This window comes from Balaenoptera musculus, chromosome 13, assembly GCF_009873245.2.
Source record: "Balaenoptera musculus isolate JJ_BM4_2016_0621 chromosome 13, mBalMus1.pri.v3, whole genome shotgun sequence".
In the NCBI taxonomy this organism is placed as follows: Eukaryota; Metazoa; Chordata; class Mammalia; order Artiodactyla; family Balaenopteridae; genus Balaenoptera; species Balaenoptera musculus.
In genome coordinates this window covers 6,130,900-6,419,257 of record NC_045797.1, presented here as the reverse complement: position 1 = coordinate 6,419,257, position 288,358 = coordinate 6,130,900, and the positions used below count along the sequence as shown (strand labels likewise).

The window sequence follows — 288,358 nt, the reverse complement described above, 5'->3', positions numbered from 1 at the left end:
GAGATGGGTAAAGACAATGAACCATCATTTAGGCCAGTAGTTCTCATTGCTTTTTGGTCTTAGGATTCTTTGATACTGTTAAAAGTTATTAGCAGAAACTAACACACCATTGTAAAGCAATTATACTCCGATAAAGATGTTAAAAAAAAAAAAGTTATTGAGGACTTCAAAGATCTTTCGCTTATAAGGGTTACATATATCGCTAATTCAGAAAATAAAACTAAGAAGATTCTAAACTATTCTTAATTTATTTAAAAACGATAATGATAAACTCATTGCTTATTAACAGAACATTTTTCCTTAGGAGAAATAAAACCAAAAATAGTGAGAAAAGTGGCATTGTTTTACATTTATCAAAAAAAAAAAAGAATGAAACTCATGCCTTGCTGTTGCGTCCTGTCTTCTAACTTCCTTTTTCCTTTCCTCTTTCCAACCGTAGTTGACTCTGAAAACCTGATCTCAGGGAGGTCAGCTTTTTCAACATGGCCACAGGCATTGCCCAGCAGAAGGCCATCAACAACCTTAGGGAGGGCTCTTGGGGTGCTTGGGTGACACCCCAGCTCTTCACTCTGTAGAAGAAAGGGCCCTGTCAGGTTGACTCAAGGGATACTGGCAGATACTAGAAACAGTCTGAGCAATGCAGACTCAGGAAGATAAATCACTTTTGGAGTGAACTCCTCACCGAGGGCAAGCTGTCTAGAAGTACGGTGGCAGGAAGTTGTCTGCCCCTGACCCCTGGATGAGTCACAGGGAGCGGACCACCCCGTGCGTTTTTCTTTCACACACTTGCCTGTGTCATGACCCCTGCATTCTTATTCATTGCTTGTCTAAGTAGACAGACCACTTGAACTTCCCTGTAGGGTCTGGACTGACTGGGCCCAGGGAAGGGAGGTGTCCTGCAGCATCACACACGGAGGTGAGGAACAAACCAAGCGCCCCAGGGCCACTGGTGCAGAGCACAACTTCTTTGTCCCTGAGCAGTGCCATGGAATTGGATTTTCCCCCTGAAACCGCAACACAGTCAGGCCCCAAGGATAAGACTATCTGCTTGACACATGGACCCCCAGTTCCATATTGTGTGCCTTCTGCCCTTCAGGGGCCCCACTCTGTCCCCAACCCCCTCCCTCCGCCTGGCAGCTTCGCCCTTTAGCATCTGGCATTTTTGCCAGTAGAAACGCCCACCAGGTGTCACAGGCACTGGCTATCTTCTCCTCCTGGTCCCCCTTCTCAGAAGCACAGTTTGGCTCATTTATACTTTCCCTCTGTGTGCCCGGTGATGACTCCTTCCTCCCCTGACACCATTCTCATCCCTTCCTTGCTACTCGTGCGGGAGTGGCCCATGGGATGGATCTCAACTAAAACCTTTGGTCAACAGTGTGAAAGTCTGCAGGCACAGGGAGGTGCTTCCCGACTAGTTGTGGGAAAGCCAGAGGCCCTTTTTCAACTGCCCAGGCCTCTCCAAACATCAGTGAGCTCCCTGGGAAGCAACATTAACTCTTGTTCCTGGAGTACCGCGTGGGAGCTGGGTGGGATGCTGGGAGATGATAGAAAAATATATATTTGTCTCTGCCCCCGGTTCCTGGCACAGAGCTCCTAAAACTCTTGTAATTTCCTAAGTGATAAAAACACTGGGAGCATCTTTTGTTCTAATGAGGCAACTCTGAGTGGGCTCCTAGAAGGGGGCTGGTCCTGGAAAGACCAAGGCATGATTGGAAGCTTGGAGTTTTCAGCCCCACCCCATCCACCGGAGAGGGGGTGGAAATGGAGTTAATGATGGATCATGCCCACGTGAGGAAGCCTCCGTACAATCCCAACAGTAGGGGGTTCAGGGAGCTTCCAGGTTGGCAGATACATCCCCACTGGGAGGGCGACACACCCCCATTTCCCCCAAACCTCGCCCTGTGTATCTCTTCTTCATCTAGCTGCTCATCTGTATCCTTTATCATATCCTTTAATAGACTGCTAAACATAAATAGGCATTTCCCTGAGTTCTGTGAGCCACTCTAGCAAATTAATTGAACCTGAGGAGGAGGTCATGCGAATCTCCGATTTGTAGCCAAATTGAACAGAAACTGTGAGGAACCTGGGGCCTATGACTTGCAACTGGCATCTGAAGTGGGTGGGAGCAGTCTCGGGGGCGCTGAGCCCATACCTGTGGGATCTGACACTATCTCCAGGTGTTGTGTCAGAACTAAGTTAAATTGTAGGACACCCAGCTGCTGTCGCAGAGGATTGTTCAGTGTGGGGAAACCCTGCCACCCGCTGCTCTCAGAAGTGTCGTGAGTGTCCTGTGTGAGCAGTAAAGGAGACTCACAGAAAGAGAAACACAGAAGGACGTGGAAAACTGGGATATGCCCTACAAAGGAGACTGAGTTTTTCCTTTCTCGATGCATTTGTGATTTGTGTGATGTGTCCATTTCAGAGAGATCTGCCAGGAACGTTCAGGAGACTTGATTAATTTTGACCAAGTTTGGTATTTGCTTTAAGTTCCATTAAATCTACCACCTCGAAATATAATTTTCTTAATTAGGAATCTGCAGAAGGGTTTTTTAATGGGTTTTAGTGCATTTCCAGGATGTTAATAAGGCAAGAGCTCTGAGTCACAGCAACTGCAGGCTATTTCTGACACAGTTATTATTTCCATTGTTAAAACCCCATTCATTGTCCTCATAGGGAGACCATTCAAACCTTGCTGTGAAGGGGACACAGTGTACCATACAGTCCTCCAAGACAGAGCTTCTAAACTTTTATAACGCGGGCCCCTTCCTGTGAATGTACGAATCTCACCCTGTTCCCACCCCACCCTCAAATCCTGAAAGGTCCCCAGCTGAAAATCACTATACATTTGCTATTTCCTTCACCCAAAAAACTTCTGTTGAGCTTTACTTTGGGTCGTTTACACTGCAAGGACTAATAGCTTTTAGAATCTACTTTATAATACCAAATGTTTCTGTAATGTTGACTAGGCTTTTTCCACACCAGCATACATGGCTCCTTCCATGTCCCTGACTGGGATGAAATCTGCGGCTAGACACCCACCTCCTAGACAATCTCTGCTCTAAGAAACAACTTCCTGAGAGCAAAGAGTGAGGGCTTTTAGTGTTGGTTTTGCAGATGTTTAAGCCTGGACCACCACCGCTTTCTGCAGGGAGAGAGGAGGGTGAGGGAACAGTGGGGCTTGACACGGGGAAGTAGCCGTTGACAACACCATCCAGAATTTCCTGGAACAGTTGAGTTGGGAAAATCATCAGCAAATTAGATACATTAGAATGGGGGCGAGTTACCCAGGGCCGCTGGACCACTCCAGCCCACCCCGCTTCTCCCTGCTGCCCGGGTTTTAGTTTCAGGATGAAAGGTTAGAAACATGCTCAGATACTGTGCCATCAGCAGCCTTTTCATTGTCAATGTTCTCATCCATATTTGCAGGGATCAGTTGTTGCCGCATCACCAACGACCGCAACACTCAATGGCTTAAAGAAATATTGATTTACTGTTACTCACAGCTGAGTAGTCCGTGCCTTTTATTCACTGATGCTTTGAGGTCTGGGGCCTCCTCGCTGACCCTGCAGGGACCGCCCCTCCCAGGTTGGCTAATTCCTAGAGACAGTAGGTGACTCACCTGCGTGTGTACCTTTCAGATGCAAACCAACCAATCCAGAGCCCACATCCTAACCACCATCTTTATGGGGCTCCCACACTCTGGGCCACTGTCCTCTGCCCTAACCACCACAGGGCCAGGTACCAGACAACTAGGGACAGCCCTCATGCCCCAGAGCCCACTGAAATTATTCGCACTAGCAAACCCTAAGCTGGATTACCCTGCCTCAATCATTCCTTCCATGGAAACCACAGTAGCGCCTCTTGCTCACTTCCCCCCAACCCCTGACTGACCCTGGTGCTTTCCCATGTGACCCCACCATAGTGTGGTGGGCCCCCTTCTCTTGGGATCTGTAAGTATAACAAACTCTCTTTTCAATGGCAGTCATCTCCCGCTCTGTTTGCCTCACCATACCTGAATCATAGTACAACCTATATTTTAAATCTACAGTTTACAGATCAGTGAGGCAGCTCTTCTGGACTCAGTAGAGCATCTGCAGTCAGCCATGGGTCCAGCAGGCAGCTCTGCCGGTCTTGACTGCACTGCCATGTTTGCTTGGGGATTAGCTGCTTTCTGGCTGTAAACTTCTAGAATGTCCATGGCTGGGCCAGCTGGGCTCTCCCTCCTATGGTGTCTCTCCCTCCAGCAGGCCAGCCTGGGTCTGGTCACAGGGCAGTGGCAGGGAGCCAAGGGGGTAGACTGGGCAGGACCTCTTCCAGCCTCAGCTTGGAATGGGCACACAGCACTTTCCCTGCATCCTGTTGGCCAAGGCAATCACAAAGCAGCCTAGATTCCAGGGGGAAAGAAATAGACTCTACCGTTTGATGAAGGGGCAGCAGTGTCCCATTGAAAATGGCCTGGACACGGTGGAGACATTTCCCAATCACTCCACCACCACGTTCCTCTGCTCAAAAGAGCAAATTCTCTGAATACAATTTTCCCTTGTGGACTCAAATAAAGCTATTGACATTTTAAATTAAAAAAGAAAAAAGGAGGAGGCGGCCTGTGTGTGAACAATTCTTCACTGTTCCATTAGAACTAGAAACTAGATGGTATTTCATCGTCTCAGTGGGTGGAATCACATAAACATGAATGATTGGGACAAAATGTGGGAATCACTTGGAACACTTGTTAAAAATGCAGGTTCCTGGCCCCAGAACATCTAATTCAGTAAAACTCAGGATGAGGTCAAGGAGTCTGTATGCTAACACCCACTTCAGGAGACTCAAGGCAGGTGATCCTAAATACATTTGAAAAATGCTGGTGCCAAAAAATGTGTGTGTGTAATAACATCTCCATTTTACAAAAAGGAGACTAAGGCTCTAAGGCCTAGACCTATTTAGTGACCTGTCCAAGTTCACTTAGAAGGTTAACTGCAGAGCTGGGATTAGTACCCAAGTCTCTTGGCCCTTGACCTATGACGTGTGGTTTGAGGGGTGCAGAGAGCCCCCATTCCCCTTAAAAACGTTTCCTCTTGGGTCTCGCCACAGTGCCTGAGAGTCTCCCATCAGCCATCCTTGGGCTCCTTTTCAGTGTGAGCAGGATTATTCCCACCCACTTCCAGACCTTGCAGGGGGTCTAGAATTACTCGGGCACTGGCAAGGTGGGGGAAGAGGGAAGGCGAACATGTTAAAACCTGCTGCCCTACAAGTCTCACACCTTAGCTTAAATTGATGTGTTGTATTAGTTGCTAGCTACCAGCTTAGTCCTGGGGGAGCCTTTTTCATCCCTTGAAAGCAAGCAGTGGAAAGAGAGCAGGAGGGAGAAAGGAGGAGGAGGAAGGAGGACATTTCTATGATTGGTCCTCTCTCTACACAATCCTTGTACTCCCATGATGACGGAGCCAGCGCTGTGCCCATTTTACAGATGGAGAAACAAGGATGCACAGAAGCCTACCCATACTTCCCGATGGAGACTGGACCCTGCCTCTCCTGCCCTCCTCCTGGAAAAGGACGATTTGACAAATATAAATCCCCAAGAGGCTTCGATTTGGTGTTGTTCCTCAGGACCCTGGAAGAGGTATTGATGGGTTTCTCTGGAAGGAAGGTGAGGAATCAGCTCAGTTTTAAGATGAACTAGGTCTTCAAGCTTGATGTGGAAAATGACACCCAGGACATACCCCCAGCTGGGAATTTGTGATGACACAGTTCTACCCCGACTGCCCTTAGACATAGCACAATGTTGTCAGGAAGACAAAAATGCAGCCCCGCGCCCAGTCTGCTCAGAATTGTAAGCAACAGTGTCTGATCACTCCTCAGACTGATGAAGGAAAACAGTCCTCATCAGTCTGGCACCGGCCTCATCTCTGGGTTGTTCCCCTGGGGCTCTGTGACCACTTCAGACGGTGTATTAGTCAGGTTCTCAAAGAGGATGTCTGTGGATGTTACATTATTACCTCTCCATAGATAGATACATAGGTAGGTAGATAGATAGATAGGTGGATACATAGATAGATAGATGGATACATGGGTAGACGGATGGATACATAGATGATAGATAGATGGATACATAGGTAGATAGATGGATACATGGATAGACAGATGGATACATGGGTAGATAGATGGATACATAGATGATAGATAGATGGATACATAGATGATAGATAGATAGATACATAGATAGATAGATAGATAGATAGATAGATAGATATAGAGAGATTTATCTTAAGAAATTGGCTCATGCCAGTGTGGGGCTGACAAGTCCAAAATCTGCAGGGCAGGCTGGCTGGAGACCAAGGGAAGAGCTGATGTCGCAGTTCAAGTCTGAAGACCATCAGCTGGCAGAATTCCTTCTTCCCCCAGGCACCTCAGTATTTTTTCTATTAAGACCTTCAGCTGATTGGATGAGGTCCACGCCCATTATGGAGGGTAATCTGGTTTACTCACAGTCTCCTGATATGAGTGTGAACCTCATCTAGAAATACCTTCACAGCCACGTCTAGGCTGGTGTTTGTCCAAGACCGGGGTCCCATAGCCTAGCCAGGTTGACACATGAAATTAGCTCACAGCTGGACGGGGAGTATCCAGATGAGGGTGGGGATCTGTGCTCAGAAACAGGCTTAATGCTGAGCTGGATGCGATGGGAGGAAAACAGCACAGCGGTGCAGCCCCTGCACCTCCTGCTTCTGCAACTCGGCGGACAGGGTCAAGAGCTGGTGTGGCCTCCCAGGCAGCGAGCTGATTGCTTCCGACTGTGTTGTGAGCAAACTGGACTCTTGCTGCCGCGTTGAGATGGCCTGGCTCCCTACCCCACCGCCTCCTTGTGCGTGCTGCACACCCCGTCCTCCCAAAGGTACCCCCAGCACACAGGCGGGAGCACACACCCCAGCTCCCAGAGGGACCCACAGAGGGCCTCGGAGTGACGAGAGCCCTGCATTGCTCTGCATGGCGGCTCCCTGATGGTTGTGCATTCGGCCAACCTGGTCCTAGGAGTGCGACAGAAGAGCCGGGGCAAGTCCAAAGGGGATGCTTTCAAGCAGCGTGAAACCCAGGGACATGTTAGAGCATCCGATACAGTAGGAAAGCGCCTCTTTGTTCTCTCTAATGAGCTTCTGCCTCAAAGACGGGACGGGGTGGGGACACGGTGGGGGGAGGTATAGGGGTTGGGCGGGGCTGCCGACGGCTCAGGGGAGATGGAGGGAGGGGCCAGGGGGAGGGGGGAGGAGCTGGAGAGGAGAAGCGGAGGAGGGCGGTGACCCTCCGCAGCAGAGAGTTCCGGCGCTGGTCTCTAGACAAACACCAGAGAGTGAGCTGGAGACGCGTCACCCAGAGCCCCGGGGGATCAGGGCTTAACTGGGGCCGCGCTGGACGTCATTACCCGGATATTTCTGGTGACAGTCGGATATGTTTAGCCTCAATTATCTGAATAACTTACTTGAATATCTCCAACCGGAGGTAAAATTTGATTGGAAAAGGAGAGAAATGTAAAGACCTGGGGAGGGAATTCCGGAAGCACGGCTGGCCTGAGGCAAAATCGGAGCTTGGCGCTTTGTGTCTTTCCCTGGACCCCTGTCTGCAGGTGACCTTCCCACTCTGTGCCCCGTCCCCACTCCTCAAGGACTTCTGTGGGCAGGGGTCGCTCACCTGTGACTCCACTTGACCTGCACCAGGGTCACGTGCAAGGTGATAATTATGCTGACGGTCACTGTGTTCTGACCGTGTGCCCCTAACGTACAGCATCTCATTGAGGAATTAAAAGTCCCATTTTACAGGCCTGTGACACACATGCTAGTGATTCAGACCTCCCTGCACCTCAGAAGTCCATGTCAGGGCCCCTCTGCAGTTCCCCTCGTGCTGTTTCTGATAAAATACTGAGCTGTCAAAGCCCAGAAGACCTCAGTGCCCACCTGGTTGACCCCCTTCATTGTACACGAGAGGAAGCTGAGGCCCAGGGAAGTCGAGGGACCTCTGTAAGGCTGCACAGCTGGTTGGCGGCAGGGTCAGCACTAGAACTCAGGCGACCGGACTCCTAGGGTCGCCAAGATTCCTGTTTGTGGAGAAGAGCTGATAGACTCATTCACACCGTGACGTTCCTGACTGAGAACAGCTTAATCCTGCCACCCTGCATTTTAGTCCCATTCTCTGCATTTTTACTGAGAAAGGAAACTGTCAAACATTGGCCAAGTAGGGCCTAAGAGGCTGGGTTAAAGGAGGTTAAAGTTAGGAGTTGAGGAAACACATTTTGGCTCTCCTCGGATCATAAAACATGGGCAGTCGGCTCTGATGCTTACTTAGTGGGCTAGAGCTGCATAATAATTTACCCACCATACTACCTTAGGGTCTGGCTGGAATGATTGATAAACTCTTAGAAGCTTTGACATGGGAGGGAACTCGGAGACTGTCCGATTGTGGAATGGCAAACACAGCACTGTGCCATGCATCTCCTCCCCGACCCGTGGACGGCATACCAATCAATCCCAGATCCCCGGCTCCCATCACCACTGAGAAGGGGCTGGTTCTGAATCCCTTTCACCCAAGAGCTCTACCAGTTAATGACAGTAGATTCAGGCATTGCAATCAAACTGTGACCTGTGGACCACCAGCCGTGGCATCACCCCAGAGCTGGTTAGCAATACAGAATCTCGACCTTGCTTCAGAGCTACCAAATCAGAATCTATCTTTCTACAAGCTTCTGGGGGATCCACATGCACAGCGAGTTTTGAGAAACACTGGGTTGGGTTTCCTCCTCTGCTGAAACACAGAGAATATTCTTAGAGTGACGGCACAAATACACTTTAGAACTGGTAGCGCAGGGAGTGGGAGGGTCAGGAGACTGAAGCCAACCCCTCTGGGGTAACGCATGTCACTAAGTAGCTGTGTGACCTGGAGGAGGGGGAGGAGGAGAGGGAAGGGAAGGAGGAGGAGGAAAAAAATAGATCTAGAAAAGAGACAAAGGCACCCTTAGCTATTTGGGGATCTTGCCTTTAACCTGATCCCGTACCTGACGTCTCCCCACACCGCCCGCCTCTTCGAGAGATCGTCACTGGGTCTCCCCAGGGCTGGAACCCAGCACCACTACCATCCCACCAGGATGAATTCCCCCTAATGTTTTGGTAAAATAAAACTGGCCTCTTGGAATCCCCATGCAAACCAGCCATGGATCAATTTGACAGAAGGATATTTTACCTGACACACGAGTTAGGTTCTTAAACCAATATTTGAAAAGTGTCCTTGTACTCTTGTTGAATTCATAGCATACTTTATTGGGAAAATCACAGGAAAAATGAGACCTATAAGAGTGGGCACCCCAAATGCATGCTTGGAAAGCTATCTCCCAAGGAGCCTGTTAAACTCAAAACATTTAACAAATAAACCAACCACTCAGAATGGATTCCTGGCCATAAATTCTTGGGACTGGGAAGGCAGCCCTGCAGGCTGGGTTTCTGTCAGCCTTGCTTAGGGCCCTGAGGTGTGACTGACATGCTAGTTTCTTGACCACTGGTTCTCCCTTCCTCTGCAAGTCTGTTGATTAAAAGTGGCAAAACCAGGATTTTCAGGACCCCTGAAAGTAAGATGACCAAGAATTCTGAGCTGACATGTGTGGTTACAGGGTGAGACAAGCACCTATCTCCGGGACCATATCCTCTCCCTGGCAGTCTAGGGAGTGGGCTGTTCCCATGGTAACTGGATGGTTTATGAGATATTAATTCAATCTTGTTCTTCCTATCAGTGCCAGTAGAGTTCTTTTTTCCTTTGCCAGGCCTCTGAGTCCTGGAGATATGTGATGCCCTGGCCAAAGGAGAGAAGGATCCAGCCTTTGATTTCTAAGTCTTACGGGGCTCTTTATCTGAAAAGGGAAAGTTTCTGATGAATGAGTGACACAGGGCAGAAGGTAAGGCTCAATCTTGGGGGGTGGGATTAATAAGCAGTTTGGTGAGGGGGGCGGTCCACATGTGCTGGCGACCTGAGCCCCAAATATTCAGAGTGCCCATAGGGAAGGATGGCTTCTTGGAGGGCCGAGGGAGCCTGGACCCTAGGGCCTTTTTACCAAAGTGTGGTCCATGAACAGCAATGACCATCACCTGGGAAGTCATCAGAAATGCAGAATCTGGGGCCCCTACCAGACCCATTGGATCAAATCTTATTTAACTAGATGGCCATGTGTCTCACGTACACATTAGAGTGTGAGAACTTCTGTAGGTTCCACTGCTTGGGGCCTTGGCAGTGATGCCAAGACAATCTCAGAGCAAAGGAAGAAAATGGGGCTGCATTATCAGAATGCTCCCCACTGGCCTTGGACAAGGTACCTTAGAGCAGCAGTCAGAAGCCATCCTCCAGTTTCCTGGGCTGTGAAAGCACTAGTGTCTCCTTACCACCCAAGTGGAGGGGTCCTCCAAGACATGCCTGAGATGGAATTTCCCATCAACCCTAAAGGTGATTTAGTGAATTTACACAATGTAAAGACACCTGATGTGTCATCCACCTGAGTGCTGTGGAGTCAATTTATAGCCTTTACGTGGTTAAATGGATTTCCTGACAAGTTGTGTGTGTGAAATACCTACTCCCTACTATCAACGCATTCAATAGGTTTTAATTCTTTTTGTTGAAAATTCACCAAGGTACATGTAAGTAGTTTTGCTGCATAACAATCTCAAGATCTTGGTGGCTTAAAACAAATGTTCCTTTCCTTGCTCAGCGGCCTCAGGCTCCCTGGCTCTGCTGGGATCAGCTGGGCTTGACTCCGAGCCACAGGTGGAGTTCAAGTCTACTCTGCGTGTCTCCACATGGCCACAGCCACCCAAGGCGTATTCTTCTTATTGCAGATGGCAGAAGCCAAGCATCCAAGCAAAACCATAATGCATCTGCCAGCATCACACTTGCTCACATTTCATTGGCTGAATCAAGTCACATGGCCACGCCCAGGTAAGTGAGAAAGTCTGCTCTACCCAGTCTATTGAGAAGCAATGCAATCGCATGGCAAAAGAGAGGAGAGAAATGGGAACAGAAATCCCATCTTGCACAATATCTTAGCCCGTTTCCTGCCTTGGTGAACCTAATGCACTCAAGCAAGTCTGTCTGGAATGCTGAAGGCTCTGAGCAGCCAGGGTCAACCCAGGACCAAGAACGTGGGCAGGAAGAGAAGGCTGCTTTCTCCATAGAATGCTGAGGGTGACATTTTAAATATGCCCTGCTCATTTCTTATTAACCTGATTTGAAGGTAGCAAAAAACAAAAAAAGCAAAAAAACAAACAAACAAACAAAACGGTTAACTTTGGGATTAATTGGTGTAGTTCTGGTTAGTCAAGATTTTCCTGATTGAAAGCAAATGGCTTTATTTGTTAAAAATATTCAATAATCTTGAATTTTAAGGAAAATTTAGTACAAGTTCAGAACATGCTTTTTTTTTAAAATTAATTTATTTATTTTTATTTTTTTTTGGCTGTGTTGGGTCTTCGTTTCTGTGTGAGGGCTTTCTCTAGTTGCGGCAAGCGGGGGCCACTCTTCATCGCGGTGCGCGGGCCTCTCACTGTCGCGGCCTCTCTTGCTGCGGAGCACAGGCTCCAGATGCGCAGGCTCAGCAGTTGTGGCTCACGGGCCTAGTTGCTCCGCAGCATGTGGGATCTTCCCAGACCACGGCTCGAACCTGTGTCCCCTGCATTGGCAGGTAGATTCTCAACCACTGCACCACCAGGGAAGCCCAGAACATGCTTTCTTATAGAAAAGTTTCAAATAAATAATATATGGTATAATTATAGCAATAAGGATGATGGCAAAATTTATTGAATGCTTACTATGTGCTAGACGTATTTAATCCTTAACCAACCCTATAAGTTAAGTTATATTATTATCCTCATTTTACAAATGAGGAAACTGAGACTTAATTACTAATTAAGTCATTTTCTCAGGGTCAGCCAGCCAGCCAGAAGCATGAAAAGGCCTTGAACTGAACATCTCTTAGCCTCATTGTTCTGGTCCATGAAATGAAAATAAGAATCCCCACCCTGATATTATTAGCTATAAAGATAAAATCTATAACAGCCAGGTATATTGTAGGCTTTCTATAAATGATGCCTGCTTTAAAGGAACACAGCTTCTTGATCTGTAACAGGAAGGCAATCCCTGCACCCCTTCCTCACTGTAGGAAACAGGCTTAACTATTCTGATAATCAACTCCCTAGAAGGAATAACAACAGATAACAAAATTACTATTTTCTTCCAAGCTTCTCTCCAAAATGCTAAATAAGGACTTGAAAACAATATTAAGGTAAGATGGAGGAGTTTCTAAGAGAGAAGTACTGTGCTTTCATCTCTTTCCTCTGGTAGGAGGAGGAGGTTCAAGTCAAGGGCGGAAGAACTGAAAAGAAGTGGTTAAACTTGTATCAGTCTTTTTCTAGGAGCTAGCTGGTGGGATCTCTCCCAGGCTGGGGAATGGGGGCCTGACAGCAGCAAAAAGCCCACATACCAGAGAAATCAGCCATCACCCTATGTTTGGTATCTAGACTAAAGATGCCATTCCTGTTGCAAATCCATTTATAATCCCTAAAGACGTATAAAATCCAAAGACCATAAGAGAATGTCACCAGCAAGTTGAGAAGTCATAAGAAGGAACTTAACATGCCTCTTTGCGGAGTGTGTTTAAAAGAGAATCAACCACAGACCCCATAGGCATTGAAAGGATAATAAAGAAACACTATGAACAAGTCCACATGCATAAGTTCAACAACTTGGATGAAATGGACCACTTCCTTGAAAACCACAAATTATCCAAACTCAACCAAGATGAAATAGACAACCTGAATCGTTCTATAACTATAAAATCAATTAAATATATAGTTAAAAACCTCCCACAAAAGAAATCTCCAGGCCAAGATAGTTTCACTGGCAAATCCTACCAAACATATAAGAAATAACATTAAACATACACAATCTATTCCAGGGCATAGAAGAGGAAGGAAATGTCCCAACTAATTTTATGAGGCCAGTTTTATCAAAACCAGACAAAGACGATACAAAAAATTAAAACTGTAGACCAATATCTCTCATGAATTTAGGTGCAGAACTACTCAACGGAAGATTAGCAAATTGAATTCAGGATTATAGAAAAGGGGCTGAGTCAGGAAGAGGGTGTGACTTGGGCAAGGCAGAACAAGAGAGTCTTTGGGGTGATGGGATTGTAGTGGAGGTTTGCAGATCAAAGGTGTGTTTAAATTCATGGAACTGTACGTACAGAAAAAGTCAGTTTTGATGTATCTTAATTTTTAAACACACTTGAAGTCCTATTTCTTGGGGGGATAGATTTCTTAATCAGAAAAAAATACACACTATGGTAGGCATGGTTACCGTCCCCTAATATCCATTCTCCCTGTCTTCTTTGTAATAACGAGTTCTCTCTGTGTGAGTGTTGGAAGGGCACACAGCTGCCCAGCTACAGCCTGGTTCCCACCTCCCATGCAGCTACATGCGGCCCTGTAACTAACTAGGTTTTGGCTAGTGAGATACGAGTACCTCCTTGAAAAAGAAGGTAAGTACACCCTCCTTAACCTTCCCCGTCTTCTCCTGGAGGTGGTGCTGCTGAGCTACTCTCAGCCACAGGATGAGGCCAAGAGTTGCAGGTGCCTTGGGTCAAAGGACAGCCATCTGTTGACAAAGGCAGTCGTGCAGGGCTAGCTGGGAGACTGGATGACTTCACGGAGTGGAGCCCAACCTCCTGCGCTGGACTGGTAACGTGCGATAAAAAGAAACTTCGAACTTGTATAGATTAATGCGTCTTGCCGTCTCTTTGTTAGAGCTGCTTAATCCTTCCCATAATTAATACACATATTCATTGTTGAAAATTTTCAAGGGTAAAATAAAAGTCATCCAGAGTCCTGGGCATGGGAGACGGGATATGGGGATAGATTTCCTTTTCAGCCCTTCGATTGAAGTAATGTGCGCAGGAAACTCCACTGTCTGGAGATGCCGCTGCTATCACACTAATATTTAGCACCAGAGTCAAACCAGATTTGCAGCCAAGTCCTGCTGAGGCTATGTTCCTGTACCGTCCCTAGTGAAAGGAATTAGTACAATCGAATAGCTAAGAGCTTGGTCTTTGGAGCTGGAAAGCAGTGGGTTCAAGTCCTAGCTCCACTTCTTACTACCTCTGTGACCTTGGGCAGGTGTCTTAACGTCTCAGAATTTCAGTTTCCTCTGCCCTAAAATAGGACTAAATAATAGCACCTTCCTCGTGGAGTTGTTATGAGAATTAAATGTGATGATAGACAGAAAGGTCCTGGCACATCGTAAGTTCTCAATAAATGGGAACTATTGAATCATTTTTTCATACGCTACATGTCAACTAAGTGCCTACTGTGTGCAAGGCACGTTTCTATGCACTGGGCTGCAGAGTGACACAAAAAAGATCCTTGCACCCCTGGAGCTTACCTTCCAGTGGAGGCGACAGACGCTAAACAACATTTTAAAACAATAGATCTGATGAAATTAAGATGGATGGAGAGTGACGCTGTTAGTTGTAATAATAGCTCTGACTTGCGCGGGGATGTTTGGATCCAGTGTCCTCCCTCGGTTCTGTAGGTCGTGCAGAAAGCTGTGCAGGTGGGTGTGGGCAGTGAGGACATTCAGGGACTCGTGCAGGAGAGCCCATGCAGTGCTCAACCCCGTGGCCTGTGCCAGGCGCCCTGCTCTGGGTGGTGTGTGCACCCTCACTGAGTGTGGCCAAAGCCTTCACCTGCCAGAGCCCTGGGCTTACAGGGCAGGAGGATGAGCCTGGAATTCTAAGGACGATGGCAGGAGACAGAAGCCTCTGGTACCGCAACAAGGTTTCAGATCTTCCAGCCCCTCTCCCGGCAGCACAGGTGATCCCCTTTAGGGCCCACTAGCAAACAAAGTTAACTTTTCCCACCTAATGGATGGCAGGCTGTTTTCTTTGAGATGAATTTCTCTATCCGTGGATCAAGAACTGAACAGCAGTTCTCAACTCTGTTGTTCATCAGAATCACATCTAGATCTTTAAAAAAGCAGCAACACTCAAGCCCGCACATTCCCAGACAGTCTGCTTCGGTGCAGCTCCGGGATGAAGACTGGGCCCGCTTGGCGATGTTCCGAAGTGACTTAGATGTGCCCCCAGCGTTGGGAGCCACCCGCTCGAGATGCGACTTTCATCCGTAAACCGAGTCACAGACCACCTCTTGCCCCCAGGCAAGAATGATCCAGATGCTGTGACCTTGTAGGGCCGTCTTGTCACTCTCCCCGCCGAAGTTTAGAGAAAGGTGGCCATGATAGAGAAGGAACTAGGAACATTCCCAAGGGAGAAGGAGGCTGCTTCCCAGTGGTGAGGGGTCCTTCAGTCACGCTGTCCCTATAGCCTGGAACGCTCCCTCCTCCGTCTCTCCACGGCCTCTCCAAGGCCCAACCAAACTGCAGGCTCTCCGCTTCCAAACCTCCTCTCTGGCAACAGCAGCCCACAAGAGCCTCTGCTTTCTTTGAAGTCTGGCCCCTCTCCGTAGTAACTGGGTTTTACAGTTTATAAAGAATCATTGCATACGTTAACGTTATTTAATACTCTCAACACCCTATGAGACAAATGTTATAACCATTTTACGGAGGGAGAAGCCACAAATTTAGATGGTTTTAAATGAGTTGCAAAGACCCCTTAACCTGCAACTGGCAGGTCTGGAGCCCAGGTCTTCTGCCTTCAAAGTGCTCTTAATTTCTACCCTACCTGGCAGATTCCTTTAGGCAGCGTCCTACCACTTGACCTCTTAATTTCTGTGGGTGTCAAGGTTGTTAGTTTAACCTTCCCAAGTACTTGATTAGAAAGTTTACATTTTGTTTTCCTCCTGTGTTGTCTATTGTGATAGAAGGGTTTACTCATGGTAGCACCAATTCAAATAAATTTATTAAATTTATTTATTAAATATATTGTTCACCTAGTGCCTAATTGAAAATATTTACCAAAAAAAATTTTTTTTTCATTTTCTTGGAAATATTGGCTACACAAAGTAAGGCACACTTTTCTAGCTTTAGTTCTAAGTTCCAGATTTTGAGAACTAACACAGACATGGGCCAGGCTAAGCCAGTCTTCCTGATTGGTTTACTGTGAGCATAGGAGGCTCAGGGTAATGAGGGTTTGGGTGCTGTTGTATCTTTAACAAGGCTCTTCATGGAGTCACGTTTTTCCCCACATCGGCTTCTATGTGGGCATTCATTTAGGATAGGTGCCAAAAGGTCTCAAGATAGCAACAAGTCACTTTTTCTGGAAGGTCAGTGGCATCATCACTTTCACATTTTCTTGCAGGAAAATTGCAAATGATTAACTGAAGGTACAGAGTCACCTGGAAGAGACATTCAAACGATTTGCACGTTGAATAGAAAACATTACCTTCGCCTCATCCTCAGGATGAATTTTTTTAGGACCCATCACTTTAACATGCATTGACAGAAATGATCAGATTGCAAATCTTTAAGCAATTGTTAATTTCATTTGAATCCCAAGGAGACCAGCACAGAAGGTTTGGCAAAGGGCATTTCCTATTGTCCTCTCACATAGCTCAGATTTCTTCATCTTTCACAGCAGTCAAGTGAAGCGGCTCTGTTGGATGTGGAGGGAACTGGTGGGCTGCCAGCTGTGGCATTGTGTGGACCTGGAGATATTTCCAATTAGACGAGAGTAGGAGGCTGCCTCTGAGAGAGATGACTACTCCGTTTGTGCTGTGAAAGGGAAGAGAATTTGACCCTCTGGGGAGAAAGTTCACAGGCGAGAAATAGCTACATTCCCATTAAGTTTCCCACAGGGGATCCATGCAGCAGACTAGACTGTAGCCCTTCCCTCTCCGCGGCTGAGCTGAAGCTGAGCTTGGTGAGACCACACTGGAGCACTGTAGTTAACAGAGTTCGCACAGGTGCTTCCCATCTCTGTACTTTTGCACAGGATCTCCTCCTACCCCAGATGGGAATAATAGTGGACTAGACACCGGAGAAGAAAATATATGAACCTGAAGATGCATGCATAGCAAAATAAACTATCCCAAAATGTATATCAGAGAGGGAAAAAACTTTTAAAAGTTAACTTCTAAAGTCATCAGTGACTTCTGGGACAAATCAGGAAGTCGAACATACATGCAGTTGGAATCCCCAAAAAGAGGGAAAGAGGAAAAAGAAAAAAAAAAATGAAGAAATAATATTTTCAAATTTTATAAAAACTATAAACCCAGAAATCCATGAATAGCTACAAAACTGAAGGAGGATGAACACAAAGAAAACCATACGAAATCACACCACAATCAAATTCCTGAATCCCAGTCATGAAGAGATCATCTTAAAAGAATCCAGGCAAAAAAAGACATTTTAAATACAAAAAAAACAAAGATGAGAGTGACTAGATTTTTAGGAAGAAATGGAAAAAACAGAAGAGAGTGGAACAAAATATTTAACATACTAAAACAAAGAAAAGGATCAACCTAGAATTATGTGCCCAGTAAATATCTTTTAAATAAAGAAAAATGGAGACTTTTCAGACAAACAAAAGCTAAGATACTCTTTATCAGCAGACTTGTACCATGAAAAGTGGTAAATACAGTTCTTCAAGGTGAAGGAAAATGAAACCTAATGGAAACTTGTATTTATACAACGAAATAAAAAGCAACAGAAATTTTAAACATGTGTGTAAGTATGAAAATTTTTTTAGTTAAAAAATACTCCTTAAAAGATAATTTGCTGTTTAAAGCAAAAATAATAAGAATATATGGTGGGGTTTATAGTATAGAAATAAAATGCATGACAATAGCACAAAAGATGGGAGGGGAAATGGAAGTATATTTGTAAGGTTCTTATATGTAAGAAATATCATTTAAAGGTAGGCTTTTATTATTATTATTATTTTTTTTTTGCCACACCACGTGGCATGTGGGATCTTAGTATTCCAACCAGGGATTGAACCCATGCCCCCTGCAGTGGAAGCACGGAGTCTTAACCACTGGACTGCCAGGGAATTCCCAAGTAGGCTTTTATTATTAAAGATGAATATGATAAACTCTAAAACACACAAACACACACACCCTAAAACAAAAGATATCGCTAATAAGCCAATGGTGGATATAAAAAAAAAGAAGAATAAAATATATTCAATACAAAATAACGAGGAAAAGAGGAAAGGAGAAAAAAAGAAACAAAGAAGAGGTGGAAAATATTGTTTAAAAATAGAAAACAAGTAAGATGATAAACTTAAACCCAACTATATCAATAATTACATTAAATGTGAATGACCTAAACCTGTGCTGTCAATACACTAACCACTAGCCACATGGGACTCTTTAAATTAATTAAAATTTTAATAAAATGAACAATTTAGTTCTTCATTCACACTATCAATATTTCAAGTGCTTAATAGCCACCTAGTTAGTGGCTAGCCTATTGGACAGATCATTTATAACATTTCCATCATCACAGAAAGCTCTGTCGGAAAAGCCTGGTCTAAATACACCAGTTAAAAGCAAAGATTATGAGACTGAATTTTTTTTAAAAAGCCATCTTCCAGAAGAAAATATACACACAGAAACACATATATATGAGGGTGGGGTAGGGTCAAAAGTTGAAAGATAGAAGAAGATTTACCATGTAAATACTCACCGTAAGAAAGCTGGAATGGTTCTATGAATGTCAGACAAAGCAGATTTGTGAACAAGGCACATAACCAGAGATAAAGAGGACCCTTTCAAAATGATAAATGGATCATTTTACTTAATCTTTACGGTATTAGAGAAGACTTAAACATACTAAAGATGTTTGTACCTCATAACAGAGATTCAAAGCCCATGAAACACTGCACTGGACATACCCTCCTGCATGAAACAACATATGAACAAAATACGTGAAACAATGGTTTTCAAGCATTGGACATCAGGCAACAGAGGATAGGGAGCCCTGAAGGACAGGAAATGAATGAGGTGAGCCCTGTAATTGCCTCATCTACAGGCCCTGCTGCAGGGATGGGGAACTCAGGTGGAGCCTGGTGGGCTCCCCGAGTGGAGGAGACAGAGCTAGTGGTCCAAGGAGATGAAAAGTGGCTGCGGATTACAGGGCAGATGCCAGAGGAAAGAGAGAGACTCCGGAGAAGGACAGCGCTCCCCATCAGTTAGTAAGCAGTGCACTGATCAGCGAAAATGTGTAAGCCTGGGGAAAGAGCCACCCAAAAAGATTAGGGGAAGCATTATCTGGAGCTGATACAAAACCAGGAATAGCGTCTGCTCACCAGACAGGAAAACCTCATAGTTGAGAGGGCTTTGGATAGAATACTCAAAGGGTCTTGCCTACATAGTGTGCAAAAGCTAACCCTAAATTGATTTCACAGGGCTATACATATGTCAAAACTGATCAGATTGTACACTGATATGTGCACAGTTTACTTCATGTTAATTATAGCTCAAAAAGCCACTTAAAAAAAAGATATATATGAGTGATTTTATGCCAGTAAATCCAACAGTAAGGATAAAATGAACAAATTCCTTGAAAAACATCAAATACTAAAACTGTCTCAAAAAGAAATAAACAACTGAAGAATTGGATGTGTATTTAAGAAATTGAATTCATAATTATAACATTCTCACAAAGAAAACTATAGACATAGATGACTTCCCTGACAAATGTTCTGAAACATTTAAGGAAGGAATACACCAATCCTATTCAAATTCTTTCAGAAATTAGAGAAGGGAACACTTCCCAGCTTATTTCATGGGGCCAGCATTATCCTGATACCAAAACCAATAGGCAAATACATTACAAGAAAAGAAAATTACAGACAAACATCACTCATGAACATAAATTCAAAAATCCTTAAAGAATTTTAGGAAATCAATTCCAACTATATGTAAAAATAATAACACATCATGACCAACTGGGTTTTATCCCAGGAATGCAAGTTTCACTTAACACTGGAAAATTCATCAATGTAACTCACCATACTAGCAAACTAAATAATAATGAAAAACCAATAGGTTCAGGAAAATCATTTGGCAAAACTTAAAACCAACTTGTGAAAAAAAACTCTCAGCAAACTAGGGATAGAAGAGAATGTCCTAAACCTAATAAAAGGCATCTATGAGAAACCTACAACTAACATCATCGTAAGAGAGGTGATGAATAAAGAGTACGCTGCCCCCTAAGTTTAGGAATAAGGCAACGTGTCCATGTTTACGGCTTTTATTCAACATCACACCGGAGATCAAAGCCGGTGTAATAAGGCAAAGAGAAAAAGATGTAAAAGGCACACAGATTGGAAAGGAAGAAGTTCAACCGTCGTTATTTGGAGACCGTATACTTGTATACAAAGAAAATCTTTAGAATCTGCAAAAAAGCTATTAGAACTGAATGAGTTTAGCAAGGTCACAGGATAAAATTCACAAATCAGTAAACAAAATTAATTGTACTTCCATATACTAGCAACAATTGGAAATTGACATTTAAAAATAATACTTGGGGCTTCCCTGGTGGCACAGTGGTTGAGAATCTGCCTGCCGGTGCAGGGGACATGGGTTCGAGCCCTGGTCTGGGGAGATCCCACATGCCGCGGAGCAACTGGGCCTGTGAGCCACAACTACTGAGCCTGTGCGCATCTGGAGCTTGTGCTCCGCAACAAGAGAGGCCGCGATAGTGAGAGGCCCGCGCACCGCAATGAAGAGTGGCCCCCGCTTGCCACAACTAGAGAAAGCCCTCGCACAGAAACGAAGACCCAACACAGCCAAAAATAAATAAATAAATAAATAAATAATAAAAATAAAAGGAATTCCTTTAAAAATAAATAATAATAATACTATTTACAGTACCACCAAAACTCAGACATAGTTAGGGATAAATTTACACAAAATATTTTAAAGAAATATACAATGTATACCATAAAGCACTGCTGACAGAAATTAAAGAACACCTAAATAAATGGATAGTTATATCACGTTCACGGAAAGAAAGACTCAATATTATTAAGATGACAGTTCTCCTCAAACTGATCTATAGGCTTAATACAATCCCTAATTATCAACAGACTTCTTTTGTAAAGTTAGGTAACTCTGAAATTTATATAGAAATGCAAAGAATCTAGATTATCCCAAGAATTTTGAAAAACAATAAGAAAGTTAGAGTACTATAAAATTTACAGTTATCAAGACAATGTGGTATCAATGTAAGAACAGATACATTGACCAATAGAGCCAGAAAAGTGTCTAAATATTATATACCCACATATCAATTAATTGTTAACTAAGGGGCCAAGGTTATTTAATAGGAGAAAGAGAGTCTTTTCAACATATGGTCTATAACAACTGGATATTCATAATGAGAAAAAAAAATGAAGTTCAACCCCTTCCTCCCAGCATAAACAAATAAACTCATAATAAAACTCAAAATGGATCACAGACCTAAATGTAAAAGCTAAAATCATAAGGCTTTTAGAAGAAAATATTGGGGAATATCTTACTGGTTTGGGAGTAGAGAATGGTTTCTTAGAAAAGACACAGAAAGCAATAACCATAAAAAGGAAAATCGAGACGTTACATAAAAAATTGAGACATTTAGGGGCTTCCCTGGTGGCACAGTGGTTAAGACTCCATGCTCCCAATGCAGGGGCCCCAGGTTCAATCCCTAGTCAGGGAATTAGACCCACATGCATGCTGCAACTAAGAGTTTGCATGCCACAACTAGGGAGCCCACGTGCTGCAACTAAGAAGCCAGCGAGGCGCAACTAAGGAGCCCACGTGCCGCAACTAAGACCTGGTACAACCAAATAAATAAATAAATAAAATAAAATAAAATAAAATAAAAAAGATTGATGATACCAAGTGCTGGCAAGGACGTGGAGTGTGGCAGACAGACTTAAAGATGGTACCCAATGATCCCCTCTTCCTGGTGTTTCAGCCCCTGTGTACTCCCCTACCTTTGAGTGTGGCTGGGACCTATGACTTGCTTACATCCAATAGAATATGGCAAAGGTGATGGGGTGTGACTCTTGTGTTTACATTACATAAAACTGTGATTTCCATCTTGATAGCCAGCTCTCCCTAATGACCATCTCCTTTGCTGGGTTTGATGAAGGAAGCCTCCATGGGAAGATGCTCATGGGGCAAATGACTGAGTGTGGCCACTAGCCATCATCCAGCAGGGGGCGGGAGCCTCACAGCCCGCAGGGAGATGAATCCTGCCCACAACCACATGTGCTTGAAAGTGGATCCTTCCCCAGTCGAGCCTCAGATGAGCCCCAGCCTGCCAACACCTTAATTGCAGCCTCACGAGAGATCCCAAAACAAGGGACACAGTAAACACTGCCAAAATTCCTGACTTGCACAAACCGTGTGATAACAAATGCGTTGTTTTAAGCCTCTAAGTTTGTAGCAACTTGTTAGGCAGCAGTGGATGGAACAAATGGACCCATCATACATTTTGGCGGGAGTGTAAAACGTCACAACCAAGTTTGGAAAAGAGTTTGGCAATTTCTTATAAATATGCATTTACTTGAAGACCCAGCAATTGCACTCTAGGTATCTATCCAAGAAAAATTTTTTATGAACAGCCCACTCAGGCAGGCTTATAAAAAGGGTGCATAAAGTAAACCCTTCACATTTTTCTCCCAGCCCATGCTTTCCTGGGAAATCCAAGTGTGGCAAAATAAAGGCAATCTAACTGCTTTTCCATCCCCACAGCTCCTTACCACTCATCTTGGCCAAGCAAGTGAGCAGTGCTTTGTCAAGGCTTCCCCCAGGTATTCCTGCAGGTATGTAAGCAGGTGTGGGAGGCTGAATGTTCATTCGCCCACAGACCCTAATGTTATAAGTGTGTGGAGAAGCAAGAATTAACAAGCTAATGCTTTGTTTCCAATACAACATGAATGTTCAAAATTAGCTTTAAATATCGATCCCTCCTGTGTTTAAAACAGTTCAGTAAGATTTCCATCTACCCTGTTTTCTTCTGATCGTTGAGCAGCTGCCCCACGTGGCTAGTCTGGCCCCTTCCCCATTCTGGGGTGGAAAGCTACTCATCTTTCTATCAGAGACATTGCTAAGTTTTCTTCTTCGGTGTTTCTAGAGCACAGGAAGGAAAAGAGAGCTGCTTTGGGGGTGCTGTAGGTCTGTGTGACTCAACCTGGGAGCAAAAAGACAGCTCAGTGGGGATGTGAAGGCTGGGGGTAGGGTCGGGGGCCGGGAACAAACACTGCTGTCCTGCTAAATCCTCCTCCTCCCTCCTTGGGTCATCAGTGGGGACAGACATGGTACAGCCAAGGGCCACACCGGATTCAGTCATGCCTCACACATTTTTTTTCTTTTTTTTTTTGCTAGCTGCAAGAAACTTACTTTATCTTTATTTATTTATTTTTTATTGAATTACAGTTGATTTACAATATTGTATTAGTTTCAGGTGTACAGCAAAGTGATTTGGATATATATATATATATATATATTTTTTTTTTTTTCAGATTCTTTTCCATTAGAGGTTATCCCAAGATATTGAATATAGTTCCCTGTGCTATACAGTAAATCCTTGTTGTTTATCTAACACATTTTTAATAATGCTGCGAATCTCTCCCAAAGCTCAATTCAAGTCAAAATGTGTGTATTCCCATCTACCATAAGGGGTCCTGGACACATCGAAGGGCAGAGTGGGCTTTCTCCTGGCCCAAAATGTCTGCATCATAAAATTTGTTTTTCTATCGACTTGCTACTTCACTCCCTTGATCTCCAGCAAGACACATCACACCTTTCTATAACTCAGGACCAAGGAGGGTGTCCCTTGAAGTGTGCAGCAGCCCCTGAAAACGGAAAAGCCCTTACAGGGGCTCACGGAGACCCAACAAGCAGATGGTGAAGCAGCTGTCAAAATCAAAGTCAACTGGCACTCAGCGACCTCTTTCTCGTCTGGCCCTCACATTTGCTGGGCAGCTCTCCTGGCCCTGACACAGTGCCATCACTGCTGAGACGGCACAGGACAGACAGACGCAGGCCTGCCCCCGGAAGCTTAACACTGGGATTTCAGTTTCAGAATCGGCCCGCCCCATTCAGTCCAATCTGACTGCCCTGAGACCAGCCCCTTTCTTCTTGGTTACGACTGCACCGACCCAGCCCCATGGGCCTCTGGAGCTGGCTGCTCTGTTCCCTGGCCCCCAAAGTGGCTGCCCCACAAAAACAGCCCAGAACGGAGAGGTTTCCCACGACGCAGGACTTTTAGTGCTAAAAGCAGAGCATCCCAGGCAAACCAGGCTGAGTCGGTCACCCTACTTCAGAATGAAACATTACCTTACAAGGAAGGAAAGGAGAGGCGGAGAAGCTCGGGGCAGCTGCTCACCTGGACCACACATTGGGTCCATGCACCCCGCACAGCTGCACTTCCCTGCAGCGCCTGTGTTCACACACAGATGTGGTGGAGTGGAATTTCACAAGCTGTAGCCCAGAAAAAACAGGCCTCGGTGATGTCTGTAGCCCGACTACACAGCGGTCCAGTGGACCCAGACCACGGTGGGTCCCGGTGGCCTGGCCCACACCCGCCCCCCACTCCCTGACTCTGCCCTCAGAGTTACCCCCATTCCTCCCTCCACCCACATGTCAGTCCCAGAGCCTGCCAGATCATTCTGGACCTCGGGTATTTGTTCAGATGGCTCCCTCTGCCTGCCCTGCCAGTTCCTCATGGATACCCACTCCTTCATTTCTGCCCCTGCCTTGGCCTTCACCCCTTTTTCCATCACTGTGCCCCCTGCCCTGGGAGGCACTAGGGGCAGTGGTTAAGAGCCCCTAGTGGGACTCAGACCCATTTGGGAAACTCAGGCGTTTCCCATATTGCTTCTTTCCAGGGGCAATTGGCCAAATTAGGCTCTTCAAGCCTCAGTTTGCTCATCTGGAAAATGGGAATAACAACGTCTACCTAAGCCCTCAACTGCCGTACACACTCATTTGTTTACAGGCCTTTATCCCTTGGTTCTTATATCCTGAGTGCCTGGCACTGAGATGTCTGTTGAACGAATAAAGTGGGCTGAAAAGATGAGGGTGTGACTTCTAGAATTGGTTCCTGAGAGCACACACTCGGTAAACTTTGGAAGCTGTCGAAGTGACAGGTTTTGCCTTCTCAGCTCAGAGGGTGAGTGACCAGGACATTCTCGCATTCCCCGCTTTCAAGGATGGAATCCACTTTGGCACACACACAGAACAAAAGCTTTCCAAAGAGTCCATTCGACCATTGCACTTCTAGGAATTTTTGCTAAGGGAATCATCGGAGATTTATACAAACGTCTACACAGGTTGCTAAACTCAGTGCCGTTAATCAGAACGAGGACTATAATAGCCTAACTAGCCACAGTGGTTGGTAGTTAAATCAGTTAAACATGGCGGTGAAGAGGTGCTGCAGCCGAGTGACCGGGAACCCAGGTCCTGAAACCAGACTTCCGAGGCTCCGTCCTGCTCCTGCCACGGACCAGCTTTGCAACCCTGGGCAAGTACTTCACATTTCTGTGCCTCTATATCCTCACGGTAAAGTGGAATGCATTAGGCTTTTGCTACGGATTAGCTACTTTAATTGTTTTCCTACCATTGAAAGTCATATTGTGGGAGGTTAATGACATGAGAAAATTTTCACAAATATATTATTAATTTTTCTAAAACAGGATACAAAAGTGAATATTTAGCACAAGCCTAATTTAAATGCTAAAATGTAGCTTTTAGAACTAGAGCAATAGGTGTGATAACCATCGATGGTTATCTCTGGGCAGTAGAGTTACAAGGGACTTTTCTTTTGGTGCTTTTCTGTGTTTTTAGTTTTCTGCAATAAACAGTGTCTGGCCACATTCATGCTAAAATGATAAGGTGGGTAGCACGGTGACCGCGGGGAACGTTGAGCGGGGAAGGGTGCCCCGGTGCGAGTCCCTGCTCCCCCCAGCATCTGTGGGTCCACGTGAGCCCTTCCCCTCCCTTGTGGAGTGAAAGGGGGGCAGAGGCAGGCCTCCCAAAGCCCCTCCAGCCCCGAGCTCCTCTGAAGGGCACAGTTCCTATGCAGAGATGTGCCAGCTGCTTATAGAGAGACAGCATAGAGAGCAAGCTGGGGGGAAAAAGTTATCTTTAATTAAATGACGTGAAAGTCATTCTCCACACAAAGGCTGATTCTGACCTCTCCGTTAGTACAACATGAAGGCCTGGGACGAGCCTCCCACCCTCACCTAAAGGGAGTTTGTAATTGATTGTTGAAGCATTTCATGAAGGCTGCTTTAAAATTCTTGTCAGATGATGCCGACATCTGATTCATCTCGAGGTTGGCGTTAGTTCACAGTCTTTTCTCGCTCAAGTGGAGGTTCTTCTGCTTCTTGGGTGATGTCACAATGAGTGGTATTCGATTGTACTCTGGGCATGCTGTCTGCTTGGTTTGGAGATTCTGCTTCCGTGTTAAATCTTATATTTCAGTAGGCAGTCACCTGTTTGCATTTAGCAAGAGGTCCTGGCCTACTTGTAAGGGCTGTACTTCCAATGACAGATTTTTCTGAGCATTTGGGGTGTTATGTTGGTGCTTGATTTAGTAGGTGCTGCTGGGGCCACCTGGGCTGGGGCGGGGGGTGGTGGGCGGAGTGCCTCTGGGTGAAGGATGGAATCTTAGGCCTGCGGGGACAGAGAGGCTTCCTGAGCCAGGCTGCTTGTTGTGGTGGGATCCCCCTTGCTGGTGTCCCCCAGAGGTCCCCCCCATCGCGCGGTGGGCAACTGGAGTCCCAGGGCTGATGGGGGCGAATGCCAAGGAGAGGAACTGGAGGTGAAGAAGGAGCGATTCTCAGGAGGACGCTGCGGGCAGACACGTGGGCAGCCTGCAGGTGTGAGGTTCACAGCAGCTTCCCTCTGAGGACCACTCGCCTAAACGTGTAGGCGGCGGACCTAGTAGGCGGCAGCTTCTGAAAATGCTGTCGGCTGAGACGGTTGGCACGAGCTCCCAGGGTTTCTTGGGACTCCCACCAGGTTCCAGGTGAGCTCCTAGAAGCTCTGGCTGCAGAGCTGCAGGCTGACATCCCCTGCTCTCTGCTCCTCCGGCTCTCCCAGTGACTGCAAAAGTCCCAATTCTGTGCTAAAATTCTGTGCTTCTTCATCTTGAAGCTGTGGCTTCTGCTTTCCTGAACTGTGTTTCCATTCACCGTATGTTGCTGGTTTGTTTTTTTCTTCTGGGCTCAAGGAAGGAATATATGGCCATGCAGTTGGGGTTGACCACTCAAATGTGAGGGAAATTGACACATGACCCTTAGAGGAAGAAGCTGGAAGAGGCACTGCACCATTCACTACGTTCTCTTCCCTCTACATGCTCTGATGGTGGCTCTGTCATCCAGACCGTCACTGGGCACGTAGCTTGAGTGAGAAGTAAACGTGCCATGTGCTTGAGTTTGTTACAGCAACATAACCTCACCTATCCTGACTGATACGGAAACAATAAATATGGAGATAGGCCAAGACCCTAGTGCAGACACTTCACATCACTGCATGGGTTATACAGTTTGAAGGTGACATATAATTTCAAATTACAGCCTGAATGAGAGATCTGAAGGGGAATCTGCCCATCTGCTAAGAACAACAGCAACGTATAACTGAATCACTTTGCTGTACACCAGAAACTAACACAACATTGTAAATTAACTCTACTTCAATAGAAAATAAAATAAAAATAAAAACAACAGCAACAAAAACAAAAACACAGTTCCTCAACTGTCTACATTTGGAAGATTGGAAGTTTGGGATTCGTGAACCTTTTTTCCTCCATTCATTCAAAAAGTATTTCTTGTGCAACACCTATGAATCAGGTACAGGGGTGGATGTGAAGTGTAGAAAGATGAATAAATACAGCTCCTGTTCTCCAAGAGCTTGTCATCTAGCTCTGCAGATCGTCTGTAGCGAAGTGGAAGACATGTGATATATGGGGAAGGAATCATATTCATCCATTTCTCCAGCATCTGCCGTGCACCAGCTCTGTGTGCGTTGAAGCCTCACCACAGCCCCATTCATTGGGGGTTATGGTCCCAGTATTAGACTTGAAGGAATCAAGGCTCAGAGCGGGTAGGTAACTCATCTAAGATGACCCAGCTGGTGAGCGGCAGAGCCAGAATTCAAGCACAGATTGGTATACCTCCCGAGCCTAAGCTCTTCTAACACTCATGGCACGCTAAGTGTTAGAGACATGGCCCTGGTGCCAAGGGAGCCGAGACTGGGCCCACTGCTCTTCTCCTATGGTTTGGGGAGTGTCAGATCAAAACACTCTGCCCTCAGACCAGCTACAGAAAGCCTTGGTGCAAGAGGAAAGCTTTGCTCCTTAGGATTCCCAGAGGTCCCCAACCCTTCAAAGGTGGAGACCTGGGACACCAGCCCTTCCCGTGGGTCTGCGTGTGTCTCGCAGGGAGGGAGGCTACAGAGAGTGGACATTCCCTGAGAGCTACTCTTCCGCCAGGCTCTCTCCAGCAGCACGGATCTGCCTTCAGTTCACGGAAATTCCAAATGAAAGGGTCCTTCTAGCACCCAAGGAAGGAAGCATGAAGGCCCTTCGGTGGCCTCACAGTAAGACACTAGGAAGCTTCCAGAAGCAAAAAAGAGAGCTGGAGGTCAAGACTCTGATGGGCCCTGAGCCAGTGGGGCTTGTTGAGTGTATGTAAGCTGACCGCTTGCCAGTGGGAGGAGCAGCCCTGAGGCCGAGAGCAGAGGCAGGCCCCCCCCCCCACCGCCACGAGGGTTAGGGAGCCAGTGACACTAGGCACGTCATGAGACCCCCACTCCTGAGGAAGTGCAAGGGGCACCTTGTCTGCATTGTGCCTCCTAGTGTCCAAGGTGGTCAGGGCGGGCTGGTCATCCTCATTTTGCAGCCCAGGAAAGCTTGCCCAGACCAGTTAAGTGGCCTGCCCTGGTCCAAGCCAGTGTGCTTGCCTCTGCACCCAGAGATGGCCTCTCAGGCCTGAACCAGGGACCTGAACTTCAAAGTGAAGTTTCCATGATGGTTCAGACAAAGATGGGGGGTCCTGCGCCGGGCTTCCCCACTCTCCCGGGTCCTTCAGGCATTATCCACTAACGCTTAGCTAAAGAATCAGCAACGAGTATTAGTCTCCCCAGTGAGAGGGCTACGAGACCCACCGCATCCCATTTTTCAAGTCCTTGGGATCAATTAGTGAGTTGCAATGCCCAGTTTTGCATGGCCCAGACTCTAAGACTCATTAAAGGCCAAAGGGGGAATTTTCATCGTGGAAAAACCTACTTGTACCTAGCTTGCAAGCGACTTTCAGGGTCCTTGGCACAGAAAAGCCAGCCTTTCAGATACTTGTATGATTCTTGCAGCTTGATTCCAATGTGGGTAGATTTGCTTAGCGATGCAGTTGTATTTGCTTTATTTTTTGTTTATCCAGAAGCTGAAGAGGAGAACTTTTCTCTACTGACGCTAGGGGTTTCTCCAGAGGTAGTTTGGCAGCCTCTTTTATTCAAACGTTATCCATTGATTTTAAAATAAAACAAAATAAACAAACCAAAAACAAAACCGAGTTTGTTAACATTCAGTAGTCACCAATCACCAATCCAAGAGTAACCTCCCTTTATTTTTCTTGTTCCGGTCTTATAATTTTTCTATTTTTGCTGTGTCCTGTGAAAATAAAACATGCTGGAGTTTTAACAAGACACAGTTTTCAGTACATAATATTGGTGTGAAGTTAAACTTCATGTTTATTTGTATTTTCTCTTTATTTTTCAAATATTTCTTATAGCACCATATGGGCTGCATTTATCACCTACTCTATCCTTTGTCTCTGACTGATTTTCTAATTCATAATCAGCAAGCTCTCCAAAAAAAAAAAGGAAATTGTCAAGTTATAAAGGTTTTTCTTTTCAAGTCTATTTTAATTTAGTTAAGTATCATCCTTTCCAGTTTTCTCAGATATTCTCATCTAGGAATTATAAGAAAGGACTAAATGGAGTACAATTTTATATTTGTAGAGTATGTACGTGTGCTACACACTCTCACAGTAAAGATGCTTTCAACTGCAATAATAAACTCAACTGTAGATGGCATAAACAATAAAGAAGATTTACACTCTCATATCATAGAAGTCCCAAGGTAGGATAGCTCCACGTTGGCTAATTCAGCAACTCAGTGACATCAAAGCCATCCTCCCTCTTTGCCATCCTCAGGTTCCCCATTGCCTTCATAATACGACTGACTCGTTCTCAAGATGACAACACCCAATAGAAGAAGAGATTGACTCTTCCTCTGCATCTCTTCCTATGAATGAGGAGACCTCTCCAAAAATATCCCAAGCAGATATTCTCTGATATCACATCAGCCAAAATTCATCTCCAAGCCTAGATCCACCCCCAGCAAGAGGAAAGGGACAAGCCAATGAGCTTGGCAATGATCCTGGTCTCCTAAAGTTGAAAGATTATCTGGGCTAAACCAGGAGGAAAAAGAATGGATGTGAGTGCACACTCAGAGGGAACTGCTACACGTAACTTATTTCATTCAGTCCCCATAACAATCTTACGGGCTACCTATTGTTATCCCTATTTTAGAGATAGGAAACGAAAGCCTAGGAATTTCAAATCATTTACCTGATTACCCACACATAGAGAATATAATGGATCAGGAATTCAAGAATCGTTTTCCCAATGAATTCAAACTCAATTGGAACCATTTCACAACTTAGAGGTTACAATGTTTCTCTGTTCTGGATCATTAAGACAAAGTTAGGCACTCAACATATAAAAAGCTCACAGCACAAACCCCACAGAATTTTAGAGTTGAGAAGGATCTTTCATATCCCGCCTACTACAGCATTCATCCAAGTGGTTTTGAACATCCACCTTGTTTGAAGCACCACATCGGGAGCAGCTAGATGTGCCAAGATGAATAAGATATGACCTCTGCCCCCAGGGCTCACAGACTAATAGGAAGAATGAGAAAGGTATACAAATAACAATACCATATGGCAGAATATGGTAAGTGCCGGGAGAGTTACCCAAAGGCATTAGGGTACTATTTGGAAAAAAAAAAAAATGTTGACTATAAAAGTTATCATGGGAAAGACATGAAGTGGCAAGTTTCCTTGGAGATAACATTTCAACAAGCAAAGATAGATGGAAGAGAAGTGGATCCCAGGATGGGAGCCCCATGCAGGAGCAGTAAACTGCAGGTCATGTGAACAAAACATCAAGAAGTTAAATTTGACTGGAGGACAGGAAACAAATTACCTTGGAAAGCAAAGCTTGATCTTGAAGAGTTTATTTTTAGTGTGTGGAACTGGGGGGGGGGGAAATGAAGGTTTTTGATCAGGTGTGGCATGATCAAAATTGCCTTCTATAAAGATTAACCTGGAAATATTATATATAGGAAGACGTTCTGTGTATCTGTTGGGATGCTTGGTCTGCAAGCAACAGAAAACCCTACTCAGCAGAGCTTGATCAACAGGGACATTTATTATCTCGTTTAAAGGATGCCTGGAAAGTGGTTGGTTATTTCAGCAGCACTTTCCATCTGTCCTGCTCGCCCACTCTCAGGATGTGCGCATTGTTCACAGCGTAGCTCCCCCTGAGAAAGACGTTGCTGCAGTTTCCAAGTCTCTCCGTTGTAATCAGTAGCATCCAGGGGAAGAAGAGACAATCCCTTACTGTTGTCCCTCTCGGGAAGGAGGGAATCGCTCCCAGAAGACTTCCCCTCTCATCTCATTGGCCAGAGTTGAGTCAGATGTCCTGGCCTAAACCAATCACTGATAAGGAGAAGGGGGCCGTCATGACAGGCTTCATGAATTCATGAACACCCTGAGGAACAGGGAAAAAGAGTAGACTCCCCAACCAAATTAGGAATCTGCAAATATGGAAGAAGAGAGGAATGGATGCTGGGGAGACAATGACTGGGGCCTACTGTGTGTTCCGTAAGAGGAATCCGAAGCAAAAAGGCCAGCTAGAGGGCTAGGGCACCATTCAAACTAAGAAATAATGACTACTTAGACTGAGGTCGCGTCTACAGAAGTGGGAAGCTGCTCTTGTTCGTGTATGACATAGAATCCCTTGATTCATCATATGCACTGCTTGATTATCTTCAGTGATGGAGAACGCTCAACCTCCTGGGGCTACCATGTTCCATTATTTACCAGCCATTGGTGTTGAGCCAAAACCCTCACTCTTTTTTTCATAGGAACAGTTCCCAAACCAAGAATTCCCCATATTTATGCAATTGAGGGTTTTTTAAAAAATCTTAAATGGTCTTTACTTTTATTACCATCAAATGTAGTTTTGCTGGTTCTAGTACAACATTCCAGCCTGACTTTTCAACAACCATTGGTTAACTCTCCATAGTGTGCAGGTATTGTCGTAGGCACTAGGGGTAGACAGAGAATAAGGAGCTCACAGCCTGGTGGGGAAGTGGACACACGGACAAGGAATTATAAATCTAGTGTGACAGTGCTATAACATGAAGTGGGTTGTGCAAAGTGTGATTGTGACAATGACCGATAATGAGTTATAAGATTATGACGAATGTTAGAGTAGTCTTGAGAGTGATGAAACAGCATCGTGGCCCTCTGACCCCCACCTCCCAGCCCTTAAATCCCCTTTGGAATTGTATCCCATCAGTGACTGTGACCACAATGTCCTAAGTTTAAGCAGACACACCTGTCAGTGGTTAATTTGATCAGGGTTGAGACAGGCTGAGTCAGGCCCAAATTGATGAAATGACACTGAGCAACTTAATGTTCACTTTGCTCTGTGTGGAGCAGACAGCACTCAGCTCAAGTGGTTCTTTCAACCTGGAGAAGAAAGAGGTGGGTTGTGGTGGGGCTGTGGATGGGTTGAGAAGGGGGTGAGGTGAAGGGTAGCTGAACAAGGCTTACCAAAGGGCCAGAGGACCCTGGAGGGAATAGTGGTTTTCAAAAGCTTGTTTTTCAAAGAAATGGTATTTCAAGTGGCTGACCTCAAAATTTGTCCCAAGTCTCTGGTTTCTGGCCTTCTAAGTGCTTGTGCTTTATTGAACATTTATATGGGTGTGAACCTGTAAGTTTTCCAAGCAATGAGGAGACTCGTATAATATCTCATTCAGTATGTTATTGTTGATGCAGGTTTAATCGTCTGACCTCTCAGTTCATCTATTCACGGGAGGATTGAGTGGCTGGGTCAGCATCTTGTCAAACAAGTGACTGAAAAATGAAAACACAGACCCGTGAGCCGGGTTTTGTTGTCGGTGGTGTTTGTTTATATGCATGACTGAAATAATTGGCTGCTTTCTGAGTAAATGACTCATTGTCTTGGCGATGGACTCAACCTAGGAAGGCCCCAAAGAGCTGTTGGAGCTTGGTTCCTCTCTCAGTTTTAGGACAGAACGACGGCAATGGACGGCCAACAGGTTAAAAAGAAAGTTAAGGAATCAGGAGAGGGGTGAAAATACATGATGCTCAGAGTAAGGGGTGCAAAGGAGTCCTCTTGATAGAGCTGAAAGATTTATTTAATTTTTTAAATTGAAATATGGTTGATTTACAGTATTGTGTTAGTTTCGGGTGTACAGCAAAGTGATTTGGTTATACATATATACGTGCGTATATACTTTTTTTGGATTCTTTTCCATTATGGTTTATTACAAGATATTGAATATGGTAGTAGAAAGACGAGTGATGCTGGGAATATGAGAGGACACGACAGACCTTGTTTCCCGAAGCCTCAGTTCAGGTCACTCAACTTCCCTTGACTCTAGGCTTCCTCAACTGTAACCCAGGAGTGAAATCACCACATTCATATCATAGCACGGTTATAAGAATATGTGTGGGAGCTTTGTAAACTGGAATGTTCTCTCCATGTGGGAAGTGATCTACTTCCTAGGAGGCCTTCTGTGGGGTTGATACATTTCTGAGACTGCCAGTAACTACAGGGAAAGTACAGATGGTCCCCCTGAGTCTGCAATGGAAGCACAAACATGGAGGCTTTCCCTGGACCAACATTCAATGAAGTGTCCCTATGCTGGCTTGTGGCCTGGGTGGCTAAAGCTAGTTTTACCATCATGTAAGGGGGGCAAATACAACATATTGCTCATTCATTCAATGCATTTCTTGTGTATCTATCATTGCCACACACGGTGCTTGACCCTGGCCCTCATGTACTTGATCATCTAGTCGGGAAGAGAGACATTATACTCATGATTACCTGTAAGTAGGGTGGCCCTGTATCTCAGTCTGCTTGGGACAGTCCTGGTTTACTCCTGGGATTTGGTATATATAAAGAGATCTTCCTTTTAGTCTTGAGTATCTAGGTTTGAACAGGAAAGTATATGGTCCTCCTACCTATACATCATCAGCGTGTCATCTGGTTAACAAACTCTAAGAGTCTAACATGTCTCTAAAACACATCATTCATTCATTCAGCATACATTTTGAGTGTCTGCTGTGTGCCAGGCATTTGGCACAAGGAGAATCTGGGAAGGCCACCTGGGGAGGTGAGAGCTGAGCTGAGGCTTGGGTGGGAAGGAGGAGGAGGAGGAGACAGGCCCCGCAAAGAGCTGGGGGAGGGACCTCCTGGGGAGGGGGGCGAGCGGTGAGTACAAAGGCCCTGAGATTAAAGTACAGAGAGGTCAGTGTGGCCAGAGCACAGTGACTGATGGGACGGTGGCCAGAAACGAGGTCAGAGAGTGACCAGGGGCCAGATAAACCCTGAAGGCCATCTCAAAAGGTTTGGCTTTATTTCCTTTTTTTTATAGTTGATTTACAGGGTCATGTTAATTTCTGGTGTACAGCAAAGTGATTCAGTTATACATATATATATTCTTTTCTAAAATATTCTTTTTAAAAATTTTATTTAATTAAATAATTTATTTTTAGCTGCATTGGGTCTTCGTTGCTGCGTGCGGGCTTTCTGTAGTTGCAGCGAGCGGGGGCTACTCTTTGTTGTGGTGCGTGGGCTTCTCATTGCGGTGGCTTCTCTTGCTGCAGAGCACGAGCTCTAGGCACATGGGCTTCTGTAGTTGTGGCTCGCGGGCTCTAGAGCGCAGGCTCAGTAGTTGTGGAGCACGGGCTTAGTTGCTCCGCGACATGTGGGATCTTCCCAGACCAGGGCTCGAACCCGTGTCCCCTGTATTGGCAGGCGATTCTTAACCACTGCGCCACCAGGGAAGTCCTAAATATTCTTTCCCATTATGATTTATCACAGGATATTGAATCTAGTTCCCTGTGCTATTATAAGAGTTTCCAGATGCTAACCCCAACCTCCCACTCCATCCCTCTCCCACCCTCCTCCCCCTTGGCAACCACAAGGCTGTCCTCTATATCCATGATTCTGTTTCTGTTTCATAGGTAGGTTCATTTGTGTCGTATTTTAGATTCCACATATAAGTGATATCACGTGGTACCTGTGTTTCTCTTTCTGACTTACTTCATTTAGTATGATCATCTCTAGTTGCAGGTTTGGCTTTAATCATGCTTGCAGTGGAGAGCTATTGGAGTGCTGTGCACAGGCTCTCTGACTGCCAAGTGGAGAGTTGACTGCAGGGATGAGAGTGGCCACGGAGAGGCTGATATGGTTTTCCAGGTGCCTGATGACACATGGACCAGGACAGTAGCGCTGTTGCTTCTCTTTTGTTCAAATGGTAGATATTTTATGAGCTCAAATACTTGCTTTTCATCTCTCCAGCCCTACCTCCAATGTAAAGGCCACAGAAGTTAGATTTCTGGTTACCATTCTGAGTCTCTATGTAACTCAGAAGTGTCAAGGGGCAGGGCGGGGCGGGGGGTGGGGTCAAGGAAAATCCAACAGAAGGTTCTTTACCGTGGAGTCAAAAGCAGAGTGTCTGAGGCTCAAAGAGCCGTGGAACGTCCTGGGTGTCATCAATCTTGGCTTCGGACATCTGACACTGTTTCCCATGGGTCCTTTTGCAATAAAAGGGTGAAATGTAGTCTGAATAACAGTACAGTGAGGTGGATTCATTACTGGTTGGACTTCTGTACTGGAGGGTATTGATTTACGGTTCTGGGAAGTCTTGGGGGCGGGCACTGCTGGCAGTTCATCCTGGTCAACATTCTCCTTAAGAACTTGAGAGGCGTGGATGTTTGTTTATCCTTTTTGCAGATGCCTTAGGCCAGGAAAGATGAGTCATGGTTGGAAGACAGACTCACCGTTCAAAGAGTCCCAGAAGTTCACATCCTCCTTTGTACCAACCTGTTCCCTCCATCTCTTAGTAGGTATCCAACATAATGTGCATGAGAATCAACCAGAATGTGGTTTTAAATGCGGGTGTCTAGATTCCACTCCTAGTATGTCTGGGGAGGACAGGAACATGTGATTTTCACAAGTGCCAACAGGATGCTGAGGAAGGTGGTCTGGAGCCCACAGTCTCCTCATTACCTTTGAGCTCCCTGAAGGCAGAGATGGTCTTTTCCTTTAGCATGTGGTACACACAGTGGGTGAGCACTCTGCTTGGCAGTGACTATCCTAACATCCCCTTCATCCTGAGAAGATTGAGGCCCTCTGCCAGGGTTCTCCCAGCTCCCTTTCCTTCCACCTCCGAAGGGATCATAACTTCACAGAAGACACCCATGTCATTCCCTCTTATTTCAGAAGAAGAGTGTGGATTTTGGAAGCATACAGGTCTGGGATCAAATCCGAACTCTGTTATTGATTATCCAGGCCAACGTTTCTCAAACCGTGGCCCACACCAATCAGCGGGGGAGCTTGTTCAAACAGATTCCGATGCAGTAGGACCGGGCTCTGTGGGTCTGCAAGCTCCCAGGTGATGCTGAAGCTGTCCAAGGCCACACTCTGAGGAGCACATCTCAGAGTCTCAGGCTGTGAATGACCTTGCTCAAGTACCTTCAACTCTCTGAGCCCATTCCTTCCATTGGGGAAAAAGAGAAGGTCATGTTGGTCAAGGTTGCGTTGACTCCATGTAATAGGAAACAAACAGTGGAAACAATTCATGGGTCTATTTTTCTCACTTAAAAAGCAGTCGAGGGATAGAGAGGCCAGGGCCAGTGCCGCTGCCCGCGGAACCAGGCTCCTTCAAGCTCCCTGCTTCAGCAGCACACAAAGTTGGAGCCTCCAGGCCATGAGATGGCAGGCAAAGGGCAAAAGCCATGTGCCAGCTGACCCTACTTTTAAAAAACCAGAATATTTAATAACTTACCCAGAACCCCACCTGGACAACACGCTGGTGAGATCTGGGTCAAAGGACACTCCTGGCAGCTCAGGAGTGTGACAAGGTGAGTATTCTAGCTGGGCACGTGGCGGCTCTGAGCAAAGTTGGGGGTTATCAGTAAGAAAGCGGGGAGGAGTGGACATTGGGTGGCCTCTAGCAGAGTCCGATGCAAGTATCTATTTTGTGCCATTGTAATGGGGTTTGGTGGGGCGTAATGGGGCCCGGCCTAGCACCTGCCCCAGAGTAAAACTCAACAGACCTGGGTTTCCTTCCTTTCTCTCCTACGGGCCTGAGTGCATCTCCTCCAGGCATTGCTGCAACCAGGATTGCTTCTCTCTGGTGTCCTGAAAAATCTAATGTGTTGGCTTTTTCCCTTCAGCCTTCTTGACTTACCCATCTCTCCTAGACTGAAAAACCCTCTCTTCCTGGCTTTCTCTTCCCACTCCCCACCATCTTGCACACCTTCCCATCTGTCACCCTGACAACCACCTGCATTTAATGGGCTTAATTGCCCATCTTCCCCTAAAACTGCATTCTCAAAAATCAGAAATATCATCCTACCAATGAATTCCAACAGTCTCTGTTCACTGTTTGTCCCAGTGAACTTCCTGGCAGTATTCTAACATCACTGCACACACCTCCTGCTTGAAGCACCAGCCTCTTGTCTCTGAGGCACTCTGCTCTCTGGTTCCCCTCCTTCCTCTGGAAATGCTTCTCTTTCCTTCTCCAGCTCTTTCTCTGCCTTTTCCTTGGAAATAGACATTTCCCAAGGTCTCTTTTGCATACCAGTCACCCTACATGCTCATTTCATTCATTGCCCATAGTCTAGAGCAGAGGTCAGCAAACTGCAGCCCACTGGACAAATTTCACCCTCCGCTCCCCTCCCCCCAACTCCCACTCCCAACTCCAGTTGTTTAAATAAAGTTTTGTTGGGGCATAACCACACCCAACTCATTTGCATATTGTCTGTGACTGCCTTTGCACAACAATGACAGAGCTGCCACAGTGACCCTATGGTCCATAAGCCCAAAATATTTATGATTGCCCTTTACAGAAGAACCTTGCCAACGTGTGCTCCTGACTCTTAACAATGGCCAAACACACTTCGCTCCCTAGTGTTCACTCATGCGCTCCAGACTCTGGACAATCCAGCAGGATCTCCTCCAGCATAGCTAATCCAAGTCCCAAACTGTCTTCCTCCTCAAACCTGTTTCTGCTCTTCTTGGCCATCAATTTTTATCAGTTACCCCATCCATGACCTACCTGTGGTGAAACTAAACCTTTGCAGCCAATTTGTGGCATCAGGACCATGGAGGGATGAAGGGCCCCCAAGTTCAGTCTTTCAACAGTATCCATCATGGGCACTGAACTGGTTTTGTGTGTAAAAATCAGTATGAGATTAGCAAAAAAAAAAAACCAAAAAAAATGACCCTTGAATTCAGCTCCTTTTTCCTTGAAATCTGTCTCTAAGTCACAGTGCTGGCATACTCACTTTAATGAGGTCCCTTCATGACAATAGGGGAGGCAAAATTCCATAAACATGATAGTCCTTTCTCTCCATTGACCTAAAGAGCAATCATTCAACGTTTAAGTGCTTCCTTCCTAACTTCTAATTGTTTGATTTGCTGCAAGACTGAATTGTATATCACTGAAGAAAATGTAAGGACCAACACGTAAACAATACCACAGTCAAGTTTGCTGAATAATTTACTTTTTCTACTTCCCCCGAGGAATGCCCTTCTCAATGTATTCCTTCTCAAGTTATTGGAACGAAATAGAAATTATTTGGCCTATTAAATTCTGCAAAAGTATCGAGTGAACATACCAAGATCGTGGGCAATGGTGGGGGTCCCCTGTATAAGCTCTATGAACTTTGCTGGCTTTTTAGCAAAACGGATTCAGAAGGCTTTAAAAGCATCAGCAAAGACAAAGAGCAACAGTTGCTGGCCCTTTGATTTGTCCCTTCATCTGTCAGATTCCTGTGCCTCTGCTATTTGTTAGACACGCGTGATGGCTGCTGGAGATGCCAAATGAATGACACGGCAGAGCCTCCCGAGAAGACTTACAAGGGCTCAGTGAGCCCTGCTCACTTTGTAAAATCAAATCCACGGGGCCACAGAGCAAGTGATTCATGATATTCATAGAATAAATGAATGTAGGAATGACACTCCCTGGTTATGACTTGCCATCAGTTACAGAAGGAAGGACGTGACCATGTTAGTGCCTGTTACATGACAAGTGCTGTATTATTTCCTCAGTCTGCAGTATAGGCTGGATAAAATCCTGAGCCTTGTCAGACACTGATGGCAAGTCAAGAAATGGGTTGTAATAATCAGATTTCTGCACACAGGGACTATCTCATCCTTTGTTATATGGTGGAAACAGTCTTCGGCGCCAATGAGCTCTTGTTTGTATTTGAATGATTGTTTGCGGTTTCAAAGCACTTTAAAATATGCCATATCTGTATTCCACCCCATAAAGCTGTGGCCTATGTATTTTCATCCCCATTTGGTAGCTAAAGAAACTAAGCGTCGGAAAGTTGCAATGGGTTGCCTGGGCACAGCTAGTGAGTAGTGGGTCAGGCGCTGAAGCTAAGCCCCCTGCCTCTGTGTCTGTAAACCTTGTCACCTGAATTCTCCAAAGAGCCACAGAGCTCGTGAGCGAGCAGGGGAATCACCACCCTCATCTCGGGCCCAAGCTACTGGCCACATTGGAGTTGGCACTTTCTCTCTTACTTTTATTTATTTATTTTTGGCTGCATTGGGTCTTTGTTGCTGCGCGCGGGCTTCCTCTAGTTGCGGTGAGCAGGGGCTACTCTTCGTTGCGGTGTGCAGGCTTCTCATTGCAATGGCTTCTCTTGTTGTGGAGCACAGGCTCTAGGCGTGTGGGCTTCAGTAGTTGCAGCACGCGGGCTCAGTAGTTGCGGCACGGGCTCTAGGGAGCGCAGTCTTCAGTAGTCGTGGCGTGTGGGCTAGTAGTTGTGGCACATAGGCTTAGTTGCTCCACGGCATGTGGGATCATCCAGGACCAGGGATCGAACCCGTGTCCCCTGCATTGGCAGGTGGATTCTTCACCACTGCTCCACTAGGGAAGCCCCCTCTCTTACTTTTAAAGTTTAAAAGTAAAGTTTGAAAATGAGATCTGTGATCCCATAGCAAATCCCTTCTTCACGGCTAGTGAGTAATAATGAAAAGGAAATAATGAAACAGTTAAGTAACAACCAAAGCTCCAACACAGGGTCCCTTTAGGAGAGAGCTTCCCAAGGGGCTGTCGTTTGGGCCCCGGCACATCCCAGCCACAGAGCAAAGAGCAGGGGTCTTTCAGCTTGTACCTCAGGTACCACAGGCCCTAGGGACAATGCAGGCAGCTCCCCCAGCAAAGCAGCCACAGGCCAGGCAGGAGGCCAACGATCTCACACCTGGCTTCCTTTCCCTCTCTCCTCGGAAGCAGTCCATTCTTGGCCAGATTTAATATGCTGTCCCAGAATCCAATCTCTGACTTCCTTGCACGAATCACCAGAGCTCCCTTCCCCACAAAGCGCAGCGAGGACCCTGGGGCCCTGCCCACCTGACGCAGCCATAACCCCCCAAGGTCGGAGATGCTCACGTCAGCTGCCCGGCCGGCCTTCCTGGCTAAAGGTGACCGATCCTCACATAAACTGAGACGCTTTCCTGAAAATGGAAAACAACTTCATCAAAGATAAATAACAAGGAACCTGGTCTTGGTGTCACATCCCCCACCGGAGGGAAGCGAGCAAGCAGTGATGCCCGTCTCCCGTGGGCAGGCTCTTGGATTTTCCACGCGTACAAGTAAGAAGTCTGCTCAATGAACTGGTCACTTAAATAGGCTTTTTCATCTGCTGAGTTTCCATTTAAAACACCGACAAAGCCATCCTTGCAAAATATTCTCTGGTATTTATCTCTTCCAATTCACTTAAAGTAATTAATGTGCAATTGTTCTCAAAGCTGTGTGATGGGGAGAGTTTCTAAGAATTGAGTTTCTTCTAAGAACATGAGCTCTCTGGCTTATTTGCTTTGCCAAACGCAGCAAGGGAGCATTTTCTCGACACTTTCCCAAGATTTATTATGGGGCCACTAATTTATTCTCTGTTAAATTGGGCATCTCTAACCTGAGAAAGTTGTTAGAAAATGAAGAGGAGAGAGGGACATGTGATCATCCTCTGTGAACAGAGTTCACTTGAATTGATGGAAACTTTTCACAAAGTTTCCCCAGAATTTTAGGAATAACAATGAACGAGCAATGGAGATGGAGCTTGAGATGATACTGCTCCCAAAAGAGTGGTTTTCTCATCTTTACGGACATGCAATCGGCAAGCTCATTCCACCTTATTGCACCCCACCAGGCAGACAGAGAGTCAAGTTCACCAACTCACGTGTAAGGAGAGAAGAGAAGGCAAGGTTCCGGCTGCGTCAACTCCAGCCACACTGTCAGTGGTTTATAAGAAGGGCAGAGCTGTTGGCTCAAGCCCCCTCCATGGTGGGAAGTGGTCAAGAACAGGAGCTTGGGAGCCAGACTGACAGGGTTCAAATCCCAGCTCCAGTTTCTCCAAAAACTAAAAATAGACCTACCATGTGGCCCAGCAATCCCACTCCTGAGTGTATATCCATAAAAACCAAAAACACTCATTTGGAAAGATACGTGCACCCCAATGTTCACAGCAGCATTATTTACAATTGCCAAGATATGGAAGCAACCTAAGTGTCCATCAACAGATGAATGGATAGAGAAGATGTGATCCATATATATCCAATGTGTATGCACACACACACACACATATTACACTGAAATACTACTCAGCCATTAAAAAAGAAACAAAAATTTGCCATTTGCAGCAACATGGATGGACTTGGAGGACATTATGCTAAGTGAGATAAGTCAAACAGAGAAAGACAAATACTGTATGATATCACTTATATGTGGAATCTAAAAAATACAACAAACTCATGAAGAAAACCCAAAGAAGCAGACAAAAATATAGAGAACAAACTAGTGGTTTCAAGTGAGGGCAGGGAGGGGCAATATAGGGGTGGGCGAGTGGGAGGTACAAACTACTGGGTGTAACACAGGCTCCAGGATGTATAGTACAACACGGGGAATAGAGCCAATATTTTGTAATAACCGTAAATGGAAAGTAACCTTTAAAAATTTTTTTAAATTAACACCTGAAATACAAAGACTTCATCACTTAAAAAAATAATCCAAGCTGCTACTTACTGGGCGGCCCTGGACAAGGTACTCACCTCTTTATGCTTCAGCTTCCTCCATGGAAAAATGAGAATAATAACAGTTCCTGACAGGATAATTGTGAGGACTCCTTGATTAATATGTGTGAAGCTGTTAGAACAGTGGCATAAACCACCATGAGTTTGCTAGTATTCTATGCACGTAGTACCAGAACAAAGATATACAAGTATTGCTAAGAAGGGGTGCTCTGAGACCCCCTTTGATGAATACATCAGGGAGAGGTCATTTTTCACATGCAGACATGACACTGCTATGATGGAGTTCTGGTGTTTTTTTCTTTAAACATTTAGAAACTCTTTGGGTTTTTTTGGAATGTATAAAAGAAATGTATTTATCACATATTTCTTTTTTTCTTAGCTTTGATGTTTTGCTTTCTGTTTTAATTTTTACTTTATATTGGAGAGTAGTTGATTTACAATGTTGTGTTAGTTTCAGGTGTACAGCAAAGTGATTCAGTTATACATATACAATATATCTATTCTTTTTCAGATTCTTTTCCCATATAGGTTATTACAGAGTATTGAATACGGTTCCCTGTGCTATACAGTAGGTCCTTGTTGTTTATCTATTTTATATATAGTAGTGTGTATATGTTAATCCCAACCTCCTAATTTATCCCTCCCCCCTACCTTTCCCCTTTAGTAACCATAAGTTTGTTTTCTAAGTCTGTGAGTCTGTTCTGTTTTGTAAGTAAGTTCATTTGTATCATTTTTTAGATTCCACATATTAATGATATCATATATTTGTCTTTCTCTGTCTGACTTACTTCACTTGCCTAGTATGATCATCTCTAGGTCCATCCATGTTGCCGCAAATGGCATTATTTCATTCTCTTTTATGGCTGAGTAATATTCCTTTGTATATATACACACATCTTCTTTATCCATTCATCTGTTGATGGATATTTAGGTTGCTTCCATGTCTTGGCTATTGTAAATAGAGCTGCCATAAACACTGGGGTGCATGTATCTTTTCGAATTATGGTTTTCTCCAGATATATGCCGAGGAGTGGGATTGCTGGATCTATTTTTAGTTTTTTAAGGAAACTTCATACTGTTTTCCATAGTGGCTGCACCAATTTACATTCCCACCACCAGTGCAAGAGGATTCCCTTTTCTCCATACCCTCTCCAGCATTTATTGTTTGTAGACTTTTTGATGGTGGCCATTCTGACCGGTATGAGGTGAAACCTCACTGTAGAAACTATTTGATATTTAAAGTAGACTAGTATGGAACTGGTTTGGGCGTAAATTTACTTTGTTAACCCTGTCTCTTCATAGAAAGTGTGAAGAATTCATCACAAGGTTCAAATCACTCAGTTTTGAATAATGGAAATTTTTTTAGGTTCCTATTTTACCTGGTTTACATGTAAGAAAAGATTTTGAAGCAGGGAAGGGACAGCCTCACCCCAGTAATTACCATCTATCCCAGGATATTTTAAAGACACATTAATTTTATTTTCATTAGAACAATAAATATGCCCACTATAGAAAATGTGGGGAACTCAGAAAAGTAGACAGAAAAGAAGAAAATATTTCTAGTACCAGCTTCCAGAACAATTACCACAAATATTGTGATGTACTTCCTTCGAGTCTTTTTTCCGTACATGGAATGTACACTGGAACTATGTTAAATAGAAGACTTGTCCTCTTCCCTTTTACCATAAGCATTTTTCCATGTTAGGACCATGCTTCAGGTCCTGTCTCATAGCTCAGAATCCCATCTCTGTTTCTACACCAAGACCTCATTGTTCCATTAGAAATAAACAGGCAGCCCAGCTCCATCCTTCCGATGTGTGTGTGGGGAAATATATAGGCTTAGGTATAATAAAACTAGATCAATAAGACGTTATCTTTAGGGTTCCTAGCACTATAAATACATTTATTAGTATTTCAACATAAGAGTTAAATTACCCACAGTAATGCTCTTTTTTAACCAACTGTGGCAGTCCTAGTGTCCCGAGTGGTCAATTCCAGGGGAGACTGTGTTGATTAGCTTGGGCTCCTATAACAAATTACCACAGGTTGGGGAGCTTAAACAATAGAAATGTACTTCCTCACAGTTCTGGAGGCTAGAAGTGAGATCTGAGTAGCCAAGAGTGACCTCAGACCCAGTCTCAGCTCTCAGGTGTCTAGAGCTGGAGCAGTTCTGGAGGCTAGAAGTCCAAGACCAAGGTGTGGGCAGGGTTGGTTTCTGGTGAGGCCTCTCTCGTTGCCTTGTCAATGGCATCTTCTCCCTGTCTCTGCATGGCCTTCCCTCTGCACGTGTCTGTGCCCTAATCTCCTTGTCTTCTAAGAGCTCCAGGCTTGTTGGATTTGGGTCCACCCTAATGACTTCATTTTAACTTAATTACCTCTTTAAAGACCCTGTCTCCAAATACAGTCACATTCTGAGGTACTGGGGGTTAGAACTGTACCATATGAATTTGGGGGAGTGGGGGGCAATGCACAATTCAGCTTATAACAAGATCTGTTAGGCCATGCTACTACCCCTATGAGTTTGCACGTTTGATTGTTTCTTTTAACACAGGGATAAAATTCCTTTTTAGTGATGTCAACTTCATATCTAGACATCTGAGAGCTGAGACTGGGTCTGAGGTCACTCTTGGCTACTCAGATCTCACCATAGTGCTTGGCACTTAACAGGCAACGAAAGAGAGAAGTAAAGGGGGCAGGGAATTAAGTGCATGGACCCAACGCACGTCATCAGTCTGCTCAGGCCTTCAAAACTAAAAGAGGAGGGAGGCTAAAATACCACTGATTTGTTTTCTAATTCAGCTCCTCGCTTTATCCTCAGTCGTGAAGATACGCAATGACTCATTTGTCCAGAGTTAGGGTGAACTAAAACATACTAGTTCTTATTTAGTCTGCGGGAATATTTTCCTCACTTCATGTGTGCCTTCAAAGACTTTTTCTTATATGTGTTTAGTTTTTACATTAAAAAAAAAAAAGAGTAAAAAAAAAGAGAAAAAAGGAAAGGAAGGATGGAAAGGAAGGAGGGAGGAAGGAAGGAAGGGAGAGAGAGGGAAAGGAAGGGAGGGAAGGAAAAATTTTGAAAAACAGAAGAGTCATTGTCTTGTATAAGTTTTTTTTTCCCCACTCTTGCAGCTGTTAAGAACATAAGTATGGAGTTCATACACATTATTTCACCTTATCATCCAAAGTACCCAGTTGGATAGATGTTTTCATCAACATTTTGCACTAGAGGACCTGAGGCTCAAAAAAGTGAAGGTAATTGAACAAATCACACAATTATTAGTGGCAGAATCAGACCTTAACTTTTGTCTTCCAAACCTAAGCCCAGTGCTTTTTCACCTCTGTCCTTGGCTCTCCCTCCAAAAATAGAGATTCACATGCTAGGCTCCCATGCCTTTTCTACCTTGAAGAACAGTAGGAAATTAGGGAAGAACCATAAACTAAAGGACATGAAAGTCAGACTCTGCATTAAACTGTGTTACTCTGAGCACATTACTTCCTGTTACCCTGGGTTCTCGTCTGAGAGAGGATGCATTGCACACGATCATCTTTTTTTTTTTTTTTAATGAAAGCTTCTTTATTTATTTATTTATGGCTGTGTTGGGTCTTCATTTCTGTGCAAGGGCTTTCTCTAGTTGCAGCGAGCGGGGGCCACTCTTCATCGTGGTGTGCGGGCCTCTCACTGTCGCGGCCTCTCTTGTTGCGGAGCACAAGCTCCAGATGCGCAGGCTCAGTAGTTGTGGCTCACGGGCTTAGTTGCTCCACGGCATGTGGGATCTTCCCAGACCAGGGCTCAAACCCGTGTCCCCTGCATTAGCAGGCAGATTCTCAACCACTGCGCCACCAGGGAAGCCCGCACACGATCATCTTTAAGGTCCCATTAGTTGTGTAAAGATTTATGGTGAACAGAAAGGAAGTCCACATACTGTTGGGAGGGCAGCATTCGATAATTCTTGCAGTTAATTTCTAACAGGTGTGTGGGCCTTTTGCTATGACCACATCTATCTTATCCCTACTACAGCCCCAGTGAGAGACACATCAAAGATAAGCTTTACCTGTTTCACACTTTTGTCTCCATTCTCCTGGATGTTTGTGAAGAAACTCTGTGTAGGATATAGATGAACCTGTACTTCCTTGGAATTTTCTCCACTATTAATTTAATAAACGTTTATTGGGCACCTGCTACATGCCCATACTTGTCCAGGTAGAGAAGATAAAACCATGAGTTAGAAATGATTCTCACCTTCAAAATTATCACCGTTTAGTGGGGAAACATCCATGTATTGGAGAAGTTAGATGTCTTGAATGGCTAATTGAGGAATTGTAAATTTGCCCATCCAACAAAGCAACGAAAGCACTATCAAAAATGGTCAAAATCAACTATTTTAGAACTACGGATATTAACCAAAGACTTACAACAATCTGAGAAACATTTGTTGAGGAAAAAACTGAACCTCTATAAGAACCGCTCCGTGTGTTGTTGACCTACTTCCATTCTTCCCTTGATCTCCTCCCATCCTTCCTTCCCTAACTCCATGAAACCTTTGAAAACCAGCAGCCTCACAACCACAGTGGCTGTGAAAACCAGCAGCCTTGAAGCTACCAGATGGAGCGGATCCTGTTTGGGTGCAAGAAGTTTCATTCAGAGCATTGTCTCTATTTGATCTGTTTCAACATTTCCTGGAAGAGGCCCATTCACAGCGTTTTCTCATTGTTTGGCCCGACTTGCACCTTGTTCTGTGGTAAAGAGCCCTACCCTTAAAGCATTTTTTGAAAATAATCAGCAGCAGCTACCTAACATTGCAGCTGCCTGAGGCTTCTAAGCCACTTGGGGCAAACAAGATCCTGGCTAAAAACTTAAAAGGAAGAGCAGGAGCAGGATGTCTATAGGGGGTATTGAAAAGTTCTGAGGGATGTGAGATATTCTTTCCTGGTGATCTAGAAGGTTGTACCTATACTTGGGTCTGTGTACATGCCTAGGAAAGACCTGTGAGGGCTCCAGTCTCTCACCATGGGGTGACCCAGAGACCTTGCACAAGCAGGAAGTAAAGGGCAAGGCAGAGAACAATCTAAGTATTGAAGGTATGCCTCAACACACAAAGAGCCCCTTGGCAAGGGGTGGAAGACATAACGGTTCAAAGCACTTAAGGAAATCTCTGATCAGTCATTAGCTGAGCGTGAAGCTAAGCAAGCAGAGACTTCAGTGACCAGGCACTAGAGGGAATACAGACTTTAAATAATTAGTCCAGGAAAGTCACTAAAAATACAAACAGGGACAACAAAACCCGGGGACAGAGGAGATATGATTCCCAGAGTTGCCACATTATATTATCAAAAATGTCCAGTTTCTGGGGAATTCCCTGGTGGGTCCAGTAGTTAGGGCTATGTGCTTCCACTGCAGGGGGCACGAGTTCGATCCCTGATTGGGGGACTAAGAGCCTGCATGCCACATGGTGTGGCCAAAAAAAAAAAAAAAAGAAAAAGTCCAGTTTCCAATGAAAGATTATGAAACACAAAATGAAATAGGAGAATATGGACCATGCAGAGGAAAAACAAACAAACAAAAATGCAATCAGTAGAAACTGACCCTGAGGGAGCTCAGATGCTGTACTTCGTAGTCAAAGACTTTAAATCAGCTATTAGAAATATGTCCAAAGAACAAAATGAAACCATGTCTAAAAGAATGAAAGGAAAGTAAGACAATGATGTCCCACCAAATAAAAAATATCAATAAATAGATAGAAATTATCTAATTCTGAAGTTGAAAAGTACAGTAACTGGAAATCATAAATTCACTAGTCGTGCTCAATAGCATATTTGAGCTGACACAAGGAAGAATCAGTGAATAGAATAAAGATCGATTGAAATTATCCAATCTGAAAAATAGAAAAAATGAATGAATAAAAGTGAGCAGAGCCTCAGAAAGGTATGGGACTTTATCAAGTATCCCAACATATGCATAATGGGAGACGAGAGAGAGAGAAAAGGGGGCAGAAGGAATATTTGAAGAAATAATGGCCTAAAACTTCCCAAATATTATGAAAGACATAAATCCACACATCCAAGACATTCAATGAAGTCCAAATAGAACAAACTTAAGGAAGTCCACACCTAGACACATAGTCACACTGTTGAAAGATGAAGGCAAAGAGAGATAATCTTGAAAACAGCATGAGAAAAATGACTAACTGTGGGAACGAGCGATCCTCAATGAGATGAATAGCTGACTTCTCACTAGAAACCATGCAAGCCTGAAGCAGCGAGATGATGTATTCAGAATGTTGGGGGAGAGAGGAAGGAAGAGAAACTGTGACTCAGAAATTCCATATCCAGAAAAATTATCCTTCAAAAATGAAAAAAAATTAAGACATTCTCAGATGAACAAAAACAAAGAAATGTGTTGCTAGCAGACCTATGCTACAAGAAATAGTAAAGGGAGTCCTTCAGGGTGAAATAAAGGATAGTAACCAGTCATTTGAATCTACACAAAGAAATCAAGAGCACTGGTAAGGGTAACTACAAGGTAAACATTAAAGAGAGTATAAAGTTTTTTGTACCTCTTTTCTCCTCTTACCTGATATAAAAGACAACTCCATAAAGCAATAATTACAGAAATGTGTTGATGAGCTTATAATGTATAATGATGTAATATATATGACAATAGGGCTTCCCTGGTGGCCCAGTGGTTAAGAATCCGCCTGCCAATGCAGGGGACACGGGTTCAAGCCCTGGTCCGGGACGATTCCACATGCCGTGGAGCAACTAAGCCCATGAGCCACAACTACTGAAGCCTGCGCGCCTGTGGCCTGTGCACCGCAACAAGAGAAGCCACTGCAATGCGAAGCCCGCGCACCACAACGAAGAGCAGCCCCCGCTCGCCGCAACTAGAGAAAGCCCACACACAGCAACAAAGACCCAACGCAGCCAAAAATAAATAAATAAATATATATATTAAAAAAAAAATATATATATATATATATGACAATAATACCACAACAGTGGAGGAATAGAATGGAGCTATATCAGAGCAAAGCTTCTGTATACTATTGAGATTAAGTTAGTATTAATGTGAATGAGATTTTTTTAAGATGCTAATTATAATCTCCTGGGCAACCACTAAGAAAATAATAATAGTAATAGTAATAATAATAAATGAAAAATAAGTGAATTAAAATGGCACACTAGAAAATATCTAAAAATCTATTTAACACAAAAGAAGGCTATGTTGTTATGTGTATATATGTTTATAAATGTTTATAATCTTTCTGATGAATTGGCCTTTTTATCATTACATAATGTCCCTCTTTGTCTTGAGTAACATTTTCTCTGTTAAGGTCTTTTTTATCTGGTATGAGTATCGCCTCTCCAGCTCTCTTAGTTCTCTTTGGTTGCTATTTGCCTCTCCAACTCTCTTAGTTCTCTTTGGTTGCTATTTGCATGTTTTCCATTCTTTTACTTCAATCTAACTGTGTCTTTGAATCTAAAGTGAGTTTCTTGTAGATAGTGTATAGTTGGATCCTGTTGTTTATCCATTCTGCCAATCTGCCTTTTTTAAAAAGTACTTAAATTTAGTGTAATCACCAATAAGCAGAATTTACATCTGCCATTTGCTACTTGTTTTCTTTATTTTTTATGTCTTTGTTTCTCTTTTCTTCTTTTTATCTTATATTTCTTATATGTCTACATTTATCCTATTAGTCCTGTTTCTCTGGAGAACCCTAATACGCACTACAACGGAATTAAATTATAAATAAATAAGAGAAGGAAATTTGAGAAGCTCACAAATAAAGTGGGAAATAAGCAACACACTCCTGCATATATACCAAAGAGAAAAGTTAAAAAAAAAAGTGCCCACACAAAAATTATACATGAATGTTCATAGTCATATTATTTATAATAGCCCAAGGGTGGAAACAACCCAAATGTTCATCGACTGATAAAACTGATGAATAGATAAATAAAATGTGATATATCCGTACAATGGAATGTTATTCAGCAATAAAAAGGAATGAAGTACTGACACACACTACGGCACATACGACCCCTGAACACATGATGCTAAGTGAAAGAAGGCAGACACAAAAGGCCACATATTGAATGATTCCGTTCGTGTGAAGTGTCTAGAATAAGCAAACCTATAGAGACACAAAGTAGATTCGTGGCTGTCTAAGCCTGGGGTTGGGGAATGACTGCTGACAGGTATGAGGTTTGGTTTGGTTTGGTTTTGATATAATGAAAATGTTCTAAAATTAAATTGTGGTAACGGTTGCACAACTTTGTGGATATACAAAATCCCTGAAGCTGTACCCTTTAAATGGGTGAATTTATGATACGTAGATTATATAAAAAGAAAGAACAGCAAACTCTGTGATAGGAAAGGAAAGGTGAGAAGAAGGAAGAGATGATATTTGGCTGTCTTCACAATTTTGCTGGGCCAACTGTGTCTCTGTCCCGTGTCTACAGCCCCAGCCTGATGAGTGCTGCGGAGACAGGAGTGGGCGACACACCCCAGAGGAAAGGGGAAGGAGGAGCTGGTGTTGGAGTTGGGATGTGAGGGATGCCTTGACCTAGGAGGTGGAGAACAGCAGGAAGGGTGTTCCAGGTCAAGAAAAGAGCTGCACTGAGGAACGGATGAGGCTGGGAGAGGAAGAGTCTCGAGTGGGGCAGGAGGGACGTGTGGCCAGGAGCAGGGAGAGGAGAGCTGAAGGTTCACTGAGGAGGCCAGATTTTATCCTGGTTTGGAAGAAGCCGGCGACAGTTCTTAACAAGCATCAGAGCTGCTCCTTTTTTTTCTTTTTAACATGTTTATTGGAGTATAATTGCTTCACAATGGTGTGTTAGTTTCTGCTTCAGAAGATATACAGATGGCCAAAAAACACATGAAAGAATGCTCAACATCACTAATCATTAGAGAAATGCAAATCAAAACTACAATGAGGTCTCACCTCACACCAGTCAGAATGGCCATCCTCAAAAAATCTACAAACAGTAAATGCTGGAGAGAGTGTGGAGAAAAGGGAACCCTCTGGCACTGTTGGTGGGAATGCAAATTGATACAGAGCTGCTTCTTGAAAGCTCATCTTGGCTTCAGAGTAGATGATTCATTGGAACGGGGGAGGGGTGGAGAGACGGAAATGAGTGAAACTTACTAGAAGCCCAACGTAACAGCCTGGGAGAGAGAGTGTGGCTGTTGTCCTGATCAGAATGCAGCATTAGAAAAATCCATTCTTCTTATTCAGGCATCCATCTGTCATCTGGAAGATTCTAGTTTGGGCTGTCAGAGGGTGGTATTCAATGCTATTGCTCAAAGAGAACATCACTCCTCTGATAAAAAGATTTGAGGGTGGAAGCTGTGATGAGAACATAACAAGCTGAAAGAGAATGCACTTCTACACATCCCCTGCGTCTTATTTCACTGGATACATTGAAAAATTCTATCATTGAAATAAGTTTCAGTTCTATGATGGAAAGAAATGTCATTTTCATCACCGCTTTTATGGGCTCATGTTAGAGGCAGGGAGGTACTTAGAAAAATGGATGAAGGAGTCTTGTTGTCTCTAATTTGGGGAGGTGGGTATGAATTTTTGCAGGCCCAGTGACTCTGGAAGACTGTGGTCTGTGCTGTTCCTATTGAACTGCTTCATTTCTAAGGCCTCTGTTTTTCTAAATGCTAAATAGATCGTGGCCTCTTATCACAAATATTAAGTAGCATTGTGAGAATTAATAAACTTCCATTGGTCCAAAAGAGAGTGTTGGGGCCAATAAATAAAAGACCTTAGCAGACATGACCATCCTTTAGGAAAACTGGCTCCCAGAGAAACTGTCAGTTCACTGAAGGGCCCCTATGGAAATTAATGGAAGCATTCTAACTGCTGTTCAACACAGAAATAGAATTCCAAATGCATTGGAAGAGAGGAAATCAACTGTCAGAAAAATACTGCTAAGTAACTAGACTCATTTTGTTCAGGAGAAGTAGTAGACACTGGGAGCCGAAACATTAGGAATTACGATTTTCCCATAAGAATCCGTCCACGGGGAAAGGATCGTCCATCATACCCCATGTTTTGATTTGTTACAGCCAGAAACCATCTGAATGACCTCAAGAAATAGAGGAGTTAATAAAAAATATAATACTATCTAACATTTTAAAGCCCTTACCATGTTCCAGAAACTGTGCTAAGCCCCTCCTGTATCATTGAGGCCTCACAATAACCCTATGAAGTTGACAATAGTTTTCTCTCTACAATACAGCTGGAGAGATTGAAGTTCAGAGAGGTTAAGGGGCTTGCCTGAGGTCACACAGCTCCCATGAGGCAGAGTCTCCATTCAAGTCAAAGTCTTGGAGACTCTGAGCCCCAGACTCTCAATGACTTGGTAATTGCCTCAGATTTTAAGATGCGAATGCCCTGGAGCTGCAGCAAGAAAGCCACCCAGGCCCCAGGCAGGGCTAAGGGATGTCTCTCTCTTGGCCTTCGCACTTCTGTCCACACCTCCTCACCCTGTACACCCGCACTGCTGCTCCCTCACAATGTCGACTCACAAGGGGCCTGGCTCGTCCTGGCCCAGAATCAGCCCCGCAGCACCCTGGCCGTTGGAGCCCTGCTGCCAACCAGCGCTGTCTCTCAGGACCCAATGCCAAATTCCTGTGAAAAGAACCTTCCAGGTCCAGCTCATCCTCTCATCCAGTCTCACAGGTCAGAAACCCCTGGCCGATCTACCCAGTGCTACTCTACCCTCATGTCACCTGGTCCAGTCTGTAGGGCAAGGCAGGGTCCTGCCCAAGCAGCAGGAGGTGGGCAGGGCAGATGCTCCCCCCGCCCCCCGGGGGAGAGGGTGAAGGGTGGGCAGGGCAGGCAGAGCTCAGAGCTCAAGAGCACACCCGGAGGATGGAGCATGCCTCACCAGGACCTACTCACCGCATCCACACTCCTCCTCAAGGAGACGTGAGTCTGAGAAACTACAGGGTCTATTTTTTTTTAAATTTAGATCGGAGTAGAGTTGATTTATGATGTTGTGTTAGTTTCAGGTGTACAGCAAAGTGAATCAGTTATACACATACATATATCTGCTCTTTTTTAGATTCTTTTTGCATATAGGTCATTACAGAGTATGGAGTAGAGTTCCCTGTGCCGTACAGTAGGTCCTTATTAGTTATCTATTTTATACATAGGAGTGTGTCTATTGATGACGGATGACCGAGCATTAGGAAGAAGGACCACTGAGGACTGGTCAGATTCGTCCACACCCGACCTCACCCCAAACTCAACAACTCCATCCTGTGGACACCTTTTCCTCTCATCACTCAGACCTATACCTACAACTCTCTCTTTCCCCTCCTTCCTGGGCCTCCAAGACTAATCAAGATTATTTGTCAATTCTTTCTAGTAAATATTTCTAGAATCCACACTTGGTTTCGGAACCCAGACCCGTCTCAGGTTGCATCCATTGAACATATAAGAGTAACATAGCATCACAATTCTGTAAGGAAGGACTGTTATTACTACCCATTATTACAGATAAGAAAACTGAGGCCCTGTGACTTCCCTGGCGGTCTGGTGGTTAGCACTCGGTGCTTTCACTGCTGAGGGCCCGGGTTCAATCCCTGGTCGGGGAACTAAGATCCTGCAAGCCACATGGTGCAGCCAAAGAAACAAACAAATAAAACTAAGGCCCAGAGAGGCGAAGGAGCCTGTCCAAAATCACGCAGCTTGGACCCCAGCAGACACCCTTCCGTATGCCAAGAGCCTACATGTGCCGGACGCTGGGCATAGCGGGGAGCATGGCAGATGGGGTCCTGCCTTCCTGCCGTGTACAGCCTAGTGCACAAAGCACCAGGGGTGCAGAGTTGGTCTGTGTAACCTACTGGTCTTGCGGTGATGTTCTCAGGCTTTGGCAAATGTGCAGTCAAGGTGGCCAGCTGTCCTTCTCAAAAGTATTGTCCTTTATTTTGACCTTTCATTCTTCCTAATTTTTTTTTTCCCAAAGGGTGTTAAAATGTCTTTTCAAAGAATGAAATTAGAACACTCCCTAACACCATACACAAAAATAAACTCCAAATGGATTAAAGACTTAAATGTAAGGCCAGACACTATAAAACTCTTAGAGGAAAACATAGGCAGAACACTCTATGACATAAATCACAGAAGATCCTCTTTAACCCACCTCCTAGAGAAATGGAAATAAAAACAAAAGTAAACAAATGGGACCTAATGAAACTTAAAAGCTTTTGCACAGCAACGGAAATGATAAACAAGATGAAAAGACAACCCTCAGAATGGTAAAAAAATATTTGCAAATGAAGCAACTGACAAAGGATTAACCTGCAAAATTTACAAGCAGCTCATGCAACTCAATATCAAAAAAACAAACAACCCAATCCAAAAATGGGCAGAAGACCTAAATAGACATTTCTCCAAAGAAGATGTACAGATTGTGAACAAACACATGAAAAGATGCTCAACATCACTAATCATTAGAGAAATGCAAATCAAAACTACAATAGGGGGGGCTTCCCTGGTGGCGCAGTGGTTGAGAATCTGCCTGCCAATGCAGGGGACACGGGTTCGAGCCCTGGTCTGGGAAGATCCCACATACTGTGGAGCACCTTGGCCCGTGAGCCACAACTACTGAGCCTGCGCGTCTGGAGCCTGTGCTCCGCAACAAGAGAGGCCGCGACAGTGAGAGGCCCGCGCACCGCGATGAAGCGTGGCCCCCGCTCACTGCAACTAGAGAAAGCCCTCGCACAGAAACTAAGACCCAACACAGCCAAAAATAAAAATTAATTAATTAATTAATTAATTTAAAAAAAAAACTACAATAGGTATCACCTCACACCAGTCAGAATGGCCATCATCAAAAAATCTGCAAACAATAAATGCTGGAGAGAGTGTGGAGAAAAGGGAACCCTCCTGCACTGTTGGTGGGAATGTAAATTGATACAGCCCCAATGGAGAACAGTATGGAGGTTCCTTAAAAAACTAAAAATAGAGCTACCATACGACCCAGCAATCCCACTACTGGGCCTATACCTTGAGAAAACCATAATTCAAAAAGAGTCATGTACCACAATGTTCATTGCAGCTCTATTTACAATAGCCAGGACATGGAAACAACCTAAGTGTCTATTGACAGATGAATGGATAAAGAAGATGTGGCACATATATACAATGGAATATTACTGAGCCATAAAAAGAAACGAAATTGAGTTATTTGTAGTGAGGTGGATGGACCTAGAGTCTGTCATACAGAGTGAAGTAAGTCAGAAAGAGAAAAACAAATACCATATGCTAACACCTATATATGGAATCTAAAAAACAAACAAAAAAAACGGTTCTGAAGAACCTAGGGGCAGGACAGGAATAAAGACGCAGACATAGAGAATGGACTTGAGGGCACAGGGAGAGGGAAGGGTAAGCTGGGACGAAGTGAGAGAGTGGCATGGACATATATACACTACCAAATGTAAAATAGATAGCTAGTGGGAAGCAGCCGCATAGCACAGGGAGATCAGCTCGGGGCTTTGTGACCCCCTAGAGGGGTGGGATAGGGAGGGTGGGAGGGAGACGCAAGAGGGAGGGGATATGGGGATATATGTATATGTATAGCTGATTCACTTTGTTATACAGCAGAAACTAACACACCATTGTAAAGCAATTATACTCCAATAAAGATGTTAAAAAAATAAAATCCCTAAAATAAATAAATAAATCAATTAATTAATTAATTCATGGGATGTTAAAAAAAAAAAGTCTTTTCATTAACAAAAGCACTGGAATAGGTGATGGGATTCGTCATGCGTGCATGTGCCCGCACATGGCAGAATAAAGTTGGTAGCCCACTTTCATTCCTTCCCACCCCAGCCCTACTTTAAAAAATAAAATCAATTGTCTGTGGAATCTAGAGGTCTGGTGACCACTTAGTCGGGGCCAACTCCTTAGCCTGTGTGGGGCTGTCGACCACCTTGCCTGCACCTTCTGTTACCTTCCCGCATCCTCGCCTCCTGCTCCCCTACCCTTGACACCTTTTCTTTCTTTCCCTTGCTTTTTAACCATTTTATTGTTAAGTAAAAAGTATGCAGAAAACCGCCTGAATCAAAGGTGCAGCTGCATGGATTAACAGAAGATGGGCTCCTGCAACCACGCCTCACCCTGCTCCCGTCCAGCGACCCCCCTCAGGCAACAGCAGCTCTCCAGAAGCATCTCCCTTTGTCCTGCTGTCCCCTGCAGACCCCGCGGCCACACTCCACACTCGGTGCTGACGATTCCAGCCCCGCCCCCCCGCACCGAGACCGTCCTCTGTCTGAGCCTGAATTCGGCCCCCAGGGCCCCCCTCCCGCACTTCCCCGAGCCATCCATCGGAGGCCAGTGGGCTGGGGGCAGGGAGCCTTGGGCACAGTCAGGGGACAGCGCCTGTGGTCCAGTGGTCATGGCTTCCCGCCTCCCCGCCCTCGGCCCGCCTTCTCAGCTCCTCTCTCATCAGCGTACCCAGTCTCGGCGTTCAATCCCCTCTGCTGTAGCCGGACGCAGTCCACCCCTGCCCCACCTCCAGAGCCAACCCCTCCCCGCTGCCATGGCCTCCAGAGCTTCTTCACTCTCACCTCCCCACATAGGTGACGTGTGTCTGGATTGACTGGGACAGCAATACTTTGCACGTTGTCCCTGCGTACGTAATCACAGATGCCTCTTCAAACTCAAAATTATCCTGGTCAGGATGCTGAGTTATGTCCACTTCATTCACACGGCACTCGGAGGAATCCTTTAAAAACACAGAGCGGGGGACTTCCCTGGTGGTCCAGTGGCTAAGACTCCGCGCTCCCAATGCAGGGAGCCCAGGTTCGATCCCTGGTGGGGGAACTAGATCCTGCACGCCTCAACTAAGAGTTCACATGCCGCAACTAAGAGTTCACATGCTGCAACTAAGAAGCCCACATGCCACAGCTAAAGATCCTGCGTGCCGCAACTAAGACCCAGTGCGGCCAAGTAAATAAATACATATTAAAAAAAAAAAACCCACACAAAGCAGGCCCCTCCTCAGACACACCCATTGGGTTGGCTATTATAAGAAACAAAAACAAAACACAGAAAGTAACAAGTGTTGGCAAGGATGTGGAGAAGTTGGAACACTTGTGCACTGTTGGTAGGAATGTAAAATGGTGCAGCAGCCGTTGTGGAGAGCAGTATGGAGGTTCCTCAAAACGTTAAACACAGAATTACCTTATGATCCAGCAATCCCGCTTCTGGGTATAGACCCAAAAGAATTAAAAGCAGGATCTTGAAGACATATTTGTACACCCATGTTCACGGCAGCCTTATTCACAGTAGCCAAGAGGTAGAAGCAACTCAAGCGTCCTTCAACAGATGGGTAGATAAGCAAAGTGTGGTCTGTACGTATACTAGAATATGATTCAGCCTTCAAAAGGAAGGAAATTCTGACATAGGTTACTGCATGGATGAACCTTGAGGACATTATGCTGAGTGAAATAACAGACGCAAAAAGGCAAATACTATATGATTCCACTTACATGAGATCCCTACAGAAGTAAAATTCAGAGACGGAAAGTAGAGCAGCGGTTGCCAGGGGTTGTGGGAGGGGACATGGAGAGCAAGCGTTTCACGGGGACAGAGTTTCAGTTTTACAAGGTGAAGAAAGTTCTTCTGCTCAAGGTTATGTGGCAGCCTGGATAGGAGGGGAGTTTGGGGGAGAATGGATACATATGTATGTATGGCTGAGTCGCTTTGCTGTGCTCCTGAAACTATCACAACATTGTTAGTCGGCTCTACTCCAACATAAAATAAAAAGTTAAAAAAGAAAAAAAAGAAGGCTAATACTTTGGAAAAAAAAAAAAAGATGATAAAATTTCCGGAGGTGGATGGTGGTAACGGTTGCACAATAATGTGAGCGTACTTACTGCCAGTGAATTCTCTTCTTAAAAGTGATTATAGGGACTTCCCTGGTGGCGTAGTGGTTAGGAATCTGCCTGCCAATGCTGACACAAGTATGAGCCCTGGTCCGGGAAGATCCCACATGCCACGGAGCAACTAAGCCCATATGCCACAACTACTGAGCCTGCGTGCCACAACTACTGAAGCCCTTGCACCTAGAGCCCACGCTCCACAGCAAGAGAAGCCACCGCAATGAGAAGCCTGCGCACCACAACGAAGAGTAGCCCCCGCTCGCCGCAACTAGAGAAAGCCCGCGTGCAGCAACAAAGACCCAACGCAGCCAAAAATAAATAAAATTATTTTTTTTTTTAAAAGTGATTATAAAGGTACATTGTATGCTGTTTCTATTTTACCACCATTAAAAAAAAACTCTCGAAAGGCTTTTCATGGAAACTGGAGTAAAATCCACGAATGCAGGCCTGAAGGGCCTGCACTAGCGGCCAGCCTGTCTCTCCGGGAGCGTACCCACCCCACCTCCCACACCGCAGGCCCCTCGGCCTCTGCTGTGACACGGAGGCCATCCCCGGTCACCCCCTCCCTTATTTCTAGCTTCATTTTTTTCTAACTGAATTGTGTGTAAATTGCCTGTGTTACAGGAGTTTCGGGGTACATGGTCCAAGGCCCTCTTGGGGGTGGGGAGATGGGATTGATCCCACGCCGGGGGGAGGGGGTGATGGAGAGGAGAATGAACTGGGAGGCGGGGATGGGGGATGGGAGTGGGGAAACTGGGAGGTCCGTGGGGCGTGTGGTCACTAACCTGCCTTGGTTATGACTATAAAAATTACTCAGAGCACAGCAGACGCCCTTGCTTGGTTTTGTTCACGTGACTTCAAGATCTCGGTTTTCTGCGTAGCCTATCCAAAATAACTAAATAAACAGTTTTCAGTCCTAGAGCCAAAAATAACCTTCCAGGTGAGCATGGGTCTCCTTGTAGGCTCCCTTCTTGGAAGGAGGGAGGGAGGGAGGGTGACACCTGGTGAGAAAGGGTCTGGGATGCAGGTCCAGGAAAGGATGGAAGGGTCTGGGTCCTCCAGGGCTGACATTCACCCACTGTCACTGTCTCCCATGTTGGCAAGCTGCTCTGACTTTACCCTCGTTCTGAAGGTCAGCCTGGCCCATAGCCTCTGAGCTGCTCACCCCTAGGAATGGTTTGTGATTTTTTTCCCCTTTGTTTATTTTTTTATTGAAGTACAGTTGATTTACAATGTTGTGTGTGTTTCAGGTATACAGCAAAGAGTTATATATATATATAAATCTATTCTTTTTTCAGATTCTTTTCTTTATAGGTTATTACTGATATTCACTATAGTTCCCTGTGTCCAGGAATAGGTTTTTTGGGGTTTTTAAAATATCTTTATTGGAGTATAATTGCTTTACAGTGTTGTGTTAGTTTCTGCTGTATAACAAAGTGAGTCAGCTATATGCATACATATATCCCCATATCCCCTCCCTCTTGCGTCTCCCTCCCACCCTCCCTATCCCACCCCTCTAGGTGGTCGCAAAGCACCGAGCTGAACTCCCTGTGCCATGCAGCTGGTTTTGATCAACTCCCAGCTGCCCTCTCTTCCTGTGGTTCTTTGGGGTCAGCATCTTGTCGGATCTAATGACTAATCTGGAACATAAAGAAAATGAGGGGGAAACCTTGCCCAACTTGGTATTGAGCACTGCAACGTTTGCTTCGCAGTCAGAGCTGGAAACCATTTGACCTCCAGAAACCAAAAAGCAGGTTGAGAAAGAACAGTAATAACAGGCGTTGTCAACCCTCCATCAGGAGCCAGTCACGTGACCTCCGTTTTCTCTAAATTGCATGAAAACCTTGCTACTTGAGGGTTATTGATGCTGTTTATAGATCAGGGGACTGAGGCATGGAGGGTTCACAGACTTGCCCGAGTTCTTACTCCAGTGTTTCCTTCTGGCTCTGGCCCAGATCCTGGCCTCACGATGGAGGCCGTCTATTAAAATCACACAATCAGCTCCTTCTGGTCCTTGAGATAGAGATAACCAAAATAATGAACTATGGGGGTTGATTTCTAACTTTTTGAGTGTGACTCAGCTGAGAGGCCTAGGCCAGGCCTTAGGAGCAGGTGCAACAGCGGGGAAGGTGTTCGCTGGGCGTCTGCTCTGGGTGGGGCCCTTGCCCTGCACACCCAACGGCTACCCTGTCCTCTGGCTGGGGATGCCCGGGACTGTCAATCACGCTGTCCCAGGTACCAGGCCAGGCTGGCTCTGCCCTTGGCCCAGATGTGCCATGAACTTCATCTGAACCTCAGCTGCTTTCCCCACAGACTAGGCTGATGATCTTTGCCCCGCCTGTCTCATGGGGCCACCGAGAGATAAAATGAGGCACCAGAGGTGACAGCACTGCAAAGTAGAAAGCATGTGACAGTCCTGAAATGCTATTGTAATTCATGACTGCAAGACTCTGCCTTCTGCTTAATTGCCAGTCTTGCTTGGTTCTGGTTTGAGCCGAGTGCTGTGGTTATTACAGACCAGACTCCCGCGTGTTGAACCCCTCGTTTGTGCCAGCCACCTCGACGATCTCATTTAATCGGCACAACAGCTCTATGGCCTGGGGACTCCTGTGATGGTCCCTGTTTATCCAATGAGGAGACTCAGATGCAGAGAGTTTATGTCACTTGCTTCTGGTCCCAGAGCTGCGATGGGGCAGTGGGTCAGTCACTCCAGAGCCCACATTGAGCCACCAGAATCCAAGGTCTTGGAAGAAGCAGCTGCCTTAGGACTGGGAGCTGAGGGGCGTTTTTAACCCACTGGACACGTCAGCCCTCAGGCAGGCCTGAGCCCCCTTGCCCTGGGTGCTTGCTTGAGAGGAAACCTCCCTGGCAGGAGTGGTTCTCCAAACACAACACGACAGATGAGCAAGGACACCTGGATTTAGAAAAGCAAAACTCACCTTGTTTATATCTCCTCCCAAACCCCAGGGTTGGGTGTGAACAGTGACCCCCACTTAGCAACAGAGACACCAAGCCTGCTTGGCTGGCGCGATCTTGTCAGGTTACTCAAAAACTATTGTGTGTGTGACACCTTAGATGTTTGGTTTTGCTTTCAAGCTGAGTACAGTTTGGGGGACAGATTATTTTATAGCCCTCACAGGTAAATGCCATTTTCCCATCAGTGAAAGGTAATCTGCTGTCATAGCCGTCCTGCAAAGCTCCTCCCTGTGTGCTGGGTCCCTTCTTCCTGCCTGAATCTGCTCAGCTATAGAAAGATTCCCCCTTGGCTTCGAAAAAAATCAAGTTGATATTTTGACGAATTTGAATAGCAACCAGAAAAGAAGGTCAAGTTTTAAAAGAAGCAACAGGGGAGGGGATTGTAATTAAATCCGCTCTGGGCTGGGTACGGATGATTCATCTCACATAACATTCTGGAAACCACGTGACCAAAGGTATTTTTCTAAATAACCTCAAGTGCTAGTCAAGTTATTCTTTAAATTGCATGCCAGCAACATCTCCGAACTGGTATTTTGCTTGGCAGGCGCTGAGCCTCTGCCACAGCCCGGATTTTCCTGCAGGCAGAGGCCGGCCTTGTTTTGACAGTTGTTTCTGCTGCCTTCCCCTTCTGCCTGGAAGGATGACACAGCCGCACAGGCCCAGGGAGGGAGGCGCATGCTGGGCTCCAGAAAGACAAAGGCACCTCTGCTTGGGTCGGAGGAGCTGGTCAGGGCCCTCAGTGTGGGCAGGATGAAGCCTTAGGTCTTTTCCAAATGATGGCACTGCTGAAATTCCTCTTCTAGGAAGCTTCGATTGGAACAGTGAGGAGCCCCCAGGCGACTGTCTGCTCAGAACCTACTCTACCAGCAAGCGACCCCGCCCACCACACCACTCCTGCCATCCAAAGGGTTCCAGAGGTTTCTCTGGTTAGTATATGGTGATGCAGCTCTAGGTGGGTCCTGGGCCAGCAGCCTGAGCCAAGTTGAGCCCATCAGAATCCTTTCTTTCTTTTTTTTTTTTAATTGAAGTATAGTTAATTTACAATGTTGTGTTAGTTTCTGGTGTACAGCAAAATGATTCAGTTATACATCTATATATCTATTCTTTTTCATATTCCTTTCCATTATGATTTATTACAGGATTGAATATAGTTCCCTGGGCTATACAGTAGGACCTTGTTGTTTATCTATTTTATATATATAGTAGTTTGTATCTGCTAATTCCAACTTCCTAATTTATCCCCCCCCTTCTTTCCCCTTTGGTAACCATCAGTTCTCTATGTCTGGGAGTATTTTTCTATCTTGTAAGTAAGTTCATTTGTGCCATATTTTAGATTCCACATGTAAATGATATCATATGGTATTTGTCTTTCTTTGTCTGACTTGCTTCACTTAGTATGATCATCTCTAGTTCCATCCATGTTGCTGCAAATGGCATTATTTCATTCTTTTTTATGGCTGAATAATATTCCATTCTGTATATACACCACATCTTCTTTATCCATTCTTCTGTCAATGGACAGTTAGATTGCTTCCATGTCTTGGCTATTGTGAATAGTGCTGCTGTGAACAGAGAGGTACATGTATCTTTTTGAATAATAGTTTTGTCCGGATATATGCCCTGGAGTGGGATTGCTGGCTCATATGGGAATTCTATTTTTAGATTTTTAAGGAACCTCCATACTGTTCTCTGTAGTGGCTATACCAATTTATATTCCCACCAACAGTGTAGGAGGGTTCAATTTTCTCCACACCCTCTCCAGCATTTGTTATTTATAGACTTTTTAATGTTGGCCATCATGACAGTCCTTTCAAAACCAGGCTGTATCTTGGCCACAAAAGTGGGGAAAGCTGATCTCAAGAAGGGGGGGTGTGGGACTTCCTTGGTGGCGCAGTGGTTAAGAATCCACCTGCCAATGCAGGGGACACAGGTTGGATCCCTGGTCTGGAAAGATCACACATGCTGTGGAGCAACTAAGCCCGTGTGCCACAACTACTGAAGCCCGTGTGCCTAGAGCCCGTGCTCTGCAACAAGAGAAGCCACCGCAATGAGAAGCCCACGCACCTCAACGAAGAGTAGCCCCTGCTCGCCGCAACTAGAGAAAGCCCATGCACAGCAATGAAGACCCAATGCAGCCAAAAAAAAAAAGAAGAAGGGGGGGTAGGGGTGGATTGATCAAATATGCAGAGAGGAGCGGGACTAAAGCAGAGGGAGAGTGTTTGGATGGCGTCTAGGTACCAGGTCCCAATTTTCCCTGAAGCTCAGCTATCCTGAAATCCTGGCAGCTGAATAACCTTAAAATTAATTTCCTTTTCCTTTAGGCTATTCCAAGTGGAGCTTCTGTCACTTGCAACTGAAAGATTCCTCTTGCACTTATGACCTCACTCTGAGGGCCATGAGGGAAGGATGTCGTCTAGTCCTCTTGTAAATGTTCATCTTCTCCCTGGGCCTCTTCGTAGTCTCTTCCTTCTATGTGTGTCTCTGTTCAAATTTCCCCTTTTTATAAGGACACCAGTCATTTTGGATTAAGGCCCAACCCTCGTGACCTCACTTTGACTTGATTGTCTCTGTGAAGACCCTGTCTTCAAATGAGGTCACGTTCTAAGTTACTAGGAGTTAAGACTCCAACATATCTTTTGGGGGGAAGATACAATGCAACCCATAACCCCGTACAATGGAATACTATGCAGTCAGGACAAAGAAGGAGGTGTATCTGCATGTGCTGAGACCACACATATTATGTGAAAAAGCCAGTCTATATGTCTGTATCTTTTTTTGTTGTTGAAGTATAGTTGATTTACAATGTTGTGTCAATTTCTGCTGTACAGCAAAGTGGTTCAGTTAAACATATATACATTCTTATTCATATTCTTTTCCATTGTGGTTTATCACAGGATATGAATATAGTTCCCTGTGCTATACAGTAGGATCCGCTAATCCCAAACTCCCACTCAATCCCTTCCCCACCAACCCCCTTGACAACCACAAATCTGTTCTCTATATCTGTGAGTCTGTTTCTGTTTCATAGATAGGTTCATTTGTTTCATATTTTAGATTCTACATATAAGTGATATCATATAGTATTTGTCTTTGTCTGACTTACTTTAATTAGTATGATAATCTCTAGGTCCATCCATGTTGCTGCAAATGGCATTATTTCATTCTTTTTTATGGCTGAGTAGTATTCCATTGTATATATGTACCACATCTTCTTTATCCATTCCTCTGTCGATGGACATTTAGGTTGTTTCCTTGTCTTGGCTATTGTGAATAGTGCTGCTATGAACATTGGGGTGCATGTATCTTTTTGAATTAGAGTTTTGTCTGGATATATGCCCAGGAGTGGGATTGATGGATCATATGGTAGCTCTATTTTTAGCTTTTTGAAGAATCTCCACACTGTTTTCCATAGTGGCTGCACCAACTTACATTCCCACCAACAGTGTAGGAGGGTTCCCTTTTCTCCACACCCTCTCCAGCATTTGTTATTTATAGTATGACTGTATATTTTGACCCCTCTATAAATTGTGTACTTGTGAGTGTGTGAGCACTGACATTAACACTGATACATATAAGTGTATTTCTTTAATTTCTGGAAGGAATCAAGGCAAGTTGACAATAGTTACCTTGTTGAAGAGAGACCTGAAAAAGAAAGGAAAGAGACTTTGACTTTTCCTTTGTATTTTTGACTTTCTGTTTCTATATTGTCTGAATCTCATGTAGAGATACACATACATGTGTGTTTGTGAGTGTGTATATATACATATATATATATATATATATAGACTTTTTCTTATGCTTTTCTGTATTCTATTAACAATGTAAGCTATGTATTGTCTTAAAGATGTGAGTTGATTTACACATACGTTCTCAGGAATAGGTTTTTTTTTTTTTTTTTTTTTTTAGGAATAGGTTTTATATGCCAAGCGTAACCTACATTCTGTGTATCTGTCTGTACTTGTAAGCTCTTAAAAGCTTGTGTTTGCTCTTGCCCTCATATGTGGTACTTAGCATGGTCAGCCAGGAAATCAGGTCCTTTCTAGTGTTCTGGAGACGGTGATGGGGAGGGAGTGACGGGGAGGATGATGGTAAAAAAAAGGTTGGTCATGGCTTAGCGGTTGGCTAGAACTGCTTCCTTGGATGATGAAAGGCTTTTTTTTTAAATACTAGAGATTCATCAGGCAAGGCCTTGGACACACCACAGGCTCTTACTCTATTCTGATACCTGTGGTATTTCTGTAGGTCTGGGAGAAATGTCTTTGGAAGGAATGAGAAGGCTGGGATTCAGTGCATCCTTTTTTCTTTTTAGAGAAGTCTCTTTAGGTCAGTCTTTCTCAACCGCAGTTCCAGGACCCTAAGGTCCTGAGACACCCACTGGGCGTAATCAATTCACTTTTCCCGCAGGTACCTAGAGCGGTTCTAGACAGGCACTGCTCTTGGGAACATTAAGGGAACAAGCACTCCCACTGTATTCTTTGGGGTCTAATTCTCTTGCAGAATCCAGTTTAAAAAGGATGCCTTAGAATCTGCCGCCTCCTTGCCGTGATCCCATCCCACAGAATCAAACATCAACTTCTGAGAAGGAGCCACGACTCACTGTGGCCCATGTAACAGATAATAGCCAGGCCAGGCCCTCTGGAGGGTTCCAGCCCCATCCAGAAGGCAGGAACTATCTGGCACCCCCAACTCTGGGACCTAGAATCTAGCCTGTGCTGTTCAAAATGGTAGCCACGTGGCTATTTGGACTTAAATTTAAAATTCAGTTCCTAAGTCGTACTAGCCCCGTTTCAAGTGTTCAGTGGCCACCCTATTGAACAGCGCACATTGGAGAACATTTCCATGACCACAGGAAGTTTTACTGGAGAGCCCTGACAGACTATGATAGTAAGAGGGGCCCAGAACTATACCTCAAGGGAGTCCTTGCTCCAGACTCCACGAAGTCCACACAGGGAATCCCTGAGAACGTCCAAGCCCACAGCATGGAATGAGAGCTCTACCCAGCTGATCCAATAGTTCTAATAATAAATAATGATAACATAATAATAAGTAGTTAACTTCAGCATAGATGTGAATGCCAGGAATTATAAATAGTCCGTGGAGAGAAATCAATCAGTATTAACTCCCCATCTCTGAACCGTGAGTGGGTATATGGCCCCTGATGGTTCTAGCACATTGGTCTCCCCTCATCCCTCTGTCCCCAGCCCAGCAGCTCTTTCCCTGCCTCTCCATCTTCATGGGAAGGACTCTTTTTCATGCATGCTTTAGAGAGTCTGTTGGTCTCTTTTTTCCCAATTGCTCAAAGTTATTTTTCTCTCTCCTTCGTTTGTCAAAGAAATCTGGTAAATGTTTTGTAGAAATGTGCACACTCTAGCTCTTCCTGAAGACATACATATTTTTTTCCAATTTTCTTTATTGTGGTAAAATACATCTAACATCAAATTTGGACCATTTTTAAGTGGTATTAAGTACATTCACATTGTTGTGCTACCATCACCATCACCCATCTCCAGAACGCTTTTCATCTTGCAAAACTGAAACTCTGCACCCATTAAACACTACCTCCCCGTCCCCTCCTCCCCGCAGTCCCTGGCAACCATCCTTCTACTATCTGATTACTCCAGGGACCTCCTATGAGTGGAATTGTACAGTATTTGTCCTTTTACATCTGGCTTATTTCATAGCATAGTGTCCTCAAGCTTCATCCATATTATAGCGTATGCCAGAATTTCCTTCCTTTTTAAGGCTGAATAATATTTCATTGTATGTATGTGAAAAAGTTATATTCTTAAAGCAAAAACATATTTATGAATTAATAGATAGACCATAGGAACATACCAACTCATCAGAGACCTCTCTCTACTTGCTGTTACCCGTTTCCCCAAAAGACCCAGCTCCTTCAGGGTCCATCCAAGGAGTCAGGCTCTAGCAGGGACTGCTCCCAGCCAGGGGACAAGTCAGCCGAAGCCTGTAGCAAGTTCCGGGGCCATCGGGGAAGCCGTGACTACGTTTAAGATGAGCAAAGGGCATTCTCTGCACTGCCGTCCAGGATACTCGTGGGACTTGACATTTTGTCCATCCTTGGATAGCTCTCAGTTCCTCAGAGCTTATGGATTCCTGGTTTGCTGGAGCTTAGGAGCATTGTTTTCACCCATTAAGACCCGGCATGTCGTCTGTCACTGTCTGTGGGCCAGGAATGGCACCTCTGCTGGTGCATTTCCTAACCCTTGACACCAGCTGCCTGCCTCTGAGTCTCACAGTGGAAGACGCATCGTGGTTCTGGCATTTTTGCAGGAAGACATCCACTTCTGAGCGGAGCTGTCGCCACCTACTCCCCCAATCAAAAACAATTGGCATATATCCAGAAAAGACGAAAACTCTAATTCGAAAAGAGACGTATACCCCAGTGTTCACTGCAGCACAATTTGCAATAGCCAAGACATGGAAGCAACCTATATGTCCATCAACAGATGAATGGATAAAGAAGATGTGGTACATATATATGATGGAATATTACTCAGTCATAAAAAAGAAATAATGCCATTTGCAGTAACATGCATGGACCTAGAGATTATCATACTAAGTGAAGTAAGTCAGACAGAGAAAGACAAATATCATATGCTATCACTTATATGTAGAATCTTAAAAAAAAAAAAGATACAAATGAATGTATTTACGAAACAGAAACAGACTCACAGACAGAGAAAACAAACTTATGATTACCAAAGGGTAGAGGTGTGGGGAGGGATAAATTAGGAGTTTGGGATTAATAGGTACACATTACTATATATAAAATAGATAAACAATGAGGTCCTACTGTATAGCACAGGGAGCTCTATTCAGTATCTTATAATAACCTATCATGGAAAATAACATATATATACACACACATATATATACACACATATACACAACTGAATCACTTTGCTGTACACCTGAAACTAACACAACATTGTAAATCACCTCTACTTCAATAAGATAAATAACAGCCCCCCACTGTGCGGAAATTAAGGGCTCTCTGAATGCCTGGTTGACCGGCCCCAACTCAGTCGCTCACTGCAACCCTGAACTCCCTCTCTCCGTGACCCCACGCTCCGCCCAGCTGCAAGCCAGCATCACAGGGGTGTCCTTCACCCTCTTTTCCACCTCCAGGACTGTTACGTCCAACTCAGACGATGGCCCCAGTCCCCGCCCTGCCCCGTGGCTGCCCCATTCATCAACCGATAATAACTGAGCGCCCGCTGTGTAGCTGACACTGGGCTATGTCCTGAGGAGTGTGAGCAAAACGCCTTTTCTCTGAAAACTGACTCAGAAACGGGCCATTTCGATGTGGCTAATGCTCTGGCAGGCTAGGAGGGGGAGGAGGGCTTCCTGGAGGAGGTGACAGCCAAGCTGAGTTCAGAGGAGTCATTAGGGGTTCTCCAGACAGAGCAAGATTTGGGGAGGGGGCAAGTTGGGGGCGGAATGGAGAGGGATGCTCGGGCTGAAGAAACAGTCAAGGCAAAGGCCCAGCAACAAGTGGAGCTGCAGATGGTGACTGGGGCTGGCGCCGGAGAGCCAGTGCAGAGGAGGCCCAGGGAAAAGGGCAGGACAGGAGGGGCCGCGTCCTGCACACCGTGGAGGATTCTGAGCGCCAGGCCTCAGAGAGGAGCAGCACGTGAAGATGGTTATCTTGGAGAGACCGGGCCTGCGGTAACAATGATCTCAAACTGGGTGACTTGAAAACAACAGAAATTTATCTGTATATATACCGGACTCATGCTTCGAGGGGCCAGAGTCTCTCCAAGGGCTCCAGGGGAGGATCCTTCCTGCCTCTTCCAGTTTCTGGTGGCTCCAGGCACTCATGGCTTGGGGACTGCAGGCCTCCAATCTCTGCCCCATCCTCACACGCGCCACTGCTGCCCCCCAGATTCTGCCTTCTCCCCCCTCTTCTCTTAGGACACTGTGAGCGGATTTAGGCCTCACCCCAATCCAGGATGATCTCACCTTGAGATCCTTAATTTCATTCCATTTGCCAAGGCCGTTTTCCCAAATAATGTCACGGTCACATGGATACGTCGCTCTCGGGAGCCACCACTGAGCCCACTCAGTCACTCAGGCAGCAACAGGGAGAAATGAACTGCTGATGGGACCAGGTCCCTCCCCAGCTTAAGCCTGTCCAGCGGCCCCCCAGCTGTTGGGACAGAGCCCGAGGGTCTTTCTGGCCTTCTGAGGTCCTTCAGGACCCTGCCCCACGCCCGCTCTGCTCTAATCTGTCAAGCACTGAATGCCACCCACCCCCACTGCCTGCTGGCACAGGCTCTGTGCATCCCCGCTCCCCGTCCTGCGTCCCTGGAAATGTCGCTTCCTTGGGAAGCCCTCAGACTCCTCCTCAGGCCCTCCCCGGCCCGTCCGGGTGAGATGCGCCTCTCGGAGCACCTGGGACCCCGGCGGTCAGCCTTCTTGTTACTGTTCTGTCTCCACTGTGTTTTATTTACACCTGTCACAGAGCAAATGCACACAGTTCCTGTGTGTTGAATTGATTAATTGAAGTGTAACTATCCCAGTGATTAAGTAGGTTAGTACATTTGCCCCCTTCATGTTCCCCCTTGGGGCTGATGTCTGTAAACACCGTCTCCACTGGAGGCGCTTGCTGGTCAGTCCTCCCATTCACAGGGCCGCCTCTTTCGTCTTGGCCGCCCCAATCCCATCCTTCAGGTAAGTCCCAGAACAAGTCTGAGACAGACCTGGGCCCTGGGCCCCTTTACTGCAGTGCTTGCACCTGGACAAACTCTCCTCTAGCAACAAAATACAAAGAAACTATAAGGGACTAAAAATAACTGCAGGCATGCACAGTTGGGGCAAATTCTGGGCCAAAGGATACAGAAAGATAAAAACAACAACAACAAAAAAAACCCAACCAACTGCCACTTCTGAAGAGCCAGGAGCACAAACTGGGTGTTGGGAGCAAAAGCAGGGCACTGAGCATGCGCCCTGCACACAGCACACAACCAAAGCTTGATGAGACTGGTGGCCAAAGTAGCAGCAAAAACAAAGCAAACAGGCTTGCTCACCGAGTCTTTGAAGCGCTAACAAGATCTTTTTGGTGAAACATGAAATACTTTGGGAAGATAGGGGTGGAAGGCGAAGATTCCATCCATCCATCCATCCATCCATCCATCCATCCATCCATCCATCCATCCATCCATCCATCACTCCTTTTGGGGCTCAGGTGCACAGGGCTGAGTTAATTACACTTCTCGGCTCAGGGGGTACTGCCATCACAGCCTGGGGGAGGGGCCGCTCTTGTTCAATCCATTAATTCCCTTTATCCCTTTTCCACACTCCCATCCCCTTCTCCCTCCTAACCTGACATGACCATTCTATTTAAAATGTGTGCACTTGTTTGCACGGGCCCTTGAAGGTAGAAGATATGAACTGGTATTGACCCAAGACAGGCCAGGAATCTAAGGCTGACAAAGAATGGAACTTCCCTGAGGAGGCGAGGATGATTTCAAGAACAGAAGCAGGTGCCCGAGCTGCACAGCTTCCGCGGTTCTCCTCCACCTGGGACCTGCCCTCCTGGGCACACAAAACAAATGCCAACCTGTCAGGGAACGTGCCTGGGCTGTTGAGCCAGTGGGAGTTTAGGTCAGGTTATTGCGTAATTTCTGTCCACTCTTCCTTCTCCATCCCGGTCATCCTCCTTCCTGCAGAGAATTGTTCAAGCCTCACCATGCCTGTCTCATCCTATTCTTGTCCCATCCTGGACGTGGCCCTTTCCAGGTTTGGGGATAATCCTCCTGGCCCTGCTCTGATTCTGTGTCCCAGGCTTAAAAATCGAGTTACTGATTTACCCAGGTGGCCAAGCTCCCCTAGTTCCACTGACTAGCTCCCTCTGCAGTCAGCTGAATTACTGTTTACCAACATTCGGTGCCCCTACCTAAGAGAGGATCTTCCCTGCTGTGTTGAATTCAGGCAGTGCCATGCGACAGTGGCCAGTGAAAGGTGAGCCAAAGTGACATGTGCTACTTCAGGGCAGAAGCTGTAAAAGCCACCATGCTCTTTGCCAAGCACTCTTTTCCCTCTGCCACCATGACCACCAGAGGCTTGGGGTCCAGAATGAAGATGATGTAGGTAGAGCCACAACCAACACATGATGCACCTGCCACTGGAGTGAAAAATAGACCTTTGTTATAGTAAGTCACTGAGGTTTGGGGTTGTTTGTTACTGCAGCATATCCTAGTCCAGCCTGACTGATACAACCTCCACACCCAAGTCTTACCTTCATGGCCATGTGAGTGCGACTGAGACTGCTGTTGCTAACAGCTAACATTCACTGAGCACCCACTGTGTCCTCACCTAGGCCCTTTACATACTTCCTCATGGTCAATGCCAGTTCATACCGTGTTGCCATTTTGCAGATGAGGAAACTAAATACCAGCTAACTTAACTATCAATAAATTGTCCAAGGTCACAAACATAGTGGGCTGGTTTTGGAACACAGATCTGACTCTAGAGAGTCAAATCTGCTGCTCGAATTTCTTCTGAGACTGACCACGTGCCTTCCTCTCACTGGTTTCCATCCAGCATGATGCCTTCAACCATCACCCCAAGCATCTGATTCATGCCTCCCAGTGGCAGCCACACCTGGGGTACCAACACCTGCTTTAACTCAGTTCTTGCAGAACTGCAGGATACTGAGAATGCCCTGCTCTCCCATCCCTGTCCTCCCTCCCTTTCTGCAGCTGGGGACATCCCCAAGCCCTGTCCTCATGGGGGCCGGGAGAGCTATGTCTGATCTCCAGGACTTGGGACACCTTGGCTGGGTTGCTTGCCACTGGCAGGGCTGTAGTCCAGACACCACTCTTCACCCCATTTCATCCTTCCCCTCCGACCCCCCTTTCCCCACCATCCCCTAAATTTGGACAGTTTCCATTGTTCTGTGCTCAGCCCACTTTTCTCTCCGTGTACAAACTCCCTCGACAATTTCAGCAGATCTGTCATTTCAACTATTACTTCCATGTGAATGCCTCCCAAACTAGAATTCCATGCTGACCTCACTCCTGAGCCCTGGTCTTGCTTTTCCCCCTCCTGGAGCCATCTTTCAGGAGACTTAAGATCGGGATCTCCAAAATGAAGCTCACTTCTTCTACCCCTTTCCGGTGCGGTCCATTTCTCCTGCCTTCTTCATTTCTAGTAAGAGCACCTGCAACTGCGTGCACTGCGTTACCACTCATTCATTCACCCCACCTCTCCTGAGCACCCACGTTCTATGAGGCCACGTTCTATGACCCCCTTTGTCCCCTCTCCCGCTCCCGACAGCCAGACTGCTGCCACATCCAGTGGCACCTCATCACTGTTTTCAGAATACATCCCCTAGTCATCCATCATTCTGCTCCTTTAAAAGCAACTCTCTTCACAACTGCACACAAAAGAATCTCAGCTCCCTCTTTCAGAAAGGAGAATCTGAAATCAGAAATAGGAGTCTCTATTGAAGAAGGCAATTTGCTTTCAATTAAATGGAAATGATAAAATAAGTCACTTAAATGGAAAAGCACTTCACTTATTTGGATGCTGCTAAAGTTTCTGTATCTTACTTTTAAGGAAGCTGAATATATAATATAGTGAATGAAAGTGCTGTGTTTAGCCAAGTAAGCAGTTTGAAACACAGGACTTTCAATCAGATTAAATGCCCTTTTCACCATCACAAGTGATGGATTTTCCTCCGTTGTTTCTTCCATTCAGTGTCAAGCGATAAGGACTGTCTTCCTAGCAAATTATTTTTTACGAGACTATGTTTACCTGCCTGCGTTAATAATCATATTGCTATAGATGTCAAGATTCTTGAGACACACTTTAGGCAACTGTGGCAAGTCCTAAAACATAATGTATTCATGTTTTGGTTCATCATCACCCATCCCTGAACTTAAAATGAACTCACAGCGTATGTTTTCTTTTTCTTGTCTGCGGCTAATACCTCTCATCCTTTTATTCACTAAAATCTCCAGTCCGATTTCCCACGTTTGAAACTGCCCCTTTGCGTTCATCACTGTGCTTGGACACTCACAAAACTTTCTGTTGAACTGTGTCCCCCTAAAAAGATATGTTGACATCCTAACCCCCAGGACCTGTGAATGTGACCTTATTTGGAAAGGCGGTCTTTGCAGATGGAATCAAGTTAAAACGAGGTCATACTGGATTAGGATGGGCCTAATCCAGTGGCTGGTGTCTTTATAAGAGAAAAGAGAGAGAGATTTGGACACAGAGACACATGGGGAAAATGCCACGTGACCAGAGAGGCAGAGATTGCAGTGATGCCTCTGCAAACAAAGAACATTCCAGCAGAAGTTAGGAAGAGGCAAGGAAGGGTCCTCCACCAGAGCCATCAGAGGGAGCGTGGCCCTGCTGACAGCTTGACTTTGGACTTCTGGCCTCCAGAACCGGAGGACAATAGATTTCTGGTTTTTTAAGCCACCCAGTTTGTGGTTATTTATTACTTCATCTCTAGGAAATGAATACAGATGTTGCTATTTTCTGAGCGTCTCTAAATGTAAAATACAACGTCAAGGGTTTTTTGAATACTTCAACACTCCCCACCCTACTCTCCAACGCCCCCCTGACTTTGCAGGCTGCACCCGGAACCTGCCGTTTTCCTGACTGTTGTCGAATTTTGCCTCCCGTCTTGCAGCATCAGGGGAATTGTCAACCTCAGTCATTCTCTGGATATCTAACACAGAGGTGAGAGTCTCTTGTGCCCCCTTTTCTTGGTGGGGGGGGGGAAGATTCACCCTCACATTCCACCTGCGATCAGCAGGGTGTCAGGTCCATGCCACAGGCCCAGGAAACTGTATTTTGCACAAGCGTGTGGCCGGAACGTGACCTTCCTCTGACCTACCCTCCCAGGTGCCTCAGAGCCTGGTGTTACCGGCCACGGTTCTTGGCCTCCTTAACAGAAACTGACCAGAGGCCAGACAAGAAATTCAGGCAAGGCTTGATTGGGGTCTCTGCTACAGAAGAGGGAGTGGAAACAAGTAACAGTTGCCCTTGCTCGCTCTCTGATGGGGGGCGAGCTGATTCCTTAAGTGGGGTGAGGGTAGGGGTGTGTCCAGGGGTCAGGCCGGAGTGGGGGCTTATGTGGTCTGCCCACCCCTTGGTGGTGCCGTGTGCAGGGATCATGCGCGGGGCCCTGCTTTTGCTTCCAGCTCTTCAGAAGTGGCATTTGGGTTTTTGGTCTTTTTGTATCTTGTCCATAATGTGCCCCAGTTACTTTAGTCCCTTAGAGTGTCTTTGTATTCTGTTGCTGGAGGAGACGTTTGTCCAGGGACAAGCACTGCAGCAAAGGGTCCCAGGTCCCAGCCCGTCTCACTGGGATGTGTCATCCCTCCCCCGTGGCTCAGTGCCGTGGCTTCCTCCCGAGGCCACACACAGAGGACCAGCGGCGAGCGGAAAGCCAGCAGAGAGTTTTTGCAGGAGGGTCGGGGGAGGAACACGATACAGGGAAGCCACAGCTGCTGGGCACGGAGACTTAGGAGAGCCGCAGGCCTCACCTGAAGTGGGCCAGGAAGGGGTGCTGGGTGCCGTGTCAGGGGGAGGGAACTGCCGGTCACTGCCGGGGAAATAAAACCTTATATCTCACCTACACTGCTTTCACTGTTTTCCTCTCCCTCCCATTAATACAGTCTACTTCTGGCTCGAAACCATCATTATGAAAATAAAGAGTGTTGGTATGCAGGGCAGGAAGAATATGTTTGGGTCTAACTCCTCTGAGCCTTAGAGAGTCTCCCTAGGAAATGATCACCGGCCCACTCCTCCTGCCTTGGGAAACTGTGCCTAAGAAACCAAGTACTGCAGGTGAAAATGCTTTGTAGGTAGAGAACGTTACACACGTGGACTTGTTATTTATTAGCATTGTTGTTATCCGTCTGTTAATTAGTAGAAGCTCCTCCAAAGCAGGACTAGTTGGCTATGGGTGTGATGCAGGAGGCAGCAGGGTGTCCTGTGTGTCACTGGCACGTGGTGCAGAAGGACGCTGCACGAGCGAGTGAACTTTGCCAAGGGTCACCCTCCCCACGGTCCACTCCGCAGCCTCCCAACGTGCCTGCTGAGCCTTCCCTTCCGACTCTGCCCCCTTTTTCCAGGGACCAGCCCTTCTCTGGAACCCAGGCTGAAGTCCGCCCCTCTGGGTCCAGGCAGGACCAGGGAGATCCACCGGGGCTACCCACTCACCGAAGGGCCTTGGGCCAACCTCGCCATCCCCTTCTTCATTTCATTCACCCATTCCATGAGCTGACAAACAGAAATGCCAGCCCAGGGTTGGTGTAGGCAAAGTCAGGGAATATTCATTCCTGTAGACAGATGCTTCCTAGTGTCTGACCTCGTGGGGGGCTGATCAGCGTTTTCTAGTTCCCTGGACCATCAACTCTCTACAGGCATCTTGCCAATCAGCCCCATGTGGCAGATAAAAAGCATGTGTCCCATCCTGGCCTGATTCCCCCCACTACCCTGGCTTTGTTAAGGTAGAACAGTGGATAACTATGGTATAAACTACCAAGTTGTAAGATCTCAACTGAAAAATGCAACATCCTACCTGCCATGCGCTGTAGGTGACATACATACATTTACGTAAAAAATTCATAAAATCTGCGTGAGCACTTCACACACACACACAACACTCACCCCAATACCAAACCTCCCACCTCCATCTACTCTTGTTCGTATCTTTATGCCAAAAGAGTAAGATATGTGGACAAAGAACCTCTTCCTTGAGAGTCACCAGACCAGAGTTGCTGTGTTACTTTAAGCAAGTCACTTAACCTCTCTGAACTTCAGTTTTCCCATCTATAAATTGAGGATAATTCAACCTAGCCCACAGGATGGTTATATATATGTATTACAGAAGCACAAGCATAGTAAAAATCTAATGATGTCATTGCTATTACTTGCCTCTTTCAAATAGATCCATAATTCTCTTAAAACCTTGGGATTTTTATGAAAGCCAAATAAGAAGAAATAAGCAAAGAAAACGTAAAAGGAGTAGCTGTACCATCACAACGTGGCTTTCTCAAGCTGCACGCGGAAACAAGCAAGTCTGACCTTGTACATTGTGCTTGAGACCCTGAGGTAGCACCCACAGGGGTGCAGCTTGGAGTAGAAGCAGCTGCCACCTTCCCAGAGCCCGGGCCACCCAGGGGGAGGCCTGGGCACAGAGGAGGCAGAGAAGGTGGGGGGGCGCATTCCAGAAGCCCCCAGATTCCTTTGGGGGTGGGAAGAGTGCTCTCCAGACAGAAGCCCCAGGCGCCGAAGCCATCCTCTGGCCTTCCTGCAGCTTTGCTTTGGAAGTGGGCCCAGAGGGGTGCCAGGTGGCCAGTAGGCACCACTAGTTAGACTCCTTCAGGGTGCCAGGACCAGGGACCAATGCCAGCTTCTCCACCAACTAGTTTATACCAAACTCCCTAAGCCAGGGGCTGTGAGCTGGCCAACTGAGCTGCAAGTTGTTTCTTTTGGTTCCTCCCCCTCCTCACCACATGGTGGTCTGTTTCACACGTGGTAGCTACTGTGAGCTGACTTCAAACTCCATTCCTGTCTCGTTCGAATGTGCCTTCCAGCACGGAAGGAGCTGGAAAGTTTACATTGCCCAGAGTTCTTGGCAACCAGGGTTCAGGCTAAGACTTGGGACTTAAGGATCAGATGGAGACCCAGGCAACTGGATTCTGAACAGAGTTACACGGAGAGAGGGCACAGGTGCCTGTAAGTACCAAATGCGGCAAAAGTGACAAGGTGCTGGGCCCAGCAGCCGAGGCAGCATCTTCTTGGTCAGGAAAGAAGCATCAGCTTCCTTGGCAGCCTGTTCCGTGTACGATTTTAAATATTATTCCTGTTAGTTTATTGCACAGCATTTTTTCATCCTTCCCAGTGATTCTGAAGGCTACCTTTACCCCTGCATAACTCTCCTTCCACTCAGAGCGGATTCTGTTATCTGCAACTAAGAGTGTGGACCAATACAGTCAATTACATTTTGCAGACCCCTGAGATAAAACACACACTTCAGTGTGCCAGGGAAGCTCTTGCTTATGATTTTCTTTCAAAAAAAAAACATAACCTGGCATCAGCAGATTGATATATTATGACATGTCTAGTGCCCAGTGTTAATACAGTAAGTCCCCTACGTACGAATGAGTTCCGTTCCGAGAGTGTGTTGGTAAGTCCAATTTGTTTGTAAGTCCAACAAAGTTAGCTAGGTACACAACTAACACAATCAGCTATATAGTACTGTACTATAATAGGTTTATAATACTTTTCACACGAATAATACATAAAAACAAACACAAAAAATTTTAAAAACTTTTTAATCTCACAGTACAGTACCTTGAAAAGTACAGTAGTACAGTATAACAGCTGGCATACAGGGGGTAGCATCGAGTGAACAGGCAAGAAATAAAGATACTGTACTACTGTACTCTGTACAGTACTGTACAGTACACAAAAGCACAACCCAGCCTCTTGTAGAGGATGCACGCACGTGACAACGTATGCCAGACACGTGAACTAACTTACATGATTGGACATGTGAACGCACGTTCGCATCTTTGAAAATTCACAACTTGAAGGTTCGTATGTAGGGGACTTACTGTAAATCAAACCAAGACTTCAGAAAAGCATCATTTGCCTCAGCCGGCAAGTTGAAAATAGTTTAATTCACAGAAGCAAGTGGGAAAGAAAGAAGTCACAAAAGTGAAGGGTTGCACAAAATAGCATCTGATAAAACTGGTTTTCATTTACCTTTTATATTAGGGGGTCATTCAGGCTAGACCTGTAACTTGCCTTTTATAAAAGAGAATTCACAATTCTAATTGGAGAGAGTTGCAAATCATTTAGGCTCTCATGTCAGACATCCAAATTTGCATCATTTCCAGAGCTAATATCATCTTTACGATCATCTGCCTTATTTCTGTTAAGAACATGAACATAATTTCTTCTGCTGTCAATACCAACCACAGGAGGGAAAACAAGTGATACTAAGTAAGTTTTGAAAGAGTCTTCTTTGGTATTTTTGGGAAAAAGGCATTTTGAATATTTTAAGTCGTGTGAGACAGCCTGCTGTCGGGTGGGGAAGGGAGCCTTGCTTGCGTTAGATCCATCTCTGCATGGAAAAAAGGGTTCTATCCTTGGCGTGGCTGCATCTACTCTGGCAACGCTGACGCACAGAGTGTGATTGGAAAAGGTAACCTGAGTAAACTTAGTGTCTGCGTCTCTGAACCGTGAGAATGACATGCGCATTAGGGAGCCTCTGCATCTGTAACCCTCGGTCTTTGATGAACCTGACGCCACGTATGAAAAGATGAGACGACTCAGACAGAGATGTCTATTCACTATGAATAAACAGAGAAGAAATAACGACTTCCTCTCTGAAAACTTAACGGGTCTTACCGATTGAAAACTGGACGAAATTCTGCTGACCGTTCGGAATTTAATATTAAAAATGGCCTCGCCACTAACCAGCATAACAGAAAATTACCATATGGAAAAGTTATCAACGTGTCCTTTTTGGAAGCAGGAAATCACTGCAATATGTTCAAGCATCAAAAAAAATCCATTAAACATGTTTCTGGGCATTTTTCCTCCCATCAGGGTGAGAATAGCATTCCCATTAACGACGGAGTGAACTCTTCTTGTTCTCAGGATGGGCTGATTGCAGATGAAGGGTATAAATTCCGCTCAAGAGCCCAGGCCCAGCTCCCATGCCCACGCAGGCCCGTTCCTGTGGATTCAGGCGCTCAGATGGAGGCATCACTTCTTTATTCCAGAAGCCTTAGTGGGTAGTCCAGGGCCCGCACATCAAGGGGCTGGATAGCGATAATTTCCCGGCAGTTCCGGTAACCTTCTCCCAGATCCGACTGTTAGGGAGTGGGGGGTGCAGGCAGTTGTGTGGGCGCGTGTCAAGGTTTAAGTCAAGCCTCATTTCTTTAAATTGGCCTCATTTTCTTTCTATGGCACCCATGCACTGCAGGTTACTTGGATCTATCTTTTTAACAGTCGTAGGTTAAGGGGCAAGGTGTGATGCTTAACAATTGCCTAATGGGGCATCCATCAGAAGAGAGAGGCTCACTGGGGGCAGAGGCTGGGGAATGAAGGCACACACGCCGGTCCCCCGAGAGCCCCAGAGCCCAGGGTTGGGGGCGTGTTCCGGGGTTCTCGGTGGGGGGGTTGGTGGGGGGGAACGTGGCCGCGACAGCGCATGGCTGCTGCGGGGACGGGCATTCTGCCCCCCCCCCCCCGGTTCCTGCATTGTTCGCCATTTCAGTTCCATTCCAGTGAAAATGTGCGAAATTTCCCTGTTCTTTCCCCCATGGGGCTACAAACGCAGCAGGGAGAGAAGATTGTTGGGGAAATCTGGGGAACAAAGACAGGAGAGGGCCCAGAGCGGGGTTCTGAGTGGAAAAGTTCTCCAGCTGGTAGGTCAGAACAGACGGCAGATAATTGACATCTGATGACAAAGTCGTGTCCCAAGAGCCAGTGTCCCAACTCCAGGTACCAGCTGGGGATGCTTGGCTTGGAGCCAAGAACAGAGCCTGGGCCGCAATTCACCCCCAAATGCCTCTTCTTGGGGCCTGGCATCCCGGGCTTGCACACCGCCCAAACCTCTGATGTCCTAAGTCTGTGATTCCTTAACCACGGTGCACAAGGATTCTCTGAGCTGGATACGGCTGCTCTTCGTCCCTTTCTTTCTTTCTGGCGAGAATTCAGAAAGCATTTGATGAAAAAAAATTAAAGAAGAGGAGGGTAGGGGAAGGAAGGAGGAAGAAACAATCTTATTCTAGGAAGTAGGGTATTAAAATATGCCCAGACCAAAAAAAAAAAAAAAATTTGAAAACACCTGTTGCTGTTACGGGGATAGTAAATACACATGCACAGGATGAAGCCGTTGTCCTCTGGGGTAGGAGCTGGAGGCCATTCCCTGCTCGGAGCTCCTCTTGATGCCTCAGTCAGGAGAAACATCCAACCCTATTTTGTGTTTCCTCTCGCCACCGGCACCTGTGCCCTGCCTTCAGGACAGGCTGTCACCTGTGTGACTCCTCTGGTCCCATCATTTCTGAGGAGATGGGGGAATTTCCATCTCTCTGCCCACAGCAATCTCAGGAGGCTACCACAAAGAAATAAAGGCAACTCTGAGGTGTTTGGCATTAATTTTAAAAATATATGTGCAACACCCACTGGGATGGCTATTATTTAACAACAGTAATAAGCACTGATGAGAATGTGGAGAAATTGGAAGCCTTGTGCAATGCTGGTGGGAATGTAAAGTGGCACAGTGGCTGTGGGAACAGTATGGCAGTTCCTCAAAAAATTAATCCTAGAATTACCTAATGATCTGGCAATTCCACTTCTGGGTCTATATGCAAAAGAAGTGAAAAAAGTCTCTAAGAGATATTTGTACCCCCATGTTGATAGCAACGTTATTCACAAAGCCAAAAGGTGGAAGCAACCCAAGTGTCCGTCAGTGATGAACAGATAAATAAAATGTGGTCTATCCATACAATGGACTATTATTCAGCCTTAAAAAGGAAGGAAATTCTGACACAGGCTACAACTTGGATGAACCGTGAAGATGTTATGCTAAGTGAAATAAGCCTGTTACGAAAGGACAAATACTGTATGTTTTCACTTATGTGAGATCCTTAGAACCACCAGATCCACAGAGCAGAATGCAGAATGGTGGTTTCCAGGGGTTTGGGGGGAACCCCAATAGCTCTTGTTTAATGGGGACAGAGTTTCAGTTTGAGAAGATGAAACAGGTTCTGGAGATGGATAGTGGTGATGGTTGTACAATGTGAATGTATTTAATGCCACTGAAACTGTACATTTAAAAATGGTTAAAATGGTATATTTTATGTTATGCATATTTTACCATGGTAATATATATGTGTGTGTATATATATATAATATATATATATATATATTATATATACATATATATAACATTTGTACCTGCCTGAAGCCCTTTGCATTTGGATTTGGGTGGTAAGGGATCTGTTAGCTGGGTCACTGACCCCCAATTTGTCCCCCTTCCCGGCTAAGGAGGAGGAGAAGGATGCAGGAAGCCACAGGCCTGACAACTAGCCGATAGGCCCCCTGGGCACAGAGGGTCAAGGAAGAACCCCCCATCATCCCTTTTACAGACTCAGAGAAGTTAAGTAACCTGCCTGGTGAGCCAGCTACTAAGTGGTGGTATGGTGACAATGGGACCTGGTCTGGGTCTGCTTCTAAAGCCCTTGATCTTGCCACGGGCTCTATTTGTCCCCTCCTGCAACATATATCACCCCCCTCCCAAATCCTCTTGCAGAGTTACCCACTTGCCATCATTTGCATCATCTCCCTAAGGGCTTCCTGAGTTCAAGTGCATTTTTCATGTATCAGTAGTCTGTGTGACTACAGGCCCCGAGTTGTGCAGTGCACGACCTGCACAGCTGAATGCTGGACCGTTGATAACATTTTAAGTTACCTGAGAAAGGTAATATAATAGTTAACCAATATTACCAGCATTCCTTTACTGCAGAAGCTTCTCCTCTGGTAGAAAACAGGGCCTGCCTTAAACGGGACGCCCCATGGCCTCAGTGCCCGCTTTTAGATCTGACATGACACGCCTCAAGCGGCCTCTTGTGCCCCTTTGCTCTACCTCACCCCCACTTGCTTCTCTTTTGCTCAATAATGAAAGCAGGATTTAGGTGCTGCTTCAGGGATTTCTCAGTTCCTTCATTTGATTTCAACACCATTTCCAAAAGTTCTCAATCTGCATCTGCCGAAATCCCAGCGTTAGCAGCCCTGAACCAGGACAGCCCCTATCTCACCAAATGATTCTGGGGGCGACCTGGGTGGAACCAGACATGGAGGGACCGTGGCTGGACCCCAGCTCCTCTTTTTTTGTTTTTGTTTTTAAAATTATTTATTTATTTAATTTATTTATGGCTGTGTTGGGTCTTCGTTTCTGTGCGAGGGCTTTCTCTAGTTGCGGCAAGTGGGGGCCACTCTTCATCACAGCGCGTGGGCCTCTCACTATGGCAGCCTCTCTTGTTGCGGAGCACAGGCTTCAGACGTGCAGGCTCAGCAATTGTGGCTCACGGGCCCAGTTGCTACGCGGCATGTGGGATCTTCCCGGACCGGGGCTCGAACCCGTGTGCCCTGCATTGGCAGGCAGATTCTCAACCACTGCGCCACAAGGGAAGCCCCCGCTGATCTTACAAGGAAAACGAAACTCCCTGGAGACAAATAAGCAGGTCGATGCTCTGTGGAGGTTCTCAGGCTGAGAGGGTCAATGGAGCTGATGCCACCAAGGCCCCAGTCCCAGGGGCTCCAGGAGGAGAGAGGAAGGCAGTGGATGAGCAGCCTGGGGGTGGGATGCTGTCCCCCAGGGAATCAGGGGCCAGAACTCAGGGAGGCTGAGCGCGTAAGTCACGTACAGCTCCTGATGCCTCCTGGTCCCCTGCGTACGCGGGGGTTAGACTGGGAAATGCCTTCACCTCTCTGAGCCTCAGTTTCTCGTCAACAAAAGGAGAAATGCCTGCCGCAAGAGGTAGGAGGAGTATTCAGGGAGAATATCCTAACACCTGGCACGTAGGAAGAACTCAGGAGTTCTTAAAACAGTCTCTAGGTCTCCTCCAAAAACCAATAACCATGCGTATAGCGCTCCAGGCCATGGACTAACCAGGGGGCTCCATCGGAGGGGAAGTCATCCATGACTCCTCTGACCCTGAGATGCTGGAACAGGTCATTGAACCTAAACAGACTCTAAAATCCTCAGCTCCGTGTCTGGGATATAAAATGTGAGCTCTGGTCCACTGGGAACCCCACGAGAGAGTGTTGGGATTTTTTTCCCTCTTGTTCCAACAGAGCATTAATTTTTACAAGAAACATCCAGAATCTGCTAGCCAGTTCAGGAGAGCTAGAACAGTCCCTACTTAAAAAAAAAAAAAAAAAAAAAAAAAAATAGAAGCTGTTGAAATAAAATGTTTCGCTCTCAGACAGGGTACAGCTTACAGCCCAAAGCGCATGAGGTTTAATTTAAGATGAGACATGTAAGTATGAGGTGCAGCAGGAAAGGCTGTGAATTCTGCATCTGTTGGATGCCATCCTCCCGCTGCCTAAGTTAGGATTCAGGAAGTTTCCTTTGCCAAGTAGGCAAAGGGGGTAGATAAGCCTGGAGTCACCCACCTGGGAGCCATCGGCCTACAGAGTAGACAGGGCTCACAGCCATGAGGCCGTGTGGTGGATACAGGGGAGATGCAAGTTTGGGGAAGCAGAGCTGTTTCTGTTCCTACATCCAAAATAACCCTAATTGATACAACAACTTGAAGGTACTGGGCTATAAAAATTGAATGTAATAATACATTCAATTATATATATATAAAAAAAATACACATAAAATAAAAATATATTAAATACATATATAATAACATGCATGAAATATACATGTATGCTTATAAATATTTTTTTTTTATGTACCTGAAAATAATCAATGAGGAAGGAAAAATTCACACCTGGCCAAAGGACTCTCGGATGACTTCTTGATAGCATATGAGCAAGACCTTGGGAAAGAGAAAGAATTTCAGCAGAGTAGGGAGGGAAAGGCAAAAGCAGAATTTGATGTGAGGATAGTACAAGTCACATATGTGGAATACAGTGTAGGGAGTAATGGAAAATAGACTGGAGAGCTGGGCTGTGGTTGGATTAAGGTGGGTCCTGAGGATGCCAAGGAGTGTGGACTTGGTTTGGGGGCCACTGGAAAAGCACCAAAGTTGAGACCAGGTGGTTATAGAGTCAGAGCCATGTGATAGCACGGCCACCAGCAGGGTTTCTCATCATCACTGTGTGGTGGGGAGTTTCAGGCAGTCCTGGGGGAGCAGCAGGGAGGTGGGGGGGCAGTCATGGGGCTCAGGACAGTGGCTGTTTACCAACGAGCACAGACATATTTTAGTACATCCACCACTGGCCTGGCTGTAGCGGTGTCCACTGTCGCGGGCTCTCTAAACCCATACCCCGGGGGCATATGTGTCAATTTCCCCTGAGATGACCTGCTTCCTTAGTTCATGGGTTTCTTTCCAGGCCCTTGGGTTTCATCTTCTTTCATACAACTCTCTTACAAAATCTCCTGCATGGAGTTCAGGGCACGGAGTTTTGAAGCCCTTCTTTAGGTCACGACTGTGTTCCTTTTCTTCCACAGTTCATATTCTGTAGTTACTTCTGGCCAGTTAGAATGCTAGTGAGCCCCCCTACTTAGGGCCGAACCACAGAAGAGAGAGACAACGGGCATGGGAAGGAGGGAGGGGAGTGAATGAAACACCAGGAGACAAGCATCTATCAGCCTCAGCTATAGAGTGACGAGAGCAGATGAGAGAGGAAGCGTTTAAAAGCAGAATTCAGCTTTCAAGCGCAGGTAAGTGGAAGAAAAGTCACATCATTCATAGGACTAGGGCAGTTGGGAGAATGAGCTGGGGTGGGGAGAAAAGGGAAAAGGAGAAAACAAACTGGTTGTAGACAAGTGAAGTGGGAGACATCCAAATGGAAATATCGGCAGGCAGTTGGCAGCATGAGAGGAGAGCTGTCCCAGAACCAGAGATAAAGATTTGAAAGGCTTTGGAATAAGAACCACAGGACTGGATTCTCCCAAGAAAGAAGGAAAAGAGCCAGAGGCTGAAGAGAGAGCCGTGGGAGCCTGTTCACTTCTGGGGCAGCAGGAAGACGGGAAGGAAGAAGGAAGGGGGAGGGGCACGGTGGGGAGGAGGAGGTAGGTCAGGACCTTGGTGTGAAAGAGGCAGGGTGCTGCACGAATGGAGGAGGCTTCAAATGGGAAGAGAAGGGCAGATATGGTACCCTTGGTGGACTTCTTTCATTTTCCTGTTAACATTCTTCTGCCGACGGAACTCACATCCAGTACAATTAACCCACTTATCGGGTACAACTCAGTGGTTTTTAGTATATTCACAGAGTTATACAGTCATCACCACAATCAATTTTAGAACATTTCATCACCCAAAAACCCCTATACTCTTCATCCATCACATCCCAAACCTAAATGCCCCCAGCAGTAGGCAACTATAATCTACTTTCCATCTCTATAGACTTGCCAGTTTTGGAGTTTCCTATAAATGAAATCCTCAGTTATTAGTCTTTTTTTAAAAAATAAATTTATTTATTTTTGGCTGTGTTGGGTCTTTGTTGCTGTGTGTGGGCTTTCTCTAGTTGCAGCGAGCGGGGGCTACTCTTTGTTGCGGTGCGTGGGCTTCTCACTGCGGTGGCTTCTCTTGTTGTGGAGCACGGGCTCTAGGCATGTGGGCTTCAGTAGTTGTGGCTCGCGGGCTCTAGAGTGCAGGCTCAGTAGATGTGGCACACGGGCTTAGTTGCTCCCCGGCCTGTGGGATCTTCCCGGATCAGGGCTCGAACCCGTGTCCCCTGCATTGGCAGACGGATTCTTAACCACTGCAGCACCAGGGAAAGCCCAAGTTTTAACTTTTTTTTTTTTTAATTTATTTATTCATTTATTTATTTTTGGCTGCGTTGGGTCTTTGTTGCTGAGCGTGGGCTTTCTCTAGTTGTGGTGAGCAGGGGCTACTCTTCGTTGCAGTGCGTGGGCTTCTCATTGTGGTGGCTTCTCTTGTTGCAGGACACAGGCTCTAGGCGCATGGGCTTCAGTAGTTGTGGCACGTGGGCTCAGTAGTTGTGGCTCGCGGGCTCTAGAGTGCTGGCTCAGTAGTTGTGGTGCACGAGCTTAGTTGTTCCACGGCAGGTGGGATCTTCCCAGAACAGGGCTCAAACCCGTGTCCCCTGCACTGGCAGGCGGATTCTTAACCACTGCGCCACCAGGGAAGTCCCAAGTTTTTACTTTTAATGAAGTCCAACTTGTCTATTTCCCTGCCTTCAGTTGTTTGTACTTTTGGTATCGTATGTAAGAATCCTTGGACAAATCCAAGGTCATGAAGATTTACCCCTATGTTTTCTTCTAAGAGTTTCATAGTTTTAACTCTTACATGTATGCATTCGATCCATTTCAGGTTAATGTTTTATATAGTGTGAGGTTGGGGTCCAACTTCATTCTTTTGCATATTGATATCTATTGTCCCAGCACAATTTGTTACGAGACTATTCTTTCCCCATTGAATTATCTCGGCATCCTTGTCGAAATCAATTGACCATAATTGTGAGGGTTTATTTCTAAGCTCTCAGTTCTATTTCTTTAATGTTTTATACTTGCCATCCATGCACTATCCTCACATTTTAACTTTTATGTTAATTTAGAGTACAAACGTCTATTTCTTGACTTGTTGGCTTAGGTCAGTATCTTAGACCTTAGACCTTCAGCTCCCTGTGAGTTCAAACAATGCCTACGGAACCCACCTTGTACAGCATAGGTACAGCTTGCTGTGTTTAATAAAGCCCCCTGGGTCATATGCCTTTTAACTTAATATCCCTCCCTGCCAGCTTCACTTTCTCTGAAGACCACAATCAAGCCAACTGGCTCTCAGCACAGCCTGAAGTCACCAGATACTGGCTCAGCTCTGTGTTTTAGACTTGGCCAGACTGGGATCTGATGAAGAGCTGGATGAGAACAACATGAAAGATGGGATGTAATATTTTCAAGCAGTTCATTTCCGTGGAGCAGGATCGGGGGTGGGGGGAGGGAGAGAGTGAGGGCAAGAGCAAAGACACGACTAGAAGATACTGAGAGAAAGAGAAGGAATAAAGAGATAGGAAAATAGGGAGAAGAATTGAGGAAAGGGGCTTATTGAATTCTTATCAGTCACCTGGCCAGGTGTGCCCATGGCCAGCAAAAGTGCAGGGTGGTCAAAGCATCAGCTTGGGCAGCAGAAAGACCCCCGTCTCCATCCTGCCTCTGCTCCCTGCTGGCACCGTTCCCTGCGCCAGTAACGTAACCCCTCCAGATCCCATTCTGTCATCTGTCAAAGGGGATAATAACAAAACCATCCTCAGAGGGTGACTGTGAAGATTGAATAAATGAATGCCTGCTTGTTCTTAACCCAGGGGCTAGCACAGGAACGGCAATAAACTTAGCTCAAGCCATATCACTGCGGAACAGTCCCCTACCTGCGACATCACCAACTGTCTTCACCAGTAGTTCTCAAATGTTATGTACATTAGAATCTCCTGAAAGTCTTCTTGACCCACTTTGCTGGGGCCCATCGCCAGGGTTTCTGATTCAGCAGATCTGGGTGGGACTTGAGAATTTGTATTTCTAACAAGTTCCCAGGTGAAGCTGATGCCATTGGCCTGAGGAACACACTTTGAGAACCACTGGTCTGAATCATTCAGGGCCAAGAAAACAAAATGCCACCCACTGGCATCTCAAATTCGCAAGTGAAAACTCTTTAAAGAAAAGCCCTAGTACTCAGTCAGTCCCAGACATAGACACTTTGCCCCATCTGAACCTCGCTAGTATCATAGAAAGGAAAAGTGGCTTTAATTAGAAACTTCTGGAACGCAAAAATACAGTCAAGCCCCGTTGCCATGATGAAAGCATCATTTCATTTCAGGGCAATCCCTCCTTTGCCTTGAAAGGAAGAAATCTAGAGAGACATGCAATAGCACATGTTAAAAACATTGAATGAGGTTGTCTTTATTAGAGAATCATGTTCACTGTCAGTGCAAGTGTTAGAACCAAGCCACTGAGAAAAGCTCTTTCTCACCAAAACCTTGTAACAAAGCTTACTGAGAAAATAATGCTTGTCCATACAGGAAATGCATCTCTTCTGCCTACTTAGGAGGGGTTATAAATAGCTCCTTGGAGAACATTTTTCTATCATTAGCTGTTCACTTCAAGTGAACTGTGTGTAATGAATCTTGGATCACTAAATGTTGTTCCTGGGCAAAGTACATGGTAGATTATGCGTCTGTTAGTATAGAAACTTAACTATTCGAACAGCATTGCTCCCAAGTCAGAGAATTTTAAAATGAGACAGAAATGGAAACCACTCTGAGAAACGAGCTGAAAATGCCCATTTTAAACAAACAGACACACATAAATACATTAACTGACCTCTTCTTAGTTGAGTTCAATGGGACACGAGCTGAGAACAGCAAAAGACAACAGTCACTTGTGTGTCAACACAGCTGTCTTTCTGCCCTGCGTTTCAAGGGTGCTTCTTGTGCAGGTTGGAAAAGCGCATGTCTCTGCAGCTGGCCGGTCCCTTCATGAATGCAGGCTAGGAGCAAATGCCTTACAGAGTGGCAGTGATTTCTTCTACACTGTATGTGCTTTAGCTCTGACTCTACAATTGCTTCTGAAATCTGCTCAGCTAATCGCAGGAGCTGAGAGACACCCCATCCTCCTGGTACCTTTACAGCCCACCCACGTTTGCACCCCAAGGACCTTCCTTCCTCCATCTCTTGGCACCCTGTACGCAAAAGACTTTTCCTCCATTCAATTTTCTGCATGCTTTGAAGCCACTGTTCCTTCCGTATTTCACAGTCTCACCACTTCCTACAGGCTGTGAAAGGTGGGGTTGCTTAAATATTTCCTGGGAGCAAATCTGAGCTGAGCACCTCCCCAAGCAAACAATCTAGTTCCAGTGAGAAAGGCTATATCCCCGGCCACTGCCTTAACCAGAAGGATGACCAGAGGTAACAGCTGAGCAAGGCGTCCTCCTTGGGCTGGCCCACCCTGGTCCCACTCTCTTGGGCCAAGAGAGGAAAGCTTGACTGTCACCCAAACTTTCCCTTTCACGGGAGGAATTTGCTTCCTTTCCCAACCTGTGACGCAGAGCCGGTTTGAAGATCACAGATGTTGACAAAAGGACACTCCCATCCAGGCCATCACCAAAGTCCAAACAGTGCCCTTGGCAAGATGCTGATATGCCAATAACACACGTATCGACCCAGTGATTTTATTTCCTTCTGTGGTTTATCAGGACTAAGTGTTGCTCTTTTGCCAACCCCAAGCCTTCATCCTGGAATTCTATTTCAAGTGCTTGGAAGAGAGCTGATTCAAGAATGGAGTAAAGATATTAATAGCTGATGTATTGAGAGGAGAACAAGAGAAAACAGAGGCAAGAAATGTGCATCCACAGAGCAGCACATGCCTGCTTTGGCACTAGTTCATTATCCAGCAAGATCTCATGGCGAGTGAATGATGCCATGAATATCTTTGTGTTGGCATCTGACACAGCTGAGTGCTGGATCAGGTGGGAGGGAAGGAGCACAGGAGCAGTGGTCTTCAAGCAAAGATCAAACCTTCGTCTGCCACGCATCTGCCAAGAGACTGAAGGTACCTTGAGCCTAAGTCAGATTCCTTATCTGTCACCTGGAAATCCTAAATCACTTTTCTTCGGGGACTTCTGAAGATGAAATGAGGTCACGTAAATACCTGGCATGGAAGTATTAGACAAATATTACCTGTTATTACTGAAAGCATTACTTACTAAATATCACTTTAAAAACCCTCTTATCCAGACAACGGAATATTATTCTGTGCTAAAAAGAAATGAGCTCTATGAAAAGACATGGTGAAAACGTAAATGCATTTTAATAAGTGAAAGAAGCCAATCTGAAAAGCTAGATACTGTGTGATTCCAATTATATGACATTCTGGAAAAGGCAAAATTATGGAGACAGTAAAAAGATCAGGGATTGCCAGGGTTTAGTGGAGAGGGCAGGATGATAGGTGGAGCACAGAGGATTTTTAGGGCAGTGAAAATACTCTTGTACGATACGATAACGGCAGATGCAAGTCATTATACTTTTATCCAAACCTATTGAAGTATAACCCCAAGAGTCAACCCTAATGGAAACTAGAAATCTGGGTGATACTGATGTGTCAGTGGAGGTTCATGGACGGTAACAGACGTACCACTCTGGTGGGGCAGGGGTCAGGGAGTATATGGGAACTCAGTACTTTCTGATCAATTTGGTGCTCACTGCTCTAAAATTAAAGACTTTTTTTTTTTTTTAAAGATTCTCTTAGAAGAGAAATAAATGGGACCTAAAATCAAACTTTATTAGAGAAAAGGTACATGAAGGGACTTCCTCAGGCGGCTTAACTATAAGGAAAGATGATTCTCAAGTGCCTATATTGTCAATAGTCTTGCCACCTCGTTTTCCGGTGTGTGTGTGTGTGTGTGTCCTCAGAAGCACTGCAATTAACTAGTGGGGATTAGCTGAGGCTTTAAGGCTTTGTCACCTCCAGACTCCACCAGCCCAGATTTCTCCCTGGGCCCTCCATGCCAGCTTTGTAAGGGAATCTTACTTCATTCTTTGGTTTGCCAGCCACATGATCTGACGGGCACCAATGCCAAGTCCAGTCCTCACTCTCCCAGGCGAGCTGCACAAGGCCTTGATTCTCTCCTGGTAGCATCCTCAGGCCCAGCCTGCTGCAGTGACCAAATCCCTATCCCGTACTTTTCTCTCGCTATGAAGCTCCTGCAGAACCAAGGCATTCAAATTCTAACCTCGGTATTTCAAATGCACGTGGACATTCTTGAATCTTTCTTCTCTTGGTGCTCATCAGCCCTGGCCTCTGAGTATTCAGTCTCCAGTTATGGGCTCTGAGGTCTCTTCTTCATCCTTATTCTAACCCAACTTTCCCTTCTGCCTCAATTGCAACAATTTTCTTCCCTAGCATGATGTTATTCTACTTAATGATGCATAGAATTGTGGTTTTTTTTTTTTTTTTTTCTTTTAAAGCGAAAACCGCTACTCAGAGGTAAGACTCCATAAAAGGACTTCTGGGCATTCGTACAAAAAAAAAAAAAAAAAAAAAAAAAAAGAAGGCTCTTCTATCTTAAAATTAGTTAAAAAAATGAGATGATGTCATCCAGCATAGAACACTGTCCTTGCTGTTTCTCCTGAAGTGTGTGTTTAATTTACCAACTATACATGCCTAATATGGGTCCCCTGAGCTAGTGCTGTAGTTCTTGTAACCATCCACACATTCTCACCTGTGTGTAGCACTATATATGGACACTTCTACTGTACATATTTTGAGAATTTAATTTGCTAAATATTTTTAATTAGGATATGCCACAACTTCTATGAGGGAAAAGAATATCCGATTAGACTGAAAAAACTTTCAATTGTTTCTCTGCTCTCTTCATAGATTGACATAACCAACTAGAGTAAAACAATTTGATCCTCCCCTCCATAAATATTCACTTTTTGAAAAATAGCTGGGGTTCCTGGACATATCACTGCACCATACAATCAATAAAGACATGTTCTTTTAAAGGACGAACCACGTGAAACTTCAGAATTTCCCCAAATTGGCAATGCAGTTTTGAGATTGTTCCTTTGTTCCATGCTGTACATTTTGAGTAATGCACAGATTGTGATCCGATGAGACTTTGTTATCTGGTCGATGAAAAATTCTAGCAGCAATGTCACCTCCTCCAGGAAGCCCATCCTGATTCTTCTGGCTTCATCTTTATCCCTGCCTTTACATTGTAAACCCTTCTTGTACAGACATAAACTGTTACCAAATTTCCCTCCATCCCTCACAGGCCAAGCCCAGCCTGATTCATGACAAGTCTTCAACAAATGCCAATAAAAGGAACTGAACCGCCAAATGCAAAGAATGAACAGGAGGTAAACTTCCCTCTTTGACTCTTGTCTACATTTGGGGAAAGGGCATGATGTGCTCTGGTCCTGACTGGGTTCTCTGCTGCAGACTCCACTCCCCTTTATGGTCAGACAGGTGTCCTACCCCAGTGGAATTAACATTAGGAGATGGGATGGCGTCTGGAATAAGTACAACTACGTATACAACATCTCCATGATCAAAAGGCAGGAACCACACATTTAATAGGATATCCTACCAGGCAACAGGTAAAAACAGACCATAGCAAAAATATTTGTTGCACTGTGGAATTACTTGCTGTGTTATTTCTGTAGGCCATTTGTTTCCTAAAAGATCATTTAATGATTGTTCAACTAGTTCCCAAAAGGGAGAAGGAGGAGGGAGCTGGAATCGTTTTCAAAGCAAGAAAGGAAGGGAGGTGGCTTTAAATTCTGCATTAAATCCGGTTAAAGGCACACAACTTTATCCTTTAGTAGATATTAGTCATGGCACGCTTTAAGGGCAGGGCAAAACGTACTTGCCCGAAGTAAAGGGAGGGGGTAAAAGAACAAAGCAAAATAAAGTTTAAAAATGTTCTCCTTTTGGAAAGGGAGGTATTTCAAGACCACAACGTGCCAAATGCGTCCTCCTCCTTCTTGAAAAGCCCTCCAAGTCAGAAGCAAGCCTGAGAATAACAGCTTCTCAGGATGCGCAAAGCTCCTGCAGCTGATTATTTTTCAGGAGGAGAATTAGACAAAAATAATACAAGAGGGAAATAAAGAGAATGACCTACTTTACAGGGGGGAAAAAGGAGCTCTGTGTGAGCGTTTTGATCTAATTGACAGTGCGGCGCTGCATGCCCAAATAAGGCGTTGTGGGTCGGGTCTGCGCGGTAGAGGGTTTGTCTTGAACTCGAGCGGGGAGAGAATAAAGCCAGGGCCCTGGAACCGAATTGGGGGCCCCGTCTGATGTTCAGAGGAAAGGCCCTAGGAGATTCCTTCTGGCCGCAAAACAGGAGTCTGATGGAAAAGGACCGGTGGGGGCGCTTTCCTCTCCAGGGCTACTTGTAGGAATGTGCGAAGGACCCAGGGACATCCGAAAAAAGGCTGCTGGGCGCAGAGCGCTGCGCCAGGCACTGTACCTCTGTGATGTCTGGGAAGGGGGACCTCCCGGGGGTAGGAGACCTCGCCCCTCCTTTGGGCTTCTCGCCAGGCGCCTCCACGTGGGGAACGCCGCCGCCGAGGATGGAGTGGGGTCTGCTAGGCTAGGGGAAGCTGGTCACCGTTCCGGGCCTTGGCGGGGCGCGGGGTCTCCCCTTCCCACCCGACTCTGTCTCGGAGCCCAGCAGACTATGGAACAGCAGCTCTTGGCTCCTGGGACTGTTTATGTGCACGTGTCTGTGTTCGGTGAAAGCCTCCCTGTTTCCTCGCGCGCGCCGCTCCAGCTTCTCCTTTTCTTGGATTCTCGCCTGTCTCCTCCCACAGAGGGAAAAAAAAAAAAAAAGGTCACGTATGTTTGGAAAAATATGTAGGTCAGTGGAACATTTCCTGCACTGGTGCAAAAGGAGAGGAGGGCAGCGGGGGAGGGGAGGGAGCGGCCGCGTGGAACTCCGGGCGCGCGCTCCTGGCCACGGTCCCCACCCCTCGGGCCTCTGCTTAGGAGGGGGGCAATGAGCCGGCTCCTTTCCAGCCTTGACCCATTTTCCGGACCAGCTACGTTCGCCTTGGAAGAAACAGCGATCATTCCTCCCCAGCAGGCGCCGCGGTCCTCCGCGAACCGCGCTCGCCGGCGTCTCCCCGACCCTCGCCGCCTCTCATTGAGAAAGCGCAGTGGTCGGCGCGCAGAGACGCGCCCGGTGCCCTGGCTGGGGCTCCGCGAGCAGGCCCGCCCCGCGAGGACGGCGTGCAGGGGACCGCGGTGGCGCGCTCGCCCCCCCAGCGCACGGGACAGCGGGGTGGCCGCGGGCAGGGCGAGGGTCGGCACGGGGCAGGGGAGGAAGATTCCCCGCCACCCCCACTGACAACTTTGACGGGACCTCAGCCGGCAGCCCCGCATCTGCTGGCCTTCCCTCTGGCCAGTTTCCCTCTAAGCACATCCCCGCCCCCGCCCCGCGCCCAGTCCCGACCCCTCGCCCACCGCCGGACCCGGCCGCGCGTCCCCAGCAGCCCAGCAGAGGCGGTGGCGGCCTCGGGGCGCGGGTGTCTGCGCCGCCCAGGGAAGCTGGGGGGTCCGGGGGTCCATCTGCCCGTACGGCGCGCAGGGTGCGTGGCCCAGGCTGGGTCGCGGCCAAGGCCCGGCGTGCGGCCAGGAGAGACCCGGCCGGCGGCGGCGGCAGCGGGAGCGGAGGGAAGGAGGAGGAGGAGGTGGAGGAGGAGGAGGAGGACCGAGAGGAGGCGGGAGGAGGGGGAGGAGGAAGAGGCGGCTGCGGCTCTCCCCGCCGGCTCTGCGTGCGGAAGAGTTTGCCGCGCGAGCAGCGGGCCTCCCGCAGGAGCCAAGAGAACCCGCGGTGGCGGCGGCCCGGGAGCCGCGGCCGCGTAGCTCCGAGACCCGCAGCCGCGGCGGCGGCGGCGGCGGCGGCGGCGGCTGCTAGAGCAGCGCCTCCCGCCGCCGCCCGGGAGGAGCTCGCCGCGCCCGCTCGCCGCCTCGGCTCCCAGCGGCGGCGGCGGGAGGCGCGTCTCCCCGGCCCAGTCCGCGCCCGGCCCCGCGGGGCCGCCCCGGCCCGCTCCGAGGTAAGGGCCGCACCCCGGGACGCGGGTGGCCCGGGTGGGAGGACGTGCGCGCGGGGTCGCGGGACTCCGTCACCTGCTCACCGGCGCGGTGGACGCGCGGGGTGCGGAGGGACGCTCGGGCCCGGGGCTGCGCGGCGCGGGGGTCGGGGGTGCGGGGCGGTTGGGTCCCCACCCCCAGTCCCGGGTCCCGCGGCGGGGACATCGCGTCCTGCGGGACCGCAGCGGCGGCCGGGCGGGTGGGCTCCGGGTGCGTCTCGCCAAAGAGGCAGAGGACGAGACACCCCGAACCTCAGGATCTGGGGTGCTCTGAGAGTACCTTGGGGGTGGGCGGAGGCCGTGCCCGGGTAGCAGCCTCGAGGGTCGCCCATTGGCCTCCCCGAGCCCCACCGCGCGCCCCGCCCCGGAGCGTGGGGCGCCGGGGACCCCCGGAGAGAGTGCCGTGCGCGCCCCGGGCACCACCTAGGTCGGAATTGGTTCCGGGCCGGAATGGGTGCCGAGCCTGCCCCCCGGACGCCCGGAGAGCGCGTGTCCCGGCCCCTCGCGCCGCCGTGCTACCCGGAGCTGCTCAGGTTGGATGCCAGGGTGTTTTTTTGTTGGGAGGTGCGCCCGCTCCCAGAGCCGAGGAGGGAGGCTTACCTTTGACCTTTCCGTAGAGCGCCGCGGGGTCGGAAACGGGGGCGGAGGGGCGGGGTAGGGACGGGTACCAAGGGGCCAAATTAAAAACCAAGCCCTCTCCTCTGCCTGCCCCTCCTTAACTGCTCAAGGTAAGAAAGTTTGTTTTCAGCCCTGTGGTTCATAAATAATTAGTAACCAGTTTTGTTGATGAAGCAAGATGGAAACCTTAAAAATACGTACGCACTTCCAGAAAGTCTAAAAGCTCCCAAGGTTTTATCCGGGAGGCTTTAGTTCGGAAAGTTAAAAGCCCCTGAGTTCAACAGGTGTTCAGAAGGGGTCCGGAAGGGGAGAGCTTGGCGAGTTTCGTCTTTTTAGTACCTGCGCCTTTGATTCATTAAATTGATTGGCCTGTTTCTTTAAGGTAAAATATTGAGTAGTTATTAACTTAATTAGCAGAGACGAACTGGTCACTCTTGATTATTTAGAACCCAAACCTTCTTTTCCTTCATAGAAGGTTTTTCCCCATTTGGACTTTCCAGATAATTAGCTCTAAGGCAGTTCCTGGCAGGGTTCAGCCCTGTCCATCCCTCTGTCTACCGGACAGTAGCTAACTCAGTCCCTGATCAGTGAATTGACCAACTCATTATGACTTGCATTAAAACACAGCAAGTTTTAATTGCTTTTCCTTGGGAGGTGCTAGTTCAAAATTCAAGGGCAAGTAGTAGCTGCGTCTTTCTGCCCAGAAGATTTCTTGAAGGAGAAGTTTGCCAAAAATAACCCCCAAATGTATTTTAAAATAACTCCCCAATACATATGATGTTTAAATGAGCTATTCAGGCTTGGGCCACTATTTTGCAAAAGCAAAAAAATCTGTTTGCACAGGTAAACCGAGACCGATAGAAGTATTGGCATTTCTCAGCAGTCTACCTAAAGATTTAGTTAAAAATAAAGTGTGCACCGTAAAGGTTTTCAATAATTGTCTTACATCTCACAGAGAGATGTGGAGTGTGGATTAGAAGAATTGTAAATATGCTGTTTTTAGCCATTTTCTTCTTGGAAATCGATGCCTCTATTTATTTGCTGATCTGTCCCACTGTAGCAGACGTAGAATCAGTTTTATTCTCACTGGTCCCCATAGTGACTCCCATGGAGGCCAGAGAAGGGAATATATTCCAGAGGAAATATGTTATTAATAAAACGTTACCCCTCAAAGAGTTAAACATGCCAAGAAAAGAACCAAGTGAGGCTTCACTAATTAGTGTGATGAAAAAAATTCCCTGATTGGAGAAGCGAGTGTTCAGATGGTGACTCAAGAATTCATCTTTCTGTAGAAAATGACAATTGTTTTTAAGCTCGTTTGATTCTTGTAAGTGTTTGGGCCCCTTTTTTACTATTTCTGGCTATTTAATTATGACAATGATTAAAAAAATAGTAAAAATAGTTTAAAATGATGACATCATCTGATGTGTGTCGTTATGAAGTTGAATTCATCTTATTTTTGGAACAGTCTTTCTTAACTCTTGGTAATCTTTATAGCTGGCTCTTAGCACTGCTACTAGTTTTTAGGTTAAACATTCAAAATTAGTGATTCCTTTCAGATTAAAATAATAATGCATGCATATGCTCTTTATTATCACCACCTTTATAGTAATTTTTCATGTTTGGCTTTTGAACCTTAAGCCTCCAGGGGGCTAAGTCCTGTTTCTTAATTTTTAAAACAAGTATGTATTTTATTCTTTCCGTGAAAAGTCAGTTTTTCCATGGTGATCCGGGCACCGACTGTCCCATGCTGATGCCATGCACAGGGTATCATCTCTTTCCCAAGAGAGGTCAGATTATGGGGTGTTGAAAATAGCCCAGTGACACCGTATTCTTGGCTTTCTTACAGCAACAGTGTAATTGGCTGCATCAAAGAAGCCTTTAATTGAGTTTTGCATTTAAATAGTGGAAATGATATGCATTATTTGCTTACAGAAATATTTGACTAGCATGTTCCTGATCTTCATTCTATGTGTAGCAAAGATAGGAGGTCAGGGACTGCCACATTCATACTCCCCCCAGCATCTCATCCCTCGGAGGCCTTGTTCATCATCAGTGCTCAGTAATAAGTAGGTGTAGGAAATGAGCTGACTTGTCGATGACAGTTATCCAAAGGGTAGAAATTGCTGAATGCTAATGGGGTACTCAACTCTGAGTAATTCTAGTTTAAATCTGAAGATGATTAATAGCACCTTAGAGCACTAAATAAACACTTACTAAATGTGAACATATTTAAAGGGGGAATTTTTTTTAAATGCAGTCTTTACCTAAGGCGCGACTGTTTCTCGCTGAATTCTTTGAGGTTGGGGACCACTTGGCATTTTAAGCAAAGTAATCTCTTGGGTAAAGTTCCCCCAGAGATCACTTGAATTTTTGTGGGTCATAAGACAATGTGTGGTTTCCGTATGATGACTTGGAATAGAAACGAAAGTTTATCTTCTACGTTGGTGTGAAAAAACAAACAAACAAAGGTATATTAAAAAAAAAGTGGAGGGTGCAGAACATCCCGTGTCAAACTTTATAGCGTGTGGCATTGATTGTCTGGGGACCTTGGGTCTGGGTTGGGACCTGAGATTCTGCATTTCTTACAAGATCCCAGGTGCTCTGGAGGCTGTGACACACTAGAAGTTTCTGGAATATTCTTAATTCAGTTCAGCCTGTGTTGACCAAGCATCTATTGTGTAGTAGGCCCAGGTGACAGGGAAAGAAAGCACATGGGTCTTCCCTGCCCTCAAGGAGCTAAGATGAGGAAGGGAGATTCTTTCTAGACTGAAATGAGGCCCTGGAACACCACTCTTCAGTGGTGTGGCCAGAGAGGGCCCGAGGAAAGGGGGTTTTTCTGGTAGGGCTCTCACATTGGTCATCCTTGATCTCTAGTCTTCTTTAAATGGAAAGCTCTGTGACTCGCCAGGAAATAAAATGCAGATATTGAAATCAGACAGACCTGGGGTAGCCTCCGTGCTCAGCTACTGTGTGACTTGGGGCAACTTTTTTTAACCTCCCTGAGCCTCAGTGTCCTGGTCAGAAAAATAATGGGAATAATGCTTACCTCGTCAAGTTGGTAGGATGACCAGTGAAGGACACATGTAAGGCATAACAAAAGGGATTGCTTTTATTACTGCTGATGGCTGCGAGGCAAGGAGGAAGAAGAGGTTCCTAAAAATATTTTTGTCTGTAGTTCACCAATTAGAGATTCCATTTGGTTAATCAACAAACCCAAGGTCGGCAGTAGAGAACCCCGCCTGGGGATGGAGGGCAGGCAGCTGTGCAAGTTAATGGGATGCAAAATGGAATGATGGGAAGCACCCACATCTCCACTCTTCTGCAGGGCCCTGGCTTCTGGTGAGCCTTGGTGATACTCTTCTAGCAATATATTTACCTGAGGCTGTTCCTGGTACTCACCCTGTAGGTTCTGTTGATCAAGACCGACTGGTGTTTGTGGCAATCAGGCACGCCTTAAAAATATGTTTTGGAGGGAAGGGCATTGGTGTGTCCCTGACCAGGCCCTTTTAAGGGTCAGAGCCATCCATCAGCCCTCTTCAGTTTAATCTGAGTTCCCTGAAGGCAGTGCGGGGTGGGTGGGAATTCACCACCCAGCGCTTTATACTTCATGGTCTGAGGTGATAGCTTCCTCCTGACGTCTGGGGAAGATGGATGTTCCAAGGTAGCGGTCTCCTTCACCCTGATTTTAGGAGGGGTAATCTGGGTAGCCCTCTAAATACTTCAGCCCACGTTGCTCTTACAGGTATGTTTGAGAGGTCCACTTATTATTTGCAAAGGAGATTTCTCTGCTCCCACTCCTAACTCCATGCCCTGCCCAAATAAACCTTGAAAACCAAGTGCAAGAGAATGGCAACGGCCTGTGTGACCCTGTGATATGTGTGAGGGAAGGACAAGTAGAGCAGTGATTGGAGCCAAAGCAGACCTGGGGGGAGGGGATATGGTAACAAGGGAGGGAAGGCGGGGCAAGGAGCATCTGAACACTTAAAATGAAGATCACAGCAGAGGTAGGGCCAGAGGGTAGGAGGTGGGACCCAGGGCCCTGACTTTATGCATTTCGTTACTTTGCTGAAGGCCGTGGAGGGTTATGTCCCAGGTCCCTGAAAATCGTCTGGGCTTCCGGTGGACACAAGCCCTCCTAAAGGAAGGCAGGTGACAGAGCCGAGCTACACGATACTTCCAGCCTCTTCTGAACCCAAAGTGGCGCTGTGCAATGTCTTGAGGGATATCTGGGCCCCTTTGAAAGTCAAAATACTGAGAACTGGAGAACATTGTAAAAGTTATTTTTCTGTTATAAAAGTATACTTAATTTTTGGCAAATGTAGAAAAGACTGAAGAAAATGAAGATTACCCACAATCTCGAGGTGTGTTTCCCTTCAGTCTTTTTTCTATGCATTAAAATTATTTTTTTTAATGTTAGATTTTTAAAAATAATATAATCTTTTAAAATTTTCAAGTAATCCACAACCACTTCTTAGTAAAAAGAAAAAGATCCGCTTTGCTGTCTGGCCCTACCTAATCATCACCCCCTTTTTTCCGCCGGGTAGAAACCTGATTTTGCTCAGGAGTCAATCCTAGTCCACATGTCTCAGGGGTAAATCCTGATTGGCTGAGCAACCATGGGGCGGGGCCTGTTGTCCTCGCCAGTGATAGGCTCGAGGTGAGCAGATGGCCTTCATCCTGGCCAATCAAACATGAGGGTGGGTTACTGGGGGGACTTCCCTGACTCTTAAAAAGAGGCGCGGGAGGAAGCGGCAGCTTTTCTTCTTATGGACACAATGCCTGTAAGTGGGGCAGCCGTCAGCCACCAGAGCAGGCTGGGCCAGGTCCCAACTGACCTGCAGAAGAATGCAAAGGTGAAGAATGGGGCCTCCACAGTGCCCTTGACCTTCCGAATTACCCAAGAGGAGTCTGATTTAGGACGTTTGGGACCTGAAGCCTTCCTGACCCCTTAAAGCAGGTCGAGTTGGGTGTTTTGTTAGTTGTAGCCAAAAGCATCCTAACTGACGCATCCCACAGCTCTCCACCCCTCTCAGGAGGTGATTGCTGTTAGCCACGTGGGTATAACCTACTAGTCATTTTCGCTGCATTTACGTATATACCCATACATGTACATTTTCTTTCTAAACCAACAGAGCTAATTCTATGCGTTTTATTTAGTGACTTTTTTGTGTGTGGCATGAGGTGTTTTTTTTGGTCATTTCTTATATCTATTCTTTTTAAAGGTTACATAGTAATATTCAAAAGTATGGCTGACACATAATTCATTTAACCCATTCCCTACTGTTAAACATTTATTGTGCTTTCTTTCCACTTCTTGACTATTGCAAATATTGCTTGTATTAACTTCCTGATCTGTATAGCTTCAGGTACATTTCAGATTTTTCTCAGGGATTACCAGTGGAGGATTCCTGGGTAAAGGGGCACGCCTCTTTGAAAGATTGATAGATGCTGCTAGGTATATGAGTAACACAGTATGGAAGGGTGTTGTGTCTCCATGTCTTAACCAAACTCCAATTCATTGAATATTCCGGGTAAACATGATTTTAATGGCTGTGTAATAGGCCACGATAATTGTTTTTGGAGTGTTTCAGTGGTTTGTGAGGACACACAAGAGAATATTTGAAATGGAGGCTCTCCATGAAAACTAACTAGACATGATCAACCTTGCAGTAATCTCCAAAGAGTCCTGAAGTGGTGTTAGGAGACACACCCCTCCAGTGATCTGTTTCCAAGGAAACTTGGAGGAGACAGCCTTCCAGACCCTCCTCAATCCAGTCAGACAGTGGGCTGCCCAAGCGTTTCTAAGAAGCTTTGTTGTTTCTGGGATCCACAGTTTTTACTCTGACAGACGTCTATCTCTGAATATACAGGAGTCATTTAAACAAAGACTTCGTGCATTTTGTGAAGCAGAGCGGAAATATGAGTTTGCTGTATGAAATTTTCCAATTCTGCAAGAGAAGACAGGAAAGCAAATGGGATGGATGAAACACATAAAACATGTTAATCACATTTTTTCGCCTTAATTCAGAGAAGAAAATCTAATGTTTCGGGGAAGTTCCCAGGGACAGGGTAATTCCATTTCGAGTCTGGTGCCTAATCATTGATCCTCACTAATAGCCCATTTCAGTGAAATTCAGATTTATCTTTAGTGCTATCTACAGAATACCAGTATTATTTCAATTTCAGAACTAGAAGGCTTCAATTTTTCCTCTGTTTCGTTTTGCAAGGTTAAGGCCTATTTAGAAATAGGCAGCATGGGACTTCCCTGGTGGCACAGTGGTTGGGAGTCCGCCTGCCAATGCAGGGATGCGGGTTCAATCCCTGGTCCTGGAGGATCCACGTGCCATGGAGCAACCAAGCCCATGCGCCACAACTACTGAACAGGCGCTCTAGAGCCTGTGAGCCACAACTTCTGAGCCCACGTGCCACAGTTACGGAAGCCCATGCGCCTAGAGCCCGTGCTCCGCAACAAGAGAAGCCACCGCAGTGAGAAGCCCACGCACCGCAACGAAGAGTAGCCCCCGCTCGCCGCAACTAGAGAAAGCCCACGCGCAGCAATGAAGACCCAACGCAGCCAAAAAATTAATTAATTAATTTTAAAAAAACTGTATGCCCTTTAAAAAAAAAAGAAAGAAATAGGCAGCATGATAGGTGTACACATCGCAGTGTGAATAGTCAGGCTGCATGTTGTCAGAGTGGGGGAAGGGTTAGACATTGCCTCGCAGCCTGAGAAGTTTTTGGGAGGAGGTGGGTTGGAGTGAGACAGGGAAGAGCCCATCCGGCTGCTGAGTTGATCCAACAAATCATGGATTTTCCACATCAACACTCCCATTTGTACCATCTACAAAAGACATGGCCTGAGGGGAAGGGTCCAGGGGAGGGATAGATTGGGAGTTTGGGATTGACATGTACACATTACTATATATAAAATACATAACCAACAAGGAACTCTGTTCAATATTCTATAATAACCTAAATGAGAAAAGAACTTGAAAAAGAGTAGATACATGGGGACTTCCCTGGCAGTCCAGTGGTTAAGACTCTGTGCTACCACTGCAGGGGCATGGGTTCAATCCCTGGTCAGGGAACTAGGATCCTGCATGCCAAGCTCCGAAAAAAAAGGAAAAAACAAAGAATAGCTACATGTATATGTATAACTGAATCACTTTGCTGTACGCTCGAAACTAACACAACATTGTTAATGAACTCTACTCCAATATGAAATTTGGAGTATAGTTGGCTTCGGGCTTCTCACTGCGGTGGCTTCTCTTGTTGCAGGAAAAAAAAAGAAAACTAAAAAAAAAAAAAAGAGAATTCCTCAAAAAAAAAAAAAAGGAATTAACAAATCAAAAAAAAAGACCTGGCCCCTGGTGTCATCATCATTTACTACATAAGATGCCTGTTTCCCTGGAGATCATGTTCTACTAAAACTATGAAAACAATTTAAAACCCCCAGTGTTGGTGTGTGTTTGTGGTGGGGTGGAATGTTGCTAAGAATGAATTGTTGTGTCGCTCTGGACTATCAGTTCCTCCAAAGACCCAAAGCAGAGATTACTCTTGACCTCACCAAGGCTTTCTTCCCCTTTACGTTGATTGTCAGAGAGAGAAACTCATTCACAGCAAATTTGCACGGGGGTTTTGTCGAGGTTTTACTATCTCTCCAGCTAGAGAACTTTCTTCTATTTCCGATCCTGTGTAGCCCTTGGCTGATAATAATCACTTGGATTCATGGCTCAAGACGAACTGATTTCATTTGAGGTAAGAGAGCTTCTGATTTTCAAGCCACTTCTGGGACTTCCCCGCAGTGTGTCCACTCCAGCCTCTGCCTCTCAGCTCTCGACACTGAGGGCGCGAGGCGGCCTCGTTCTGCCTGGTCCTGGGATCCTGGAAGCACTTGTCACGCGCCACAGTCCCTCTTTGGGAGTCTGTCACTCACCTCCACACACCAGGTTTACCAGCATGGGGTGGCAGCTCAGAAAAAACCTCCGCCCTGTGACTGTCACCTTTACTTTCATTGGATCTGGAAAGGCTCCACTTTAGGAGGCTGTGTCCAGGGGAAGCACAAGACCCCTCGATTTTAGAGTTAAATGAAGGTGGCCTTGATGAGCACAGACCCCCTCCCCTGCATCTCACATCCCAGCCCTGACTTCTCCACTAGCTCAGGTTTGCGCTTTCACCTTCTTGGCCGTCACTCACCCCTCAGCAGGCTGACGCTTAGTTCTCAGGGCTCTGAGTCCTTCCCTTGCTCTCAGGTGAGTAACAGGACGCTTCCGGGCAGGGCTGCAGCCATGACTCTCTAACAGTTCGGTTTGGACCCGGCGTCCCAGATCGTTGCCCTGGTCCACGTGTGTGCGCGTCATTCTTGTGCCCGAGCCTGGGCTCAGGCTGGTCTGCGAGCCCCCTGCACCCCACACCTCGTGCAGGGCCGGCAGGTAGGCGATCGCAGGGCTCAGTGGAAGAAACGAGAGGAGACCGTGGACGTTGGCTTCCCAGCTGCCAAACAGCAGGTGTCATCCGCTCAGCAGTGTCCAAGGAAGCTCAGCAGCGCCCGGCTTCCTGCACGGGGGCCGCTGGCAGCTCCGGTCCCCTCCCCACCTGGGGGCAGCTCATCACTCATCTTCATCCTGGGTGTCCAAGCACTTCCTTGGGAGGTTCCCCCGGCTGGATCTGCCCTGGCAGGTCCTCAACCAGTGCCTCTACCTTGGCTGCCCAGCGCCAGGCCGCCATCCCCTGTGCTCTGAGAAGACACCCACGTCTGGGCAGTGAGACAGCCGCCCAGCTTGTGCCCATTTATCTGGACCGGTGCCGTCGGGTCCATATGGAGTTACTGGGTGGGAGTGGCCTGTTTCCCCCCTCTCTTATCTCCCCCGGCCTCGACTGGTGGCGTTCTCCAAGCACGCAGGAGAAGCTGCAGCTGACCAGCTCCAGAGGCTGGGATGGCCCCTTTCTGCAAAGACCTGGGAACTTGTGGGGCGTGCCTGTATTTTACAAAGAAGAATAGTTCCCTCTGTGTTCCCAGTTTCTCCAAAACTGTGCTGTGTTTGCAGCGGTCAGCTGTTCAGAGTGGCCAGCTGTCTAACCTCTGCTTTATGGAGCAAACCCTGGTTTCCGTCGTGCCACGTGTCTTAAGTTCTTGTCTCTGTTAAGCAGCAGGGTCTCATCCCTCAGGCTGTGGGGTGGCGTCGTTAGGAGGAACTCACTTGAGGCTGTGTTTGTATTTTCTAACATCTCAGGTTGGCAGCTCCTGTATGTATATTGCAACCTGTTTATATGAGATACTTGTAAAAGCCTGCAGCCGTTTTCTCCCATGTGGCGGCATTGACCTATGACCTGATTTTACATCACAGTATGGGGTGGCCATCGCTGTACAGGTTAGCAGCATTTTTTTCTTTTTTTATTGAAATATAGTTGATTTACAATGTCGTATTAGTTTCTGGTGTACAGTGGAGTGATTCAGTTATACATATATATACATTCTTGTTCATATCCTTTTCCATTATGGTTTATCAGAGGATATTGAATAGAGTTCTCTGTGCTCTACAGTAGGACCTTGTTGTTTATCCATGCTCTGTATACTAGTTCGCATCTACTAATCCCAAACTCCCAATCCATCCTTCCACCATCTCCCTCCCCGCCTTGACAACCACAGGTCTGTTCTCTATGTCTCTGAGTCTCTTTCTGTTTCACAGATAAGTTCATTTGTGTCCTATTTTAGATTCCACGTATAAGTGATATCATATGATATTTGTCTTTCTCTGTCTGACTTACTTCGCTTAGTATGATCATCTCTAGGTCCGTCCATGTAGCTGCAAATGGCATTGTTTCAGTGTTTTTTATGGTGAGTCAGCAGCATTTGACAATGACTTAGTGACAAAAGCTTGTGGCCCGCGGCAGAAAGCCCTGACACCCTGACACGGTCGCTGTGGCCAAGTGACCTCGGCAAGTCACATACACACTCAGTCTCTTCATCTTAACAGGGAGGTATTGATACTGAAGGGGGAAAACCAAGAAGAGAGAATGTTTGTGAAAGAGTTCCATAAAACTGAAAAGTTGTAGTACTCTTCTTATTACTTGCTGTTGTGACCAGCTCGTCATTCAAGCTCCTCCACACCCAGCTGGGTAAATGCCAGCCCCAAGGTGACTTCTTTTTGAATGAAGCACTTGGTTTTCTTTCACACAAGGTACATGCTAGCAATTAAAAACACAATATAGGCCAGTGTTCTCTTGAAAGCTAACGTCATGGGAAAAAGTGAAATCCTTCAACTATAGAAGCCAAACACTTGGAACATCTTGGCAGTGGCTTGGGCTTGCAGTTTGCTTTCGAAAGCTTTTGCCATTTATAAGAACAAAGTAGCCTGAAAACATTTGGTGCCTGAAAATTCAAACTAAATCAAATAGACTCAGCATGTTCCCATGAATTCTAAGATTTTATGGGATGTGTGGGGCATTTCCCCATGATAAATGTGATGTGCTATTTCTTGTGACCTTTTGTTTCTTTCTAAAGAGGGTTGGCCTGTGGAATTGGGACTCAGCTCTGACCACCCTGGAAGAATGCTGTGACTTTCCTCCTGTGTCAGAATTCCTTACAGAGCAAGGATCTCCTGATTTTCAGTGGAACCAGGAGTTTAGTCTTTGGACTGGACACACACAAATACACCGATTCTGGTTAATAAGTTGGTTTTCATTGTGGAGAACTGTGTGGAGGTTCCTTAAAAAACTAAAAATAGAGCTACCATATGATCCAGCAATCCCACTCCTGGGCATATATCCAGAGAAAACCATAATTCAAAAAGACACATGCACCCCAATGTTCATAGCAACACTATTTACAATAGCCAGGACATGGAAGCAACCTAAATGTCCATTAAGAGATGAATGGATAAAGAAGATGTGGTATGTGTATATATATATATATATATATATATATATATATATATATATACACACACACACACACACACACACACACACACAATTGAATATTACTCTGCCATTAAAAATAATGAAATAATGCCATTTGCAGCAACATGGATAGACCTAGAGATTATCCTATTGAGTGAAGTAAGTCAGACAGAGAAAGACAAATATATGATATCCCTTATATGTGGAATCTTTTCTTCTTGTAAAAGATTTAATTTTATTTATTTTTGGCTGTGTTGGGTCTTCGTTGCTGTGCGCAGGCTTTCTCTAGTTGTGGCGAGCTGGGGTTACTCTTTGTTGTGGTGCGCTGGCTTCTCATTGCGGTGGCTTCTCTTGTTGCGGAGCATGGGCTCTAGGCACGCAGGCTTCAGTAGTTGTGTGCAGGCTCAGTATTTGTGGCATGCAGGCTCTAGAGCTCAGGCTCAGTAGTTGTGGTGCACAGGCCTAGTTGCTCTGCGGCATGTGGACTCTTCCCCGACCAGGGATTGAACCCATGTCCCCTGCATTGGCAGGTGGATTCTTATCCACTGTGCCACCAGGGAAGTCCCATGGAATCTTAAAAATGGTACAAATGAACTTATATTTACAAAACAGAAATAGAGTCATAGATGTAGAAAACAAACTTATGGTTACCAAGAGGGAAAGGGCAGGGGAGGGATAAATTGGGAGATTGGGATTGACATATACACACTACTATATATAAAATAGATAACTAATAAGGACCCACTGTATAGCACAGGGAACTCTACTCAGTACTCTGTAATGACCTATATGGGCAAAGAATCTAAAAGAAAAATGGATATATGTATATATGTAACTGATTCATTTTGCTGTACACCTGAAACTAACATAACATTGTAAATCACCTATACTCCAATAAAAATTAATTTAAAAAATCAGTTGGCTTTAAGATGAAAGGAAAGGACCTACAATGGACTGAATATTTGTGCCTCCTCCAGAATTCATATGTTGAAACCCTGATCCCAATGTGATGGTGTTTGGATGTGGGACTTTGGGAGGTGATTAGGTCATGTGGGTGGGGCTCTCGTGGATGGGATTAGTACCCCTATAAGAAGAGGCCAGAGAGCTCAGTAGCCCTCCTTCCACCATGTGAGGACACAACAAGAAGGCCCCCACCTGCAGGTGGCAAGTGAATCCTAACCAGAACTGACCACGCTGGCATCTTGATCTTGGATGTCCGGCCTCCCGAGCTATGCGAAATAAATTCTGTCGTCTAAGCCACTCAGTCTCTGGTCATTTGTTATAGCTGCCAGAATGGACTAAGATAGGACCTCAGAGATCATCCAGCGCAAGGTAGCTCACCTTTTCCAGATGATAATTAGAGGTTCAGAAAGCAAAGGGGCCTCTCCCTGCTCCTGGAGCCCCAGGTCCTGCAGCCAGGCAGACCTGCTGACCCTTCCAGGAGGTTCTGTGCTTCCCTTTTTCCCTGAGACCTGAGGATGTTGCTTCTCAGCTGAAATCCAGCCAATGCAAGGATGAGGCTTTCCCCGGCCTCGGCCAGTACACTCACGCCCGGAAGTACTGGGAGGGGGAATGCCTGCAGCTTGAACGGTCAGCCTCCCCCCAGATCCGTCCTATCTCTCGGAGCACCATGCAATCTGCTCTCCAACGTGACAGTCAGATAAGGGAGTCAGAGTCCCGGGGCTGCTGGGAATGGAGGAACAAGCACACGCAGGACACAGACTGTCCCGTTTCACTTCTGGAACCCACTCGCTCTTGTAGCTGCTGACATCGACTTCCTTCCAGATAAACAGAATAAAAGCACAGAACTCGCTCACTTCCAGGATGAAGGATGAAATGCCTCTTTATTTGAACAACTTCCCAAAGTGCTTCTCACATCTGGGGGGCCGGGGTCCACGGTAGGACTTTCCCACCTGCGCGTCTTTTATGCCTTAACTTTGTCACCTGCGCCGCTTGGGCCTCTCTTTATCACGTTTCCTTAACACATGAGGCAAGGTAAAATGTCATCGGGTCTGGGGTCAGGGCTGTGTCCACTGTCACTGTCGCACACATTAGTGCCTTGGATTCGACAGCAGTCTCTGGAGGGAAGCGCTGTTTGATCCCCGTTTTGTGTACGAGACGCCAAGGCTCAGAGAGGTTAAGAGACTATCACAGGGACATTCAGAGCAGGAATTTGAATGTAGCTCTTTAAAGAAGGACCAAAAATAGAACAGCCGGTTTTATTTACTTTTTCTGAAATGCCACTTCTGAGAAGCTAGGATATGTATAAAACGAATTAAGCATCTTACATGTGACTTTTTTTTTTAAGTGGGTTTTCTTGAGTATGAGGTTATCATGCGGCTGCTGGAGTAGAAAACAACTCCAATCTGGGGTCCGTTTTCAATGCGGCTCTTTGGAGGAGGAGGCCGTGTGCGAGAGGGCACGAAGAGGAAGGCTGGCAGGAAAATCTTTTTTAGGGCAAAATCATTATTCTGTTCCTTGCCATCTTTTAGTAGCTAACCTGCTTTTCAGAATGGTTTCTTTTGCTGTAATAAGGACTCTTAAATCAGGACACTCCTTCCGCCTCTCCTCGTTTTGTCTGGACTCAGGGACATCTTTCTTTGGCCGAACTCAACATAGAGTCAGCACGAAAAGGTAGGGGCCGCCTGGTACCACATTTGCGAAAACACTTTCACCTGACCCTCATCATCCCGGACCTAGAAAACCAGCAGCTACCTTATTGACGCACGAGCCTCCTGGAAGTCACCTGGGTTAACCTGAAGTGTGCCCCTCCACCCCTGACACACACACACACACACACACACAGAGGCAGGAACCTCAGCACTCAGCAGATGCCAAAGAAAATAGATACAGGAAAGGTATTAAAGGCTTTTAAAGGCTCCTCTAAGTCGTTTCTTTTTGATTTGACTCCAGGGGAACTATCTACAAAGCCGGTCCACTTAACTTATGAAGGGCGGTCCAGAAAACCCCAATCCCATCTCCCTCCACCTTTGGGCAGCTGTAGGCAGAGGGGCTGGGCTCGCCATGTGGGCTGGGTTGGATCAGTTCTATCCTTGCCTGTCCTTCTGTCCCCACCATTTATGGAGACAGAAGCAAAACCCCAACACAAACATCTGTACGATAATTCGGTCTGTCCTAGGATTGGCACACATAGGCACAGGCAAAAGCAAATGTGTTCCAGCCACTTTGCTCAGATTTGTACCACACTCTCTCCAAAGAGGAAGGATTATCCATCCAGCACCTTCTCAGAATGAGTGTGTTACCCTACCCGAGAAATTTCTGTTTTTCTCCACCATCCTTTAATAACATCCATCTGAATTATTCTGGGCTGTGTATCAGTTCAGAGAGTTCTAAAAACAAGCTGATTTAGCATTCTTTTTTTTTTTTTTTTTTTTTTTTTTTTTTGGTGGGATCTTAGTTTCCCGACCAGGGATCGAACCTGTGCCCCCTGCAGTGGAAGCACAGAGTCTTAACCACTGGACCGCCAGGGAGGTCCCTAAAAACAAACTGATTTAGGAAGGTATTTTGGTGATGGCAAGTTAAACATGTGCCTTCGACGATGAGGATGGAGATGGTGGGCTTGGGATTACTTGCTGTCAGGACCAACCATGAACTGATAGGGCGAGGAGTTAACTCTGATTCAAGGGGTACTGCGTTGTACCAGTTATGCAAAGGGTGGGCTATGCCAAGTAAATTCCCTTTTTCATCAGTTCCCTACACACAGAACTTTTGGCATCTTGGTTTCAACGCTTTCCTGCTTCTTTGGTCTTGCCTTTTGCTCCTAACATGAAGGTGGGTCTCCTACCCCAAGCATGGTGTCAGTGGAAAGAGGTATACAGAGTTTGGGAGGAATGGTTCACCCCAGCTTTCCCAGAGGGTGAAAAGTTTGATCCAAAATACGAAAAAAAACTTTACAAAGAACATGAGATGAGGTCTGTGAAATGTGAGGCTTCTCTTAGTTCTGGGGCAGATTTTTCAGGATCCAGAATTAAAACCAAGAATAACTTTGAGCCCTTTAGTGTAAGCTTGCCTGGTGGCAGCCCTTGTGTTGCTACTTCTAGGAAATTATGATGTTCCCAAACACCTGAGTCATTCAGCAGTGGGTCCCCGTCCTTCCAGAATTAATTAATGTTCTAGGGCAAACCTAGTATCCCAAAGAGTTTTTTTTTTTTTTTTTTTTCCCCAGCCAAAGAAGAAACTGGAATTCATTTGAATTCAGGCAGAATGAAGAATTCTTTCAGATAACTTGAGGCTCATAGTGGATCTATTTTATCTTCTGTCTAAAAGTTAGATTGTAAACTGCCACATTTATCCTACTATCCTAATCTCTTTGTTATACCTAACCATGGGTTGCCGTTTTTTAAGACAGTTTACATTTTACTTCAGCAGTTTCCGCTTTCAGTAACTATCAGAAAACTTCTGGGAAATATCTGGGGTGAGCTTCTAATCTGAGTGAAGATAAACTGAATTTCCTTCAAACTGGTCCTTTTCTCCTCTTCAAGCTGAAGTGAAGAAAAATTGGGCGCGTGTAGAGAAGATGGTGTGGAAGAGACTTGGATTCTTGTGGCAGAGTCTCCCTGGGAATTTGTCCTCCAAAGAGGAGAGTCGGGGACAATAGACCTGGAGGAAACCTCAGAGTCTCAGGCCACTAACACCATCATGTCACAGATGGGGAAACTGAGGCAGGACCTGGGCAATGGCAGAGCCAGCGTGGAAGCAGGTCTCAGCCCCATGTCCTGAGGTCATTGTCTGCTTCTCTTCACCTCCCTCCCCTTTCTTGCCCACCTGCCTTTCAGTGTACATGTTGATCATTTTTACAAACAGGAACAGGATTACAGCTGTGAAAGAAAAGACAAATACTGCCTAGTTTAAGTCCCCAGATCACCACCGTTGGTTTAGCTCATTTGTATGATTCCCGTTAAGTTGGATGGATAATAATAAACATTTTCAATTTGCTTTCTCATGATTGCATGCACTGATTTAACTTCTTTTCCTTGACAATTAATTTGCATACTCAGTGAGTTGAGACAGAGGGCGTAGTGGCCCCAGGGCCAGCAGACCCCTGGTCTAGCCCCTTTTACCCGTGGGGAAGTTCGTTATTTCTCTGCATCCTCTGAGAAGTTGAGAATACAAGGCCCACTTTCTGACAGGAAGATAGTCTTTGAACAGTAGTTAAAACAGCTGTTGAATGTTTAAATAACACTTTTTTCTTCTTGATGGAATTTAGGATTTATTGAAAACTGTGCCTTGTTAGTACATGCAAAGGATGTTAAGGCAAACTGTTCTCGTCTATATCTGGGGTGTCTATATTTTGATAGTTTACATGAAAAACAAAAGTTAATGGCATTATTTTGTTCACCTCTCCAGACCCCCGGGCCTTTGCCCATGCTGTTCCCCCCACCTGGAACACCCTTCCTGCCTTTATCACCTGCTGACTCCTGTTCACCCTTTTGGACTCAGCTCTGGCCTCCAGGATCCTTCCCTGAGGGGGTCTAATGGGTGTGCTCTGGAGTCCTCCAGAACCTCTTGCATGTCTTTTTCGTGGCAGTATCTAGCTTTTACAGTTTGGAAGTTACCAGCTTCTGTGGCTGTCTCCCCACTAGACTGTAGGTCCCTGGGAGTGGAGATCAGAATTTCCCCTTTGTCTTGCAGGAGCTGCTGTGTAGCAGACATGCTCCATCAGTGTTTGTTGAACTGAACCGAAGGACAGAAAACCTCTGTTCATTTGAACTGGGTCATGGGACCCACTTTAATAAAGTTACATCATTTAGTCTGAGGGAGAATGGATACACGTATATGTATGGCTGAGTCGCTTTGCCGTGCACCTGAAACTATCACAACATTGTTAATCACTATACTCCAATATAAAATAAAAAGTTAAAACAAGTAAATAAAGTTACATCATTTAGTCATTTTGGGTCCTTGAGATCCTGTGTTGTATTAAGTGCTCTCCTCAGCCAAGGGCTAATCCACTTGTGTTCACAGGCCCTGGTTCCTCAAAACGCAACCATCTACCTCCTGGTGGCCACTGGACAATCTTTCCGCTACAGCCTTTCTTCTTGTCTTAATCCTTTTCAGCCCAATGTTCCTGAGGCTTTAGGGTTCAGAATCTGGAATTCCAGATCTGATATCTCAGAGAACATCAGGTGCCTGTGAAGTCACATGTCCCATCGCGGCGGGGCAAGGAACACTGCGAACTACATCCATCGGAGAAGGTCACATAGGCTGAGTGGAAAGAGCACGTGACAACGGATGGTCTGATTCCATTTCAGTTAGAACATGGCAAAATGAAAGGAGTGATCTCTCTGCCAAACAGAAGTGTGGGGAGGTGGTAGAACACAGTGCTTACAAGTCATGGGGATGGTGTGTAGGCTGCCTGGGTTCAAATCCAGCTCTGCTCCCGGCCAGCTGTGCAACTTAGGAAAGTGGCTAACACCCAGAACCTCCGCGTCTTCCTCTGTCCAGTGGGGATATGGCGGTTCCTACTCCTTGCTGTCGTTCTGAGGATTAGCTGAGATGCTATATGCAGAGCCCCTAGGGTTGTGCTGGCAGTACAGGAGGCAAGCAGTTAGTTGTCACTATTCTGTTCTCTACAGTGAACATGTTTGCTCAGGCCAATTATACCTATGAAAATTTTGGAAAAAGTATGAAATGTTTAGATAAAGCCAGCGATCATAATCCCTACCTGTGTAGCTGGCACTGCTACAGGGCTGTGTAGGAGACAGGCCGGACCAGTGACCGATGGCTGTGCCCAGGGACTAAGTCAATAGCCAGACTGACCCTGCAGAATTACACACACACACACACACACACTCGCGGAGTTAAGCCCCCAGGTGCCAGGAAAACTGGAGTGTAGTCTCCCTGGGTATCTACATGCCCAAAGGGATGAAGCCCAGACTTTGGAAACATCTCAAGGTCATAAAAACCCAGACACAGGAGACTCTCTGACTTCCAGAGATATTTTATTTACATTCCAAAAGGTCAAGGTAAGAACCCAGGGTCCTTTCCCTCCCATCTCAAAGGAGCAAAGGTTTCTCTCCTTCCTTTCCAGGCAGGGAGGGAGGCACCTGCTTCTCTCCTGCACAAAAGCAGGCAGAATCCTTTGTTTTCCATCCCGCGTCGCTGGGGTGTCATCGGCACGTGTAGAAAGTTCCCATCGGCTCTCATCACCACGCCCAGGGATCTGGGTCTGGGGGCCCACACTGCAGGGCCACTCCGGCTGCCTCGTGTTTCTGCAGTGTTCATTTATATAAAGCATATAACTGTGAGTGGGCAACATCTCAGACCCTGCACAATTTGACAAACAGGTCCGTATAACTGGGTGTTTCGCTGGCCCAGAGAACCCTGGGTCCCTGTCTGTAGGACGTGTCTGAACACCGAGGGAGCTGGGTCAGCACAGCGCCCAGGGTACATCGGCAGGACCAGGTGAATCCAGGTGACCTCACTGGCATTCCTTCTTTTACCAGAGAGACCCTGTACATCAGTAAACAGCCAATTTCTACAAATTGTAGCTGGATTCTTTAATAGTAAAGTACGGTTCTAATGAAATGACTCTGCCCCAAGCTGTTCCTGAAAGGAGTGAAAAAATGCTGCAGTCTCCTGGTGTTCCCACTTTTGATCAGCCTCATCTGGGAATTTAATACATTTTCTGATCAAAGTCCAAAGTCTCTGCTTTGCTGCAGCTTTAATCTTTGGCTATAAAGCGTCCTTCTATTACACACACACACACACACACACACACACATAAAAATCAGGTTACAGCCAAACAGGGGGTTGGAGGGGGTGGGTAGGGAATATATATCTAGATAAAGAAGTAATCAGTGCCTTCATTATGGGAAGGTGCTTGGACAGTTCAGGTAAATGTTAACAATTTTTTCAATGTAACTTTTCAGTATGTTTGAGATATTTTATTCTATATACTGAATTTTGTTCATTGTTGAAATGGTCCTAAGCCATGTTCTGCTGTTTTTTGATGTTTATGTCAAGAAAAAGAAGAAAAATAATTTAAATTCAAATGCTTTTTGAACTCCAGTATTTAACTTATTTTTTTTTAATTTTTATTCAAATATAGTTGATTTACAATGTTGTATTAGTTTCAGGTGTACAGCAAAGTGCTTCAGTTATACATATATATAAATATATCTTCTTTTTTCCATTCTCTTCCATTATAGGTTATTACAAGATATTGATTATAGTTCCCTGTGCTATACAGTAGGCCCTTGTTGGTTATCTGTTTTATATATAGTAGTTTGTATATGGTAACCTCAAACTCCTAATTCATCCCTCCCCTACCCCCCTTTCCCCTCTGGTAACCATAAGTTTGTTTTCATTTTTTTTTTAATTAATTAATTTTATTTTTTTTGGCTGTGTTGGGTCTTTGTTTCTGTGTGAGGGCTTCCTCCAGTTGCGGCGAGCGGGGGCCACTCTTCATCGCGGTGCGCGGGCCTCTCACTGTCGCGGCCTCTCTTGTCCCGGAGCACAGGCTCCAGACGCGCAGGCTCAGTAGTTGTGGCTCACGGGCCTAGCTGCTCCGCAGCATGTGGGATCTTCCTGGACCGGGACACGAACCCGTGTCCCCTGCATTGGCAGGCGGGTTCCCAACCACTGCGCCACCAGGGAAGCCCCATAAGTTTGTTTTCTATGTCTGTGAGTCTGTTTCTGTTTTGTAACTAAGTTCATTTGTATCTCTTTTTTTTAGATTCCACATATAAGTGATATCATATGATGTTTGTCTTTCTCTGTTGGCTTACTGCACTTAATATGACAATCTCTAGGTCCATCCATGTTGCTGCAAATGGCATTATTTCATTCTTTTTTAGAGCTGAGTATATATGTACCACATCTTCTTTATCCATTCATCTGTCAATAGACGTTTAGGTTGCTTTCATGTCTTGGCTATTGTAAATAGTGCTGCAATGAACATTGCGGTACATGTGTCTTTTCAAAGTATGGTTTTCTCTGGATATATATGCAGGAGTGGGATGGCTGGATCATATGGTAGCTCTATTTTTAGTTTTTTAAGGAACCTCCATACTGTTCTCCATAGTGGCTGCACCAATTTACATTCCCACCAACGGTGTAGGAGGGTTCCCTTTTCTCCACATTCTCTTCAGAATATATTATTTGTAGACATTTCGATGATGGCCATTCTGACTGGTGTGAGGTGATAGCTCATGGTAGTTTTGATTTGCATTTCTCTGATAATTAGTGATGCGTCGCTAATTCTTAGAGACAGGCTCAACGTGAAAACATGCTTAACTTCTTTTTAATTACAAAAAAAAAGTTTCTGTGTCTGTTAAGGAAATAGATGACATTTATAAAGGAGTCTAAAGGATCCCTTTATCAAGGAAAATGGATGGGCTTCTGAAGGGCTCCTGTGTGAATGAAATTGCTCTCAGACCATCCTTTGTCTCACCCATCAATGAATTGTTCAGACAGGTGGCAAGATGGGGTCCTGTGAAGCCACACCAGAACTAAGCAGCTCCAGCCCCAATGTCCTACATTCCCCAGAGGGAGACACAGGTAGACGATTCAGGAGGTCAGATACCCCAGAATAGAAAAGAGAAAGAGGCCCGCCTGGTCTGGTTCGGCCTGATCCGACCCTGACATTCACACAGAAGGTCACGTCAGCTTCCCCGTCTTGCCAGAGCCTTGCCTTAAAGATAGTTTTTTTTCTTTAGTTCTGACCTAGTTAACCTATGGTTTGTGTCGTTAGGTCCATAGTCAGTAAAGTAGTTTACCCAACCCACCCAGCATTTCCCAGGCTCCCACAGTGCCAGGCGCTGAGCTGGTGCTGGGACGCCGCTGGGGATAGGCACCCGGGGGGCTGGGATGGGAAGGCTCGGTGCTTGGAGGAGCCCGAGGGCCCTTTCACCCAGGATGCTTGGAGACTCGGGGGCTCAGATCAGCAAGTATTTTGATAATTCTCCTTAAGCTCATACTTCATAATCGGGACACCAGTTTTCGGAGAATTAGAAGCATGAGGTGTGCACAGACTCTACTGAAAAGCTCACCTGTCTTCGCTCACTCGATCTCCAGCGGGGCTGAGGACCTGATGATTATGGACCGCGTTCTGCGTGATACCCCGTTGGCTCTACAGGTAGAAGTTGTGGGGTACAGTATGGATACACTCAGGCCCAAAGGTGCATTTTGAAACAACTCCTTAATATCTTTCCTTTTCATTTAGCCCTCTTACTTGATGAGTATAGAGGAGCTTCCAGTGGCTCCAATTCAAATGAGTGAGAATTCACCATTGATGCTGTGTGGGAAAGTCACATACACGACTTGGAAGTAAGGAGAGACTGTCTTGTGATGCTCTGTGTTGGTTCTGTAGATGCAGCATTTTCCAGAGCAGTGGTTGACCCCTTGTGGAAATGTATTCATTCTCCTGATGCCGCTTTGATTGGAGAAGGAGATAGGGAGGCAAGGATGGGGAAGGCACGGGAGACCCTGGACTGTGGAAATAAATGAAGACCCACCCGATAAGGACCAGCCGAGGCTATTTACTCAGAGCTGGCAAAGCGAGGCAGTCAGCCACCATCACTCGTGTTTCGGCAGAGCCTCAAGGGCAGGCGGAGGAGTGGGAAGGATTTAGGGTGGAAAGAAGGCAAGCCTCCAGGGGTGCCCTGGTTGGAGGCTGTTAGGGCAGCTGGAGATGGGCTCAGGAGAAGCTGGGCACCCTATGTGAACGGCTAGCGGTATGTATTTTATTTTTTAATTAATTTTATTTTATTTTTATTGAAGTGTAGTTGATTTACAACGTTGGGCCAATCTCTGCTGTACAAGAAAGTGACTCAGTTATAAAAAGTGACACATATAGACATTCTGTTTCTTATATTCTTTTCCATTATGGTTTATCACAGGATATTGAATATAGTCCCCTGTGCTCTACAGTAGGACCTTGTTGTTTTTCCATCCTATATATACTAGTTTGCATCTGCTAATCCCAAACTCCCACTCCATCCCTCTCCCACCCCCTCTCCCTTGGCAACCACAAGCCTGTTCTCTGTGTCTGTGAATCTGTTTCTGTTTTGTAGATAGGTTCATCTGTGCCATGTTTTAGATTCTACATGTAAATGATATCGTATGGTATTTGTCTTTCTCTGTCTGACTTACTTCACTTAGTATGATAATCTCTAGGTCCATCCATGTTGCTGCAAATGGCATTATTTCGTTCTTTTTTATGGCTGAGTAATATTCCATTGTATATATGTACCACATCTTCTTTATCCATTCTTCTGTCGATGACCATTTAGGTTGTTTCCATGACTTGTCTATTGTGAATAGTGCTGCTATGAACGTAGGGGTACATGTATCTTTTTGAATTATAGTTTTGTCTGCGTATATGCCCAGGAGTGGAATTGCTGGATCATATGGTAATTCTATTTTTAGCTTTCTGAGGAATCTCCATACTGTTTTCCATAGTGGCTGCACCAACTTACATTCCCACCAACAGCGTAGGAGGGTTCCCTTTTCTCCAGGGGTGTGTATTTTAGCTTTCTCTAGTAGTTCCTAAATTGGAAGTGGGGGGTTGGAAATTAGGGGTACTGTCAGTTATTAATCAAATCCTAGCCATTTGGGGCTGATTGTTATAGGGGTTGTTTGACTTTTTGGATTTTTGCTAAAGATCATGGTCTGACCTCCTACAAGGCATAGCAGGCTGGCTTCCTGGGCTGGTTACTGTAGATGATGGGTCAGTTTCCTGGGCAGATTGCTGCTGGTTGTGGGTCAGAGTTCTGTTTTTACATATTGTCTGGCCATTGTTGGTTTGGATATTTAGTAGCTCCGTACCAAACTAACGCTGGCTAAAAATAAGTAAGAAACCCAGCGCACCTGTTGGTCCGGGGCTCTCGGGCTGACTAGCTTCCACCAGGTAGCAGCATTCAGACCCCACCAGTGGTCGCTGGGCAGGGCCACACTGTGACCACTGACATCAGCCTGGTGAATGTCAGCTGAGTCCCTGGTCATGGGCCGTAGACACTGCAGCATTTGCATGCCGTGTCTTAAACTTGGGATTGACATTAGCGAGCTGTTTCTCTGAGGGGCTCACGGTGCATCAGGCAGGGCCAGCCCCATCCCAGCTTTCAGTCCGCTTTGGTAGTGACTGGCTGACTCCCCTGACAATGAAAGATTCTCTTATGTGTCATTTCACCCCTGCTCTCAGCCATGACATGGCAGAGGGTTCTCTGGCCAGGAATGGAGTATTCCAGATGGCTCTGGAATCTCTTTAGTAATCTCCTCCTTCTTTAGTCAATTTCTTGCCACTCCTGGAAATTTGATGCCGTGGCCTCCCTACTCTGCGCGCTGCATCTGGCCTGAGGAGGACGGATGCTGCCCCAAGCGGCTTGGCAGGGTCCATGCCAGCCCTCGGTGCCACCACTCCATCCTGGCAGACCACGTGGGGTCTTCTAAGGTGGTTCCCCACCCACCCCCTTGTTTTGTTTTTTCCCAGTTTCCATTTTCCTCTTTTTTTTTTTTTAACATCTTTATTGGAGTATAATTGCTTTGCAATGGTGTGTTAGTTTCTGCTGTAGAGCAAAGTGAATCAGCTCTACATATTTTTTTGTTTATATGTTTGGTGTGTGTTTTGCTTGGGCATTTACAGAAAATTCCTAGGTGGTGACATCATGGATAGCCAGTGACGATCCTGGAATCTTTGACTTTTCTAGAATTTAAAGAAAAATGTGTTCAGAGTTTATAACATTAAGTTTTATATCAAATGTGCTTAAAGTATTTAAGTTTCTAAAGAGACTCTAAAAATATTCTGTAGGGTTTTGAAAGACATCTGCAAGTTTTGAAGAAGAGATGGTTTTAAAAAGGCATCTCTTCTCTTGCCTTTGTGTGTGTTTGCGCTTTTACAATTAAATGACATCCTCTGAATGTAGGAGGTTAGTCAAAGCTGTCAAGTTTTTCTTCTCTCCTAATAACAACTCTTGTGCCATTGACTACCAAGAATAACAATAAACCTTTTCTTAAGTTCAAAAAGAGTATTTATTTTTGTCACTGAAAGAACAACAATTATTCATGTCCTTAAGTTATTTAAAGTATTTTTGTGAATTCTGAGAATAAGTCATTTGGAAGTTCAGCCACACAAAATAAAAATGCTTTAAATATATAAGTCCTCCACCTGAAATATTTTGGTTGGTGGGTCTTGGCCTTTCTATAATAGTTAGCTATTTAGGGAGGACTAGTGTGTGACATTCACTGTTGGAAATGCTTTAAATATATTAACTCCTCTGCCTCTCATATTACCCTCACTTTATAGCTTGCACACTGAGGCCCAGAGAGGTTCAGCTACTTGCCCGAGGTCACACAGCCACGATTTGGACCTGGGCCACCAGACATCCACGGCAAGCCTGCGTTGACCCTAGAAGTTTCCACCTGCATGCTGTCAAGGCATTTAGTTTCTCTGTGGTTTTCCCCCAGAACATAACCTTAGAAAGGTAAAGAAATATTTACTATGAGTGTATTTAGCTCAGAACCCTTCAAGCTTTTGGAGTCTAAGAAATAATGATCATTGGACCCTCTCCTGGAATTTGGCCAAACTATTGCATATATGGTTGCTGCTGCTGCTTTGCTATTCCTAGAGCTAAATCTGAGGACAGACAAGTGAAAAAACAGGGAGGATGATGGTGGTAAAAATAATTTATGATCACCTTCTTATCTTGGAGTTCTTTTTTTTAATAAATTTTTAGCAGACTTGCTTTTTTTTTACTGTAACAAAATACTTAATGCCACTTAACTGTGCACTTAAAATGGTTAAAGTGGTCAATTTATGTTATATATTTTTACCACAGTAAATAAATAAGTAGGTTTAAAAAATTGTTTAATCCAGTGAGCTCATGGGTGACTCCTCAGTAAAGCGTGATGTCTGTAAGTCTCGCAGCTTAGGTTGGCCGGTGTGAGATTTTCCCCTGTATGTTAACTGTTGTGCCTTGATCTCACAAGGAATGAGAAAGCCTTAGTAGGATATGAAGACCTTTAGAAAAAAGCCAAGAATAGTGTAGAAGTGCCTTCTTTTGGAGCAAGAAGTGGCTGATTTAGTAGCTTCAAGAACCACTTTATTCCCTGCTGTGTTTGGAGAGCTGTAAGTGCAAAGACACTGGGAAGACATGTCCTCCTCGTGCTTACAAGAAGGAAAACAAAGGCTTGCTGAGGAAGGGGACCCCTGAGCCAGATTTTTAATCTTGATGGATCTAGTCTCTTTAAAAAGTGAACGTCTTTAAGGACTTTCCTCCCCAAGGAGGAGGCACAAGCTCCAGGAGGAAGCCTGTACAGGTGGGGGGCCGCAATGCCTCCGATGGGCCCGCAGACTCAGCTGGGCTCATGTTCTTACGAGGATTTTTGTCGATTTTGCGAGATTCTAGTTACAAAGTCACATGGGTCCTTAATGGTCTGCTCCAACCCTATTTTTTTCATAAGTCGTGGTTTTTCTTCGGGTGCAGTTTTTCAGCATCACATAGATCATGTTCTAGAAGAAACACCTGCATCACACTTAGGAAGGTAATGCCCTGAAAAGTTCTTATAGTAACAGGGAATGGTCAAGATCCAAATCAGAGCTTGAGTCGTTGCCATTCTGGGCTCCAAGCGAACTCAACAGACAGTGAAAAGAGAATTTGCAGAGCCTTGAATTCCCCCTCCCACCCCCCAATTTGGCAAAGAGTTAATAAGTCAGGTCACCTTAACATGGTTACTTCCATATCTAGAGCATATGCTATTTCTCAAAAGCATCCTGGCAAATGATAGACATACACACATGCCATCATGGGTTGAAACAGTGATCTTTTTCTTAAATATGTGGGTGTTTGAGAGAGTTCCTTGCATCATCAGAGACCGTAGAGCTGGAGACACCTCAAGAGACAGTTCCCTCTACTCAGTGAACATGTAGAGCTAGAGCTGGGAATTATTTTAGTTTAACATTCACGTGGTCAAGAAATGTGCCCATAGGTCCAATAAGACTCTCTCTACTTAACTTTAGACTGGATACTGGTAAAAATAATTCTGTTTGGGGAAAAGCTTGTTGTTGTTTGTTCCGAACTGCCTTGACACTCATACTTCTGCCTTGAGCCACTTGGCCACAAGTCCGTGGGCCGGGCAGACGGTCAGCACACAGGGCCATCCGTGGCAGGTCATCTGACAGCCTTTCCCGTGTGTTTGTCTCAGGAATATGAGTTTCCTCCCACATTTTAATCTAGGCGCAACCTGAGTTTAGAGACTTACCGGGGAGAGGAACATAGTGAGTTTCCTTACCCAACAGCTGTTACATGATGCATTTCTTCTAGGTGGATTCTGCTAGAAGCATTGCTTCTAGATGCATTTCTTCTAGGTGGATTCTTTTAGAAGAGTTTCTTCTAGATGCATGTCTTCTAGGTGGATTCTTCTAGAAGCATTTCTTCTAGACCAATGGGGTGCATCAGCTGAAAATCAGCTCTCCTGTCTCTGGTTTGGAGGGTAGTTGGGTGTTTTTGTTTTGTGTAGCTGAGAGCCTGAACAAAAGTAATTAAGACTCCATAAATAGTGTCTTTAAATAAACTGTCACCTCCTGCTTAATTGTGACCACCAGTAAGTCCTGGAAAGGAGAGGATGGTGACAGCACGTCAGTGGGAGGAACACAGTCGTAAGCAGAGACAGCTGTGAATTCCAGCCCTGTCTCCCATTGGCTGCAGGAATTTGAGCAGCGGATTTTATGTCTCTGGGCATCAACTTCCTCGTGGGGACTGAACTACAGGTAGATGATCCCAAGGGTCTCTTCAGCTTTAAAAATCTCTGCCTCAACTATAATTCAAATCACAAGATTCTTAGAAAGTGATAAATATGACTTTATAATACCTAATATAACAGAGTATCTTTAAAAAGCATGATTACATATTATAATGCATTTCCTAATCATCTGTAGGAAGAAATTAAAATTGTTAAATTCTTAACTTTACTTTAAAGCAAGGTTGCAGAAGTCTTCGGGTACTAGGAGTTTTCTCAAGGCTAAAGTGCGGGACAAAGAGGTTTTGAAAACCTGGAGAGCGGTAGGGGAGAAGGAGAGCACGCAGGGCACGGTTCTGCCCCCATCCGAGGCCCCACTGTCAGTTTAGGGTAAAGGGAGGATGTAAACTTTAAATTTTGTTTTTCAAAATGTCTAGCCACTTTCTCTGACCCACACAGAATAATCTCTTCCTCCCTCAATGTCTCTTGATGCCTCTTTTTGCCTCCATCAAATTTTTGCTGACAGTAGTTAGACATTTTGAAAAACAAAATTTAAAGTTTACATCCTCCCTTTACCCTAAATAGCCAATTGAAATTCCAAATAAACAGTGAAGCTTTTTTGAAAAGCAGGAGAAAAATAGAAAAAAGAATCTTTGCAAAGCTCTGAGAGTAAAGAATTTCTAAGCTGAGAAGAACAAAAAGAAACCGCAAAAGAAAATATTGACAGATTAGACTTAAACTCCTGTACTTCATTAAAAAGTGATCCAAATGTAAAGATGGCTACATCTAGAGAGGATGTTTGCCGAAAAGAATGAAATCACCGGTATAAGAAAAACCCTAGGAACAGATTTTAAAACTAACCCTCTAATCCAGAATTTTTCCAATTCTGGCCCAAGAAACACTTGCATCAGCACTAATTAAAAACATAGATTCCCGTCATCTGCCAAACGCTTCCACCAATTTCAAGTGCACTAAAGGAGTCCATTGCCCTGCACAAAAAGGAATGGCATATGGTTAATGGGAAAACAGTCTCTTGAGAATCGAGGAAGTGCAAATAAAAATGATAAGATCATTTTCCTCAATTAAGTTATCAAAAAAGTACTAAAAGGTGATCCCTAGGGATGTGAAAAGGGCTTCCATGGCGTTGCTTGTGGAGGTGAATGCAAGGAAAGCCACCTGCAGGAGGTGTCAAGAGCCACTGCCATCCTCACAGTTTGAGCCCCATAACCCTTCCGGAACCTCTCGTAAGGGAATAAGCCCAACTGAAGAAAAAGCCATGCCCACCACAGTGTGGTTGTGTTAGCAAGAAGTTGGAAACCGAGACGTCTGGAAAGCTGGGTGTGGTTCGGTCAACCCCGAGAAAACACTGGGTGGAATAAAACTCAGCTATTACAAGGATTATTTCTGGCGATGATAGAGTAACATGGGAAAACACGTATCATGTTAAGTGAGAAAAGGACTCTACCAAGTTATATCCACAGCATGATCTCAACTCCGTAAAATGTACCCACACTTAGGAAAAGAAACACAAATTGTTAATAGTGGTTATCGTGGGTCGTGAGTCAGCGGAAGAGTTGAAATTTTTATTTCTCTACTTTTCTGGGTCCTCCAGGTTTTTGAATGAGTATTCTTATTTATGTGAGAGGAGGTGGGAACACCCTCAAAAATGACATTCAGTGAAGGTAAAGAAGCGATGACCTGCTGCCTACAGGCCAGTGGAGCAGGCAGTTCAGGGGGTCCTGCGTTATCTCGGGTGGTCCTTGTGGCAGCTGAACCAGGGAGATATGACTGTGCTCCCACTTTGAAGATGAGAAACTGAGGTTCAGGCAGGGTAGATAACTTGCCTTGGGCTCCTCAGCAAGAAAGCGTTTTGGGATTACCCCCCAAGAAAGGATGCCCTTGCCATTTGGAGGAAAGAATTTTTCCCAATGGTCTCTACTCACCAGTGTAAGAACAGAACCCAACTGGACAGATGTTCGCAACTTCAGAGATCTCAGAGCAGCACAGGGTAGCCCATCAGACCCGCAAACCTGTCCTCTCGCTAATGTAGGGAAGCAGGGAGCCTGTGATGGGACAAGGCAGGAGGACATTCAAACCCCCAGTTTGCAGATGCAGTGGGGAGATGAGAGGGCTGCTCCCGGCCTGTGTCTGCCCCACCGTTCATGTCCGAAGGAGGATGATGGGCAAGACAGAAGGAGAGACTGTTTGTGGTCTTCACTCTCCAGAAGCCTCAGACCTGGTTAGCGCTGGTTCCTGGCAGGGGAGTTCAGTGGTGAAAAAAGCACTAATGGCTCGATACGAATTTCACTCATGATTTTTGCATATCACTTAAAACATTAAGGACACTGAAGCATTCATTAGCTTGTGGAACTTCCTGCAAGGAACAGGAATAATCTGAACCATGGATTTTAATCACCTATCTGTAAACTCCTTCTGCCATGCAGGGTGGAGAGAAGAGGCCCCATCTACCTCCCTGTAGACTTCATGGGGCTGGTTCAGATTTCCTAAGACTATGGTGGTAACTGCAGTGAGTGGACTGTTGTCGTGGGAATCAAGTGGTCCAGCGCCTGAAGGGAAGGCCCTCAGCTTTCTCTGAAACTTTCTTGGGAAAAAATAAAACCTAATCTGGAGGGACAGTTAATAAATACTTAGCTTAGCCATGAAGTCTAGTAGAATTCATCACACTAAAACTCGCATAGTATGTCAACTTAAATTTACATTTCTTAGAATTCTCTCAGTAATTCACTCTCTACAATGGGGTCAAGGCCAGGCTGGGCTTCATTCCCACAGTCCCCCAAGGGGCTGCTCACCGGGGCCCTAAGTGGCTACTTCCTGATGAACGTGTTTGCTGTCATGCTGGGAATATCCGTGCAAGTCCCATGCATACGCAGAGGACAGGATTGTCATCTTTGTGTTTATAACCTCGGGCCTGGAACAGTCTCCTGTTGTGCTTGGTTGATTCTAAAAGGTCAGCGCTTCAGAATAGGCCTTCATACAGTTCATGAGGAGGCCAGTGAGATCCTGGCGTGGAAAGGCAAACTCAGGGTACCATTCTGCTTCTCGAGGCGGGATGCACGAAGAGGGACAGGAAGTGAGACACAGACTCATGGGGGAGCACAAAGGGGAGCACAGGCTTCTGCAGCAAAGCGGGGCAGCTCAGCTGCCTAGCACACATCTGTGCCCCAGATGGAGGTGTCAGGGCGAAACCCAGGTGGTGACCCAGGGAGGGAACAAGAGCTCCAAAGCACTGATGAGGTTTAAAATATGAAAGTCCACCTCTCAAGTCTGGGCCGTGGGCCCTCTGTGGCCTGGGATACTGTCTCTGAGACAGCCCTAGATGCATGGCGGGAGAATATGGCAGTGGGCCGGGGTTGTGGCTTGGCCTGAATCATGACTCTGTCTAATGAGAGTGGCTGAAACACAACTCAAATTAGCAGAAGCAAATGAGAGCAGGTACTGAGAGGATGTGGGGTAGATGCAGAATCCATGAAAGAGAGACCCCAAACCAGGGTCTCAGGGCTGTCTTTCATGGCCCCATCCTGAGACAGGCTCTCCCTGTGATGGGGAGAACCCCCAAATCACACCCCAGCAGCACCAGGGGAAGGAGAAAGCCCTTTTCCCCGGCTTCTGGATACTAGTCTCAGAGAAGATTCTGATTGGCCTGGCTTGGTCATGTGCCCTCCTCTTGGACTATGGCAGTGGTGTGAATTATGATTGGAAAACCAGGGTCATGGGCTCAGCCTGGGAGTCAGGGGTCAGGGATTACTATGAGTTAAGTCTCCTCAAAACCATATGGCAGGAACCCCAAGGAAGTAAGAGTAGACCAGAATGACTGAAGCCCCACAATGGTGTGCTCCAGAACTGCTTCTTCGGTTAATGCCCACTGTTTATCCATCTGTCCTGCTGGACCTGTGCTGACAGTGCATGGCCATTAGCCGCATATGGCTATTGAGCCCCTAGAATGTGGTGAGTCCAGACTGAGATGTGCTGTGACTGTAAAATACATCCTAGATGTCAAAGATTTAATAGGACAAAAAGAATATACATTATCCTATGAATAACTTTTTAAAATTTATTACATGTTGTAATGATAATATTTTGTGTATATTGGGTTAAACAATGTATATTATCAAAATTACCTCTCTCGTTTACTTTTCTTTAAATTGAAGTACAGTTGTTGTACAATATTATATAAGTTACAGGTGTATAATATAGTGATTCACAATTTTTAAAGGTTATATTCCATTTATAGTTATTATAAAATATTGGCTATATTCCCCATGTACAATATATCCTTGTAGCTTGTTTTATACCTAATAGTTTGTACCTCTTACTCCTCTCCCGCTATATTGCCTCTCCCCGCTTCCCTCTTCTCACGGGTAACCACTCGTTTGTTCTCTATATCTGTGAGTCTGCTTCTTTTTTGTTATATTTACTAGTTTGTTGTATTCATTTTACCTTTTTAATGTGGCTACTAGACATTTTAAATTACGTAGGTGGCTCATGTTATATTTCTCTGGACGGCACTGTTGCAGACTATGTTCCTGTTTCTATCTTGGGGGGGAATTCATGTAGCAAAATAGCAGTTAATCCTTACATTTACTACCCACTGGGTCATGTACTTTTATTTTCCTTGAAATCATCTCCTGAAACTTCAGCGTGTGCTCCCTGTTGAAATGTTTGGGGATTTTAGTAAGTAAGTCATTGTTTGCCCTGCATGATTTGTAGACAGAAGTCTCCCAAATTGTTTAGGCTGTCTCCCCAAGGCCCAGAATGTGGAAGAAGCTGGGACCGCATTGGATTCAGGGGGAGAGCAGTGAGTGACAGATGTCACAACTTATGTGCGGAATCTCATTCTTGGATCCCATCAGCGAAGGCTTGCATCTCCATTAAAACCACTAGCGTTCGGAGTTGCTTTGTTTTCACTCTTACAGATTTTTTTTTTTAACCTCCTTTGTTGAGTCATCATGCATTTAGTCTGTAATCCAGATGTGAGAAAATGTTTCAGAGCTTAATCACAGTGGGAGCTCTCTGCCCACTTGTAGATCTCATTTTTGCCCCCCTCCCTCCCTCCATCCATCCTTCCATCCTTCCACCCATCCATTTCTTCATTCACAAGTGGTCACACCCCTGGTGTGCTCCTAGGCGCTGGGCAGGCTGCTGGCAATAGAGCAGTGAGCCAACCAGACCATTCCCTGCCTCTGTGTTCCTTCACATCTGGTGAATCAGTGGCTTGAAGCCAATTTTCCCCAAAACTCTTGCAGAAAAAGTATAATGTCTCTTATGGAAGGTCTCAGAATAGCTCAGCTTGAATAGGGAAGGTGAGGAAAGGGCAGGGGTCCGGGCCGCTCCCCTCCTAAAGGGCGTCTCTGAAAACCCCTGCTCTAAATCACCCTTCTCTCTCCAAGCATGTTTTAGTTATTATGTCTTCCCATAATATATTTTGATTAGATGGATTAGAGCTAAGATCCCTACCTAATCAAGTAAAATTAAGGAGCTTTCCTGAAATTGACATATTGAGAGAACTACATCCCAAAACAAAGAAAAATGGATCCAGGTCTGTCTGGGTTCTTAGGCATCTTTTCTCTAAGACAGGCAGTAGATTTCAGGTAATTCTCCCTCTGATTTGTAAATACCCAATAAAAATCAGGAAAGGCTCTAAGTTAGGATTTCTTTTAAGTGAGGCACAGTTTGTTTTTTGCTTGCTAATTACTCATCTTTCTTCTCCTGAATTAAACACATAGTTAATTTGCTCAAGTGGTGATAACTGATTCATTAAGCCCTTGCCTACTTGCTGAGCAAAAGCTCCCAATGCTGTGTGCTCTGCCTGCCTTTCCCACGAGCCCTGGTCAGCTGTGCAGATCCAATCACAGGGCAACCTTTCACCTGCTGCTGGAAGGGGCATCCTTTGATGAGCATTTAAATACATCCCATTTAGACCTTAATGAAACTAAATTCATGAAGACTTGGGGTGATGAAAACAAGGAAAGAAAACGTTTTCCCTAAGACTATCTGAAACTGATTTTTTTAAATCTAACGTTTTCAAAGAAAAAAATGGAAATAATAATGCTCAGCAGAATGAAGCCCGTTCAGCATGCTCTGCTGCAACTCAGTGTATTGGGTCTGCTTAACTACCAGGAAATCAGAAGCAACATAGAAAGAACCTGTGGATGTGCCTGGGGAAGGGGTGTCAGAATCATAATCAAAAGGAAGCCTCCAAGGGAGATGGGTCCATACTACATGGCAGCTGGACTACCGCACCGTGATCTTTGTGCTTTAGTTATGAGTCATTTAAACATTTCCGAGCCGGGAGTAAGAAGACACCTGGGTAAATAGGCAGGGCAGGTGCTGGCAGGTGCTGGGCTGCCTTGTTGCTGGAATTAGGACGGCATGGGGTAGAAAGAGTGGGACATCCAAGCACAAGCTTAAGATATTGTCATTTCCTGAGATGCCCCTGAGTTTTCATTCATTGGCGTCATTTGCTAAGCCGTACTGTAGACCAAGTGGCCAGGACATAGACATGAGAAACACAGCCTCTGTTCTCAAGGAACGGGCTAGTGGGAGGCACAACTGTGTAGACTGTCACTCATGAGATGGCTGCCCTCTGATGTGGCCGCTGGGCTTCCTGGGTCCACGCCTATCAAGGTACGACAGGCCCAAGCCGGCCACCACAGTGACTTGGTAAACTGCGGACAGGGGCAGTGGAAACCGGGCCACGTAGGAGTATGTGCTACCACACACCTGTGTGTGTTCCTGAGCACAGGTGTCTGTTCCAGCCTCCACCCTGCAGGTCGGCTCTCCTTGGTCCCCCTGAAACAACCACTTGTGCGTGAGTATCTTGTTCTATTACATCTTTTTTTGGAGAATTCAAGCTGTCTCCCTCCCTGCATTGGAGAACCAGCATGTTGCCCTAATATTGTGTATTTGGCCATTACCTGTTCCAGGTGGGTTGGAAAGTTGGTTCTTTTCTTTAGGAATCTCCAGGAAAAAGTTGGTACTCAAGAAGAGGAAACAATGTAGTTTTTAAAGAAGTCATGATTTGCCCGGTGTTAACCCATGTTTGCATTATGGGCAAGAGTGGGGGGGTTAAGGCATGGGGACAGGGGGACGGGGCTTGTTTGCTGCCTGTCAAAGCTTTTGCTGCAACTGACAGTACTTCTCACCATAAAAGCCACAGGTCATCGGCCTCGGCCTCTGCCTTCCAGGGCTCAGGGCGCTGTCCACATTTAAAAACCATGACCTAGAGAAAATGAGATCTGGAGAAACAACGTGATTTTCCGAGCTACCAAAGTGGTGGCAGTCATGAGTCTTGAACTTGGATCTCTTGCCCTTCTGTTTATTGAACACTGTCTTTCTCCCTTGTGTCCTCCCCTTTAGACTTTTTAAAAATGCAGAGAAAAACCCACGATTTCCAAAATATGCTCTTGCGTGTATTAATTACCTAGTTTCCTCTCTGAGCAAAGAAAGCATTGTCACACTAAAGTTCTGCTGCATGGGTAGCTGTTTCCAGTTCTCTGTTTCCCCTTTGTTTACAGGGAAGGCTGGCCTGATGGATGTAGACGGGATGGAAGTGTTAGGCTCAGGGATCAAGGAGTAATTCCAGAGAAGGTGACGGGAGCCCCAAGGATGCACATAAAAATTAATTACAGGAAAATACATCATTAACGGCAGCTCTCACAGTAGGTCCCAGGGCGACTATTATGTGAAATTAATTAGTCCTTAAGTTTTTTTTAAGTCACCTTCTCTGTACTATGAAAAGAGTCCTAATTACTGACATCGGTTGTTTTACGTCATTAAGGGTCATCATTCTACATATCCCTGTACTCGTTCAGTCCTGTTTATTTGGATTTAAAGAGCCCCTTCAGCTCTGTGGGCTGGTTTCCCTGTGCAGTAACTTGTTTGGTAAAATGAAGTAAGGCTGGCAAGATCAAGGTCTCAAGAAAACAAGGTGTAGGAGTCAAATAACAAAAATCCCCTCATTTGTTGTTGAGTGGCTCCTTTTCTCCAGACACTGTGCATGGACCCTGGGCAAGGAAGGAGAGGAAAACCAGTAGAACCCAGAGCTTATTGACTGGTGGAGAGTTGGGGGGGCATTAAACGGACGATCCCTAAAACCAACGTAGGGTATCGCATAGTGATGGAGAACTTGATCCAGTCTAAGGACAGGGATGGCCTTTCTGAGGAAGTGACGTTTAAACCGAGACCTGAATGGGGCAGTGACGTTTAAACCGAGACCTGAATGGGGCAGTGACGCAGAGAGGGGGCGTTTCCAAGCAGAAAGAACAACATATATAGAGGCCTGGGGTGGGGGGGAGACCGAAATGTGATTTATGGGACGGTTAGAGTTACGCAGGGACCAGATTACCAACGGCCTGGTGGTGCTTCTTTACCATTTTGTCCTGAGTTTAATGGGGAAGTCATGAAAGTTTGTGTGTTTGACATTTTTATTCTGAATTAATTTCAAACTTAGAGAAAAGTTGCAAAAACCGTCCAGCTAGCTTCCTCAGAGCCTGCACTAAGAATTCCTGCCAATGTTTGATCACACCTGCCTTATTGTGCTCTCTATGTACATAGGACTATTTTTTACTAAAGCATTTGGAGGTGAGTTGCTGATATGGTGCCGAAGGACACGTTCCTTTATGTCCATTGTACAATCATCCAAATAAGGCAATTAACATTGATACCGTAGTGTCCTCAGAGCCTCAGAACCCCGCTGAAATTTTGCAGACTCTCCCACTCATGTCCCTGATGGTCTAGAGTCCAATCCAGGGTCCCATCCTGCATGTACTTGTCTATTCCATCTGGGACGGTTCCTAAGTCTTCACTTGTTTTTTTTTTTTTAAATTTTTTATTTATTTATTTATGGCTGCGTTGGGTCTTTGTTTCTGTGCGAGGGCTTTCTCTAGTTGCGGCAAGTGGGGGCCACTCTTCATCGCGGTGCGCGGGCCTCTCACTATCGCGGCCTCTCTTGTTGCGGAGCACAGGCTCCAGACGCGCAGGCTCAGTAGTTGTGGCTCACGGGCCCAGTTGCTCCGCAGCATGTGGGATCTTCCCAGACCAGAGCTCGAACCGGTGTCCCCTGCATTGGCAGGCGGATTCTCAACGCCTGAGCCACCAGGGAAGCCCCTCTTCACTTGTTTTTTTATGGCCTAGACATTGTGGAAGATGACAGGTCATTTACTTTCTAGAATGACCTTCCATTTGGGTTTGGCTGATGTGTCCTAGTGGTCTGATTAAGATGATGTATTTTTGGCAGGAATACACAGTGATGCAACACAGCAAAAGGCCGGGCCATCCATCAGCCCCATTACTAGTGACATTAACTTTGATCACTCAATGAAGGCTGTGTTGCCAGGTTTCTCCACGGAACTCTTTTGTCCTTTTAACTAATAAGTATTAAAAGATATTTTGAGGCTAGCTAAACATACTGTTTCTTATGAAGTGTTCACTCACTAGGTTTAGTATCCGTTGATGCTTCTTGCTTGAAACAGTCATTGCTAGGGCGGTTGCCAGGTGGTAAGTTTCAAATTCCTTCATCCCTTCTGCATGTAGCAGTTGGCGATCTACTTGGAGGAGGAACTCTCCTTCTCCCTTATTCATTCATTCATTTGTTCATTTGTTTGTTCGTTCGTCCATTCCTTTGTATCAGTAAGATTTCATGGATTCCTGCTTTATTCAATAAATTACAATTCGGATGTTCAGATTGCCCCTGGTTTGGTCAGTGAGAGCCCTCTCGAGCTGGTTTTGGACGTGTCCCCATCAATCTTTGAGTACGTCTTACTTTCTGAGACAATAAGCTGTTCCAGGCCCACCCTGTCCTTTCCCTGCTCTGGCCCTGCAATCAGCCTGCTGCCCTTTGGCGAGGAGCATCCTACTGAAGGGCTCTGAGCTGGAGAGCGACCTGATCTGATGGGCATTTTTAAAATATTACTGTGGCTGCCTTTGAGGGGTGCCATGAAGGCACAGGCAAGAGAATCGGGGAGACCACGGGGAGGCTGTTCGCTGTCGCTCAGTCCGGTGGCTCGGGCGAGATCGTGACATTGCAGATGGAAAGTGGGGACGGATTGAAGGAAGACTTTAAAGCTAGAACTGACAGGTGATGGTGGGATGTGGGGAGTGACCGAGGGGGAGAATGGAGGCGTCCTTTCCTGGAATAAGAAAAATGGGGCAGGGTAGGTCACGAGTTCCTGTTTGGGTCTGCGACCCTCGAGAGCTCTGGGCAGCCAGGGAAGGGGGCAGGTGGACACAGGAGCCTGGAACTCAGAAGAGAGACCTGGGCTGGAGCTGTGGACCCGAGACTCGTGAGGTTTGGCCACATATATGAGGGCCTCATGGGCAGGCTTTGAATCAGGCCTTCCTGGCTGTAACAGCTTCTCCCTCATGCTTGCAATCTGCATTGTCTTGTTTCTGCAGCTCTTGGCAAGCGCTTGGCATTTTCACAACAGAGTTCAAAGCCGGGGGGCCCGTTTTCTGAACTCACCTTTGATCCATTTAATCAAGAAGGAGGAGTGTAAACAGATCGCCTCCCTGCATTACTCGTGACAACCCGACCCCAGCAGACTGGGAAGACCTCGACAGTAATTGTCACACTTTGTGTGTTAGGGATTCTGTACTGAACTGTACATGTGTTAAAAAAAAAAGTGTGTGCACATACATGTACATACATGTGTAATATGCAGTACCTAAAATGATTGCTGTCAAAAAACACATTTTCTCAAAATTAAGGTTGACAAGGAATTACTGAAAACAGAACGTAGATAAAGAATCCCTAATAAGAAGACTTATAATCATGGCTTTCCCACAGCCCATCAGAGGGTGAAAGGAATATATTGGAAGCAGGGTGCCTGCCAACCCCAGGAGCCCGGCGTCAGATCTGCTGCTATGTAGATGCTTAGAGCGCAAACACACAGTGGTTTTGTCACCCAAGACTTGCTCCTCAGACAAGCCATGAGCCAGGGCTCTGGCTCTCATGCACTGAGTTCAGTCATCGCAGTAGAGATGGATGTTGTTTGCTTTGGCAATTTTGCTAACGTTTACGGAGTGATTTTTGCCTCTAAATCAGAAACGGCCAGTTTTACTGATGTTTGTGGGGCTGCTTTTAACTTTGGCTTTTGTCTGAAAAGCAAAGTTGAGAACTTGCAGCGCCTCTTATGTTAAATTTTATTGAAAAATCAAGGATTGGCATTAAGTGTAGCCGGGAAGCTGGGAGGCCAACTGGAAAGCTAGTGCCATGCCAGGGCTGGTGCCATGGCCAGACGGTGGTCCATGTAGAATGCATGGTCGTAGAGGGGGTCCTGGGGGCACTGCAGCCCACGGCCCAACAATCACTATCCCAATGCTTCCTTATTGTGACCCTCCTGAATCCTTGGGAGACCAGGAAGGAGGGTTTCAGATTTTGCTCAGAGATTCTACATTGTCCACAGGCATCCTTTTTTCAGCGAGCCGCAGTCACTCTTCCTGTTCATCACGCCTGAACCGTGTGTAGGGTCTGGTTTCTACGTATCGCCAGTTTGGCTGAAGGTCTGTGGGGAAGGATGCAGACAGTTCTCCGCTTACCCTTAACGAGAGCCTTCCTTTACAGGGGTCACCATGTACAGATCCCATTTTGTGCCCTCACGACCCGAGGAAAGGTAGCTGTCTGAGACCTGTGTGACTGTCTCCTTATACCGCCTTTTAGCAGCATTAGTAACAGCTGCTTGTCAAGCTGTTAGTGAAACGGTGTTGTTGGGTCACAAGGGAGAGAGCCCAGCCCCGGGATGGGAGTAGCGCCCGCTCGCCGCAACTGGAGAAAGCCCGCGCGCAGCAGCGAAGACCCAACGCAGCCAAAACTAAATAAATAAAATAAATTTAAAAAAACAAAAATGAATGGCATGTGAAGGACTTTAAATAGCTTTTCTGTCTTTCCTCCTGCAAGTCTAAACGCAGGAATAGGAAATTATGGACGCTAGGGGGTTGCATATTTAAATACAGTTGGACCATTTTCATCCAACAGTGAAGAAACGCTTTTGGTGCACATATTTTATATCTTTGCCATTTTGCCCATCCTTATATGAGTCTCTTCCATCTGTGAGCTCTAATAGCTCCTACTAAGTATCTAATTCATACAGAACTCCCTAGGTTCTGCTTTGTAGTGTGATCATTGCTGTACAGCTCTCTCTCATAGACTCTACCCTCCCTGAAGGCACACTTTGGCCCTAAAGCACATCTTAATTTGTCACACTGCCTAACCTGAGCTGAACACAAGCCAGCACTGAGGAATTGCAAGAAATGAATGAATGAAAACATTTCTACTGCCTTAAGACTGGTCTTGTGAAAATGCTTTGCTGAGATGTTGTCAAGAAGGGATGCGTATTGCACTTGAAATATCAGAAGCTAGATGCTTAGTTGGGAATTTGGTTGACTTACATTATTATGACTTAGCATCATATTTCTTTGGAAGTTATAAATAATTCAGAGCACATGTGGGATTCCTTTTATCTTTTCTGGCTTGTTGATTTGTGGGTAGTTTTTTTAAAAATTAATTTTATTTATTTATTTATTTTTGGCTGCATTGGGTCTTCATTGCTATGCACGGACTTTCTCTAGTTGTGGCGAACAGGGGCTACCCTTCGTTGTGGTGCGCAGGCTTCTTGTTGCGGTGGCTTCTCTTGTTGCGGAGCACGGGTTCTAGGCACGTGGGCTTCAGTGGCTGTGGCACGCGGGCTCAGTAGTTGTGGCTCACGGGCTTAGTTGCTCTGTGGCATGTGGGATCTTCCTGGACCAGGGATCGAACCTGTGTCCCCTGGATTGGCAGGCGGATTCTTAACCACTGCGCCACCAGGAAGGTCCCTTGTGGGTAGTTATTGGGCCGAATAAAATATGAAAAGAGGAACGAGGTCTTATCTGAATGTCAACTCAACATCTTGTGGTTATTGTTTAGTAATTACCAAGTTACCTTAAATCCTAGAGTCAGTGGTCCATTGAGATAAAACATTAGGAGTATATTTGCATTGCTCATAAACTTCCTTGATATTTTCCAAAATATTGTGATATAATAAGATTCTCTGCTTCCGAAGAAGATATAAATAAAGCCTCTACAGCATCTGATGGTGATTAGTTGAGAATTAATATCCCATATGACCAGCTAGCAGTTCCCTGGAATAAATAATTCCCCGGGAACCCTGCTTTAGAACACAGGCCAAGCCATTTCTGAGGCTGAAGGAAAATCACATTGAAAAATGGTTGGCGAGTCATTTATATTGTTCGTTTGTCTACATAACCAAAAAAATGTAGCATAGCACTACTTTATGCTGCAAAGAGACTGCTAAGTGTTTCAAGTAACTGTCAAGGCTTGTAAATGGGATTTACAGTGAAGATAAAGAGCAGAAGTTCTCAAATTTATTGATCTTGGGACCCCTTTACACTCTTAAAAACTGTTGAGCATCCCCCAGTTTTTGTTTATGTGGCTTATATCCATGGATATTTACCATCTTGGAAATTAAAGCTGAGAAACATTTAAAATAATTTTTAATTCATTAAAAAATAGTGAACCTGAGAAAACCATAATTCAAAAAGAGTCATGTACCACAATGGTCATTGCAGCTCTATTTACAATAGCCAGGACATGGAAGCAACCCAAGTGTCCATCGACAGATGAATGGATAAAGAAGATGTGGCACATATATACAATGGACTATTACTCAGCCATAAAAGGAAACGAAATTGAGTTATTTGTAGTGAGGTGGATGGACCTAGAGACTGTCCTACAGAATGAAGTCAGTCAGAAAGAGAAAAATAAATACTGTATGCTAACACATATATATGGAATCTAAAAAAAAAAATGGTTCTGAAGAACCTAGGGGCAGGACATGAGTAAAGATGCAGATGTAGAGAATGGACTTGAGGACACGGGGAGGGGGAAGAGTAAGCTGGGACGAAGTGAGAGAGTGGCATGGACATATACACACTACCAAATGTAAAATAGATAGCTAGTGGGAAGCAGCCGCATAACACAGGGAGATCAGCTCGGTGCTTTATGACCACCTAGAGGGGTGGGGTAGGGAGGGTGGGAGGGAGATGTAAGAGGGAGGAGATACGGGGATATATGTATATGTATAGCTGATTCACTTTGTTATAAAGCAGAAACTAACACAACACTGTAAAGCAATTATACTCCAATAAAGATGTTAAAAAAAAATAGTGAAAAGTGCATTGCATTCTAACATAAAAATACTGTGTTTCCTCAAACAGTATAATTTAGTGAGAAGGGTGGCATTGTTTGAATTTTTGCAAATCTTTTTTATTGTCCGGCTTACCAGAAGGGAGGTATCACCTGTTAATATCCTCTGAAAGACTCCACTGCACACTCTTGAGAAAATGAGATTGAAAAAGACAAATAATGTCTTTGTATTATTATAAAATAGTTTTGACTCTGGCTCTTCTGAAAAGGTCATGAGCACCCCAGGGGTCACTGGTCCACTCTTTGAAAACTGCTAATGTAGAGCGGTTAGTTGAACCAGGATATTCTTGAACGTGAGAACCCTGAACTCAACTAAAAATCTGTTCTCGGTGCCAAGGTGTTGACAGTCCCTGTGAGGAAGTGTGCTGTGCTGCCTGCCCAAGCTGGTGTGATCCTTTGGCCACCTTCAACCTTCCCTCTGTCCTGGGGACACAGTCTGGCCTCCTGTCTGCTTAGGTGGTGTGAAAGCTCTACTGACCTGCTCTTGCCCTCTGGGCAGCTCACATGCTTCCCTGACCAGGGGTCACTGACATGTTCTACTTTGTACGACACCTCTGCTCAACTTGGGCAACCTGGTCGCACAGACCACCACCACGACACCAATTAAAATAAGAAGGTGAGCTCTTGAACAAACAGAACCCTAGTCAAAAACCCAACCCTTTGGCCTTGTCTCAGAGAAGAATTTAGAAAAGGGGCAGTTCCAGGAGCTTGGTGCTGTTGACTGAATCTTCAACCACATGCACAAGGTCATGCTTCCGCTTGACTTGGCAACCAAAGGCGCTCTGTATAGGAAGGACAACTGGCATTTGGGGAACAAGGATCTCCTGTTTAGACCAAGACATTGTGAGTTTTAGAAGGCCGGAACCTGGAGCAGTGCTGCAGAGGGAGACCTTCAGCTGACTCCAGATAGAACTGTTGACCTTCCCAAGTGCTTGCCTAGACTCTGGCCCTGATAACTGCTTATTCCTGCCTCTTCACCGACTTTGACTCCAGCCAGTGACCCAACCCCCAGCCTGACTCCCCAATGTCCCCTCCACCCCCTCATCTGTGTTCACACTCAGCTCTTCCCCTTATGAATGGACTGTTTCTCTCCTCATTGCCTGGCATTGATCCCTGCGGTCTAAACACACACTCAGCTGGAACCCAGCTGTGCCATCAGTCAGGGCTGGAAGACTGGACCTGGAGTGAGCAGCGTGACAAAGGAGTTGAGGCCAGAAAGGATAGAAGAGAACAATCGATCAGTGCAAAGGATTCCTGTCTACCTTCTGCTTTTCTCTTTGAATGCTCCTCACACAGTTTGTCAAGATCAGGCCACTCATGAGTCACTTGTTTACTGTGTGATTTCATTCCCCTCCCTGGAAAAAGAAATCCTAGGGAAGTAGAGCTGAGTTCATTTTCCTCTTATCCAGCCCCCTTTCTGCTTTTTCCAGCAAAGCTTACCCCTGTCCTCAGGCCCAGATATTTCCATCAAGGAACCTCTACGTTCCAGCAGTCTCAGAGTTAACCTGGCACGTTGAGATGAACACAGATGCTGGTGCTTTCTTTTTGAAAATCGTGTCTGAACCTGAATGCAGGATGATTAGGCTACTCACTTGCCAAATAGGACATACACTGCAAAATGTTTAGAATTGTTACAGTGCCCCAAGGAAAGGCAAGAGGACACCTAGTAGTAGGGGTATCATTTTTGTTCATGTATGCCTCCCATCATTCAAGCATATTTACTGAGTGCCGTAATGTGCCAGACATTGATATATCTGTAAACAAAACAAAGATTCTTGCTCTCATTGTACTTACATTCTAGACAGTAACAAGTCATCATCCATCCAAAATTCTGGATGAAATAAATCTTTTCTCTAGATTCTCAGTGGTCACTTTGGTTGTTGTAGCTTCTATACTGTTTCTTGTTTGTCTTGGGGGAGATGTCCAGGGAGCTGAGTATGAGTGAGGAAAACAGAGCTTGTTCTCTTTGATGATATCAGGCACACTGTTCTAAAGGCAATAGTTTACAGATGAAGTTATTTTGTAACCAGCATAATATCTGGTCACCTTACAACTAGTTGAATTTGAAATAGTTGCTCCAAATCCTCTGTTAGGAACACTGAAAAATAGTGTACTCTGACCTAAAAAAGCAACTTTCTAGATGGTCAGTATTTGTTCTCTGTGTGCTTAAAGAGTGTTTAGTCTCCCATTACTGGGTGCAATATTTCATGTATGTCCATTAGATCTCTGCCGTTCGATTTTATGTATACTAATTGTCGTATTGCCTGATATATCATTTATGAAGTGAGATATGTCAAACATGTGAGTGTGATAGAAGAGTTGTCAGTTTCTCCTTATAGTTCATTACTTTTTGCTTTGTATATTTTGATGCTCTGTTGTTAGGTGCATACAAGTTTAGGGTTATTTCCTCTTCCAGGTGAATTGAAACTGATAATATTCTGTGACCCTCTCTTATTTCTAGTTGTGCTATTGCCTTAAAGTCTATCTATCTGATATTAATAGAGGTACACCATATTTCTTTTGTTAGTATTTATCTGGGATTTGTTTTTTCTCCTTTTACTTTTTAGTTCTCTGTCCTTACATTTCAGAAATGTTTCTTGTAAACAACATTTGCTGGTTTCTTAATAAGCATGTCTGGCGATCACTTTTTTAAACTGGAGAGAATAGTCCATGTCTTTATTATGATTACTGAGATATTTTAATTAATTTATTTTTTAAGAACTCTTTTTTTAAAAATATTTATTTATTTTATTTATTTATTTGGCTGCACCGGGTCTCAGTTGAGGCATGCGGGATCTTCGTTGCCACGTGTGGGATCTTTAGTTGCAGCATGTGGGATCTAGTTCCCTGACCAGGGATCGAACCGGGGCCCCCTGCTTTGGGAGTGCGGAGTCTTAACCACTGGACCACCAGAGAAGTCCCTTTAATTTATTTTTAATCATTTTATAGTATACTTGATATTTGTCCCACTTTTTCTGCTTCCTTTTTTCTCTTTTTCTTCCTCCTTTTGGATTTTTCTTTTTCGCTTCATTACATTTTTCCCTCTGATTTGAATTTATAATGTCTATGCCTCTGAGTTTAATGATTACCCTAGTATTTTAACATGAATACTTACCAGAGTTCAACATTAATAATATTTTTCTTCTTCCCACCAAACACAAGGACCTTAGAATGATTTATTACGTACATGCTGTTGTTATCCACCATTTTTTTCCATCTTTTTGCACCCTAAATTGGTCATTATTATTATTGTTATTATTATTGTAAAGCACAATATCTTTTCCCACCATTTCTTCTTGCCTCTTAGAACTCCCATCTGGGATAATTTCCCTTTTTCTGAAGGATATCATTTAGAATTTAGTTTGGTGACAGCTTGTTAGTGGAAACTCCGTTTTTTCCTGCATCTGAAATCTCAATTTTATCTCAATTCTTGAAAGACATTTTTGTTGGGTAAACAACTCTAGAATGATGGTTATGTTCTCTCATCACGTTGAAGTTAATATTTTCCTATTATCTGGCTTCCACTGTTGTGCTTGCAAAGTCTGGCACCAATCCAGTTGTTGTTCCTTTTTAGGTGATAAATGTTTTCTCTGTCTGGCTTAATGTAAGATCATCTCTTGTCTTTGGTAGTCTGCAATTTCATGGTGATTTTCTCTAGGAGTAGATACATTTTTATTTATTCCGCTTAGGATTGTTGGGCTTCCTGAATCTAAAGATTCATGTTTTTCATAAATTTTGGAAATTTTTCTTTTGAATATTTCCTGTTCACCATTCTCTCCAATATCTCTTACTAGAACCAGTTTGACATGTATTAGATCTCTGTCTGTTAGACCTCATTGCCCTCTGTATCTCTTAAGTTACCTTTTCTGTTTTCCATCTTTTTTTCTCTCTATTCTGCAATCTAGATAATTTCTTCAAATCTGTCTTAAACTTTACTGATTCTTGCTCCACCTGTGTCTCAACTTAATTTTAACCAGTCCATTGGGTAATTTAAATTATTATATTGTTATTCTTTCTTCCTTTGTCAAAATTTCAAAATGTTTTGTCTTTCTGTTTTAGTAATTCCTTGTTCCTCGCTTTTATCTTCAGGCTTCTTGTTTATATCTTTATACATATTAAACATACTCACTTTATAGTTTAGGTGTGATCCTTCCAATCTTTGGAATCATTGCCAATCTGATTGTTTCTGCAAGTGTCCTTTTTTCTTGCACATTTTGTAAATTTTGACTGGACTCATATTCCTTGGAACTTGATCTGTGAACATTTTTTGAAGCTTGGGTTAAGGTTACTTTCCTCTAAAGAGGATTTGGGTTTGTTCTGCTCTGCACCTGAGTCCTGTCAACCTGAAACCACTTAAATTCTCTTATAGATTTTTCAAATCACACAAGTGGAATTTGGGCCTGAAACCTATGTGAAGACCATCTTGTGATTATGACTGTTTGGGAGAGATGATTTTTCTCCTTGGGATTGAAAACTGCAAATTCCTTCCTGTCCCTTCTGTGTAATCCTTCTCATTCTCACGCACACTGATCATAGCCCTCCTTTGAGATCGAGCTTTATGCAGGGGTCTCCTATTGGATTCCCAACATGGACAAGCTTTGTCTCTTTCCTTCTGCCTCATCCTACACAGCGTCATATCAAAGGTCAAGGTCACCAGGGTTCACCTCCTAGGAGAACCTAGCTTCAACCTCATTTACTCCCAGGACCCCTACCTCCACTCTGTGTTTGGCCTGTACAGACTCCTGTTTTCTTATCAGCTCAGCAGTGATTCGGATATTTTTTTATTCTTTTTTTTTTTTTTTTTTTTTATTCACACACACACACACTGTATTTTATTTTTACAAGACATAAATAGACTGACACCAAGCATTGTACATGGATGACCACAACAAAAGCAACAATGATTGCAATTACCAAACATGAAACACACTCATACTATGTCATAATATTGACATTCAGTCCAGTAATCCTCCACTGTAACAGCTCCTTTACTTTGCAGTGAAAATTGATTTGTATATTCTTTGCCTCTGAGTCCTTGTGGGATTTTTTTTTTTTTTTTTTAATTCAGACAGAAAGTCACAAAAATTATACTCATCCTCATCAGTTCACTCAGTCCCATGTAATTAATTTTTTTTTCATCTTGATCTTTTGTTAGCACTTTTATGAGTTCATCAGTTTTTCATTAGAGTTCTGAAAATGCTTATTCATTCAGTTCAGCAGTACAGTCAGTTACCAGAAACCTGTACTTGTCAGAGTCTTTTCCATGAATTTCTTGAAGATGAAACCCTTTTATAGGAACATATTTGCAAAATCATCAGAGTACACCCAGGACTGTCTGTAAATGACAAAAGACTTAAAAATGACCACGGTTAAAGATTTGATGAAAGTTCATAATAATGCAGTTGACAAGAAAATTAGTTATTTCTGAGATATACATTTTAAAGTAATAACTAGGATTATTACTTATAACGTTATACCAGAACATATAAGATTTTTAGAAATTTCATGTAATGTCTGAAACATTTATATTAACATATTTCCATACATATTTCCATACAAATACAAATATAAGATTTTTAGAAATTTCATGTAATGTCTGAAACATTTATATTAACATATTTCCATACATATTTCCATACAAATACAAATATAAGATTTTTAGAAATTTCATGTAATGTCTGAAACATTTATATTAACATATTTCCATACAAATAACCCAATGAAAGTTTAGTATTAGTTGTTTTGTTTGTTTTTTATACTGCAGGTTCTTATTAGGCATCAGTTTCATACACATCAGTGTATACATGTCAACCCCAATTGCCCAATCCAGCACACCACCATCCCCACCTCACCGCAGGTTTCCCCCCTTGGTGTCCATATGACCATTCTCTACATTTGTGTCTCAACTTCTGCCCTGCAAACTGGCTCATCTGTACCATTTTTTATTCTTTTATCCTTCATTTTTAGTTGACTTCAGCAGAGGGTTGTCCAAAGTATCTGGAATTAGAACCATGTACAGTTAATCCGTGTTCTCTATTGTGAAGGCCAAGGGTCGCCATCTTGTCTCTCGCAGATGCCACCTCTTCCATCCAGTTGCTCAACCGAAGGGTGGCGTGGACGGGCCCCGTCTTCTTCCACATCCTTTGTCCTGCAACACCCCCAGCCCAACCAGCACTCTAGTGTGAGGGGCTGTACGGATACCAGCAGACATGGATGTGGCAAAGGCTGATGCTGCAGACGCCTCCAGGTGATGATTCCTGTAGGGGCTCGGTGCTTCCTTTTGTGCCTCTGAATTGAGCTGTGTGACCCTTAGTGGCACCTTGGACTTTGGAAGGGTCAGGTCCTGTATCACTCAGGCCCGAGATCAATGACTCTTGGCTCTTTGTCACTGCTGTTCTGGCAGCCTCCTCCCAGGAGAGGCTAGTGTCCTGCCACACTGCCCCAGGCATCCTGTCACCCCTTTTCAGAACCCCCCGGCTCTAAGGCAGGGGCCGGCATACAGCCTGCCGCTGCATCTCACTCACAGCCTGTTTTTGTAAATAAAGTTTTATTGGGACACAGCCATGCCCATTTGTTTTGCACTGTAATGTCCCACCCACAAAATTGAAAATATTTACTATCTATCCCTTTACGGAAAGCATTTGCTGGCCCTGCTCTGAGGCCTCACTAGGCTACTCTCCCCTCCTTCAGCTCCTCCCTGGAGCATCCTGTATCCAGATGCCCCTTCTGCATTACCTGCACTCACAGCCCCACCAGCTCAAGCCTTGCTTCCCCGATGGCTCCCTCCTTTCCTAAGCCTGGTCCTCATTTGCCCTTTGAAACACTAGAAATGCATCTCTGCTTGTTAAAAGACAGTGAGTGATGTGCCCTGAGAAACCCTCCCTTAATGAAGTTAGACTCTGATAGTCTTCGTGCTCCATCGGGAACCTTCCTCCACCCTGGAGTGGGTCTTCAATTTCAGACCTTTTGGGGAAGACAGATATCTTGCCTCCATCTATTTACATATTCACGGCAAATACACGTTTCAAGCAGCAGACATAGTCTTGGAAATAAGACAACAACAAACTTGTAAAACACTATTCTAGTGAAGTTAAATAGCACTTAATGGCATTAGAGGAGCTTTTCTTTTAAAGCAAAATCTTGAACAGTAGAGAATTAATTTATACCGAAAACAATGCTTGTTTTGCAGAAGAGGCTCATCTATAGCTGAAAGAACACAGGCCGTTGATGGCCTCATGGCCAGGAGCATGGACTGTGGAGCCAGACCGCTTGGTGGCAGTGCCACTAGACCGTGGACAAGTCACTTAGTCTTTCCGTGCCTCAGTTTCCTCATCTGGGTAAAGGGGTCAGAGGGCCACTAACATGATAAAATGAGATCAAATGTTTTAAAGTACCTAGAACAGTGCCTGGAACCTAGAAGCCCTTCACGTGTTAGCCATTATCATGTTATTTAATTTTTCTGACCTTGTGTTTCCTCATCTGTAAAATGGACATCACAATAACAAACTTCTGTTTTGTTTGAGGAGTAACCATGATGGGTTCAAAGCACCAAAACAGGGCAAGTAAATGGTAGACAGATACTATTTTTTCAGGTTTCATTAATATTGATAATTGTCCCATATCTCTTTTTCCCTGCTGAGGCTATCTGTAAGTTCCTTTTTTAAAAAAATGGTTTCTAGAAACATCCTCAATATGGTGGGCCTTCAGTGACTGCTTTTGGCTTGTTCTATGGCTGAACACTGCATGAGAAGCCCAGAAAGGTGACTGTTATCTTTTCTACCAACTCTGTTTACCCAACACTCAGCCACCACCTCCAGGGAGCCATCCCGGATTTCTAAGCCCCACCACCTTGGCGCTTCTGTTACATCACACAATGACTTTATCTGTCTGCAGAGACAGAGACAGAGTTATTTGTCTGCATATCTGTTGTGACTGGCAGACTATGTTCCAGTAGGTACCAAAGACCTACTGGTTCTGTGCACACAAAAACAAATTAACAAATAAACAGATGCCAATTAAAAGTTCTTTGAGAGTACACAATGAATATACCTATCTTAAGAATTGTTCAGTATGGCTCATTTTCTCAACACAATTTCAATCTTACAAGAGTACTCTATAAATAGATGCCTTTTTTTCTACCTGGCTCCAAATTGCAGAGTTAATGGAAATACGCACACAAGATCACCAACGATATATGCCAATTCAGCCATGTTGTCCTTTAAGCCTCTGTGTTTTCTCCTATTCTTTACATTTTGTTCAAATGCCATTTCACTTATTAATGTCACCTCTAAATATTTTAGAATTATATTATTAAATGTTTAATTTTATAATAATTCAACGGGGATTTGTTTGGTTTACACAAGAAGCAGGGTTGCTGGACCCATGTCATGGAAGGTCTAAGTAAGCTCATAATCCCAATCACCACCCCTTATATAGGTGTTGTGTCTTCTCTGTTGCTCCTCGTTGGAACTTTCTACAGCTTTATAGAGCTTCAGAAGTGCTTAAGGACAGAAAGTAGCTTTACAGTTCAGTGAACCTGAAAAATGGGAGGGGCTTCTGGATGCTTTTTCTCAGAGGACGGTTTTAAATATGTAATCCAGTCTTGATTGTCCAGCAAGTAGAGAAGAGTAGTGGAATAAAACCCACACAATGGAGTGTGACAAAGATTGATTACACTTGAACTTGCCATGTGCTGAGCACCCCACATTGCCTCGCCCAGGCTGGAGGCATGGTTTCTGCTTCAACAGAGAAACTGGGAATTCTTAGACAGCACTTACAATTGTAAGAGATAAATATAAAGTAAGACATCAGTTTTCTGCAAGCTTTCTTACAGCCCTGCAGTGTGGTAAAGGCAGGGAACGCCCAGAACCCTGGGGCTCTTCACCACAGGCTGGCTGCTAACCTAGAATTTCGGGTGCTCTAATACCAGGTTCCAGGCCGCAGCCCCAAGCGGGGTGGATAGACTCTTGTGACCATGTGGTGGGCCTCCTGCTGGATAATTTGTCTGTCAAGTTTTTAGTTATTGAAACTGAGTTTGGAATCCTGGACATGCTGGCAGGTTGAAAAGAGTTGTTTTCATCATTTGTAGAATCAAAAGCTTAAGCACGCATGGCATACACACACACACACACACACACACACACACACACACACACACACACACACGGGAATATTATGCAGCCATGAAAAGGAAGGAAATTCTGACACATGCTGCAACATGGATGAACCATGAAGACATTGTGCATTTTGAATTATGGTTTTCTCAGGGTATATGCCCAGTAGTGGGATTGCTGGGTCATACGGTAGGTCTATTTTTAGTTTTTTAAGGAACCTCCATACTGTTCTCCATAGTGGCTGTATCAATTTACATTCCCATCAACAGTGCAAGAGCATTGCCTTTTCTCCACACCCTCTCCAGCATTTGTTGTTTCTAGATTTTTTGATGATGGCCATTCTGACTGGTGTGAGGTGATACCTCATTGTAGTTTTGATTTGCATTTCTCTAATAATTAGTGATGTTGAGCATCTTTTCATGTGCTTCTTGGCCATCTGTATGTCTTCTTTGGTGAAATATCTATTTAGGTCTTCCACCCATTTTTTGATTGGGTTGTTTGTTTTTTTGATATTGAGCTGCATGAGCTGTTTGTATATTTTGGAGATTGATCCTTTGTCCATTGCTTCATTTGCAAATGTTTTCTCCCATTCTGAGGGTTGTCTTTTCATCTTGCTTATGGTTTCCTTTGCTGTGCAAAAGCTTTTAAGTTTCATTAGGTCCCATTTGCTTACTTTTGTTTTTATTGTCATTACTCTAGGAGATGGGTCATAATTCAAAAAGTCACATGTACCCTAATGTTCATTGCAGCACTATTTACAATAGCCAGGACATGGGAACAACCTAAATGTCCATCAACAGATGAATGGATAAAGAAGATGTGGTACATATATATAATGGAATATTACTTAGCCATAAAAAGAAATGAAGTTGGGTCATTTGTAGAGACGTGGATGGACCTAGAGTCTGTCATACAGAGTGAAGTAAGTCAGAAAGAGAAAAACAAATATCGTATATTAATGCATATATGTGGAATCTAGAAAAAATGGTACAGATGAGCCTATTTGCAGGACAGGAATAGAAACACAGAGGTAGAGAACGGACGTGTGGACACGGGGGTGGGAGGGGAGGGTGGGATGCATTGGGAGATTAGTTTTGACATAAATACAGTACCATGTGTAAAATAGCTAGCTAGTGGGAACCTGCTGTATAGCACAGGGAGCTCAGCTTGGTGCTCTGTGATGACCTAGATGGGTGGGATGGGGGGAGGGAGGTCCAAGAGGGAGGGGATATATGTATACATATAGTTGATTCACTTTATCGTACAGGAGAAACTAACACAACATTGTAAAGCAATTATACTCCAAAAAAAAAAAGACATAGTGCTGAGTGAGAGAAGCCAGACACAAAAGGACAATATTGCACAATCCCACCTATACAGGGTTCCTAAGGTTTGTCAGATTCATAAAAACACGAAGTTCGATGGTGGTTGCCAGTGGCTGGTGGGGAGTTAGTGCTTAATGGCTACAGAGTTTCAGTTTGGGGTACTGGAAAAATTCTGGAGATGGATGGTGGTGATGGTTACACAACACTGTGAATGTGTTTAATGCCACTGAAGTGTACACTTAAAAAAGGCTGAGATGGTAAATTGTATGTTATGTATATTTTACCACAATTGAAAAAAAAAAAGCTTCAGAAAACACATACCCGACACTGGGGGATCATGCATATGTGGTTTTGAAGCCTCATTACTTGGACTCTCAGAAGGGTGGGAAGGGGCAGCTCCTTTCCTGAGGCTGGACAGAATCAGACCTGTGTGGTCCCTGGAAGCGTACACTTGTTGAGACCTGAAAGTGTGGGCAGGGCTGTGTTCCGCTGGCTTTGTAGACCGGAGGTGATTTACTTTGGCATTTTTAACAAAGATTTAAAGCTTATGGAATTTGCCAGTCTGCCTGGTCTTAAGGCCCCGGTTAAGCAGCATGTACTCTTTTACTTAAATACAGAACAATAGCAGACGGCATAAAAGCTTTCCCAGGGCTATTTTTCCCTTGAAGTAACACAAAGGAAGACGGATGAGGCAAAAAACACCCACATGGAATCAAATACAGCAGAAAGCAAATTTCAAACCACATGATGTTAGCACAGAAGGGAAACGGAGACGGGTGAAAACTGTGTGAAGTGCAGAGGGTTCGCAAGTGAGGGCTCTTAAGCTATTTTTAGCATCAACAATGCTATAAATCCTGTTTTTCCGTGACACTCCGGTGAATTGAATTATTTGCGTTTCTCTGCTTTTACCGCACTAATTGTTGGGTTTGATGGAATCAGAGCAGGCCTGCCTGAGCGGCAGCTGACCTCAGGCAGAGAAGCCTACTTTGGGGTCAACTGGGCATCGCTGGTTTGTTGATCCGGTCCTTGTAGTGACACACTGGGGCCACAGATGCATTTTTCAGCATTTCTCCAGGGCAGACAGGACAATTGAAATTTTTGAACCAGAGCTCGTGGCTGGTACCATTTTGGGGGGCCAGAATGCGCTGCGTGGAGAAATGTGTGGTCCCAGGCCGGCCTCTCGGGACACCTCCACTGGTCTGGACACGCGGTCAGCGGGGGTCGCTACTGCGCTCCCTTCTGCTAGGCCCTCAGGGCACGTGAACTCAGGTGTTGGCCTCTTCCTTTGGACCTGGCTTCCTGGCGAGGCTGTGTGTCTGAATCTCTCAGGGGCCCAGGACTCTGTATTTTAGTGGCTCTCCGGCTTAGTTCTGCTGCCCTGGCAGATCTGGGAACCACAGCTTTCATCAGTTCTCTTCCATCAGTGGTAGCAAATAAAGAGCTTAAACGGGAAGCTGGTGCATGATGGGTGGAGAGGCTGGGAGGGGATGGCAGTTACCGGGGGGCGATGGGCCTGCATGCTGGTGGCACAGCTCAGCTCTCTTAGGAAAGCCACATGGCGCTGACATCCGTCTCCTTGGCCATCTCACCTGTCTGGAACACACAGCCAGACAGGTCACAGGGCCACCCCTGCTGAGCTCCTCAGGCCTTGGAGGAGGAGGAGGTCACCTGCTCTCCGGTGCTCAGGGAAGAAGTGCTGTGAAGGTGGGCAGGTGGCCCCAGGGACCAGAGAAGCTGATGGAAGAATAAAGAGGCTTGGCATTCCAGGCGCACTTGACTTTGTACCCAGTCCCCCGTCAGGAGCCCCTCACCCCGAACATCACTCATCACAATCATCTTGAGGACCCTGAGCCACCCGGCAGAGGGGACGGTTATGTTCACTTCACTCCGCGGAGGCAGACAGGGAGGTGCGAGATCGCTGTGGGAATTGCTACCTCCAAAATGGATAAAATAATAAGAGAACCTTCTGGACCAGTTTGGCTCTGAGAAAGATTTGCTCTCCTACACAGCTGAGCCGCGTAAGGGCTGACACATCTGAAATTCATCAGCCTCCCCGCCCCTGGGTGGGCTCTGAAGCCCCACGCCTTCCCCGGGACTCTCATTTGAGAACAACTGCAGGGGCCGTCTCACTACTTCCCAGGGCCCTGCATCCGCGTTTTCTGACGCGTTTGCACTCTGTGGTCATCGCTCCAACCTTCAGCGGTGAAAATATGCCACGAGTCTTGGTTCAGCACCCTTCCTAACGCGTCTTAGGGAGTGCCATCGTTTTACTGAGATGCAGCTTTACCTTCAGTTGGTGAACCCTCCTGCTTTTACTCCAGCTTGTAAGACCCGTACAGTACCAGAGACCAAGGAAAACAGATTTATCAAACAGGGCTGAAACACAGTGGAACGTTTGAAAACTCTTACAGCCTGGGGACTTCAGAATTTGTAAACTACCGGTGATAGAGCTGAGCCCAGAACGCTGTGTGTTTGTGGACCCTCTGGACTCCTACGCTGATTGCAGAAAGTGGTGATGACTCGGAGTTACCCAGCGTCCATGGAAGGTTCTTTGGCAGCGGCTGAGATGGGCGGCCGGCAACAGAGGACAGTCTCCAAGAACCGGGTCAGTGCAAGTGGCCGTGCAGGGGTCAGTGGCCCCCGGGCTCCAGACGCCAAGGAAAGCTGAGCAGGAGGAAGAAAGAATCTAGAGGGCTGTCCCAGGAGCTCAGCAAGGAGACAGGAGCAAGAGGGAGGAAGTTTTCCCTGATATTTATGCCTCATCAAGACTTCTACGGGCCGAGAGGAGATGGCGTCCCCATAACAAAATAGGCATGCTTTGGAAACAGCTGAGAACCCAGAAAACTAGTGGCTCATCTTTCCAGCCTTGGGTGAAAACATGAGAAAGATCCACAGCCATAAGCTAGGGAAGAAACACCTACCTGAACAAAGAAATAAGAGAGAGATTTCATTTCTGCTTCTGCTGCTTCATTTCTCCTTTAAAAGGATCACCTGGCTTTAGCCATCATCTGATGTACATTAGGCTCAATAGGAATACACACCTTCAGTGATCTGCCAACAGTATCCAGGTAACAGCCTTGCTTTGTTGCAAGAAATGTTTGCTAATGTTGTTGGTGTTGAGTTTGTCGATTCTTATTGATACCCAGCTCTAAGGGCGTGATGTTTACTTGTCTGAAATTTATCCGAGTTCAAATAATATAACCTGGGTTTTAAATGCTCACCACTGATTTTTTAAAAAGGTATTGTGAATTTTTTAGAGGAAAATGCCCTCTAACCCTTTTCATAGAAGTCAGTAGAAAGTCTGGGGCACATATGGGTAGATAGGAATAATTTGCTTCTTTGATAATATTGAAATGCTCACGATGTTGTGGATCACGTTTTACTTTAAGTGATCTTAAAGTGAAGTTAAGTGAATTTCACCTCAATTTAAATAATAATCTGATCTGAGGGCTGTCATTCTATGTAGCCCTTGGACACATGAGAAGAAATGAGTAGGGCCAGGAGGAGGGATGGGGGAACGGTGGTATTCTGGCTCAATAGGAAGAATTTTCTAATAAGTTCAACTAACAGGAACTAGAAGAGGCTGCCAGAGAAAGCCGTGCGTGCCCTCTCCGTGGAGACGGACCCCTCACTGGCTGGGATGCTGTGGGTGGCATTCGGGTTCCAGAGCAGGGGTTCTCCGTCAGCAGTGGTTCTGGGTGGACGGGAATCACCTGGGGGCGTAAAGAGTCAGGCTGGGCCCACCCCCCAGAGGTGTTAATGCCATTGGTCTAGGACACAGCCTGGGATTCTGGTCAAAGGCGCCCGGCGTCCATCTGCTTTAGGTGGAAGCAGGGGACACTTAGCATCCCTCCTGCCAGCCATGCCTAGCGATCCTTGTGTACCTGCAGCTTCATGCCACCAGGCGCTGCTTAGGAATGCAGGGTCTCAGCCCCGCCCCAGACCCACCCGCTCAGAATCGCACTGTGACAAGATCCCAAGGTGATTGCTGTGTCCACTGGCGTTTGAGAAGCACTGCTGTAGACCTTTATTTGTCAAACACCTTGAACGGCTTCTTTTCATTTTATCTTGTGAACCATTGCGAGTGGCCACCAGGGCAGGCCACAGTCACTGTTGCCAGATCAGATGTGTTTGCCGGAGGGGAAGTCGAGGCCCCGAGGGCGTCTCTCCCTCCAGGCGATGCCAATCTCCTGATGCGTAATCCAGGCCCACGTCCTGCGATGCCCTGCCCTCAGTGCAGGCTGAGTAAATATTTGATGTGCTGAGAAGGAAGAGACAGACAAAGGGTGGAGGAACCTCGGGGGCCCTTCTGTATCAAGCTCTCAGGCCAAAGGCACCTGAGCTTACCCTGAGCCCAGCTGCCTGTTTCCTGATCTCCATTCTGTGCTGGGGGCTCTGGGTTGTGATGTGAGGGCCCAGCTGAGGGTCCTGGTGAGGCTGAGGATGGGGGTGGACACACACGGTGGCTCCCTCAGAGGTGAGAAAGGATGGAGGCGCACCCTCGGCCGGGGCTGGAGGGCGTCTTGTTTCTGATGCGCTGGAGTGGGGACCCAAGGCCCCTTTCCAAGTACTGACACCCCTGGCTGGGGAAGTATTGTTGCTAGCTAACATCTAGGAAACATTTTCATGGTATGTGACCTTCTTAACCCCTCTCTGCTTTGGCTTCCTCGTTGGTAAAATGGTGAGCATTCCATGCAGCCCTCTGGGGCCCAAGACGCAAGGGGAGAAGGCCTGGGGGGCTGGTGGCCAACCAAGCACCCCCAAATCAAACCAATTCCTTTCCCTGCAGGAACTCACTGAAGCATCACGGCGGCGCTAGAGGCTGCCCTGCAGGGGAGTGGGAGGGGAAGGGTAACTAGAAGAGAGGAGGCCCGGGAGGAGGCCTTGGCGGCCCCGATGGTCACCAGGCTTCTTGTAAGGACTCCTTACTGTGTAAGCCGTTGGCCCTCCACGTGTGAATTTGCAGCAGAGCTGGTTTGCCAAGTTACCCTTTGAAAGTCTGCAGGCTCTGGGGGTGTTATGACGCTCGGTCAGACCAGGAGTGGGAAGGTCAGTCAGTGGAACAGGCAGTAAAGACCTGGCCGGGCCCCAGATCTCGGGACACGGCCTTTCTCATCCCAGTGTTCACGGCGTCCAGCATCCACAAGCAGAGGGATAGATGTGGGCATCTCAGTGTCCCCCCCCCCCACTGAGGGGTTCTTGCCTAAAGGAGCTGCAGGATTCTTCCGGGGGCCGAGCCTGCTGGAGGAGGGGCTGGAGGGACGGGGGGAACCCGGCCCAGCCTCGGGGCTTAAAGCTCTGCGGGTCCTCCCTGCTCTTGTCATTTGCTGTTTCCTTCCTTTAGTTTTTTCCCTAAACTCGTTATTTTGAAATAATAATAGGTTCCTAGGAAGTTGCAAAGAACTGAGTTCCGTGTGCCCGTCACCCTTTTCCCCGCAGTGGTTAATCTTGCATCGCTAGGATACAATGCCAAAGCCAGGAAATGGCACCGGCACAATGTGTGTGTATAGTTCTGTCATTTTACCACATGTGTAACTTTGTGTGACCACCACCCCCATTCTCTTGAATTTTTTTTTTAAGAATAGTTATGGGATCCTCACAAACTCCCAAAAGACTGATTTCCTGGTGGCGGGAGGGAGCTATGTACGTTTCAGATGAAGGAGACACAGTTCGCGTTGTATCCTGGAGTTGTGGCCTACGTGAAGTCACTCGCGCACACGCACTTACACACACACACTGTACACACACAGATGCGTGCTTTGTCTGTGGAAGACGTGGATGTGTTTGGCAGCCTTTTCCTAAGGCTGCTCCCTCCTTGGAAAGGAGAAGAGCCCATTCTGTTGACCTGTCTCCCTTTTTAGAGGAGAAATCAGCATGAGGTCAGATAGCGATAGAAATGGAAGTTGCTTTCACGTGTAAGGAAAAACGACCCCACCCCACCATCGGGAAATGACTTGGAATCATTTGTGTCCTACACATCCAAACACAGACATAGCCCTCAAGGACACGGAGTCTACAATGAATTGGAATCTAAACTAGAGGAAGCATTTGCACCCAGAAACCATAGAGCAGACAACCCACAAGTATTGCCATTTTACCTGTTTAGTATTAAATTTCGGATAGAGGGGTTAATTTTGTTTGAACCCCAGTCCGGAACACAAAGGCTGGGATCCATTGGGGCCAGATGTTGTCCTCAGTGACTGAGTTTATGCCAGACCATCGGCAAACTCGGTCACAGGTGGTGCAAATGAGGTCCCGGGGTCACAATGGGTTCATGGCCTAGTCCTTGCCACTGACGGCATCAGTACCTGACAGGAGAGCGGAAGGCAGGTCCTTGACCTACATCTGACTCATTTGCTTGCAGACAGGCATGTCAGAGCCACAAACCTGGACTTCAGGCACCACATGCTCCAGGATACTAAGGATTTACGTGCCCACTGTTAAGAGCAGAGCAGGCTAGCACGAATGGCCCTGATTGTCACCATGGCACAATCATGGATAGCAAATGCTCTGTCGCGGCCAGGCTTTCCTCATCCTGCCTCCTTGTCACCTGTCTGGACACCTGGGCAGGTAATTCTCACCCAGAAGAGTACATGGGCTAAATGACCATCTTCAAATAGTTAGAAGACCACATTTTTTTAATTGAAGTATAGTTGATTTACAATGTTGTGTTAATTTCTGCTGTACAGCAAAGTGATTGAGTTATATGTATACATTCTTTTTCATATTCTTTTCCATTATGGTTTATCACAGGATATTGCATATAGTTCCCTGTGCTATACAGTAGGGTCTTGTTGTTTATCCATTTTATATATAATAGTTTGCACCTGCTAACCCCAAACTCCCACTCCATCCCTCCCCCAACCCCTCCCCTTGGCAACCACAAGTCTGTTCTCTATGTCTGTGAGTCTGTTTCATAGATAGGTTCATTTGTGTCATATTTTAGATTCCACATATAAGCAATATCATATTTGTCTTTGGCTTACTTCACTTAGTATGATAATCTCTAGGTCCATCCACATTGCTGCAAATGGCATTATTTCATTCATTCTTTTTTATGGCTGAGTAATATTCCAGTGTGTGTGTGTGTGTGTGTGTGTGTGTGTGTGTGTGTGTGTATGTATATATATATATATATATATATATATATACACACCACATCTTCTTTATCCATCCATCTGTTGATGGACATTTGGGTTGTTTCCGTGTAGAAGATCACATTTTATACAACATTTTAGAGTTTACAAAGTTATTTCTTATTCCACCAAAGGAAGAAACCACAGTTCAAAAAAAGTGGGTGATTCCCCAAGCTCATCCAGCTGGTCAGTGTGGATACCGTAGCCCACTGAATCCTCTGATAACACGTTCCCACTGACTGAGGCCCATCCCACACAGAGCAGTCCTCCTGTCTGGCCCTGGAGAGTGGCACGCAGCCCTGCAGAGTTTTGTGAGCTTGTGGGAGATAGAGGAGCAGCCCCTGGTTCCATGGGGAGCCCTGCCCCAGACTCATCTCTGCTCATCCTGCCCCTTCCAGGTCCCCCAAAGGCAGGCAGGGGCTTGAGAGAGCTTGACCCTAGTTCTGGATTCTGGCTTCCAAACCCAGCTCTGGCTACAGCTCCATGGGGCATCTGTCAAGATGTTTGCTTTTGAGTAAAACCATGATATTTTTCAGTATTTTAAAGTTTCCTTGAGGCTGTTCTTCCCGAATTCAGTTCCTTCCTCTTTGTCTAAATCCAAGTCATGCTCTCGCCTTCTCCCTGTGGCCATATGAGGGCACTTAGGAGCTTATCAGAAAGCAAACAGTACCTTGGGAAGACAGAAAATTCATTCATTGCACTGGTTGCATCTGTTTTTCTGCAACCAAGATAAGAGACAACAGAAAGAGGAAAGCATATGCTTTGTACGACTCCCCACGATCCCACCTCTGATGCGGATGTGTTCTTCCTGCCCCTGGGATTCTTGGCCTCACGATGGTGTAAATCCTACAGTGTTGCTGTCTCACTGTGTTGCCATGCAAGACTTATGAGCACGCGGCACACACACACACACACAACCATACGTAGTTAAAATCATAGCTAAGGCTTTGTTGTTTTTCATATAATTTTTCATGACCTCAAAATGTTTGCATGCATAGGGCCAGAGACAGACCACTCCTCGGGGTGAGCTGGCCTGGTGTCATTCTGACATAGATATGAACTTAACTTCTACTCTGGAACAAGGCAGAATAAACAGTTTCAATCATGTGAAGGAGGAAAGCAACTCAAGTGAGCAATTCAGTGAGAGTATAGGTAAAAAAGAGAGAAAATATTTCTAGAAGAAAGAGTTAGGAAGGACTTAATATTCCTCACTGCCATTTTATTTTTTTACAATAATATATATTAATAAGTATAGGGACGTCCCTGGCGTTCCAGTGGTTGACTTCGCCTTCCATTGTGTGGGGTGTGGGTTGTGGGTTCGATCCCCGGTCAGGGAGCTAAGATCCCACATGGCTCGCGGCCAAAAAACCGAAACATAAAACAGAAGCAGTAGTGTAACAATTTCAATAAAGACTTTAAAAGTGGTCCACATCAAAAAAAATCTTTAATAATTATATATGATATATATAATAGAGAACTTGACTTTGCCTAATGAAACATGGCCTAAGATCTTGACCTTTTCATTCTGAATGAAAGAGGGAAGAAATTACAATGAATACGTATTGCTTCTCCCTCTGAAAACAATGAGATAACTTTTTTTTTTAAGGTTCTGATCTTTTTTATTTTATTTTATTTTTTTAACATCTTTATTGGAGTATAATTGCTTTACAATGGTGTGTTAGTTTCTGCTTTATAACAAAAATCAGTTATACATATGTTCCCATATCTCTTCCCTCTTGCGTCTCCCTCCCTCCCACCCTCCCTATCCCACCCCTCTAGGTGGTCACAAAGCACCGAGCTGATCTCCCTGTGCTATGCAGCTGCTTCCCACTAGCTATCTATTTTACATTTGGTAGTGTATATATGTCCATGCTACTCTCTCACTTTGTCCCAGCTTACCCTTCCCCCTCCCTGTGTCCTCAAGTCCATTCTCTACATCTGCGTCTTTATTCCTGTCCTGCCCCTAGGTTTTTCAGAACCAATTTTTTTTTTTTTTTAGATTCCATATATACATGTTAGCATACGGTATTTGTTTTTCTCTTTCTGACTTACTTCACTCTGTATGACAGACTCTAGGTCCGTCCACCTCACTACAAGTAACTCAATTTCACTTCTTTTTATGGCTGAGTAATATTCCATTGTATATATGTGCCACATCTCCTTTATCCATTCATCTGTCGATGGACGACACTTAACGTTGCTTCCATGTCCTGCCTATTGTAAATAGAGCTGCAATGAACATTGTGGTACATGACTCCTTTTGAATATGGTTTTCTCAGGGTATATGCCCAGTAGTGGCATTGCTGGGTCATATGGTAGTTCTATTTTTAGTTTTTTAAGGAACCTCCATACTGTTCTCCATAGTGGCTGTATCAATTTACATTCCCACCCACCAACAGTGCAAGAGGGTTCCCTTTTCTCCACACCCTCTCCAGCATTTATTGTCTGTAGATTTTTTGATGATGGCCATTCTGACTGGTGTGAGGTGATACCTCATTGTAGTTTTGATTTGCATTTCTCTGATGATTAGTGATGTTGAGCATCCTTTCATGTGTTTGTTGGCAATCTGTATATCTTCTTTGGAGAAATGTCTATTTAGGTCTTCTGCCCATTTTTGGATTGGGTTGTTTGTTTTTTTGATATTGAGCTGCATGAGCTGCTTGTATATTTTGGAGATTAATCCTTTGTCAGTTGCTTCATTTGCAAGTATTTTCTCCCATTCTGAGGGTTGTCTTTTCGTCTTGTTTATGTTTTCCTTTGCTGTGCAAAAGCTTTTAAGTTTCATTAGGTCCCATTTGTTTATTTTTGTTTTTATTTCCATTTCTCTAGGAGGTGGGTCAAAAAGGATCTTGCTGTGAGATAACTTTTTTTAATATTTTCATTTAAACCAGACCATCTCCTTTTGTTTTATTTATTGGTGGGTTTCCTTTTCTTTCAAAGAAGTTTGTGGAAATGAAATGTACTTCTGTTTACGTTCATAACATCCAAAAATCTGAGCGTGGCCATGGAATGATGATTTCGTTCTGTCCTAAAGAATCTGATAGCTTTTTCACAGACTCGAGAATTTAGCATATTCTAAGGATTGAAGACTGCATGACTTTTTTAGGCGAAGATAAGAATATAACCCCATTATAGGAAAGGAATCTGAAAAAGAATAGATATATATATAAGTGAATCACTTTGCTGTACACCTGAAACTAACACAACATTGTAAATCAACTCTACTTCAATATAAAATAAAAATTTTTAAATAAACAGTGCCTCTAAAAAAAAGAATATAACACCATTAAATATACTGAGTTGCTTAGTTAAGTAATCAAGTAACTGGAACATGCTTTGAGGTAATGCTGCATTAATTAATAAATGCATTGAAGAGTAGATTGGACAGACAGAGTCAACTGCATTTAACAGCATTTCACGTTCACCTTTGCTAAATTTGGCTAAACATATAAAATTAATTATTTAAAATAAAAAAAAGAATCCAAACTTCCTCCCATTTTACCTAGAATTTCAAAGTTAAAAAAAAAAAAAGTAGTTCGTTGTGGCCTCATGGAAACCAGGTGTATGATAGTCCGTTAAGCAGACTCATGGGTGGTGAGGAGCTTTGCTTTGCAGAAGGATCAAGAGGGAGGGTGGGATTCTGAGCTCCTCCAGTGGGTGGGCCGTGAGCCACTCACACATGTAAAGTATGATTCAGTTCCCAGAAATGTTGTTTATCACCAACTCTTCCGGAAAATTCTGTTATGCAAGCTGACATCCCCTGTACAGGAACCTTTCAGATTGCAAGGGAAGTTTAAAAGGGCTTTCCTTGCAGGCTCCCTGCTAGCTGGTAAATATCTTTGGAATTTGAAAATGAAGCTAACTGACGTCCATGGTTAACATCTGTTATTGAAATGAGAACCTTGTGAAGGGTTCCTGGATTGCTCTAATAATCCCAACCACCTGAGCTAACACTCCTTGAACTTTTACCCCATGGCTCACAATCTAGGTGCTTGACAGGTATTATGTCCTTAAATCTCCGCCACCCTGTGAAGGTGAAAGACCGGGCAGAGAGAGGTTCAGTAACTTGCCTGAGGTCACTCAGCTAGTTAAACGACAAGAGTCACATTTTGAATGTGTTGGATCTTCCTGGGCCGTTGCCTTTTCGTCAGTGGTGGGGAACCCAGGGCATAACATGTGTGCTGAATAAGCATGTGAACAAAGGCCGGGAGGAGGAGGAAGGAAGGGCTGCTGTCGAGGCCCAGGGATACCCTGGCCTCTGCCTTTTCGTTCTTGAAAATGCCAAGGAGAAAACTTGTCAGAGAAGGTCGTGGCTGAAAGAGGCTGGGTGGACATTCCCAAACTTGTGGGTTTTTAGATCTGAACACATCTCCATGGTTTATTGTCAAAGCCTTCCGATACCTTTGTTACAGAAATGCAATGCAGGGGAAACAACGTCCAGCATCTTACACATCTGCGTTTATAGACTCGGTCACCGTGGCCTGGCCAGGGCCACAAGGCCACTGCTCTCCTGGGAAATTTCTGTGGGGCGCCAGGCTGACTTGGGTCTGCTCCTGCTCCAGGGGCACCAGTGAGCTCTTTGAGGGGGTGAGCTAGGGGCCCTGTCCCTCCTGGGAGCCCAGGGGAGCAGGACCTGGGTCCCAGGGTCCCCAGCCTCAGCCTCCAGGTTTGTGCTGGGCCCTCCTGAGACCTGACCTCAGACACCGGCTCCTGGAAGTAGGTTAGATCACTCGGGCCTTGGGGGAGCCTCCCTCAAGGTGTCTGGTGCTTTGTTCGACTTCTGAGCCCGAGAGGCCGGAAGGGGTGGGCTTCCCATCTGCACAGCTGCAGTCACACCGAACACGGGCACCGTAGGGACAGTGCGGCAACTTCCCCTCCAGGCCGGGGCCCTGGGATGTGTCAGACATCTGACTCAAGTCCATCCTTGCCCCAGCAAGCACCTACTTATTACCAGTAGTCGAGGGTGGAGGGGCCCTGCGAGCTGGGAAGCAGCTCCACGGGTGGCTTGCAGTATCTGTGCACGTCGTCAGGAGGGCACACCTTTGCAAGAGAAGCGGGTGACTCCACTGCCATGAAGACACTAACTGATTTGTCTTTGAAGACAGGGAGATGGCAGAGGGCGTCTACACCGTTCACCTCCTGCAGTTTGCTTTTTTTTTAAGAACCATTTACCCACACTTTCTTTGAGTTTTCCTCATTCCCTGGGTCCTCTGTCTGCCCCCGGAGGCTGCCTGAGCCCCCCCAGGCGGGGCCCAGAGCCTCCGAGGGCCGGAGGGGGGTGGGACGGGGGGGCGAGAGGGGGCCGCCCCGCTCCCCCGGCCGGCCCTGCCCTCGCATCATTAGTTCATCGCCGGGGAAGAACCGTGTCGCTGAGCTGACCTACTTTTCCTGTTTGCCCACAGCAGGCTAAGCCTGTTTAGCATTGTCCGGAGGGGCCGGGCAGAGCAAGGAGCTTTCCGAGTCGTACAGATGGCAGTCTTCGGAGGGAACGTGATTTAATCTGGTTGCCCTGTTTTCCATTAGTCTAACGGGTTACAACCCGGGGCCCGAGGTGACCCAGGGACACCATCCAAGCACAGGGGCGGCCTCCCCGCCAGGGCGCCTGCGTTACGGTGAATGATTGCTGGAACCGCAGGCCCGGGCTTCTCTCCAAACTTTAAAAACAGATTCCTAAATGGAAGCTCTCCCACCGGGCATCTTCTCTGCGGGAATCTGCACTGAGCCCGGAATGTCTGCTGAGACGCAGAGGGTGGGCACCGTGCTGGCCTTGGAGGAGGTTACCATCCAGTCGGGTTGGAGGGTGGACAGCTAAGGCCAACGTGGCAGAAACAGATGAATGTTATAATGAGGCGGGAATGGCGGAGGTGGGGCAGGGGGTAGGACCCAGACCTTGGATGGCGTGGGGAGGGCTGGAGGGATGAAGAGGGTGGTGATGGCGGTGGAAGCAGGAGAATGTCACGGCAGTGCAGATGTTGGGGGGCATGGATGGGGGACGACATGATGGGGTGGGAGTAGCTGAAGTCACAAAGGCAGCTCGTCGCTGAGGGCTTTGGTTGCCGTGCTTGGGGATTCAGGTGTGTCCTGGAAGCCGAGGGGTGCGTACCAGTAAGTGCACGTGCTACACACACTTTTATTCTTTTTTTTTAAACTTCAGTTTGTTGAGCTATACTTGGTTTACAATGTTGTGTTAAGTTCTACTGTACAGCAAGGTGATTCAGTTACACATATACATACATTCTTTTCCATTATGGTTTATCACAGGATATTGAATAGAGTTCCCTGTGCTCTACAGTAGGACCTTGTTGTTTATCCATTCTGTATATAACTGTTTGTATCTGCTAACCCCAAACTCCCCCTGCATCCCTCCCCTAACCCCCTCCCACTTGGCAACCACAAGTCTGTTCTCTATGTCTATGACTCTGTTTCTGTTTTGTAGAGAAGTTCACCTGTGTCATATTTTAGATTTCACATATAAGTGATATCATATGGTATGTCTTTCTCTTTCTGACTTACTTCACTTAGTATGATCATCTCTAGGTCCATCCATGTTGCTGCAAATGGCAGTATTTCATTCTTTTTTATGGCTGAGTAGTATTCCATTGTGTGTGTGTGTGTGTGTGTCTGTGTATGTATGTATGTATGTGTGTATGTACCACATCTTTATCCATTCATCTGTTGTTGATGGACATCTAGGTTGTTTCCATGTCTTAGCCATTGTAAATAGTGCTGCAGTGAACTTTGGGTTGCATGTATCTTTTCGAATTAGAGTTTTTTTACGGATATATGCCCAGGACTGGGATTGCTGGATCAGATGGTAACTCTATTTTTAGTTTTTTAAGGAACCTTCATACTGTTCTCCATAGTGGCTGCACCAACTTACATTCCCACCAACAGTGTAGGAGGGTTCCCTTTTCTCCACACCCTCTCCAGCATTTGCTATTTGTAGATTTTTTAATGATGGCCGTTCTGACTGGTACACACACTTTTATTCTTAGCTGGATGTCTCTGCATTGCTGCTTGTGGGCACAGGATAATGTTCGTTAGAGCAGGGAACAAGCATAGGATGAGATAGTCATGACTGAATAAGCTGCCATGGGAAAACAGAAGCTGAGCTTTACCTGTAGTTTATTTCACTAAGTCACGTGTTGTGTGCCCAGCACGTGCCTCCTGGAAGGTGTTCTGGGCCTGCACTTTCTCAGCCCTGGCTGAGCGTCTTGATGAGGGGTCATGTCTTGCACACTCCCTGACATCCTGAAGCCTCCACCCGGGCTTCAGAGCTGGCGTAGGAGGGGTGTCGGGCTGGTGGGCGAATTGTGCATTGATTGGGGTCACATCAGGAGATGTTTGTAGGAGGAGAGAGCTCAGTCTCTTTTTAAAAAGAAAATATACCCTTCTCGCTCCCCTTGGAGTTTCTGCAGTGCTGTCCAGGGGTGGATGTGAGTGAGGAGAGAGGTCTTCTAAGATCTCTTTAACTTACACCATGAATATCTGAAGGTACAAAATGGGGAAACTGGACATTTCCAGTCCTGCCGGGTTGACCTTTAAAGGTGTGAAAACCAGACATTTCTGGACCTGCTGATGCTCTGCTTGCTTGATGAACAGGACTGGGTCTCAGTCGGTGGCTTTCTTTCTGCCCGTGGCCGGGTCTTCCTGGTAGAGATGCTTCAAGTCCCCTCTCCCGGGGGAGGGTGCTGGGGGCTTCCTGCCCTACGTGCTGTTTGCGTCTGTTCTGTATCTCATCTCCCCTTTGTGTCCGGAGGGCAGGCCTTTTTCAGACTTTGTGCGAAAGGTCTGCGAGTGTTTCTTGAGGAGAAAGGCCAGCTTCCAGGACATTTAGGGCCCACCTGCGACCCCCCGTCCTGCAGACCCCGGTGTGCATTTGACAGTGGCAGCCAGGGATGGAGAGACAGAGTACAGGATGCTGCTGGGAAGCCCCAGGGAGACTCGGGCCACTGATGTCCTTACCGTGGGGATGCTTTGAGGGCAGGCGTCCGGTGGGAGAGGGGACAACACTATTCTTGTTGTAAATTGTCCCCGACCCAAAGCCCATGGCGCATCCCAAAATGTGACTCTGGTTCTGGGGCCTTTGATGGGTCCTTAGTCTCATGAATGCGGTCGTTCACTGGGGGGTGGTACCCCCTCCCTCATCAGGGTCTGCTTCCCGCTGGGTGGGGCTGGGCCCCTCTCTGAGGCCCCTGGGGATAGCACGTTGAGAGCGACAGTGACCTGGAGCAGAGACACCAGTCTGCACAAGGAGCCCATCTCTTTTTTTCAGCACAGATAGGTCCGGGAATCAGTCACCACGGCCGATTTCCCAACGATGGGCTCCAGATCAACCCAGACTCTCATGTCATGTGAGGAGGTGTGTCCAGGCCGCTTGGGTGGACCTTCCAGCCTCACCCCACCCCGGGCAGCACCCGCTTCCCCCAGGAGAACTGAACTCAGCTGAATTGTATGTAGAGAGTGGACAGAAGGAGTGTAGGACGATCTAACTTCATGGGTACCTGTGAAAAGCAAGCATGGAAAGTTGCGGTAGAGTTGGAAGCATTAGGAAGAGCGTTCTGTGGGGCCCCTGCAGCCCCTGAGCTCTGAGCAGAGGTGGTAGGCTGGAGCTCCCTGGGTTTGCGGGGAAGGCCGTGCTCTCTGTTTAAACTGTAAAGAAAAGAAGTGATTGCAATGATGGGAGAAGAGGGAAGGCAATGCTTGGTACCAACCAGGTGTGCAGCAGTAGGTAAGTTACCTGCAACTCTGAAGATGCTGACCTGCTGTCATTCCAAAGTCATGGCTTCTGCTCAGTGCACCATGGAAAGGAGGCGGTTCACCTTTCTTGCCCAGCCCACCCTCTACTAAGTGCTTTACCCAGATGAGGTGTCCTGTTGGGTTCTCAGGAGGACGGCGGAAAGTGGGGATCATCCCCCATTTACACATGAGCTCATCATTCCCCAGGCTCTGTCTGGACCACCACACTGAGTGAAGGAAAGAGGCAAGAGGACACACAAACCTAGATCTCATTAGCTTCCAAACTAATTTTGCTGCGTCCCACAGTTAGCAGCTACAGAAGCATCCCACATTTTTATTAAATGTTATTTGAAGCTCTGATATTAAACCACAGACTCCAAAGCCTGGGTGTCCAAAACAAACATGACTTCTCATCTCAAGGACATCTTCTTTTTCTCGTGCTCTCTTTGCAAACTTGAGCCCATTAGGATGAGCGCTCCCACGCCCAAAGGAGCGTTAGGACCAATGGTTAGGTGGCCGGAGATGCCGGGCTGCAGCAGCGTCTTATGGATTCATTTTGGTTTGTCTGTGGCAGCTGAACGGTGGCTTCCAACAAAGGCTCGCACTGACTCAGTTCCGAGTATGACTCATAAATCTCCTTTTCCCCCTCGTGCTGATTTTTATAGGCGTCTGTTGTCCACGTCCTGACCACGCACTGTCACCCATCAGATTCTCTAGTTGACTCGGTTTACACTGTGCAGTCTAAATTCTTTAGAAAGGGGCCACTAAAAGGAATCGTCGGTGATTGGAACATAAGTTCCAAAGGTTGCAAGAATCACATGTCATGGTAGATGACCCGTCGATCAAGATATGGTAACGATTTCTATTTTGGAAATTCTTTGCTGACCGAACGATGTCATTGCAAATTTACTTAATACCAAATTTCTAACTTTCTCCTTCCATTCCTTCATTGCTTATGTCACTGTTTCCCTGAGTAATGAATCATCAGACCCTTGGAAAAAGGAAAGCATGAAGGGGGCATCGTGATCATAACAGGCAGATAAAGCCTCAGCCTTGACCTTGGAGATGCTTGTGGGATAATTCTCATAGGGTCACGGAAGTTTGCTGAGTGAGGGTCTTTCTTTGGTTTCTCCTGGGAGTCTGGCTCTGTGAGGCCCCAGCCAGCTGGGGGGGGAGGGGGAAGGGGGGAGGCTTTGGTAAAGCTTCGGTGAAGGATGGACCCGTCCACCTTGACTTTCCCAATTTGCAGAATGTGAGAGATCATGCTGAGAATTCCCCAGCTGGAGGGGAATTGGGGTTGCAGGAGCGGGCAGCTCTCAGGTTGGCACTGTCCATTTCCTTTAGAAGAACTATTATTTTTCCCTGTGAATGAATCATTGCAATCAAAATGATGTGCCCTGGAGAGGAAGAATTAAAATGTGGAAGTTATTTCCTAGCCTCCCCCAAAGGACAAAGGGAGACAAGTCAGCACTGTAGCTCATCAGTGACTGTATTTCAAAGCCTTTTTATTTCTTAAATATAATGAGGAAAAATCATTATCGAGCTCCCACGTGGGAGATCCAGATGTTAATCCAAAGCGACATGAGGTGCCTTCACCAGGGGCAGGCTGGGAGGACAGAAGGCACACTCGCTCTTGACAATAAATAAGCCCCAGCCGACTGGGGAGATATCTGCATGGCGGTGCCCCTTTGGGTTTCCATTTGCTCTTGTTTGCAGTATTTTTTCTTTTTCATGATCGAAAGTCACCAGGTTTGGTCGGTACGGTGAGGAGGAATATTCGGATTTTCCAGCTACCTTAGGGTCTGTGATTCAAACCATTTCTCCACCAATTTTAAAAGGTCATGATTTTAGTTTGAAAAAACATGGGCCTTGCAATGCAATAGGCTTAGGGTACTCATTTCAGGGGAAATTCATGATGATGTGGAGTGACCCACTGGGCCTCTTAAGGCTGTACAAAAAGTTCAAAATTAAAAAGACACTGAAGAGGAAGGCTGAGCACTGATGCTAGTGTCTTTCTGGCCCCCATCTTGTTTTTACAAATAAAGTTTTGTCGACACAGCCATACACGCTCGCTGACACACCATCTCTGGCTGCTTTCACACTATGATGGCAGAGTCGAGTGGTTACAGCAGAGACTGGATGGCCTGCATCTAAAATACTCAGCAGGTGGCCCTTTACAGAAGAGTGTTGCCAACCCCTGCTTTAGGAGCATGACATACCTTTCCATGTAGGTTGCATTAGCCTTCCCTGGAGCCCCAGGAGGGAGCTGCCAGCCCCCAGCGGGGTCCCTGTCCTCTGTAGGATGCATTGATCTCTTGTCTCCCTGCTGACACCCTGTGCTACCCAGGGCAGATGTGGCATGAGAAAACGGTCACACTGCCACTTGCTGGTCCCTGTTCAAGGGCCAGAGTTGTGATCCATGATGTAGTAGGTGCCTGTGAGAGAGAGCCCTTGGGGGCGGAAATTTCACTTAGGCAATGGGAATGTCATTTGCCGACCTCATTTGGGTCCTTCCATTCAATTAGGTCACTAGGTGCTCATCGAGGACGTCCTCGGTCATTTTCAACCTGTGTTTCTTTCACTCTCTCCTCTCCCTCCCTCCCTCCCATCCTCACAAGGACCAAGTTTCTATTATCACTGGATGCTGCAGGCAGCACCCCCTGGGCGTGTTTGTCTGTCTATCTTTCCACCATGCCTACACACACACGCACACACACACGCATGCAACGCACACACACACGCACGCACACGTGCGCGCGCACACACACACACACGCACACACACACACGTTTTCGAGGCTGACTAGCAGGCCGGAACAGGAACCCCACTCCGCCCGAAGACCTATTATAGGCTCAAGTACCAGTTTGCACTGCGCATTGTCACTAATGATATTGTGGTTAATAGTAGCTAAAATCTTCCCATGCCCCTTTTGCGCCGGGGTCAAATGAGTGAGGGACTCCGCAGCAGCCCTGCTGGCCGGCAGCCGTAGGTGGTCTCTGGAGGTGGGGCGGGAGCACGTGTCTGGTGCCTCTGCTGGAAAAGCTCCCCCCCCCCCAAAAAAAAACAGCCCTTTCTTCCCTGGTCAGGAGTGCCCCTCTGAAACCTGAGGTCTGTGCCACCCCGTTCACCCCATGGTGACCTTCTCATTGGGCAGAGAGTGTGTGCATTGAAATTTAAGGCAGACAAGGAGAACGGATGAGGCTGGACGCACCTGCCTCCACGGGGGCTCAGGACCACAGAGGGCATACAGAGGTTAGGGTGGTTACACAGGGCGGAAGTGGGGTGAACGGGGCCCTCTGTGCTGTAGGGGGCACCCTGGCCCTCCTTGCACATGTGCACCCTGACACTTACGCCGCACGTGCTCTCTGCCTGGTGACCTCATGAAGTTCAAGGGATTTGCTTCAGGTCAAATGGAACAAGTGGGTCGGAACTGAAATTGAAATCGGGCTGCCTCTGAGGTCAGAAGCCCACACATCCCGAGCAGGCAGTGGGTCAGGTCAGCTCGAGGAGATGCAGTCCAGGGTGGGCTCTATCCGCAGAGCCGGGGGTCCCTGGGCAGCTCAGGGACCAGTTCTTAAGGAGAGGAGACTATGGCCCATTCCACCCACAGAATGGATGGAGAGGAAACGAGATGATGCTTTTCCGGCACGCAGCGGCGGCCGAGGGTTGGTGACGGAGCCATTGGCTTCTCCCAAAGGCGCTGCTCCAAGTGGATTTTCCCTTTAGTCAATAGCTCCTGCGCACATGGCAATTTTTGTTTTAATTTTTGGTCATCAGCACGTCACTGTACCTTCACATGTCCCTCGTAAGTACTGCTACCCTGGATTAACCGTGATCATTGAGGGGCTTGTGGGAGTCGGTATTAGTCCATATTGTGGGAGTCAGACAGGGGTTTGGTCCTGGCTGTGTCCCCCTCTCTTCCTCCCTCCCTCCCTTCTCTCCTTCATTCCTCATATGTTTATTGAGCACCTGATACGGGTAAGGAGCTGGGCTAGACATCGTGGCCTGGGTAACGGGTAAAGACGCCTTGTACCTCATCCTTGCCATCCAAATGGGGAACCGGATGTTGAGTGTCTGCCAGGCTCGTGCTGGTACTGTCATACGTGCCGACTTAATTAAGCTCATTTAAAAGTCACGGCTGTCCTCGGAGGTAGGTCTCCATCAATCCCCTGATCCAAACCTGCAGTGCCTTCCCATCTCACTCAGAGCCAAGGCCAGACTCCATCCAATCTCCCTGGTGTCTCCCCCTTGCTAACCCCCTCCACCACGCTGGCCTCTTGGCTGTTTCTGGCTCTTGTTGCTGTCTCTACACTCACGCCCTCTCTTCTCTCAGGCTATGGCTCACATATCACCTTATCAGTGAGGTCTGTGGTGCTCCTAAAGCACCGGACCATGGCCCCAGCCCCCCAGAGCACTCCCTGTTCCCCCAGGTTCTCCTTTATCTTTCTCCACACCACTTATAACCAATGACAAGCCATATGTTTACTTACTTAAGTGCTTGTGGCTTGCCCTCACCGCCTGCCTGCCCCCTACCATCTAAGCGCCATGGGAGCAGGGGCGTTGCCCAGGGTCTCAGGGAAAATCTATTGAATCATAGAACATCGCATGTGGATGTCATCTTAGTGCTTCGGTGACTACACCTCGGTGTCTCTTCACAGAAAGACAATCCCAGGAAACATCACAGCAGGCATTTTTATAGAAATTGACAGTGTCAATTCTAAAAGTTACTTGGAAATGCAAAGACCTAAAATAGCCAAGAATCTTGAGAAAGAAGAACAAAGTTGGAAGGCTCACACTCCATTGATGTCAAGAATTCCTACAAAACTCCAGGAGTTAAGAGAGTGTGGTTCTGGCATAGAAACAGACAAATACAAGATGGCGCAGGATCAGGAAACATAAGACAACTTTACTTAAACAGCAGATTAGTTACGTTTTCAAATAAAATGCTCAGTGTGTTTCCAGGGGAAGTACCTCTAAGTTTAAACATAGGTCCAACTGTTAATCTGATCAAAGTTCAATAATTATATATCAAAGTCTCAAAACACAGGGAAAATCGTGCATTTTGTGTACTTTTTTTGAGACTAATAATTGGACCTACCATCTTCAGTTTAGAGATTCTTCATCTGAAAACAGGATCCTTGGAAGTTGAAGAAAAACACATTGTACATATTATGTGTAAATGTAACTACAGTACGATTTGAAGATAAGTTTATTGCTACTTCAGCAGGTGACTACGGTCAACTTAACAGTGATACAGCCTCTTAATACCCTTGAGATGATGTGATAAGAATGGTACTTTAGGACTTCCCTGGCGGTCCAGTGGTTAAGACTCCGTGCTTCCAATGCAGGGGGTGTAGGTTTGATCGCTGGTCAGGGAACTAAGATCCCACATGGCACGCGGCCAAAAAAGAAAAAAAAAAAGACTGATACTTTACCTCTGTGGGCTTTCTCCTAAAAACCCATCTGCCCAATCTGGGAAAAACATCAGACAAACCCAAATCGAGGGACAATCTACAAGTATTCCTCAAAATGGTCAAGGTCATAAAAAACAAGGAAAGTCTGAGAAACTGTCATAGCCAAGAGGAGCCTAAAGAGACATGACAGCTAGATGGAGTGTGGTTTCCTGGATGGGATACTGGGACAGAGCAAGGACATTAGATAAAAACTAAGAAAATATAAATGAAGTGTGGACTTTACTTAATAATAACATATCAGTATCAGTATTGTTTCATTAATTGTGACAAATACACCATAGTAGTGTAAGGTATTTATAACAGGGGAGACTGGGTGCAGGATATGTGGGAACTCTCAATATAGTCTTTGCATTTTCTATAAATCTAAAATTGTTCTAAAAAATAAAGTTTATTTTAATAAATAAGTTTAGGGAATTCCCTGGCAGTCCAGTGGTTAGGACTCCGTGCTCTCACTGCCGAGGGCCCAGGTTCAATCCTTGGCTGGGGAACTAAGATTGCACAAGCTGTGCGGCGTGGCAAAAAAAAAAAAAAAAAAAAAAAAAGTCAATTGTAGTTCAATATACTAGCAATGAATACCCCAAAAATGAAATTAAGAAAAAAATTGTATTTAAAAAAAATAAGTTTATCCTATGTGTCTGAACTTTAAGGACACCCTATAGATAAATAGAACTGAACAGAGATTCTGTAAATACACACGCATATAGGATCACACAAGATACTTGACAAAGTGACAATGCAATTGGGAAAGAAATATCTTTTCAATAAATGATCCTGGAACAAGTGAGTGTACAGATGGGGGAGAAAAAGGTGATCCTTGACCACTATCTTACACCACACATAAAATTTAATTTGCAATGGAATGTAAATCAATGTAAAAGCTAAAATGATAAAGCTTCTAGAAGAAAACGTAGGATAATTCTTCATGACACCGAGGTGGCAAAGACTTCTTAGGACACAAAAAAAAAAAATGTATAAATTTATCAAAATTAAAAACCGTTCATCAAAAGACATCATCAAGAAAGTTAAAAGACCAGCCACAGGCTGGGAGAAAATGTTCACAATACATATATCTGGCAAAGTACTTATATCCAAAAGAGAGAAGCTTCTACAGATTAGTATGATGAAGATAAACAGCCCAATTTCTTTAAAAAAGAAGAAGAAAAAGAAAGAAAAGTGGGCAAAACACTTGAACAGACACATCACAAAAGAAGCTGTCTAGACAGCAAATAAGTCCATGAAAAGATGCTCAACATCATTAATCATCAGGGAGATGCAAAGTCAAATCCCGATGAGATCCCAAAACATACCTACTAGGATGACTAAAATTAGGAAGACATACCAAGTGTTGGGTGAGAATGTGGGGCCTCTGGAACTCTCGTGTGCTCCTGGTGCAAATATAAAATTGTACAGACACTTTGGGAAACAGTTGGGCAGTTTCTAATATAGTAAGCATATGGCTATACTGTGATCCAGCAGGTACACTCTTAGTTGTGTATACCCAAAAGAATGAGTGCTTATTTCCACCAAAACACTTGGATTTAACTTATCCTGGTGATGTTAATTTTGACCCCGGGTGAAGGTGGTGTCTGCCAATCTTCTCTACTTATAAAGTTACTATTTTTCTTTTATAATTAATAAATATCTTGAGGGAGATACTTTGAACTATGCAAATAACCTGATTCTCCTCAAACTTTTGCCCATTAATTTCAGCATCCATCAGTGGATTTTGCCTGCAACAGTTATTACTTTGATGTACTGATGGTGATCTTCAATTTCCCTTCTTCCTTCTACATTTATTAATTGAAATTCTTCTGTAAGGGAAACCTGTCCCCTCCTCCATTTGTTTATTCATTTAATTATTTATTTGTACCAATGATCTCATGAATATTTAGTTTATTCTCTGGATTACAATCTATCATTACAGATTTTGTTGTTCCAATAGTTCCAGGCTCTCTTTTCCTCAGCCTCTCATCATTCTCATTGGTTATTATTTCTTGAGTGGTTAGTTAGTAGATGCAGATGCCTATACTTGAAATTTTGGGAGACGTTACAAGGTGTAAAAAGACTCCAAATAGTTTGTGTTCCAGAAAAAGGCAAGAAACCCAGAACTGAAAGAGCCCCCAAGAAATGAAATGTACTGGGTGTGCTGGGTCACCTCCCTGTGCCCCTCTCCCCGTCCCCACCGTTCTGTCTGCCCTGGAGGCTCCCCTGTGAGGATGTCATAAGTAGCCTCCCTCTCTGTCTTCTGGGTGGTGTGGCCAACAGGAGACACAAGTGGGAGATTGGGGAGGGCGGACAAGGAGGTGAGATATTTATCCCCTCGGCTCCCTTCTTACAAGGTTTCTTCAGGCTGACTGCATCCCTCCACCAAATGCCACCTCTCCTATATGACACACACCTTCCAGGTCCAGGTAACCATTTCCCTCTTGTCCCTTGATGCATAGAGGTGTCAACAGCTCTGCTGACACCAACCCTAGGTACCTGCACCATCTCTCCTGGTTTCCCTAGCCACCCCACCTCCACACACCTTTATAAACAGCCTCCTTGCAATTAAGTCCTGTTTCCTGTTGGGACCGTGACGAAGAAACCCCTAAATGTCTAGCCCATCTAGGCTGTGTGGGTTATCTGGAGTAAAAATACTAGAGCTTTCCACCATTGTTCACTTTGGGGGTTAATCATATCAACAGTTATTTTCTCAGCTCTAAACAAAATCTCCTTTGCCTTCATTTCAGCTCATTTTCTCTTCCCTGGCCTTCTGTGGTCATTAAAAAACAAAAAACAAAAAACTGCTGCTCAAAATCCTTTTTAATTGGAAATTCTTTTTAAAAAAATTTTTGTTGAAATATGGTTGATTTATAATGTTGTGTTAGCTTCAGTTATACAGTAAAGTGATTCAGATATATAGATATATATAGATATATGTATTCTTCTTTTACGTTCTCTTCCATTATAGTTATTACAAGACATTGAGTATAGTTCCCTGTGCTATACAGTAGGTCCTTGTTGGTTATCTATTTCATATATAGTAATGTGTATATTTTAATCCCAAACTCCTAATTTATTCCTCTCCCCTCCTCTCTTAATTGGAAGCTCTTTATACAATTGAGAAAAGTCACTGTCACCCCTTAAACTTCTCTATTGTTCTTTTAACCCAACCTCACAGGACTACTTTTCTTCCCCTTTTCCCTCTTTCTTGTGTGCTTTGGGCCCCTCCAGCTCCTCCACATCATGAATTAAAAGAGTGACTCAAAGATACAAGGGGGGAGGGACCCCCATGTTCCTCATAATAGTCAAAAGGTGGAAGCAACCCAGGGTCCATCAACAGAGGATGGATAAACAAAAGGTGGTCCATACATACAGTGGAATATGATTCAGCCTTAGAAAGGAAGGAAGTTCTGACACATGCCAAGACACGATGAACCTTGGGGCATTATGCTAAATGACACAAATCCATTACAAAAGGACAAATCCTGTATAACTCCACCTATATGAGGGCCCTAGAGTCATCAGAATTGTAGAGACAGAAAGTAGAATGGTGGTCATCAGGGGTTGGATGAAGGAAAGTGGGGAGTCAGTGTTTAATGGGGACAGAGTTTCAGTTTTGCAAGATAAAAAGAGCTCTGGAGATGGATGATGGTGATGGTTGCACAACAGTATGAATGTACTTAATGCTACTGAGCTGTAGAGTTAAAAACGGTAAATTTTATGTTATGTGTACATTACCGCAATTGTTTTTTTTATGTGCACTTAACTTTTTTAATTTTTAATTTAATTTTTATTTTATATTGGAGTATAGTTTATTTAAAATGTTGTTAGTTTTAGGTGTACAACAAAGTGAATCAGTTATACATATACATATATCCATTCTTTTTCAGATTCTTTTCCCATATAGGTTATTACAGAATATTGAGTAGAGTTCCTTGTGCTATGTTGTAGGGCCTTGTTGTTTATCTGTTTTATGTATAGTAGTGTGCATATGTTAATCCCAAACTCCTAATTTATCCCTCCCCCCAACCTTTCCACTTTGGTAACCATAAGTTTGTTTTTGAAGTCTGCGAGTCTATTTCTGTTTTGTAAATAAGTTCATTTGTATCATTTTTTGAGATTCCACATATAAGTGATATCATATGATATTTGTTTTTCTCTGTCTGACTGACTTCACTTAGTATGATAATCTCTAGGTCCATCCATATTGCTGCAAATGGCATCATTTCATTCTTTTTTATGGCTGAGTAGTACTCCATTGTATATATGTACCACATCTTCTTTATCCATTCCTCTGTTGATGGACATGAGGAAGGCATGGGAGACAACAGGTGTGACAAAACAGGACATTGATGTGAAGCTTCTGGGGCAGGTGCTCCTGGGGAGCACAACTCAGGTGTGTTCTCTTCCCTCAGGTGCAGTGGAGCAGAGTGACTTAGGGGTCAAGTGACAGGAATCGGGCAAGGAAATGGGGGAGGGATGGGAAAGAAGAGGAAGTGGGTGTAGAACATCAGGGCTTCATGGATTCAGGAAGTGTTTAAGAACAGAGAGAGAAGAATCAGTGCTGCCACAGTTGATACAGAGTAGCTATTAGTCATTTGTAGGTGTTTCTACAACGTTTCATGTATGACAAAGCAACCCCTGTCATCCAGACAGGATTCCAGATCCTCAGCAAAGCAGACCGAAGCCCACATCCTCCCGTAAACGTGCTCTGTCCAGGGGTACCTGGTAAGGGGCATGGCTTTTACCCTTTTGCCATGGCTGGATCCTGGCTCATGCCCTCAGCACACGGGCAACCACCACTTTCCATGGAGTGCAGACCTGGGGTAGCACATCATTAAATGAATGGACTGCATTTTTCATGTCTTAAAGCTTTGAACGGATTCCATCTGGAAAACATTAAGCAGATGCCTGTTTGCAGATATGCTAACCCCATTTTAATTATGACACAAGCCTCAACTGCTGAATGGCGTTTCTTGCGAATCTATCACTAAAATATGCCTGCTATTTACCGAATGGGGCTTATAAGTAAACAGGGGCTGTGACTGCAGAATTCCTTTTCCTCTTTGGCTCAGACTCATGCCTGGGCTCACAGCAGACCAAAAATCACAAAACAAAGTTATCTCAGAGAAAAGATTCATTTGTCCCATTAAAACTTTTTATCTAATGTTAACAATTTTTATGTATGGTTCTATTGGATTTGCTGTTCGGTTGAGAATTCTTACATTCATGTTCATGAATGAGATTGACCTATAATAATTCTTTCTGTTAATATCCTTGTCTACTTTTGTTATAAAATTCATACTGGCCTTTTCATAAAATGAGCTATTTTCATAAAAAAAAATTGTGATCAGGAACTTGGAATTTTGAGAGTAAAGCTTAGTGCATTTGCAAAGTGTCGATTCTGGAGTTCTGATGTCAGGCCCTCTGTTTAGAGACCGGAAGCGTGTGGGTCATGGTGACTCCATTTCTCTGTGGTCCCCACCCTTATCTCCATCACACTTCGCCTCCAGTTCCCCCAACTCGGGCCTCAGGGACACCCTGAAAGTCTTTCTGCATGGAGGGGCTGGAGGGGGAACCCCCCCAGACAGATGGGACTCTGGGAAACGTGTGAAGGAAGGGTAATCAGGGATGTGGCTGTGAGGGGTGAAGGACCACAGGCCTGCGTGTAGCGGAGGACGCCGGGTCAGTGGGCCCAAGAGCCTTTGAGCCAGCTGCCTGGGAGAGTAGAGGCCCAGGCGATGAGGTCTGGGGCTGTGAGAACATTCCTGGATTGTTACTTCATTTTTCACAACTGTGTACCTTGACTATCTAGGGGGTGTACGTGCCTAAAAGATAGGAGAGCGGTTCTACTCCTTTGGGGCCCCGATCCCTACAGGCTGCATAAGAGGAGTTTGTGTATTTAAATGAACAGATAAACAAAGAAATGCTCTCCTTTAGAACGTCACGGGCAGCTTGCAGGTTTGAAACAAACAGATGCTTTGTTGAGCTGGGTCTGGAAAGCAGTTGCCAAAGTGTGATCTAGGGACCCAGGGGGGTCCTTGAGGTCAAAACAGTTTTCCTAACGTTAACATATCATTTGCCTGTTTACTCTCTTGAGTATACAGTGGACTTTTCCCAAAGCTCTTGGAGCTCTGTTGATGACATCTCTCTGATGCTTAATGGAATATTGTATATTTAAGATTTCTCAGTTTTCACCCACATACACAAGAGGTCTTCAGAGCCCTCAGTCATTTTTGAGAGGGTGCAAAGAGTTGCTGGAACCAGAAAGTCTGAGAACCTGTGGATTAAGGCATGTGATTTAGATCAGACCAAAATGATGGCAGCCAGAAAGACCTGTGAGAAAGGTCGAGAATCAGAGAGTCATCATCTGTTCTCTTTTTTTTTTTTTTTTTGCAGGAAAAACTGCAGAGACAATCTAATGGATGAAGATGAGAAAGACAGGGCAAAGAGGTAAGAGGGGCGACTTCCCCGCCCCGGCAGTGTTGTGTGGTCCGCCGTCTGAGCGCTGCTCGTCCTCACTCTACAGCGGAAAGCACAGGCAGGCAGGCGGCTGGGGCACATGCCTTTCACTCCTTGAAATGCTGCATCGCTCTGCTCAAAAAATTCAAACCAGTTCCCTCAATTGTGTTCCTTACCCAGCAATTACTGATTGTCTGGGACTTGCCAAGTGGTTTACAGTTTTCACATGTCCATGTGGTGACCCTGTTGACCGGGGCCTCCTTTCAGAAGCCTCCAGTTACTGCATTTCCAGGATGGACGCTGCTTGGCAAGGCAGCCTGATTGCAGCCAGGCCAGCCTGGGTTTAAATCCTGGATGTGCTGTCAGGGAGCTGTTGGCCCTGGACAATAATTGGAATAATCATCGGCACGCACTGAACATGGAATAACCATCCCCACGGGGCTAAGCTCTTCCATATATGTTATCTCAGCTTCCTCGTCGGAAAATGGAGATATCACAGCAGCTTGGCGCTGTTGTCGGGTTGACCAGAAAGCCTAGCTTGGTCGCTGGCACATGAGTGCTGTTAGAACCATGTCTGTGCTTAATCCTTCACTGGACATTTATTGAACACCTACTGTGTATGAGGTGGAGTCATAAAGTAGATATTTTGTATTATTTTATTTTATTTTTATTTTTTTGGCCTCTCCGCGGGGCATGCGGGATCTTAGTTCCCCGACCAGGGATTGATCCCGTGCCCCCTGCATTGGAAGTGTGGAGTCTTAACCACTGGACCGCCAGGGAAGTCCCCCATAAAGTGGATATTTTTTTTTTTAATATTTATTTATTGATTGATTGATTACTATGTTGGGTCTTCGTTTCTGTGCTAGGGCTTCCTGTAGTTGTGGCAAGCGGGGGCTACTCTTCATCGCGATGCGCGGGCCTCTCACTGTCGTGGCCTCTCTTGTTGCAGAGCACAGGCTCCAGACGCGCAGGCTCAGTAGTTGTGGCTCACGGGCCCAGTTGCTCCGCGGCGTGTGGGATCCTCCCAGACCAGGGCTCGAACCCGCGTCCCCTGTATTGGCAGGCAGACTCTCAACCACTGCGCCACCAGGGAAGCCCACATAAAGTGGATATTTTGAAGGTAGAGGCCGGTCGGGTGTTATCTGTCTCGCATGATCAGACCGAGTTGGCAGTGACCACACCAGGCTCTGGGGAAATAAAGATGAATAAGAGGCGTGCCCATGAGGAGGACCCAGGTGCATGGTGGTGATGGGTAGGTGACCGCAGGTCATTAGGCTGCACGGTGACAGGCCCAGCGGTGGTGTCCTGTGGCGACACGGGATGTCCTGTCTCAGGAGGGCCTTCACTCAGGCCCGGAGGACTAGCCTCCTTCCTCCAAAAAGCTCTTTCCCCTCTGCTCCTGCCACTGCCTATGCCTGGCAGGTCCCTCCGCCCTCTGACAGCCTCTTAAACACCTACAGGGCTGAAGTGTTTACCCACCTCCCTTCACAGAGCCCACTACCTGGTTGTCACCTACAGAATCCTCCACTTTCGAATGACGGAGCCCTCAGAAGTCGCCCAGTTCAGCAGCCCCGGGGGTGTCTGTCCTTCCCCGTCACCTGGTGCGGGGGCAACCATGAGAACAATAAATCCCCAGCCACTCAGGCCTCTGAGACCTGAGTCTTCCCCTGTGGGGCACAGGGGAAGTGTGCATTGGTTGTTAATTTCACAAATATTTCCTTAAGCACATCAGGGAGCTGGGCAATGGCCAGAGGGGTAGGCAAACTCAGGTTGGTGTGGAGTGAGGGTTGTTCGAGCTGGAGGGCCGGCACTGGGGGTACATCATACTCTAAACCTCTACTTCTCCGTAGGTTTGCAAATGTTCCGTAATAACAAGGTAAACAAACAACAATACGAGGAACTCCCCGGATTATTCTGCACTTACAGGCACATCACTTGGCACTGGGGACCATGGCTCCCTTAGGCCACCACCTACAAGGGCTGTAAACTCCACGTGGGTCCCAAGCAACATGCAAATGAATAGATCAGACAGGACCAAACTGGAACGGAGTCCTTATGCCCTCTCTCCCGGGCAGGCTTCCAGCTCTCTGCTCTGGGGCATCTCGCCTCTTGGTTGCCTGCCAGGCCGCTGTGGAGACAGGGCAGGAGGCAGAGGCCTGGGCTGCACTCCTGGCTGGCCCTGTCCTACCTGATGGATTCCAACAAGCCCCTTCACCTCGCTAAGCCTCCACCTTCTCAGCTGCAACACGAGGGTCATCATTTCTGCCCTGCCCTCCTCTCGGGCTGTTTTGGGAACAGCCACAAAATACACCAAGAAGCTTTTTATTTTTTTAAGTATTAATCACTACCTGTATGTGAAGATGCAGGACATTTTCCGTTAACACATTTATAAGCTATTCCCAATAGCAATAATGAAAAGGTCAGTGGTGCTGGCCAGTGGTCACTGGGCGTGTCCTGTGTGCCCTGATAACTTTCGGGTGCACAGTACCAGGCTAAGTGCTTTTCTGTGCATTATCTCATATCACCTCCTCCACATTCCTTTGAGGTGTGTATCATCGTTATTCCCATTTTACAGATGAGGAAACTAAGGCCCAATAAGGTTAAGTAACTTGTCAAACACCCTAAAGCTCTAACAAGTAGCAGAAGTGGAAGATAAACACAGGCTTCCTAAACATTGGACTCTGTTCTTATTCTCCAGACCACACACATACCTCTTCACGTGAGAACTAATTCGGTCTCTCTGGCAGGTCCAGACCGTGTCCTGATGTGACTTTGAGTCCACAGGAGTTTGGCTTTTGCCATCATCATCTTTAATGTCACCCCCAGGCCCACAGTCTCGGCCCTGTCTTTTTACTGCACGGCTTACCTCAAAATCAAGAAGAGGTAAAATGCATGTTTAGGCTCTACCATACCCAGAGATCATCCAATACAGATATTCCAATAAAATCTTGGCTAAAAATTCTTAGAAATCCAATTGTATGCAGTTTCTTTCCGTTTATTCCCATCCCCATTTGCTTTGAGCCGTGGGCACCCATGCCACCAAATTGCCTATTTGGAAACCTCCCAGCACAGACACCCGTCAGTGAGGCAGCTGGTCCTCACTCCCCTCTTGTCCTCAGATGGGGAAACGGGTTTTATAATGTTTAGGAATACCCAGATCTCTTCGCCAGAAGAGCAGCAATAATGCAGTATTCTTTGTAACACTTGCGGGAAAAAAAAAACAAGGACAAAACAAACACACTCCTAAAATTGTATCACTTCCAAAGCCTCTAGCTATGTGGGTTTTATAGCAGCAACATGGGAGGCCCTTCCCCTAATCCCACCTGGAGGTCTGATATGAATTGTTTTCACTCGGTATTTTTGATGAGATTAGAAATGTTTAGCTTCAGATCAGATCTCTCCTTGTCTCCAGAAAACATGAGCTATATTAGGCAAGGTTTTCAAAGCTTTGGGGAATTCATGGTTTATTTGGATTGTTTGATCATGTATTCTAAACCAGGACACGGATCCACTTTCTGCTGTGAATTTCCATGTAAATCCAGTGAGTATTGAGTGCCCTATTGTGTGTACAGAGCTATGTGCTTTTTCTTTAGGGAAGATGTGAAAACATGGTCCTTGTACTCAGAAAAGGAACTGTTTGAGAGACATTTGGATCCCTAGATAATGAGGCACAGTTTACCAGTCATAAGCACATTTTTCTAATTCTTATGTGACACTGTTTGGCGGTGTGTGTGTGTGTGTGTGTGTGTGTGTGTGTGTGTGTGTGTCATCCAGGAAGTAGTGTGGTGTGGCAGGAAGTGCATGGGCTTAGAATCAGACAGTCCCAGCTTTGATTCTTGCCACTTTTACTTTCCGTCCTTAGACGAGCTAAAAAAACCTCTCCTAGCCTCAGTTTCCTACTCTGTAAAATGGGGGTGTTAATAGCAGCACCCTCTTCCTAGGGTTATTGCAGGAACTAAATGGAGCTCAGTATAAGACCCTAGCACAGTGCAGGGTACACAGTGCTAATAAGAAAAGCTAACACTTCCGGGGCACACACTGTGTGTCTGCAGCATCTTGCATGCATTAACTCTAAACCTCGACATAGGTTATTTTTAGTCCCATTTTACAGTGGAGAAACCGGAGGCTGAGGGCTCACACAGGCAGGCAGGGGCAGGCAGGGATTCCCATTCAGGCATCAGTTCCTAAAGTCTGGGCTCCTGACAACTTCTCATGACATGATTCACCCACGTGCCCAAGGGGTAGGAACAGAAAGCATTGGTAAGAATCATCACTTTCCAAAGAAAGCAAGCTTCTGTAACTTGGCAGTATTGTAAAATACAGCTCACTCCATTTCTTGATAGAACTGAATGCTAAGAAGAAAGTCTTTCATGTGAGCCTCCTTTAATCCAATATTAAATGGTCAGTTCATTGGTATTAATTAAAATTACAGTATCTCATCAGTGAAGGTCTATTTCCATAACCTCGTGCATTTTCACTGAGGGAGGGAGGATGGGTGGTGAGTTTAGAATTGTGCTGCCCCTTGCAGGACATTTGGTCCTGTCCAAAATGTCCATGAGACACTTGGTCCATAAGATATTTGGTCCACGCCAAAAGGCCCTTGAAATTTGGTCCTATCCAAAACATCCATGAACATATTTGGTCCATGCCAAATGGTTTTGGACAGGACCAAAATATCAAGGACCTTTTGGCATGGACCAGATGTCTCCCTGGAAGTTTTGGATAGGACCAAATTTCAAGGACATTTTGGCGTGGACCAAGCATCTTATGGACCAGATGTCTTATGGATGTTTTGGACAGGACCAAATGTTTGCTAACCATGTCGCCTTTTTTTTAAATCAATGTATAGTTGATTTCCAATGTTGTGTTAGTTTCAGGTGTACAGCAAGGTGATTCAGTTATACATACATATATATCCATAATACATACATATTTTTTTCAGATTTGTTTCCCGTTTTCAGATTCTTTTCCATTTTAGGTTATTACAAGATATTGAGTATAATTCCCTGTGCTATACAGTAGATCCTGTTGTTTATCTATTTTATGTATAGTAGTTTGTATGTGTTAATTCCAAATTCCTAGTTTATCCCTCCCCTTGCTTCCCCTTTGGTAAATATAAGTTTGTTTTCTGTCTGTGAGTCTGTTTCTGTTTTGTAAATAAGTTCATTTATATCATTTTTGAGATTCCACATATAAGTGATACCATATGGTGTTTGTCTTTCTCGTATGACTGACTTCACTTAGTGTGATAACCTCTAACCTTCATCCATGTTGCTGCAAACGATAAATTTTCATTTTTTTTTGTGGCCTTTCGTCAATAAGGATCAAGAGTGTCAGGCAAGAGTAGCTGCTTCTTGGAGTTCTCTACAGGGCGAGTGCTGGTTCTGAAACACAAGCTAGACCATTTTATTATTCTTTGACCCTAATCCTTAGTCTCAACACCAATGAAATGGTTCAGGCAAGAGGGAGGAGTTAAAACACAACAAATAAGAAGCTTATACATGCAGGTTTTTTAAAAAATTATTTATTTATTTTTAGCTGCGTTGGGTCTTCGTCGCTGTGCACGGGTTTTCTCTAGTTGCGGCGAGTGGGGTTTATTCTTCAGTGCAGTGCGCAGGTTTCTCATTGCGGTGGCTTCTCTTGTTGGGGAGCACGGGCTTCAGTAGTTGTGGCACACAGTCTCAGTAGTTGTGGCTCGTGGGCTCTAGAGTGCAGGCTCAGTAGTTGTGGCACACAAGCTTAGCTGCTCCACAGCATGTGGGATCTTCCTGGACCAGGGCTCGAACCCATGTCCCCTGGATTGGCAGGCGGATTCTTAACCACTGCGCCACCAGGTAAGTCCCTACATGCAATTTTGCAGAAGCAGGCATTGCAGAAAGAAAAGCTTCAGCACTGGGAGGCTGGTTGTTACTTCCGGTCCCTCCTGGGGGTGTTGGTTGCTGTGGACCAATGACAGCTGGCATTCCATCACCCTCGCATAAGGATTGGTTAACTAAGTATGTGAGCAAGTGGAAGATACAGAAGGGGATAACGTAGCATTACCCTGCCCTCCAAGAGCTTTTAGGCAGGTTGGGGGCATCCTCCAAACATAAAGGGGAAAGAACATACCCGAGGGGGTCTGTGTTTGGCAGAGTCGGGAAGATGATCAGAATTTGTGAGCTCTGCTTTCTCAGCCGGGTGTCCTTTCGTGGAGAGTAACTTGGTTAAGAGGAGAGACTGACCTCGTCGTTTCATTTCTCTGTTGTAAATTATGTAGGCGTAACAGGAAAGGCCGGCCTGCACCATGAAGGTTGTAGCCCACTTGGAGGACTTCTGCCCTGTGCACACTTGCCAATGTCCCTGTGTCAGGCTCAGTGCGGAGAGAAAAAGCCTGGCCCTGGGCAGTGCATGTAGCTGTTCCCGGCTGGAGCACATCTATCATGCTAATTTTGCTGTGTTTTTCTTTCTTAGGCTCCTGACCGGGTGTTATGTACATCATCATAAGCCCACACACAGGGAGAAGACGGCAGTCAAAAAATTTGAGGCTCCTTTCTGTCTGTTTTATTTGGTGATTAAGGCAGCAGCAGGCATTGCGAGAACATAGTGGTATCAGGACACACGATGCATTCCTATTACCCTGTAGTTTCCAGATGAGTGACTGCATTCAAAGCAAAGGGGAGGGTAGCAGTGTACTTGCAGGCAGAATGCTAATTCTTACTGTGGCCCAGTAAACAGAGACGGGAACGGCGCCGCCTTCTGTTTGGGGCTCTTGGCTTTCACCCTAGTGGGGTCCCTCGGTTGACAAGAAGACTTGTCAGAAGGAGAAATGTTTTCCTGGTAGGCCTAGAAACTTGGGACTGTCCCAGCTCAGGGAGACCTGACACCTTCCTGGGGGCATCTGAGGCAAAGGGCAATTTCCTAAACTCCCTTTCAATCATTTCAATAAATTTCACTTTTCTAATTTTTATTTTATATTGGAGTATAGTTGATTAACAATGTTCTGTTAGTTTCAGGTGTACAGCAAAGTGATTCAGTTATACATGTATCTACTCTTTTTTTTTTTTTTTTTGGCTGCAGTGGGTATTGGTTGCTGTGCGCGGCCTTTCTCTAGTTGTGGCGAGCGGGGATTATTCTTCGTTATGGTGCGCGGACTTCTCATTTCAGTGGCTTCTCTTGTTGCGGAGCACAGGCTCTAGGCACGCGGGCTTCAGTAGTTGTGGCATGCAGGCTCAGGAGTTGTGGCGCATGGGCTTAGTTGCTTCACGGCATATGGGATCTTCCCGGACCAGGGATTGAACCCATGTCCCCTGCACTGGCAGGCAGATTCTTAACCACTGTGCCACCAGGGAAGTCCTGTATCTACTCTTTTTCAAGTTCTTTTCCCATTTAGGTTATTACAGAATATTGAGCAGAGTTCTCTGTGCTATACAGTAGGTTAGGGTTGGTTATCTATTTTAAATATAGCAGTGTGTACATGTCAACCCCAAACTCCCAATCTATTTTTTTTGTCTGAATGCTTTATTTTTTTTTTAATTGGGGTATAATTGATTTACAATGTTGTTAGTTTCAGGTGTACAGCAAAGTGAATCTGTTATAAAAATACATATATCCACTCTTTTTTTAGATTCTTTTCCTATATAGGCCATTACAGAGTATTGAGTAGAGTTCCCTGTGCTATATAATAGGTCCTTATTAGTTATCTATTTCATATATATTAGTGTGTATGTATCAGTCCCAATCTTCCAGTTTATCCATCCCCCCCTTCCCTGCTTAACTCCCAGTAACCATAAGTTTGTTTTCTACATCTGTAACTCTGTTTTGGTTTTGTAGATAAGTTCATTTGTAGCCCTTTCTTAGATTCCACATATAAGCAGTATCATATAATATTTGTCTTTCTCTGTCCGACTTACTTCACTCAGTATGATAATCTCTAGGTCCATCCATGTTGCAGCAAATGGCATTATTTCGTTCTTTTCTATGGCTGTGTAATATTCCATTGTATATATGTACCACATCTTCTTTATCCATTCCTCTGTTGATGGACATTTAGGTTGCTTCCATGTCCTGGCTATTGTGAATAGTGCTGCAATGAACATTGGGGTACATGTATCTTTTCGAATTATGGTTTTCTCTGATAAATGCCCAGGAGTGGAATTGCTGGATCGTATAGTAGCTCTATTTTCAGTTTTTTAAGGAACCTCCATAGTGTTCTCCATAGTGGCTGCACCAGTTTACATTCCCACCAACAGTGTAGGAGGGTTCCCTTTTCTCCACACCCTCTCCAGCATTTATTGTTTGTAGACTTTTTGTTGATGGCCATTCTGACTGGTGTGAGGTTATACCTCATTGTAGTTTTGATTTGCATTTCTCTAATAATTAGTGATGTTGAGCATCTTTTCATGTGCTTTTTAACCATCGTCTTTGGAGAAATGTCTGTTTAGATCTTCTGCCCATTTTTTGATTGGGTTGTTTGTTTTTTTTGATATTGAGCTGCATGAGCTGTTTGTATATTTTGGAGATTAATCCCTTGTCAGTTGCTTCATTTGCAAATATTTTCTCCCGTTCTGAGGGTTTTCTTTTCATTTTGTTTATGGTTTCCTTCGCTGTGCAAAAGCTTTTAAGTTTAATTGGGTCCCATTTGTTTATTTTTGTTTTTATTTCATTATTCTAGGAGGTGGATTGAAAAAGATCTTGCTGCGACTTATGTCAGAGAGTATTCTCCCTATGTTTTCCTCTAAAAGTTTTATAGTATCGGCCTTACATTTAGGTCTTTAATCCATTTTGAGTTTATTTTTGTGTATGGTGTTAAGGTGTGTTCTAATTTCATTCTTTTACATGTAGCTGTCCAGTTTTCCCAGCACCACTTATTAAAGAGACTGTCTTTTCTCCATTGTATATTCTTGCCTCCTTTGTCATAGATTAGGTGACCATAGGTGTGTGGGTTTCTCCCAACCTATTTTAAATTGAAAAAGGATGCTCGGAACTCCACCATCTTGAAAATGCAGCCTTTCTTCAGAAAAGTCTAAACATTTCTCTTAGAATTTCGGTAACAAGTTCCTAAGGATTGTGCTCCCATGAAATCCTCCCCCCAGGTAAACATTAAGTAAGAATCACTAGGAAATGAGACCAGCTTCCCATTTAAGCCTCAACATTTTCTGATAACTCTAGTTAAGAGTCAAGATGTCCCCGTTACATCTCACAAAAGAACAGGCTCAGTGGAGCTCAGTTATGCCCCAAATGCTTAGTTGGGGCTGTGCAGTAGAAAACAGACTGAGTTGCCAGATTTTTCTGAGATGAGAGTGGCACCAGCCTGACCCATCTTGATCCCTGTGGGGTGACTTCCCCTCCCCACCCCCCATACAGATGACGTTCTCTCTCTCTTTTTTTTTCTTCTTCTGATGTTCTCTTCTTGAACCAAGTTGCTGAAGGCTCCTGGGCTCGGCGGTGCCCGCAAACCCCGCTGCCTTGGCGTGCAGGGATGCTGCGTGGTTATGGAAATGAGGAGAGGTGAGCCGGGCCTTAAATGGACCTTACTTTATGCGAGAGTTTCCCAAAATGTATTCTAGGAAACTCTAATCCCAGGAAGTGCCCTCAAAAACACGTTTGAGCCATGCTGTTTACTGTTTCTCCCTTTTGGAAAGTTTCAGGGCTTCTTAGCACATGAAAGGTACTACGGCTGCAATTAGCACATAAGCAAACCAAACTTTGTTCTATTTTATGTCACCCTGCATTGAAAAAAAATTATCTGGAGAAAATTTTTAAAAGTAGTAACAACAAAACAAACTTCTCTGTCTACAGTCCTTCCCCTTTCTCCAAATAATTCTTCATGATTTTCCATGGAAGACCCTTAGCCCAATACTGTCTTATGCAGTAGGCATGTCAACTTTATTCCCATCATTTTGGGTATGTTTTCTAATACATAAACAATACCAAAACAACACTTGAAAAATACTGAAATGTTGGGACTTCCCTGGTGGCACAGTGGCTGAGAACCCACCTACCAATGCAGGGGACACAGGTTCAAGCCCTGGTCCAGGAAGATCCCACATGCTGCGAAGCAGCTAAGCCCGTGCGCCATGACTACTGAGCCTGCGCTCTAGAGCCCGCGAGCCGCAACTACTGAGCCTGCGTGCCACAGCTACTGAAGCCCATGTGCCTAGAGCCCGTGCTCTGCAACAAGAGAAGCCACTGCAATGAGAAGCCCGCGCACCGCAATGAAGAGTAGCCCCCACTCAACACAACTAGAGAAAGCCCGCGCACAGCAACGAAGACCCAACACAGCCCAAAATATATAAATAAATTTATAAAAAAAAAAAAGAAAAATACTGAAATGTTTGAAGAAGTAAACGTAGTTGATTTATAATCATACCACCTAGAGATACAGACACTGTTAATGTTTTGACATAGTTCCCATCATGTTTTTCTACATTTCCATCAAATTCTAACAGGAACACTCTTTTTAAAATTTATTTTATTGAAGTATAGTTGATTTACAGTGTTGTGTTAATTTCTGCTATGTAGTAAAGTGACTCAGTTATATGTATATATACATTCTTTTTCATATTCTTTTTCCATTATGGTTTTTCACCAGATATTGAACATAGTTCCCTGTGTAGGACCTTGTTGTTTATCCATTCTATATATAATAATAGTTTGCATTTGCTAACCCCATACTCTCACTCCATCCCTCCCCCAACCCCCATCCCCCTTGGCAACCACCAGTCTGTTCTCTGTCTCTGAGTCTCTTTCTGTTTCACGGATAAGTTCATTTGTGTCATATTTTAGATTCCACATCTAAGTGGTATCATATGGTATTTGTCTTTCTCTTTCTGACTTCACTTAGTATGATAATCTCTAGGTCCATCTGTGTTGCTGCAAATGGCATTATTTCATTCTTTTTATAGCTGAGTAATATTCCATTGTATATGTACCACATCTTCTTTATCCATTCATCTGTTGATGGACACTTAGGTTGTTTCCATGTCTTGGCTATTGTGAATAGTGCTGCTGCGAACATAGGGGTGCATGTATCATTTTGAATTATAGTTTTGTCTGGATATATGCCCAGGAGTGGGATTGATGGATCATATGGTAACTCTATTTTCAGTTTTCTGAGGAACTTCCATACTGTTTTCCGTGGTGGCTGCACCAATTTACATAACAGGAATATTCTTTCTTTTTTTAATTTTTAAAAAATTTTAAATTTTATTTAATTTATTTTTTTATACAGCAGGTTCTTATTAGTCATCAATTTTATACACATCAGTGTATACATGTCAATCCCAATCGCCCAATTCAGCACACCACCATCCCCACCTCCCCGCAGTTTTCCCCCCTTGGTGTCCATACATTTGTTTTCTACATCTGTGTCTCAACTTCTGCCCTGCAAACTGGTTCATCTGTACCATTTTTCTAGGTTCCACATACATGCGTTAATATACAATATTTGTTTTTCTCTTTCTGACTTACTTCACTCTGTATGACAGTCTCTAGATCCATCCACGTCTCAACAAATGACTCAATTTCGTTCCTTTTTATGGCTGAGTAATATTCCATTGTATGTATGTACCACAACTTCTTTATCCATTTGTCTGTCAATGGGCATTTAGGTTGCTTCCATGACCTGGCTATTGTAAATAGTGCTGCAATGAACATTGGGGTGCATTTGTCTTTTTGAATTATGGTTTTCTCTGGGTATATGCCCAGTAATGGGATTGCTGGATCATATGGTAATTCTATTTTTAGTTTTTTAAGGAACCTCCATACTGTTCTCCATAGTGGCTGTATCAATTTACATTCCCACCAACAGTGCAAGAGGGTTCCCTTTTCTCCACACCCTCTCCAGCATTTGTTGTTTGTAGATTTTCTGATGATGCCCATTCTAACTGGTGTGAGGTGATACCTCATTGTAGTTTTGATTTGCATTTCTCTAATAATTAGTGATGTTGAACAGCTTTTCATGTGCTTCTTGGCCATGTGTATGTCTTCTTTGGAGAAATGTCTATTTAGGTCTTCTGCCCATTTTTGGATTGAGTTGTTTGTTTCTTTAATATTGAGCTGCATGAGCTGTTTATATATTTTGGAGATTAATCCTTTGTCCGTTGATTCATTTGCAAATATTTTCTTCCATTCTGAGGGTTGTCTTTTCGTCTTGTTTATGGTTTCCTTTGCTGTGCAAAAGCTTTGAAGTTTCATTAGGTCCCATTTGTTTATTTTTGTTTTTATTTCCATTACTCTAGGAGGTGGATCAAGAAAGATCTTGCTGTGATTTATGTCAAAGAGTGTTCTTCCTATGTTTTCCTCTAAGAGTTTTATAGTGTGCGGTCTTACATTTAGGTCTCAAATCCATTTTGAATTTATTTTTGTGTATGGTGTTAGGTAGTGTTCTAATTTCATTCTTTTACATGTAGCTGTCCAGTTTTCCCAGCACCACTTATTGAAGAGACTGTCTTTTCTCCATTGTATATCCTTGCCTCCTTTGTCATAGATTAGTTGACCATAGGTGCATGGGTTTATCTCTGGGCTTTCTATCTTGTTCCATTGATCTATGTTTCTGTTTTTATGCCAGTACTATATTGTCTTGATTACTGTAGCTTTGTAGTATAGTCTGAAGTCAGGGAGTCTGATTCCTCCAGCTCCGTTTTTTTCCCCTCAAGACTGCTTTGGCTATTTGGGGTCTTTTGTGTCTCCATACAAATTTTAAGATTATTTGTTTTAGCTCTGTAAAAAAATGCCATTGGTAATTTGATAGGGATTGCATTGAATCTGTAGATTGCTTTGGGTAGTAGAGTCATTTTCACAATGTTGATTCTTCCAATCCAAGAACATGGTATATCTCTCCATCTATTTGTGTCACCTTTAATTTCTTTCATCAGTGTCTTACAGTTTTCTGCATACAGGTCTTTTGTCTCCCTAGGTAGGTTTATTCCTAGGTATTTTATTCTTTTTGTTGCAGTGGTAAATGGGAGCGTTTCCTTAATTTCTCTTTCAGATTTTTCATCATTAGTGTATAGGAATGCAAGAGATTTCTGTGCATTAATTTTGTATCCTGCAACTTTACCAAATTCATTGATTAGCTTTAGTAGTTTTCTGGTGGCATTTTTTAGGATTCTCTGTGCATAGTATCATGTCATCTGCAAACAGTGACAGTTTTACGTCTTCTTTTCCAATTTGTATTCTTTTTATTTATTTTTCTTCTCTGATTACCGTGGCTAGGACTTCCAAAACTATGTTGAATAATAGTCGTGAGAGTGGACATCCTTGTCTTGTTCCTGATCTTAGAGGAAATGCTTTCAGTTTTTCACCATTGAGAATGATGTTTGCTGTGGGTTTGTCGTATATGGCCTTTATTATGTTGAGGTAGGTTCCCCCTATGCCCACTTTCTGAAGAGTTTTTATCATAAATGAGTGTTGAATTTTATCAAAAGCTTTTTCTGCATCTATTGGGATGATCATATGGTTTTTATTCTTCAATTTGTTAATATGGTGTATCACATTGATTGATTTGCATATATTGAAGAATCCTTGCATCCCTGGGATAAATCCCACTTGATCATGGTGTATGATCCTTTTAATGTGTTGTTGGATTCTGTTTGCTAGTATTTTGTTGAGGATTTTTGCATCTATGTTCATCAGTGATATTGGTCTGTAATTTTCTTTTTTTGTAGTATCTTTGTCTGGTTTCGGTATCAGGGTGATGGTGGCCTCATAGAGTGAGTTTGGGAGTGTTCCTTCCTCTGCAATTTTTTGGAAGAGTTTGAGAAGGATGCGTGTTAGTTCTTCTCTAAATGTTTGATAGAATTCACCTGTGAAGTCATCTGGTCCTGGACTTTTGTTTGTTGGAAGATTTTTAATCACAGTTTCAATTTCATTACTTGTGATTGGTCTGTTGATATTTTCTATTTCTTCCTGGTTCAGTCTTGGAAGGTTATACCTTTGTAAGAATTTGTCCATTTCTTCCAGGTTTTCCATTTTATTGGCATAGAGTTGCTTGTAGTAGTCTCTTAGGACACTTTGTATTTCTGCAGTATCTGTTGTAACTTCTTTTTCATTTCTAATTTTATTGATTTGAGTCCTCTCCCTCTTTTTCTTGATGAGTCTGGCTAAAGATTTATCAATTTTGTTTATCTTCTCAAAGAACCAGCTTTTAGTTTTATTGATCTTTGCTATTGTTTTCTTTGTTTCTACTTCATTTATTTCTGCTCTGATCTTTATGATTTCTTTCCTTCTGCTAACTTTGGGTTTTGTTTGTTCTTCTTTCTCTAGTTCCTTTAGGTGTAAGATTAGATTGTTTATTTGAGATTTTTCCTGTTTCTTGAGGTAGGCTTGTATAGCTATAAACTTCCCTCTTAGAACTGCTTTTGCTGCATCCCATAGGTTTTGGATTGTTGGAACGTTTTCATTGTCATTTGTCTCTAGGTATTTTTTGACTTCCTCTTTGATTTCTTCAGTGATCTCTTGGTTATTTAGTAACGCATTGTTTAGCCTCCATGTGTTTGTGTTTTTCACATTTTTTTCCCTGTAATTCATTTTTAATCTCATAGTGTTGTGGTCAGAAAAGATGCTTGATATGATTTAAATTTTCTTAAATTTACTGAGGCTTGATTTGTGACAAGATGTGATCTATCCTGGAGAATGTTCCGTGTGCACTTGAGAAGAAAGTGTAATATGCTGTTTTGGGATGGAATGTCCTATAAATATCAATTAAATCTATCTGGTCTATTGTGTCATTTAAAGCTTCTGTTTCCTTATTTATTTTTATTTTCGGTGATCTGTCCATTGGTGTAAGTGAGGTGTTAAAGTCCCCCACTATTATTGTGTTACTGTCGATTTCCTCTTTTATAGCTGTTAGCAGTTGCCTTATGTATTGAGGTGCTCCTATGTTGGGTGCATATATATTTATAATTGTTATATCTCCTCCTTGGATTGATCCGTTGATCATTATGTAGTGTCCTTCCTTGTCTCTTGTAACATTCTTTATTTTAAAGTCTATTTTATCTGCTATGAGTATTGCTACTCCAGCTTTCTTTTGATTTCCATTTGCATGGAATATCTTTTTCCATCCCCTCACTTTCAATCTGTATGTGTCCCTAGGTCTGAAGTGGGTCTCTTGTAGACAGCATATATATGGGTCTTGTTTTTGTATCCATTCAGCAAGCCTGTGTCTTTTGGTTGGAGCATTTAATCCATTCACGTTTAAGGTAATTATCGATATGTATGTTCCTATGACCATTTTCTTAATCGTTTTGGGTTTGTTTTTGTAGGTCCGTTTCTTCTCTTGTGTTTCCCACTTAGAGAAGTTCCTTTAGCATTTGTTGTAGAGCTGGTTTGGTGGTGCTGAATTCTCTTAGCTTTTGCTTGTCTGTAAAGCTTTTGATTTCTCCATCAAATCTGAATGAGATCCTTGCCAGGTAGAGTAATCTTGGTTGTATGTTCTTCCCTTTCATCACTTTAAGTATATCATGCCACTCCCTTCTGGCTTGTAGAGTTTCTGTTGAGAAATCAGCTGTTAACCTTATGGGAGTTCCCTTGTATGTTATTTGTCGTTTTTCCCTTGCTGCTTTCAATAATTTTTCTTTGTCTTTAATTTTTGCCAGTTTGATTACTATGTGTCTCAGCGTGTTTCTCCTTAGGTTTATCCTGTATGGGACTCACTGCACTTCCTGGACTTGGGTGGCTATTTCCTTTCCCATGTTAGGGAAGTTTTCGACTATAATCTCTTCAAATATTTTCTCTGGTCCTTTCTCTCTCTCTTCTCCTTCTGGGACCCCTACAATGCGAATGTTGTTGCGTTTAATGTTGTCCCAGAGGTCTCTTAGTCTGTCTTCATTTGTTTTCATTCTTTTTTCTTTATTCTGTTCTGCAGCAGTGAATTCCACCATTCTGTCTTCCAGGTCACTTATCCATTCTTCTGCCTCAGTTATTCTGCTATTGATTCCTTCTAGTGTAGTTTTCATTTCAGTTATTGTATTGGTCATCTCTGTTTGTTTGTTCTTTAATTCTTCTAGATCTTTGTTAAACATTTCCTGCATCTTCTCTATCTTTGCCTCCATTCTTTTTCCGAGGTCCTGGATCATCATCACTATCATTATTCTGAATTCTTTTTCTGGAAGGTTGCCTATTTCCACTTCATTTAGTTGTTTATCTGGGGTTTTATCTTGTTCCTTCATCTGGTACATAGGTCTCTGCCTTTTCATCTTGTCTATCTTTCTGTGAATGTGGTTTTTGTTCCACAGGCTGCAGGATTGTAGTTCCAGGAATATTCTTATAAGCTCTTTGTTAACGTGCCTGATCAGACTCTTATTTATCATTCACGGAAGTTCTCTTTCATGGACAGGACTGTCTTCGTGTAGAGGACACTTAAAATTTATGTTGTGGCTGAACGTTGCACATCACAGTTGCCTCTCCGGACATTGACAGTGAGCCCCCACTTGGCATATTTCAGCTCTACATGAAATTTGAGTTCCTTCTACAACCATCCCCTCTGCTTCAGGGGCTACAGAAAACTTTTGTGGAGGCTACAAAAGAAGCAGAAGATCTAATCCAGATAAGCTTCTCAGACAGGTTTCTTCTGCTCGGGTTTCTAACACTCAGATTTGGGAGGCCTAGTCTCCACCCTTATCAGTTTCTGTCTCATCCTATAATGTGGCACCAGTTAACCCCTTTAAGACATGTCAGAATTCCCACCTGGAAGGAATTTGGGCCTCAATGAGCCTGTATTTTAGGCATTAGCTATCCTGGGTATCTGTTGCTGTGTAACAAACCACTCCAGAATTGACGGGATTGAAACAAAGACATTTATTTGCTCATGGATCTTCAGGTTGGGTGGGGCTTGGCAGGGAATGCTTGTGCCTGTTCCATGTAGTCTCAGCTAGAGTGGCTCAAAGATGATGGGCAGAGCCATCTGAAGACATACTCACCCCCATGGCTGGCGGTGACATTAGCTGTCAGCTGGCACTGTGGCTTTCCACGTGGAGGTGTGACCTTCTCACAGCACATGACTGGGTTCGAGGGTGAGCATCATGAGAGAGCTGGGGGAGGAGGGGGAGCCGTGTGTCCTGTTAATACCTGGTCTTGGAAGTCAGGCAGGGTCCCTTCTGCCACATTCAACCCACTAGAAGCAAATCACTAAGGCCAGCCAGCCATTCTCAAAGGGAGAGGAATTAGGACTCATCTTTCCATGGGGGGAGTTTCAGAGAATTTTGAATTCTCTGGTTTAAAATGACCCTATCAACTCTACTCAGTATGCTGTAATAACCCCTATTGGAAAGGAATCTGAAAAAGAGTGGATATATGTATAACTGAATCACTTCGCTGTACACCTGAAACTAACACAACATTGTAAATCAACTATACCCCAATATAAAATAAAAATTAAATTTTAAAAATAATTTTAAAAAATGACCCTAACAATATCATCACTATTTTATAAGAGGCACCCGAGGCCTGTGGAAGGGGGATTGCCTTGCCCACTCTCTCCTGGTCCAGGTGGCAGAACCAGGGTGAGAACTTGAATCTTCTGTCTGATGCCCCTGCAGCTAAGCTGCACTGTCCCGATTCTCCTGCTCCCCAACCACTCTTCAGCTTGCAGCAGTGACTGTAAATGTGAAAATCACATGCCTCATCAAATGGCTTTAGCTCCTCACCATGGAGACCCTCCACAGGTAAAAAACCGCTCTTCATGGAACTGCATACTTACAGACTCATTATTACACCTATCTTTCAAAGCCCCAGCTGCTCTTGGCAGCCAGGGGAGCCCACTGGTGCCTCCATCACCAGTTCTGTCCTTTGCTTTCCAACTTTTATTGGGAAGTATTTGATTTTACCAGCTTTTACTCCATTTAACCAAGTGCATTGGATTCCAAGAGCATCTTCTGTTTCCCCATCAGCTTTGTTCTATTGACTCCTTAACAACTAGAGTTATTGGGGCCAGTTTAAAAGATGGCAGCCTTGGGATCGAAGATCAGAAAAAGATCCTAGTATGAAAGTCTCTGAGGGGTCATGGATGTTTTCCCACTGGATGCTGGGGAGGCTTGAGCTGACTCATTGCCAGCCCGGCTGGTCTGCACATGAAGTGGATTAAAAGGAAGTGCCCGCTCGTGATAATAGTTAATTTTTCCTATTTTCATGGACTTTATCCTCACTCCTGATCTGACTCACAGATCAGGAGTTCTGATACAGTGATTTTTAATTTCTCCCCTAGGGACATGGGATTTGGGGTAACGTTTCAAAATGCACCTGCCCCACTGTCACGTGCCCTTGTGCTTTTAAGGAAGAGAGAGGCCGAGCACACAGACCTGGGGGTGCACAGTTGCATTCACCTGCTCACTCAGACTCCCCATTCCTGCCTTGGGGCCTCGCCCAGAAGGATGGGAGATGAGCATCTCCCTTCCTGGTCTATGCCCGCAGGCTCCTCAGAGGGACCGGATACCCACCCCAGTGACAGCCATGCCTCCTGAGTAGTTGGGTGAAGCTCAGTCTTGCACGCTATGAGTACATGCCTCTGACCATTTCCCCACCAAGAAGGAGAGAGGCATTGAGCATGGTTTATTAATACACGTCTGTCTCATGAAATCCACCAACAGAAGGGCCTTCAAGGTTCTGCCTGTTGGAGAAACCCAAGGGCTGTGTGTGTGTGTGTGTGTGTGTGTGCGTGTGCATGTGCACATATGCACGTTTCCCCTCCACGACACTTGGCCTTGGAACCATGGTCCTCTCCCGCCTTACTTTCTGCAGCGCCTTTCCTTCCTTGAGTCCTCTTGACACACCATAAACATGGTCGCCTTGTAAGAACACAGGCGGCTCTACTAAATCTCACCTAGATCCTGAGTTACAAGCACAACCCTCCTCTGGAATTCCAGAGCTCTGGGGGCCCACCCCTCTCCCCTCACCCCAGATCCCCTAGCTAGGCCAGGAGGGGTGCCCTAATCTACCCTCGGTGGGTAGGGAAGCATGGGGGAGTAGTTTTATTGGTTTACTAGAACCCCATGGGGATTTACAGTGACAGTTTCTATTTGATGCTTTTTTAATGTTAGGTCATACCAGAGTGATACACGCATGCCCAGGGAAGGAGGACCTGCCCAATTTATCTGTTATCCTCTTTGTTCCCCAAGAACCACCCAGAAATACGTCTCCTCAAGAGTCTGTTGTGACCATTGTCCAGCTCAGCCCTATATGCTTTCCTGCAAAAGGGTGTTATTTACAGACACTGCCTTCAGGCTTTCAGAATCTGTGTTCCCACCTTTTGATTCCTATGGGTCTCTTACATACTCATTTAAAAAGTGTGAAAAAAGAACAAAATAATGCCATTTGCAGCAACATGGATGGACCTAGAGATTGTCATGCTGAGTGAAGTAAGTCAGACAGAGAAAGACAAATATCATACAATATCACTTATATGTGGAATCTAAAAAAAATAGTACAAATGAACCTACTTAAAAAACAGAAATAGGGTCACAGATGTAGAAAACAAACTTACGGTCACCAAGGGGGAAAGGGGGGGGAGGGATAAATTGTGGGATTGGGATTGACATATCCACACTACTGTATATAAAACAGATAACTAATAAGGACCTACTGTAGAGCACAGGGAACTCTACCAATACTCTGAAATGACCTATATGGGAAAAGAATCTAAAAAAGAGTGGATATATGTATATATGTATAACTGATTCACGTAGCTGTACAGCGGAAACTAACACAACATTATAAATCAACTATACTCCAATAAAAATTAATTTTAAAAAAATAAATAAGTCTGAAAAAACATATGGGGGTTCTGGATTGGGGTAAGAGGAAGTCAGCCGACTCCATCCTGTCTGTCATACTGAATACATCCATCACACCTGCATCTGGGCAGAATGCATAGAACAGCTATTTGAGGACCCTGAGAAGTCAATAGTAGGGAGCAGGTTGGGGAAGTATCAGAATTTGAGGTACCAGCGAACTGGCGATGAGCTCACCATTTTCTTCCCTCTAGCATCCTGTAGCCTAGACTCAAGGCAACTCCAAACCCAGAAGCAGGCATCTGTGCCATTGGAAAGAGGACCAGGAGAAGCCCTCTAGTACTGCGTGAGGAACAGAAACAGGGTCTCTAATGCTCAGATTGAGGGGGAATCTTGTCTTTTTTAGTTCTTTTCTCCATTTTCTTGCACCCTGTAAGCAATCCTCTGATAGTGGCAACAGCAGTAGCAACAGCAAGTGCCAAAAGGAATCCACAGGAACCTAAAATGCTGAGGGAGGGGGACCCACCTCTCTGAGCAGAGGAGCTCTAGTTCTAAGGGGATGGGATGAACCCTGTTGCTTTTATTTTCCTCTGTATCTTCCTACTGCCCCAGATGAAGATGCAGCTGTAGGGAGCTTGAGGCAGAGCAGAAGAAATAAAGAACCAGCTTTCTGACCAGAGGAGGAAAAAGGGAGCCTTGGGAACCAGAGAATACCAGGCAGAGATCTCAGAGAGGGAGGAGCTCAGGAAAGTGACCCTGTAAAGAAGTTTGTGAGTCCCTGAGCTCACCACTGAGCTGAATATGCATGGATCTGACCTTAATGTGTACCACAGACTTTCAGATCTGAACTTCAGGCTAGACCACCACCCAAGGTCCAAGACTAGCCACATGGGATAAATTTAAATGGCACCATGGATTTCTTTTTTTTTTTTTAACATCTTTATTAGAGTATAATTGCTTTACAATGGTGTGTTAGTTTCTGCTTTATAACAAAGTGAATCAGTTATACATATACATATGTCCCCATATCTCTTCCCTCTTGGATCTCCCTCCCTCCCACCCTCCCTATCCCACCCCTCTAGGTGGTCACAAAGCACCAAGCTGATCTCCCTGTGCTATACAGCTGCTTCCCACTAGCTATCTATTTTACGTTTGGTAGTGTATATATGTCCATGCCACTCTCTCACTTTGTCCCAGCTTACCCTTCCCCCTCCCCATATCCTCAAGTTCATTCTCTAGTAGGTCTGCATCTTTATTACCGTCTTGCCCCTAGGTTCTTTTGACCTTTTTTTTTCTTTCTCTTTTTAGATTCCATATATATGTGTTAGCATACAGTATTTGTTTTTCTCTTTCTGACTTACTTCACTCTGTATGACAGTCTCTAGGTCCATCCACCTCACTACAAATAACTCAGTTTCATTCCTTTTTATGGCTGAGTAATATTCCATCATTTATATTTGCCACATCTTCTTTATCCATTCATCTGTTGATGGACACTTAGGTTGCTTCCATGTCCTGGCTATTGTAAATAGAGCTGAAATGAACATTTTGGTACATGACTCTTTTTGAATTATGGTTTTTTCAGGGTATATGCCCAGTAGTGGGATTGCTGGGTCGTATGGTAGTTCTATTTTTAGTTTTTTAAGGAACCTCCCTGCTGTTCTCCATAGTGGCTGTATCAATTTACATTCCTACAAACAGTGCAAGAGGGTTGCCTTTTCTCCACATCCTCTCCAGCATTTATTGTTTGTAGATTTTTTGATGATGGCCATTCTGACTGGTGTGAGATGATATCTCATTGTAGTTTTGATTTGCATTTCTCTAATGATTAATGATGTTGAGCATCCTTTCATGTGTTTGTTGGCAATCTGTATATCTTCTTTGGAGAAATGTCTATTTAGGCCTTCTGCCCATTTTTGGATTGGGTTGTTTGTTTTTTTGATATTGAGCTGCATGAGCTGCTTGTATATTTTGGAGAGTAATCCTTTGTCAGTTGCTTCATTTGCAAATACCTTCTTCCATTCTGAGGGTTGTCTTTTCGTCTTGTTTATGTTTTCCTTTGCTGTGCAAAAGCTTTTAAGTTTCATTCGGTCCCATTTGTTTATTTTTGTATTTATTTCCATTTCTCTAGGAGGTGGGTCAAAAAGGATCTTGCTGTGATTTATGTCATAGAGAGTTCTGCCTATGTTTTCCTCTAAGAGTTTGATAGTGTCTGGCCTTATATTTAGGTCTTTAATCCATTTTGAGTTTATTTTTGTGTATGGTGTTAGGGAGTGTTCTAATTTCATACTTTTACATGTACCTGTCCAGTTTTCCCAGCACCGCTTATTGAAGAGGCTGTCTTTTCTCCACTGTATATTCTTGCCTCCTTTATCAAAGATAATGTGACCATATGTGTGTGGGTTTATCTCTGGGCTTTATATCCTGTTCCATTGATCTATATTTCTGTTTTTGTGCCAGTACCATACTGTCTTGATTACTGTAGCTTTGTAGTATAGTCTGAAGTCAGGGAGTCTGATTCCTCCAGCTCCGTTTTTCTTTCTCAAGATTGCTTTGGCTATTTGGGGTCTTTTGTGTTTCCATACAAATTGTGAAATGTTTTGTTCTAGTTCTGTGAAAAATGCCATTGGTAGTTTGATAGGGATTGCATTGAATCTGTAGATTGCTTTGGGTAGTATAGTCATTTTCACAATGTTGATTCTTCCAATCCAAGAACATGGTTTATCTCTCCATCTATTTGTATCATCTTTAATTTCTTTCATCAGTGTGTTAAAATTTTCTGCATACAGGTCTTTTGTCTCATTAGGTAGGTTTATTCCTAGGTATTTTATTCATTTTGTTGCAGTGGTAAATGGGAGTGTTTTCTTAATTTCACTTTCAGATTTTTCATCATTAGTATATAGGGATGCAAGAGATTTCTGTGCATTAATTTTGTATCTTGCTACTTTACCAAATTCATTGATTAGCTCTAGTAGTTTTCTGGTAGCATGTTTAGGATTCTCTATGTATAGTATCATGCCATCTGCAAACAGTGACAGCTTTACTTCTTTTCCAATTTGGATTCCTTTTATTTCTTTTACTTCTCTGATTGCTGTGGCTAAAACTTCCAAAACTATGTTGAATAATAATGGTGAGAGTGGGCAACCTTGTCTTGTTCCTGATCTTAGTGGAAATGGTTTGAGTTTTTCACCATTGAGGACGATGTAGGCTGTGGGTTTTCATATATGGCCTTTATTATGTTGAGGAAAGTTCCCTCTATGCCTACTTTCTGGAGGGTTTTTATCATAAATGGGTGTTGAATTTTATTGAAAGCTTTCTCTGCATTTATTAAGATAATCATATGGTTTTTCTCCTTCAATTTGTTAATATGGTGTATCACGTTGATTGATTTGCGTATATTGAAGAATCCTTGCATTCCTGGGATAAACCCCACTTGATCATAGTGTATGATCCTTTTAATGTGCTGTTGGATTCTGTTTGCTAGTATTTTGTTGAGGATTTTTGCATCTATGTTCATCAGTGATATTGGCCTGTAGTTTTCTTTCTTTGTGACATCTTTGTCTGGTTTTGGTAGCAGAGTGATGGTGGCCTCGTAGAATGAGTTTGGGAGTGTTCCTCCCTCTGCTATATTTTGGAAGAGTTTGAGAAGGATAGGTGTTAGCTGTTCTCTAAATGTTTCATAGAATTCACCTCTGAAGCCATCTGGTCCTGGGCTTTTGTTTGTTGTAAGATTTTTAATCACAGTTTCAATTTCAGTGCTTGTGATTGGTCTGTTCATATTTTCTATTTCTTCCTGGTTCAGTCTTGGAAGGTTGTGCAGTTCTAAGGATTTGTCCATTGTTTCCAGGTTGTCCATTTTATTGGCATAGAGTTGCTTGTAGTAATCTCTCATGATCCTTTGTATTTCCGCAGTGTCAGTTGTTACTTCTCCTTTTTCATTTCTAATTCTATTGATTTGAGTCTTCTCCCTTTTTTTCTTGATGAGTTTGGCTAATGGTTTATCAATTTTGTTTATCTTCTCAAAGAACCAGCTTTTAGTTTTATTGATCTTTGCTATCATTTCCTTCATTTCTTTTTCATTTATTTCTGATCTGATCTTTATGTTTTCTTTCCTTCTGCTAACTTTGGGGGTTTTTTGTTCTTCTTTCTCTAATTTCTTTTGGTGTAAGTTTAGGTTAGGTTGTTTATTTGAGATGTTTCTTGTTTCTTGAGGTAGGATTGTATTGCTGTAAACTTCCCTCTTAGAACTGCTTTTGCTGCATCCCATAGGTTTTGGGTCGTCGTGTTTTCATTGTCATTTGTTTCTAGGTATTTTTTGATTTCCTCTTTGACTTCTTCAGTGATCTCTTGGTTATTAAGTAGTGTGTTGTTTAGCCTCCATGTGTTTGTATTTCTTACAGTTTTTTTCCTGTAATTGATATCTAGTCTCCTAGCATTGTGGTCGGAAAAGATACTTGATACGATTTCAATTTTCTTAAATTTACCAAGGCCTGATTTGTGACCCAAGATATGATCTCTCCTGGAGAATGTTCCATGAGCACTGGAGAAGAATTTGTATTCTGTTGTTTTTGAATGGAATGTTCTATAAATATCAATTAAGTCCATCTTGTTTAATGTATTATTTAAAGCTTGTGTTTCCTTATTTATTTTCATTTTGGATGATCTGTCCATTGGTGAAAGTGGGGTGTTAAAGTCACCTACTACGATTGTGTTACTGTCAATTTCCCCTTTTATTGCTGTTAGTATTTGCCTTATGTATTGAGGTGCTCCTATGTTGGGTGCATAAATATTTACAACTGTTATATCTTCTTCTTGGATTGATCCCTTGATCATTATGTAGTGTCCTTCTTTGTCTCTTGTAATAGTCTTTGTTTTAAAGTCTATTTTATCTGATATGAGAATTGCTACTCCAGCTTTCTTTTGATTTCCATTTGCATGGAATATCTTTTTCCATCCCCTTACTTTCAGTCTGTATGTGTCCCTAGGTCTGAAGTGGGTCTCTTGTAGACAGCATATATACGGGTCTTGTTTTTGTATCCATTCAGCCAGTCTGTGTCTTTTGGTTGGAGCATTTAATCCATTTACATTTAAGATAGTTATCGATATGTATGTTCCTATTACCATTTTCTTAATTGTTTTGCATTTATTATTGTAGGTCTTTTCCTTCTCTTGTGTTTCCTGCCTAGAGAAGTTCCTTTAGCATTTGTTGTAAAGCTGGTTTGGTGGTGCTGAATTCTCTTAGCTTTTGCTTGTCTGTAAAGCTTTTAATTTCTCTGTCAAATCTGAATGAGATCCTTGCTGGATAGAGTAATCTTGGTTGTAGGTTTTTCTCCTTCATCACTTTAAGTATGTCCTGCCACTTCCTTCTGGCTTGCAGAGTTTCTGCTGAAAGATCAGCTGTTAACCTTCTGGGGATTCCCTTATGTGTTATTTGTTGTTTTTCCCTTGCTGCTTTTAATGTTTTTCTTTGTATTTAATTTTTGATAGTTAGATTAATATGTGTCTTGGCGTGTTTCTCCTTGGATTTATCCTGTATGGGACTCTGTGCTTCCAGGACTTGATTAACTATTTCCTTTCCCATATTAGGGAAGTTTTCAATTATAATCTCTTCAAATATTTTCTCAGTCCCTTTCTTTTTCTCTTCTTCTTCTGGGACCCCTATAATTCGAATGTTGGTGTGTTTAATGTTGTCCCAGAGGTCTCTGAGACTGTCCTCAATTCTTTTCATTCTTTTTTCTTTATTCTGCTCTGCAGTAGTTATTTCCACTATTTTATCTTCCAGGTCACTTATCCGTTCTTCTGCCTCAGTTATTCTGCTATAGATCCCTTCTAGAGAAATTTTAATTTCATTTATTGTGTTGTTCATCACTGTTTGTTTGCTCTTTAGTTCTTCTAGGTCCTTGTTAAATGTTTCTTGTATTTTCTCCATTCTATTTCCAAGATTTTGGATCATCTTTACTATCATCATTCTGAATTCTTTTTCAGGTAGACTGCCTATTTCCTCTTCATTTGTTAGGTTTGGTGGTTTTTTGCCTTGCTCCTTCATCTGCTGTGTGTTTCTCTGTCTTCTCATTTTGCTTAACTTACTGTGTTTGGGGTCTCTTTTTCGCAGGCTGCAGGTTTGTAGTTTCCATTGTTTTTGGTGTCTGTCCCCAGTGGCTAAGGTTGTTTCAGTGGGTTGTGTAGGCTTCCTGGTGGATGAGGCTGGATCTTGTCTTTCTGGTGGGCAGGTCCACGTCTGGTGGTGTGTTTTGGAGTGTCTGTGGCCTTATTATGATTTTAGGCAGCCTCTCTGCTAATGGGTGGGACTGTGTTCCTGTCTTGCTAGTTCTTTGGCATAGGGTGTCCAGCACTGTAGCTTGCTGGTCGGTGAGTGGAGCTGGGTTTTGGCATTGAGATGGAGATCTCTGGGAGATTTTTGCCATTTGATATTACGTGGAGCTGGGAGGTCTCTTGTGGACCAGTGTCCTGAACTTGGCTCTCCCACCTCAGTGATAGCCCTCACACCTGGCTGGAGCACCAAGAACCTGTCCTCCACGTGGCTCAGAATAAAAGGGAGAAAAAAAAGAAAGAAGAAAATAAAACAAAGTAAAATAAAATAAAATAAAGTTATTAAAATAAAAAATATTAAGAAAATAAAATTTTTTAAGTAAAAAAAAAAAAAAAAGGACAGACAGAACCCTAGGACAAATGGTAAAAGCAAAGCAATACAGACAAAATCACACACAGAAGCATACACACTCACAAAAAGAGAAAAAGGGAAAAAAATATATATATCGTTGCTCCCAAAGTCCACCTCCTCAATTTGGGATGATTTGTTGTCTATTCAGGTATTCCACAGATGCAGGTACATCAAGTTGATGGTGGAGATTTAATCTGCTGCTCCTGAGGCTGCTGGGAGAGATTTCCCCTTCTCTTCTTTGTTCGCACAGCTCCCGGGGTTCAGCTTTGGATTTGGCCCCGCCTCTGTGTGTAGGTCGCCTGAGGGCGTCTGTTCCCGCCCAGACAGGACGGGGTTAAAGGAGCAGCTGCTTCGGGGGCTCTGGCTCACTCAGGCCGGGGGGAGGGAGGGGTACAGAGGAGGCGGGGCGAGCCTGCGGCGTCAGAGGCGTCGTGACGTTGCAGCAGCCCGAGGCGCGCCGTGCGTTCTCCCGGGAAAGTTGTCCCCGGATCACGGGACCCTGGCGGTGGCAGGCTGCACAGGCTCCCGGGAGGGGCGGTGTGGAGAGTGACCTGTGCTCGCTCACAGGCTTCCTGGTGGCGGCAGCAGCAGCCCTAGCGTCTCCTGCCCGTCTCTGGGGTCCGCGCTGTAGCCGCGGCTCGCGCCCGTCTCTGGAGCTTCTTTAAGCGGCGCTCTTAATCCCCTCTCCTCGCGCACCAGGAAACAAAGAGGCAAGAAAAAGTCTCTTTCCCCTTCGGCAGCTGTAGACTTTTCCCGGACTCCCTCCCGGCTAGCTGTGGCGCACTAGCCCCTTCAGGCTGTGTTCACGCCGCCAACCCCAGTCCTCTCCCTGCGACCGAAGCCCGAGCCTCAGCTCCCAGCCCCGCTCGCCCCGGCGGCTGAGCAGACAAGCCTCTCGGGCTGGTGAGTGCCACTCAGCACTGATCCTCTGTGCGGGAATCTCTCCACTTTGCCCTCCGCACCCCTGTGGCTGCGCTTTCCTCCGTGGCTCCGAAGCTTCCCCCACAGCCACCCGCAGTCTCCGCCCGCGAAGGGGCTTCCTAGTGTGTGGAAACCTTTCCTCCTTCACGGCTCCCTCCCACTGGTGCAGGTCCCGTCCCTATTCTTTTGTCTCTGTTTTTTCTTTTTTCTTTTGCCCTACCCAAGTACGTGGGGAGTTTCTTGCCTTTTGGGAAGTCTGAGGTCTTCTGCCAGCATTCAGTAGGTGTTCTGTGGGAGTTGTTCCACATGTAGATGTATTTCTGATGTATTTGTGGGGAGGAAGGTGATCTCCGCGTCTTAGTTTTCCACCATCTTGAAGCTCCTCCGTCGCACCATGGATTTCTCACCAGAAACCATGGGAGCCTTCTAGTAGTGGCAGGATATTTTTTAAATGTCAAAAGAAAAGAACCATTAGCCCAGAATTCTATATCCAGTGAAAATATCCTTCAGAAATGAAGATAAATGAAGATATTCTCAAATGCAGGAAACCTAAGAAAGCTTCTTATCAAGAGACTTGCTCTGAAAGAATTGCTAAAGGATTTTTTTTTTAACAGAAAGGCAATGATACCAGATGGAAACTTGGGATATGAAATAGGAAGAGTAACAGAAATGGTAAATATCTGCCTAAATATAATATTAATAGGTAGTCTGACACTTGGGGAAAAAAGTAATCTGATCTGATGCAGTGTATGTAGATCTGATTCAGCGTGTGTAGATCTGATTCAGCATATGTAGATCTGATTCAGTGTATGTAACATAACTACAACATAAAGACGGGGAGGGTAAAGGAAACTATTAGGAGTAAAGTTTCCACATTCCACTTGAAATAGCAAAATATTCTAAGTAGGCCCTGAAAAGATGTTTTTCTATTATAATCCTTAATTACTAAAAACTACACAAAGAAATATAGTAAATAAAAACACAGTGGATATTTATTTTTTTAATTGAGGTATAGTTGATTTACAATGTTGTGTTAATTACTGCTGTACAGCAAAGTGACTCAGTTATACATATATATACATTCCTTTTTTTAATATTCTTTTCCATTATGGTTTATCATAGGATATTGTATATAATTGCCTGTGCTACACAGTAGGACCTTGTTGTTTATCCATCATATATGTAAAAGCTTACATCTGCTAACTCCAGCCATCCCTCTCCCAACACCTTCCCCCTTGGCAACCACCACTCTGTTCTCTGTGTCTAGGAGTTTGTTTCTGTTTCACAGATAGGTTCATTTGTGTCATATTTTAGATTTCCCATATAAGTGGTATCATATGGTATTTGTCTGACTTACTTCACTTAGTATGATAATCTCTAATTGCATCCATGTTGCTGCAAATGGCATTATTTCATTCTTTTTTTATGGCTGAGTAGTATTCCATTGTATATATGTACCACATCTTATTTAACCATTCATCTGTCAATGGACATTTAGGTTGTTTCCATGTCTCGGCTATTGTGAATAGTGCTGCTATGAACATAGGGGTGCATGTATCATTTTGAATTATAGTTTTGTCTGGATATATGCCCACGAGTGGGATTGCTGGATCATATGGTAGTTCTATTTTTAGTTTTCTGAGGAACCTCCATACTGTTTTCCACAGTGGCTGCACCAACTTATATTCCCACCAACAGTGTAGGAGGGTTCCCTTTACTCCACACCTTCTCCAGTATTTGTTATTTGTAGACTTTTTGATGATGGCCATTCTGACTGGTATGAGGTGGTCCCTTGTAGCTTTGATTTGCATTTCTCTAATAATTAGTGATGTTGAGCATCTTTCATGTGCCTATTGGCCACCTGTATTTCTTCTTTGGAGAAATGTCTATTTAGGTCTTCTGCCTATTTTTTGATTGGGTTGTTTGTTTTTTTGTTGTTGAGTTGTATGAGCTGTTTGTATATTTTGGAAATTAAGCCCTTGTCAGTTGCATCATTTGCAAATATTTTCTCCCATTCCGTAGGTTGTCTTTTCATCTTGTTTATGGTTCCTTTGCTGTGCAAAAACTTGTAAGTTTGATTAGGTTCCATTTGTTTTTGTTTTTATTTCTATTGCCTTGGGAGACTGACCTAAGAAAACATTAGTATGATTTATGTCAGAGAATGTTTTGCCTATGATCTCTTCTAGGAGTTTTATGGTGTCATGTCTTATGTTTAAGTCTTTAAGTCATTTTGAGTTTATTTTTGTGTATGGTATGAGGGTTTGTTCTAACTTCATTGATTTAAACGTGGCTGTCCAACTTTCCCAGCACTACTTGCTGAAGAGAATGTTTTTTCCCATTGTATATTCTTGCCTCCTTTGTCAAAGATTAATTGACCGTAGCTGCATGGGTTAGATAAATTAAAATGGAATAAACCCAAAAGAAGGCAGGAAAGGAGAAACAGGAACAACAAAAAAACAAATGAACAAACAAAAAGTGAAAAAACAGAAAACAGATGGTAAGATGGTATACCTAAATCCAAACATATAAATAATTACATTAAATGCAATGGCCTAAACATGCCAACTAAAAGACAGATCTTCAGAATGGATTTTTTTAAATGACATGACATTCCCTTTATATATGATGATATAGATAGGTTAAAAGTAAAACTATGGAAAATGATATACCACATAAATTAATTAAAAGAAAGCCAGAGTGGCTGTAAAATACTATAAAATAAAGTGTACTTCATAGCAAAGAAAATTGCCAGGAATAAAGAGTGATATTACATAATGATAAAGAGTCAGTATACTAAGAACACATAACAATTCTATATGTGTATACACCTAACAACAGGGCTTCGAAGTACATAAAGCACAACCTAAAGAACTGTGACAAGAATTTAATATGCCTTTCTCAGTAATAGAACTAGTAGATAGAAATTCAGTAAGGATATAGAAGAATTTAAAAATACTATCAACCAAAAAGATATGCTTGACATTTGTAGAAAACTCCACCCAACAGTAGCAGAATACACATTATTTTCAAGTACACGTTGAACGTTCAATAAGATAAATCAAATCCTGCTTCACAAAACAAATGTAAAAAAGTCTAATGAACTGAAATTAAATTAGAAACAGAAATATAGTGGGGGGGGGGGGAAGATAGCACTTTTTTCACAGTACATTTCTAAGTAATCCAAGGGTCAAAGAGGAAGTCTCAAGGAATATTAGAAACTATTTTGAACTGAACGAGGGTAAAGTTATAACATAGCAAAATCTGTGGGTTGCCTCTAAAGCAGTGCTTAGAGGGAAAGCTATAGCATTAAATGTTCATAATAGAAAAGAGAAAAGGTCTTAAGTCAAGAACTTAAGCTTCCACTGTAAGAAACTAGAAATGAAAGAGCAAAGTAAGCTCAAAACAAGAAGAAGAATGGAAATTATAGATATAAGAGCAGAAATCAATAAGAGTAAAAACAAAAATAATAGAGAAAAATCAGTGAAACCAAAAGATGATTTTTAAAAAATCAGTAAAATTGGTAAGCCTATTGCAAGAATGACAAAAAAAGAAGACATAAATTACCAACAGCAGGAATTTTATAAAGGAGATGTCACTGCACCACCCTTTAGACATTAAAAGGACCATAAGGGAATTCTTTGAACAACGGGACCTATATAAGTACAACAACTTAGATGGGAGGAACCAATTACTCAAAAACTATAAACCACCAAAACTCATACAAGAAGAAATAGAAAGTCTAGAATCCTATAACTAATAAGGAAATTGAATTTGTAGTTTAAAATCTTGTGAAAAAGAAATCTCCATACCCAGATGGTTCCACTGATGAATTCTGTCAATCATTAAAAGAAGAAATATCACCAATTTTACACAGTCTCCTCCAGAGGAGGAAATACTTCCCAACTTATTTTGTGAGACCAGCATTACCCAGAAAAAGACAGTACAAGAAAAGAAAACTATGGACCAATATTCTTCATGAACATAGATGCAGAAATCCTCAACCAAACATTAGCAAATCATATCCATCCATCTGTCTGTCTATATCTATCTATCTGCCTATCAAATACATCATGACCAAGCAGAGTTTTATCCAGGGGAAATAAGGCTATTCAATATTTGAAAACCAATCAGTGTATCAGTGTAACCCACCAAGTTTGAAAGCTGTGGAAGAAAAACCAAACCACATGATTATATTAAATGATGCAGAAAAGGAATTTGACAAAATTTGACTTCTATTCATGATATAAACTCTCAGCAAACTAGGAGTAGGAGGGAATTTCCTCCTATTTATGCATTTACATAAAAGGCATAAGGGCATTTACATAAAACCTATGGCTAATATACTTAATGGCAAAAGACTGAATGTTTTCCCCCTAAAATGGTAAACAAGGTAAAAGTGTCTGCTCTCATGACTTTTATTCAACATCCTGCTGCTAGTTCTAGCCAGAGTAATGAGACAGTAAAAGAAATCAAAGGCATATTGATTGGGAAAAAAAGAAACAACACTTTCCTTATTCACAGATGACATGATTGTGTATATAGAACATCCTGAGAGACTTACCAAAAAAAAAAAAAGCTCCTATAACTAATAAGTGAATTTAGCAAGGTTACAGGATACAAAGTTAAAACACACAAATCAATCATCTTTCTATAGGTTAGCTATGAAAACTATTAGAAACTGATATTAAAAACATAATTTATAATCAATCCCCAAAAATGAAATACTTAGGTATAAATCTAATAAAACATGTATGAAATATGTATGTAAAAACTGCAAAATGCTCATAACAGAAATTAATGAAGACCTCAGTAAATGGAAAGACATTGTATTTATGTATTGGAAGACTCAACAGAGTAAAGATATCAATTTTCCCCAAATTGGTCCATAGATTTAAAAGAATTCCAATCAAAATCCAAGCAGAACTCTTTGTAGATAAAGACAAGTTACTTGTAAAATGTAATGGAAAGGCATAGGCACCAGAATGGTCAAATTAAAAAAGAATGAAATAATGCCATTTGCAGCAACATGGATGGACCTAGAGATGATCATACCAAGTGAAGTAAGTCAGACAGAGAGAGACAATATAATATCACTTATATGTGGAAACTGGAAAAAAATGATACAAATGAACTTATTTACAAAATAGAAACAGACTCACAGACTTAGAAAACAAATTTATGGTTACCAAAGGGGAAAGGTGGAGGGGAGGGATAAATTGGGAGATTGGGATTAACATATACACACTCCTATATATAAAATAGATAATCAACATGGACCTATTATATAGCATAGGGAACCCTACTCATTACTCTGCAGTATCCTATATGGGAAAAGAATCTGAAAGAGAACAGATATATGTATATGTATAACTGAATCACTTTGCTGTACACCTGAAACTAACACAACATTGGAAATCAACCATACTCCAATAAAAAATAATTTTTTTTAAATTTAATGGAAAGGCATAGGCACTAGAATGATCAAAATAATTTTGAAAAAGAAGAATAAAGTTGGAGGAATCACATTATTAATTTTAAGACTTACTATAAAACTACAGTAATTGCACAGTATGGTACTGGTGGAGGGAAAGCTCCACGTATCCCTGGAACAAACAGAAAATAGATAATCCAGAAACTGAATCACATAAAGTTGACCGATTGATTTTTTACAAAGGTGCAAAGGTAATTCAGTGTAGAAATGTCATTTCAAAAAAGTGGAGTTGGAACAACTGGACAACCATATGCAAACAAATTTTCACCTAAACCTTACATGTTATAAAAATAACTCAAAATGGATCATAAGTCTAAAGGTAAAATGTGTAAAACTCTTAGAAGAAAACACAGGAGAAAATCTTCGTGGCCTGAGGTTAGGCCAAGGGTTCTTAGATCTGACACCAAAGCACAATCCATAAAAAGCAAAAAATGGTTAACTTGGGCTTCATCAAAATTTAAAACTTTTACTCTGTGAAAGACACTTATTAAGAGAATGAAAAGGCAAGCTGGAAAAATAACAAATCACATGTCTGACAAAGGATTGTATCAGAATATATAACGAACTCTCAAACCTCAAACAGTAAGGAAACAAACAGCCCCATTTTAAAATGCCAAAGGGCATGAACGGATGCTTCACCAAAGAGGATATACAGATGGCATAAAAGTACATGAAAAGATGTTCAACATCACTAGCGATTAGAAAAATGCAAATGAAAGCCCAATGAGATAGCACTGCACATCTCTTAGATGAGCTAAAATAAAAAGTACTGACAATACTAACTCCCCTTGAGGATGTGGAACATCTGGATCACTCCTACATTGCTAGCAAGAGATAAAATGGTACCGCCACCCTGGAAAACAGTCTGGCAGTTTCTTAGAAAGTTAAACATACACTTTCCACGTGATCCAGCCATCCTACTCCCAGGTTACTTACTTCAGAGAGCTGACAACTTATGTTCACACAAAAACCTGTACACAAATGTTTACGGCATCTCTACTTATGAACGAAAATGGGAAACAACCCAAATCTCCTTCAGCAGGTGAATGGATAAGCCAGCTGTGTTAACATCCATGCAATAGAAAACTACTCGGCAATGAGAAGGGGAAGGTGTTGGTAGGTGCAGCAACTTGGACGAACCTCAAAGGCATCGTGCTGGGTTGAAGCCAGCTCAAAAGGTTTCATGCTGTCTGATTCTGTTTATATGACATTCTCAAAAAGAGAACACAATGATGGAGAACAGAACCGGGGCTTCCAGGGGTTACAGATGTGGAGAGAATGAGGGAGTTTTAGAGGGAGTTGTAGAAGGAGGTGGGAGAGTGCAGTGCCTCATAGCATGGGCACCTGAGTTGGCCTTCTCCACCACTTCCTAGTCCTGTGACGTCGGGAGTTATACAGCCTCTCAGTGCCTCAGCCTCACCTGTGAAATGGGAATGATAACAGTACCTACCTTCAAGGGTCATTGTGAGGATTAAAGGAATGAATACATGTAGGGCACTTAAAATAGTGCTGTTACATAGTAAGTGCCCAGCAAGTGTTATCTATGTCACCAGTGTCCCATGGGAGACATCAGAAAAGGTAACGTGGGGCTCTTTGAGCCCTGCATTCAAAGTCAAAGGCTGAGGCTTATATCAATGTATGTTTAAAACACACACACACACCCCTTCCCTTCCTCCTAGACCTCCTCTCTCTTTTTTTCTCTCTCTTAAACTCAATAAAAAGAAGACAAACAACCCAATTGAAAAATGGGCAGAAGATTTGAAAAGACACTTCACAAAAGAAGATATACGAAAGAGAGTTAAGCATGTGAAAAGATGCTGACATCACTCATCATGAGAAAAATGCCAATTAAAACCACAATGAGATAACGCTACAGTGGCTAAAGTGAAGAAAGACTGACAATGCCAAGTGTTTGCAAGGATGTGGAGCAACAGGAACTCTCATACGTTGCAGGTGGAAATGCAGAAACAGGACAGCCATTTTGTATAACTGTACGGTACTATCCTACAATGTTAAACATACTCTTATGATATGACCCAGCAATTTCGTACCTTTGTATTTACCCATGTGTCTACACAAAGACAAGGAAATGAATACTCAGAGCAGCGTTATTCTTTTTTTTTTTTTAATTTTTTATACAAATTTTAAAGGTTACTTTCCATTTACAATTATTCCACAATATTGGCTATATTCTCTGTGTTGTATAATAAGAGCAGCATTATTCTTAATACCCCCAAAGTAGAAACAATCCAATTGAATACTAGTCAGCCGGCAAAAGGAATGAAGTATTAATATATGCAACAGCATGGCTGAATCGCCAAAACTTTATGCTAAATAAAAGTCAAAGACGCTGTGCTATCTGATTCCATTTATATGAAATCCTCGAAAAGACAAAACTACAGTGACAGCAGACCAGTGGTTTCCCAGGGCTGTGGTCCAGGGGAGATCAACAGCAAACAAAGATGCAGGAGAAAACCTTTTAGGATGGAGGAGCTATTTTACAGCTCAATTTTGGTGGTGGTTCCACAGTTACCAAGATTCATCAAACTACACACATAAAATGGATGAGTTTCACTGAACATAAATAATGCCTTAAAGGAAAAAACAAACCCAAAGGCTGATTGTTTAAGTGTCTTTCAACCTGTTTTCCCAGTGCCTTAGGCATGGTGGTCTCAGGGCCTGCCGAGCAGACCTCCTTATCAGAAATAAGGTCATTTAAGGCTTTTTATTTTCCTTCTTGGCTCAGAGCTGTGGATTCAGCTGACACTGACCAATTTCCAGTGGGCACCATCGTGTGTCCCAGGCGGAGGCGACAGAAGCAAGCTTGTGTTCCTGTCACTAATGATACAAGCCTTCATCATTGTCTCTGCCAGGCTGTGTTCATTGCCGTTATACCCACTGAAGAAGAGAACAGAGTCATAATGAGCTGGGTGTTATCTGCTCACCAATAATTTATAATGGGCAAACTAGGACAGGAACAGAGCTTTTTCTGACTAAGGAGGTTGCATGTCACTCTTCAAATCTAGGCCAAAAAATTATTTATAATGCATAGACAGTCACTCAGAAAGTTAAAAGGTTCCTTTCTTCTCTCCCATGTGTTTGAACAGTATGCTTTTTACCTCGGACTAGCACAAAGGCACCTCGGCATCTTACTGCTACACCTGCAGTCAGACTGTGGGAGAGATTGGGAGAGAGTGTACTTGAGGATGGTGACTGGCCTAGGAATGAGGCCTTTGTAGAAACGCCTTGAGGATTTCAGGTCCTCCCAAAAATCCAAGGAGAGAGAGGAAGGAGGGAAAAGTCAGGAAAAGGAAGAGACCCTTAGGTAAGGGTAGCTACCACGTGCTTGAGGTGAGCTTTGAAGAATTACCTCAGATGTTATCAGGAAACCCCCCAAACTGAGACGAAATCAGCAAAAGATGACTTGTAAACGGGTGGGTTGAAACCAAGACAGGTCGTGTGCAATTAGGCAGTGACAAGCGGAATTGTTGTGGCCATCACAGCATCGAGGGAAAGGGTGTTTGGGGTGTGTGCCTCTGTTTCTAAGGGCTGTTTGGGGAAGGTGAATCTCTGGTGATACTGACACCTGTGGATATTGGTACCCACCCTAGGGGAGGTGAATCCCTCTGAGGGGAACCTGCTGCGTTGTCACAAGCCACCAGCATCCTGTCCTGACCACGCGTTGGCCAGTGGCCTCCTGGTGGGTGATTTGCTGCTCCAGGCACCTTGACCCCAGGCCCCAGGGGGCCTGGACCAGCAAGTTCAATGGACCCTGCAGCTGTGGCCCTTGTTCTCTCTCGGTGAGCTGACTTTCTGGAACGAATCCATCTGGGGTGAATTTGGGCGGGGTGGGTCAGCTTTGAGCAAGCTGGCTGTGGAGGAGCGCCTGGCCTGTGGTGTGTCTAAGGATCAAGGCCTCTGGGGTGCCACAGCTTCTCAGACTTCTTCAGGCTATGGGGGGCGGGGCGGTCCCTTGTCTAGCAGAGCAGCCCCTGCAGCCGCGATTTCCTATCCGAGTTCCTGGGATCCTAGGCTTCCTCAGTGCCTCAGTGGCTCAGGGCAGATCCCCTCTCCTCAAACTGAGCAGCTCCACTTTGATCTCTTCTGTAGGCGTGCAGTGTAGTATGTCATTTTTTTAAAAAAATAAACTCTATTTTTAGAGCAGTGTTAAGTTCCCAGCAAAATTGAATGGAAGGTACAGAGATTTTCCATATGCTCTCTGTTGCTATATATGCACAGCCTCCCCGATTACAAACACCCCACCAGCAAGACTGGTCCATTTGCTGCAACTGATGAAGCTACATTGACACAACATTGTCCCCCAAAGACCATAGTCTACTTTAGGGTTCACTCTTGGGGTTGTACATTCTCTGGGTTTGGCCAAATATATGACACGCATCTGCCATTATAGTATCATATAGAGTAGTTTCACAGCCCTAAATATCCTCCGTGTCCACCTGTTCATTCCCCCACCACCTCAGCCCCTGGCAGCCACTGATCTTTTTACTGTCGCCATAGTTTTGTCTTTTGCAGAACGTCATAGAGTTGGAGTCCTTGAGTGTGGAGTCTTTGCAGATTAGCTCTTTCACTTAGTAACATGCACTGAAGTTTCCACCATGTCATTTTTAAAAGGGTTCAGCCACATTTAGCAGCTTGACAGTCACGTGCAGTCCCTGTCACATTGGCTCTGGACCATGCGTGGCTTGTAGATGGTTTTGTGTGGAGTGAGCCTGGACTCCCCAGCAGGATGATGAGCTCTGGGGCAGTGGGCAGGACGTGTGCCCTGGGTGGCACTGGCTCTCTACTGGACACTCAGGATGCCTGGCTATCCCTCGTGACTTGGCATCAGGGGCTAGGCGCTCTGGGTTGGAGGGGACCTGGTGTGGGCCTGAGGACAGACTGTCAGAGCAAACCCCTCGGGGCTGTTTATCTTGATAATCAGCATGTCGTTTGTTCTCTGGAGTCAGAGCATCTGGCTACAGAGCCGATCTGTAAGATTCTGCATCTGAGTCAGGACTCACTGATACTGTCTCTCTTTGTGGCCGGGAGCCTAGCGTAACATTTTTTCTGTCTCCGTTACTCAGCTCGGAAATATGGCGCATGTTTCTTTCTTTGAAAAGTTTTGATTAGATGATCCCAGCAGAACACACTCTGACCGAAAGTGCCTCCGTCCTGTAAGGAAGGCTTCCAGAAGTGGAATGTTCCAGTAACCTGTGTATTTTGCATTGACAGAGCTTCTCGAAACAAGTCTGAGAAGAAACGTCGGGACCAGTTCAATGTTCTCATCAAAGAGCTCAGCTCCATGCTGCCTGGCAACACGCGGAAGATGGACAAGACCACCGTGCTGGAGAAGGTCATCGGATTCCTGCAGAAACACAACGGTAATGGTGACGCTTCTCTCCGTTTTTACTCCGTTCCTGCCATTTCCATTTGGCAGTGACTTCATCAAGTTTATCTTCCTGCTTGGTTCTCTCTCCCCAGCAAACCCGATCTCCTCCGTCATAGGTTTCCTCTTTCCAAGGCATTCCACCCTCTAGAAAAACCCTATCTCCAGCAGGTTTGGGACGGGACACTCACCTCCCAAATTGCTTTCTCAACCAGAGGAGGGAATCCAGAGCAGACTCACAGGTCGCACCCAACCCAAGCAGGGCGGCACTAACAATGGGAGCATCTTGATTAAAAATGTCTGGAGCAAGCCTTTTCGTATAGCCCTGCCATGCCCAGGTATTCATTTTCCAGTGGATCAGACAGTACTGGTGTCTCCATCCATTGCTGCCACCGCCCCTAAATGCTTTGGCCTTCTACCAAAGAGTTTAGGTAGAAGGAAAAAATTAATACCATGGAAAAAAAATACCATGGAAAAAATTAATCAAAAATAATTAATTGACTTAATATCAAATCCATTTTTTAATTGAGATGTAACTCACATAGCATAAAGTTCACTACTTTAAAGTTTATAGTTCTCTGGCTTTTAGTATACTCACAGGTTGTGCAACCATAGACACTATCTAATTTTATCATCTCCCAAAGAAACCCTGTACCCCACTGGCAGTTACTTCCCATTTCCACCCTCCCTCCAAGTCTTGGCAACCACTGATCTATTGAATACTTTCTGTCTCTATAGATTTGCCTGTTCTGGGTATCGCATACAAATGGAATCATACAATATGTGGTCTTTTGTTTCTGGCTTCTTTCACTTAGCATCCTTATTTTAGCAAGTATCTGTATTTCATTTCTTTTTATGGCCAAATAATATCCTATTGTGAGGATATACCACTTCACTTATCTGTTTATCAGTTGACAGATATTTGGGCTATTTTCCCTTTTCTGGCTGTTAAATAATGCTGCTGTGAACATTCCTATACAAGTTTTTGAGTGGATATATATTTTCAGTTCTCTTGGGTATACCTAGGAGTGGAATTGCTTGGTCGAATGGTAACTTGGTGTTTAAATTTTTGAGAAACTGCCAGACTGTTTTCCATAGCAGCGATACCATTTTTACATTCCCAGCAGCAATGTATGAAGATTCCAGTTTCTCCACATCCTCACCAACACTTGTTATTGTCTGATATTGTGTGTGTGTGTTTATTATAGCCTTCCTGGTTGATAAGAAGTGATATTTCATTGTGGTTTTGATTTCCATTTCCCTAATATCTAATGATGTTGAGCTTTTCATGGGCTTATTGGCACATGGCAAATTTGTATGTCTTCTTTAGAGACTGTCTATTCAAATCCTTTGCCCATTTTTAATTGGATTATTTATGTTTTTGCTGTTGAGTTGTAAGATTTCTGGATACTAGACCCTTACCAGATATATAATTTGCAAATACAGTCCTCATTCTGTGGGTTGTCTTTTCACTTTCTTAATGATGTCCTTTGACATAGGAAAGTTTTAGGTTTGATGATATCCAATTTATCTTTTTGTTGGTGGTGGTGGTTTCTTGTGCTTTAGGTATCATATCTAAGAAACTATTGTCGATGAAGGTCATGAAGATTGAAATCTATATTTTCCTCTAAGAGTTTTATAATTTTAAGCTATAATTTAAACAGTTAGATATAAGCCATAGGTTAGACATTTAGATATTTGATCCACTTTGAGTTAATTTTTTGTATATGGAGTAAGGTAGGGAGTCAAAATTCATCCTTTTACATGTGACTATCTAGTTATTCCAGCACTCCACTCTTTTTTTTAAACTTTTCAATACTTTATAAAGGTATAACAGTCATACAGAAAATACACAGATCATAACTGTACAGTTGAATTAATTATGACAGAGTGAATGCAGCCAGGAAACCAACACCCAGGTCAAGAAATAGAAGCTTCCCCAATAGTTGCCCCTTCCTATTTACCTCTGCTTTCCCCAAAGGTATTCTCTGGCTGACCTCTAATACCAGAGACTGGCTTTGTCTGTTGGGCCCTTACTCAGATGAAATCATACATTATGAACATGATGTTTGTGTGACTACTCTGTGTTCTTCCAGTGCAATGGCTAATTCATTTTCATTGGTACCTAGTATTCCATTATATGAATTTATTACTTGAATCCATCCTTGAACTTATGTCTTTCTCAAATCATCCTGTCTCCATTTTACTCTCCTTCCAACCCTTTTACCTCTTAGCACGGCCTACCCTGCACTACTGCTCCCCTGTGGATGGTACCAGAAAATTGAAGAAGAGTTAGGAGGGTTCAGGAGCTACTAACAAGCAAGAACAGAATTCTTTTTTTTTTTTTTCCTTAGCCATGACACCAAACATATTAAAGTCAGAAATGTCAGATTACTGAGGAGATAATTATAGTTCTTCTGTGCTTACCGTGATGCTTCTCCTTCACTGAACATTTTCCTAGACAAGATGATTTCATGGAAGAGGGCACAGCTGGGACACTAGAAATTTTCATTATACTTGTTATTCTTTTATTATTTCTGTAATAATTGTATATACCTATTACAAATGTGACAGTAATGATATATCTCCTTTTTTACCCCAAAGCTGCCCAGGGGAGAGTAAAGAATATGTTAATTGCTTTTGTTAAAAGTCAGGGAAGAACAGTCAAGCCGAGAACAAGAACGATAAAGTATTGCAGCGGGCTTCCCTGGTGGCGCAGTGGTTGAGAGTCTGCCTGCTAATGCAGGGGACGCGAGTTCGAGCCCTGGTCTGGGAAGATCCCACATGCCGCGGAGCAACTAGGTCCGTGAGCCACAACTACTGAGCCTGTGCGGCTGGAGCCTGTGCTCCGCAACAAGAGAGGCCGCGATAGTGAGAGGCCCGTGCATCGCGATGAAGAGTGGCCCCCGCTTGCCGCAACTAGAGAAAGCCCTCGCACAGAAACGAAGACCAAACATAGCCAAAAATTAAAAAAAAAAAAAAACAGCAAAAAAAAACCCAGATAGCTGTTGCATGAAAAAAAAAAAAAGTATTGCAGCAATATTTGATTGCCCCCAATAATTTAAGCAGAATGGTTATATTTCCTAAATGATGATTTAGCTAAATGAAAGAGCAGGTTGGTTTGATTACCAAGATATTGTGTGCAAATTACTCAAACTAGGTCAGTGCCACTGAGAAATAGGACAGCTGAGATCAAGTTCATCCATGTGACATTTATGCTGGGCTCTGTCCACTGTGGAATTACAGAATTGTCAAATCTGGGACCTGGAAAGGATCAGTCAGCAGAAATGCAGCCTCCTACCACCAGGAGTGCCTGTGTCCATCTCACCTTTTTCTTATGACTAAGGCCTACTCCACACAGCCCCCTGAAATGCAACCAGGATCAACCCCAGATCTCCCTCATCCTTATTCCACATTCAAAAGAAAATAGAAAATCCAAGACAGATTTTATTGAGAAATAGAATGGTTGGGCCAAAATTTAGATTAAAGCAAAAAACAAAAACAAACAATAACTTAACTTATAATCCAAATGGACATGAACTCCACAAGCATCTGCAGTGGAGTGGAGGATAGCATGATTAGCATCAATTTGGGGCTCATCTTGAGCCAGGCAGGCATTGTTCTAAGGGCTCCATAGAGTAACTCATTGGAGTGTAACTCATCTGAGCCTTACAGCAGCCCTTTGGGTTGGTACCTTTTCACAGACGAGGCAACTGAGGCACAGAGATGTTAGGCCACTATTATCAGACAGCCAGGAAGGTACAGAATCTAAACCAGGCCTTCTGTCTCCAGAGCCCAAGTTTTTAACATTACACCGTACTGCTTCTCCACAAGACGTGATCTATGGGACTCTTATAGATAGAGACATCATAGCTACACTATAGCTGTTTATTACTGTGGCCATTTAGACTACTGGCTCTCACCCTTGGTGGCCCCTTAGAATCACCTGAGGAGCTTTTAAAAATACATGTAACTGGGTCACACCTCACAGGCCAACACCTCAGAATTTCTAGGGGTAGAACTCGGGTTGTGAGCTGGAGCCGGCTCGTACCAGCTTGCAAAAGATGATTGTTAAATTTTCAAGAGTTTTACACGCCAGTTGACATCAAGTTGGCAGCTTGAAATCAGCCACGGTCTGAGTATTTACACCATAAAAATAGGCAAACAGTACTGTTGTGGGTGTGGAGAGCCTTTTATTTACCAGCTCACCCCTGGGTCAGGCCTAAGCATCAGTATTTTTAAAGCTGCCCAGGTGATTCCAGCATGCAGCCAGGGTTAAGAACTGTGGATTTAGATGTGCTTTCTGCCTTCACGCTGAAGGTAGGCCACGTGATGCATCAGGCACGATGATGAGGTGCAGGTAGTTGTTATAATTATTTAGCTCTTTCCCCAATAATCTGTCAAGCATCCCTATTTTCTCAGCTTGGGAGATAAACCTTGATCCTGGAATGCATACTTTTTCTCTTTGAAGTAATCCAAATCAAAATGAGAATCTGACCGTGTTTCTCTGTAGGGAAATGTTGTGTCATCAGTATCTATTACAGGAGAGAAACCCCTAAACTATGTAAATAGCAAGGCATATTGGGCAGCCTTAGCCACACCCGTCGAAATGTTACTTCTACAAGACCAGGCTGACCTGTGCGCTTTCCTCTTCCTGTGCGAGTCTCAGCTGATTCAATGTCCTTTTCTCCCAACATCAAATCCTAGTCCTCAACCTTGCCCCTTCAATACGTCTGCCTTAGTGAGCGGGGGTGGGGTGGAGATGGCAGCAGAACAAGGAGAAATGTCCCTGTTGGACAGGGTAATAGTTACCCCATCCAGCCTATTTTCTGCCCCATTTTCCAGACTCTTCCTTGACCATATATAACCCAAAGTCGTACCTATTTGTTCATGCATAGCATGAGCTATTGGGAGGTGAGCGTTCTAGGGCACAAGTATAACTTAAACTATGGTAGACTTTTGGGGTTCAGCTTCTGATTGCAATGTTTCCCTGTAGAATTGCTCCCAGATGGTTGTGCTTCCCTTGCTGTTTGGAAACCACTTTGACAATATTGCTTTGCTAATCCTGCCCTGTCACCTATAGCTTGTAATATTGTTCCCGTAAAATGCCAGTAGAGATGTGCTTATAACACTGAATTCGATTTCCCAGTTTAACTTGCTTGGAGACATTTTATCTGTATATATACATATTTTTTTAATTAATTTTATTTTTTTTTGGCTGCGTTGGGTCTTCGTTTCTGTGCGAGGGCTTTCTCTAGTTGGGGCAAGCGGGGGCCACTCTTCATCGCGGTGCACGGGCCTCTCACTATCGCGGCCTCTCTTGTTGCGGAGCACAGGCTCCAGACGCGCAGGCTCAGTAATTGTGGCTCACGGGCCCAGCTGCTCCGCGGCATGTGGGATCCTCCCAGACCAGGGCTCGAACCCGTGTCCCCTGCATTGGCAGGCAGATTCTCAACCACTGCGCCACCAGGGAAGCCCCTTATCTGTATATTTTTTTAACATGCTATGGATGGAGCCTTAACTTGCAAGGGCTGTAATCAGATTATTGGAAATCAAAGTGAATGAAATGGCAGCTTTCAGTATTATTATGCTGTTGTTTTAGAAAGCATCTAGTCATACTGAATGATCTAAAAGAAATGGGTCTTTCATTTCCTTTACCATTAAGTTGGATTGTCCTTGTCTATATCAGATTGGGGCTGCCAGAAAGACTCTTCTCCTAGACAAACGATTAATCTACAGTTTGATCCTAATGGTCAGAGGAATTTTACAGATGAGCGTATGTGTTGGGAAAAGGGGGAGGGTATTTATGGGTTAGTTGATAAGCATAGCCGCAGTCCATCTCTTTTCTAAGTGGTGAAAGGGTCGCAGTCATTGATCTGAGCAACTGGGAGTTTCACCCTCTCCCCTCTGGCTCAGCTGGGACCCCAGAACGATCACTGGCCCAGATGTGTGTGTAGCGCCCGGCCTCTGCTTCCCAGGATGCCTTTCACTGGGCACATCCTGTGGCCACAGTGGCACCAGCTGAGAGGGGTCCCCATACTGGTCCCCGCTGGTGGCCCTTCAGTGCCATTGGCTGACTGCCTGTCCACCACGGTTTCCTTTCCTGGGTTTCTTCCTGTGCTCAGTGACCAACAGCTGTTAGTGGCTCTCTTGTGCTCCTTTCACATCATGAAAGACAAAACTTCAGTTGTGTGCAACAGCAGCAAATATTCTTTCAGAAATCGAGAAGGGCGATCTCTTCCCCGCAGGGAACGCGGGGTGACTGAACTCGGGAAGGTTTACAGAGTCACACGTGTAACTCACCCTTCACAGCACCTTCATTCACGAGTGACCACTGAGTTCATTCACATCCCTTCACTCAGATGGCAGGATGAACTCGCCAAACTCCCTGCGGAGAAACTACCAACAACACAGCGTCAAAGGAGAAGGCCTTGAAGTGTCTCTCCTCGTTTAAGTTTATAGCTTATCTGCCTGAACAATTTGCATTTTCTAGGAAGTTGTTGAACAAAATATGATTCTCTCTGAGGTAAAGAGAGAAATCATAGCTACGTGGGTTTTTCTTAGCACCAAGAAAATAACCCCTAAAGAAACCTCTTACTACATAAAGTGGAGCAAAACATTGGTTAAAGATGGGGGATAAACTGAAGGAAAAACAGATATATTCAGTACAGCATTTGAGCTCCCTGTAATAATCTTATCAGAGGTATTTTATTAATAAAGCACCCTCTTTCAAAAAGGCAGAAGCCAGACCTGGAAACAACCTAAGTGTTCAACGACAGATGAATGGATAAAGAAGATCTGGTACATATATACAGTGGAATATTACTCAGCCATAAAAAAAGAATGAAATAATATCATTTGCAGCAATATGGATGGACTTGGAGGGCATTATGCTAAGCGAAATAAGTCAGACAGAAAAAGATAAATACTGTGTGATATCACTTATATGTAGAATCTAAAAAATACAACAAACTAGTGAATATAACAAAAAAGAAGCAGACTCACAGATATAGAGAACAAACTAGTGGTTACCAGTGGCGGTGGGAGGGGGTAGACAATACAGGGCTGGGGGAGTGAGAGGCACAAACTGTAGGGTGTAAGATAGGCTCCAGGATGTATTGTACAACACAGGGAATAGAGCCAATATTTTATAATAACTGTAAATGGAAAGTAACCTTTAAAAATTGTATAAAAATAAAAATTTTAAAAAGAAGAGCTTTGAAGATTAGTCAGTAAATCAAAAAAAAGTGAAATGCCCTGATATCTTACAGTTTTTATAGGAAAGAAACTTGATTGGTGTTTTCCCAAACTTGACAAAAATCCTAAGAATTTACATGAAGTCACCAAGTTGTGAAGCAGAAGGAAATTATTCTAAATCATGAATAGTAAAAACCAATTTCCATCAACTATGATAAAGAAAAAAAAAAAGACAAAAGGGCAGGAGAACTAGAGTATTTAAGGAGTCCTGTGTAGACCAATGACTATTAAATTTACAAATATGAAAAACGTCTTCCAAACAAGGTAGTTACTTGAGACGGGCAAAGTACAGATTAACCCAAAAAAGTTTTGGGAAGAGTAAATCCTGGCCTTAAAAGCAACTAAGTAACATGTATTTGTATAGCACATTATACTTCAGGAACTGGAAATGCTGAAAAATACATTACAATCTGCACAGACACAGTAGGTTAGGTACTACGCACCTAAGATGTTTCCGGAATTTTGAAAATACCAGCTCGCTAAAGCATTTTGTTTCATCTTGACCTTGAAGAAGCAGCTTAAGGATGCGACCCTCCATCCCTGTCCTTGTTCCTGTTGCCTTGAGAGGTGGCAACCACCTAACTCCAACCGTTGTTGATGGGCTTTGTCATGTAGAAATTCAAGGGCATGGTGCTACCTGCTAATTGTAGGCACTACACCCAGTGCAGAGGGTGGGGTTCTCTCCTCACAGAAGCCTCATTAAAGGGGTGTGAAAACGTCAAGAGGTGTTTTTAAGCCCATTGTATCCAAAGCACCCAGTCCTCAGAAATCAGAGTAACCTAAGTCCTTATATCAGCTTCTTTCGTTAAACTACACATTTACACAAAATCACATAGAAATAATGTGTGCTTCATCTGTTAATTCCAATTTCTAGGTGCCTTCCCATCTAAAAGCTTGTTTATGCTTTTTTTTTAGAAGTCTCAGCGCAAACGGAAATCTGTGACATTCAGCAGGACTGGAAACCTTCATTCCTCAGTAATGAAGAATTCACCCAGCTGATGTTGGAGGTGAAATGCACTTTCCAATTAGCTTAATGGGTTGCAAATTAAAATGTAGCTGCTTGTTCCAGATAAGACCCTGTACCCAAAGTAAACAACTGTTCTTGACCCTGGAAAGAGGGCTGGGAACAGATAGACTTGAAAAATCTGCCTGCTCTTGCTTATGTTTTGGCTACCGCCGAGTTGGGCAGTAGAAGCGAGAAGCCCCAAACTCAATGCAAGTGCGTACCGTTGCCATGGTGACTGCCGGCCCACTCACATCTCCCAACCAGAGGACACCTAGTGGGGGAGCCAGGCAGGAACAGAGTTGGACGTAGGGAGAGCGAGGGGATTACGTCTCTGCCCTGTATTTATGTAGAATATAATGCAGCAGTTATATATTTTTCCCTTAGTAGGACACATTTTGAAAGCAAAAGTCTTCTTTTAAAATAATGCTTTTAACTTGAGCTCCTATTCCATCAACAAGATGTGTGGATGTCAGCCATACGTGATTGTGCCTCCCCACCCAGCACGTGGTCTCTCTGTGCCAAGAAGGATGCTCACATTTCTTCCTCCGGAAAGTTAAGGGCCCACGCCCATCTGCTGGGCTGGATTTGAGGAAATCTGACTGATCTGAGTGCCTGGCCTTCTTCAACATCACGTTTCTCTATGGGTGAACCTTCTCAGTACAGATGAAGATAAGTCACTGCACAAACATCCAGATGGTGCTGACTTCTGAACTGGGGATAAGACTGGGAGTGTTCGGATACAATGGTGGACAGAAAGAAAGCCCCAGACATGGCATGTCTGGGCCCTTGAATTAGAAGAAGAAACCTGGGACGGATGGGTTCAGCCAGAGGAAGTTAGACACTGGCTGTGTCAGTAGTTCCTGGCAGGGTTTTAGAGAATGGCTCTTTGGGATCTGTCTGTCTAGATCTCATCTTATGTGCCTATATAAGACTGATGTAAACGTTAATTTACATAGATTAAGTGTGCAGAAAACAGAAAGTTACTGGAGTAAGAAAATGCCAGAATGAAGATGTCCAAATATTATGAAATATAAAAGCATTAATGTACATTTGCATGAAATGAAAGATACTTAAATCTGCATGTGAACTATATTTAAAGAAAATACAGAACTTTCTCCAGAAGCAATGCATTTTAAGTATGTTAAATTTAGAGGAGCTTGTGAAATATCATGTTGAATTAATGCATCATTATGCTACTTCACAGAAATCATTTTATCTTTTAATTCTTAGGAAAAAGTAATTAAAACACATAACCCTGTAGCATATAACCCTCTTAAAAAGTCTGTAGCACAGCTTTTTTTCCCCCCAGGGAGTTTCAGGGTATCAAAAGTATTTGAGGAAACAGGACTTTTATAAGGTTAACAATGTATAATAGTTGCTTGTAGTAGTCTCTTATGGTCATTTGTATTTCTGTAGTGTTGGTTGTAACTTCTCCCTTTTCATTTCTAATTTTACTGATTTGGGCCCTCTCCCTTTTTTACTTGCTGAGTCTGGCTAAAGGCTTATCAATTTTGTTTATCTTTTCAAAATACCAGCTTTTAGTTTCATTTATCTTTTCTATTGTTTTCTTAGTCTCTATTTTATTTATTTTTGCTCTGATCTTTATGATTTCTTCCCTTCTGCTAACTTTGGGTTTTGTTTGTTCTTTCTCTGGTTGCTTTAGGTGTAAGGTTAGGTTGTTTATTTGAGATTTTTCGTTTCCTGAGGTAAGCTTGCATCGCTGTAAACTTCCCTCTTAGAACTGCTTTTGCTGCGTCTCATAGGTTTTAGATCATCGTGTTTTCATTTTCGTTTGTCTTTAGGTATTTTTTGATTTCTCTTTGATTTTTTCAATGATCCATTGGTTGTTTAGTAGCATATCGTTTAGCCTCCAAAACACGTGTTTGTGTTTTTTGCAGTTTGTTTTTTTCTTGTAGCTGATTTCTAATCTTATAACGTTATGGTCAGAAAAGATGCTTGATATGATTTCAGTTTCCTTGAATTTACCGAGGCTTGCTTTGTGGTCCAGCCTGTGATCTAACCTGGAGAATGGTCCATGTGCACTTGAAAAGAATGTGTATTCTACTGCTTTCAGATGGAATACTCTATAAATATCAATTAGGTCCATTTGGTCTAATATGTCATTTAAGGCCTGTGTTTTCTTATTGATTTTCTGTATGGATGATCTGTTGATGTAAGTGAGGTGTTAAAGTCCCCCACTATCACTGTGTTACTGTCAATTTCTCCTTTTATGTCTGTTAACATTTGCCTTATGTATTGAGGTGCTCCTATGTTGGGTGCATATATGTTTACAATTGTTGTATCTTCTTGGATTGATTCCTTGATCATTATGTAGTGTCCTTCTTTGTCTCTTATAACAGTCTTTATTTTAAAGACAAAAATTTGGGCTGAACTGAGACTTAGGAGACTGGAATTTCTAGAAAAAGAAGATCTTAGATTTGTACGGATATGCTTTATGCACTTTCCTCTGCTCCCAGTATAGACTCCCTGAAGCCAGTCTAAAGGAAATCATGCTAGATGAGTGAATTGGACCCGAAATTAAGCCTATACAACAAGTGGACCTTCTGGGTGAATTGCATCTTTGAGACATATGGGAAACCCACCGACTAGAACTTTTGACTTATCTCTGACTGTTTTAGGCTCCTCTTCTACCCTCTTGCCCCTCAGTAGATACCGACCAGGTGACGGGTGACTGGAGCCTCCGGTACCTTCCCCATGATGGTTCCCACAGGATGATGCTCTCATTTTCCAGGATGCAGCTTCTCCACAGTGTGTGTCCCATTCCAGCTGCATATCCCCCTCCTTTGTTCAGAGCCATTTCAGGGAGCGTGAGGAATCCAGATGCCATGTCTTCATAACCAGGAGGGTCCTTTTTAAACGAAGATGAAACCCAGGACAGAGCCCGTCAGGCCCCAGGGAACTGCACTGCTGGTGCCGTCTGGATGTGAATCCCTCCTTCTTCCCTCTTCTCCCAAAAAAGCCCCAAACCAGACTCCATGAGAACTCATACAGTTATGGAATTTGAAAGAACAAAATGACTTGGTCGCAGACCAGCCAAGCTGGTTGAGTGTAAACTGGCCAAGATGGTGGCTATAAGCATTGGAACAAGTAAACTCAAAACAGGGAAAGCTCTTATTGACTGGCAAATAGGGAGTGTGTGGTATTTCTGAACTTTGTTCAGAAAAGCTACAGCCATCTTTTCTCTTAGCCCAGATGTTGTCCCAGAGAAGACAAAAAACATTCTATCAGAGCCAGGAATTGGCAGAAAGGGGTGGTTTCATTTCCTTCTGGTGTGTGGCAGGTATGAAACTCGGGCCATTATGGCATCTCTGGCGTCCCTGAAGCTCCTGCCAGAGTCCCCATTGCAGTAAGAGGGGCACATCGCTTTTCAATCACGTTCTATTGAGTCCCTCTCAAATGCTGCTGATGGGACTTCTAAAACCATCACGAGCATTCTTAAAGCAGTGACTCGGTGTAATTCTTGTGCATTTGATGGAAAATGCCAATGGGTTGATGAGCGTTGTCTTCCATCTATGAATACCTTCAACTTTTTAACACCTACTTGCTTTACAAATTCAGGAGGGCATGGGCTCCCTGTGCAAGGGGAGAATTTATGTTGCTCCTGCTTTTCCCGGTATTCTAATCTACTTTTTCTAAAATGGTCCAGCTGACGTCATCAACAGTGCCTCCACCTGTTCAAAAAAATTCACTTCCAGGAGCACTGCTTATATGATTTTTTTTTTTAATTTAGAAAAATACTTAAGGGAAAAAGAAAGGTCACTAGGATGTACCTCGGTGTTCACCATGAGCCATAAATCTGATCCAGGATCTCTCCAGCTCAGCACTATTGGCATTTTGGACCTGATAATTCTGTGTTGTAGGGGCATGCTGTGTGTTGTAGATGGGATGTTTCAAAGCATCCTTGGCCTCTACCCGCTAGATGCCAGGAGCACCCACCCCAGAATTGACGACCAAAAATGTCTCCAGACATTGCCAGATATCCCCAGGGGGTCAAAGTTGCCCCCAGTTGAAAACCACAGTTAAATCCCAAGAGGATGAGGTCCACTTAAGAAATGTGCTTTAATATATTTTTCAGTCTTAAATCCTGCAGTACGTAAGTGTTAAACAGTAAATGACCCACATGTTAATATTCCTGGTGAAAAGAACTCTTTCCCACTTTGGTGCATGGTGATGGTGGGTGCCCTTCTCTGCACACTTACTGGACTATTTCCGCTTACTGCTGCCATGCACTTGGCCACACCCTCCTACCCTGAAGGAATCCGTGCCCTTTGGCTGTGCAGATGCTCAGTAACACCCTAGGAGGATATAGCTGAGTGCATACAAAATGTTTCCAGAACTTTCTAAACACATATTTCAGTTTGGGGGTTTTTCCCCCAAAGTGGAAAAATTCCCATATTTGCAGAAGATGCTATTTTAACAATACAGTCAGTGAGGCAACAGTGATAGTTTACAGGGATGGTCTGCCTGAGCATATTATGTCCTCAAAAATTTTTTTTTGGGGAGATGGACTTTGTTTTGCATCTCCTCCATCTCATCAATGTGCCCATAGAGCCAGTTGCCAGGATGACCCCATTCTCTGCTGAAGAGAGTCTGAATTTTAGAAATCACCTTTCTCATGTGTCTTATGAGAGCGTCATGATCATCTGATAAGGAACCTGAAAACAAAACAGTCAGTGAGTCTGTGAGAAATTATGGATGGCCTCTATCTTTTCTCTCATGAGCACCCAGAGCAGTGCATCTAGCATAGAGCAGGCACTCAGTGAAAACTTCTAAACAAATGAATTTTCCAGTTATTTTGAAATACAGTTGGCCCTCCGTGTCCGTGGGTTCCGCATCCGAGGTTGGTTGAATCTGAGAATGTAGAGCCCACGGATATGGGGGCAACTCTCAGGGACTTGAGCATTTGTGGATTTTGGTGTCTGCAGCGGTCCTGGGACCAATCCCCCATGGATACCGAGGGACAGCTGTTCTCATGGATCTAGTTGAGTTACACAGCACTTCCCCAACGGCCCTTACCTTTCACTTTGGTGGATTCATGTGAATGTTCTTTACAAACAGTTCCTTCAGGAGGTCTTTCTGTGGCAATGGATGTAAGCAGAGGTCTACGCCAACCAACAGGCACAGTTTTTCTTTTTTTTTAATACCTCTGTGAGGTCTGATATCTTTTAGTAAATGTTTACCAGTGAACTCAAAGTGATATTGGGGATAGGAGGACAAGGACCGTAAAATATCACTGACATCTTTTAATGGGTAATTGTGATATATCTGATTCGGCCCAAAGGTACGCTTGTCGTTAAAACTACTTAGGTACAGGGCCGGTCAGAGGCCGCCGCGACGCTCCCCTCCTTGCAGGAATCGCTGGATGGGGATGAGAAGGAGCTAGACAGCAGTGAGCAGGGTGGCCCCGCCGAGGAGTGGAGACTCAAGCCGCTGCCCAGCGGCCACTACTGTGTCTACAGCTACCGCGGAAGCAGATTGGCACGGCAGCGAGCGGACAGTGATGGTGGAAGCCCAAGTGGCACAGATGCAGAAACTCCCTCTGGTGATGATTTCAGCCTCTCCTTGGCGGATGCTAATCTACCCTCTGAAGTGGAGCCAGAGCTGCGCAGTTTCATTGCTAAGCGTCTTTCTAAGGGAGCAGTCTTTGAAGGGCTGGGGAATGTTGCATCTGTGGAGCTGAGAACTCCAGGTTACAGAGTCGGTTATTATTACTGCCTTTTCCACAAAAAAAACTGCTTCCCTTGAGTATACTCTTGAGTATACGGTCTGCTTTTGAGGAGGGTCTGAAAAAGGACTTTGAGCTTTTCAGGCTTGTATTGGACAAGTATATTCAAGGGCTGAAAAATAACATGAATTGTGAGGAAAGGGCTGGGGAGAACCACATACAGTCCAACCCGAGCAGCTGGTTTGAGGATGTTGTGTGCCCAATCCAAAGGGTGGTTCATCTCTTTCAGGAGAAGCTTACCTTTCTGCTACACGCTGTTCTGAGTTATACTCATGTTGAGGTTAAAGAATCAGATGAAAAAGCAAACAGAGACATTCACAGCTTTCTGAGTGTGGCCAGTCTCCAAGGCCTTATTCACGAAGGCACCATGACGTCTCTGTGCATGGCCACGGAGGAGCAGCTTAAGTCCGTGATCGTCGACTGTAGTAGCTCCCAGCCTCAGTTCCACGGCGCAGGAAGCAACTGGTCTTGTGAGGATGGAATGCAGGCTTTTTTGAATGGTGCTGACGGAGGTAACCCTTTTCTTTTTCGGCAAGTCCTGGAGAACTTTAAAAGCCATACAAGAAGCAGATAATTTGAAGAGATTTATCTGGCAGGCTGAAATGAATCATTATGCTTTGTTTCAATGTTTCATGTTCCTAAAGAACTGTGGTAGTGGAGATATCCTTTTGGAGATTGTTAAAGTGGAACATGAAGAAATGCCCGAAGCCAAAAGTGTGGTAGCTATCCTCAAAGGATTTATGAAAGAAGCTCCTACCCAAAGTTTTTGATCACATGTTTTGAGATGATTACGTTGTGAAGTTATGCAAGCCTTGGTGTTTGAAATTGCAGTTGTTAAAACTGGCATAAGATTGCTATTTCAGATTATTTGAAACACATTCTAGATTTTTTTCATTTTGTACTTTTAAGATTAAACCTAATTAGACATTAAAAAAAAAAAAAACTAGTTAGGTAATTTCCATGGCTAAATTCTGTTTCATGATACCAATAGGTCCCGTTTTTCACCGAGCCTTTTTGTGCTTTGCAAGCAGTTTGCCTGGGCTAGACAAATTCTGTGTAAGAAACCGCCTTATGTGCCAGACAGGAAAGTGCTGTGAGGTTAGTCGTGAAAATATTTGAAGGGTTACGAAATAAAGTTGGCGTCCTAACCCGGGGTCCTTGGCTTCGGGGGGCCCTCTCGTCCATAAAAGCACGACTGAGGAGGCTTCACCTGCCGTGTTTTCCGCAGGCATTAGACGGCTTCATCATCGCTGTGACGACGGACGGCAGCATCCTCTACGTTTCTGACAGCATCACGCCTCTCCTTGGGCATTTACCGGTGAGTTTCCGTTCTGATGGTCTCTGCCAGTACGTGTGATCCTCGCTCCTCGAGGACCATTCAGATCTCAGAGCCGGGGCGCTGCAGGTGTGCGGGAGTCTGTGTGTGAGGAGGGCCGAGAAGTGCCCTCCACCAGGCCGAGGCCAAGCCTCGGAGGCTGCCCGAGGGAGGCGGGTGCAGGCCTGTGTCATCCCGGAACGAGCAAGACCTGGAACGGGGGCTGTGGTGCAGGTCCTGACCCTCCAGTGCCCCAGAAACCACCCAGGAGCCGTGAGCCTACGGCACAGTTAGCAGAGCTCAGAGCCTTTACGGAGGCTGACGGACACCTGCAAAGAAAGACAGGGTCCCCTGAGAGCTGGTGGAGGGATGTGCACCGGACGGCTGGGGACAGAAGGGGGTTTGGGGGTCGCTGGAGATGTAACTGAGATGCAGTAGGTTGTGACGCTTGCTGGTGGTAAGGGTTCAGTGCCAGGGATGATGGCGGGAGGGGGGTAGTGAAATACTCTGGGAAGATGTTGTTGGACCAGGAAGGACTTGAGGAACAAGGAGGGTTTGGGCAGGAGGGCAAGCTCTGCCGTCCTGTCCCGGCGAGCCAGGTGGGGCGCGGAGGAGGGCGAGTGCCGTGTGGTCCCGGGCCCTCCGCCCCCATCTCCCTCCCTCCCTCCCCCTCCCTCCCCCACCCTCCCCCATCTCCCTCCCTCCCTCCCCCTCCCTCCCCCACCCTCCCCCATCTCCCTCCCTCCCTCCCCCTCCCTCCCCCACCCTCCCCCATCTCCCTCCCTCCCTCCCCCTCCCTCCCCCACCCTCCCCCATCTCCTCCCTCCCTCCCTCCCTCCTCCCCATCCCTCCCCCTCCTCCCCATCTCCCTCCCCCTCCCTCCCCCCCCTCCCCCACCCCTCCTCCCCCCCCCCCCCCCCCTCCTCCCCCTCCCTCCCTCCCTCCCCCCCCCTCCCCCCCCTCCCCCCCCCCCCATCTCCCTCCCTCCCTCCCCCTCTCCCCCCTCCCTCCCCATCTCCCTCCCTCCCCTCCCCACCTCCCTCCCTCCCCCCCCTCCCTCCCCATCTCCTCCCCCCCCTCCCCCCCATCTCCCTCCTCCCCCCTCCCCCTCCCTCCCATCTCCCTCCCCCCCCTCCTCCATCTCCCTCCCCTCCCCCTCCCTCCCCATCTCCCTCCCCTCCCTCCCCATCTCCCTCCCCCCTCCCCACCTCCCTCCCCTCCCTCCCCATCTCCCTCCCCTCCCTCCCCATCTCCCTCCCTCCCCCTCCCTCCCCCATCTCCCTCCCTCCCTCCCTCCCCCTCCCTCCTCCATCTCCCTCCCCTCCCTCCCCATCTCCCTCCCCCTCCCTCTCCTCCCCTCTCCCCTCCCCCTCCCCCTTACCCCCTCTCCCTCCCCCCTCCCATCTTCCATCACACTCCCTCCTCTCAGCCTGAGCCTCGCTGGCTCCCTGGTACCCCCGTCAGGATGCTCTGACTCACAGAGCAGCACCCGGCTGGTGGAGGGTCCACCTTGGAGGGCCCCTTGGAGGCGTCTGGCCAGCCTTCCATTTCCCGCCACACCATCGTTTATTCCCACAGAGACCGACCTGGAAGGAAGCTGTACCAGGAGCACCTGTGGGACTGATTGGGATAAAACGTCCTCTCTTCTCTCTCCTCCCAAAAAGCCCTGCCAGACTGCTGAGCACCCCACCCCCTGACTCCCACACGTGGGTGGATGCGCAGCCAGGACACAGATAGGAGGGTGGCAGCTGCCCTGGGTGCCTGCTCGTAGGGAATCGCTGGCCGGGTGATGCTGGAGGACCATGGTGGCCCCTCCCTAGCCGCACCTGCCCGGGAGCACTGTGGCCTTGCTGTGTGGGCAGCCCCCCCGCCGGCGGTGATGACCCCGGCTTCCCTAATGGCCCAGGATTCCACATCGTCCTGGATCATTCTTTTCCTCAGAAGCCACTCCCCGCTCCCGTTGCTCCTGCAAACGATGCTGTGTGTAGATCAAAACCACCGTCCATGTTTTTCCTTTGTGGGTCACTGTGTGTGGTAGCCCAGAAAAGCATTTTTTACTTTGCAAGGCAGATACCTTTGCATTACCCTGAATCCATCTGACCTTTGTGGTTCAGCCCATTTCCAGGGTGCACGAGGCTGGGGGTTCTCTCCTCTGAGAGCCGTCAGAAGAGGCTGGTTCTCACTCAGCCCTAAGGAGTCGGGAAAGCAGTTTCATCTTGGTTTTCGTCTCATGCTGGAGTAGTGATGAGACCCCATCAAATCAGCATGGCTTCTTTGGGCTGATCTGAGGAGGTGGGGTGCTTCTTTGGAGGGGGTTGGGTTTTGTATTGAGTGGACGGGATCTGGCAGTGAGCGGCGCTGATGGAAAGCAAACAGGTGTCAACTCCAGAATGGCCTGGGAGTGACCCAGAGCTGTTTGGGGAAACAGGATTTGCACTGTTCTGATTTCTACTCTTGGAATTACCTGATGACCCGGTTGCCGTACGTGGCAGAGCGGACTTAGTAAGCTGGGAATTCTGATTTGAAATTCTGGAGCAACTTAGCCATCACCTTTATGAATTATTTTCTTACTCTGGAATGGCCAGAAATGACCCCAACTCTCATTTGTCAATGCCGGACCCATTTGAATGCTTATTAAGTGCCTAGGGTCCGTGGACCCAGACGCACACCGAGTCAGCCCTCGCGCTCCCCAGCGGAGGTGAGGCCAGGATGGACAATCTCCACATTTAACTTCTATTTACTTGTAGCTTTCATTGTCCAGTTTTTACCCAAATCGTCATCTTCTTCCCCCTTTTTACTTAGCGTTCGCTGTATCCCTGCTAGTGGTGGACAAGAAACTTCCCTGGTGCCCATCACACAGCTGCCCTGTCACCTCCGCTTGACAGAGGGTGAGACCGAGGTGGCCCAGCCGGCGAGGAGCAGAGCAGAGCTGAGGCCAGGCCCACGGAGCGCAGAGCCCAGACTCGCCCCCTCTCCACCTAGCGCGCGCCTGACGCTGAGGATTTGGGTTGCCGTTTAGGAATCCGCTTTCAGTTTAGTTCACTTCAGTTCAAACTTGCTCATTACTCAGTACAAGCCCAGGACCCGTCCACAGACAATGCAGTGATTCACATGGCCCATATGAGGTTCTTTTTTTTTTTTTTTTAAATTTCTATTGCAGTATAGTTATTTACAATGTTGTGTTAGTTGCAGGTATACAGCAAAGTGAATCAGTTATACGTATACATAATATATCCACTCTTTTTTAGATTCTGTCCCCACGTAGATCATCGGGGAGTATTGAGTATAGAGTTCCCTGTGCTATACAGCAGGTTCTTATTAGTTACCTATTTTATATATAGTAGTGTGTATATGTCAATCCCAATCTCCCAATTTATCCCTCCCCCACCCTTTCCCCCTTGGTAACCATAAGTTTGTTTTCTACATCAGTGACTCTATTTCTGTTTTGTAGATAAATTCATTTGTACCATTGTTTTAGACTCCACATGTAAGTGATATCATATGATATTTGTCTTTCTCTGTCAGACTTCACTCAGCATGACAGTCTCTGGGTCCATCCATGTCGCTGCAAATGGCATTATTTCATTCTTTTTTATGACTGAGTAGTGTTCCATTGTATATATACCACATCTTCTTTAACCATTCCTCTGTTGATGGACATTTAAATTGTTTCCAGGTCTTGGCTATTGTAGATAGTGGGGCAATGAACATTGGAATGCATGTATCTTTTCAAATTATAGTTTTTTCCCAATGTATGCCCAGGAGTGGGATTGCTGGGTCATATGTGGTAGCTCTATTTTTGAATTTTTAAAGGAGCCTCCATACCGTTTTCCATAGTGGCTGTACCAATTTGCATTCCCACCAACAGTGTAGGAGGGTTCCCTTTTCTCTACACCCTCTCCAGCATTTATTGTTGGTAGACTTTTTTGATGATGGCCATTCTGACTGGTGTGAGGTGATACCTCATTGTAGTTTTGATTTGCATTTCTCTAATAATTAGTGATGTTGAGTATCTTTTCATGTGTCTCTTGGTCATCTCTATGTCTTCTTTGGAGAAATGTCTATTTAGATCTTCCGCCCATTTTTTGATTGGGTTGTTTGTTTTTTGATATTGAGTTGCATGAGCTGTTTGTATATTTTGGAGATTAATCCCTTGTCAGTCACTTCATTTGCAAATCCATATGAGATTCTTTAAACCTTAACGGTTTGCAATTTTGTAGAGAGATTTCATCTGTTAAGCCATTAAAGACTAATAAAAAGGTAGCCAATATTTATTGAGCACTTACTATATACCAGGCACTATTAAGAGTCCCTGCTATGCACTAATATGGTTAAAGCACTTAGAAGGTCCATTCTCCTTATACTTACTGGTCCTTATGATGACTCTATGAAATAGGCACTTACTCCTGTTCACAGATGAGCAGACCAAGGCATAGAGCAGCTGAGGCCCCACAGCCAGCACGTGGTGGGGCTGGGATTTGAACTTGGGACACTTTGACCCCAGAACTTGGTGCTTACCCACCACTCGGACATCTACGTGTGACAGCGTGAAGCTGAATGCTCTGGTGGGGTGGGTGTTGAGCAGAGGTAGGATGAGGTCCTGGAAGGCAATGTCCTGTCTCGTGAAAGAGGCAGCCATCAGTCGAGGCACGGCCAGCAGAGACAGCGGGCTGGGGCCAGGAGGCCGAGGGCCTCACGGTAGCAGGGACACCCCCTGTTGGCATCACAGGCTGGCATGCCAGGCGTTGGGTCCCACCGCGCCCTGTGTGGCCTGGGTTTGGGGGACCATTGGCGACTGGGGGGCGGGGGGAGAGTAGCAAGAATTCCTTTCTTCTTCTAAGTCTGTCAAAAGTCTCAGCATCTCTCTTTGTGTCCTTCCTACCACTAGAAACTCAGATACTCCAAAGTTTACATGATAGATTTTTGTACAGCAATTTCCTGATGAAAGATCCTAGAACTTTCTTTTCCAGTTTGACAGAGAAAAGAAAGAAGAAAATAGCTCAAAGCAGAAAATGATTTTAAGGGAAAGTCAAAACTTATCCGTGGTGGTGACGCCAGCACATTTTGGCATCTAGAATTAACATAGGCGGTCAAGGAAGAGACCTGGGCTGACAGATGAGCATGCTGATGGAGGACCAGGGCCTCAAGGGGCTTCTGCATGAAAACCTTTCAGGAAAAAGATCAAAGGGCGAGCATCACATGCCTTGGACATAATTGGGAAAGAGTATGGCCGAGGCAGAGCCAAGTGACACCCAAAGCGGGCACTGTCTGTGTTTCCTGTTCGGACGTTGATTTTTTAGAAAATTTAACTTCCCGGATTGCTTTTCCGATCTGTTAATGAAGGCGATGTTGGCCTAAGGAGCTGGATCACACTTCGCTCGTCAGGCAGAAGCCCTGTCCCCAGCCCCGAGCAGATACCCACGTGCCCGAATGCTCACTGAATGAGGAACTGGGTTTGCAAGTGGGGCTCCCGCATCGAGAGCAGTTGCAAACAGCTTGGCACAAGTGGGCAGTGCCTCAGAAGTGAGAAATACAGGTGTGGATAACACAACTTCCCCCCACCCCCCCAAAAAAATCTAAGGCACAGAGTGACTATAAAGTTGGAGAAATCTACTCACCAAAAAAATACCTCTGTGTAATGCTGTTTCTCCAAGTAAAAGCTCTGGCTGGAAGTACAAGGTCAAAGGGGACAGTGGGCCGAGTTCCTGGGGCAGGGGTCACAGCCAGGGAGAAGAGGTCACGGAGGAGGAAGACAGAGCGCCTGGCTTATGATACCATGAAATGCAGCAGCAAGTCCCTGGCCGCGCAGGGCTTTCCAGGAAGCATCCCTCTGCCCTCCGTCACCCACGTGTCCTCACCTGCTGGGAGAGCCCACCTGGTCCAGGTCAGCTTGTTGGAGGTGGCTTCATGTCAGGGCAGACCTGGGTGGATGCTCTGTCCAGGAGGGGCCCCAAGAGGGAGGTGTGGCTGCAGTTCAGAGTTGATCACAGGTTAAAAGGGTCCAGGTTGCCAGTTAGATTTGTTTGATTTTTATGTGCCTTTTGATCTTTCTGTATCATACCTGCAGAACTATGTATAGAACATAGGTTCCGTTTTAAAACTAATGATAAGGTGAGCGCAAGCATACATGTAGCTGTCACCAAGGGCATGAAACAGAGCGTGACCAGGCCCGCAGAAGCTCCTGTCCACTCCTTTCCCATCACACCACCCCCTTCCCCCTAGAGATGACCACTTCCACATCATCGTGTCCTTGTTTCTCTCTGCAGTTCTGCCAACTTTTAATTCATCGTTAATCACTGTAATTTAGTAGGACCTTTGGTTTAGCTTTGTGTAAACAGAGTCATAGGAAGTGTACTCTGGTGACCTCTCCTTTCGCTCAGCTTTGCTAAGGGATTCGTCGTCTCACACCGTCCAGAGTAGCTGTCGTTGGTTTGTCCTCATTGCTGTAGGCACGTGCTACAATCCCTGCCCCCAGGCCAGTGTGGAACTCTGAGAGGGTGTGTCTGTGGATGTCTGTATGTATTTCCTGATGAACATTTGCAAGCATCCTTCAGAGAGCTGACTGTGTGTAAGATCGCTGGGTTGTGGGGTGGGAACCCATCAGCCTTACTAGGTGATACCGAGTTGTTTCCATGGTGATGGCACCACTCCACCATCCAGCAGCCGGGTGGAGAGTTCCAGCTCCTCCATGTCACCAGAACTTGGTATTGTCAGAATTGTCAGTTTTTGTCAACCTAGCATGCAAAGGCATCTCATGGAGTCTTGATTTGCTTTTCTCCCAGTTGCCGGTGTGACTGAGTGTCTTTGCATAGTTTGTCGGCCATTTGGATTTCCTTTCTCTATGAAATGCTCTTTCAGGTATTTTGCTGTTTTCCTACTGGACTGTCTGGGTCTTTTGTGTAATGATTTGTAAGCGTTCTTTCCACGCGAGTCCTCTGTCGGGTACGGTTTTAATCGCCTCCTCGTCACTCTGCCCTAGGGTGACAGGGATGGCCAAACACACGACAGCCGATACTGGACAGGTGAGACGGTGTATTAATTGACGGTGTATTAATCCCATGTACTTACAGCCCCAGGGAGGGGCGTACCACATGCCATGCAGGGACGCACAGGGCTGCACTTGGGAACAGAGTGAACAAGCAGGGGTGGTGTGGTAGTAGCAAGAGGGTGGGGTGCCCCCTGCTTCCCACGGAGGATGCGATTGGCTGGCAGGGCACTGAAACCCACTTGCAGGACGAACAGTAACTGCGGCTGCTTCTCTCCACCCCCAACAGTAAGGAGGCTTGTTTAGCTAGGGGACCTTATCGGTGGCAGGAAGGAACTTTCCATTAGAGTGGGGAGGAGGATTTTGGTTGGTCCAGTCAAGGCCCTCTCGGTTTTGCCAAATGACAAGGCAGCATATCACACTGACCCTTCATTCCGGGCTTATACCACAGGTCTGTGTGTCGCAAATATCTGATCTCGCTTTGTGGTTTGCCTTTCCCTATCTTTAGGGTCTTTTGATGAACAGAGAGAGTCTTTAGAGTTGGTCCTTTTTCTACCTGAATTCATTCTTCACTCCTCCCGGGTCGAAGCTATTCTCTATACTGTCTTCGGAAAGCATTCCTGTTTGGCCGTCAGTTTGATTCTGAATCTAAACTGAATCAAAGCAGATCACGTATATGCCTCCCACACCCTGGTCGTTCGGGAGCCCAGGGCCCTCTCTGCTTCCCCAACCCAGTCCTGCCTCTTCTCAGCATGAGATTTCTCACCGGTCCCCCTTCTAACCGTGGCCGACACAGATCTCCAGTCAGAACTGCCGGGGCCCCTTGGGGACACCCTGAACTGGATGTCCACACAGCCCGCTTCCAGCTCAGCCGGCCAGCCTGTGGACTCCTGTGCAGGCTCATTTAACTTTGCTGATGCGACTGCACCGGTGCTGTGGGTTCAAAAGACAGAGAGAGGAATATGCTTCCTGTCTGTTCACATCCTCCCCAGGCTGTCACAGGGCCTCCAGAGAAAAGGTAGGAGAAGTGCTGTTGGGGATTTAGATCAGGCATTTAGTGCGAAACTCAGAAAAGGGCCAGATTCTTGACAAAGTAGCCAAGGGCATAGCAATAAGTTTGGCTGGAGAACCTCCCGCCTCCAACAGGTAAATGATGTTCCTGATAAGGTGATTCAGCTGTGAAGATGGTGCCTTCCCTCCCTCGTCTCTGTAATTGCCATGATTTTAATAAACAGAGCTCAGTGCATTCAAGGGACAGTTCAATTGCAGATATAATTTACTCTCCTGTAAGCACTAGGATTTAAATTCTCAAAATATCATTGTTCGTGTTGGTTTCCAGCACATGGAAATGGCCTAATAGGAGTATAAGAGCAAAGGCATAGAAAGAGCTTGCTGTTTGCCAAGTGTGTTCTGAGCCCTCCTCGTGGGTCAACTCATAACCCTCAGGACCTCCGCCTCCCTCCAGTGTTCATCTTTATTCTGTGCAGAACTTGTCACCTGAGATGCCCTGTGACCTGCCAACCGTGTCCCACAGGAGCAGCGAGGCAAGGCGGCCCCCCACCCTGCGCTCTGCCACCCCCTCCATCAGGGAAGTGGGCTTCTGACTGGCCCTCCGAGAAAAGACCATGCGGTGACGGAGTTAGCATTTTCAAGTATCTGAAATGTCTTTAAGAAGAGAGAGTACTGTCATGTGTGAGCATTAGTCATGTTCTAAAAAACTAAAGGGATTGGGCTTAAAATAAAGTCAAGAACATCAGAAGGAACTTGGAGAAAGCCAGAATGAGAAAATGGTAGCACAGCTAGTGGGGGGGATTGCAGAGTGTCCACAGAGATCAAAACAGGTGCGTCCAAGCAGGGAGCCTGGGGACCCCCAAGTCCCTCCTTCCACTCCTGCCCTGCCCTTCCTCAGCCACCAAGCACATGCTTACAGTCCTGGAACCGTGGCTGCAGGAGGGGAGGGACTTGCCCCCTCTGCTGTGCTTCCCTCCGGTGCCGGAAGCCGCGGCTGGCACACGGCCCCCTGAGTTGGTGTCCGTTGGATGGTGGTGTGGGCTGAGTCGTCTGCACGTGGCCCCTTCCTCTGTGTCTCCCCTTCCCTGGACCTGTTCAGACTTCGACCGCCTCTAGCCTGGCTCCTGCGCTCCCTTCCTCCCCAGGCCACTAGAGGGTCCGAAATACAAGCACAGCCCTGCCCGCCTTCCTCCACGTACCCCCGCGGGTCCCCTGGCACGCAGGCTCAGCCTTGACTCCTCTGTGGGCTGCTAACCCCGAGCCCTACTGCCCTTCCCCACTGCTCCCCCACCCACTGTGCTGTCAGGGCGCCCACCCTCGCCCCCATCCCCGCTTCTGTGTGGGCTGTGCCCCTGCACGGAGCACCCGGGCTGCCTGGTGGGCACCGCCTCGTCCCCAGACACCCCCCGCCGCAAGGATCCCTCCCCGTGGGAACTGCCCCTGCGAGGCTCCCCTACCCCGTCCTTTTGGATCCGGCACTCCATGCTCGGAGTTCTCCAGGCGCCTGGTTTTTACTTCCATCAGAGCACTTGCCATGTTGTTCTTTCCGTTCATCAACATGTTTTTCTTGAAGGCCAAGCACCATCCGATGTCAGGGGTACAGGGGTGAGGCAGGCAGGGGCCACACGTTATCGTGGGAAGGAACAAGAAAACTTGGAGTTGTTTCCTGCATGGTTAGTAACCCCCATCACGCCTGGCGTTCGCCGTGCGCCCTTGTATCGGCAGCTGACTCAAGCCAGCTCGTGGCCCCCTCACAGCCCCCTCGTCTTTCCGTCAAGCAAAGTGCAGCTTGGAGGGCAGAGCTGGCTCCCACACCCCACCTCCAGGGCTCTCGCCTGCCTCGCCGGCCCCTCCCAGGGCTTACTACGTGGTCACAGACGTGCCCTTCCCCGGCGGGTGCAGATGACACGGGCGCAGCGGCCACAGGAGCAGGGGCAGTGGTGGTCCTGTTCCGGGCGAGGGGCTGTCACGGGTGCTTTCTCAGAGGAAGTGACTTCGAAGCCAGGACCTGAAGGAAGCACGGGAGTTACTGAGCACAGGGAGGGGGTGCAGCCCGAGGGGCGGCCCAGAGGAAGAGTAGCGCTGGCGACCCGGAGAAAAGGCACTCTGCGGGGCTGGAGAAGGGCTGGGAGCGGAGGCTGTGCCGTGCGGAGCCTGACTAATGAACTGAGGAGCTTAGGCGTCATCCCGGGAGCAGCGGGGAGCCAGCGAAAGTTTGTTTTTCTAAAATATTTCTTTTATATCGGGGTAGAGTTGATTTACGATGCTGTGTTAGTCGCAAGGTGGTGACTTGGTCTGACACGAGGCTGCTGGCGGAGAGCAAACTGGGCAGAGACGAAAGGTGATGTGGGAAGACCAGCTTGACCATTTCACTCCCCAGAGGAGATGATGGCCTGGACTAGGGTAGAGGCCAGAGGAAAAGAAGTGAATGGATCTGAGAGAGTCCGAGGGAGGAAAATCTCCCAGCACTGGGACACTGTTTGGATGTGAAGACGACAGGGAGAGGTCAAGGATGCCAGCTGGGTGTCGGGTATGGGCAGGTGACCGCTTGACAACACCACACGTGGGGACAGAAAACACAGCGGGGGGAGGAGATACTGAGGACATTGGGGGTGTATGTAGATCTGGGGTCCCCAGGTACATCTGGGAGGCGGATGGAATGTGAAGTCAGCACACCCAAGAGCGAGTTGCCTTGGCGTGCAAATGAAAGGGTGTGCACAGACCGTGTTTGAAGCTGTAGGAGGGGGTGAGTTTATTGAGGGATAGGGAAGTTCCTGTCTCCTCTCTCTCCCCACCGTGATCTCCAACCTGCACTGTCCAGTATGGGAGCCACCGGCCACATGTGGTGATGTAAATTTCAATTAAAATAATTAAAATTAAATACAATTAAAAATTCTGTCTTCAGGGACTTCCCTGGCAGTCCAGTGGTTAGGACTCGGTGCTTCCACTGTCGGGGCCCAGGTTCAATCCCTGATGGGGAAACTAAGAATCCTACAAGCTGTGCGGTGCGAAAAAAAAAAAAAAAAAAATTCTGTCTTCAGTCACACTAGCCCTGTTTCAGGTGCTCCGAAGCCTTGTGGCTGGTGGCTTCCCTAATGGCCCGTGCAGGTTACAGACCATCATCACAGACCGTTCTGTTGGATGACACTGAGTCTAGACTCCATTGTATTTATTTTGTGTCCACGGGTGCCCAGGTCCTCAGAAAAAAAGTACAGTTCCTTTGATTAGAGACCTTTAGAAGTAAACAGCCGTTTGCTGGCCTAGAGGTCGGAGAAGGAACCCATGGGCTCTTCAGGGGCCTTCATGTGTGTGGTTGGCCTCGAGCTGAGGCTCCACGCCAGCCATGCCGCCCCACAGAACACGGGGCTGTTGTCAGCACACGGGGCTCCGATGCGTGTTTGTCTGGCTTGAGTCTTAGTTCCTTCTCAGGCCCACAGGCAATAGCACGTTTGCATTTGAGCAGGTAAACCCTTTTAGATTACAATTCAAAATTACAGAGTCTTCACAGAAAGTCAGATCTGGAACTTCTCATTTCAGAAACCAGTTCTGAATTGTCACGAAGTTTCAGGTTTTGCTTTTGCTTTTATTTTTCGTCTTTGTGGAATGTGTGCCTTGGTTCTTTCTTTTCTTTTCCAGTCGGATGTCACGGATCAGAATTTGTTACGTTTCCTTCCAGAACAAGAACACTCAGAAGTCTACAAAATGCTTTCTTCCCATATGCTCGTGACGGACTCCCCCTCCCCAGAACACTTAAAATGTAAGTTTAACTTCACTGGTTTTACGAGATAGAAAGATGAGAATGTCACTTTTGAAAGGAGGTTAGAATGAATTAAGAAGGGAGGACTAATTTTAAAAATAATTTTCCTTGTGACTCAGAACATTTCCAAGATCCTTAGAGGTATATTTTAAGTTCAAAGCTAAAACCGGAGTTTGGAATATGTAAGACGTTGAACTTTTATGCGGAAAATTTTAAAGCACAGAGCTTAAGAATAATAACTTGTTTTGCATGGAATACAAGAGATCCCTTTTTTTTTTCCCCACATGAGAGCCTTTTAGTAATAAAGGGTACAAAAATAAGTGAATAATCTGCTTATTTTGGAGGACACTATGAGGCTAGATTTGTATTTATGATACTAAGTAACCAACTAAAAACTGAATAATTAGGTCAAAACTCCAAATTCTCTTTTGAGGCTTTCATCTGGTTATTTATATACATTTGCAGGTTTTATGGAATTTTAAAGTTTTTGTCAAAATTGGCAGCCTGGATAGAAAGCTGGTCTGGTCACTTAATGAAGCATGTATTTTGATGGCAGTAGCAAGGGTGCCTTGTACTTATTCAAGCCTTAGTCCATTTTCCGTGAATAATGTGTCCCATTGTACATCTGATTTTCCTTCAGAGCAAAGTGGAAAGATTAAATTAAAGAGAGCAGCTCTATCTGAGCAGCTTTATTTTAATATACAGTATGAAAACAACCAGAACTAATTAAGGCCGACAGAACCAACCGCAGACATCTGTGAGCAAATTAAGACTAATCGGGTCCGAGTATGGAATGCAAAACATCTGTAAACTACGGAGGGGAAAAACCTGTGTTGCAAAGGTTATAAAACCATGTCCGAAAGTCAGTCATAATGAGAGAAATAGCCCGGCCATGTGTTGACCAAACCCTGTGAGTTTCACAAGATGCGGCTTGTTTAGTCTAGAATCAGTGTAATGCTCTCATTCCGTTTCTCCTTTTTTCCTTTAATGGCCCAGCTGACAACGATTTAGAGTTTTATTGCCATCTTCTCAGAGGCAGCTTGAACCCAAAGGAATTTCCAACTTATGAATACATAAAATTTGTAGGAAATTTTCGCTCTTACAACAATGGTAAGCGTTCATTGTCGTATAATTGTGGCAGTGGCTTTTCTCACGCAAACGTGCACGTAGGGGCGGGAGGAAGGGGGAGCATATGTGCTTTCCATATTTGCATTTGGATTTCTGTGTTCCCAAGTGTGTTTTTTTGTGCTCCTAAATGGTATCTCCCATTCAGGAAGAACACGCATCCCCACCTGTTTATGCCAGCCCATGAAGTCCCACTGAGAGGCACCGTATTCATTTATTTATTTTCAGGCTAGTGGAATAGTTCTGTGCTGTGAGCAACAACTTACGGTTCATAAAGAACGGGTTCAGCCTACACACAGCCAAACAGGGCTTCACTGTCACATGAAGATCCCTAACCTTGGCTTCTGCATTTTTATCCTCCTTTTTACAGGCTGCTTTTTACAGCCTGTTTTCATAGCTCTACTCCACGGCCCTTCTGCTAAGTCTGGCCCTAATGCACAGGACATGGTCCTTTTATGAGGAGCCAGCCATCTCCATTAGATGAATTATCAGGCAGCATAAGCCAAGCAGTTAAATCTTGCTTTCTGAAATTACCCAGATAACTAATTGTCCAAGCCCAGGCTGCAACTCTCAAGCAGACTTCAACACTCCGTTTTACTTTTGACCCAGGCAAAATGGGGATGCAGGCCTGACGCCAGAGATTCAGAAACGCAAGTCCCAACACGCAGCCCCACTGGGGAGCCCGGCACAGAGTGGCCAGTCCTCAAAACCCAACACAAAACACCTAATTTTGAAAGCTCTAACGTTTCATAAAATAGCAAAGATGGGGCGGGGGGAACAGAACGAGGTGTTGACAGGGAATGGTAGAAAGAGAGAAGAGGGAAGGAGAAGAAATGGCAAAGGGAAACAAATACAGAAAGGAGAGCCCCGGGAAGGAGGGGGTGGGCCGGTGGGTGACACAAGGGAGTGGATATTGGCAGCTGACTTGTGCTGCTTCTCTTGCTGTTGTTTAACTCTGGACCCACGGTCCAGTCTATTACCCCCGTCGAATGAGTCCCGGAGTTTCCACTAGAAGCAGCCAAAGTAATGGCACTGAGTCCTAATGACGGTCCCTGTTGTATGTTATTTGCGTAAATATACATGCTTTGCTTAAGAGGCTCCAACTGTTTGCTAAATAGCATGATCCCCCAGGCCCAGTGTTCAGGGCTGATGCCTGGATGATGGGCTCCCTGGCCAACTCGGGGCCCTTTGCGGAAGCTCCCCACCTAGGGCTCGGGGTGCCCAACTGGTTGGGAGTGGTGGCAGGTCAGCCTTCCCAAGGGGGCCCCTAAATCTGGGCAAAGCGGGATGAAGCCAAGACCTGCCCGTGTCTAATCTGACTCATCTGAGAGGCTTTCCTGAACCTCATGAGACACGTGTGTAATGAACCACACAACTAAGTAAAGAAACTGACCTGAGGGGTACCTCGTGGAAAACTCAACGTGGTGCCTGCCCGGTGCTGTGGTTCCCTGGGTGAGGCAGCCTGTTACAATGCAGATTCTCAGATGCCCCTGGAAGATTCTAGTTCAGCACACCTGAGGGCGCGGCTGGGACTGAGCGGTTGGAAAAGAACCTAGGGGTTCTGATGCAAAGGGTCGTGGACTTTGAGAAACACTGCCCCATTGTACTACTACGTGGCATTCCATAGGAATTTTAATGACACTCCTCTTGCTTTATGGTGCCAGGCACCTCTATCCTTGAATTAATATAAGCAGTGGTTTGGAATTTGCTTAAAATGTGTCCCGTGGCCATAATGCCAGCTGCTGGGGTAGCAGCCTATCCCAGTTGGCCGCATGCAAGGAAGGGTCCCCAGAGTGCCGAGACTGTGGGAATCATGGGATGCTGCTCCCACGTGTCTCCGTGACAACAGCACACGCACTTAATGAAGGGTACCGGGTTGTGATTGGCTGGTGAGCAGCGTTATCCTGTGAATGTACATTTCCACGACTCTCATTAAGATGCTACTGAACGTGGCTTTGAAGCTTCCTGTCTTTTATCACGTTTTAGAGGATTTCAAGGAAATAGGCAGGCTTCATTGTGCATACCTGAGACTTTTTTTTTTTTTTTAACCAGCAAGGCTTTATTTTCACTTCAAGTTGAGACAATGTTTGTTTGCCTGAAAGAATGTGTGGAAGTTATGTGTGATTTTTTTTTTCTTGGTGGGGGGAACTGTTACTGCTATAAACACACAGCATTGAAAGTGGAAATTTTAAAACCAAGAGTTTAAAACCAGAGTGTCTTTGCAGAGCCTGCTAAACAAACCAAAGTTAGGGGAGCTTTCTTGAGACAAGAGTCTCCAAATGTAATTGTGGAAAAACTGAAATATAGTTCTCACTTGGATTAAAACAGCAAAAAATGTCAGACAAATGAATTTCTAAGATGGAACCCTATGAAGTCACCAACATTCAACCATTTTTGGCTGCTAAAGTAAGGTTTAACATAAGAAATCATTCAGATTTGATTCTGTAGGTTTATTTCTCAATAAACATGGAATGATGGGATCATAAAAATAGCTCACCTTAGGAGTGTTTCCTCAGTACCAGGCCCTGGGCTCAGTCCTGACACCGGTCGTCTCATTGAATTCTGGAGGCAATCTCATGAGATGGTGTTAATGGCATCATCCCATCTTTTTTTTTTCTTTAATTGAAGTATAGTTGATTTACAATGTTGTGTTAGTTTCAGGTGTACAGCACAGTGATTCAGTTTTTCTTTAATTAATTAATTTATTTATTTTTGGCTGCGTTGGGTCTTCATTTCTGTGCGAGGGCTTTCTCTAGTTGCGGCAAGCGGGGGCCACTCTTCATCGCGGTGCGCGGGCCTCTCACTGTCGTGGCCCCTCTTGTTGCGGGGCACAGGCTCCAGACGCGCAGGCTCAGTAGTTGTGGCTCACGGGCCCAGTTGCTCCGCGGCATGTGGGATCCTCCAGACCAGGGCCTGAACCCGTGTCCCCTGCATTGGCAGGGAGACTCTCAACCACTGCACCACCAGGAAAGCCCCTCAGTTTTATATATATATGTATATATACCTATATATGTATCTTTATGTGTATATATATGAATATATATTTTTTTCAGATTCTTTTCTCTTATAGGTTATTACAAAATATTGAGTATAATTCTCTGTGCTGTACAGTAGGTCCTGGTTGGTTATCTATTTTACATATAGTAGTGTGTATCTATTAATCCCGATCTCCTAATTTATCCTTCCCCCTCCCCCTTTCCTCTTTGGTAACCATAAGTTTGTTTGCTATGTCTGTGAGTCTGTTTCTGCTTTGTAAATAAGTTCATTTGTATTTTTTTTTAGATTCCACATATAAGTGATATCATATGATATTTGTCTTTCTCTGTTTGACTTCACTCAGTATGAGAATCTCTAGGTCCATCCATGTTGCTGCAAATGGCATTATTTCATTCTTTTTTATGGCTGAGTAGTATTCCATTGTGTAAATATACCACATCTTTGTTATCTAGTCATCTGTCAATGGACATTTAGGTTGCTTCCATGTCCTGGCTATTGTAAATAGTGCTGCTATGAAATTGGGGTGCATGTATCTTTTCAAATTATAGTTTTCTCCCGATACATGGCATCATTCCTTTTTTTTTTTGAATTTTTGAATTTTATTTATTTTTTTATACAGCAGGTTCTTATTAGTTGACTAATAAGACTGAGCCCAGAGCGCACTCCACGGAAGGGCCAGCACCTTCCTGGAGGGCTTCCGCCACTTCTGTGTCCCTAAATCCAAAGTGAAGATGAAATCCACTTTCGTACACACTGGGTAAACTGGAGTGTTACCTTCTGCTGCCCTGTGAGCTGTCTGCACAGGCAGGCCTCTGGAGCAGTGCTGAGTGGTCGGAGAAGTTGACCCCTGGCCTCCACTCACTCCCCACTGACCCCCTCCCACCTGGGGTCTCGGGGTGCTGGGAGGCCAGTGGCCCCCTTCCTGGTGTCTTCCCCAGGCCCCTCACTCGGGAGCCCCCCCCCAGAACTGTCCTTGACACCCTCTCCCAGCCTAGAGCTCATCTCACCAACCCATCTGATGGATAGATGGACCCCAGGCTGATAGGTGCTGGTTGCTACCCCAAACTTACATCCACGGGACCCCCTGGGCCGTAAGCCGAAAGGCTCCAGGTGAAATGTGTCGGCTGCAGGGCAGGGAAGAGAGGGTGGGACGGGGCCAGATAGGAGACGCTTACACCATGTAGACGAAGATGCCATCGGCTTCATCTGCTCGGATCCGTCTGGCCCTATGACCCTGGGAGGCCGGGGCAGGGGAGGGCAAAGCACCTTTGCCCTTGTTGACGGGCTTAAACCCTCTAATTGGATGTTTCCAGATTCACCCATCAATTGTGCCACCTTACCTCCCCCCCGCCCCCGACTCCTGGGCACTGGGACAAACGCACCAACCATTGCCTGAATACTTGAGCAAAATGGAATGTCCCTGCATCCGTATCCTCACGTCTTGGTCACTCCTTAGGACTCCATCATTTGCCACAGATGTTCTAGGGGAAGGGAGGGCAGACAGGACTTCCCATCTTTAACCTAGGTTTTTAATCAGTGTGCAGATGTATGTGTCAGGAAATGGGATGAGAAAGTAGTTTTCTTCGAATTGTTTCACTTCGGGACAGTTTCTGTCCTGCTCTGTGAGAAGCTTCCTGTAGGAATCGAAGCTGGGAAGTAGAATCACATGTCTCATCCTGTCCCCATAAAAAGCCCACTCTGACCCCAGCCATGTGGCCTGGAGCCCCGGGGTGGACCACTGGTCAGAGCAGCCCCTGGGCCACCTCTGCTCTGCCCACTGTTTCCAGAATAGAGTTGAAACAAAATTACTTTATTTGGGGCTATGTTTGTCTGCTAACAGATTTTTTTTTTAAGCTTTCGAATAAATACACCCCCAACCCAAGTCAGGTAGCCCCAGCCCTACAGTCTGATTGGGAAGGAACCGTCCAGATGATATTCAAAGGCATAAAGAACAGTCCTAAGAAGGGACAGCTTGAAGGGGTCCTAAGAAGCAGGTCCCCCCGTTCCTCAAAGAACTTGGCGTCTGGAAGTAGAGTGTCCTCTCTGTGAGCCGACCTCCGCCCCCAGACTTGTATTTAAGTGCGCATCTGACTGAAATCCAGAAAGCAGTATTTCAAAAGTGGCTGGTGTGGTTCCAGATAGGTCACCCTCAGCAAACATTCCGCTCTGGGCTTTCCAGAAACCACACGCCAGAGGCTAAAAGTTTCCCTGCCCTCATTTTACCTCCTCACCTCTAACCACGCAACCAGATTTGAAATGCTGGCAGAAGTGGACGCTTTCCAGCTTTCAACACTTGATGCCGTATGTTCTGTGGGATTTCTGTAGGCTGCCTCACTTTATGGCTTTGGGGTTTTTGTTTTTTTTCCTGAGCTGAACTAATTGAGACGTCTCAGTGAAGGGAACCAACGGCACGCCCACCAGACCTCGCTGGGAGTGGGGACGTGAGCTTCGCACAGAAGGACAGCTTCACGGAGGGAAGTCTGATCTGTCTGTCCCAGGCGCCCAAGAGTAAGAAGCGGAGTGTCCCTGCCACCCAGACGGCGATGCACGGCGTCCTTCTCCAGCAGCGGTCATCGCTGCCAGATTAGATTGCAAAGGAATCACGATCTAGAACAAATCGTTACCCAAGGGCATCGTCCCGCATGAGCATCTATTAAAATGGAGTGGTGAGGAATGGTCAGACCTTTATCAACCCCATCTTTCTGCTTGTTTCAGCCCGGGAGCAGGGAACTTTTGTCCGGGTTGTCCGATAATTGTGATAAAAATGTGCACAAGATATCCACTTGGAGGAGGGGACGAGGGCCTGTAGGAAGTTCACTCTCCTGAGCAGCCAGTAATCAGGCCCTGTGGGCACCGACCAGCTGGGGGAGATCTTATCTGTGCCCTCACAAGCTTCTGGCCCCGACAAATACTCATTTTAATTGACGAATGCCAGGGGAAAGAAGAAATTCAAGTAAGACATGTATTTTTCCATTAGGGTGATTTTTTTTTTTTTTTTCAGTCCAGCACATTGCAAACCCCCAGCTCCCCCGTGTGGCTCTCAGCCTTTCTCCGACATTGTTTTTTTCCAAATGCCAAACAGAACTGGCAGAAAGAAAAGAAGAACCATTTATTACCCCAGCAAGTTGGGTGGTGGCCCAGGCTAAAAACTGCACGGGATTATTTTGCTGCCACTCTCCTAAGAGCCCAGTCACCTGGCTGGCTTTTCACAACACACTGGGGGAAGGATACCGTGAAGAGAGAGAAAAAGAGTCTGGAAAGAGTGCGTAATTAGCCAGAGATGATTTCTCACGAAGGTGCAGAAAATTAACTTTTCCCTCCACATTCTAACACTCCATCCCAAACACTTTGGACATTTATCACAAATGAAATTCAGGGACTTTATTCCTCCTTTAACAAACCTCCTCATCGACTGTTTCACGTCTTCCCAGACACCTACCAGATTTGTTTTTCGTTTGTTCCAAGAAGTGCAGAGAAAGCTATTTGTCACTCTCCTTGTGGACTGTTAGTGTGTTTTCCTACAGCTGTTGGAACGAATTTATCCACAGGCCACCTCTGATCAGAATACTCCATTGTGTGGGCCTGATGGCTGAACCAGTGCTGAGGAGAAAAAGTTACCTCTTTCTCCATTTATTCCCAGTCTGTGCTGTTGGCTGACCTTCCCTGTCACCATCCCTGCCTCTCCCTCCATCTCTCCTGTCCCTTTGGAAGCACGTTCTCATACCCCCTGGGGTCTCCCTGCCCCCATGGTATCCTTATCTCCTCATCATGAGTGATTTGGGAGCTCACCTCTGTCATCAGGCAGACTTGGAAGCCAGCCCCGGGTGCCAGGTGAGACAGACCTCATCATTCTTATTCTCCAGAGAACCTTTGGGATCTCTCGGTTTTGGAATCCTAAGAATGCCAGCCCAAGGCAAAGTTCTTTCGGGATCTCAGAAATCAGAGGCTTCAGTGATGAACGATCTGGGAGTAAAGAAGGGAATCCATAACCCCGTAGACCCTTTTCACATCCTGCATCTCTCCAAGCACGAGGCCCACGACGGGCGCTTGACTGTTTTCCACCGAGTGGTGATGGCCGTGTGCTGGTTCACAGCAGGTTCGCAGCTCATCTCACCCAGGTGTCCTTCTGACCGGGGTTAATGCATCAGAGGGCAGTGAGTCAGCCTGAGCCTCAGTGGAACCAGAACCGTGTCCGTGGGCCACCCTCCCACTGTGCTCCAGCCACCGGCAGTACCAGGCTGGGCTGTGGAAGGGAAGCCACCTTGGGGTCTTAAGGTCTGCGCGTTGGTTGCTGGTGAGGATCAGAAGGTCTCTTCCCGAACTAGGCTTTAAGCTGTGAGGTGGAAGGTCACCTCGTGAGAGCATCATTCAGTAAACACATGTTGGACGCCTGCTGTGGGTAAGACGCCCACTCAGAACTGGAGACAGAAGCCTTGCCCCCGTTGCCGCGTGGAGAAGGCTAGCTCTTTAGCTTTGGGCAAGACAAGGTCACTTCTTCTTTTGGATACTATAGAAGCTATTTATTCACTATACACAGAACATGTCCCCTGTAAAATGTACATGTAAATCACTAAAAAGTATAGTTTGGTGAACATTTTCTCCATTCCAGAACATACTAAATCAGTTGGGAATAACGGCTCTCTGTCTGCCTCGAAATAATCTAATTATGGCACCCAGAGTCTCCTTTACATCTGATGCAAAGTTAAATACTTATTCTGGGGATTGTGTCCTAATACGTGTTTGAGGAGGGCAGAGGTAACAATTAAATATATCTCTAGTATATTGCGGTCCCCGCACTATAAATCAGTTTATTACAGTTTAAAACAGATCGTATTTCATTATTTGTATTAATGGGATGCAAACAAATACTGGATCCTTTTGCATGGCAAATAACCACAAAATTACTTATCTTTGATAGTATATTGGGTTGTTGTTTTTTTTATATTAGCACCATTTTAATTTATTTATTTTTGGCTGTATTGGGTCTTCGTTTCTGTGCGAGGGCTTTCTCTAGTTGTGGCGAGTGGGGGCCACTCTTCATCGCGGTGCGCGGGCCTCTCACCATCGCGGCCTCTCTTGTTGCGGAGCACAGGCTCCAGACGTGCAGGCTCAGTAATTGTGGCTCACGGGCCCAGTTGCTCCGCGGCATGTGGGATCTTCCCAGACCAGGGCTCGAACCCGTGTCCCCTGCATTGGCAGGCAGATTCTCAACCACTGCACCACCAGGGAAGCCCCTATATTGGGTTTTATAATTACACAAGATATAAATGTTGTAAAATATTGTTATGTTATTGTTACACCTGAAACAAAACAGTGAGGCCGCACTGTAGTGATTCACTAGGCTGTGCTCAGATCACTTTTGAGTAACTCTGGGGGGCAGGGATGGGGAGTGTATCAGTAGCAAGCATTCATCACTTTTGTTGGTTGTGAGTGCGGTGTGTGTGTGTGTGTGTGCGCGTGCGCGCGTGCACACGCATGCCTGTTGGGTGGCGGGGAAAGGAAAAGTCTGGAAGCAGTCAGAGATCTGATAAGATGGGGCTATGCTGCAATGAGTGGCTAATCCTTCTGAGAGGCTAGGGAGGCCAGTTGTAATTAGATCTATTTTTTTCTATGACTTAAATCGAAACAACTAATTAAATCCTTAATTAATGTTTTTAAACCACCTTGGGATAAGAAGTGCCAGAGAAGTTACTCTAAGTGTTCCCTATTACCAGGAGGTCCCAGGGCACAGCCTGCTCTCCTTGACTCTAGAATTTGTGAGAAGGCTCCTGCTGAGAGAACAAGTCATTTCAGACGCAACTGGCCAAAGGTTGAAAGTGTCCTCTTCCCCCTGGTTTTCCCCCAAGGTTTTCCCCTTGCCCTCTGTTAACAACTTTCAGCTTTGATTCACATTCGCCTTTGATCAAGCCTTCATCTGCTTCAGGTTTTGTGGAGGGAGAAGCTTGTTTAGAAGGAATTTGCTCAGTTCCAGGCCCCTCTGTTAAGTATCTGGCTTATCAAGTGCAGACTATAAGCAATCATGAAATTTCCCTCCTGGGTGCATTTCCATCTTTAAAGCCTTTGAAGTTATAAAAGGACTGGTAAAACCACCTTGGGAGACACCCAGGCCAATGGCAAGGTCTGCAAAACATCCACTTAATTTCCGTGATCTGAGGCTCTGCCCCTTGAAGAAGTGGTCAGGGGCTGGTGTTCCCAACCTTGTCCTCTTCACTGTAAATCACCGAGGAAGGCGCTTACTGACAGAGCACGTGAATTTAGCAGCCGAAAGGATCAAACCAGTTCATGGTTTAGAGACAGATTAAAGAGACGTTCTCTTAAATTCCTGGGAAGTCCTCAGATATTCACTTGGAAGGCCTTGCTATCCTGAAAGAGAGAATTTTATTAGGTTGTTTTCTGGCGGGAGATGTCTGTTAGATCCAAGCAGAGAGGATATTTTCACATCTGGGGTATTTTAAATGTCTTTCTTTTTATTACGCAGATGTTCACATCTGCAGGCCCTTCCCTTATGTGGACTTATTTTCCTTTCCCTTGATGACTTCCTTGGCTCGCCCTGCAAATTAATCTGTTGAAGCCAACAACTGACAGATGTAAACTCTCTCAGGCCCACGGTTTTTTATTTTACCCACTTTATATTCATGTTTGGAAACCTTTATTAGTATTTATGGGAATGCATTCAGAGACTATGTTTGGTAAAAAGAATTTATTCATGTTAGTGGGTAGAAGACCACTATAGATAGAAGACCCATTATAGATAGAATCACTTAGAAAGCTGTAAACATAGAAAACAAAAGATTACTGGAAAGCCAAAATCCAAAGAGAGTTGCGCAGATTTCATTTTAGAACGCAGTTAGTTTTCTGACGCTTTATATGTTCTCAGATTGGAAAACATAACTCTGTCTTAATCTACAAGTTCAGAAACGTACAGGATATAATCAAATACATTTTAAAAAGAAAGAGGTAGTATAGTTTATCTCGAATAATAATCCTCAACCCTGGCTGCACGTTAGTAAATCTGGCGGGCTTTTAAAAGTGCTGATACCTGGGCTTCACCCCGAGTTTCTGAATTAGCTGACCTGGGATGGGGGCAATCATGTCGAAGGTTCTGGGGAATCTGGAGAGAATTCAGTGAGTTTTCTCATACTGAACAGGGCTCTTTTTCCCACCTAGCAAACTCCACCTAAAACAGCAGAATATTTCTCTGGCCTGGAAGGTAAAGCAGTTTTTCACAGGCACCATGAAGACAGGTGTTCGGCTCCCAGGGAAACTGCTGCTAATGCCAAGTGGTACTTCCCCCAGGTCCCTGGGGACCTGGTCTCAGCATCATGGTAGGCAGGAGCCCAGAACAGCGCCCCCCTTGGGAGTCCCAAGACCTGGGTGGAGGCCCGGCTGCATCATTTCCACTCTGAGTCACCTCAGTTAATATACACAAGCTTCCTGGACCTCAGCATCCTCATTTGTGGAATAAGGGAAGTCACAGCTTCCCAGACTTGTAAGAATACGTAAGACACAGTGAGCAGGTTTTGTCACCTGTGCGGCGAGTTTTGTTGTGGACGCTGCATACCTGTTGGGGCCACCCTGAATCCTGAGTCCATCTCCTCAGTCAAGCCCCTGCATCAGCGTGGGCTCCCGGGGGGTGGGTAGATGGGGGGTTTCAGGACAGAAGCCCTTGAATCCCAAGTGGGCCGCTCCAGGGCCAGGGGCAGAGGCGGGGTCACCGTGTGTCAAGACCCGCGACTTCCCCTAGCCCATCAGTATCAGAAGCACCGCCTGACGATGCAGCTCGTCCTTCAGGCCCCTGGCTGATGTGCGCATCCAGGCCCTGCTGCAGCACGGGGCCAGCTGCTCAGCTGGCAGAGAATTCTTCCCGGCTCCGTAAGCGCCGTGGCTGCAGGACTGTGGCGGGGGGGGCGGGGGCAGAGCACCGTGCCGCTCACTCGAACTCCAGCTCTGTTTGGCCTGTGCGAGTTGCTTCCCAGCCTGAGCCTCGGCTTCCTGTGCAGTGGGGATGAGAGTAGCACCTAGGTCCCCGAGTCGCCATGAAAATGAGGTAGCTGATGGACCTGAGGCCTCTCAGTTAGTGCCCAGTGGGGGCTTGGCTCTGCACCAGCCAGGGCTGACCTGTGTCTCTTCCCCTCTGCCCAGCGCCCAGCCCCTCCTGTAACGGCTTTGACAGCGCCCTTTCGAGGCCCTGCCGAATGCCCCTGGGAAAGGAGGTCTGCTTCATTGCCACTGTTCGCCTGGCAACACCACAGTTCTTAAAGGCAAGTACCCGGAGAGAATTTATCATGCGGAGCGAGTACCACTGAGTCACACTGAGTGATGGGTAATTCATTGTCTTTCTGGGAAAGAATAAGATTTCAACGAGCTTGTCACCGACTCTGAGAATGTTAAATGTCTGGTTTCTGTATGGTGACATTCCCACAAGCTCTTTCCCCGAACTTTGGTTCCCTGCGAGCCATTTTGTTGGAAGGCAGCATGAATTGCTGGTCAGCCTGCAGAGATGCTCTTCTAGAACTCTGTAAGCCTCCCTACCCTTCACGTCCTTGTTGACACCACTCAGGGCAGGCAGAGGTAAAAACTGAGTCAAATTGAGGGCTGGCCTGTGGTCTCTTATCTGTGATTGCTTTCACATCAGAATTTAACATCATGAATTCAACATGAATTGCATGAATTCAGCATTGCAAATTCAACATTGCATGAATGCTGAGTTAAATTAGTAATTCAAATTCAGATGAAAAGCCATTTGCCACATGTTTACCACACGTCTAGATAATAGGAAGGGAGTGGTGTGACATTTTGGCTCTTAGGTATTTTTCCGCAGCTTGTGAAATAAATTTAGCATCATCTGATACCAAAATTAGCTACAGATGCGGAGTTGCAGTCCGACACAACTTGGAGACTTGCTCTAAACGATTTTAACTTCTGCTGCCGACCGTACATTCTTGAACGAACCGGGGGTGAGCATCTGGCACCCCGAGTAATATTTTTCTCCCTCTTAATACAGGAAATGTGCATCGTTGACAAACCTTTAGAGGAATTCACTTCAAGACATAGCTTGGAATGGAAATTTTTATTTCTGGATCACAGGTTTGTGAAAAGAAAAACATATTTGGGTTGGGTGCTTTTCAAGTGCTTGTTTCCATGAGCCAGGCTCTCCTTGGGGGAGGAAAGTCAGGCCTGGTCTCTGCAAGAAGGGCCCTCTGGCAGCGGGGAAACTGCTTCCCAGCCGGGGGCAGGAGGTTTCCCTCCACTGCATTTGCCCCCTCTGAGGATATGTCCTGGGTTTGGGTCAGAGCCTCTCAGGAGAGCCAGGCATCTCAGCCCGGGACATCTTCGGGATACTCTCACCCACCACCCCACTCGGGACCCTCTCCAGTTCCCATCAGGCAGGACCAGATGTGAGGGAAACTCTCATCTTATTTCTTTCACCACCCTTCGGTCCCTTTAACCCAATCTGCTTACTTTCTTTCGTGACATTTTTCACAGTTTAAGAACAAGAAATCTCCCCTTCCCACCCTTTGATTTTTTTTATTACACTTTGGGGTTGGGCTGACCCAATCTATAGCTGTTTTTAATTATTCAGTAGTGACAACATTTATGATTATCGGGGCCAGGTCAGGCCAAGGGAACTGAGTATCTAAATGCCAAAAAAATTTTGAGCACTTTGGAAAACACAGCCTCTCCGGTTTTGACCATTGCAAAATTATTTTCCTGCTCTTATTCTCGAGAAATGAGGCCCCCAGGTTGATCATTACACATGCAAACTGCCCCCTCGTCGGCCACCACGGCAAGCCCTGCGGTCCTTCCTCTCTGATGAATGACCCCCACTGTGCTCGGCAGAGCTCCTCCGATCATAGGATACCTGCCGTTTGAAGTTCTGGGAACCTCGGGCTATGATTACTACCACGTGGACGATCTGGAGCTCCTGGCCAGGTGCCACCAGCACCGTGAGTACCTCACGCCAGCCCCAGCCAGAGGGCCCCCCCACTCTCTCCCCGCAGCCCTGACAGCAGGACTCTTAGGCTTTGGAAGTCAACTTATTACTTGGTTTCTTCTGAGGTGGAGGACTTTGTCTTCTCGGAGATGATCTAGGAGTAGGTGGAGGTCCCTGTCTGGATTCCCCCATGTTTTGCTTTCACCTGGAGTTGACTTTGGTCTGTCTGCTTCCACCTCCAGCCCCTTCCCAGCACCCCTGAGATACGCAAGCTGTTTGATCTTAAGAAACTAAGGGGATGCCGCTCCGTGTTTTTTTCTAAGTTATTCAATACGTTTCAAAGACAAAATACCGAATTCGCCTAACTCTTCCTTAGTCGGCAGACATGTGTGGGTCACAAGCAACAGGTCAGATACTGAGCGAGGCCCACAACAGAAAGATGACCGGAATCTCCTTGCTGCCCTGCAGGAGCAAGGTTTGATGGAAAAGCACAGTGACTTGATGGGATGTTGGTGTCTGGAAGGGGCTGTGCACAGGGTATCGAGGGGCTCAGAGGAGGGTCCCTCACCCTGCTGGGGGACGGGGTCGGGGAAGGCGCTCTGCCACAGACCAGGGGAACACACTGGCGAAGGGATGGGGGGCGAGGCTCGTGGTGTGACGGAGGGGAAACCACAAGCACATCTGGGCTCTCACTTAGCAAGAGGGGTCAAGAATTCACCATTTAAAGCCATATTTTTGGTGCCAAGTTCTACCTTTGAGTTAGGAACATTTGTAGTAATACTGACCTACGGCTCCTGCCACACGGCTTGACCACCAACGCTGCGTTTTGCCAGATGCCCGTCTGTCGGACCCATGGTAATCTCGTTGACACAAGAACAGGCGTGAGTTCCATCAGGAGCCGCTCTTAGGTGTTAAGCCTCACCTTGAAAACGGTAACCCCTTGCTTCTCAAAGGTGGTCCTCGAGCAGAGCGTGGGTGTCAAAAGGAGTTTGTTAGACGTATAGATCCTCAGGTCCCCCGCCGCCAGGCCTATGGAATCAGAGCATCCATTTTAACAGGATCCCCTAGCGCTCCGGGGGCCCGAGAAATGTGAGAAGCACGGTTACTTCAAGCCGTTGGCTGCTTCTGACTCTTCCACGGGGGAAAGGCCACCCTGGGTGTAGAACTACCTTCAGTGTCTGAAGGACTGGGCAAGACACTCTCAGCTTGTTGGGCCCCTACCCTTACCCTCCCTGCCTTTTGAAGTTCCCTCCTTTTTGTTTTTTTGGTTTTTTTTTAAGCTTTAGAACATTTTATTAACAATTTTGATGATCAGGCCTTTTAAAATGACCTCAAGATATTAGTCTCCTAGGGAAACAGAACAAAGGTTTTTGACAAGGACAAACTATCCATTGAAGAGGTTTTTCTAGGCACCCTGGAAGACAGTAAACAGTATGATTCCTGTAAAATATCAGGACACTGTTTTCTAAGTACTCTGGGATATATTTTAGGTAGTCGAAAAAGTCCCTCTTCCTATTGTGTTGAGGAGAGACTGAAGGCATCTTGAGTTTAATAATCCAGTTGGATCTTCCTGTGAGTAACTTAGTTGTCTACCTGAGTCTCCAACTGTCCCCTTAGCAGTGTGTTGGTACAATCTTCATTTAATCATGTCTCAGGCTCAAAGAATTTAATACAAATATTATTTTATTGGTAGATTCAGTGCCTCCTTTTGTCACTTGAGTCTCCTAGTTAGGCTTTCTCTTGACCATTTGCATAAATAGGAGCTAAATTCCAGGCACTGAGGCAATAACACCCATGGGCTCTGCATAGCACGGGGAGATCAGCTTGGTGCTTTGCGACCACCTAGAGGGGTGGGATAGGGAGGGTGGGAGGGAGACGCAAGAGGCAGGGGATATGGGGATATATGTATATGTATAGCTAATTCACTTTGTTATACAGCAGAAACTAACACAACATTGTGAAGCAATTATACTCCAATAAAGATGTTAAAAAAAAAAAAAAAAAAAACCCAACTGCTGGGACTTCCCTGGTGGCACAGTGGAGAAGACTCCACGCTCCCAATGCAGGGGACCCGGGTTCGATCCCTGGTCAGGGAACTAGATCCCACGTGCGTGCCACAACTAAGAGTTCCCATGCCGCAACTAAGGAGCCCACCTGCCGCAACTAAGACCTGGTGCGTCCAAATAAATAAATAAAAACAATAAAGCCCAACTGCTCCTCTTCCTGGGACCCATGGCCCAGCTTTCTGCCCTGCCCGGGCTTAAACCAGCAGCATCCGTGTGTGCTGGGCGCCCCCAGGGAAGCCGGAAGAGACTTGACCGGAGGGGCTCCACGCAGCCCTGCACGGCGGAGCCGGGGTGGAAGGCGCCTGTGGCCAGTTCTCTATTTGGAACCGCGTAGAAGGAGGCTACACGGCAGATTGGCAGCCACGGGATGTGTCCAGAGGCCGCTGGCTGGCATGTCTATTTTCAGTCTAGTTCTCCCAGCGTCTGGATGGTCTTTCCCACGCTGGGCTCCTGCAGCTCCGAAGGCAGCTCCCCCTGCAGCAAGAGGATGAGCACCAGGAAAGCCAGGGCCTCTCTTTAATTAAATTCCAGTTGGAGGATCTGCCCTGATTTAAGGCTCTCTTAAGCCTTTGAGCATTTGGGAAAGCAGGCAAATCATTCCTCCGTTGTTTCAGAATTCATTACCATTTACCGTGACCTTGATAATGACTTAAAATCCGTCACAACTGGGGAAGGGACCAATGTGTGGCACTGTCTTTTTGAAAGCTGGTGTTTTTCACAGTAACTTTGGGGCAAAAGGATCATTTTCATCTTAACGTTGGTGATATGCGGACTCCGTCTTCTCTTCACAGTGATGCAGTTTGGCAAAGGCAAGTCGTGTTGCTACCGGTTTCTGACGAAAGGCCAGCAGTGGATTTGGCTGCAGACTCACTACTACATCACCTACCACCAGTGGAACTCCAAGCCCGAGTTCATCGTGTGCACGCACTCAGTGGTCAGGTGCGGGCAGGGGGCTGGGAGGGTGGGCCCGGCCCCCGGCAGCTCCGTCAGAGCCCCGTCACCCTCAGTGGACCCCGTTTCTCAGGAGCGAGCCCCGGGCTTGAATTCTTCAGCGGGGCCTGGGCTGTGCTCTGCAGTGGACGGGATAATCCGCAGAGCTCAGATCCCTTCCGGCTCCACACCCAGCCCTGTTCTCCCAGGGCTGAGACTTCCTCCCAGCGTCCCGTCAGGCCCCTCTGAAAAGCCTTATTGAGCTCTTCCAGGCGGCCAGGTTGTTCCTTAGTAAGTTACTGCTTCAGTGACCTACTTACAGATTTTCCCCTCATCTCCATCCGGCCCCCAGCCTTCCCTTGTCGCTGTTTGGAGAAGAAGATTAAAATTTTGCCTCTAAATAACTCAGAGACATTGTCCCCTTTCTTTTGAACACTTTAAAAAAACCCTGCTGGCAACCGAGGCAGGGTTGGTACAAGAGCCAGGCTGCCGGTGGGAGAGGGTTCCTGGCGGTCCCGTGGCCTCGGGGGCGCCCCCAGCCCAGCGTGGGTGGGCGGGGCTTCCAAGGGAGGCAGCACACCGGCGTTCCCTGGGCGCTGCCGTGCGGGTCGCAGTCCCTCCCGAAGGTAAAGGAGAGGTGCTCTTTGGGGGTTTCCCAACTACAAAAATTTTAAGAACGTAAATCGGTTTTAAACTGGTCTAGAGGAGAGCATTGGAGGAGAGCAAAGAAAGAAAGGTTAGAAGGACTGCATTTCATATATGTACATAACAGATAGATGATAGATAACAGATAGATGATAGATGGAGAGATACATATACATACCTACTGCATTATATACATGTACTTAAGAGGTGGATGATTGATAGCAGATAATGGGTAGGTAGGTAGGTGGAGAGATGGATTGATGGATAGATAATAGATAAATAGATAATGGATGGATAGATAGATAATATATGGATAGATAGATAATATATGGATAGATAGATAATATTTGGATAGATAGATGATAGGTGAATAGATAGATAATAGATGGATAGATAGATGGATGGATAGATAGATAATAGATGGATGGATGGATAGATAATAGATGATGGATGGATAGATAATAGATGGATAGATGGTGGATAGATAATAGATGGATAGATGATGGATGGATAGATAATAGATGATGGATGGATAGATGGATAGATAGATAATAGATGGATAGATAGGTAGATAATAGATACATGGATAGAGATAATAGATGATGGATGGGTGGATAGATAATAGATGGATAGATAATGGATAGGTAGATAGATAGAAAATAGATACGTGGATAGATAGATAACAGATGATGGATGGATGGATAGATAGATAATAGATGGATATATGATCGATGGATAGATAATAGATGATGGATGAATGGATAGATAGATAATAGATGGATAGATAGGTAGATAATAGATACATGGATAGATAGATAATAGATGATGGATGGATAGATAGGTAGATAATGGATGAATAATACTATCCATACACACACGCACGTGCACACACACACAAGTAAATCCCTCTTCTTTAGTAAGTGGGGAAAGAGGAGAGATAAGAAACACAGGTATTTCTTGGCCAGTGACCATGACCATCACATTGCGCACCCACTCTCAGGGACCTGATCCTGGCTTCCCAGCCTACCCTGGGCACGTCAGCAGCCACTGGTTTCTGATTCCATGGCCAGTCCCCCCTCTCTGCCTGGCCCTTTGCCAGAGGGTCCCTTTGCCCCCAGGGAAGGCTGGACATCATCAGCACCTTTCTCCTCAGATCTGCCCTTGACCCTGTTCTTCCTCTCCATCTTCTGCCTCCCAGATCCCAGATTTTCAGAGAAAGTAGGGAGTGACCTAGTGAGTAAACGAGGTCACAAGCATTCTATAAGCCCAAGAGCCACTGCCACTCCCCAAGACCCCTCGCCCAGCCTGCGTCTCCACACACGAGGCAAAAGCCACAGCTGAGTCACTCAGCCATCACCGCGTTGAACTGATTTACCCATGCTATTCAAAAAGTGGGTCCATAGACTAATCGACAGTCTGGGTCTGGTTAGTTCTAGGTTTGGTCGAAAGAAAGCGTCCGACAGTTTCGTAGTCTGTAATTACTAAAAAAAGTTACGTGTCACTTCCTCCTATGCATCGTCCAAACTGAGTAGGTCTTAAGAAAGTCTTCTAATTATTTGAAGGCTGAGGCTCATTCTATAGAGGAAAAGAGGTTTCTAAAGACAATTATGTTTGGGGGTTTCGGGGTGAGGGTGGGTAGAGATCAGTAAAGGAGAAGGAAATAAAAACATCCTGGAAAGGAAGATAATTCTGAATGTCACAGTGGAAGTGACTGCAGTGGAATTTAGGCCCAGAAAGAAACTCCATCCTCAAACAAGTAACAGGGCTAACCTCCTTGCTGGTGGCTGTTCTGGGAGGGGTATCACGCAGGGAACCTGGACCTGTCACACTAGCCCTCTTTGCTGGTGTCGTCCTGGAAGGTCCCCCCCTCCAGCTGTGGTCTCTTGATTTCCTGAGCAGTTACGCGGAGGTCCGGGTGGAAAGAAGGCAAGAGCTGGCCCTGGAGGACCCGCTTCTGGAGACCGTCCACCCTTCGGCACTGAAGGTATTGTGATGCCCAGCAGAGGTTAAAGGCAAAGTCTGGCTAAGTAGAATCTTCCATGAGTTGTGATCATACAGACAGTCATCCTAAAAATGGCAGGTCGTATTTATTGAGCTCTTGCTATGTTCCCAGTACTGTTCAATGTAATTTTGGGGTATTGGCCTATTTGCCCCTTGTGAGGTTCCTGTGAGGCGGGCACCGTTACTGTCCTTCTTCAGGTGAGACAGCAGCACACAGAGGATGTAGCTAACGTACCCAAAGCCACCGAGGCTGGGAACTCACAGAGCTGTGCAAGAAACAGCCTCTGGACTCAGAGCAGGGTTCGGCACTTTCCAGCCTTACAAGAACGGCTGTGCAGGCACACCTCAGAGATACCGTGGGTTCCGGACCACCGCAATAAAATGAATGTCGCAGTAAAGCGAGTCACACAACTTTTTTTTGGTTTCCCAGTGCATATAAAAGATCTGTTTACACTATACTGTAGCCTATTAAGTGTGCAATAGTATTAGGTTTTTTAAAATGGTACATACCTTAATTTTAAAATACTTCATTGCTTAAAAAATGCTAAGCATCATCTGACAAGGCAGGGGTGCCACAAACCTTCCATTCGTACAAAATCACACTCCCTGCGAAGTGTGATAAAGTGAAACGCGATAAAACAAGGTCTGCCTGTAGTACGTCCACTTTGTGTCTGTCCCACAGATGAAAAGTTGGGGGTTACTCCATCGTCCCATCGAGGCAGGGAATAGTCTGAGTGCCCTGCCCTCCCCTTAGCCTAAGGCTGATACTCTGCCTACAACAGAGCGTCCCACAAGCACGCTGCCCCTCGCACACCCTCTGTGGCTTCACTGACAGGGCGTACTTTCCATTTCTGTGTCTGGGGCTCTGAGTTGACAGCCTTGTTGGAGCCAGCTTTGCACCAGGGAGCTCTGAGAGTTGTGGGGAGGTGTTTCTCTTCCCAAAGCCCAGACCTCCTTCCTCGTCCAGCCTGAGCTCTCTGGACCCCTCTGGCCAGGTTGCCCCCGTCTCTGCTCCTGGCGTGTCAGACAACTGGAAGGGAACTTGCAAGTAGACGAGAGCTCTGTTTCTCAAAGGTCATTCTTCAAGCAAACACAAATGTTGGGAGAAAAAGAGAGAAAGCAAGGAAGGGAGAGTTGGATTTCATCAAAGCTAAGAAGCCATCAATTGTAAGGTCTACCATTATTTCATCTCCACTGAGAAAGAGAAAATGCTGCCAATCGGTGAAGTCAGGATTTCTTATCATTAGTTGAAGGACACATCCCAACTTCAGATATGTCACAATGTGAGAGGGAAAGGGCCTCTTAGAACTGATGAGATAGGGTTCAAGTTCCAGCCTGCCCGTGACCTAGAATCCAGAGTCTCTGGCCAGAAACTGACGCAGCAGCAGTGGTCCAACAAAAGCATCTCTGGTCCATTGAGAACTCAGTTGGGAAGAGGGAGAAATCCCCTTTAAAGACCAGACAGCAGTCGCATCTTTGCTGAGCCTCCCCTGCTGGCAGGCTACGTGGTGATGTGTCGTACAGTGATTCATCACCAGCACACTGATGCGACACCTCTGTCATCGTTTATGGATGTGTTTATTACCCAGCTCTGTCCATTAATGCATCATGTATCACGTCCAAGGGTGGAATTAAGCTGTTAATAGGCAGGTGTTAGACACACCATACACCACAGCTGAAGATCGGGCAGAGTGTGTATCATCCAGTCGGAAGTTGATTATTGAGGTTTCCGATCCTTTGGGAATATTACAGCCCAACGGAACTTCTCATCAACCTGCACTTATGTATAAGCACACAAATACAATCTCAGGCTGCCAGATTAAGAAGCCCCTTTTAAAGGAAAAGCTCCAGGACCATGCTTTTCAAACTCTCAGCGGTAATGGACCATTTGGTTTTTTAATTTCAAACCTGTCACTGATGGACGCTTTTTAAAAATGCAGATTCCCCTGCTTGGATGGGATGTGTGGCTATGTCAGATGGCTATAGAAGTTTCTCAGCTCCTACTCTCACTTCCTGTACTTACTTCTCTGCTGACCAGGAGCATGCAATTCGCCAACGGCCATGGGCCAGGGACCCCACTCTAAGGGGTGTGATCTGGGGGAGACAGTGACCAAGCAACAGGACCTCAAAATGGACATTTAGCACAGCAAACCCAGGCACATCCTGCGTTTCTGTTTTGCACAAAGGCCCGTAGGTCTCGCAGCAATCATTTCAGCCGTACTCGGGCACACGCGGTGTCCACCCTCCCTGGAGCCACGACTCAAAATACAGAGCAGCCGTGTAGAGTCACACACAGAGATTTAAGAACTGAGACCAGGAGACATCAAGCAGCCCAGGAATCTCGCCATCCTTCTGAGACCAGGTAGAAGCCTAGCCCAGGAGAGTAAGCATTATGTTTCTTCTTTAGCTTAAAAATCATTATAATCCCTGTTTTCATAGGCTTATGACACCTACCCCAGTGCAGGATGGAAAGATGGTTCCTCAGGGTTGGCACGTCACAGCCGCTTTCTCACCATTCTGTGCTCAAGGCAAAGGCATCCTGGGGGCCCAGCATCAGTTGGGATCCAGGGGTCAAGAACTGGAGACCATTGGCCCTTTGCCTGTTCTCTACTCGGGGGCCCTGAGGTTGCAGAGGAAGAGAGAGTGGGGAGATAGTGTCCAGAAGAGTCCAAAGGCGTTTGTTTCATGGGAGTATTAATAATCCAGTACCACCAACAACCTTATTTCTAGAACCGGCCTCTCCACCCGCTTCCGGGAAAGCCAAGATTCTGGGCATGAGGTGACAATTTTAAGGAAAAGAGAAAATGCCAAATCCCTTACGAAAATCTAAACTATCAAACTACAAGGCGAGAAAGTATAATAAACACTGCTTACAGGCTACCAGCCTCTCAAAGATGCTAGATTACATCTTTGTATAAACAGTCCACCCAAATGTGTTTGGAATTATCTCCAAACAGGTACAGTATTTCTCTCAATACTCTTCAAAGTTTCCTAAATATTTAGAGAACAACTGAAGTCACCTAATTCATTGCCATGATCTCGATGCTGCAATGTGGAACTCTGTGTGCGTGTGTGTGTGTGTGTGTTTCAGCACAAGGGCTCCAGCCTGGAAGCTCCGCAGCACTTTAACGCACTCAACGTGGGCGCCTCGGGCCTTAACACCAGCCACTCACCATCGGCGTCCTCAAGAAGTTCCCACAAATCCTCGCGCACGGCTGTGTCCGAACCCCCCTGTGAGTGTGACACCGCGGAGGGAGGGGGTGGGCGCCTGTTGGGCTGGGGTGGTGGGGGGTATACAGAGAGTCCCACGAGGGGCCCCCGAACTTGAGGAGAGGCAGGGCAGTCCGTGGTCTGAAGCAGAAGTTGCCATTCGGTTCCCGCGCCTTCGCTTCTATCCCACTGGTCTCCTCCCCTCCCCGCCCCGGCTCTACTGGTCTCCTCCCCTCCCCTCCCCGCCCCGTCTCCACTGGTCTCCTTCCCCCCCCTGCCCCGTCTCCACTGGTCTCTTCCCCCCCTGCCCCGGCTCCACTGGTCTCTTCCCCCCCCCCCCCGCCCCGTCTCCACTGGTCTCTTCCCCCCCTGCCCCGTCTCCACTGGTCTTCTTCCCCTCCTGCCCCGTCTCCACTGGTCTCTTCCCCCCCCTGCCCCATCTCCACTGGTCTCTTCCCCCCCTGCCCCGTCTCCACTGGTCTCTTCCCCCCCTGCCCCGGCTCCACTGGTCTCTCCCCCCCCCCCGCCCCATCTCCACTGGTCTCTTCCCCCCCTGCCCCATCTCCACTGGTCTCTTTCCCCCCCCCCGCCCCATCTCCACTGGTCTCTTCCCCCCCCCGCCCCCCGCCCCGGCTCCACACTCTGGTTCCTCCACTGGCACACGCAGCCGACATAAAGCAGGCGACGTGCAGACCCGGTGACGTGTGAGATCAGGCAGCTGGTTGCACCACGCGGCAGACATAAAGCTCGTGGGTGCCCTGCTGTCATCCACCTGCTCCCAGGTGATGCTGGAGGCTGGCAGAACCTCCGTGGTTCTCGAAACGACCTCCACTTGCGCTGGGCTTCCTTTATCAGATTCCAGCCAGGCCCGTGTTCCAAGCACACCGTGGTCACCGTTCCCCTCTTTTGATAAGAAAGCTGTGAAGTGTGCGCAAGTCTGAAAGGTGATGTGTTTCTTGCAGCTACTCCAGGCAAGCTGAGGGCAGAGGCCGGCACCGCGGCTTTGCCAAGATCGGCTCGAGAGCTCCCCGCGCTAGGACTCAGCCAGGCAGCCACGACGCCGGTACGTGAGTGACCCCGAACTTTTCACCCAGCCTGTGCTGCGGCGTCGCGGGGGCCTGCAGGGCCACAGGACTGCGTGCTGCACCTCCGCAGAGAACCAGCTGTACTTACACATTGCTGGTGGCAGGTGGGGGTGGGAAGTTAAGATGTTTAATTGGCAACAAATTTGAAACATTTTTATTCCAAAATTAACATGGATGTATATCCACAGAATTCAAAATCCAAAAGAGTTTTAAAGATAAAGCTCAAAACTTCAAATTTGGGGTCACACCCCCAGAGCCTCTGGGGGTGCGTGATTAGGACCCTCCTATTTTAGATCCCATTTCACTCCAGTGCAGATGTCTGAGAAGCTTGATGTCAGCAAGAAGGTCCCCCTGCATATATCAGGCAGTGTCCCTCATATATGCCAGGCCTCTCCTGAACATCAGGGAACGTGTGGCCTCCTAGAAAGCACGCTGGCTGGATGCAAAGTCACTGATGGACCTACCCCACTCCCGTTATCCATCACCATGGAACAAACCACACCAAACTCAGTGGCATACAGCAACAGTCATGGGGCTTCCCTGGTGGCGCAGTGGTTAAGAACCCACCTGCCAATGTAGGGGACACGGGTTCGAGCCCTGGTCCGGGAAGATCCCACATGCCGCGGAGCAACTAAGCCCATGCGCCACAACTACTGAGCCTGCGCTCTAGAGCCCACAAGCCACAACTACCGAGCCCGCGTGCTGCAACTACTGAAGCCTGTGTGCCTAGAGCCCGTGCTGTGCAACAAGAGAAGCCACTGCAATGAGAAGCCCGCGCACCGCAAAGAAGACTAGCCCCCGCTCGCTGCAACTAGAGAAAGCCCGCGCACAGCAACGAAAACCCAACGCAGCCAAAAATAAAATAAAATAAATAAATTTTAAAAACACGAAAAAAAAGAAAGAAAGCAGCAGTCATTTTCCAGGTTCATGGATTCTTGGTCAGGAGTTCAGAAAAGGCACAGTGGGGGTGACTCCTCTTTGCTGCCTGGTGTCGGAAGCCTCCCCAGTCAGGGCTGGAAGGTCCACATCCCCGGTGTGTCTGCATCCCCGGCTGATGGCTGGGCCCAGCTGAGAGCATCCTCTGTTGACTTGCGTGGACCTCTCCATGCCACCCTCCCGGCATGCTCCTGGGTTCCAAGAGGAAATATCTGGAGAGGGACTTTCACGAGAGCCAGGCGGAACTGTGTGGCTTTCTGTGACCTTGCCTTAAAAGTCCCACATGTCACCTCTGCCATCCCTCTCGGGCAAAGCAGTCACAAGCTCACCCACAGAGAGGGACACAGACCTCGCTGTCAATGGGAAAAGTGTCCCCAAATTTTAGGGGCCACATCCACATAGTGGCCAAGTACCTCCTACTCATCCCTCGCTGACCTTTTAGAGATGGGAGTGAAGTGTCCCCTTCCTTCGTGCTGTCACCATGGAAATTATGCCCACCCTGCTGAAAAGCTTGGGCAACACGTTTTATTTTCAAACAGAACATGACAAAGACCACTTTCTTTGTCTCCAGCCACCTTTTGACGAGCTTGTGAGCTCTGATGGCCGCTCTTCTGGTATTGGCTGTCCGTGCAACTCTCTCTGCCACTGTTGGTGACACAGTTCTGTCCCAGCTGTGCAAGGGAACAAAACTGGGGAACCAGAGCCAGTCCCTGGGGTTCTCACTCAGAACAGCTCTCCTGCTGCCTCTGCTCCTGATGTCGTTCTGGGGACAGCTTTCCACTGGGGCTGCCTTTTGTAGTCCCCAGGGCCTGGGGCAGCTTTTGGGTAACTTCAGAAGAAGCTTTTTACTTTTCTTTTCAAAACTCTCAAGAGCCTCGGGAAGCTGAGGGCTGCATTTCTTGTCTCTATACGTTGTCCCACCCCACCCCTGCTCCCCTGCCCACCTGAGTGATCAGGGCGCAGAGGCTGGGACTCAGCTGACCTTGCAGGACTCTCTCCACCAGATTGCAGGCAGAGTCTGGCGAAGCTGCAGCCACATTCACTGCCTGGGTGGGTCAGCGGGTAGAGACGTGCAGGGGCCTGTCCATCGGCATTAGTGTTGAGCAGAAAGGCCACGCGGAGCCGACATGGGTTATGAGTTCGCATTCTTTCTGCTGGACAGCACCACTAAGAAAGTATTGATCTGGGAAAAGAGCGACCAAATCCACCAAGAACGGAGCCTAGAACAGGAGGCGAGGCAGGGTGGGGTGGAGATGCCAGCTCCGGCCAGTGGCAGCAGCTCTGCAGAGCACACCGTGATGGAAGGCATCGGGCCCGAGTGCCCACAGTGCCCCCCACCCTTCACCAACCGCGTGTCACCGCTGACTCCGTGCCCTGCAAGGGCAGCAACCTGCGACCCCACCTTTCCCGGGGAACATATGCCTTCCAGAAGTAAGCCGTCCACTCTAGGGCAGAAGGGCCTCCTTGAAGCCAGAGAACCCAGCTGGCTGAGAGACGGCACCCGGTCCTTTCTGTAGCGGCCCAGAAGCTGCATTTGACAGCAAGGCCCCTCTCCTTTCCCCAGGCTCCCCTGCCCGCCCCGGCGTCCTGTGACATCACACAGCAGCTCCTGCCTCAGACCATCTTGCAAAGCCCACCTGCCCCCGTGACACAGGTGAGCCTGGGACACAGGGCAAGGGAAACCCAGGGTGGCACTTCCCCGAGACAGGATGCTGGGGTTCTCTGGAGGGTGTGGGTGCACTGGTGCCGACCTACAGGCTCCACACCAAGGCCCCCCAGACGGGACTGTTTCTCCCCACGTGCAGGTGGGGCGTGTGGAGCTGTGGACGTTGCCCCTCCCCGGTCCTCATCTCCATCCATCCTCCCATTGATCTTCTCCGGCGTCTGTTTCTCAATCCTTTTAACAATCTTTCTTCATCTCTCTGCCACTTTTCCGTGTTCCTCTCATTTTTCACGACTCCTAATTGGTCACGATATTTTAGAAAAGGTCTGAAGGAAGCCAAATGTTACAGGAAGACTTTGCAAGGGTTTAAAAGCTCTGAGTCCAGTATTATAAATACCACATTTTTAAAATAAAGGATCAGGGCTTGGCTGAGTAATTCCTTCTATGTTGCAACAACGTTCAGCGAGTTACTGTTTGGGTCAGTCAGGAAGTGAGTGTGAAGGACGCAAAGATGCTTGTGGCGCAGCCCTCGCTTTTGGACTTGGAGTTCAAGGGCGAGATGGGCATATAAACAGAGAAACCGCCACGGCAGGGCGTGTGTTTTTATAGAACCAGTAAGAAAATATTCTGTCTGCGGAAGTCCAAGGGCAGTTGAGCTGACTGGCCAGACGTCTGATTTCCATTCCTTTATGGGATATTGAGCTTTGCCCCCTTTCTGGCCACAAGGGGGTCCCAGGGGGGCAGTCCACCAAGATGTGTCCTTGCCCACACACTTGCCAAAGTATGGACGTCTGTCTTGGTGCCAATCCGTCACCACTGGTGAAAACTCTTTCAGAACATACATCGTTCCCACTAACAGTGGCCTCGCATGTTTTCCTGGAATAAGAAAGACACATGCTGCTAGCACGTGCTCCTTGCCAGAGTTAGGCTTAAGTAAGGATATAAAACCTACCCAGCCAGAGTCGACTAATGCAAATGATCTATATTCATCCTCATTAGGAAAAAAAAGAAAGAGAAGAATTTTTTTTCTCTTCAAATTTCCAAGGCACATTTGGTATGAAATGAGTAACTTCTTCAGTCCAAAGGCCCATGAAATGAGAATTCCTTCATCTTGTGGGTCTTGCATTGTAATAAGTCATGGTGTGATAAAGACCCCTTTGGAATTCTAGCTTTTCACATATTGATCTTCATGTTAATTAACAGTAACAGTTCTTAGTCTCTTAGGCAGATTATATGTAATAATAACCATATTTTTTTATTGGAGTATAGTTGCTTTACAGTGTTGTGTTAGTTTCTACTGTACAGCAAAGTGAATCAGCTATACGTATACATATATCCCCTCTTTTTTTGGATTTCCTTCCCATTTAAGTCACTGCAGAGCATTGAGTAGAGTTCCCTGTGCTATACAGTAGGTTCTCATTAGTACTCTATTTTATGCATAGTACCAATATGTGTGTATATATGTCAATATATATATGTCTATATATATATATACACACACACACATATATATGTGTATATGTCAATCCCCATCCCCCAATTCATCCCACACCCCCCTTCCCCCTTGGTATCCATACGTTTGTGCTCTATGTCTGTCTGTATTTCTGCTTTGCAAGTAAGATCATCTATACCAATTTTTAGATTCCACATATATGCGTTAGTATATGATATTTGTTTTTCTCTTTCTGACTTACTTCACTCTGTATGACAGTCTCTAGGTCCATCCACCTCACTACAAATAACTCAGTTTCATTTCTTTTTATGGCTGAGTAATATTCCATTGTATATATGTACCACACCTTCTTTATCCATCCCTCTGTTGATGGACATTAAGGTTGCTTCCATGTCCTGGCTATTGTATATAGTGCTGCAATGAACAGTAACCGTATTCTTTAAGACGTTCTTGTGTAATGCTGGCCTTTCAAATCAGATAGTTCTTCTCATACCTACTCACGTGAAATAATGAGATTCTACAATTTTCTCTCTTTCCCCTCACTGATGTTATCACTGTGGTACCCTATCAAGGGAAAGGGGAAAAAAATAAAATCCAAAATCTGGGAAACGGTTATCTGGCTAAGTGATGGTTTTGCTTCATAGTGTGTTGCTAATGTGTCTCTAAGTTAGGGGAGATCTCTTTATCAAAAAGGCCACAATCAAGAATATAACAAGAGACTCATGCTTGGGTGTCCTGGAATGCCTTGGGAAAATAAGAATAAATGAATAGAGTAACTAACACTCGTGAAGCTCGGTGCTGGCGCCTTGCCGACCACCGACCCCCTCACTGTTTCCCTTGGGAGCCGACGGACAGCCCAGTGCATCTACCCCTGGACGTGGATGTCATAGCCTGAACTGTCTCCAGACTTTGTAGAAGCCAGCACAGATGCTTTTGTCTTTTGTTATTTTAATTGAATACCTGATAACAGCTTTTCTTTCTCAATCAAATTCTCTTTCAAAATCCCAGCTGGTGCTTTGATGAGTGAGATCTGATTGAGACTTTTGTGATACAGTCTGGTATAGGTATTTTTAAGCCCATGTTTAGCAGCAGGATTTTTCAGTGAAGTCTGAGGTCAAAGCCGCTCTGATTGGGGTGGAATTGGGGGGTGGGGAGGTGTCGTTGGCAAAGTCTCTTGGCCTCTCCCACCTCCTGAGACTCTGGGTTCACACTGGGGCCGCCCCCCCCACCTTGCTGTGGACCTGGAGCCAGTCACAACCTCTTTGCGTGGCATGGGTGTGTTGCGAGGAGGTACAGGGTCCTGCTTTGCTGGCCTGGCAAGGGTAGGTCTCCACAAGTGGTGGCACCTGCCACTATTTTTCTTCCTGGTTCTTTTTCTTATTATTCTGCTGCTCCAAAACTGCAGTCAGTGTGATTCCATCCTCCGGTTTATCCTGCCTGTATTCTAACCTCTCCCAGGCTCCCTGCGTTTCCATGGATGGGAGGGCAAAGGGCAAAAGAAAAGAGACAATCTCTGGAGGTGTTTGCAAAGGACAACGGGCAAGAAACAGACTCAGGAGGTTGTCGGAGATAGAGACTGAGGGAATGCAGATTAAGTCACTGTAAAAAAAAATAAAGGGGTGGGTGGGTGGGGGACAAAATAAAGAGCAGAAGCCCCAGCCCAGCAAACTCACTTTCCTCAAGAAGCAGGAGTCACCGACAGCCCCACATCGCCCAGAGCAGGGCGGGCAGCCCGGGGAGTCAGCTTCACCTCCCGTCTCATGACCTCCCCCCTCCACATTTCCTGCAAGGAAAGAACCTTGTGTCCAGGTAGACAGGTGACACAGGGCAGAGATCACCTGGGAAATCTTCCTAAAGCCAGCCTCCGTCCCAGGAAGGAGTCACAAGGCAGGAGGAAGGGGACGCTTGGGCTCTTGCACACAGCAGATGTCCGTGCTCCTGCAGGGTCACCTCCGCCAGCGGTACCCCCTGGGGTGCACATAGGGCGATTGTACTGCTTGTCTCCTTAGCTCTTTTTTACACAGATTTCCAAGAAGTGCAGGGACAGCCTGCAAGTGAGCCTGGGGAAGTGAGGGAGGGTGATGAGGCTTTCACGGCCCCAGGAGGGTTTAGAGTACCATCAAGTCCAAGCTTGTGAATTCCCTGGCTGTCCAGTGGTTGGGACTCCATGCTTCCACTGCAGGGGGGCACAGGTTCAACCCCTGGTCAAGGAACTAGGATCCCGCATGCCACATGGTGCAGCCAAAAAAAAAAAAAAAAAATCCAAGCTTGTCTGTGAATTGTTCCAGAAGAGCCCTGCTCTCCAGGATCAGTTTTAGGATAATGATAGGATCCAAAATTGCATGTGAAGCTGTCACATGCAAATCATCATGCCCTAGATGAGAGAAAAAAGGGAAGGGGGCTCTCTGATGCCTTGCTTTTTTTTTTTTGAGATATAGTTGCTGAACAATACTGTATAAGTTACAGGTGTACAACACAGTGATTCACAATTTTTAAAGGTTACACTCTATTTATAGTTATTATAAAATATTGGCTATATTGCCTTTGCTGTACAATATATCATTGCAGCTTACTTATTTTATACTATGATAGTTTATACCACTTAATCCCCTACGCCTATCTTGCCCCGCCCCCTTTCCCTCTCCCCACTGGTAACCACTAGTTTGTTCCCTATATCTGTGAGTCTGTTGCCTTTTTGTTGTAATCGCTAGTTTGTTTTATTTTTTAGATTGCACATATAAATGATCTCATACAGTATTTGTCTTTCTCTAACTGACTTGTTTCACTTAGCATAATGCCCTCCAAGTCCATCCATGATGTTGCAAATTCTCATGCCCTGCTTTTGACGTTCCTCTCCAAAACCATTTGTCCGTCTAACCGAATTTAGAATATGAGTTTGTAAGCACTGCACTGCTTACAAAATCGTGTTCCGATTCTGTGGCCCTCCTAGACTCCAGCGCAATAAATGAGACCCGCAGGTTCCCATGGGCCTAAGAAAAGCTCACGGGGGGGTGGGAGGGTGGGCAGGGGGCCCTGGGCCACCCAGCCCTCAGCCAGAACCCCTGCTCCCTGGCGAGCTCCTCAACAGTGGGTCACTCATTGCAGCAGTGGGTCAGGGATGCTGCAAAGGGTGGGTAAAGGACCGGAAATGAAAGTGTGCAGGGCCGCTCAGAGCAGCAGCAACATCTGTCTGCAAGGCTGAGATAACTCTTTCATCGGGTTCTGTGTTTTGACCCCGCCTTCAAGTTTTCAGCACAGCTCAGCATGTTCCAGACCATCAAAGACCAGCTGGAGCAGAGGACGAGGATCCTGCAAGCCAACATCCGGTGGCAGCAGGAAGAGCTCCACAAGATCCAGGAGCAGCTCTGCCTGGTCCAGGACTCCAACGTCCAGGTGATGCCCCTTCCTGGGCCGGTGGTGCGCTGAGCTCTGTCCTCCCCCCCCCCCGCTCTGTGATGTGTCCTCATCCACCCTTGCAGGGGCAGGCAGGACTTCCTCCAAAGTCCTCTGTGCTGCCTTACTGAGCCCTGCCTCCTAAACAAATTGAAACCTCCACCAATGAAGTGCGAGGAATGAATCCCACCTCCTCCATCCCCAGCTCCAGGGCAAACCTGAAATTCACATGACATCCTCTTCACTCACTCCTCACTCTGTTGGGCACATGTTTCCTGCATCACATGCGCTTTCTTTCACGTGTTTGGTGGTTGGTCGCCCTGCCCTGACTCCGGCCTCCCTCCTATGGGGTTTTAAACTCCCAGCGCATGTGTAACTACTTTTTGAGCACCCGGCGCAGGCTGCTGACAGAGAGATGGAAGCAGGTCTGCTCTTTCCTCTCATCCAAAGCATGAATGCAGGGAGATATGGGAAATGATCTGTGCTGTGCACCCTGCACCCTGCAGGGGGCGGCCGAGGAGGTGGGAGCTGGAGGTCAGCGCCCTGGCACCCCTGGGCCACCCCACTGCGGCACAGCGATTGGGGCATTCCGCATGCTCTGACAGCAGCTGCTTTTAACTGTGACCCCACCCCACCCCCAGATGTCACGTCTTTGAAGCCTTTCGAGAGATTCTTTCTGGAGGAAAAACTTTATATATTGGATCTCTTTCAAGGATAAATTATTTCCACTTAAATCAGTCCAGGACTATTTTTGTTCCCAAGTGCATGCCCTTGGTTGTAAATGTAGCCAACCTTGGAGTCTGCCCTGAGAGAGGTAAGCATTGGCAGCCACTTGAGGAGACAGAAGGAAGAAGAAGACACCCCTGGGGGAAACGGCTGGAGCGCTGGCCCTGCTGCCCCCTGCCCCAGCATTCACACAGCCCCGCGTGTGGACACAGTAACACCCCAACGGGCGCAGCCCTGAGCTGAGATGAATGCAGGATAGCGCAGAGGTGTTAGGCGGCCTGGAGATGCCTACAGCCGGCCATCCTGCCTCCCTGGGCCCCCGTAGGTGCTCCCGGCGGGCTCTCCAGAAGTTCAGGGACCCCAAGCAGCCTTCTCTGTCCAGCGGGGCCCCTCCCCTCCCCTCGCCTCCCCTCCCCTCCCCTCGCCTCCCCTCCCCTCCCCTTCCCTCCCCTCCCCTCCCCTCCCCTCCCCTTCCCATCCCTCCCCATCCCTCCCCTCCCCTCCCCATCCCTCCCCTCCCCATCCCTCCCCTCCCCTCCCCATCCCTCCCCTCTCCTCCCCTCCCCTCCCCTTCCCATCCCTCCCCTCCCCTCCCCTCCCCATCCCTCCCCTCCCCTCCCCTCCCCATCCCTCCCCTCCCCTCTCCTCCCCATCCCTCCCCTCCCCTCTCCTCCCCTCCCTTCCCTCTCGTCCCCTCCCCTCCCCAAGGCAGGGGAGCCCAGTCAGGTGCGCCTGTGCAGAGCCCTGGGCGCCAAGCCCCACCCATGGCCCTGCTCCCGGCCCACAGCCCTTCACCCTGCCCACCTCCTCAGTGACACCCCCGAACTGCCTAGGGACAAGACTGCAGCATTTAGGTGAAAACGCACGGAGTCATCAAGGTGTCAGTCCCTTGTTACTTATTTGTTCCCAGCAGTCTTATTGTCTCACTGATCCAGGGTCCAACGGCTAGAACTCCTGACTCCAATTACTTGAATGGAATTTTTACACTAACAGGGAGGGGGCACTGAGCCAGAAGCTGCTAAAAGCAAGGTAGGCGGATAAACAGCCGCCTCACAGCCCGGACTTTTCTATTTTCAACTTTAAAGCTGAACTCTTAAATAACTGGGACACAAGGCTATCTCTTTCACTCCTTGACATGAAGGATTATTGCTTTTCTTCCTCCTGACAGTGCATTTTGTTGACCCCCCAACGTCTAGCACCTGAGCTTTGTAAGGGATGACGTGGGAACCAGGCCTCCTGCGTGTACCTCCCCTGGTTTCTTCCCTGTGACCTTATCTTTGCAGTGGAATTTTCCAATGAACTTGGAAATCCACAGATAGTCAAACCAGAGAACGATTCCTCAAGGAGTCTTTCTTCATGTATTTTTGCAGATCTAAGGATTTAAAGAAATACGTTCTGAAATGTTTAGCCAAAATGTGACTTTAAAAAAAAAAGTGACTCAAGCATAAAGGATAAAAGCAAGTAAAAATTACTCCGCTCCTCCCCCCGAGAAAAGTGGGGGGATAGATTAAATAAGAGCAAAACGTTGATAATTGCTGAAGCCTAGTGATTACACATAGGATTTCATTATACAATATCTATTTTCTGTACTTCTGAAATGTTCTGTGATAATAAGTATTTGTAAAGCTAAGCATGTAAGAACAATGACAAACCATATGTGAGCGTAGGATTGGTTTGTTCTGGAAAATGAGAACTATTTTTTTCCTCTAATGACTTTTTCCACTTGAATTAGGGAACTGTTTTTCTCGTGCTTTCTATAAAACTGACCCGAGCCTAGTTAAGAAGTCATCTTCTTAAGCTATAAATTTTCCTTTATTGTCGCTAAAACAGAGGCAGGAATGTGCACCCAGTAGCAATCCCCCTCGCCCCTCCCCCCCGCCCAGGTCCTTTATCCCAAGTTCAGCGGACTTTCCTACCTAGTCCATTGGCTCGGAGCTTTCATTGAGACTATACTGTGTGTGCCTGAGATGCTTGCTAAGTATGATTTTTTTTCCAAAAGAGATTGGGTTATGAGGGAGAGGTTCTCAGGGTGTTGTGTTTGCACCTAGATGGGGTCATGAAGGGCGCTACATAGAGAGCTGTTCTGTTGAAAAGTTGTCACCCCTTGCGTCCGCGGGAGGCTGCTTCTTAGTTTATTTCTGAGAGAGCATTCGCGCCCTCTACTGGCGGTTGAAAGAAGTACCGAGAAAGACACCTGTGACAATGGTTCACAAAGAACAACCAATGGTTGGTTCTTTAATCCATCCTTCCACCCGTCCATCCTTCCACCTTTCCTTCCATCCCTCTATCCATTCACCATCCATCCATCCACCATCCATCCATCCATCCATCCATCCACACACCCACACATCCACACACCCACACACACCCCCACCCCTCCATCCTTCCATCCATCCACCCATCTGGCAGACACCCAGTATGTACCAGGCCCTTGATTAGGTACTGTGGGGATACAGAGACACACAGGACAGGGTTTCTGCCCTCAGAGAGCATACATCAGTGGGAAAGAGTAGCAGACCAAGCAGTCTCTGCCATAACACAAGCATAAACAGTTTCCCTTCTTTGAGCAAAAGCTTAATCTATTTGTTGATTCATTTATTTATTCTATTCATTCCTCAGATAGTTTTTATATGCCCAGAGAGACAAAGGAGCAAAAGGAGCTCCTTTTTTATTTTAGTGTTATTGTTATTATCTAACATTTATTGAGCACTTAGTACTGTGCCTCAGCATAAATCCCATTTAATCTTTTATGACATATGTGCTGTTAATGTCACTGTTTTATTAGTGAGGAAACTAACAGTGACTTTGAAAAGTTTTGAAAATTGCCCAAGGTCTTACCACTAGTACATAGTGGGGTTGGAATTTGAACTAAAGTCTGTCCGATTTAAGCTAGATTATACTGCCTGTCATACATAAAGGTTGCATTTATTTGAACTCTAATTAGAAGGTAAATTGTATCCCACCAGAAAAATGCATGTTATGTAGTTTGAATATTGGGTTTTTGCTGAAGTGTAAATTACCCTGTGTGCTGTAAACAAGCCAGGTCGCTGAGATTGTGTAAGGCACTAATCCTAAAGGTTTGGGTGTTGGATCTGCGAGGATGGAGACCCAGAACATTCTTCTTAACTTCTAAAGTGACAAAGAGCCCTCATTCAAAACTAGGAAGGGCACTAGATGGGAACCTCGCTCGGGTCTCTGGGAGATGACTTGACACCCCCTGCGGAGCGGACGCTTGAACTAACTAATTAAGTGTCTGCCTGGCGTGATTTCACATCTGTTGTTCCAAAACCACTCTGTCACTCAGGAAATGTCGGCTTGTCAGTTCCATACTGGGTATGAGGTTATGCTACACTGAGTACAGGAATCGGGGTTAAAGCTCCAGACGCTCGGAAGGAGAGAGCCTTAGCCGTCAAAGCTAAGGGCCTAAAATGGAGTGGAACACTGCTTGTCAAGAATCTGATACAGAGAATACCAGTCTTTAATGCCCAAGAGGAGCTTTTGTTAAAAGAGCTAGCTACAGGTCTTAGGTTTAAATTATTATTGAAATTACCGAAGTTGTTTTTCTTAAGCCTTTAGCGTCAGTTCACAGATTATATTTTATTTCCAAATCTACTGATTTGGCTGAAAATAGCAATGCTTTTACTTGTGTTTGTTCACGTTCAATCAGTTTATAAATTTAACAAATGGTAAATCATCAACATTCTCTACCAAAGCCATTAACTTCCAAATTTAATATATCTGAACCTTTCAAACATTTCATGTACCTAACAAGGCAGACTTATAAACCTAAGAAGTAAAATCTTTCTGGGCACTTAAGGAATTCTTTTAAATTGAATACACCAAACTTATAAACGAGGTGGATCAAGGTTCTCAGAACCACTTAAACACTTTATAAACTTGATCAAATTCTCTTAAACCTTTCCCATTAAAACAACCAGGCTGATATATCACAGCCTATTGAATGTCTGAGACATCTTAGATAACAAATAGAGATTAGCATGGTGATTGTAAAACGTATTCTTAAACATCATTTTAAAGTACATGGACTTGATGTTATGTCATCCTTTGGATTTATTTGCTTTCCTGGGAATGCAGAGGCAACTAATGAACCAGAGCAGATCTGCCGTCTCAGCTGGAAGCTGGAGTGGAAGATGCTAATCGTAGGATGGGTACAGACCATGGTCACGGTCAGAGGTTCAAGACCAGGCGCAGGTCCTACTGCCAGGACGATGCGCCCCACACCACCGGTCAGCCAACCCTCTGCCACTGTGATTGCGTCATTCCCTCCATTCACAAGATGTTTTTCCTTCTAATAAGAAATGGATAAGCCAACCCAGACTAAACAAGCATATCAAGTGACATATCTGGGTCTCAGCATCTTTCACGCTGTTAGACCCCAGTCGCTCAACCGGAACCTTCTCGAGGGCAGGGTCGGCATCCGTCTGACCCACTGCCCCTCTCCGGGCCGTGCACTCTGCTGGTGGTATCCCAGGCACTCAGTCCAGTGGGTGAACCTCCCCAGGCAGGTCAGAGAGAGCGAGAAAGCTGCCATCTTGCCGTGGACAGGCCATACAAAGAAGGTGCAGGCCTGTGAAGGCACCGTGATCCCAGCCTAAAAAGCGTTTTGCTTCTGCTTCCAGATGTTTCTGCAGCAGCCAGATGTATCCCTGAGCTTCAGCAGTGCCCAGCGGCCCGAGGCTCAGCAGCAACTCCAGCAGAGGTCGGGCCCAGGCCCCCAGCCCCAGCTCGTGGCCAGCCCTCAGCTTCTGGGGCAGATGGCCTCTGCCCAGGTCACAAGCCAGCACCTGCTCAGAGACTCGAGTGTGATATCAACCCAGGTAAACATGCTCGTCTCCAGACTCAGTCCTTGCCACCAGCAGACCAGTCTTCGTGAACCAGAAACCTGCTTCCCCTGTGACCGGAGCTGGATGATGATGGTGGGGGTTTTCTTTTCTTTATTTTGTCACTTTGAAGCCCCATGTTCTCTTGGTTTCCTTCTGTGTTTTATCAATATATTAAAATACCTTAAAGGTATCATGCAGGGAATTCCCTGGCAGTCCAATGGTTAGTACTCCACGCTTTCGTGCTTTCACTGCCTAGGGTGCAGGTTCGATCCCTGGTCGGGGAACTAAGATCCCGCTGGCCGTGCGGTGCAGGGGAAATAAATAAATAAATAAAAGGAACAACTTTATTTAAAAAAAAAAAAGAGGTATCATGCAGCTGAAACTTTCAGCTCTGATCCTGAGCTGGGCTGGAGGTGGATATGGCCATCCCAGACATGCACGCTGAAAGCCACACGTCCCCACGTGCGTGTCCTTGGTGCCCATCACCGACTGCTGGTTTGAGCCATTATCAGTGTGAGATCACAGTTACCCACTTCTGTTCATCATCGCTTTCCCCAGGGCCACCAAGCTTCTCCCGGTGCCCCAGATTCCCTGTCGAGCCCCATCCTCACAGCCATTGCCACTTACTACAAGCCACCAGTGACCTTGCAGTCTGACAGGGTCACCCATCAGTCAGTGGCACTGAATCCAATGGAATCGAGAAGTTCTGAGCCCTCGTTTCCAGACGATCACGGCTTGGAAGGCAGGATACAGCCTCTCCTGAAGCCTCTTATATTCACATGGATTCAGTGACATCTGCTGGGCTCCCAGGGGAACAAAGATAAATGAGAGCTGTCCTTGACCCCAAGGAGCTTCTAGTCTAGCAGGGGTTCTGGGACGTAAACATTGACGTACAATAAAATATGGAGAAGTCTATGTATAAGAGAGTTCCTCCATCTTCACCCAGATTTAAGAGTTTTACTTTAAAATGCAGCCTTTTGGTTCTAAAGGTTAACAGGAAAATTAATGTATGAGATTAGCCGAGAACATTCTGGAGAGGAAAAAAACTGAGGTAGGATTTACACCACGTTCAAAGATTTTGTAAAAGCTCTGAGAATGTGGTGGTACCATCGTATTAATGGTGTCAGTGAAACAGAGTGGAAAACCCAAAAAGCAAAAGCACATGCAAGCTCATTCCCTCATTCATTTACAATTTCACTCAACAAATGCATGCCAGGCACTAAGTCCTGAGCACTGAGGGGCGGCAGTGAACAAAAGAGAAAAGGAAAAAAATCTCTGATCCAAGTGGGGAGAGAGAGAAACAAACAAGTGACAATTAACAATGCGATAATTGGTGATGTGAGACCGCTGGGGAAGGTGGGCAAGGGGCTGGAGGTTCACTGAGAAGGTAATATGCGAGCAAAGAACTGAGCGGGTGAGAGGAGGCATACTGGTACCAAGGAGAAGAGCATTCCACGTAGAGGAAGTGCAAAGGCCCTGGGGCAGGGGTGGGCCTGATGACTTAGAGAGTCAGCAAGGAGATCCACAAGTCGGGAGTGGAATCTAAGAAGCAGAAAGTAGTTCCTAGTTCCGTTCAATGCACATTGGTTGCTTGCCTGCCGCAAGCCCGGCACTGTCCTAGCCCAAAGGATTTAAAGAATCCTTGAGATGCTTACAACCCAACGGGAAAGACAAGTTCACAACAACTCAATCAATAGTCACTGGGTCCTAAGTGAGTGCAAAGGCCAAAGTGGGTAAAAGACAGAGGTTCTGGGGAGGTGATACCTGAGTTGACTTGAAGGTTTACCTTTCTCGCTGCACTGGTTGCTCCAGGGTCCAAAGCCATTGAGAAGCTCGCAGATGATGCAGGGGAACAGCCTGACGCCCCAGTTCAGCAGCACCTCTGCTGTGCTCCCGCCGGCTCTGAGCCTGACCACGCCTGCTTCCGCCTCCCAGGAGGCCAGCCAGGGCCAGCCCAGCCCGGACTTCAGCCACGATCGGCAGCTCAGGTGCGGACACTGTCCTTGTTGGAAAGATAACTGAGACATAGTTTTATACCATTCGTTTCTGGTCTTCTTTCTGCTGGAGATGGAGGCAAAGTTCAGACCATTAGACTCTAAAGCCTCTGCAGTTGATCTCAGCTCAGGAAGCGGCAGGACAGGGCTGGGGTCTTGATGGCCAGAGGAAGTGACCTGCTGCCTCAAGGATCCTCTGAGGACAGAGCAGGCCCAGTGGGGATTCGGGTCAGACAGAAAGGGCACAGCCAGGCTGGGCAGGTGCTGGGTCAGCCGGTGGGTCTACAGCTTGGGCACTGATCAAAGTTTCCCATTTATCTCTTCCTCTGCTCGAAGGCTATTGCTGAGCCAGCCCATTCAGCCCATGATGCCCGGGTCCTGCGATGCGAGGCAGCCCCCAGAGGTCGGCAGGCCTGGACGGCAAGTCAAGTAGGTGGCCCGGGGGCGGGGGGAGGAAGAGAGCCGCACCGAGTGGTCTCAGGCTGTCAGGGTTTCACCTGCCTGGACCAGCTGCACCCCTTGTGAGTCTGGCACTACAGGCAGGGTCCAAGTGTGCCCACACCCTTCGAAAGGACTCCTCCTCTTAGCTCTTCTTTCTCCATTTCCCGTGTCAGGAGAGAAAACTCTGTGTCAGCATCCCATGCTGAGAACAGGACCCAAAGGAAACTATGAATTATATGTCAAGTTTGTCACCACCTTCTGATCTCTTTTTTTTTTTTTAACATCTTTATTGGAGTATAACTGCTTTACAATGGTGTGTTAGTTTCTGCTGTATAACAAAGTGAATCAGCTATACGTATACATATATCCCCATATCTCCTCCCTCTTGTGTCTCCCTCCCTCCCACCCTCCCTATCCCACCCCTCTAGGTGGTCACAAAGCACCGAGCTGATCTCCCTGTGCTATGCAGCTGCTTCCCACTAGCTATCTGTTTTACGTTTGGTAGTGTATATATGTCCATGCCACTCTCTCACTTTGTCACAGCTTACCCCTCCCCCTCCCCATACGGATGAATGGATAAAGAAGATGTGGCACATATATACAATGGAATATTACTCAGCCATAAAAAGAAACGAATTTGAGTTATTTGTAGTGAGGTGGATGGAGTTAGAGACTGTCATACAGAGTGAAGTAAGTCAGAAAGAGAAAAACAAATACAGTATGCTAACACATATATATGGAATCTAAGGGAAAAAACAAAAAAAAAGGTCATGAAGAACCTAGTGGCAAGAAGGGAATAAAGACACAGACCTACTAGAGAATCCACCTTCCGATCTTTGCAGGTCTAAGTGGTAACATCCCAGGTCAATGGAGTCTTCCCCGCCTTGCCGAGGGCACTCCCGCAGCCCCAGCTGACCGGCAGATGCTGGCAGATTCCACGGGCACACCCAGCTCGCCTGCTCTGTGGTTCCGGTGCTGTGCCGGGAACTGGAACCCCCTGCAGACGTGGGACTCTCCTGCCCTCCCAGACGCGCAAGCTTCTCTCTCTCTCCTCCCCCGGGCTCTTTGCTTGCAACCCTCGGGACCCAAAGAAGCAGCTTTGCTTTGCTGTTGAATTATTAGGGACAGAGGTTACTGAAGACAGAGGAGGGAATACTTGGAAAGCTACTGGAAAATAGTTTCTAGCCCTTTGAAATGAAGCAGACACCATTGTCGTATAAACACTGGTTTAATTTGTGTCAGAAGTTCACTGGGACAGTGCTAGCTAATGAGGCCTGCCGTGCCCCCATGCGGGGGCCTTGCAGCCATCCCCTGGGGCTGTCCCCTCCGCTTCCTTCCTCCTGTATCCTCCTTCAGCCAGTAATAATAGTAACATCGGATGGTTACTGCGTCTTCTGAGGGGTGGGGCCTGTACCTACATCCATGAAAACCCTCTGGTGGTAGAGGCGGGCAGGGGCTGGGCACTGCGGGGAAACCACCTTCAAATTCTCTGATGATGCCCTCAATCAGGCAGGGGGTGCGGGGAATGTTGGTTTTGGTTTCTGACTGTTCTTTCCAAGTGATCCAAATAAGTGGAAACAGAAAAGTCTTGTGACATCGCTGTCCAGAGATGCTTAAAATGCAGTGAACTAGGCAAAACTGGAAATTCTTTCCTCTGGCAACTCTAGAGGAAAACTGCCATTTTCGGTCAACCCAATAATTTATACTGTCCCCACCTTCCCCACCGTCTCTTCCAGACATGACCTAACACTCCATCTTCTAGGGCGGGTCAGAGTCTGCCTACCACACACAGAGGCCTCTTCAGGGGAATTTTGGAATCCCCAATGCCTGTTACAAATGACCCATACAGAGATATAACATTTCTACAAATACAACGCTAAATGGACTTCGCTGTAGTGTCTTTAAATATCTGTTCCTGGTCTGGGCTCCTCCAGAGCTTTCCCAAACAGCCTTCCCCTTGTTATTGGACCATTTTCACTAACTACTCTTTCTTTAAAAAAAAAAAAAAATGTATATTCTACATAACATGAAATTTACCATTTTATCTATTTTTGAGTGTACAGTTCGGTGGCATTAAGTACATGCACATTGTTGTGCAACCATCACCACTGTCCATCTTTAGAACTTTTTCATCATCTCAAACTGAAGCTCTGTCCCCATTAAACCCTAATTCCCTATTCGTTCTTCCCCCAGCGCCTGGCAACCACCCTTCTGCTTTCTGTCTCTATGAATTTGTCTCCTCTAGGTACCTCATCTAAGTGGAATCATACAGTATTTGTATTTTGTGATGGGCTTATTTCACTCAGTATATTGTCCTCAAGGCTCACCCATGTCGTAGCATGTGACAGAATTTCCTTCCTTTCTAAGGCTGAATGATAGTCCACTGTCTGTATAGACCACGTTTTGTTTATCCATCATCCATCGACAGATACTTGGGTTGCTTCCACGTTTTGGTTATTGTAAAAAAATGCTGCTATGATCATGGATGTACAAATATCTGTTTTAGTCCCTACTTTCACTTTTGGGGGGCATATACCCAGAAGTGGTATTGCTGGATCAGATGGTAATGCTAAGTTTAATTTTTTGAGGAAACTTCATACTGTTTTGCATGGCAGCTGTACCATTTTACATTCCCACCAACAGTGCACAAGGGTTCCAATGTCTCCACATCCTTGCCAACACTTGTTGTGTTCTGGTTTTTCTCATAATAGCATTGTAATGGGTGTGAGGTGGTATCTCATTTTGATTTTGATTTCCATTTCCCTAATGACTAATGATATTGAACATCTCTTCACGTGCTTATTGGCCATTTGTATCTTTTCTTTACAGCGATGTCTATTCAAGCCCTTTGCCCATTTTTTAATCAGGTTGTTTGCATTTGTTGTGATTGCTGAGTTGTAGGAATTGTATTTATATTCTGGATATCAATCTCTTATTAGATATATGATTTGCAAAGGTTTTTCCGGCAGCCTTTTCCCTGCATGGATAGAGTGACGCACACAAGTCTTTAATTGTGATGAAGTCCAGTCTGTCTCTTTTTCCTCTTGTTGCCCATGTTCTTGGTGTCATGTCAATAGCTTTTTTTTTAAAGGTCTTTCTTAACGTGTCACCAAACAGGTATCCACAGAGCCAGGCCGTGTGTCCAAACCCAGACGTGCACACCACCACCAGCAGCGCCTCGACCCCTGTCCTGCTGATGGGGCTTCACCCCCGCTTCCCCACCTCCCAGCCGTCGCCCCTGAAGCCCGCGCAGACCCAGCAGCAGCCTCCGTGCTTCCTGCAGGTGGGGCCGGGCTGCACCCGGGGCGGGGGAGACAGGGCCGAGCCCCCAGCCCAGGCCTGACCGGCCCTTCCCCCGGGCTTTCAGTAGGGCTCTGGTCCTCAGTATCAAAATAAGCCCCAGACAGATTCATAGTTGAATCTTCATAGTTTCTAAAGTTTATAATGCTCAAAGTTGCTAAAGTCTATGTATATACAGTGTGAGAAATTTAGAAGCAGCTCTTATGCCTCATGTGGTTATGTGCTAAAAAGGTCCGATTTTTTTTAAAGTAATTTTTATTATGGTGTCTGGAGTTTTTAGAGCAAAAATCAGACACTGATTGCTATGTTTGTTGGACTTGTTAGTGTGTTTATATTGCAGAGTCTCATATAAATATAAAATTAAATCATGTTTAAAGATTCATCAAACTTCCTTTAAATGAATGAGATGACGTTGCATGGAATTGGGGCTGTCCAGGAAAATGGGGAGCATGTTTCCTTGTGGTCACTTCTTACTTCCAGCAAGTGCCACGTACACTGGAAGGAAGGAGGGGGAGAGCCAGTGGCTGGGGGTTCAGATGGGACAGAAGTGTCTGCCGGGGCTCTGACCTTCCCTCCCACACTGGCCCGGGCGCCCCTTCCTGCCCCAGCCCGACCCTGTCATGTGGGGCCTCCTCCCCGGCCTCCAGCCCCTGACCCCACCCCACCCCCGGCTTGGGCAGCTTCAAAGCCACAGGGGGCTGAGCAAGGCGACTGCGGTGCAGAGTCTTCCTTGAGGTCTAGAATGTAATTGAATTCCAAAGCTGCTCAACTATGGTATAGTGTTCAAGTCTCCCTGACCCCAGGCCTCGTGGGAGTAAACTCAAGACGTCAGCTTTGCCTGTCCTGTCAGCCCGCAGGACCCCCGAGGGATCTGGGCTGGGAACTGATGGGGTGTGAGCAGGCAGGGAGCGTCTGGGGGCGAGTTAGAGGCCGCCCATATATTCCTGCATGGGGAGTGACAGACGCGTTGGCAGGGCTCAGGGTACGAAGGGCGCTCAGGGGCCTTGAGTGCAGGGGGACAGGGGACATCGCAGAGGGCGCCCAGGCCTGGGTCTGTGTGGGTGGAGCACTGTGGCTAGGGTGGCCTGCCGGTCCAGTGGTTACGACTCCGCGCCGCCACCGCCCGGGGCACAGGTTCAGTCCCTGCTCGGGGAACTAAGATCCCTGCATGACGTGCTGCCAGCTTGGCCAAAAAAAAAAAGGGAGGGTGGGGAGAGGCCCTGGTGGAGAAGGGACGGGGGTCGGGGGGATGCTCCAAGGGGGGGACGGCTGAGTGGGGGCGGAGGGGACAGTGTTCCAGCAGGGGAGGCAGCCCGAGCCAGAGTGGGCGAGCAGCCATGCCTGGGCGGCTTGGGGAGCAGGGCGGACCAGACTGCTTGGCAGAGGAGATTTCATGGATGGGGACCGTGGGAGGTGAGACGGAAGGATCCAGAGTTAACGTTTGACCAGTTGAAGGTTCTGAGCTGCAAATTAGGACGCTTCCTGGTGGATGCCGGCCAGTGATAGTGTTTGGAAGTAGTTCTGGAATCAGGGGCCACCGGTGAAAAGTAGGCAGACGGCACGCGGGCTCGGATGCTGCCCCATCCATTGTGCGCGTGTGTCCCAGGTCCCAACATCCCCAAACCCACAGGCGACGTGGAGCACGTGCTCAGGATACCGTTCCCCGGCAGCCTAGGCCCGGCCGCTGGGCCAGGAGGAACCCCTAGCGCTGGCGGAGAGCTGGGCTTCAGAATTCGCACCCTTCTGGCAGAGCCTCGGCTTCCTCTCTCCCCGCCTGGCGCTCCCCCAGGCCCCCGGCCGGGAGGAGGGCCTTTCATCTGACCACATCACCGCCCCAGCCGTTCAGGGGAGGAGTCCCCAAATCACAGAACCTCCCCTGGAGCCGTTTCCTTTCTTTCCAGGTGCAGGCACCAACCTCTTTGCACAGTGAGCCGCAGGACTCGCTCCTTCTCTCCACCTACTCGCAGCAGCCAGGGACCCTGGGCTACCCACCTCCCGCACCCTCGCGCCCTCCCCGAAGGGTCAGCAGCCTGTCTGAGTCCTCAGGCCTCCAGCAGCTACCGCGGTAGTGCCCTGGCGCCTCAGTTGGGTCACATCAGCTTTAACCAATGGACGGTCGAGGGGGGGGATGGCCAGGGAGCTGGGGAGAAGAGTTTAAAGGACACCCCGGCTTTCGTGCGCGCCGCATCCGTTTCAGAGCTCCTGAATGGTGACAACGTCTGAGCACAGCGGCCGGCCCGTGGAAGTGGGCAGGGACACTGGCCGTGTTTCCCTGTCCCTGCGCTTCACGGCCACAGTCTACAGCCATACGTGGAAAGGGCCGCGGTCCCCACAGGAGTGCATCACTTAGTTCACCTTAGTGGTGGCTCATCTCGCTGCATCCTGCCCCCGCCCCCGGAGCGCGCCGGTCCCTCCCACCGCTGCCGCCCGTGCGCACGTGCCCATTGGCCTGCGCTCTCTTGACTCTCTTTCCTCTGCATTGGAGAAGCACCGGGTCAGGGATTTGTTGAAGAGAGAGAATAAAGAGATGATTTTTTCGTTATTTTTAGATGATTGCTTCTGTTTTAATTTGCACAGCTGCACAAGGAGATAACTTAGGCACCTTCCTTTCTTAAAAATACTGTTTCCTCCCATGACTTCATTTGGAGACGCCAGTAACAAAAACAGCCCACGGATCAGATGGCAAAGCTGGTGGTCAGTCACCAGGCTGCAGCGCCACACCCTCCGGCCTGACCCTAACGGAATAAGGCTCTTCCCCCCACACCGTTCCGGTGGGGTTTGTTTTGGTTTGGTTTGGTTTTGGTTTTTTTTTTTTTTTGCCCCCGAATATAACACTGGACTGTTTCCTGTTTACTTCGGCGATTACAACCACGAAGGCGGACTCGAAGCAAAGCACAATCCCGCAGCTGATGTTCTGGAGTTCTAGTTGAGGACTTGACGACTGGGAAGGTTTTACCAGCCAGACGGGTCTGTGAAGCGCCAGGTCCCCAGGAAGCCCCACCACCACGTGCTGGCCCTTGGAGTGAGAATGCTGCATCTTTCTACATATCTTTCCTGATAAGACCGAGGATTGGATTTTCCTTTTCAAAATGCACTTTGCTTTTTTTGTATGTTTTGTTATGTTGAGATGTTTCTAAAGAAAAGATTTTATGTAATTATAAGATGAAGTGTAGTGAATTGTACAGCTGTTGTAATAAGGACCTATTTCTATATAAAATAAAATTGTATGGATTATGTGTAAATTATTTTGTATCTGAGACACCAGTTCCTTTCCCAAATATAAGAGGATAAAAGTTTTCTTGTGTATTTCTGTGAGTGGACATTTTGTAATAAATTAACAAATTTGTATGATTTCCTTTGGAGGCAGTTTCTGTCCCTTGTTCTAGATGCACGCATACATCTTTTCATCAATAAACTTTTTTTTTTTTTAATTTCAAGATGTTTTTAAGGATAATCAAAGATACGGAAAAGGCGGGAGCAAGCAACAAGTAAGCCGGGTAATGACCTTAGGTTTTTTGACTTCAACATGTGCTTCAGCCTGTCGGGATCCTGATCTTCATTTGAGAGATTGTGCCAGAAGAAAACAACAGTTCATTGTAGAAATGACAGCAAAACAAACTGACAAAACCAGAAAAAGTTCCTGGAAACATCTCCACCTTATAGAGACACAGGTAATCCATGGAGATGGCCAAGCTGTTATCCACCAAAGCAGGCATAGCCCATAATTAAACTTACCTGGGCTGGAGTTGCATGGGCTCTGCCTGCTAGCACTTAGGTATCAGTGATGTGCCCAGGGTTTGTGTGTCTGTGTGGGAGATGTGTGCCCACGTCATGTGGACGGGGGAGATACAGCAATAGCAGACATCCCCCCCTTTCCCATGAGGCTTCAGCATGCTGGAGTGAGGGTGCCCTGGCACACCGTGATTGAGAATCACTGAGATGGCCATGCTCAGCAGAGCCCTTTCTACAAGCATTGGCCCAAGAGAACTAAGTTCCTTTCCTTGCTCCATCACTGGAGTTCTGTGCTTCTACCTGCTTCCCTGTAAAACAGGGGAAACTCCTCTCCGTTCTCTGGCCAGGATCAGTTTTCAGTGGCATAAGAGGCTGCCAGGTAAATACATCAAAAGGAGTTTTATTATTCACACAACTGCAATATTCCTGAAAACAGGTTAGTCTAAATATTTTGCATATATTAGTATCATTTACTCTTTAAAGGAACCCTCCTTTTAAAACAAAGTCTGTGTGACACTGGATTACCTATTTTGTAATTTAACTGTTTTGTAAATTCAAAGGTTTACAGATCTGATTTTTCTGTAAAAGAATTTGTATTTTAATTGGCTGTCAGAATCTGCACTTCTAAGTAGAACAACTTTTTTCATGGAAGCAGCATATTTGTTTTCCTAGGATTTTCTAGCTGGAAGCCATTAGAAAAGGGCGGAGTATGTCACGCTACTAATTTAATTTAGTATTGCTTAAATCTTACACATGTTCAGAGTCTGGATAAACCCAGAAAATTCTTATTGGGTGATATTTCTTTACACCCACATAACATCAGGGGAAGTTTAGTCCCTTAGCTTTTGATTCATTTAATTTTGGTCATTAAAAAACTGTTTTGCAATCCTGTTCTGTTTCAAGAAAAGCCATGACCTTTCTATTTGGAAAACTATAAAGTCTTGGCTCATGAGAAGTGACTGAAATGTGAACTCTGGAATACACCGAGTTTTAGAATATTTTAAACTAACTCAATTAAAATGTAGTATCTTCTGTCTCTAATGGCAACTAACGTCCATTAAATTAATTTAAAATTTTTGTTTATACAGGCAACACGGTGAACTGATCAACTATGAGATCATTCTAAGTCATGACGTGTTGGACTCTTGCCAAAATTATCTGGTAAAATGTGGGTGTTGGGTAGAAAATTGCTTCAATTTCTCTCTTCACTTTATGGGAAGCCTGAAGGTTTTAAAGTCATCCCTTAATAACCTAGACAAATAACTAATTTGGATCCTCTGGAGAGATGACATATGTGGCTTTTTGGACACAGACGTATGAACTTCATACAATGCCTATGTGCGATAGTACAAACGATAGCATACTTCTGTAAGCATAACATGGTTGACTAACTAGCTGAAATATACGGCGTTATGGTATCTGTGAAGCAGCTTTATCTTCCGGGTGAAAAAAGCTCATGAGAAAGAAAAAAAAATTTCCTTCAGGATTATTCCCTAACCAGCCAACGTCCAGTTATGGGAGAAGCAGGGTAACCCATCAGCACATTCACTGAAATAATACAGGCCTTAAAATATAAACTCCAATGTTGGGTTACCACTTTATACACACTTAAAAGGTCCTGAATTTAATTCAGTATGTGACTCAACTTCCTTTAAAACCATCTGCCCCTCCCAAAGTCCCCACCTCTTTCAGTGGAGCCACGACCCCACCCATCGACATAAACTGAAAAACTTTATCCGCCATGCTGGTAAATTCATTTCTGTCAGAGGGGATTTTGTACGTGGAAAGATAGTCACCACTAACTGTAAGTCATTTAATGTCCAACTGACTAATCTTATAAATTTATCGATTAGCATTCTTTTAACCATTAAATAGTCAACATTTCCCTTATTAATCACATACTACATAAACAACAAATGAGTCAATATTTAGGAATTTACCCCAAAAATTTCCCCAATTATGAAAAGAGATTACAAATAACCCTTGTAAGAATTAAAATCTCAAGTCTGATACAGAAGCTTTCTTAAAAGTTCTAAAAGGATCCACAAAATATAACTATATATATATATATATATATATATATATAAATGTATCTTTACATCAAAACTGGTTGCAAAATGTGAATATCACAGATTTAACGTGTTTTGTATTTTACTCCATGCTCATTGTCACACCTTCTCAGTGCTCCAGTTTTAACATACCGTTCTAGGGTTTCAATAACTCACCCAGTAAAATTTTTACACCTCCCTAGGTTTAAGGATCTTATCATGCCCTCGCCCCCTCCAAAAGAGAATGCAATTTCTGATCAGCAGACTGAAGGTCCAGAGTTGTGAACCCGTTGGTTTGGCCTGGGGACCCGGGACTTGCCTCT

The 288,358-nt window shown here is 45.6% G+C and overlaps 2 protein-coding genes and 1 pseudogene across 12 annotated transcripts; all 3 read left to right on the top strand.

The window, feature by feature from the left end:
* Positions 1 to 92,888: 92,888 nt before the first annotated feature.
* LOC118906296 (atherin-like) lies at positions 92,889 to 94,855 on the top strand. The gene is made up of 4 exons (XM_036873770.1): positions 92,889 to 92,953; positions 93,529 to 94,063; positions 94,273 to 94,545; positions 94,724 to 94,855. The coding sequence occupies exons 1-4, from the start codon at positions 92,889 to 92,891 to the stop codon at positions 94,853 to 94,855; spliced, it is 1,005 nt and encodes a 334-aa protein (XP_036729665.1).
* NPAS2 (neuronal PAS domain protein 2) lies at positions 94,234 to 285,606 on the top strand. 11 transcript variants are annotated; one of them, XM_036873515.1, is made up of 21 exons: positions 94,234 to 94,545; positions 174,190 to 174,243; positions 212,282 to 212,430; positions 220,608 to 220,699; positions 227,673 to 227,762; positions 239,392 to 239,512; positions 240,509 to 240,622; positions 251,777 to 251,895; positions 252,639 to 252,721; positions 253,475 to 253,581; positions 256,426 to 256,573; positions 259,109 to 259,193; positions 262,302 to 262,443; positions 263,383 to 263,483; positions 266,006 to 266,095; positions 270,804 to 270,950; positions 276,317 to 276,514; positions 278,333 to 278,508; positions 278,851 to 278,934; positions 282,073 to 282,238; positions 284,157 to 285,606. In XM_036873515.1, exons 2-21 carry the CDS (start codon positions 174,212 to 174,214, stop codon positions 284,322 to 284,324), a joined length of 2,412 nt encoding a protein of 803 aa, XP_036729410.1. In that variant the 5' UTR covers positions 94,234 to 94,545; positions 174,190 to 174,211; the 3' UTR covers positions 284,325 to 285,606. The 11 variants fall into 11 exon arrangements, with proteins under 11 accessions (XP_036729410.1, XP_036729411.1, XP_036729402.1 ...); XM_036873507.1 differs by having other exon boundaries at positions 94,235 to 94,545; positions 278,851 to 278,943; XM_036873509.1 differs by lacking the exon at positions 94,234 to 94,545 and adding an exon at positions 102,940 to 102,960 and having other exon boundaries at positions 278,851 to 278,943.
* On the top strand, positions 225,804 to 227,214 carry LOC118906267 (annotated as a pseudogene).
* Positions 285,607 to 288,358: the final 2,752 nt, after the last annotated feature.

Coding starts and splice junctions, on each gene's coding strand:
- LOC118906296 (XM_036873770.1), top strand. CDS start 92,889: ATGTGCGAAGGACCCAGGGACATCCGAAAAAAGGCTGCTGGGCGCAGA. Junction 92,954..93,528: donor AGAGCGCTGCGCCAGGCACT/GTACCTCTGTGA, acceptor TTTCCGGACCAG/CTACGTTCGCCTTGGAAGAA. Junction 94,064..94,272: donor GTCCGGGGGTCCATCTGCCC/GTACGGCGCGCA, acceptor TGCGTGCGGAAG/AGTTTGCCGCGCGAGCAGCG.
- NPAS2 (XM_036873507.1), top strand. CDS start 174,212: ATGGATGAAGATGAGAAAGACAGGGCAAAGAG. Junction 174,244..212,281: donor GAGAAAGACAGGGCAAAGAG/GTAAGAGGGGCG, acceptor TTGCATTGACAG/AGCTTCTCGAAACAAGTCTG. Junction 251,896..252,638: donor CAACACCACAGTTCTTAAAG/GCAAGTACCCGG, acceptor CTCTTAATACAG/GAAATGTGCATCGTTGACAA.